General features: G+C 40.2%; 1 protein-coding gene across 1 annotated transcript; it reads right to left on the bottom strand.

The window, feature by feature from the left end:
• Positions 1-15,035: 15,035 nt before the first annotated feature.
• Positions 15,036-140,131, bottom strand: LOC134538588 (uncharacterized). The gene is made up of 13 exons (XM_063380014.1): positions 139,917-140,131; positions 87,537-87,597; positions 61,128-61,330; positions 57,729-57,792; positions 50,669-50,764; positions 49,239-49,339; positions 47,521-47,652; positions 41,214-41,384; positions 38,257-39,444; positions 33,507-33,642; positions 28,515-28,694; positions 17,659-17,826; positions 15,036-15,127 (listed from the first exon to the last, which is right to left on the bottom strand). The coding sequence occupies exons 1-13, from the start codon at positions 140,031-140,033 to the stop codon at positions 15,036-15,038; spliced, it is 2,709 nt and encodes a 902-aa protein (XP_063236084.1). The 5' UTR covers positions 140,034-140,131.
• Between the last annotated feature and the right edge of the window lie 109,791 nt (positions 140,132-249,922).

Raw genomic sequence — 249,922 nt, 5'->3', positions numbered from 1 at the left:
AAGTTATTGTAATTTCAAAGGGCAATATATACAGTATACAGAATAATTTACATCTGAGGAAAGGCTTGGTTACGATGGGTGTAGGTTCACACGAGGGAAAACAAAAAATCCGCAGCCAACGCACAACGGGAGACCAGCTCCGTGTACACGCTGACTCGTACAATGTTTTTGTCATGACATAGTCACTCATATTTTCACAGAAACACTGGTTCGAGGTCGAAAACAGAAACAATTCCGTTTGGATCAGCACTGTACACACACACGTTTGTAAAACAAATGTTCAAGAAATATAATTGTAGTACAAATTTTTTGATTGTAAATAAAAATTTTTTTTTAAATACATTTGCAGATTGATACATGTTAAAATATCTCAAAAATCTTACCTAGTATGTAGTTAAACATTTATTTCACCTTCTATGTTGCTCATAACCACAAGAAAACTTTTCAGACTTTTGCCAACATTCTAGAACTAACATTCTCACCCTTGGTCCCCTGTGGATTACATTTCCTTGCATTCAGCACTGCAGCGGTGAAAACTAACGTGGAAAAGCAGAGCATCTAATGATACATGTCGCAACCCATTACGGAGGGCCACTTACAGCGAAAGATCCTTAATTCGGCTTCCGTAGCTCGGCACTCTCTGCAATCCGGCCACTCACGTTCGGATTTTTTTCGGGTGAATTCCGGCATGACTGCGCTGCTGGAGTTTTTTAGTTTGCTCAGAGTGTATCGTTACTGTCTATTTTAATTTCAGCACAGTGTTTCCTATTTTTATGAGTTGCATTTTCCATGGTTGGCTGATATAAACCATAGTTCAAACCAAATTGTTTTTATAAAAAAAAACCAAATGTCTTTCAAATAATGTAATTTTAAATAGAATAGCTAAAAAAAAATTATGAAAGGTCCAATTTCACTATAACAAAAGTTTGCTCATTGTTTGTGATTTAAAGGAACAAAAATTATATACTAATCAAGAAGTTTATATCATTCAAATTATCTGAAAAAGTTGTAAATTATACTCAGCTAAATACTCCTCTAAAATTGAAAAAATTTTACACTTTATAAAAACTCAAATGTTTAAGAAAATGCATTATTTACAATAATTGTATGTCTGCTAATATCTCTTAGATAATTTGTACATTATTGCATAGTTTCTATATTTTTATTTCTCTTATCATTCACACTTATTACCACTAGTGCATCACTGCCTTCCTTATTCACGTAATACGCTTGCACATTTGCATCAAGAGAATTATGATGCCTTTAGCTTGCCATTAATCACAGCTATGTCTACAATATTTTTGAAAGTAAAATAATTGAAATGTCTGACATTTCTTAAGAGGACCCAAATATTCAGTTGAATACTATTTTGGAAGTTTGTAACTTACTGAGAACAACTCAATAGGGCTTATTTAAAAAAATTAAATTAATTTTTTTAACACACCTGTCCCTGGCTTGGTGATTTGTAATTTTTTTCCCCATGATGAATTAACTAAAAACAATTTTTTTTTTTTTTAACATCACAAGCAGTTCTGTTTTGGGCATTTGATTGGATATTAAGGCAGCAGTCATGGCTGTATTTCACACTCGCTGAAAAGATAACTTTCACAGCTCTGTCTAATCATTTTTAGCGCCAACTTAACCCAACTCGTAGAATATTTTAATATTTTTATAAGATTTTTTTTTAAAGACATAAGCTTTCATGAGTGTACTACAAATACAGTCTCTTTGCAAGAAGATGTGTATGAATATGAATACAGATAATTATGTCTTGGCCAAGGTTATTTAAAATTAACAGCTATTACCATCACTCTAGGTATTTTTGTAAACTAAAAAATATATAATCATTTGATGTAAGAATTAGTATTTATTTTGTCTACTATTAGGTGGTATGGATGTATAGATGACAATATTGTGTCAGCAGATATATAATGTAACTAAAATGGCGACAAAGCTCGCATCTCATTAAAAGCAGGATGCAAACAAGACTGACAAAAAAAAAAGTCTTTCGATAAGACAACTCCTCGACCTAACTTGTCCAAGAATTAAACCACACAGCCATAGTACCATGCAACACATGATACTGGTGCACCAGATGCGTTGCCAGTTTAAAACACATTCGTTCACGTATCAGCTTTTTTATGGTTTCCTTGGAAGTGATAAGTCCAAGGATTTTTTCACAAAATTCTTGTTACAATGAATTTTTGCTTACGCTTGCGCCAACTTCCAAACTGTTTCGCGTTTCATCATCATCCCCTATTCTCGTCACGTAACGAATTCTAACAGAACACCCCCTGCCAGGCGCAAACCTGACAAACACAAAAAAATATCCCGGTCGATGCCAACCCCGGGAACAAAAGTCCCTGTGCTCGACTCGAGCTCTGATTTGGCGCAAAGCCCCCAGAGACATCCCGTGGGACGGCACTCAACTACGTCGCAGATGGTGTGTGATTGCACCGCCAGAGCGCATACAACTACCCGAACCGCTCAAACAATCCACGTGTGACGGCACTGTCATCACAGCTTCTTGAAAACTCATTTAGTTCGAATTTCAAGACCTTTCATTTATAAAATGTTCAATGTTCGTAGTGTTGCATGCTGTACAGTGTACCGATATGTTAATTTTGAGTCTTGGGTGATTCAGTGGGAAAAAACTTAACTATCAACAAGGTGAAATGGGAATGCTGTGGATCAGGAAGACAAGTTTGTTGGCTCTTCGAAAAGAATGGGAAAAACTACGAAATACGATAAGATTTGTAGAAGGTAAGTAGCGTTGGTTCAGGACCTTAATTGTAACTGGCCAACAGGCTGAAAGAAATAGATTGGCAAATTTCATGAAAGCTGAGGCGTTCTGCCCTCTCGTGTTCTAAGTACTGTCTTATAATTATATGTTGGTGCAGTGCAATTGGATAAGCATAACAGAGGTGGGTAGGGAGGAATGGGCTTGGAGAAATATTGGAAGATAGAGATGCAGAGGACCTAAGGGGAATGCTGAAGGAAGAAAGAAACAAAGAGAGTGAAGCTAGAGGACTCCTTTCCAGCGGGTGGAAGCTCTATTCAAAGTTCAAATTTAATGAAGTCAATAAATCTGTTGTTACTGTCTGGTCTGGACAACTTACTGCATCACTGATAAGTGATGAGCGTGGGAAATGAAAACGCAAGGATTTCCCTTCAATTTCATTTTTTTAACTAACAGGTTACCACCATTTAGGTAAATATAACAAAATATTCCTCATTTATTTAGCAAACAGGCTGAAGTTTTATAACCAAGGACAAGATTTTATGGTGATAAAATGATAAAACCAAAATAATGTTGAAAAGCATGTTAATCAAACATATTTCACCGAAATGCTAGTTAATTAAAACTGTGTAGCACCAAAATGCATTTAAAATCATGAAATTACTCAGCATTTGAACAAAAATTAACACAAATCACCAAAAATTGTAATCTTTCATTGAACCTGATTCAATTCAATAAATGTAATTTATCTTAGGGACGTGCGAAGCTTCGAAATTTTCGAATCCGAAGCGAATATTTTTAGGATTCGTATTCGATTCGTTCAAAAAAATAATATTCGTAAATTTTCGAAGCTTCGAAGGCAAACAAATATAAATTAGTATTCTTTAACTTGCCATTTAGTAGAGCCAATTATTAAAATGTGCATAATTTCTGCTAAAAACTTCAGGAAAATTGGTTAAGGATTCTATACTTACGTTGAGGTTAAACATACTGACGGCGTACTTGTACAATTCCGTCATACAGAAATATTAGGTACCATAGAAAATATGAACGCCTTGACTATTACTAGTGCAGATATTCATTACAAAATCTTTATTTATGCATTTCCATCCACAAGACATAAAAAAAACACCACGTTATGCTTAAAATTTAATTTACGTTTTCTAACGTTTGTTTACCACGACAATATTTCCGCCATTTTGCGGCCAGATGCTGGCAACTAGCCGAACTACGCCAGTCAGTTGCACAATGCACACACAGTTGTGTATTAACATGATCACGGAAATAATTTGAATGGAAATATGTATCTTAGTTTTTCAGATATACGCCGCACGTTTTTCTTTAAATTCTAGTTCGGAAAGGAAAGTGCCGTGGTTGCCAACCATTACATTTCACAGAATGATATTGGCTTGGTGGTAGCCAAGTAGCCTGAAAGTGTCTTCGCTGTATTAACTGCGCTCATTTATACCCTCTCTTTTCTATGCCTCGACGTCACGTTTTTTGTTTACTTGTTCACCACGTTGGTTGAGTTCTATAAGCGTGCACTGTAAAATTTGAATGGTAAAAAAATGTAATTACATTATACTTTCATTGTTTTAGTAGAAAGTGGCACCGTTTTATATTTTTTTTCTGACATATATTTGTAAACTAAACCTGCAATGGAGTCTAAGGAAACTGCTAAGAGATCTCGCAGTGAAGTGTGGAATTATTTCACAAAACTGAGTGACGGAAAAGTTGCAAGCTGCAATAAATGCAAAAAGGAATACAAAATTCCAACAGGCAAGCAATTCTCTTTATTATTTAGTGAGTCGCCGTTAAAAGCGAAAAGTGCATAAGATGTTACGTGAAATGTGTTATTTGAAGGTTATATAAAGAAAAAATGTGTAGGCGTACTAGGTACGTTTATTTGTGATTAAAGAAAATATTAGGGAGCAGAAAAAGGTGTTCCCGACGGTTTCAGTCACTTTCACAGTCCACAAATTAGCATATAATAACATTCTATAAACATTTCATTCATTCAAACACTTAAATTCTTTAAGGAGATATTATTAAAGTAATTTAAGGTTTCAATATTATGTTTTTTTAAGTGCCTTCTGCGAGACGTAAGATTAGAAACAAACTTTTTAAGGGTGGTGACAGTACAAAATGAAAATAATTGTGCTGTATGTCATGTGGGAGCAGTATTTAACACATTTTGAAAAATTATTCGAACTTCGATTCGAATTCGCGAATATTTACAATATTCGCTTCGAATTCGATTCGAACTGAAAAAATCCACTTCGCACAGGCCTAATTTATCTAACATGAAGTTTGTATAAAAATTTATGAACGATTTGGATTAGTGATGGCCCGATATCCAAAAACCTGATACCGATATCGATACCGATATTTCCAAATTTACCGATCCGATACCCGATATTCCGATAATAGGCCTATCTCATTTCTAACACTGATTCTATAAAATTGTGGTTCTGGAGTACTGTTAGAGACAATAATGAAAAATGTTAAATATTAATAAAACATACTTATGTGAATGTATATTATATTTATTTAATGTAAAATATTGTAAATTCACATTAAATGAAAGTTAATAATGAAATTATCATAATGGCCTAGAAATAAGCTCTCTAAATTCAAGGTCTTAAAAAATTAAATTGTTTTTCAAGGCCAGATAAAGCAATATCTGGTGTAGGTATTACCTACAGTATGCAAAAAAATATTGTAACTACAAGGAAACAAATTTCAGATTTTTATGGAGAAATGTTGAGAAATCTTGTAGCTGTCCGGTATTAGTCTAGTGTATTTGCTTATAATGTATAAATCACGAGTCACTGCATGTACTTAGTCCAGTGTATCAACTGTAATCTACAAAAAATACAGTCCGAAAAACATCAAACTTTTGTACCCTTTGTAAAATTTCATCACGGTAAACGACACGCTAGAAAGGAAGGTCTTCAAGTAGCAAATTTTGTGACCATTGTTCAAGTGTATCACTCCATTTATTGGTGCGAAAACACGTTAAAAATACGTGAAAAGTAATTTCAATACAACTTTGAAACATACTGCAGAGTTTATAAAACCACACATCTTTATTTATGTTCTTGGCAATGCACTCAATATAGCCAACATAATACCTTTGCTGCAACTTGCCCTACTTAAACACGTTTCATATTTTAGTCTTTGTACAGAACAGCAGTTGGCGACCATGAAACGACACGGAAAGAAAATGCCTGTTATATCAAGTAGCAACTTTATTCTTCTTCATGTTTACTTGCGGCTACACCACTTACTAAATTAAATATCGTAATTATTTTTGTTTATGTTTTCAATTTATGTACACTTAGTGAACTTCAAAAATTCATCAAGCGAAAACACTTTGCGAATATCTGAAATGAATAAATATGGACTAATGACTGGGATTTGTGTACACATGGAAGAATTTTACCGTCGGGATGCATTGCAGTATCAGAAAGAAGAAATAGGCTTGAAATTGTTTCAGTGGAAAATATGCTTGGAATTACTAGGTAATATGGTGACGTGAAGAAAGATAACTTACGCCAACGGAAAATAAGCTTGGAATTACGGTTAAGGTTATGTGAGAAGTATTATTGGCGAGAGCAAACATCGGTTATCAAAATATCGTAAGTATTTACAGATGTCCGATATTGAAAAATGTGCCGATATTACCGATCTACGATATCGAATATCGGGCCATCACTAATTTGGATAAGAAAAAACTAATTTTACTGTCTTTGATTTTTAATCTATTATTAACTCATTTCTTTATGAATGATATTGGAACATTACAAAAAAAAATACAAATTCTTGAGCTATTATGTTTAACATATAATCATACCAATTATTTTATTGCAAAAATTCATAATGTATTACAAAACTTAATTGGTTAAAACAATATAAAGAAAAATATTTTAGTGCAATATTTGTTAAATAATACAGTATCTTAATTTAAAAAAAAAAAATCTGAAATATCTAGCTTTAAAAATGAAACTGTTCTAAAAAATATAATCATAAAATCTTGTAGCTAGCAATAGAAGGATGCTAAGTTGCATTGTTTTCATATTTTGATTTGCTTGAAAAAACTACTGTAGGTGGTATCAACACAAAGCATCCACCTGTGAAGTCAACAGTTGGTTGCCGACTGCGAAGAGAGGTGTTGAGCGCAGTTGGCAACTCTGCGCTCTACTCTACCCGGCCACAGTGCCGTGCTAAGCCGTGCCGTGCTAAGCCACGCCTCTCTTTCCACGCCCTTCGCCCGCTTTCAGTCTCCCGTGTTTCCGTGACCACAATAACGCCCGGCTGAAAGAACGGAGGGAGGAAGAGAGGGGAAAATACAGAGACTGAGAGAAAATGAAATGAGAATATTAGAAAGAGATAAAATAATCCAGAGAGTTTTGTCATGTTTCTGTTTCTTCTTCAACACTTTCTTCGTGTAGTTGGGAGTGTTGAGGAGGGGGGGGGGGATATCAGGCAAGGCATTAAAAGAGGCAGTTTCGATGAGCTGTTCACAAGAGACAGATTCACAAAAGAGTAGTTTTTATTTAATTCCATTTCACTTTACGAGGATGGCTGTTAGTGAAAGGAGTTTGTTTCCTGATCTTTCTCAGAAGATAACGGCTGAAAGTGTTACGATAAATGACTCGACATGGGGACAGGCCAAGGAGGAGACGTAAAAAAACCATGCAGCTGGGATCTACTGAAGGTAATTCTACCCCAACATGCTGAAATAATGTTCTGTGCAACTTAAAAAGTATTATAAAAACAACCCCTCTCCCCTCCCCTCCCCCCTCTCTCATTCATCCAATGGGAGTTGCTCCCTTCGCAGCATGCGTTCAGTTGGAGAAAAGCATGTCTCTCAGTTGTTTGTGTGTCACTTGAGTTGTTTGTGAGACAAGTGTTGAATACTAAATTTAATTGTTAACTTAAGCATTCCTACTAAACTTACATAAATGTGTCACTCACATAGAGTTTCAAAGAAATCACTTTTCATTCCACATAGTTTAAAAATTAAAATGTGAGCGATACCACATTTTTATAGCAACAAGTATAATATATTGAATGGGCTTTTGTTTTTAAGTTTGCATGTTACTTTAACTGTTCTTTGAAAAACCATAATTATGTTTATGTAGTGCTAACAGGTTATGCTTTTATACCTCACTCTCAAAAAAAAATTGTTTCCAAAGCAACAGCATAGTTTTCTATGCACACAGCAGCAAACACTGAAGAAAAAAAAAGTGTATCAAAGTTTTTGTTTCCATTAAGTAACTCAGCACAGAGCTCCAAGTAATCCCACTTGTAATAATGTAGTGTATCAAGAATTACTGTTAGTTACATTAATAACACCACTATCAAGATGTGAAACCTCATTTCTTGTAAATGCCATTATGGGTTATTTCATTATAAAGTTTTAAACAAATTTTTATTATTTTTCACTGCACTAAATATAATATAAAAATTATTTTTGCTCAGAACATATCATACAAAATTGTACAACTTCGCAGAATTTAAATAAAATATTTTATGTACATAAGAACTAATAAATTTAAACATAAAATCTTTCTGAAAGTACAAAATGTATTTGATTTCGAAACAAAATGCAATTACTCTTAAAAAAAATACAATGTTGGTAAATCACAAATAAATAATGTTCAAATTCTTACTGACAAAACATTAAAACTGAAAGTACACACACCATAAGTGTAATTAAAAAGACATACAGCCTTATGTTTTCGGTCACTTAAACATACAAAGAAGGCAACACGCACAACTTCACAAACATCGTCACGCTTAACTCTTCCACAGCAACGACGTACAACATTGGAATGTGAAATGCTAGCAACGCCACTTCCTGCGAGTCTCTTACGGAGGCAAGGACACAGACAAGTAACTGGAGTCCGGTTACAAATTAAATACAGTCCGGATCAACACTGCACTTAAAAAAAATTCACGTTGACACATCATTTCAGAATTTTTACATTTTCTTTTTTGGCACTAGACCGTCCCGAAACAAGTCTGCACAACAAAACTCCCCCAAGTCTGCAGAGCGACAGCCGTTGCGAGCGGAACAGCCACAAACGTGCAGAATCGGGTCTCAAATTGTTGCGGAACAGTTTGCAACATCTGCAGAATTTTTTTAAAATTTTATTTTAAAATCCCAGGAAAGAATAAGCGTATACAAGTGTACGAGAATTGGGTAGACCACGTTCATCACCACTATAGTCCGTTTCCAAGTCGTCCTTGCGTACAGTTCTGAATCCTAATTCAGAAAAGCGTGGCACGAAATAAAACTTCCTCCAGTGTAATACCGTACCAATTTTTTTCTATTTAGAATTAGAGATTCAAAACAAAAGTTCATATGGTTAATTTTTATTTTTTAATGATATAAATAATTCTTGCAACACAGTTAAAAAATACAACTAATTTTACAAGATCCTTAGTGTGACCAGAAAGTTAGAAACAACATAATGAGGTAATAATGTTTGCATGCTTTTTCACGGCCATTGTCTGAAGTAGCTTGGCTTCTGGGTTGTAGCCGTGTCCTTGGTGAATAATTCACCTGACGTTTCGGTCGAAATTGCAGTCGCCATCATCAGGGAGCAGTTACCTACCGTAGGTACCTCAGTGGGTAACTGCTTCCTGATGATGGCGACTGCAATGTCGACCGAAACGTCGGGTGAATTATCCGCCAAGGACACGGCTACAACCCAGAAGCCAAGCTATTTCAACAAAATGAGATTTTTTTCCCTCCCTACAAGAACAAAATAAAGATCATAAATTATTATTATTAATATCAAAGACAAAACCACAGTCTTGAGTGTATCTAGCACGCGCCAACCCGCTGATGTGCCGATCACAGTCGAGAAATAAGGCTTACTCTACGCGATTACTAGCCAGTCATGTTTTAGCGTGTGCAGAAAAACTAATACATTTTTTAAAATAATTTTCACGTGACATGACAAAAATTTACAGAGCTTTAATGAAAGTAAAAAAAAAATTCTTAGTATACGAATGAGGTAGCAACATCATACTTAACAATTCCTATAACTCTAGAACTGAAGTAAGATAAGCTCTGGTGAGCTAGAAACAATGTACATTTTTTTAAAAAAGGTTTATCTATGATCACTCACCATCGCTACTGAATTGTACTGCAATCTGCATGAACCTTATAAGATAGAAGACTAATAGGAATGATTCCTAATACATTTTTTTTTAACCCATTTAAAATATTTTAAAGTTTGCAAGAATCAGGGTGAAATCGTTAAGATGTGGATAGAACCAAAGAAATACGCATCTTAAGGATTAAATTTTTGCTCGGGAAAAAACCATTACCCATGCAATTTGTGGCCATGATTGTGAACTTCTTACATGTGGACCAAACCAGGGTAGCTGGTAGTTTGATTCAGGGTTCGTATGCCTCCTTAATATCCTTAAAAATTACTTAATTTATTTTTCATTGAACAAGAGGTCTTAAAGGTTCTTAAATTTTAATAAGCATCCAAAAAAAACTTTTTTAACACTGATTACGTGCAAGTAACTTAAGCAACAAAAAAACACTTTACACTCTCACAGTTTAAATTGTTAGTATTTTGTATCTCTCCTTTGAACTATAAAGGTGTGGTTTACTGTCTTTCATTAAACTTATAAAGTAAATATAATTAGTGATCAAATTAAATATTACAGCTAAAAATAGACATTGTACTCGGTTTAGATGTGTGTTTCAGAGATAATACTGGACAGTAGGGACTTATCTGAAAGAAGGTTGAACTAAACAAGGAAATAATTTTTTGTGCATTTACTATTTAAATTTTTATACTTTCTCAAAGGACTTTATGATATTACAAATACTAGTTTTCTACCTCTTGATAATGGTGTAGGTAATTAAGTTTGGGGGAGTAAAAAAAAAATCTTAATTTTTGATTCCACGAGAGGGTATGAACTATGTAATTTCCAAGGGTAAATTATTTTTTTAAAACCAAACTAATGAAATATATGTAATGCCTTATTATTTTCCATTTCTAAAGAAAAAAAAACTAAAGATTATTACTGTACAAAATAAAAAAAAAGCTTTATGGAGAAAACAAAATTAATGAACGTCTTGCTACAAGCTTCTATCTGTAGTTGATGACTTTGCGGCAGTACACGATTCATCAATCTTACTGCATTCTAGGTAGCAGCACAGAAAAAGTTCATTTTATGTGTTGGATATAAATTTTCATCTCCTGTGTTTTACGTTACTTTTACGATCATATAGACAAAATTTGCAAAGATAAAAAAAAAAAAAAAAAAATATTTCCAATTATCTGGGAGACCTACAAAAATGTCAGGAATTTTCCCATCTCATAAACACACAATGATCACACTGAAAGTTAACAGAAATAAAAAAAAAAACTGTGGTTCTATTCACAAAATTTAACTAGCTACCCAACGTTTGCGTCAAGTTTTTGATAATTTTAACGTGTGAAAGATTTAAAAAAAAAAAAAAAAATTGAACCGAAAAAGTTTTTTTTTGTAGGGTTGCATACCACAGAAAGTACCTATAATGACACTTGTGATCTCCTAGGAATCATCCCTACTGCTTGTTGCGATGCGACCACTACTTCGATCCTTACATGTGCTGGATTCACTGTACCTCCGCGACCATGACACCACGAAACATCGACAACAGTCATCGGGAATCACGGTCCTTGTGACACGGGGCCCCGTGAAACCTGAACTGAAACAGATGCCAAGTCGGCATTCTGCTTTGCCGGGCTGTGCCAGAGTGGTGTTAGTCTGTACCAGGGGTCGGCAACCTGCGGCTCTTTGGATGTGAAGCTGCGGCTCTTTAGTTCCGTACCAGAAATAGTGCATCACCAGGTCGTTTATACAGAAAATACTTTTTTTTATTACAAACCAGTAGTAAGTCTGGGTTTTTTTCCACGCTTGTTATATTTTACTAAACAAAATGTCATCAAGCAGTTAAATTATCCATGTAAAGCTATCCATCTGCCCGAGTACTTACGGGCCCACCCAACAGATAGGCTTATATATGAATAAATTTTTCTTATGAATAAATATTAGTTTTTTTTTATCGAAAAACTTTATTTATGCAAGTAGGTACTATTTATTGTTGGCAAGAAAAAATTTTGTGGCTCTTTAAAAACATTGAAATTTTGTAAATTTTAATTTTTGGCTCTTCCGACTCAAAAGGTTGCCGACCCCTGGTCTATACCATAGCAAAACTGGAGAACCATCGTGTCTGTACATTGAAAATATTTGCTTACAACTGACTGCGGGTGTCTTAGGGAGTGTAAAGCAATACAATAAGACTGTTTTTCAAAAACTTTTGTCTGTGTCTGTTTGCCAATCTCCAAAAATCCTCGACAAATTTTCATGAGGTTTTTACAGGTAACTTGAGTATAGCTTGAGGCAACATATGGGCTTTCATTTAATTTAATTTCATAAAAAAAAAAAAAAAAAAAAAAAAAAAAAAAAAAAAAAAAATTACAGTCATTTCGGCTTAGCACAGTTCGTAGAAAAGTATAAAAAAATAGGTGCTTCATTAGTTGATCTTTAAAGCTGCTCATAGACGTTCATATTTGACTTCTTGGCTAGGAGAAACTTTTTTTTTTTTATCGAGTTTGCTCTGCGATTTGTGAGCTTACTTATTACATTTTGATAAGAAGTTTTGTCATATTTTAAGATGGAAATATGGAAATTGGTGTTTAAACTTATGTTTATAAATAAAAGTCAGTTGTATCAGCAATTTTGGAAAGTCATAAAAAATGAGGAAGGGAATTCCCAATGGGCACACAGCCAGTCTTCAATAATCCTTCAAAATTGCCAAAAATGTTTAGAAAACAAGTTTTTAAATTAATTTTTATCCACAGCCTTATGTTTTCATCATAAATGTATGGTGTCATTGTGAAGTATTTTTGTTATGTTGAATAATTCAAATTACTGTGCTACAATTTTCTTGCAGTTAATCCATTATTTTTTTTACAAAAAAAAAAAATTAATTTGTCATTTCAGTAGTGCATGGCTATAAGGTTGATTTTCGTGAAATAACTGTCGCACTACGTTGTGCCCCGAACGGTCGTGGTCTTTGAGGTATTGCAATTCCAATTTTACAACATAATCCCTTAAAATTTTTACTATGCTGTACACCAAAACTGATATGTTTTTTTTCAATGTTTATTGCTAAACAAACTTCCGTACAAAAATATTTAGTAACTCTTTTTCTACCTAAATCAGTGCAATCAAAAACAATTTTTTTTATAAATTGTAATATTGCAGTTGCATTATACATGCTACAATGTGTATGATTTTATTCAGTACACATATACATACCATAAAAGTAACTTAGTTTTTATGATTACAGAATGGACGTTAGTTGCCAGCAGGTGTGCATGTGATGTGATATGGGATAATGAGCCTTAACTACAATATTCAGAATGCATACATAAATATATTGTGAAACAAAAAATTCTACATTTTTCTGCGATGAAAAGTAAGATATAATATCTTTAGAAATTTCAGACCAATAAAAAAAATTTGTTTATTCGCCATTTGGCATTTATAGTTAATTTTGGCTTGGAGGAACTTTCAGCATGATTATAGTGAACCAATGCTAAATCAGGTGCTTTATGTCAGAAATGTACCTAAATAAGATTTATTTAGGTTACAAATTTTTTTTCTCCGCCTGAATTTGATGAGTACCTAAAATATTTCAAATACCTTTATTTAAAATTAAATTAGAAAAAAAAAAACTTGTAGAAAAATTGTATATTTATTCAATATTATTTTACTTATTTTCTTGTGCGGTTTTTTTAAGTTATTTAAATTAACAATAAAATCCATATAATTTTAAATTGGAGAAATTTAATTATTTTCATGAACCTTGAAGGTTTTTATGATTTGTTACCAGAGTACCTGAACAATTCCACTAATGTATGGTAAGAAAATTATTATTTTAAGTAGCAGCTGCTTATTGAATAATCAATATTTGAGGCTCTAATCTTTCAGCACGCCCCTACAAGCAACTTACATCAAAACTGGCAAGTCAAGAACGTAAAATAAATTCTGTACATCAGCTTCAATAATGGCAGTGTTATATAATATGTTGACAAAAGTACAAAAAAAAAATTTACAACAAAGTAGGTAACAAACATTTCAAAACACAAGTTGTCTGTAATTTTTCAAACCTGACCTATCACTACACATAAAATAACTTAGCCTAAACTAGTTTTGCACAAATCAGACAGGTCGAACTTCTCTTCCAGTCCTGTTTTTTTTTTATTTACAAACTTTATTTTTTTTTAACAGAAAGAAACTTGAAAAAAAAAAAACATATTAAAGTATTCTAAAATATCAACATAAGTAAAAAAAAATACAAATCAATAAATATAAATTATTATTTTTTTTAATGCTATACTCACAGTGTCCAACACAATTAGACCCTGTCTGTAAAAACATCGGTCAACACAACAACTTCTGTCGAAACGAATACAATAATTTTGTGCCAGAACGGTTGGTAAAAAAACTTTATTAGCTTTAGAAATGAACGGTATAATTTAGACTTGGCACTTTGCCAGGCCATAAAGCACTGAACGACAAACAACGACCATTACTGTTGGCACCACGAGTCGTGAAGGTTATCGGCGCTGGGTGAAGGAGACCGTCTCCGGAGAACTCGAAAACCTGGTTGGCGGTTTGTGCCGTTCTAAATACAATCGGCCTTGTTTCCCGGGATAAGGTTCGCGATGACGCAGAGTGACGAACGCCCAGAGCATGTTTAATAAAGTTACGGACAGTAAAGATATAGTCGCAACGAAGAGTCCGATAATGGGTGTTAAGGTAGTAGTCAGCAGCCTAATGTTCACAGAACGGCAGGTATCCTGTCGGCACGTCACGGAGTAAGGATTCGGTCGGGCAGCGTGTGGGAAGAGACCGGGGAGAATATCCTTCAGGACGCTTGGCGACAACAGTAAAATTATTAGCTCTCTCTAGAGTCATCGTCATGAAATGAATATACTTAATTATTAAAAAAAAACTTTTAAAACTTTTTTTTTATTTTAAATGTAAAATCCTGAGTTACAAATGCAAAAAACTAAAATACTCAATTTGCAGCAAATTGCGAAACAAAACACGCAGTTTTACATGAAATAAATACTACCGAAAATGAACGTACCAGTCGTGGTGGGAAACGAGGCGTGAGCGATTGCCGGTGGAAACGCGGGGCCCACCGGGAGACTGTGGACGGGATCGCAACGGCCCCGTCTCGCCGCCTCAGGGAGAGCTAGGGCTGGCGTTGCGAGCTGCGGCCTGGGGACAAGACAACCCCCGTGTTCTCGCCTGCCTGCGTCCCCGGGGCCTCGAGCGACGACCGGTCTGTGGACGGGACCGCAACATGGGACTATCACTCTTAGGCTGTTTCCCAGGGGCGTAGGAACCGGGGGGTGGGGGGTGGGGAGACAGGGGGGACGTGTCCTCCTGAACTTTTTGGGTGGAGGGGACTGTCTCCCCCAACTTTCTAGACCGTGATATTTTTATTTTATAATATTATTCTGCCCAACTTTATTTGTAATTTCTTCACTCATCAAATTTTATCTTAAGGAAACAATAATAACTTCAACATCGATGTATCCAATGGTTAGATACAAAAACTGCTTAAAAAGCGCTATTTTGCACTATTAGAATCAAAATTTTCCGGTGGAGGACCCCCGGACCCCCCCGTCTTAGTAAGAGGGGAATGGGTTTACATGACATCAAAATCATTATTTGTCCCCCCAACTTTATGAACACAGCTACGCCAATGCTGTTTCCCACAAGCTACTCCTATCTGGACTGTCTTAACACCGGAGAAACAATGCGTGTGTATAAAGGACCGAGTACGTATCTCCACTGTATCTTAATAGAGCCACATTCACTGACGAGTAAAACAGAACTAGAAAAAAAAAAATAATTTGTGTCTACTTATGTATGCTTTGGCATGATTAAAAAACTAAGATTTAAGATGCATTCATAAAGTTTATTCAAGTGAAATGACAAAACAAGGCAAGCGAGAGAGTAAATTCAATTAATAAACAACTATTGAATATTTCTCACGAACCAAGAGCTAGAGTTAGCACAATACGGGTGACCCCAGGACTGCCACCTTTTAGTCTGACGAAACAAACTAAAGCACATAGTAACATTAAAAGAAAGATACAGCGCAGCATTCGTCTTTTTAAAAAAAAAACTATCCATATATACTTTAACGTGACAACGTCATAACAAAACATTGATGAACTGATTGATCCAGAAGAAAAGGAAATATATTCAGCCTGAGAATGAGCCGTAATAGGTTTTTGCAACCAAACCATTTAGGCATTAAAAATATTATATTCTTTGAGGAAGAATTTTTTTTTAAATTTTTCATGATAAAATCTACCTCTGCATACTTTTATGAATAAAATTGAATCATTTTTATTGAATTATCACTATTTTGTATGGATACAAAGGAGTGAAATGAAATGTGCAATTGAATTAATAAATTTACTTTTATTTGCATTCATTAATTCAAATATATTTATTACTTTTGAAATGTTGCATGTGCCATATTTATTTTTTAAAGTAAAAAAAATAATTTCGCAGCTGCCAGGTTTTGAACCGACAACCTTCAGTTTAAGAGTTAGGTACACTAACCACACACCCACGAGGCCATACTATGATATTGTAGTTTCAAATGTTTATTTTATGTATATATATATAAACTTTTTTCACGGTAGGGTTATAATATTAACATGATTTTATAACAAATACGCATCCCAAATACACCAAACTTATTTAAAATGTGTTACAATATTTTTAAAATATTGTGCAAAAAATCCCGGGTGTAATTTGAATTATTATGTATAACTGTAAAACACCATTGTTGGTTCAAAACATATTTGAATTTTCAACATTACTTTTAAATAACCGTACCAATTGTGCTGAAAATCGGTAGACGATCGTTAAATTACATAATATTAATAATTCAAACGACGAAAATATGATTGAAAAGTCAAATCAATGGTCGTTCCAATCGAGTGGAAGAGAGATGCTACGCATGCGTACAATGAGCATGAAGAGAGATGCCACGCATGCGTACAATGAGCATGAAGAGAGATGCCACGCATGCGTACAATGAGCATGAAGAGAGATGCCACGCATGCGTACAATGAGCATGAAGAGAGATGCCACGCATGCGTTCAATGAGCATGAAGAGAGATGCCACGCATGCGTACAATGAGCATGAAGAGAGATGCCACGCATGCGTACAATGAGCATGAAGAGAGATGCCACGCATGCGTACAATGAGCATGAAGAGAGATGCCACGCATGCGTACAATGAGCATGAAGAGAGATGCCACGCATGCGTACAATGAGCATGAAGAGAGATTTCACGCATGCGTACAATGAGCAAACAGAACACATCCGTAGTGGGACACTTTCGTGCGTGCAGCCGGCGTTCATCGATTTATTAGACGTTGTCACGTCAAAAAATGCCAAGTGAATTCTAACACAATTTTCTACCGTAAATTGAAGAAGACCTGAAGCCTGAAGCAGAAAATGTGTCCACTACTTTCAGAGAGAGAGAGAGAAAAAAAAACAAAATAGGTACAAGTCACAATTAGTTCAATATTAACAATAATGTTTTTCCTATATGTTTTGTTACATGATATGTTGTTTCATCATTTTTGAATAATAACCCACGGGTGTTCACGCTGCATGTATTGCGTGTTGAAACACAACCGGGTGGGATGTGCATGTGCGTCGCACAGTAGAAGTTGACCCTGAACACGCCTGAAGGGCATGGCTTCACAAACGGGAAGGACGGGTGGGAGATGCATGCATGGGAAGGGGCGGGGGACCCGGGAGAGGGGGGGGGAGACACGAACCTGCCAGCACCTCCGCGGGCAGAGAGCCGCGCCGCCTCTCGAGCGGCTTGTGCGCATCTCGCCAGCACGGCTGCCGCGCCGCGCCCTCGCACATCTCCGGCCCGCCCGAGCTGCGCCGGCGAGACGCCTGCTTGCCTCCGCCGCGGGTTCGAGCCGCCTCCTTCGCTCCTGCGGGCAGGCACCACCCTCGTCCCGTCGCTCGTCGCTCGTCGCTCGGCCCGCTGATTGGCGACAGCACCCTCCAACTCCCGAGACTCTCTTTCGAACCTCTGGGTTCACCCCGCCAGGACGAGAATCACAAGTCTTACTGCTGAGCGAATTCACAGGAAACATTACTAAACCTTCGGGTTCACCCCGCCAGGACGAGAATCACAAGTCTTACTGCTGAGCGAATTCACAGGAAACATTACTAAACCTTCGGGTTCACCCCGCCAGGACGAGAATCACAAGCCTTACTGCTGAACGAATTCATAGGAAACATTACTAAACCTTCGGGTTCACCCCGCCAGGACGAGAATCACAAATCTTACTGCTGAACGAATTCACAGGAAGCATTACTAAACCTTCGGGTTCACCTCGCCAGATGACGAGAATCACAAGCCTTACTGCTGAACGAATTCACAGGAAACATTACTAAACCTTCGGGTTCACCCCGCCAGGACGAGAATCACAAATCTTACTGCTGAACGAATTCACAGGAAGCATTACTAAACCTTCGGGTTCACCTCGCCAGATGACGAGAATCACAAGCCTTACTGCTGAACGAATTCACAGGAAGCATTACTAAACCTTCGGGTTCACCCCGCCAGGACGAGAATCACAAGTCTTACTGCTGAGCGAATTCACAGGAAACATTACTAAACCTTCGGGTTCACCCCGCCAGGACGAGAATCACAAATCTTACTGCTGAACGAATTCACAGGAAGCATTACTAAACCTTCGGGTTCACCTCGCCAGATGACGAGAATCACAAGCCTTACTGCTGAACGAATTCACAGGAAGCATTACTAAACCTTCGGGTTCACCCCGCCAGGACGAGAATCACAAGCCTTACTGCTGAACGAATTCATAGGAAACATTACTAAACCTTCGGGTTCACCCCGCCAGGACGAGAATCACAAGTCTTACTGCTGAGCGAATTCACAGGAAACATTACTAAACCTTCGGGTTCACCCCGCCAGGACGAGAATCACAAATCTTACTGCTGAACGAATTCACAGGAAGCATTACTAAACCTTCGGGTTCACCTCGCCAGATGACGAGAATCACAAGCCTTACTGCTGAACGAATTCACAGGAAGCATTACTAAACCTTCGGGTTCACCCCGCCAGGACGAGAATCACAAGCCTTACTGCTGAACGAATTCATAGGAAACATTACTAAACCTTCGGGTTCACCCCGCCAGGACGAGAATCACAAGTCTTACTGCTGAGCGAATTCACAGGAAACATTACTAAACCTTCGGGTTCAACCCACCAGGAAGAGAATTACAAGTCTTACTGCTGAATGAATTCACAGGAAACTACAAGTAATGCTTTACGTACACACGAGTCGTGTATTTCCAAAACCGCCCATCTCCACAAAAAAAAAAAAAAAAAAAAAATGGGTTTGTTGTAGAAAATAAAATTCCATGGGAACCCACAGTGACAAAAGCGGCCATGTTCTTTTAATAAAACGTCTTGAATGCCGCATCATGGAATTGAGTTAAACAGTTTTCCTCGATTTCTCGCAAAACTGTTCTGAGGGAGATGGCCAGTTTTGGAAATACACGACTTTCATAAGCCTCAGAGTTATGGCTACTGTAGACCTGTGTGAACAATTGTTTTTTTTTTTTTTTTTTTTTTTTAATGCAAAGCGAATATTAAATTGAATATTGTTCTCGGTGAAACTTTAATACTCTTATTTTACAAAATGAAAATGAGATTTAAAAAAAAAAATTATTAATTTTTTTAATGTTTGAACTGATTAAGTGATTAACCAACAAAAATTACAAAATAACCTCGTGCAATATCAATATTGAGCAGTCATAAAAGAAACGTAGTACTTTTTTTTTAAGTAATCATCTTTATTTAAGAACAAAATACACTACAAAAAATATTATATATTTTTTCATGAGCGAATCTTAGGCTTTCGATGTTTTAAAGCTTTTCATTGCAGCCAAAGCTTAAAAAAAAAAAAAAAACAGAAAATTCCCTGGCAAAGTCAAATTGAACTCTGAAAATAGCTTCAATTGATTCACTTAGTTGGAATTGTTTTCTTTTTAACTGTGGGGGGTTTGAAAAGTTTTTAACTAAATAATATGGAGCAGCCCCAACAAAATTATTTGCCTCTGGACTTTCGGCTTCTCTTGGTGGTCCTACTTGGCGATATTCTTACTCTTAAAAAAATTGCACCAACAAGAATAGGGTCCTGTGTGGGTGATCACTAGAGACAAGATTATAGGGTATTATTTTCAGGCCAATTTCGTTTTTAAAACATGACATTTTGGTATTTTTTGTTTTACTTTTTTATGAAATCTGTTTATTATGAAGTATTGCATATTGCATATTACTCAACAAATATGACAAATTTTCCACAATACTAATTTCTCCAAAAAATAGTGACTTTTTAGACTGATACATGATGCACTTTAACAATATATATAATTATGTATTTGTAATAAGCATGTCCAACTATTCAGAGCAATTGTAAAGTATTATTATGTTTGAAAAATGTAATATCAGTTTTTTTCTTCATAAAATGTGGTACAAACTTCATGCTAAATAAATTACTTTCATTGAACTTAAATGTGTAAAAGAGTCTGTTATTTTTCACTAGAGTTAAGTTTTAATTGAAAATGCTGATTAGTTTCATGATTTTGATTGCATCTTGGTGCTTTGAGGTGTATCAAACTTGCATTTCGGTGTTATTTTGATTTTATTTCAATTCACCATGCAATCTTGTCCATAGTGATTGCTAAGGTCACTATTTCAATCCAGGAACGTAACTAGAGGGGGGCTGAAAGGGCACATGCCCAAAAGATGCATTTGCAGGGAGGGGGGGGGGGAGGAGGCTAATCTAGCAGAGTAATTTTTACTATATATTTTTACTTAAATATTGTAGTGTTAGAACACAAAAAAAATGGACAGATAACTGAATTAATTATACTGATACATACATGTGTATCGTTAACTATTTCCAAACTGATATTTTTCACTACTATCCAACTTGCAATGTATTAGAAATAAAATGACTCCAAATAAATCAATTTATTTACCACCTAAGTTGAATAAAAAAATATTTGGAATAGTGGAATTAATATGCGGAGGCGATTTGAGGTGTTGTCTGGAAAGATTTCGATCGCTTAAAAAAAAAGGGGGGGGGGGGGGGTGGAGGGGAGCCAAGATTAGTTCTTGCCCCGGGTATAAACTAGTCTTCTACTTATGTCCCTGGTTCGATCCCAACGCCATGGCATGGCTCAGATTCATTAACACGTCTTTATCCAGTGGATCATAGCAACGATAATCACGAGTCCTGTCACCTGAAGTCTCTGCATGTAACCACAGAACCAACCAACCAACCAAGCAAGCAAGCAAACAAGCCAACCAAGAAGCATTACGGACCCAGAGCTAATGATTTCCAGACACACCCATCATCAATTACATTTATGCACACATCAAAACACAGTGAAGCAAACTTGATAACTTGGCTCTACAAGATAACTAACACTCACTCCTTTACTGTAATTTGTAAATCAACCTATTAATTAAATTAAAAATTGAATATGTTTGCAAAAAAAAAGCTAAAATTATTTATATTCATTTTCTTACTTTACAAAACTTTTACCTTTATACTATATGAGTAATATAAGCTAGATTTATCATACTAAGCCCTGAGACACAAATTTTCACACATATACTTGAGTTTCTCTGTTTTTGTTAAAAAAAATAATAATAATAACCCTATGTAAATTCGTAACGGGACTTCAAGGTCAGTAATAACTATGGGAAATCTGTATATTTGGCAGAACTGCGGACCCTAAAGCGGAAGAGCTCATGTTCAGAAATTAATGTTCTTCCAGAAAAGTCATTTTAGCTGGGATTGTTGCAATCAAAATTGCAGTCATAGGCACACAAACAGTGAGTTTGCATCATTTCTCTATGTCCATCAGACATCATATAGTAAGGTCTGGTGCAACTTGATTTTCTGTTTACCCATGGCGATCGGTTGAACGACTTAGAAGTTGATGCACTTCAGCGCCATCTAGCTGCGAGTTACAAAAAATGGATAGTATAAAAACCTTCTCAATGAAATGTGTCAAATTTCATAGCAATTTGTCAAACGATGTCGGAGTTCATCAGCATCACAAATACATAACAACATCCTATTAAATATCAATTTTTTTTTTTACTGCACTTTATGTTTTCAATTTAATACATTGTACCAAGTAGAACAGTACCAACACACACGTGAAACATTACACACAGTATTTGCCTGCATCCCAGATGTTGCATCATTGCTGCTGAATCTCACGCATTGTACGCCAAATAAGAGCGTCCTAGGCAGTCGCAACATGAATGACTTTCGTTCAATACACCTTGCTACTCAATATGACTGCATTAAATAGCCATTAAGTAGGAAGGTAAAAATTTCGATCTTGTACGGATAATGTGATACTATTCATTATTCCATTGATTGGGACAAGGTAATACTAATGGTTTATTATTAGTATGAATAAATCCGTAACATTAGCTACAAGATCATCCAGACATAAGAATTTGCATTTTGGTGGCTATTCCTCATCGTGACCTGACAGAGCATTGTCCAACGCTACTATTTATACCCCAGGAATCAGCTACAAGCCTGAGACAGTGCAAATCTAACAAACCACCACTGTTTTATGCTCGTAGGTTACATAACCAGTAACCAAAGATTGCTACTGGATGTCCACAAAAAAAAAAAAACTAATAAAATATGACCAACTTTTCATGACCTGGAATTCTAGTTAATTTTCAAATTGTTTCCTGAATTGATTTTTTTAAGAGTACAATCACCATTAGGAATTCAGACAGGTTGTAATCAGTCCCAACCTCTTGACTCCTTCACAGACGGTGTGTGAATGCTAAACAACCGTGCAGGATAAACAAAATAAAAGAGCAATTTACCATTCATACCCTTTTTTTATTTTATTTAAGGAGGAATATCAACAAATCAGTCAAGTTTTTTTAGTTGACAGAAACTTTGAGAACTATTATTAAACGTTGACAGCAGTATGGTCAGCTAACACACACACATATTAACTACATAAAGTTTCAGAACAAGACGTGAAGAACCTATTTCTGGTTTCAACAATATATTATTTTCTCTTACGTCCAAAATTTATTTATTGTTCAACACATATTCTGTAACTGTGCATTACAATTGACATAGAATAAAATTTTTTAAACAAAAAATTGCACAAATTCATCAACAAGAGACCACGCTACCTGAATCAAATAAACTGAACAAAACATTCAAGTAACATTTAAGTGTTGGAAGTAAAAAAATAATAATTACACAGAATTAATTTAACCTAGACAATAACATATTGAGTGGTAAACATACAGTATTAAATATACAGGTGGATATACCATTTTCAGTTAATGCTAATACCCAACTATACTGGATTGATAAATATTGAGATTCACGTGTGAATTTCACGTACTGTTTGGTACATAGCCCATGCATTAATTTCAGATCTGTTTTCAATGTTAGGTTCGATACTCATGCAGGTAAAGTATGTCACAGTAATAATTTAATTTTTGTGTTTCGAGAAAATATTGAAGTTGGTGAAGTACAAACGCCCCCACTTCGAACCAGCAAGCTGCCGGCTGGACTGTCCTACGTGTGGCTCGGAACATCGTGGCTGAGCCGTGTTCAGACCGCCACACAAGATGCCGACACTGGAGCGTGTCTATTCATTAGTCAAGAAGACGTCTGTCACAGGTGTTCAGTGTCGTTATTGATATTCATTATTTAAGGTTACAGATACAACAAAATACTGAGCAAAATTTTTTATTTTTTAACGGAATGTTTAAAACATTAATAGATCCTTCGTTAAAATTGGTGTGTGTGTGTGTGTATAAATATATAAATATTTACATCGATTTACGTTTTTAAAAGCACCAACTGTTAATTTAAAGGTTATATACAGAATTTTAATTAAGTTCTCACTAATAATTAGGAATTCCTATCAAAAGATAATCCAGACATAAGATCGTCCAAAGCTACTATTTATACTCAGGACCAGCTACAAGCCTGAGACAGTGCAAATCTACCAAACCACCACTGTTTATGCTCGAAGGTTACATAACCGGTAACCAAAGACTACTACAGAATGTCCACAAAAAAAAAACCTAATAAAATTTGACCAACTTTTCATGAATAAAATGGAAAATTTACCCGACGATATAATTTGTAATAATTTACATATTTTTATTACATTTTATGAAACGAATAAATAAAATCCAACCTCTACCATCCTCACAGCTAGACTAATTCTCTTTAATTTTTCTTTATTTTTGTGTATTTAACTTTTTATTTATCAGAATTAATAGAAAACTATAAAACAAACAATAATGATGTAAAAAAATATATTCTTAACAAAAATAAGCAGGATTTATAAATTCATTAATTAAGTCACTATTTTCTTTAGTATTTCAAAATGTAAATTTAAGGAACTAAACATTTTTTGACATCCTCTCCTCAAATTACTGTTACTGGGGAATTGCCTTGGCTTTTCCAGAATTACAAGTAAATTCCCTGACATCCTGTACTAACTGGGACCAGCAAGTAGTTCTTAAATAATATTTTTCCAACAAGTTAAATGACAGTCAATACATTTTTTGGGGTGTTAAGCCGAACTTTTCTCGCTGGCTATTTATCTTTTGAATCGAAAATACTATTCAGAATTCTCATAAATATAACATAATGAACAAAATGTGAATTCATCTATAAGAACTACGCAGCAATTTCCATCAAATATGCTTCTGAGGAGTATAGTGCAACTGTCAAATATAGATATTTCATGTGATAAACTAGCAAAATTAATTAATAGGAAGAAAATTATAAAAAACAGCACACAAATTATTTACAACCAGACCATATGAGACAATATTTTTTTATGTGACAAAAGAACATACTGAATGTAAGCAAAGAAATATTACAATGTTTAATTATAAATAGAACTAGTTTAGAGGAACATTTTCTATCAGTAACCGAGAAGTAAGGTTCAAAGGTGAAGTTATGGTGATGAACCCAATTTTCGACTCAAGGGGTGAAGGGTTTTGTACACAGAGATCATGAACCAACCCCCTTCTCCCTCCTAGAAGTACGGGCAAGAGTTAATGAATTTATTTTAAAGTCAATTTTGTTTTTGAAACAGGAGACTTCAGTGTTGTTACTTTTATACACTGTCCTTATTCATAAAAATAGTATATTATTCAAAAAACGAATCTGAAATATTTCTAAATACTTTTTTTCCACAAAAATATTCACATTTTTACTGACAAATGATGCAGTTACATAGTAAAATCATTAGTTCTAAGCATGTCTAGAACAAAAATACTAAGCAAAAAAAAAAAAAAAAAAAAAAAATCTGCAAATATCTGTGTGTTTGAAAAAGTTCCTCATTACTCTAAAAATTGTTTCTGAAAAGTAATGCAATGTAATCCAATCCACATAGCTCCTACATTATGGTAAAAATTCATGCTGAATAAAATGCATTCAATGCATTATTTTATTAAAAGACAAAAAATTTTGTAATTTGAGTTGAAGTGCTGTCAAACTTGTCATTTGATTTCATGTTTTTTGGTTGCATTTTGGTGCTAAATTGTGTATTAATTTGCATTTTCTGTGTTATAATATGTTGTAGCGACGTGTTTCGAGGAGTAATTTCGGTTCTCACTGCGATTCATCGTATAAACTTGTCCACACCCGTAAGTCCTAGTTCCCGTGGCCAGATCTTCCGGCCACGCCTGATCTCCACGCTGTGAACGGATGGTAGCGAACCTACTTGGGGTGTCTGACTACAAGTTAGCAAGTCACGAAAAATTCTGTGCTGGAAGTCGCTAAATTTTAATTTCCTGCAAGCCTTTGCTAACTTGATTTTTGTTTTGACGCCTCACTTCATTTAATAATTGCACATTGAGTACAAATGGTTAAAGACCGTCCACAAAAATCAGCTGTTATATCATCTCTGAAAAGTTTGTAGCTTTTCCACAAAAATCTGTACGTGTTCATGCAAATTAATAGACCTATTTCAAAATGTTTCATTTAGGATATAATTAATATAAAAAAATGGCCCTGTGATATAAATGAATATCATTTCTGAAAAGTTTTTAACTTTACAACAAAAATCAGTACATTCCAGCAAACAGTAGACATATTTTTTATTGTTTAATTTCGCATATTATTTATTAAAATGTCCTTGTGTTATAAATGGGTGTTATCTCTGAGAAGTTTTCAGTTTTTCCACAAAAATCTGTACGTTCCAGCAAATAGTAGACATATTTTTTATTGTTCAATTTTGCATATTATGCCCCTGTGATGTAAAAAAAAAGTTTTAACAAAACTTTATATTAAAAGGTTCCTGAAAAAGTCCTGATTTGGGTTAATTATTTATTTGCAGACACCCTGCTACTGGACGTGAAGAAATAGCAGGAGCTCCTATACCGCTGCTGCCACGTGTGACATTGCCTGTTTAAAAGGCATCGACCCGTCTGTATCTCTGCAGGGTGACGAGATAAATACAGCCATTGGAAACATAGCAGAAGCATACAAGAGTCTAAAGGCATTGGATATATTTTTTTTTTTCGCATTCCACAACAATGAAAGCAAACATTTCCGACATCATGCTTAAAGAAATAAAAAAAATTATCCTTTCAACTCTTGACAACTTTCAACCCTGAAACGTAGTTACATTTATATTTTTGCATCCTGTGAATGATGTACATGAAACCATCACTTTTTATGAATCCAAATAAATAGTTCACTGATTTTTTCATCACATTTTTAAAAGTCTATAACATAACTGTTGAGAACATTATTTTCAAAAATATACTGATTAGTATAAATATTAAAAAAAAAAATTAATTTAATTAGTGACAAGTTATAAAGATCTTCAAAATACTTTTAAGTTTTTGAAATGGGCCATTTAGTAAGGCAGCATCAGCGATTTAAAAAAAAAAAAAAAAAAAAAACCTTCAATATAGTATGCAGATTATCACAATGAAACTTGCAAACATTTTGTGAATTTCAATTTTTTTAACACATCGTGCATTCAAACATAACATTGAATAATAAACTATACCCTAATTTAATTAACTTTATCTAACCATAAAATAAGCATAAACAACTATAGTGTTCAATCGTAGGACTTTTAAATAATTATTAAAAAAATTTACAAAAAATTTTAAGTTTGTCAAATTCTGTAAAAAAAAAAAAAAATTCTTTTGATGCATGACTGGAAGATGTAAACCATTTTAGCCTTTTCGTGTTATTTTTCTCATCATCTCCGCACCCTACAACGCATAGCTTTGGCAACCGGAAGCTGCACTCTGCGATGGTCTGGCATACGTCCGGCACGGGGAAGAAACAACAGACACGAGAACACGGCGAGGCAAAGACACTGCTGCCAACCCAGGCACGCCCCTCAGTAATCACATGCATGCATGCAGCAAAACATACCTGAAGGCACGATAAAAGTAACACCTAAGATAACTGAAAATCTCATACAGCAATAAGCTAAACCATCAATTACATAGTTTGAAGTCACAGGTGTCTATAAAATCAATTTAATTAAAAAAAAAAATAAAAACTAACATGCTTGGATTATCGATTCTCCTGGACGGGGGAAGAAGGGTGAATCTGGTTTCGAAGCACATGCAGTAATCTGAATGATATCAAACCAAGCGGGATTTTATCGAAACTATCCTACCATGCACATGCAGCCAACGTGCCACTTGTTGAAAACAATACAATATATTATGTATGACTTACTTTACATGATTGTTAGTATTGTATATTGTTCTAACATTTATATTAGTTTGTGTTAATGTTTGTCATGTTGGTACAGGAAGTGTTTTTTTATCATTAGGTGAAGTCTGTTGTATACTTGTAACAGAACCATGTTGTGTGCCGGCTTTCTCGGCCGTTAAATGCCGGTAATTAAAGTGATGTGTGCTATAAAATAGTTTTACATTCATTCACATGCATATCTGATCAGCAGGGGCATGCAGATTTCGCGAAAAGATTTCGAGACTAGATGAAAGTTAAAAAAAACTACAGCATCGTCTTGTTTTTCGTGATTGGGTGAGTTTCCTCCCAGGTACATATCGATTGCTACATGACCAATCGCAGTGACTCAGTGCGGAAGTAAACAAGTCCCGAGTGGCCCTGGTCGAACAAGGCGACGACTTCTCTCGCTAGACGGCCACCAGTCACGAGGAAGAAACCGCTGGTGCGGGTATACCTTGTCGCAGTCTATTTAGTTGGGGTAAATGATTGACCCGTGAAGTGTTGGTATTTCGGCCGCAGAAAGAAGAAAAGGAGGAGTGACAGTGGGTCGCAGCATGGCTCCCTTGCACGAGGAGGAGAACAATGGAAGTGATCGTGCCGAGGAGGAGGATGATGATTTAAGTTTGTTTATTTATTTCTTTTATTCTGTAGATTCCACATGGAGTAAAGAGCTCAGTGAGACGTGCAACTGTCGTGAACCCTTCAAATGTTAAGTGTTCAGATGTTTTCGGGAAAGACGCCCGCCCCTGCTGATCAGAAACGCCAAGCCTCGAGCGGACTCGACCGCCCGGCGGCGAGAGGCAGGGACGCCGCCACCTTACCTGCGGGGTCGGCTAAGAAGCAGAAGGGGTGAAGCAGGCTGGTTAAGGTGGCGGTGTTGGCGGTGCTGGCGGCGGCGTGATGCACTAGGTCATACGGGAGCGACGACCTCCGGGGCATGCAGCGAGGGGGCGGGGCAACGGCGCCAGTGTTCCCTTTAAAACCCACCGGTCTCAGAACACCTGCGGTTGGCAGAGAGCGAGCCACTGATTAGTCCGCGCCTGGTACAGCCACGGACACGCCATCGCAAACAAGCTGTTGCAACACAGACGGCTAGGGACCGGAAAAATTCGCGGGTTCAGTGACCTGCAGGATGAACTCCCATAGTTATATACGTACGCTCGGTCAAATGTCACCCACTCATCGGCTGCTGTCTTGTGAGACGTCCCAACGTAGCAGCCCGTGATTCGTATGAAGCTTCGGTCGGGCGTTTCTCATCAGCCCCGAGTCATCCAGGTGAGTTGTGAGCCAACAGCAGAGGCAGCACTGAGGTATGACCATTTGTATTTTAGCCTATCGCGAAATGAATTCGCGAATTCTTCCGGTCTCTGCAGATAGCTCAACGACGTGCTCAGAATGGGAAGCGATTGCCCCAAAGACAAGTCACTAACGTAATGCACAAGCTTTCAACTATCTAAGTCATGCAACTATTTACAAGATAAAATCATGTAAAGATAAAGAGACAAGATTTTACGGCAATATTTTTTTTGGATAAGTTTTCAAACAGGTGATTTTAAAGTTTTTCAACTATATAATCATGCATTATTTTCAAGATAAAATCATGTGAAGATAGAGACAAGATTATATGGCATTATTTTTAGGCTAATTTATGATTTAAAGGTTTATATTTTATTTATGAATTTGCTTTATTCATAAAGATAAAATAATACTGAACAAATATGAAAGTTAAATGTTTCATGTTACTTATTTCTCCCAAAACAATGTCCTTTTCACTGATAAATGATGCATTAGTAATCTAGTAATCATGTCTAGAACCGAACTATTTAGGACAAAAAAATTAATTGGCAAGTATTTCTGTGTTTTAAAAATGTGTCAACATCATAATATAATTATGAGTTACCTATTAATAAAAGTTGCAAAATAAAGTTATCCATTTTATTTAGTACAGACATTCTGATACAAACTTCATGCTAAATAAATGATTTTCATTGAATTTAATGTATTAAAATGTTAAAATTGTTTTTGATTTGTGTTAAGTTCTGACTAAAAATGATTTTAGTTGCATTTCAGTTCTTTACAGTGTATTAACTTGAATTTTTTTTTATTTTTAATGGTGTATTTACGTACCTTTGGTGTTATTTCGGTTTTATCGCAAATCACCATATAACCTTGTCCCTACGTACATAACATTCCGTGAAAAGGTGCGTTTTCCTGACAGGTTACTTCATCAACGTTTTTACAAGACAGATGAATGTTCTTCCATCGCTTCTGAGAAAAATACTTGTACAATGTTAGATAGAGCGTAGTTAATTGAAAAATTAAATACTAAATATTTGATCTAGTGCAATGAATTAGATGGAATCTCTCAAAAAAGTTATTTTATTCGTACGAAGGCCTGCCAGAATTACCACAAACAAAAAAAATTGTGCATTAGGCAAACACTAACCATGCTGAAACACCAGTTGTGGAGTACTGTTGCAGTATTAGGTTCTTTCTGATGACTACATACATGATTACAACGGCTGATTTCTTGAAAGATTAACCTCTAACAGAGGTCGTGTCACGCTTTGTTACCGTTCCTTCCTTTTGATATGAAGACGTAAATGACTTATCCAGCAGACAGCAACAAAATTTGCATCTGTGACTGTCCACATGCAAGCAGTAAGTTGGTATTCAGATTTTAAACAAGAAATGGTGTGAAGTGACTATCAAGTTGCATGTTACAATCAAAACAGACTTTTTTTTACTTTACCATTTTTTTTAACTGTGAATACTATTTATTACATGCTTCTAAATGGTCTACCTCATTGTTAGCAGTGGGAATTAATTTTTTTTTTTAGTTGCAACGAATTTGGGAACACCGAATGTACTAAATAATTAATTGGGATACATTGTCCCAAACATGTCACTAACTAAAAATCTATAACCCCACAAAAAAATGTTTAACTCGGTTCTCTTCTACAGCTCATTAAATACCAAATATTCTGAAGACAATAGTAAAAATATCAAAACTGACAAACATATTTTTTTTTTTTTTAAATTTGCTAAACTATATGTGTACCTAAGTTTTATGATTGGTTTACTGGTAGTAAATATATGCATGCACGTCCTACACTTGGCAACTGGTATTCTATTCCCCTGCTTATATTATAACTGCTACAGCTAAAATTAATAATTTATTTAGCTAAAATAAATAAGTTATAATAACTTGCATAGGATTATTAGGTTTATAAAATTTAATTAACAGAATAACATATAACTGGAAAATAAGTTAAACCGCCTCACTCATGACTGTAGAATCAAACAGTTACCGCTGCACCTTAAAACATTAACATGATAATAAAACTAGTAGCAACCATTTGTATTCTTTTTCATTAATATTATGCTATCAACAACAAATCCTGTAATCACAGATTTAATATAAAAACTTGAGATGGCAAAGGATTTTAGTTAAGTGAAAATTAAGACTCAGCTAACTAGGAACTGAATTTGTCTTATGTTAATGGTCAAAAATAACTATGTTATGAACACCCGTACATTGATCATACTTTACACACTTCAATTGACAATAGAATGTAGTAACACGCTTTTATATAGGGACAAAACCGTTATGACTTAACTGTACTAAAAAAATTTAATGACATGATTTTACTTTTTGAAATAAATTGTAATTGAGGAATTCTGTCAGTCCCAAAGATAGAGCCTTCATAATAACAGCAGCTCAAAATTACTCCACACTATATTCTCAAAGTGTTTAAGACATAGTAACAGATACTGCATCACATGCAGAATAATTATTTAATTATTAACTTATAATAAAAAGTACTTATTAATAATTTATTGTTATCGCTTCTGTGTATCTTCCTGCCCTTAATAAGCAAAATAAAAATAAATACATAAACAACATAGGTACTCAAAACTGAAATCTAAAGCAAGCAGTACTCCAAACTAACATTTCGCGACTACTCAAAAAGCACACACATTCACAGCCGCACGCTAAAAGCAGTGCACACTACGAAAAAGACTGCCAACACACACTAAAACACTTCGGAAAGTTGTGCAGCGAGAAGCGAGAAGAAATATTATGCACACGTACACACCTTAACCTTAAGCTGAAAAATATCTTTCCCCTAATGTCACTAGTGCATGGGTTATGTTCCATTCATTTCAAAGTTTAAAATATTTAAAGTATACTACTATTGTGTATTTAGTCAGTACCGAGTGGATTTTTTTTTCCCCATTTGATAAGTTAGATTCCAAAAATCTTTGGTCCCAGAATTTGCTTGCAAATTATTAAAATAGGTTAAGAGCTTAAGTTTGAAATATTAACTACCAAAGCTTAAGTTACTGACTGCTAGTCAAAATAAACTTTAATTAATGACTTAAGTGTGAAACCATTTAGCCACAATACGAAAGAATCTTACAATTGGAAATAAAAATTTCCAGCCAAACATAAAAATCTTATTTTACACATAATTTCATAAAGAGAATGATTTAGCTACTGGTACACAACTGAACTGAATAGGCAATGTAAAGCATTTTTGAATATTTATGCGAGTGGTCCACATCAAAAGAAAATTGTTATTTTCAACAATTGTGAAAATGTTACACTATTGGTTTTGTGCATGTGAATTAATTCTTACGACATGCAACTATTCATAGTAGACAGAAGACACATCCCAAGTGAAACTACGTAAATTTACAGAACATCAATTTCACACATTTATTACGCACAAAACTTTTACACAGTTACATGAAACATTATATTAACAGCACAGCCAATACAAAAATAATTTTTATCTGTGAGTTAATAACTAATATTACTTATTATAATATGAGCATTAATAACTGCACACAATGGTAAGAAAACATATAGTAAAACTGATCTATAGAAGAAATTTTAGGAGATCAACATTTATTTTTGGAGGCCAAAATTGAAAGAAATTTATATAAACATATTGGTTTCATAAATATTTTAATAACATTAAACCATACAAAGCAATATCACTAAACTATTTATTAAAAAAGTAATAATATCACAAATATATTTATGCAATTATAAATTAACTAAAAACTTTATAAAAGCTCTTGCATGGTTTCAATAATTTATACATCATTAAAAAAAATCAATCATAAATTCAGGTTTTAAAACGTATAAATATTCTAAAATGAAAACATATCTCAAATTTAATAAATATGTGTAATGTACATATATTATTTTTTTTTTTTAAAGAAATCATTATGCAAGTGTAGAAAATTAGGGATATAGTGACTAAAAACCTGAAGCAAATATAAGTGCAAACCATTTAAAATATCACTTTGCTTGATACCTCCAGAAATAAATATTTTTGTGAAGAAGACAATTTAAAACTAGGACTTAAAAAATGGCTATCCAACATATTTGGTAAATAAATTTTTCCTAAAGTGAACACAATATAATTTACTAACAACTCTTTTTTTTTTTTAATTCAAGTCTTTTGCAAAGAACGTGTGGTGTTAGGTAAAAAGACAGGAGTACAAGAAACGTGCGAGTATTTTTTAAACAAGAACAAGAATGGCTTACCAAGAAAACACAAACAACATGTAGGAATAATCGTTACGCCTTGGCCCTTTTTTAAAAAAATCCTAAACATCCCAAACAGCGAGAAAATCAATAATATGTAATCGGCAAAAAAAAAAAAAAAAAATCGGATCAGTAAAAGTAAAAGTTGTAATCGAGAAGTGACTTGGTACAGGATCTCACACTCTGAATTCCAGCCTTTCAGGTTGGAAGTTCTTCACAAAGAACTTAGCGAAATGAGAGCATCTCCTACTTTGCCTTGTGACGTCGATAGGCACGGATCCCCGGCGCGAGTACCGCTCAGCGTCGCCCCGGACCGCGAGCGAGGCGTTGTCTTCGGCACGGCTCAGCAGGCCCACGGGGGCGGAGCCTCTCCGCCTCGCCAGCACCTGCGACAACAACACAGCTCCGTGCCGGCGCTCGCACGCACCTGCCCGTGGGGCGCACGGACCAACATGCAGGGCCGGTGCAAGGTGAATTAACGCCCTAGGCGAAAAAAACCTTAATGCACAACCTCCCCCCCCCCCATCTCCCGGCCGGACACCCCCCAAAAAAAAAATTTCCTTGCCTCAAAATACATCACGTAAGCCTAAGATCAAATGTAAGGCAGGCTTGTGTATGTTTTTATTTTTTTTACTTTTTTTACTCATTACAAATCATAAACAGGTCACCGTGGACTTTTAAATTATTACTTATGTCAATATAAACATTCTGAACTGTTACGAAAATCCATTTTCGTCTGGTTCCGATAATCGTTAAACATATTGTATCAGCTGTTATGTGTCGTGCTGCGCCGCCCCCAGCTACTTGGCGCCCTGGGCGGTTGCCTGGTTCGCCTGTATGGACGCACCAGTCCTGCCAACATGCATCATCCACAGACGACTACGCCTCGAGCCACTCGCAAAAACAAATCCCAAAAGCAAACATAAATACTGTAGTGGGTAACTCTCCAGTAATAAAATTAACAACGCCCAACTACAAAGGAAAGCTTTATCTTCCCCTTCCTTTTCACAGGCTCCTTCCGATTCACCGTTACAAGCCCCTCTCTCTCCCCCTCCAAAACTAAGTTAAATATCCTTCCGCGGCCAATATTTGCAATTACTTCAACCAAACATACACTTCAAAGTAACGTGAGCTTAACAACAAATAGATACAAGATTTTAAACCACAAAATCATTTACTTTACCATTATGTAACAGCTTACAATAACGTCTTGCAACCTATAAAGAAATAGTTCCGGCAAAATATGGCAGGAGCCTACAGCCATTTTCTCCCAAATAAAGTGGAACGTCACTTGGCCAATCACAGCTAACCAGGTTACACCACAACACTTTTAAACATCTCTTGGCGCCAGCTGGGAGGGCCTTCCTTACTCATTCTTCCCAAACCCGGTTTAACCTTAAATTTATAAATCACCTCTGCCAGAAGTCACCAATGGAACAAAAGGAGTTATAGAAAAAATATTTAAGGAATGCAAAGACAAATATTTCAACACCAAACATAACACAAGAATAAATATTTTTTTTATATTCTCAAAACCCCCACGTTAAAGGAATTAATGTTGAGGGTAGGTCAGGGCCTAACCTCCTTACAATACACTCCCCAAAAAACACAATTAAGCCCTAAACACACATAGTTATGCCTCATGCACCAATAGATAGAGACCTGTAAAATTCGCGATTTCAATTACCTGTAGGATATACACCATGATCCTCGGGAAAATTACATATTATCATCGGCTACTGACTCGTGACACCTGTTGACTGGGACGCTAGTGATTCTATACTTCTTTTGTTGAAGGTTTTTCATTGGCCGAGTGTCATTCAGAAAAAACTGTCGCCCAATCACTGACGCAGTAAAACGGTAAAAGATTTTTTGGATTCTAGCCTATCGTGAAATTAATCAGCGAATATTTCCGGTCTCTACCAGTAGATATCCCCAAGCACACACAGACGTATCCAAGCAAAATTAGATATTCCCAAGCACACACACATATACCCATATGAACACATATACCCATATGAACACATATACCCATATGAACACATATACCCGCATGCAAGCATATTTACCCACTTGCACACATGATATCCACCCCCATTCACACATATATACATGCACACGATGTGGAAAAAAAAATTCATAAAATATTTATAGAGACCAGATTTTATGGGTTTAATTTTAGGCCAATTTAAATTTTAAAACAGAAGATTTCAGTGTTATTGTTTTTATTGTTTAAGAAAACTGTTAATTCATAAAGATAGAATATTATTGAACATAAATAAACAGAAATGTTTTATGCTACATACTGACTTCACCAAAAATCTGTCATTTTGACTGATAGATGATGCACTCGGAACAATAAAAATAAATCTGCAAGTACTTGTTTAAGAAACATACCAAACATCATAATGTAAAACTGAGTTACTTTTGGCACGGCCTACAGGCTAGGTAGATTTCGAAGTACCCATTTCTTCTAGAAATATTTTGGAAACTTCTAAAAAATTCTGGAACATTTTAAGAACTTAATGTACATCACACATTTATGTTCTCTGATATTACAAAATGATCGATTAAATACTTTCCCATTTTCCATTCAGCATTTTAACTCAAAGCATCCCGCATTGAATAGATTAGAATGAATTTCCTATTATGCCTACCAAGGTAATTATTCAATTTTTTGAACCTTCACACACTATTTTTCATCCCTTGCATTAATAACATGGTCGTATAAAAATTTTCTTCGCACCAAGTTTTAAGATAATACTAAGATGCTTTAAAATAAATATGAACAAATTTGATACTAATAAAGTTTTGAATTGTTTTTTATTTCAACCCCTGTTTTTACAGTAATAATTTGTTTCACCAAAAATTGTTTCAGCCAAGTTTAAGATAAAGTTTAGGATTCATATAATAAAATATAAAAGTATCGATAGTAGGCCTATATTTTAAAAAAGTTTCTTTTTTTTTTTTTTTTGCTTTTAAACATTATTTGATATATCCGCACCTTGTAGTAATGATTGGTTGGATAAAAATTTATGTTAACAAAAGTTTTAGACAATATTTGGAAAGTCAAAAAAAGATAAGAATGATTTCGGTAGAGTACATGGTAGGGAAGTTTTATTAATTTTCTTATTCCAACCCCAGGTTTTTTAAACCCCTTGCAATAATGGTTTGTTTTATAAAAAAATTGTTTTGGACAAAAGTTTTATATAAAAATTATAATCTTTACAAACACTCCAACCAATTTGATGGTGTGCATACAAACAGAGTTATGATTATTTTTTTGTCCTTCAACCCTTGTTTTTTTCCACCCCTTGCAGTTATGGTTGGTTGCATCAATAATGTTTTTGGACAGAAGTTTTCAGTATTAAACCAATGAGTCATAATAGATTCAAACTGATGTAACATTTTCCATATTATGTGAGTAACAGTGATTTTTCTTTTTTAAAAAAAAACCTTCATTTATATGCCTTTGGTCGGATAAATTAATGAACATGACTGATATTTTCTACCATTATATTTTATTATCAGTTTGGAAGTGCTTCGGGACCTTAAAAATGCACTTGTGTCACATATGCCACTGCGTACACTTTGTGTATATTGTACATATCTATATCTATCTGTTCAGCTGTACTTACCCCGCTGTTGACAAGATAAAAAACCTAAAATAATATTAATGAAAAATTAATGGGAAAACATATATCTTTATAAAAATATATGTTTATATTCAGGAAATCAATCAATTTTAATTCAAAATAAGTGTCAAATTGACGTCAGCTGGGGCTTCGCCCCACGAGCCTGATCATCCTCCGTTCCCTTTCCCAACACCTTCCCTACCCGGCATTTGAGTCGTGACGTACGTAGCCGTGTGAGATTCAAACTGCGCGCCACGAACTACAGCAAGAGGGCACTTGGCTGCAGTGCGCCGCACCCCTAATTGGTATTAATAATTATTGTAATCCTTTTCTTTTCGCCCCAAAATAGTGTCACGACGGCTATGTATGTGAGTGTCTTTTGTTTAATTAAATTATGATGTTTTGTAATAAAATACGTGCAAGCACGGACAAGGACGCTCCCTAGCGGGCGGCGGAGGAACTAGCACGTAACTTGATTTAAACTGTTTTCTATCATATAAGTAATTATTACAGACGGTCTGGGTATGGATGTGATGTGCTAATTTTTGTTAAGCGTTTATGTTATTTTCAATAATAACCCGGGGCACGCAATAGCTAAGTTGTTAACGGTAATTGTGTTCGGCGCGAAGGGCGCCATGTTGCCATCCGCAAGCCCTGGTATCTCCCCAGTCTCCTTCTACAGCCGGCCGAGAGCGGACGTCTCTGCAGACACCCCGAGGACATCACCGTTGTTTCACCGAGAAGTAGTTCTGTTAAGTAATTTATTCAAATCGTTTTCATTTTTATCCTCGGGGCCTCTCTCGGTTAGAGAGACTGCTTCATTAATAATTATTTACTCTCCGGAGTTTTCGGTCATCTGTGTGATAAATAACGGCTTGAGGCGACCACGTGCGTGGTTCGCCTCCTCACCTAATTTGATTCGTGCCTCGGACGTTTTATAACAGAATCACGGAAGGATTGTGTAAGGGCGTGTAACGTGAGTAATAAAAACCAACTTAATTGAGTCACGTGTCTTTGTGTTCGGGGGGCCACGTGGGTCCTTAACCTGGTCAGCGGCGTGTGGGACGCCCTGAGAGCCCACTGCGGTAATTAGAAGCGTGCCCGACGCTGAGAGCGGACTTAGTTAGGGACAGGTGTTGCGTTAAAAATCAGGAGGGCTAATATCTCGCCGCACACGGGCCACGTAACGCCCTGAGTTAGAGTTTTCCAGCCGGGTCCACGTGCCCACTCACGTGGTGGCACCCATTATTTTCCACCAGTATTCAAACCTTAACACCAGTATGCCCTCAAAATATTAAACCAAGTATTTCATTGTTCAAAACTGGCATTTAAATGAAAGAGGAGCCGAACGCTTCGAGACCTCACCTGGCTGATGTTCCTGCGAGACGTCCCGGTCTTGCCGCCGGCGCCCTCGAAGTCCAGCTCCCAAGCCAGCCGCTGCGGGTCCAAGTTCTCCTTCTCCCAGCGGGCGGCGGCGGCCTCCGCCAGCTTGGCCACCTTGCCGCCCTTGTCCCGGGGCGGGTCCCCCTGCTCGCGCTTCCCCCCGCAGTCCCCGGCGCCGACGCCGGTCCTGTTGCTGTCCCGCAGCGCGCACCGCGCCATCTCCGCCGTGGTCGACATGCAGCGCGCCCGCGCGTGCGGCTGCGGCGGGGGGAACGTCTGCTGGCGGGCCAGCCGGCGCGATGCCGCCCCGCCCCTCAGCACCGAGCACAGGCGGCTCGCCTCCCGGCTGGTCGTGATCGAGGCAATGCTCGGCTCGGGGAGCAGGTTCTCGGCGCTGGCCGGCCGCTTCTCGCCGTCGCCCGGCCCGCCGCTGCCCGACGACAGCAGCGAGAGGGAGCTGTCCCCGAGGGGCAGGTCCCCCTCCTCGTCCACCTGCTCGATGGGGCCCGACGGGAACCGGCGGTGGCCCCGGGGGTGCTCGGGCAGGCTCTCCCTGCGCAGGACGGTCCGGGACACCGGCCGGGGCGCGGGCAGGCTCAGCGGCACCGAGTGGCGGCGCCCCACGCGACGCGACGAGTCCGGCTCGTCGCGGCTCGGCAGCGAGGGCCGCCGGGACGCCGGGCCCAGCAGGAGCTCCACGCTGCCGGCCGAGCCCTCCTCCTCCTCCTCCTCCTCCCCCTCCGAGCTGTCGTCGGGCAGCTCCACCTCGGACACCTCCGTGCGGGTCTCCTCCGCCACCTCCTGCCGCACCATGGCCTCCCAGCGCTCCTGGTTGGCCCGCAGGTGCCCCATCATGGCGCGCGACAGGTCCGTGCCGAGGAAGCGGTGCCACTCCTCCGCCAGCGGCGACACCACGAACCTGAAGAAGCCCGCCTGGATCTTGGGCACGGACGTCGACCGGCGGTCGCACAGCGACGTCACGGGCAGGTTCAGCCGCCGCTCGTAGTCCCCTTGGCGGAAGAACTCCTCGCACACCTTGTGGCTCCACTTTCGGCTGATGTCCCACGGCCGGCAGGGGTTGGAGATGTCCGCGCACTTGAGCGCGATCTGCAGGATGAAGTGGCGGTCCTCGAACTGCCGCATGTCCAGCAGGTTCTGGTCCAAGTACCGCTGTCGACAACCATCGCGTTCGCTTCACCACGTCGCTCGAGTGCACTCGGTCATATAAACATGTACAAAATTAAATATTACTTCCAGACGCTCAAGGTTTTTAAACCATGAACAATGTATGTACTGCAATAATTTTGTAGCTTCAAACTGCAGACACGCCTAAGAACTAAATAATTTTAAAACACGTAAATCCTAAATGTATATTAAAAAAAATAGGTTTGTTTACTAATGCATGCACGTTAGAAGTAATATTTACTTGGTGTGATAAAAAAAATAGCTTTAATTTTGCATGCAAATAACTAATATAAATAAAATAATAAAAGGTCTAGTGATATTAAAAATACAGTCGGTAATGTATAAATTAAATCAAATTAAGAAAAATTTAAATAAATACACAGTATTCAATATTAACAGAAACATTTGTATCAAATTAATTTTTCAATTTAGTAAAATAATAGAGTTCAAATTTCATTAATAATAAAAATAAATATGCTGAATGTTTATTCTAATTTATCAAGTAATAATTTATAATTTAATATGCAAATAAATTATACATATGGCAACACAACCACACTTATATAAATACATTTTAAATAGGTTATGAACACAATTTATACCACTAATAAATACAATTAATAAATGTTATTAATTGTATGTCTCAGTATTCAATACCAATCCCTAAAGTATATGATTTAAAAGCACATTTATGTACTATGTATTTGTATGTAGCCTTTTTTTAATTCTATAAATTTTTGTTACATATTGCGTGCAAATCATAAAAATTCATTGAAATCATTTATTCATAACACACTTTATAAAGTATAACTTCAAAATTTAAGTAACTTTCAGTAACATACCAACCAAAAAAATTCTTAACTTCAGTGTATTTAACTGAGGTATGACCCAGATTACTACATGTAATGTCAGAGTGAATTTACTTTGCAAAATCTTTTAGAAACACGATTGTTTTAAAATAATTGCAATCCTAACTTTTTAATTGTACTATTGATTCTCAAATTAATTCTTTATTTCTTTATCCCTGAAGAGGAAGAGATTAATTTTAATAATAAAATATTATATTTTTTTTTTGGTTCATGGAATGTTAGGGTATAGGATCACCTGGAAAAACACATGGCATTTTTGTAAGCGTACATGTTTAGAAACGGTTCCTAACACTGAATCAAAATACAGTAGAACCCCTCATATCCGACCTTCCCACAACCGACTCCTCCGGATATCCGACCTAGTCTCCGTGGTTGGCGAGCCTGTTCAGACTTGAAAAAGTGACGCATCTGTCTTCGTGTCGCAAACTGTCAGTTCAGCCGTGATTGTTGGTGCAGAATGTGCTACTACTATAATCTTGTACTGTCCTGTGTGTGTTTTTTTTTTAAACGTAACGTAATGTATTGTGGGTAGAAAAAGTGGAGGGACACTTCCGCAAAATCAAGATTTGGCAAAACTGAAACAAAAATACATTACTGAATTCTTTAAATAAGGTATGCTTACATTGTATTCATCTTCTCATTTATAATTTAACAAAAGTAAATGTTTGAAATTTATACAGCAACATTTTTACAAATAAAGCTGTATTACTGTACATATAGCTGGGAAAGGCGTTGTTTTTTTTTTTTGCTCCTACGGATATCCGACCTTTTGGCCGTTCCGACCATGGCCCGGTCCCGTCATGGTCGGATATGCGAGGTTCTACTGTAAATAAAAATTGAAGTCCACAGGTCGGAGTGGAACCGGGCGCGGTGCGGGCGGCTCACTTTGAACCGCGTGATGAACTCCTGCTGGCGGGTGATGTCCGTGGCGAGGATCAGCGAGCTGATCTGGCGCTCCAGCTCCGAGCGGCAGGGGCCCAGCTGCTCCGCCACACTGCTCTCCAGCAGGCAGCCGATCGCCGATCGCCAGTGGTGGTTCTCCAGCACCGACGTGTTCTGCAAGCAGCGCGCGCCCCTGAGACGCCTTCCCCCCCCCTCCTCACCCTTTCCGCTTCCGGCCCGCGTCCCTGGCTACGCGGTCACTCGCGTCGGAGGGACCGAAGCAACACCCAAGAGCCACGTCAACGCACCGCATGACCAGAGACCCGGAAAAATTCGTGGGGTTCGACGACCTCCGGGACAAGACTCCAACATCCTCCGCACACTCGGGGCAAACGCCGACTGCTCACTGGCTGCTTGACTTGCGAGTCGTCTCGACCGGACGACCTTGTGATTCCGACACTTCTGCGAGCGATGGGTCTCTAAATTGGCCCTCGGTCCTGCAGATCAACAGTGGACCAACGACAGAAGCAGCACTAAGGTATGATTATTTGAATTTTGGCATAACACAAAATGAACCCGCGAATTTTTCCGGGTCTCTACGAATGACACACCATTAAGCACCGAAATGCCACCGATCGCAATACAATCAGAAAAATTTAATCAAAAAATTTAATCCAAATCACAAAAAAAAAAAAAACTGATTTCTTTTAATATATATTAAACTCGAAGGCTGGGCTGTTGTTAGCATCACATTTTTATGTTACGGCAATTTAAAATTTTTTTCAAACGCACGTTTACTTGCAGATTTATTTTAATTTTTTTTCCCCAGGGTAGTTATAAATGCTTATTACAAATGATTATACAGTAAAAAAAAAGCATCATGTATTCGTCGCAATGAACTGCTTTGGTGAAATAAGTATTATGAAATATTTAAGTGTCACATTTGTTTAGTAACATGCTATATTTTTGAATAAACAAGAGTTCGTACGAAAACAAAAACATTAACGCGGAAAACTCCTGTTTTAAAAATGAATCTGGCCTAAAAATAAAACCATAAAATTTTGTCCCTATCTATTACACATTCACAGTAGAGTTTTTAACCGAGATAATGTGAACTGTGGCAACTTGGAACACACTAAATCTCTGATACCACAGATAGAGTAATAATATCGTCTTTGTTTTTAGTTGGCCCAGTAACATCTTATTTCAGGGTGACGTTTTTCCAGCTCTTCTTCTGTGTAGATTCTTTCACGTCACTCCCATGATTTGCTCAAACAGTAAATTACAACTTTGAGGTTAATTTTCTTTAGGCTTTCGATAACAGTTGGATCATTTTCTAGGTCCTCAGGCAGATGTTTCAACTGTCTTTGCCAATAATGTCACTTAAGGTCTGCTCAGATAATACAAAACCTCGGTTAACAGAGACACAAGCTCCAAAGAGAGCAGTAGGTTTGTTAAATAATGAATTATATTCAGAAGAACTGATGTTCGCACCCCGGAAGTAAAAGACACCATGATATTTTTTTATGAATGAGATTTCGCACAATTAATATATCAAAATACTGTCCAGAAAACAGTATTTTGGCCTAATTAAAAAAATACCAAGAATTATGAGTTATTTTTTGATAAAGCAGCTCTAATAACTAGCGGCTGAATCTGAAAATAAAGTTGGAATGAATTAAAAATTAGCTGTACTAAAACTAACCATTTTTTACACAGCATTCTTTTCCTTCAGCGTACAGATTTAAAATAAAAAAAATTCACCCAAACAAACTTTTCACTATCACACTATAAATTCCATAAACTAAAAGAAAATAAATAAATTAACTTCTAGGTACATCATAAAAAATTTCATACAAAATTTTAATTTTTTTGTATGTAGACATGAAAGGTTGGGAATAAAACTATTTTTGTTTTTTGGTGTGTACTTTATATCTTTAATAGGGACTAGCAAACTAGCAAAGTTTTCCTAATAAAAAACCACATTTGTCTATTTTCTTTTTTAAAATAATTACATTTATACACATTTACCTGCATCATGTATATAAAATCACTATATACACACAATACTAATTTTGTGATAATACTGGCATGTAAGTAGATACTATGTTCTTAGCTTCATGGAAATGTCTGTCACAGGAAACGGTAAATGCCTGCATCAAGTTACACTTGCAAAAATCATTTAAAAATAAAACATAATAAATGAATGAATGAATGAATGAAAGCTACTTTCACACTAGATATTACAATTGTCACGACTTATTTATTTGCAAACTTTTTCCTGGTACAAATTGAAATCTTTTGATTAACCATTGCTAGTTAAATAAACTGTTAGGTCATAGAGAAAACTCAATAATGAACAAAAAAAAAGATGAATATGCAAAAGTAAACAAGCTGATAAGCTGATTTTGACTTGTTCTCTGCATTTTTGTGTAGTCATCTTTTTTTATTTGTTATCTAGGTTTCTTTATGACATACAGAGCAACACCATATATACAAAATTTTTTTTTAAATAAATCACTGCAAGAAACAAAGAAAGAACGTCAAATCTTTTTGTTCCACACGATTCTAAAACATTTATCCTAGAATTATCAGACAGCAATCTCATCTCATCTGGTGGATTGTGTGCCAGCGAAAATGCTTTAATCAACCAATCTATTTATTTTGGTCTTATATCTCGTTCTCAAAAGGTCACTAGAGAACACACACAATATAAGTTTTAGAAATTCAAGACGTAATGGGTCCTGTCATACAGTAAAATAAAAAAAAAATATATATATACAACAACTGAAATCAGAATGAATGTACCAGGATTTGAACCCGGGTCTCCCGGATGCGAATGCAATGTTTTTCTGTTCTGCCGCCTTGCTGAATGTGGCCAATGCAAGCGAGAGCTAACTGACAAATGCCTTGATCAGTGTAAATTACGGCTTCTTCGTAACTCGGTAGGGGAAATTCACCCGTTTACTCATTTAGTACTAGGTGTTATTTAGAACGCTCAGTGGGATCAGAACAACACACTCTCGCCAACAAAACTTTGGTTCTAAATCTTAGTATCCTGAGATGGAAACACACCACCTGTAATCCTAGAAGTTGGAGTTTTTGGGTCTGTACACTGTAAGCATTGGATTTAATTTAGGTTCATATTAGTTTAGTGTAAAATTTTAACAACTTGTTGAGAGGAAATAACAGCAAATGTTAATGAACAATATTGACAATTACATTTCATGTTTGGTAAAATAAATAAACTTCATCAGATGATGAATTTAAAAATAATAATAAAATGTAAGGAAAAATTAGTAGCCCACTATAAAATTATATTCAATTTCAAAAAAGTTTTAAATCAAATGAAAAATAATAAAGTGGATAGAATTTTTTTTAAAAATCATTGTAGTGTCTCGAATTATACATATTTTTTCAAGTTGGAATTATTTATATTCACAGATTATGATGTTGAAAATGACATATCTGGTTTTTTAAAGGAACTGTTTAACAAATAGCAAAAATAAAATAAATACATAATTGCTACTAATACAAAAAAAAACTACATCATGCAAATTTATTTATTTAAACATAGGACTTTTACATTAAATGCCAAAATAGCATATAATGTAATGCAGTAAATTTTTGGTTATTACATATTAGAAAATAATAATTTAACTAAGTTTATTTTTTAGACTAAAAAGTTATTACATTGCACACAACTTAGAGACCACATAACTGAACTCCCACTGTCTATTTTCTAACCTTTAACCACACAAAAGTAATCTTTTTAAAATATTGGTACAGTACATTCAATGAAAGTATCAAAACCAAGTACACTTTCAAAAGTACACAGAATAAAAGGGTCAACAAGACAAACTTCAACACCAATAATAAAGGGAAAAGTACAAATGTCAATTAAAAAAAAAAAAATTACGAGTAACATTATTCAAAGCAGTCAAGTCGAGAACGTCTGAAGTGATGCCTGCACTTTTGACAATTAACAATACACGAGATTTGCAGAAAGGAACTGTCGGAAATCGCTAACCCCCGACAGATTGTGAAAGTCTGTGGAGACCATGCAAGATTTGTCCGGGGTGGAAGGGGAGGGGGTGATGTGTATTGCTTTAGAATACACATTATAAAAAGCATCAAATTAATATAATAATTTTTGCCGATTAGTAGATAAAATATAAATGACCGGTTTAATCTTTTTATTAATTATGGCCAAAAAAGAAAATGTAGAGGATTGGGAGAAAAATGTGCCACAATGCACATAACGAAAGATCATGCTACAACTGATCTTATCACAGAAATTTGCTGAGAAAGCAAATATGTTTAGCACTATAAAATTATTATTATTTTTTTTAAAAGAAAGCACCAGTTAACTCCTAACAGAGCAAATGAAAAACTTGCTCTACAAACTATTTTTATTTAAGAAAAAAAAAATTGGATATGGAGACACATAGCTGAACATGTGTTCGGTATTGAAGAATAACCCTATTCGAGTGTTATGTTAAAGTAAAACTATTAACTAACGCACTTTTAACTGCACTTCGCTGGGAAACGGTAAACTCAGCAACTAATAACTGGTTGCATGTATTCTGGACAAGTCCCGAACAGTTCATTTAAAATAAGCAGGTTATGCAAATACTTCAGACCAACATATATTCGCGAAGATTGCTTGTGATTGGCTGATTTACATCCCATTTTCCTCTCAATAAAGTGAATATTTTCAAATATGGCTACCTAAACATTTAACTCATAACTAGTTTAGCTGTGCCCTAAAACTGTGCTCAAAAGACTTCAATTCTGATGCCACTAGGTGACCACAAAAGAGACATACACTGAACGCATATTTGTGCTGGAAACAAATCATCATACCATGTGATCAGTCTACTTAAGGAGCCATAATGAAAAGTAGAATTTCAGCGATTTCTTGAAAGATTATCTTTAAAGTACCACCCTCGACTAACACAGTTACTGCAATTTTTTTTTTCCTGATCGACATTTGTACTCCAAGCATGCAAGAGATACATTCAAACGTTTTTTCCTCGCAGTTTTTTTTGGCTCTTTTCAACAATCAAAACAATAAGGTATAGTACCTAAACTACTTGGTATAGATTAGGGATTAGTGCATGCATTTTGTTTATAGATAGAAATAACATACTGTATGTTGTGAATTCTCCACCTTCAGCTGCGGACAGAAAGTTATCTTTCACCACTTACATGCAAAAGGTTAGTTGAATAGCCAAAACTATAGCTTTCTACTAACTGAAGATAGTTACATTGTTAAAAAAAAATTGCTGTTGAAGAAGAAGTTTTTTCTTCTTCTTAAGTCAACATAACATCAATGTTCCTGGTGACAACAAATCGTTGTAAGAAACTCAATAAACTAACACTGTCATGTGAATATCCAGACTAAGAACCATAAATTTTTGTACAAGTACAAGAAGCATACATGAGCAACAAAAGCAGAACATGCATTTGGATGAAATGAAATTTAAAATGTTGCAAATTAAAAAAAAAAAAATGAAGGAAAAAAGTACAAAGATTCAAGCAAAACATGAAAACATAGCTGATAAGAAATGTTTTACTATAAGATAAACTAACATCAAACAAAGTTATGTAAATTCTACCCACACATAAAAAAAAAATCCAAAAATGAAAATCCAAGCATTATTTGAAAAATTTAATGACTTAACTTCCACAGGGTGGCTAGCAAAATTATAATAAATAATTTCCCGACTTTTCCAGGTTTAGGAAAAAAAAATTTGTCAGCTGATATTAGTGAGACACCAATTAAATATCAAAAATTAAAATTAAAAAATTGTGACTACAGGCATACCAGTCACACTACAGCAAATATTGCATCGCTCTACCGTTGACGACACTGAAGTCAAAGTGCGTGTTCAAGGTGCTAATATACTTAGGAGCAAAAAGGAACGGGCGAAAAACCTTTTTTTTTTAACACTCGGATACCGGTTGGAAATGAGAAACAAAAGGATTTGTGCGTGGAACCGATACAGTTCAAAATAAGTCTTTTAATTTTTCAGCAACTTCATAATTTAAAAAAATATTTTTCCGACCACCAGGAGATATTACCTGGCTTATTTTTAAAAATTTTTTTCTGTTGCTAGCTACCCTGTTCCTGAAGAGAAAAAAAAATAACGGTTCTTATTTTTTTTTAATGAGAAACAAATGAACAATGTCAGAAGTTTGTGGCTTCCCTGTCACGGAGACTGACGCAGGCGAAACGAAACGGCGCGCAAGCGCGAGGGGAAGCTAGCGGGGAAAGGAGAGAAAAGGGGAGGGGGAAGCGACTTGCCTCGTAGAGCGCCGCCAGGTGGTTCGACGTGGCGATGAGGAAGGGCTGGTTCACACCAGGGTGGTCCAGGTCATGGGTCACCGCCGCTATCAGCGACGACATTATCTCCAGCGGCGTCACGTGCGTCCTGATCTGCGGGACGCAGCATCAACCGGCCTCACACCCTCTCTCCCCCTCCCACCACCAACCCTCCTGGTCGGCACGGGGACGGATCTCACGGAACAGAACTTCCACGACAACACGCAGACGGATCAGCTCGGCAAAGCTGAGCTCTTCCCGTTTGCTGCTCCGAGCGGCGGATAGAAGCAGAGTTACGTCGGTACGAATCCGTTACGTACTAGTAGAGACCTGCAAAATTCGCGAATTCGTTTCGCGATAGGCTAAAATACAAATAGTTATACCTCAGTTTCTGCCTCTGCTATTGGCTCACAACTCACCTGGATGACTCTGGGCCAATGAAAAACACCCGACTAAAGCTCTATCGAATCACAGGCTGCTACGCTGGAACGTCTCACAAGACAGCAAGCAGCCAATGAGTGGGTGGCATTTGACCGAGTGTACGCAGAACTGTGGAGTTCATCCTACAGGTCACTGAGCCTGCGAATTTTTCCGGTCCCTAGTCATTAGTAGAGACCTGCAAAAATTAGCAGGTTCAGTGACCTCCAGGATAGACTCTACTACACTCTACACACTCGGGCAAATGCAACCTGTTCATTATTGGCTGCTGACTTGTGAGTCGTCTCGACTGGGTGGCCTGTGATTCAACACTTCTTTGAGCCCTCTAATTGGCCCTCATTAATCCAGATTGACAGTGAACCAGTGGTAGAAGCAGCGCTAAGGTATAATTATTTGAATTGTAGCATATCACGAAATGAATCCGCGAATTTTGCAGGTTTCTAGTCATTAGTTAAAAAAAAGCAAAATTGGAATTTGGATTATACCATGCAACAGTATCGGAAGATCAAGAGTATAGTCATGAGGAAGAATGCTAAGCGACATTTAAGGAAGGACTTGGCTGCGACGGTAGCCACATTTGTTTACGCTCCAAATACGTTCAAAATTGTTTCAATTACAAAAAAAAAATATCTAGTAAGTATTAATTTGTGAATTTTACTACACATGTACATTTTGCCAGTACTATGATGTCAAAGCAATTTTTTTTTTTAGAATAAATTGATACTTTGCATCCTTGAAAAGCAATCTCACTGGTAGCCATGTCTCACGTTTCCATGCATTGTGCAAGCAGCGGACGCGATAGTGAAATGTTCCGGTAGATCCGTCTCAGCTTACGCGAACATCCATTTCCCTGCCTCACTGGTATATCTGGCAAGCTAGCAGATACATTAAAATATATATTTACTATATATAAATGGGTAAAAGGAAAATTTTCCATACGCAAAAAAAAATATCCAGCTCACATATTTACACATCACTTTGCACGATTAAGTGTTCCGTGCAGTTAGCTTTTGATATTTTGTCACTTAAGTAAAAAAAAAAGAGTGTACTGTAGTTAAAAGTTAAAACATCAACTTTACAAAAAATGTATGCCAGCAGGAGCGACAAGCGAAAATTTCACTGATTACATCCGCCTATTTTGACAGTTGCTTCGGCAGATTGCAATCCTGTTCACATTCCATTCCAACTCTTATGGTGTCCTGGCCCCCACTGCATGAGAAACGTTACCACAGCACAGCAGATAAACGTAGCACGAAGCTCACCTGGTCCTCTTGGAGAAAGCAGTGCATGGCTTGCGTTACGTCTGTTGCGTGGATCGAGTTGTGGTAAGGATTTGTACTATGGTAGCCTTCCTCGATTAGCGCTACGAATGAAGCATAACACATTAGCACAGGGCTGCCACCACTTTGAAAACAATATCCTTGATTGAAATGTGAAATATCCTGTAATATCCTTGTTTTGAATATAAAATATCGTGTAAAATCCTGAACATTAAAAAAAAAATGCAGTTTTTTTTAAATTACTCAATCATAATGTACCTAACTATACTTCAATCAAAACAATTCAATTTTTAACACTTTATACAAGTATTTACACACACACACGTAGCCTACACTTCACCACTGGCAGTATTTAAATATCACTTTTTCAGATGTTTTGCCCTATTCCTCATTTCTTCTGTTGGCTGGAATTCTGCCATATTCTTCCTAGAAGAGATATGCAACAAAGCATTTAGCATTGGTGATTCAAGACATGACCTGTGCGCTGTCTTGATAAGGTTGAGCTTACTAAATATCCTTTCCACCCCTGCATTGCTGTGTTGAAGAATAAGCCTTGCCTTTGCAAGTTTACAAAGCAGTGGAAAACATGTTTTCCCCATTAATTTCATACTGTGACACTTTATATTAGCATACTGGTAACTCAACGTTTCATAAATTTTGCAAATCATCCATTACCACGTTCTTTTTTCGTTCCAGCTAATCCCAACGTCTTGGAATAACACCTGATAAGGAATTCATGTCATCAACTACTGTTCAAAATTCAACTAAAATACAGCTTATCATAAGTGTATTCCTACTGACATTATACTTTGACCATTTCGTCAATGCTGCAATAATAATGTCTTTAGAAGACACTTAACTAGACATCAAGTATTTGTGTTTAGCTGGAACGCCCTTTAATCATCAACATGCACAATATTTCCAGTGAAGACTGTAATCGTATTTAACATTTTCTCTGGCATCTACAAAACAGTACCACACATATGTATACAAAAAAAAATATTTCATTCAAATGTATAAAAATAACACATTAATCTAAAAATACAGTTTTAAAACTTAATCCGAAAGCCAAACTACCTATCGGCCCTCCGCAAATTCTTAAATGATTTTCGTAAAGATACCCAACTCGCATATCTTGAGAAGTTTTCAAATCGTGTTGTTTTTACTCAAGCTCTGCACACCATGTGTGTGCCCAAAATTGGCAGGGCCCTTAACGCATGAGCACAAGGCAAAAAAAAAAAAAAAAGTCATCCGAATTATCTGGAAACGTTCAAGACATTCAAAATGCACTAAACAATATCAAAATTTTTAACTAAAACATCCTGAGCCACTAAGAGAAGATTGAAAGGCATAGCAGAACATGTGCCATACTGCAACACAAAACGAAACAGAACTATAAAGAATGTACTCACTGAATAGTTTCCACACCCTAACGACGTCCAGGTTAAAATGCTCTATGAGCCCGTACCAGTGGAACAAATGAACACACAGAACTGGCAGCGACCTCCCTGAAAGCAAAAAAAAAAAAAAAAAAAAATAAATAAATAAATAAATAGTGATTTGCATTACAACACAATAATAACCGACCATTTAATGCACACACATATTCTCAAACTTCAAGTCAAATGTGACAATGTTACAATGCATGTAAAAAAAAAAAGCACTCAGTTTGTCATATAATCATGGCAGTTGAGGAGAAGGAATTGTGGAGTGGTGGTGGGGGGGGTGGGGGGGGGGGGAGGGGCAAAAATCTCCTGGACACGGACACAAGGTGGGCCCCTAATGAGTTACAAGATTTTTTTAATGCTTAGGTTTACCCTGATGGGATGAAAACTGCATATTATATATATATATATATATATATTATATATATATATATATATATTATATATATATATATATATCTGTATGAATATGGCTCATATGCATTCCTAAAATATTCATCTGATTGTGATGAAACTTTACACACTTGTCCTCCGAAACATGAGAAAGGTAACTTGTCTACATGAGATTTTGAAAAACCCACTGTTCCAAGGCAGAAATTTGGTACTTCTCGATGAAAATTTGCACACATTACAATCAGAATAAGAAGAAAATTACTGTTCAACATATAAATTGGCCTACGTGGGATTCTGGAAAACCAACCCACCAACCCTTTTTCATCCCTTAAAGCATAATGTAGGTATATACAAATAAAATTAAGCACCATTAATTTAAAAACAAGAAAAAATTTACCGCTTTTATTAAGATAAATTAGCAAAACCATTGTCCAAATTTAAGTTCAGAGTTGGCTTAGAAACAATGTTTTAAGGAGTTTTAGTTTCAAAATATATATATATATATATTTTTTTTACGGGGGAGGGGACCTCTCTGGGGGTCTGTTTCATATCTCCCAGCCTCCCCTGAATATTAAGGTGTAGTCCTTTGCAAACCATGCCTCTGTATCCACTCCATGCACGAGAGCAGATCAGTGTTGCCTGTCAGGCTGACATGCCCAGGGACATAACTACAAAAGACGGGGCTTGTGCCCCGCGCGCCACATTGGGGGGGGGGGCGAGGGGGGTTTATATACTGGCAGAGTAATTTTTACTATTTACTATATTTATTTGAATATCGTAGCTGTTGAAAACACACAAAAAAAAAGTTGGAGGGCAGATGAACTGTGAATTATTGGATGAAAGCTACACACATGTGTATAGTCAAATGCTTAAAAAGCTGGTATTTTTCGCGTACTATCCAACCTTCAATGTACTTAAGATTAAATGACCACAAATAAATATATTTATTAACCATCTAAGTTGAATAAAAAAATATTTGTAATATTGTAATAGGTGTTGCCAGTAAATTTTTGTTTGGTTTTGTTGGTGTGAAAAAAAGGGGAGAGGTTTGGAAAAAAGAGGAGGGGGGGGGGGGGGGGCAGAATTAGTTCTTGTCTCGGGTGGGGAAACTAGTCTAGCTTCGACCCTGGAAGCGTCTGTCTTTGTCCCGCTGAGAATCGAACCCGGGATGTATTGGTGGGAGGCGGCTGATCTCACCGGCCAATCACTGCGACCCCCTGATGCTGGCAAGGGGGCAGCAGAAGGGGGGGGGGGGAAGGGGAGGGGGGAGACGATGTTATCTATGTCCCTGGCACTTGGCAGCAAATACGTGTTTCGAAGTTGGCAATCAGCAATGTTTTCATCTCCCCCCATCCCCCCCCCCTTTACCCAAGCAAACCATCTACGTTTCCAAACACCGCATCATCTCTGCCAAGTGGCCAGGAAAATCCAGGTCAGAACAGCCACACACGCTCCAACAGTGCTGCAAACCTCCTGGACAGACGTCCAGAAATTCCCGTAGCTGTCGCCACGCTTGGAAACGGGCGATAGTCATTTGTCAGGGGGTGTTGCGAAAAACTTCCCATCTCACGGACATTTAAAGAAAAATAAGGCGGTCAAACTACACAATCACGGGACCCAATCGGCGATGTGCTAAATGGCTGTTTCCAACTAACCACTTAAAACAATCGGGACGTCGAAAATAAAAGATAACGAAGTGGATTACAGAATCGCTACTTAACTTGTTTACATTAAATTTCACTTTTAAGACATGCTGATAATTCTTTCAGATATAAATTGTTTAACTTCACCTGAAAGTCTGAGAAATTCCATACTCAAAGGGGCCCGCCTAGTCAGGGACGTATTTGTGTTAAGTCAGGCAGAATGATAAAGTCGATGTTCGCTGGTGCTTCTAGCGCGGTATCGCCTCTAAGCCCAAGGCTGTGTACTGGCGCGCGGTCTTCTCTGCGTGCGAAGGGAAACTATGAGATATGAATGGTCACCATAACATTATATGGCGGAGAAATGAAGATAAAGTTGTAATGCAAGGCCCTCAGGTGCTCTCAATAATCCATACCAGGCGTTTAATGTTTAAAAATTGTTCCGGAAAAAAAATTGGTTGTCTGTAAAGTCGGTTTACGGACGATAATTTTACGTGATAACGTCATAAGAAAAAATTGATAAAAAATTGCATACTTTTTAATTTTTAAATACTATTTACAGTTTTTGCAAATTTAATTTCAATAATTTGTTTAAATATAATCACAAACAAATATTTATGGAAATAATCTGAATCAAATCAATGTAAATAAATTGTTAATTTGAAATGACGAAATTGGACAAATAAATAAAACATTTTAAAATGCTGCTTTTAAAAAGCCCGCCCTAACCTGTTTGATATTATAGAAGATTTTCTCGCACCGTGGTTGGCCGGTTCTTGCACGCTCGGCTCAGGCGGGAACGTGACTACGAGTCATGCTTTTTTTTTCTGTGCATGCAGCCGGCGTTCATTGATTTATAAGACGTTATAACGTCCAAAAAATATATATATATATTAAAAATTATTATGATTAACGATGGTAGACAAACAAAAGACTTTTAATGTTTACAAGCCGGGCAGTATCAACCTGGCAACAGTGTTCGCATTTCACTCCGCACCGCAATCCAAGCGCGGGACACACTTCATTCGAGACGCAGAGACGCACCGCCCCTGCGCCTGCCTCGTTCACGCCCGGCAACCCGCTGTGCGGTCGCGTGGGGCGGGTTGCATGACGCCCCAGGGACCAGCGCACGACGAGCCGGCCGTTCGTAGCGCCTCTGCGTGCGTGCGTGCGGTACTTCAGAACCCACGATATATAAAAACCCATTAAGTAATTATAAAGTCTGTTTACGAAAAAAAAATCATTTAAATAATACGTATTTAGTTTTGAAACTTGTGTTTTTGACGTGACAACGTCTAATAAATCGATGAACGCCGACTGCACGCACGAAAAAGTGTCCCGTTAAGCACATTGTCCCGTTACGCTGTGTCCCATTAAGCTCATTGTACGTTTGCGCCGCATCTATCTCTCTTCCACTCGATTGTAACAACCATCGATTTGACTTTTTCGAGGCACATTAAACTTGAAACACTCTCATTCGTACAAAATAGTTATAATTCAATAAAAATGATTCAATTTTATTCATAAAAGTATGTAATAATTTCATCAATGTTTTGTTATGACGTTGTCACGTTAAACTATCGTCCGTAAACCGACTTTACCGACAACCAATTTTTTTATTTTTTATTTTAAATGACCAAACGGAACTTAATTTCACGAAAATCCCTTGTGTGTTTTGCAAGCTCGTGAAATCAAATGCATAATTTCGAGACGTTATGTGCACTGCACGCACATGCAGGTACAATCTAGTCGGCCGCTGGCTCAGTGAAAACCGCAGGGATGTGTCGCAAGCGACCGAGGCCCGTGTTCAGACACTTGATAGCCATTGGCTCGGAGCCAAACGGGGAGTGTCGGACAACCTCCGGTCCAATTACACGCGCGATCAACATTTACATGTGTTTATAGTTCCCCACCCCCATCCCCCCCTCCAAAGTTTGTCAGGCGTGTTCCCGTAATTTTACTGCCTTTTTATAATTCGTCTAACCGCTGCCTTGATTGGTCATCACGGAGAAAAAAATAAATGAGAACAGGACCTCGATTTTACGGTAAAATGATTCCATTCCAGACGGGGAACAAAATAACTTGAAAATAAAAAATAAAAATAAATGGTTGTCTGTAAAGTCGGTTTACGGACGATAGTTTAACGTGACAACGTCATAACAAAACATTGATGAAATAATTGCATTCTTTTATGAATAAAATTGAATCATTTTTATTGAATTATCACTATTTTGTATGGATACAAAGAAGGAGTGAAATGAAATATACAATTTAATTGATAAATTTACTTTTATTTTCACTCATTAATTCAAATATGTTTATTACTTTAACGAAGAGATTATTTTAACTATAACTTTTATACATGTTTGCTATTTAACTTCTTCCAATCTGTGTTATTCTGTTAAGGATAGGACGATGATAGGAAAAGTAGGAAACGAATGGGAGTGTTTCAAGGATGATGTGAAGGAAAATGGCTTACCCAACACCAAGATGCGGTCAAAAATAATATATTTGCGCCACGGACTCTGCAGAAATGCTAGGAGGAACGGGTTAGCAAAGAGCAATGAAAATGTTACATTGAAATGCATGAAAACAGAATTACGTCACGGACTCGGTCGCAATGCTAGGATGTTCAGGTTAGCAAAGAGCAAAATAAAATGAGCGTAACGGGACACAGCGAAACGGGACAATGTGCGTAACGGGACACTTTTTCGTGCGTGCAGCCGGCGTTCATCGATTTATTAGACGTTTTCAAGTAAAAAAAAAACCCTTCTGAAAATTTATTTTAATATTGCACCGACAATTTAGAAGAAAAAAATATTTAATAAAACTCTTAACTTTGACTTGCTGACTGACAGACAATGCGCAGCTTAAACCGGTGTGTCTAGAAGTATGCAATTTCGCATAGGATTTCTGTATATAAGACAGGTGAGCACTAACAAAGGATTCTTGATAATTCATCCCCTTAGGAGGTTAAATAAAGGATGAAAGTGTTTTGTCATTTTTTAAAGTCAGAAATATGGTAACTGGTATGTAGGCATCTGTTTAAAAAACAAAAGCCAATTGTATCAGATTTTTCATTAAAAAAAATGAGGATCAAATACCTTCCCATCGGGCCCACTGCTAGTAATTAGGTATCTAACACCCTAGTGGCGTGATTTTTTTTCAGTTTTCCAGAGAAATCAGGAAAGAGATATATCAGCGAACTAGGTATGCAAGGAGTAATTTAGGAACGAAGACTCGTTTTAAAAACACTAACCAAACGCTTTACACAGGATTCCAACCCAGAGCTCAGCGCACAGAATTTGGCCGGTGCTTCAACCAACTACATTAAAGCGATCACTTGTTGATGGTTTGGGTAAAGAAAGTATTTTTTTTTTTAAATTTGTTTAGCGTGCAGCACTTAACGGTTCTTTAAATGAACACAGGGGAAGGCTTTTCACGCCGTCATTAAGTGAACTCGGCTTTTGCTGACCGGCTTCCAAGAATCAAACACACCGGTTCCGAGAAACTGCTCTAAACAAAGTCGGCAACGTTTTAAAACTACATTTTCTTGCGTCCTCGATGCTAACCTCCACATTAGTGCACAGAGCAATTCTCGAGGTTATTCTCAAACGTGCACAAAGCAAGCTAAACTCTGGGTTTCGGTCCCACACACCCAGTTTGTTCATCGCATATCCATGCCGTGATTATTGTTTCATTGCAGTTGCTTCGCAAATTACGTTTCGTGCCAAATTTTGTTAGAAGATACGGGCTACTTTTTATGTTAATTTTTTTTAAACAAAGAAAATAATCTTAGCAATTAAAACGTTTTACTTGATTTATTTCTTTATAGTAATTTAAAAACAAATGTGAGACTTTCAGTACGAGAAAAATTCATGTGTTCCCATGTTGCAAATAAACTTATAACACGAAAATGAGACACGAAATATAACGTAATAGTTCTTTAGTGCCGAGCGTGACAAACATACTCCAAATTTAGTGTTTTTCAACTAGATTTCCGGACGCGAATCACACGTAGTTTTTGTATCCGCCGCTAGAATTCGCTGCCGGGATCAGCTACGTCGACCACAGAATCAATCCATTTGCAGGCCACAATTTTAAACTATAAAATGTAAAGGCTAAAATGAAAGCGAAAAATATAAAAAAAAAAAAACTAAACCCCAGCTTTGGACAAGACTTAAGACAAGTAATGTTTTTAAAACATCAAACAATGCCAATATATTTAAAAAAAAATCACCAAATACTTAATACTATACAGCTTCACTTTAGACGCACCATCCGCCACAGATGGCAGCACCGTGGTTTTTACACATTTCCGTTTCTTGACTTCCGCCGCGTTCACAAGATTACTCCCACCAAATGCCATAATACAGAGTCACAATGTTACACATAAAAAAAATTGCTTGCCTGTAAAGTCGGTTTACGGACGATAGTTTAATGTGACAACGTCATAACAAAACATTGATGAAATGATTGCATGCTTTTATGAATAAAATGTAATCATTTTTATTGAATTATCACTATTTTGTATGGATACAAAGAAGGAGTGAAACGAAATCTACAATTTAATTGATAAATTTACTTTTATTTGCACTCATTAATTCAAATATGTTTATTACTTTAACGAAGAGATTATTTTAACTATAACTTTTACACATGTTTGCTATTTAACTTCTTCCAATCTACGTTATTCTGTTAAGGATAGGACGATGATAGGAAAAACAGGAAACGAATGGGAGTGTTTCAAGTTTAATGTGCCTCGAAAAAGTCCAATCGACGGTTGTTGCAATCGAGTGGAAGAGAGACAGATGCGGCGCAAGCGTACAATGAGCGTAACGGGACAAAGTGCGTTACGAGGACACTTTTTTTCGTGCGTGCAGCCGGCGTTATACGATTTATTAGACGTTGTCACGTCAAAAAAACAAGTCGCTAGAAGGTAAACATTGTAAAACACTTGGTGAAGTGTGATGTTTCCCGTGAGAGTGGCTTACCTCCTGTCACCGTGTCCAGGGTGAAGGCGTTGAACGGCCACTGCGAGACTCGTTCCAGCACGCACTGCGAACACACAGCCACGCCACTCACTTCACTCACTTCACTCACTTCACTCACTTCATTCAGGGGCGCAACAACTAAATTTCCAAAGGGGGGGGGGGGGCAATATACCTTTTTATAAAGAATCATCGATCACCCGCTATTGAAGCGGGGGGTTCGGGGGAATCCTCCCCCGGGAAAATTTGTATTTCAAGGTGGAAAATTGTGCTATTTAAGCAGTTTTATTATTTAAAAATTGATTACACAGCACTTTATTTACCCCCTTTGGCCCCCACTTCAAGGTTTCAGAAGGGGGGGGGGGCAAAATACCCTTGCCCCCCCCCCCCTGTTCTTGCCCCCTGGTCAGGGGGGCGATCGTAAATTACGTGAGGGGTTCGAGTCGAATCTCACCCAATCTCAAGTGGAGGAGAGGGGAGGTGTCTCGGCAAATACCACGTGATTTGTTTTTTCCCCGCAAGAAAACAGCGTAAAACAGCGAGAAAACTGGGTTGAATCACGTAAAACACGTTTCTTTACTAAAGTATGAAGGCTAAATCTCACACGATAATATTTATCGCGGTTTGTGCGAACGCTACAATGCCTAGGGACCGGAAAAATTCGCGAGTTCAATGACCTCTAGGATGAACTCCATAGTTCTACGTACACTCGGTCAAATGCCACCCACTCATTGGCTGCTGTATTGTGAGACGTTCCAGCGTAGCAGCCTGTGATTCGTATAAAGCTTTGGTTGGGTGTTTCTCATCGGCCCAGAGTCATCCAGGTGAGTTGTGAACCAATAGCAGAGGCAGCACTGAGGTACAACGATTTGTATTTTAGCCTATCGCGAAATGAATTCGCGAATTTTTCCGGTCTCTAGCAATGCCACATGAGTCCCCGTGGACTGAATTAGAATAAATATTCTTTTAAGAATATCAGTATTTCCTGTTTTTAAGTACATACGTTATCATTCGATTTTGCCACTGTGATACTAGACTATTTTCTGTCTTAAATACTAATCTTAAATAAAATTAACTAAAAAATATATTTTTTTTATTTTTCAAATAAATCCAACGCAATTAAGCACAGATTTAATGTAATTACACTCACTAACATTACGTATTTTTAAAAATCTCACGTTTGATTTGGGGGAGGGGGGGGATCGTAAAGGCCAAATTTCACATCTCACCAAGGGGGGAAGGGGGTCGCAAAATCGCCTCACGTAATAAACGTACGCCCCCTCACGTGACGTCACATCAACACCAGGGGCCCAGCTAACAGAAATGCAGGTCTGGTTACTGACAGGAACCGGGGAAAAGACGCGATTTATACGACCTTCACACAGAGAAAAAGGGTTTGTTTGAATCAAACAAATATTTGTTTATACTATATGGCTAAACGAATATTTACTTAGTGGAACAAAATATTTTGTTAGCCTAACCAAACTCGGTAAGTAACAAAAATGCTTTGTTACAACTAACCAAATATACATCTGAGTTGACAAAAATAATTTTGTTGGGTCAACAGAATTTTTGCTACTACAAAATATTTGTTTGAGTTAACAAAATATATTTATTTCGCCATTTAAAAAACAAATATTTTGTTGAGACAAACAAACCTTTCAGTCTGCACAGTCCTCTGTACGCTCGAGCAAATAATGCCAGTTCATTGGTAGGGACCGGAAAAATTCTCGGGTTCAATGACCTATAGGATGAACGTCATTAGTTCTACGTACACTAGGTCAAATGCCACCCACTCATTGGCTGCTGTCTTGTGATACGTTCCAGCGTAGCAGCCTGTGATTCGATAAAGCTTTGGTTGGGTGTTTCTCATTGGCCCTGAGTCATCCAGGTGAGTTGTGAATCAATAGCAGAGGCAGCACTGAGGTATAACGATTTGTATTTTAGCGTATCGCGAAATGAATTCGTGTATTTTTCCGATCTCTAGCAATAGGCTAAAATACAAATCGTTATACCTCAGTGCTGCCTCTGCTATTGGTTCACAACTCACCTGGATGACTCTGGGCCAATGAGAAACACCCAACCAAAAAGCTTTATCGAATCACAGGCTGCTACGCTGGAACGTCTCACAAGACAGCAGCCAATGAGTGGGTGGCATTTGACCGAGTGTACGTAGAACTATGGAGTTCATCCTACAGGCCCCTGAACCCACGAAATTTTTCCGGTCCCTAGTAATAAACACAAAATGTTTACTAACGTGCGTATTTACAAACATTTGCAAAAATCGTCAGATACATACATGTAAATATTCAGTTGTGTGTGGTACTTGGTACTAATGTAACAAAAGAATTTGGCAACATAACCTAATTTAATTAATGTATTGGCAGGGGCATGCATATTTCGCGAAAAGATATCGAGACTAGCTGAAAGTTAATACACTGTAGCATCGTCTGTGTTTCTTGATTGGGTGAAACTCTTTCAGGTACATGTCTTATGCTAACACACCAAATCACAGCAATTCAGTGCGGTATCAATCGCGTTCTGAGTGGTTCACTCAAACGAGGCAACGACCTCCCTCACAGACGGCCGCCAATCACAGGGGAGATACCGCTGTTGCGGGTATACCGTGTTCCAGTCTAATAGGCGTTCAAATTTATTCGCGAAAAATGCCTGCCCCTAGGTATTGGTAAGAGTTGTAGGTGTTTGTGCGCAGACAATATAATATTAGGGACACCTGTATTTCGCGAATACATTTCGTGCCAAGGTATTTCACAAAATACTGTAGCTTTTCTCCTGTGGTTATTGGCTGAGGTCGGTGAGAGGTGTCGTCCCGCTCTTGACGGGGCCAATGAGAATGTGGTCACCGTACTGCTGCACCCTCACAATTTGCCATGACTAGAGACCGGAAAAATTCACGGATTCATTTCGTGATAGGCTGAAATTCAAACATGTGTATAATTCTGCTGGTTATGCTATTGGCTCGCAGTTCAACTGGAGCTCTCTGGGCCAACGAGAGACTATCGACCAAAGAAGCGTCGAATCACAAGCTACCCAGTGGAGACGAGACAATTTAGTAACCAATGAACACGTGTGTTTACTTGAGAAGTGCAGAGGATAATGGAGGCTATCCTAGAGGTCATTGAATACGCGAATTGTTCCGGTCCCTAACAACGACTCTTGGAAAAAGCTACAGTGTTTTGGGAAATACCTTGACATGAAATGAAATCGCGAAATACAGGTGTCCCTAGTTGTAGGTGTTTGTACGCAGACAATATAAAATGTGGTCAAGATTACAATTCGTCTGTTTAAAGTATTGGTAACAGTTGCAGGTGTTTGTGTGCAGACAATATAATGTGTTGACGATCACCGTGACAGCTGCAGGGGAGAGGGAGAGGGGTCTACCTGCGCCTGGCCGTGCAGCACGTCGTCGAGCAGCGCCGGCTCCTGCTGCAGGCAGCGCGTGGTGAGCCGCCGCCGGCGCCGCTTGTGCATGGTGAGGAAGCGGCCCGAGTGCAGCGGCCTCTGGCGCCTGGTGTCCAGTGCCTCCAGCAGCAGCCGGTCCCCGTCAGACAGCCGCCGCGCGCGGCTCGCCGGCGCCAGCGGGCCTGCAGCACACACGCGCGCACTCACACACTCACACTCACCGTCCATTCCACCTGCTTCACCTGCTACACCTCCTCCTGCTCTCCTCCTGCTGCACATCCTCCTGCTCCACTCCTCCTGCTCCACCTCCTCCTGCTCTCCTCCTGCTCCACCTCCTCCTGCTCTCCTCCTCCTGCTCTCCTCCTCCTGCTCTCCTCCTGCTGCACATCCTCCTGCTCCACCTCCTACTCCTCTCCTCCTGCTCCACCTCCTCCTGCTCTCCTCCTGCTCCACCTCCTCCTGCTCTCCTCCTCCTGCTCTCCTCCTGCTGCACATCCTCCTGCTCTACCTCCTACTCCTCTCCTCCTGCTCCACCTCCTCCTGCTCCACTCCTCCTGCTCCACCTCCTGCTGCACATCCTCCTGCTCCACTCCTCCTGCTCCACCTCCTACTCCTCTCCTCCTGCTCTCCTCCTCCTGCTCTCCTCCTGCTCCACCTCCTCCTGCTCTCCTCCTGCTCCACCTCCTCCTGCTCTCCTCCTGCTCCACCTCCTCCTGCTCTCCTCCTCCTGCTCTCCTCCTGCTGCACATCCTCCTGCTCCACCTCCTACTCCTCTCCTCCTGCTCTCCTCCTGCTCCACCTCCTCCTACTCTCCTCCTCCTGCTCTCCTCCAGCTGCACATCCTCCTGCTCCACCTCCTACTCCTCTCCTCCTGCTCCACCTCCTCCTGCTCCACTCCTCCTGCTCCACCTCCTGCTGCACATCCTCCTGCTCCACTCCTCCTGCTCCACCTCCTACTCCTCTCCTCCTGCTCCACCTCCTCCTGCTCTCCTCCTGCTCCACCTCCTCCTGCTCTCCTCCTCCTGCTGCACATCCTCCTGCTGCACATCCTCCTGCTCCACCTCCTACTCCTCTCCTCCTGCTCCACCTCCTCCTGCTCTCCTCCTGCTCCACCTCCTCCTGCTCTCCTCCTCCTGCTCTCCTCCTGCTGCACATCCTCCTGCTCTCCTCCTGCTGCACATCCTCCTGCTCTCCTCCTGCTGCTCTCCTCCTGCTGCACATCCTCCTGCTCCACTCCTCCTGCTCCACCTCCTACTCCTCTCCTCCTGCTCCACCTACTGCTCCTCTCCTCCTGCTCCTCTCCTCCTGCTCCACTCCTCCTGCTCCTCTCCTCCTGCTCCACCTCCTGCTCCTCTCCTCCTGCTCCACCTCCTCCTCCTCTCCTCCTCTCCTCCTGCTCCACATCCTCTCCTCCTGCTCCACATCCTCTCCTCCTGTTCCTCCTACTACTCCTCTCCTCCTGCTCCACCTCTTACTATCCTCCTCCACCTCTTACTACTCTCCTCCCAGCCTCCTTCCTATGATCCTTCGCCTCCTCCTACTATCATCCAACTCCTTCTACTATCCATCCGCCTCCTCCTACTACACATCCACCTCCTCCTACTACAAATCCACCTCCTCCTACTCTCCTACACCTCCTCCGCCTCTTACTATACTCCGCCTCCACACATGCTCCCCCTCGTCTTCCACCTTCTACTCTACTCCTCCTCCTCCACAGTATCAGTAACTTTTCAAGCGTATAAATAAGTGCACGGTAGTCAAAATAACTGAACTTCCGCACAGAGAAAAAAGGATTGTTTGAATCAAACAAATATTTGTTTATATGTGGCGAAGCAAACATTTACTTGCTGTAACAAAATATTTTGTCAGCTTAACCAAACTTGGTAAGTAACAAAATCGATTTGTTACACCTAACAAAATATACATTTGAGTAGACAAAATCATTTTGTTGGGTCAACAGTATCTTTCCTGCTACAAAATATTTGTTTGAGTTTACAAATTATATTTATTTCGCCATATATAAACAAATATTTTGTTGGGGAAAACAAACCTTTCTCTCAGTGCGTGAAAATATAGGTACGTTCGTCAAAATAAACAAGAAAACAAGAAAGTTTCAGAGGGTGTGGTAGTGTCCAGAGGGTGCGGTAGGGTCCAGAGGGTGTGACGGAACCGGCCGTTGGGAAAGAAGTCGCCGCGCGCATGCGGGTCGTTACCGCGCGGCGCGGATAAACCAGGTCGCTTAATTACAACACACGGCAATTACCGCAGACCTGGGGGGCTTGCGACACATTGTTCGGGCGGGCACTCTCCGCTATCCGGCGCGGGCGCGTTACGCAACTGCCGCGAGGGGATACGCCGCCGGCCGGGTCAAGGCGACCGGCGAACAACAGCGTGCCGCTTCGTTTGGCCACCTCTGCGATACAAGGCACACCAACATCCCCCCCAAAACATCGGGCGGGCGATGATCACGGCCGTGATTCTTTCAGACGTGATAACGTCTCATAAATCTATAAACGCCGGCTGCACGCACGAAAAATAGTCACGTTCCGCCTGAGCCGAACGTGCAAGAACCTGCCAACCACCGTGCGAGGAAAATCTTCTGTAATATCAAACAGGTTAAGGTTGGGCACTTTTAACTAATATTATTCGTGATTATATTTAAACAAATTATTAAAAAAGTTTTAGCAAAAAACTGCAATTAATATTTTTGAAAATTAAAAAGTATGCAATTTTTCATCAATGTTTTCTTATGACGTTATCACGTAAAATTATCGTTCGTAAACCCACATTACAGACAACCCCCCCTTTTTAAATTCCTTTCGGGCTACGTCAACTCGACAAAGTCGTCGCCAGAATGTTGGTGAGGCCCTCGCCTACCGGGGCACACACACAAGTGCGCAGAACAACCCACGTGATTTCGAAAACTGCTCGAGGTACACGAACGGCAGAGGCGCAACAACAGGGGAGGGGGCCAAGGGTATATTGCCCCCCCCCCCCCTTCTGAAACCTTGAAGTGGGGGCAAACGGGGACAAAGAAAGTGCCGTGTAATCAATTTTTAGATAATAAAACTGCTTAAATAGCACCATTTTCCACCTTCAAATACAAATTTACCCCCCGCTTCAATAGGGGGGATCGATGATTCTTTATAAAAAGGTATGTTGCCCCTCCTTTGGAAATTTAATTGTTTCGCCCCTGACGAACGGCGTCCGTTCACGGAAAAGCATTTAGGAATACGATGAGGTCGGAATGGTAGCTCAGCTTCTGCATTTGGTTTTTGAATTGGATTTTGGAGACCTGCTCGTTTCCGACCTGTCGCCCAAATTTCTGCGCATGCGCAGAGCTCACTTCTTTGTTGATTTCGTCCAGATGGGGTAACATTTTCTATATAAAATATAAAATACGCTCTTTTAAATATGGTATAATCATGTTTGAACACTAAGAAGTCGCGTATAGGCCGACATTATAAATTTCTGATTATTTTAACACCATATGTATTCACTGTAACTATTTTACACTAATGTTTCATATATGCAATTTATAGATTTTGACGAGAGCTGACGATTGAAACTCGAACGAACGTCGTAGCTTCTCAGAGTAAAAAGTTATACTAAATGGTAAAATCTCGAAATGCATCAAAATGACCTCAAGATACGGGCTTCACAGTCGTCACTTAGCGTAACGAATTCTTTGATCCTTTAGCCATCCAGTGGTGTAATTTAAATTTTGGATGGAGATGATAGATATAGCTGCAACACCAAACTGTATCCCCCAATTTTGTCATCATTCTTTTTTTTTTTAATTGCCTCCCACTATGGAAGCAATTTTAAAGACGTATTCACGTAAAAAAATAAATGTTTTGATGGCTGTACCGGACACCAGTCTTGAGCCGAATCCTGGCGTTTGCCTTCGAACGTGCTTCCTCGTCGCCGGCGGGGTGCTGTCACAACTTAGAAACATATAACTAAGAAATACATAACTTAGAAAAAATAACAACTTAGAAACACACAAGATAGAATCTTATAAGATATGCCTGTTCTAAGTTGTGTGTGTCTAAGTTATGATAACTCTAAGTTACGTGGTTCGGCGTTGTGTGTTTCTAAGTAACGTGTCTCAAAGTTATGACAGTTCTAAGTTGCGATAGTCCTAATTTGCGTGTTTCTACGTTACGACGTTTCTAAGTTGTGTGATTCTGCGTTGCGTGTTTCTAAGTTATGCGTTTCCAAGTTATGACAGTTCTAAGTTGCGTGTTTTCTAAGTTGTGATGGTCCTAAGTTATGACTTTCTACGTTACAACGTTTCTACGTTGTGTGATTCTACGTTGCGTGTTTCTAAGTTGTGATAGTCCTTAAGTTGCGTGTTTCTACGTACCGACGTTTCTAAGTTGTGATAGTCCTTAAGTTGCGTGTTTCTACGTACCGACGTTTCTAAGTTGTGTGATTCCGCGTTGCGTGTTTCTAAGTTGTGATCGTTCTAACTTATGACAGTTCTAAGTTACGTGGATTTTTTTTCGAGGTTTATAAGTTGACTGTTATAAGTTGTGTGTGGTTCCCGTCGCCGGCGGGGCGGATTCCTCGAGGACGGGAGGAGGAGAAAGACGAGAGAGAGAGAGAGAGAGAGAGAGAGAGAGAGAGCGAGAGCGAGAGGAGCGGAGAGGCGATAAAGAGCGGAGGGGAGGGGAGGCTTGTTGACACACGCGGTCCGCTCGGCGGGCGTCCAAAACCCGCGACGCCAGTGAAAAGGGGCGTCCCGTGAGCTCAGCACAAACACCAGGATATTCCGTCGATTAAGGCCCCCGCCTACCCGGGCACACACACGGCGCGCAGAGCTCCAGGAACAACAACGCGATTTCTAAACTTCTCGAGATATCCGAGCGGGGGTCTGCTTACGGAAAGCTTTTAAGAGTTCGCTGTGGGCCGAAAAGTACTTTTGATTTCGGATTAAGTTTTTAAACTGCATTTTTTATAAGTAGGGACCGGAAAAATCGGGGGTTAAATGACCTGTAGGATGAACTCCACAGTTCTACGTACACTCGGTCAAATGCCACCCACTCATTGGCTGCTGTCTTGTGAGACGTTCCAGCGTAGCAGCCTGTGTGATTCGATGAAGCTTTGGTTGGGTGTTTCTCATTGGCCCAGAGTCATCCAGGTGAGTTGTGAACCAATAGCAGAGGCAGAACTGAGGTATAACGATTTGTACTTTAGCCTATCGCGAAATGAATTCGCGAATTTTTCCGGTCTCTAGGTATTTTTTTTTCGCGGGTAAGTGCCAGAGCCCCTAGTAACATGAGTATCCTCCAGTGTAATGCGTGTACGGACATTTGGGGGTCGGCGCGGTGACTCGTCAAAAGGCGGAGAGGAAATTATGTGGCGAGAAGTTGGCAGCAATGCGTCCAGAGCGTCCCGACACCTGGCACGGCGCTCCGGCAGGGGTGCCAACTGCAGCGAACTATAAATCGCGAGCAAATTGCACGCTACTTCTCTCGCGAACGCCAAGGGGGTGGGGTGGGGGGGGGGGGGGACAACTTAAAATAGCACTTTTAGCAGCGGCGGCGTTCCAAATCTACAATTACCTAAGCGACCGTTAAATTTTTGCCCCTATTCCCATTCAGAAATGTCAGTAGGCATAAAAAATAATTAAGTTAACGGTTTTGCGTCCATTATAAGATTATTTTGTTATTCTTCCTCGTAAGTTACGCGTCGGGGCAGGCATTTTTCGCGAAAAAAAAAAAAAATCTGATCGCTCAATTTGACAGCGGTTTCTTCCTCGAGATTGGAGGCCGTCTGCGAGAGAAACCACTGCCTTGTTTGACCGCGCCACCCAGGACGCGTATTTTAATCGATGTTTCATTCAAAGCATAAATCTTATTTTTAACCAGTGAAGAGATAATCGAATATTCAATAATTTGACGTTATTTCGTTTTTATTATGCTTATTAATGTGCGCAGTTAACTCTGGAAAGCTATTCAGGGAAAGATTTACAAACAATTTAAATACTGGAGGTACTGCGACAACACAAAGCATAAATGCCCGGGTAAGAATCCGAACCCAGTATCACTGCGAACACTGTTTTGTAGTGATACAGTTGTTTTCATGTAAATTTACAAATAGGTATCTTAATTTTACATGAAAATTTGTTCCATTTACAAAAAAAAAAGGTAGGGCCTACGCGAGTTACAAGTTATACTTACTTGGCGAAGTAAAACAAAAAAACTTTAATGCTGCGTGCAAATAAGAAATAAATAAAAAATAAAATGCCTGGAGTGTTATTAAAGATACGGTTGGTAAAATATAAATTCAAACATATATATATATATATATATAATTTTTTTAAAATAAATACTCAGTATTCAATATTAATGCTGTCACGAGTATAACGTGGAGAGAAAACTGGGTTCGTAAGGCATAACCCAATTCATTGGTTCAGTTTTATTTATTACTAATGTCTACACCAGTGGTTCCCAAACTTTTTCAGCTGGCGACCCACCTTTCCTTATAGGAATACCTCCACGGTCTATCGGTCCATGGTGGAGTAAAAAAACCTTATTTGAATTGTATCCCTTCCTTATGCATATATAATTAACCCTCAAATATTGCAAATATAGGATGCTGTTTTGAAGATACCGATTGATTATTGATAAAAAAATTGTGTTCTGCTTTGAAAATGGTTGACAAAATATAAGCACTTTGTAGCAAAACAGTTATTTATTTTACAACAGATATGTGTTTGAGCATAATTCGATTGGTTTAGATTTTACTTATCTTTCCTGATGGTTTATTCGATAGTTTCTGATAGTTTTAGGATCGAGTCGCGACCCACCTGTAACCCTTCCGCGACCCACTAGTGGGTCGCGACCCACCGGTTGGGAAACGCTGGCCTCTACACCATAAATTTAATTACTGCACTCAAGATCTCTGTCCACAACAACTAGTCTTACACTGGTCATTGAAACATTAACACTTTCCACTGGAGCTTGGATCGACAGTGGCTCGCTCTTCCGTCCGCCTCTGTCCGCTTCCTTCGCACACTCACACACACTACGCCGCAGTATAGACTTAGAGACCGGAAAAATTCGCGAATTCATTTCGCGATAGGCTAAAATACAAATCGTCATACCTCAGTGCTGCCTCTGCTATTGGTTCACAACTCACCTGGGTGACTCTGGGCCAACGAGAAACACCCGACCAAAGCTTCATCGAATCACAGGCTGCTACGCTGGAACGTCTCACAAGACAGCAGCCAATGAGTGGGTGGCATTTGACCGAGTGTACGTAGAACTATGGGAGTTCATCCTACAGGTCATTGAACCCGAGAATTTTTCCGGTCCCTACCGATAGGTCCGGTTCGCTCGGGCAAAGCACAGACTTCCGTAATCACACACCAAAATACTTCTTCGTAAAATAATGTTCGCAGGCTTTCACGGCCATTGTCTGAATCAAATTGGCTTTTCTGGGTTGTGGCCGCGTCCTTGGCGAATAATTCACAGACGCTTCGGTCGACATTGCAGTCGAACGTCATCAGGGAGCAGTTTACCTACCGAGGTTCTTACTGGTAACTGCTCCCTGATGATGGCGACTGCAATGTCGACCGAAACGTCGTTCAATTATTCGCCAAGGACAAAGACTAAAACCCAGAAGCCAAGCTATTTCTTCGTAAATATTATCAAAAAAGCAAAAGAAAAAAAATTATGGTGGGTTACTCCACCTGGCTAGGCATAACCACTGAACGTAGAAATTACTTTTTTTCTGTTTGCGCTCTATAATAACCGAGGGAAGCCTTCTTTTCACAGACGAGAGAGCCAAAAACCGAAGTTCCCCGAAGTTAATGCATTTTTCCCGTATCTTTAATGTAGCTATCCTAACCAAATCAACCGTCCACAATGTTTTAAAGTATTTATAATGTACCTAACCTAACCTAACCGACCATTAGTATCCTTTTATCAACACCGCCATATTTATTTACAATGAACAAAAAAAAAAAAAGATGCACGATCGGGCGTTTGGCTCTCTCGTCTGTGAAAAGGAGGTTTCCCAATAACCGAAGCCGTTATTCCGGGGGAGCCGGAAACAATAACCCGGGCGCCGAGGGCGATGGCGTCCGGAAATAGCTAGCGCCCATCGGGCGGAGGACTATCCGAGCGCCGGGTCCGGGAGGCAAACATTTACACTGCGGATTCCAGGTCACAGCCTCTCTCCGTCCTGACTGCAAGGGGGGGGGGGGGGGATATCCACACCCTCCACACCTCTTCAACACTCCCGACTGCCGTGTCACTGTCGCCGGTTCTCTCCGAGACACAGTCTCAGGTGTGCAGTTATCTCTGGGCAACAGTCACTGGTGTTACAGTTATATTTCTGGGCAACAGTGGCAAGTGTTTCAGTTATCTCTCGGTGACAGTGGCAGGTGTTTCAGTTATCTCTCGGTGACAGTGGCAGGTGTTTCAGTTATATCTCGGTGGCAGTGGCAGGTGTTCCAGTTATCTCTCGGTGGCAGTGGCAGGTGTTTCAGTTATCTCTCGGTGGCAGTGGCAGGTGTTTCAGTTATATCTCGGTGTCAGTGGCAGGTGTTCCAGTTATCTCTCGGTGGCAGTGGCAGGTGTTCCAGTTATCTCTCGGTGGCAGTGGCAGGTGTTCCAGTTATATCTCGGTGGCAGTGGAAGGTGTTCCAGTTAATTCTCGGAGGCAGTGTCAGGTGTTCCAGTTATATCTCGGTGGCAGTGGCAGGTGTTCCAGTTATCTCTCGGTGACAGTGGCAGGTGTTTCAGTTATCTCTAGGTGACAGTGGCAGGTGTTTCAGTTATCTCTCGGTAACAGTGGCAGGTGTTTCAGTTATCTCTCGGTGACAGTGGCAGTTGTTCCAGTTATCTCTCGGTGGCAGTGGCAGGTGTTTCAGTTATATCTCGGTGTCAGTGGCAGGTGTTTCAGTTATCTCTCGGTGGCAGTGGCAGGTGTTTCAGTTATCTCTCGGTGGCAGTGGCAGGTGTTTCAGTTATATCTCGGTGTCAGTGGCAGGTGTTCCAGTTATCTCTCGGTGGCAGTGGCAGGTGTTCCAGTTATCTCTCGGTGGCAGTGGCAGGTGTTTCAGTTATATCTCGGTGTCAGTGGCAGGTGTTCCAGTTATCTCTCGGTGGCAGTGGCAGGTGTTTCAGTTATCTCTCGGTGGCAGTGGCAGGTGTTTCAGTTATCTCTCGGTGGCAGTGGCAGGTGTTCCAGTTATATCTCGGTGGCAGTGGAAGGTGTTCCAGTTAATTCTCGGAGGCAGTGTCAGGTGTTCCAGTTATATCTCGGTGGCAGTGGCAGGTGTTCCAGTTATCTCTCGGTGACAGTGGCAGGTGTTTCAGTTATCTCTAGGTGACAGTGGCAGGTGTTTCAGTTATCTCTCGGTAACAGTGGCAGGTGTTTCAGTTATCTCTCGGTGACAGTGGCAGTTGTTCCAGTTATCTCTCGGTGACAGTGGCAGGTGTTCCAGTTATATCTCGGTGGCAGTGGCAGGTGTTCCAGTTATATCTCGGTGGCAGTGGCAGGTGTTTCAGTTATATCTTGGTGACACTGGCAGGTGTAGCAGTTATTTCGTAACAGTGACAGGTGTGAAGTTATCTTGGGGTAACTGTAGTAGGTGTGTAGTTATCTCTGGATTACAGTAGCAAGTGTACAGTTATTTCTGGGTATAAAAATGGTATGTTCTCAATTATTCCTGGATAAAAATGACCGGTGCTCAGTTATCTCTGGTTAATAGTGACAAAATTACAGTTATCTCTGGGTTAACAATGGCACATGCCCAGTTATATAAGGACTTATACTCTTCTATTAAATCGACTTCTATGAAGTGCCACATATACATTTTTTTTTAGCTTCTACATTTAACTTAGGTAAATTCGAACACAAAGAGTATGCAAGAACCAGAACTCAACACTAAACTAGCGAACTGCGCATCGCATTATACCAAGTTCCGCGCCCAAAGAGATTCCTTACGGCATAGTTGGCCATTGCCTGAAGTAGCTTGGCTTCTGGGTTGTAGCCGCGTCCTTGGCGAATAATTCTGCAACGTCGACCGAAACGTTGGTGAATTATTCGCCAAGGACGACGGCTACAACATCCCAAAAACCAAGCTACTTTATACGGTTTTTTTTATCCTTCCGCGATCTAACTTGGGGGGTACAACAAATGTTTACTGCGAAGAATCAACGCCTCAACGCCATCTCGGCCGAAACGCGCGCAGAGGAGAAGTTGAAAAGACGGGCCGGGTTTAATCACGTGATGCATCACTATCAGGACGTGACATGTTTATTCGGAAGGCGCAGCAGCACCAGGGACGATGACGTTCCGTCGACGGCTCGCGGGAGAACTTGATCCCGCGTCGGGCCCGTAATTTACATTTGAGGAACGGACCGTAAACATCTCTCTTCCCTCCCCCCTTTTTTGTCCTTCCCCCCCATCTACCCCCTCCTCATTCAACCACACAACCCCGCCGTTACCCTTTCAACCAGCGTCCAAACATAAGTGTGACTTCCTCGACGGCGTAGCTCCTAGTTACCAGAGCGTTGCCTCACATTCGTCTATTCACGACGCAGCTCCCCACACGTGCCAACATTTGAAAGAGAGAAAAAAAAAAACCCACTCCGACGAGACGACGAAAACACGGTCGTTGTTCATACGACAAACATGTATATCTCTCTCTCTCTTTCCGGTCCAGCTGGCGTTACGAGAGCGGTATGAAAGCGAAACGACGTAAACAGTTCAATTTGAATGCGGAGACCGACGAACAACTAACTACACGGGTCGTGGGGCGCATGAGCTGCTAGTCCCGTCACGAAACGGGACACTACGCCTTGTTTTACCAAGTCCTCTACCTCACAGAGCGAGCGCGCGTGTACAAGAATAACTCCATTTTATTCCTTTAATTTGGTCTATATTAATGTACTAGCTATTTTCCCGGCATGCGTTGCAATTCCTCTTTTTTTTGGTAATTTTTTTGAAGTAGGTACACATACACAAATCATCTCCCTATCTCTCTCTAATTCTCTATGTACATCACTGTATCTCTCTCTATCCCTCTCTACACACAAATACCTATATATTCCTCTATATATATAGATCTATATCTCCCTCTTCACTTCTCTCTTTCCTCTATACCTCTGATCTATATATTTCTCCTCTATATACTTATCTCTATATGTGTCACTCTATATCTCTATATAAGTCAATCTAAAGAAATAAAAAGATATGTTTCTATCTATATTTGATCTAATTTTTTTACCAGAGGTATATAGAAAACACGTGCGTATTAGAATGCATCGTTGGGTCAAAATTTCTAAGTAATCGGTGAATAATTTTCTGAGATTTAACATTTTGAACGATCGAACATTTACATTATTATTTTTTTTTATAGAAGATCAGCATGTCCGTCGTGATTACTAGAATTTTCCCCCGCTGTTACTGGCTGCTATTAATGAACAGGCCCCAATATTTAAACCCCGGAAGAACGTCTCCGATGATACCACGCAAGACGCAAGCGGCTGTAGTTACCGTTAAGTTACCATGGCGACGAAGACTCACTTTGACAACGGCCCAAAGCGAAAAAATGTGGTTTGTCTAGACATGAAATCCCACAATAAAACTGTACTAAAAATTGAGGTTCGTTAAAAATTAAGGACTAGGTAGGGGCATGTAGATTTCGCGAAAAGATTTCGAGACTAGCTGAAAGTAAAAACACTGTAGCATCGTCTTTGTTTCGTGATTGGGTGAGTTTCTCCCAGATACATATCGATTGTAACAACACCAATCACAGTGATTCAGTGCGAAAGTAAACGCGTCCTGAGTGGCCCGGTCAAATTAGGCAACGACTTCTCTCGCATACGGACGCCAATCGCGAGGAAGAAATCACAGGTGCGGGTATACCTTGTTGCAGTCTAATAAGTGTTCAGATCTTTTCGCGAAAAACGCCTGCCCTTAGGGATAGGACACACACCAGTAACTGTAAATTTCCAGTTATTTTAAGTAGCACAATAAATACAGGGCTAAGTTAAATAAGCAGCATACTTAAAATCATTACTAGAGCCACGGAATTTGCGCGCATTCATTTAGTCGCAAGCTAGAATGCAAACCTCCACACTGTCGCACTGTGTTCATGATTGGACCGCAGTTATCAGGACACGCCCCTCTACGCCCCTCTACGACCGTGAGCCAACGATGTCCAGCTAGGAGAGAAGTAAGCAAATCAGGTAGTGCCAAATAACAAGGATAAAAATGTACTCGCTAAGAAATCAACCAATGGGAAAGTAAACATGGGTCGAGCACACCTATCACTTTGACTTATCTCCTGAGGCCAGAGGAATCCGCGAAATTTCCGGGACTCTAATCATTACCTTGGGAACGAGATTAACTAAAAAATAGAAAGTGAAGACCAACGTAATTTTCGTTAGTACATTTTGTAGAAGGGATAGGATTCATGCCATTATATGTTTTTCAAATATGTTTTCATTTGACCTTGGGCAGTTCCGAAGGCCAAGAAAAACGACCATCAGACTGCGATAAGGCATGGCTGCACCGGCGGGTTCTCCCCTGTGATTGGCGGCCGTCTGAGGATGAAGCCATTGCCTTGTCTGACCGGGCCATTCTGAACGTGTTTGCTTCCGCTGATTGGCAGGGATCGGAAAAATTCGCGGGTTCAATGACCTGTAGGATGAACTCCATAGTTATACGTACACTCTGTCAAATGCCACCCACTCATTGGCTGCTGTCTTGTGAGACGTCCCAGCGTAGCAGCCTGTGATTCGATAAAGCTTTGGTCGGGTGTTTTCTCATTGGCCCAGAGTCATCCAGGTGAGTTGTGAACGAATAGCAGAGGCAGCACTGAGGTATAACGATTTGTATTTTAGCTTATCGCGAAATGAATTCGCGAATTTTTCCGGTCTCTACTGATTGGTGTACTAACAGTAGACTGACATGTATCTGAAAGAAACTCACCCAATCGCGAAACACAGACAATCATTAATATTCACAATAAATACATGTTTTTAATTATATGGACCAATATTCAATATCAAAAACTGAAGAATAAGATTTTAAATCACACACACATATAATTTTTATTTGCATATAGTTTTTTTTTTTCCATCCTGTCAAAATTTCGTTGCATGCGGCGCGCGCAACATAAAAATTTACTCTCATTTGTTTTTTCAAAAAGCGCCTAAAGAAGTTTAACTTAAAAAACTTGAATATCAAAATACAAAAAACAATTAATGTCGCAGGTCATGTTGAAATTTTAATACTTTTTAAGGATCAGATTCACCGTTATATGACAAGGTTTTTTTTTATGTCAGGAATCTTTCGACGTACTAAATTAAAACAAAAAAAAGCATCACGTATCACAGGATCAATGTATGCAGTATGTATACAGTATCATGCCATCGGGATCAAGGGATAAACGTGGATACACGATACGGAACTTTTTAACCGAGTGTCCTATTAGCAATAATTTATGCCCGAGAGCTAAAACCCGCGCTGCGAGAGAGAGAGAGCGAGAGAGCGAGAGAGAGCGAGAGAGAGCGAGAGAGAGCGAGAGAGAGCGAGAGAGAGCGAGAGAGAGCGAGAGAGAGCGAGAGAGAGCGAGAGAGAGCGAGAGAGAGCGAGAGAGCGAGAGAGCGAGAGAGAGCGAGCGAGAGCGAGAGAGAGCGAGAGAGAGCGAGAGAGAAGGGGGGGGGGGAGGAAGGAAAAAAGCAAGCATGTTTTCCACCGGGTGGCAGCCAACCCAATCCCACGCCTAATTAGCTAAATTAGTCATATACCGGCTGAAATATCGTCGCTCGCTATCTCCCACATGCTTATGCCTAATTGCTCGGGAAAGAACGAGCACTAATTAGGCATTTTCTTGCATCCGCAATTTGAAACAGCATTTTTTTCAACCATTTTTTAACAGAGTTTAAATTTATATGCTTATTAAAAAAGAAATATATGAATCGAAAGAGAGTATTTTTCCATTAATAAATAACATAAATGAAATAAAATGAATGGAGTGATATTATAAATGCGGTTGGTAAAGTATAAATTCAATCACATTAAAAAAAATTACGATCATTCACAAAAAAAATGAATTCGGTACTTCTCGTATTTATCGATAACTTCACAGTATTTGTATAGCAGCCGAGTCACTTAACTTCAGGCATTCCAGTGAATCGTATACTTTGCTTTGACGAAAACTAATTTTAAAAAAATAAAAGAAGGAAAACAGTCATGGCAGATATATCGAAACCGAGATGTCGCCTTTAAAGAACCAGGTGGGCGAAGACTCAACAAACTTTATTTGAACTAAGGCCTAAACTAGAACAACATAAATAAATTAAATAAATAAATAAATAAATACAACAACGGCAGAAGGGGGTTTATAAAATGTAAGCATGTAGGGGGGAAGTGCCGTGAACAGGTTGAATAGGGAGAAGGGGGAGGGGGAAGGGGAGAGGGGGGAAGGGAAGGGGGGAAGGGAAGAGGGGGGAAGGGAAGAGGGAGGAAGGGTGAGGAGGAAGGATGAGGTGGGAGGAAGAGGGAGGGGGAGTAGGAAGTGTGAGGGGGGAGGAAGGGTGAGGGGAAGGAGGAAAAGGAGGAATTGTGAGGGGGGAGGAGGAAGAGTGAGGGGGAGGAAGGGTGAGGGGGGAAGAAGGGTGAGGCGGAGGAAGGGTGAGGGGGTGTTGGAGGAGTGAGGGGGTGTTGGAGGAGTGAGGGGGTGTTGGAGGAGTGAGGGGGTGTTGGAGGAGTGAGGGGGTGTTGGAGGAGTGAGGGGGTGTTGGAGGAGTGAGGGGGTGTTGGAGGAGTGAGGGGGTGTTGGAGGAGTGAGGGGGTGTTGGAGGAGTGAGGGGGTGTTGGAGGAATGAGGGGGTGTTGGAGGGGAGAGGGGGTGTTGGAGGAATGAGGGGGTGTTGGAGGGGAGAGAGGGTGTTGGAGGAATGAGGGGGTGTTGGAGGAGTGAGGGGGTGTTGGAGGAGTGAGGGGGTGTTGGAGGAGTGAGGGGGTGTTGGAGGAGTGAGGGGGTGTTGGAGGAGTGAGGGGGTGTTGGAGGAGTGAGGGGGTGTTGGAGGAGTGAGGGGGTGTTGGAGGAGTGAGGGGGTGTTGGAGGAGTGAGGGGGTGTTGGAGGAATGAGGGGGTGTTGGAGGGGAGAGGGGGTGTTGGAGGAATGAGGGGGTGTTGGAGGAATGAGGGGGTGTTGGAGGGGAGAGGGGGTGTTGGAGGAATGAGGGGGTGTTGGAGGGGAGAGGGGGTGTTGGAGGGAAGAGGGGGTGTTGGAGGAATGAGGGGGTGTTGGAGAGGAGAGGGGGTGTTGGAGAAATGAGGGGGGGAGGGGAGGATGTAGTTTTGCAGGGTCGCGGGTCGCGGGTCGCCAGTGACGCAAAAGGCCACTGCAGCGGTGGTCGATTGCTGTTTTCGGCAGGCCGACACCGCGTCACAGAGATCCAGGCGAGCGGTACTGCTAAGTTTTGACGTGAACACGACTTTAAAAATGCTTCCATAGTGGGACGCAATTAAAAAAAAAAAGAATGATAACAAAATCAGGGGATACAGTTTGGTGTTGCAGCTACATATAGATCTATCATCTCAATCCAATATTTAATTACACCACGGGACAGCTAAAGGATCAAATAATTCGTTACGCTAAGTGAGGACTGTGACGCATTGCGCGCGGTGGAAAGGGGGGGGGGGGGGGGGAGGGGAAGCGCCTCCATTTTGAGAAATTTTGCTGCGTTTCGAGATTTCCATTTAGTATAACGTTTGACTCGGAGAAGCTACGGCATTCGTTCAAGTTTCAATCGCCAGCTCTCGTCAAAATCTATCGATTGCATATATAAAACATTACTGTAAAATAGTTACAGTGAAAAAAAAGAAATATATATATATATATATATATATATATATATACACACACACACACACCTGTTACGTACACGTATTCACGTACAACACACGGCCGTGTCCATGACACAGCCACACCCCATTTTTTTTTTGTGTTCACGTGTTCATGGCGATTGTTAAGAAAGGTAAGTATTCCATTACTACTCATAGACGTGAGTGTTTCTGTCGATTTCAAAAATCAAGTTTTGGTATGGAACACGTCATTTTGGCGATCCTCTGTCCCTGGGGCGCCGGATACAAAAGGTTGTCCCATTGAACAAGATGTTTATTCTAAACTCACCATAATAATTGTTGTACGTCGTTTTAGAGAATAGAAACAATGGAGAGAGATCGAGATGGCTGAGACGAATAAGAAAGGAAACTAGAATCGACTCCTGTGACAGATAAGGTTTTGTTACATTCTCTTTGTTACAGACACACACACACACACACACACTCTCTCTCTCTCTCTCGCTCTCTCTCTGTCTCTCTCTAAATGCTGTTACTCGTCGGACGGAATTGTAATTCTCTCTCCTAAATCTAACCCTACTATACATACCTAGAAACCTGAAAAATTCGCGGGTTCTTTTCGTGTTATGCTAAAATTCAAATAATTATACTTTAGTGCTGCTTCTGTCATTGGTTCACTGTTAATCTGGAGGGATGAGGGACAATTAGAGATACTCACTCATAGAAGTGTCGAATCACAGGCCACCCAGTCGAGACGACTCACAAGTCAGCAGCCAATGAACAGTTGGCATTTGACCGAGTGTGTAGAGGAAATTTGAGTCTATCCTGGAGGTCACTAAACCCGCGAATTTTTCCGGTCTCTATACATACCATACCAAACCTATTTCCCCTATCCTCTCGTAATTAGGAACGCCTGAGAAGAAACTGAATCCTCCAACATACTCATCTCTATTCCGTAGTAGACTCGGCGCAATCGATATCAGGACGAGGCTTTCGATTTAATTCTACTTCTTTCTAATCTCTCGACCTGGAAAGTTGGTACACTCAACCCATATTACCCATTCAACGGTTGCTCTGAACGTTTACCTTTTTTTTTGTTCGCAGCACACCGCAGTACTCACGTTTGTCTCGAAGACCACACACCGATTCTCAGGGTAAGGCTGGTCACACCTTGTTTCATCACGTCCTCAACTGCGGGAAGCCTTCCTTTCACAGACGAGAGAGACAAACGCCCGCTCGTGCATCTTCGGTTTTTTTTTAATGATAACTAATGGTCAATTAGGTTAGGTTAGCTACATTATAAATACTTTAAAACATTGTGGACTGTTGATTTGGTTAGGATAGCTACATTAAAGATACTGTGAAATCATGTAAACTGTTTTCTAGCCCTGGATAGCTACATATTAAAATAGTTATTTGCTAAGCAACCATAAAATGATTTTGCAGTATGTTTAATGTATCTATACTTACCTAATATAAGTAATCATCCACAGTGTTTTAAAGTATTTATAATGTAGCTAACCTGTCCTAATCGACCGCAAAATTTAATGCCACACCGGTTTATACAATGAGAAAGAACGGGTGGGAAAAAAAAAGCGAGCATGAACTTCGGGGAAACTTCGGGTGTGGCTCTCTCGTCCGTGAAACGAAGGCTTCCCCCTCGACTGCATTGACCTATAGAGAGTCGGAAACGTGCAAACAAGAGAATATCTGGAGAGTCTCTCGTGACCTCACGCGGTCACGCCGTCCAGCAAAGAGACCGCCATGTTGACCTGCGGTCACAAGAGGCGGAAAGGCAGCCGACAGGGACACCCCTCCTCCCTCCCCTCCCCCCCCCCCTGGCCAAGCAAAGGGCTAGCCCACCCCCCCCCCCCCCTCCACAAAGAGAGCGCCGTGTTTGCAGAGAAAACACCGCGCGTTAATTCCTGGTTCCTGGTTCGCTGCTTGTTTTTGGAAAGGAGAGAGAGACGGTAAAAAAAAAAAAAGAAGAGTGATTTCATACAATCTCACCATCAGCGCTGGGCGCCGCTCTGACGAGAGAACGGAGGGAAACATTAAGGTCTAGACTTACACAACCTGAGCATAAGGGGTTTGCCATTTTTTCTTTTTGGACGTGAACACGTCTTTAAAATTTCTTCCATTGTGGGGAGGCAATTAAAAAAAAAAAAAGTACGAATGATGACAAATTTCGGGGGATATAGTTTGGTGTTTCAGCTACATATCTATCATCTCCATCCAAAATTTAAATTATACCACTGGATAGCTAAAGGATCAAAGAATTCGTTACGCCAAGTGAGGACTGTGACGCATCGCGCGCGGTGGAGGGGGAAGCGCCGCCATTTTGCTGAGTTTCAAGATTTCCATTATTTAGTATTAACTTTTGACTCGGAGAAGCTACGACGTTCGTTTGAGTTTCAATCGTCAGCTCTCGCCAAAATCTATCGATTGCATATATAAAAAGTTAGTGTAAAATAGTTACAGTGAATATATATGGTGTTCAAATAAAAAAATTGCGAATTTTTTTATTTTGTGTAGAAAATATTACCTGTTACGTACACGTATTCACGTACAACACACGGCCGTGTCCATGACACAGCCACGCCTAATTTTTTTTTTTAACTACTTGTCAGCTCGACGATCTCTTCAAGAGAACGAGAGGGGGGTTGCAAGGAGGTTCTGCGTCGATGGATGCACACAATCCGACAGACCACACAAGACTTATTGCTAGGGACCGGAAAAATTCGCGGGTTCAATGACCTGTAGGACGAACTCCATAGTTCTACTTACACTCGGTCAAATGCCACCCACTCATTGGCTGCTGTCTTGTGAGACGTTCCAGCGTAACAGCCTGTGATTCGATAAAGCTTTGATTGGGTGTTTCTCATTGGCCCAGAGTCATCCAGGTGAGTTGTGAACCAATAGCAGAGGCAGCACTGAGGTATAACGATTTGTATTTTAGTCTATCGCGAAATGAATTCGCGAATTTTTCCGGTTTCTACTTATTGCTAAACAAATCTTCTTAATCTTCATGTTCTCTTTGTGCAGGAAATTATTAAATTATATTTACTTAAAACCATCCTACGACTGGCACAATTTTTTTCTCACAGTGACGAGAAACCATAAACGAAACAAGAATAGAATCATGGGAAGTCAGCTTGAAACAGTCTAAAAAAAAACAAAACAACAACCAATCACGAACAGGTTGACCATGACTGTCTTGAGTCTATGCTAGAGGTCACCAAACCCGCGATAAAAAAAAAATTTTCGGTCCTAGTATACGATTAAATATTTCACTGGAACTTCATCTCTCTCTTTTTTTTTTTTTACATGCTTTATATTAGCTTCACCTGTATGTTTGTCTGTCCGTCTGTAACTCTGTCTGTCCGTCTGTAACTCTTTCGACTAAGAGTGAGTGACTCATCACAGTAAAATGTCCCACCCATTTCATTACGTTCGTTAGCCGAGCGGTCTAAGGCGCGCGACTTCTGTGACATCATTTTTCGGATTCAGCGATCGTGGGTTCTACTCCCGGCCACGCCGAAAAAAAAAAATGTTTTTTTTTTTTTTCCCCCCCGGTAAATTCTAATATTATATCCATACATCTAACTGCAAATGATTCGTAGAGACTTTACCATTTCTTTGTGACGATGCAACTCCAAATAGTTATCTCAGATGGTAATAGGTAGTGTCGGTAACTCATTTCCCTATGATAATTATACATAAATATAGTTTAAAAAACTAAAAAAACATGCTTTTAAAGAATATCAAACTAAAAAGTTAAAAATAAATATAGTTTAAAAAACTAAAGAAACATGCTTTTAAAGATTATCAAACTAAAAAGTAAAAAATAATTTTAAAATTAAATTTATGACAATAGTATATAAGCAATACTATTATAAATGAGAAAAAAGCATGGGGCGCTTAGTATTCAAAAAATATGGCACAAAGCGCCTCAAGCTTTTTTCTCATTTATACTAGTATTGCTTATATACTATTGTCATAAATTTAATTTTAAAATTATTTTTTACTTTTTAGTTTGATAATCTTTAAAAGCATGTTTCTTTAGTTTTTTAAACTATATTTATTTGAAGTAAGCACACATGCAAATATGTCGAATGTTCCACGAAAGGGTGCTCGTTTCACATAGGTAATTCCATCGCATTATATATATATATAATTAGCTCTATGGTTGAATATTCGTTCACGATTTTCGATTAAAGTAATACTGGTAATACAAGTAGAGTGATCGTGTCGATTCTGGTACAGTGTGGAGTTCTTTTTTTTTTTCCTGCTCGTGACTTGGTGTTCTTGTAGTTTTTTTTTTATTTGTGTGATGGGCCTTCGCTGGTTTTTCCCTCCAACTTCCCCCCGGCCGCGACGCCGGGGAAATATGCGTTCGGCCCGCGGGGTTCACAGGGACGATAATTACCCCCTCCCCTCCCCCCCCTAACGGGCACGTAGCGAGGGCGGGCCTCCTGATTGCCAATATGCGGCGCGGGAGGTTACTGGCCCGGGATCGAATATTGGGCTCCTCCCCCCCCCCCCCAACTTCCTCCCCATCCCCTCACCCACCAGGACGAGGCGGGTCGCGGCACTTCCGGTCGGATGAGCTGGGGGCACCGAGGCAGCTTCTCCGAACTTCGCAAGGCCCGACGTGCTTCTCCGAAACTACTCCTCAAGGCTCCATCCCACACGCCATTACCAAAGGTTTTTTTTTGGTTTGTATTTTTTGACGTGATAAACGTCTTGTAAATCGATTAACGCCGGCTGCACGCACGGAAAAAGCATGACTCATTGCTAGGGACCGGAAACATTCGCGGGTTCAATGACCTGCGGGATGAACTCCCATGGTTCTGCGTACACTCGGTCAAATGCCACACCCACTCAATGGCTGCCGTCATGTGAGACGTCCCAGCGTAGCAGCCTGTGAGATTCGATAAAGCTTTGGTCGGGTGTTTCTCATTGGCCCAGAGTCATCCAGGTGAGTTGTGAACCAATAGCAGAGGCAGCACTGAGGTATAACGATTTGTATTTTAGCCTATCGCGAAATGAATTCGCGAATTTTTCCGGTCTCTACTCATTGCCACGTTCCGCCTGAGCCGAGCGTGCAAGAACCGGCCAACCACCGTGCGAGAAAATCTTCTATAATATAAAATCTTCTATAATATCAAACAGGTTAAGGCGGGCCTTTTGAAAAGCAGAAATTCAAAAAATCTCTTATGACGTTATCGCGTAAAATTATCGTCTGTAAACCGACTTTACAGACAACCCCCTGCCCCCCCCCCCTTTTTTTTAAAATTCAGAACAGATTTTCATTGGCCAATAAACTTTTCTCGGCTTGACTTGAGTTCTGGGACAGCCTGTACAACCAAGCATTTTTTTGGTATCATTATCAGATAACAAGGTCACATACTTTGGCGGGTTAGTAACCACTTCTCCTTGTTGATAACTGGCTCATGGTCGTCAAAGGGCGTATACAAAGCACTGAAGTCTACTTTGCTACCCGATGAAATAATAGCAGATACTTATAGCTATATAAATGAGACGGTAATAAATGCCCAGCAAAACCCACGGACAAAATTTCCTAATTTATTCCCCGACATCTCCAGGTATTTTATAACTTTTTCCGCCGACTTTGGTTTCTTAAATTAAATGCTTCACAACGCCACTGCGTTAATTAATAATTCATTCATAGTATTTTCAAGTGAGAGTATCTTATTTTAACAACCTTTATTTCTATAAATAAATAAAACTCTCACCCAACATAACCAAAAGTTAAATTATGATGCTGAAAATAATCGTTAGCAAAATTTAAATACTACCATGGTCCTACCTCCAAGCTATCAATCAATCTTCATCCCAGTGATTCAGATTCACAGTAAATTGTTTACAACTTTGAAATAAAAATGAAAATATTAACTGCAGATGAAGAATGTTTTGTAAATTATATCATACCATTGGATATAAAAAAATAATTATAAGTATTACTTATATTCAATTCAATTACATTTCACTCCTTCTTTGTATCCATACAAAATAGTGATAATTCAATAAAAATGATTCAATTTTATTCATAAAAGTATGCAATCATTTAATCAATGTTTTGTTGTGACGTTGTCACGTTAAACTATCGTCCGTAAACCGACTTTACAGATAACAGATTTTTTTTTTTTTTTAACAGCGTAGCCTAAACGCCCGCGCGCGCGTAAGCGCCGGATGCGGAAACACAGACGCGACGACCGCACGTGCCTTCCTAACATCCGGTCTTGAAGGGGGGAAGGAGTGGGGCTAGGGGGGGAGGGGGGAGCCCCGGATGTCGCGCCCACGCAGTCTTCATCCTCTGTCGCGACGTCGGGGGGGGGGGGGGGGGGTATACCCTGGTTCGCCGACAAGGCACTCAAGGGACTCGCAATACAAAATTTATCCTCATTTCTCGGCCATGTAATGTTACGGTCACCGCTCATACGCACGACGAGAAGACTGCGCGCCAGTCCAGAGGAGACACCGCGCTAGAAGCACCAGCGAGCGTCGCGCTTATCATCCCGCCTCGCCGACACAGTGACTATACAGCGTCCCACCCTTAGATCGCAGTTGTGGAAATAAAAAAAAAAATAAGGACTTTCTCTCGGCTGCCGTAAGACCTGGTCTTTGTTTCTGCGTGCGATGTTGCCAAATATAACAGATATTCGAAACTGAAGATATTGGATACAATTCGACTTGATGTAAGTTTTTGGACATACGCCATTGCTAAGAACTTTTTCTGTTGGAGAAAAACTAATAAATAAATAAATAAAAATACCCAAAACAGACAAAAAACACACAAAATTAAGCAAACAATTGCTGTTGTCAACAAGGATATGAACACCACAAAATATTCCGAAACAGGAATATGGTCAACAAACAAAGAAAAACAAAGAAAAATGTACTAAGAGAACGAAAAAAAAAAAAAAAACCCCACAAATGATGACAACACAAAAATATTGGACCCAAAATAATTCAGCACAACAGTTGAAACGAGACAAAACCAACGACAAAACGAAAAGACAAACAAATACAATAGTTTTACCAAAAACATAAAACAAGCGACGTTTCGGGAACTGCTATCTGCTCCCGTCCTCAGGCAGAGACGCACATGGTACGGAGAAACAGTCGCACCGTGTGCCCCCGAGACGTGGCAACAGCGCACGACCACGCACCTGACGGCGGCTGACGGCGGCTGACGGCGGGTCTCCACAACAAGGCACAGGCCCGCTACCCGCGCCGACAATGCACTTCATTACGACCCGCAGTTCCCTCGCTCCGCCCCCCCCCCCCCCCCCCCACTCCTCACATTCACCGGCGCGCGCCAACTTTTTAATTGAATCGAGGAACGAACGACTTGTCTGGCGGGCGGCCTACCCCCCTGAGCGGTCGCGCGCAAGAAAACAAACCCCACCCCCCTACCCACAATCCTTAGCGGCGGTGATTTTTCTCCCCCCCCCCCCCCCCCCCAACCATCTTCAATTTTCTTGGGAAGCCTTCATTTCACAGACGAGAGACCCACACCCGAAGTTCCCCGAAGTTCATGCTCGCTTTTTTGTTTAGCATGATTTCACAGTATCTTTAATGTAGCTATCTATCCTGACCAAATCAACCGTCCACAACAATGTTTTGAAGTATTTATAATGTAGCTAACCTAACCTAATTGACCATTGGTTATCATGAGTTACAATGAACAAAAAAAAAAAAAAACCGAAGATGCGCGATCGGGCGTTTGGCTCTCTCGTCTGTGAAAAGAAGACTTCCCAATTTTCATTTCACTCGTTTGTCCGAGAGTTCTTTTCGAAAAAAGCGGACATTACGCGGAGGCTACAAATTTATTAGCATGTAAATTAAAGTGCCGGTCAAGAAAAAAAATCTCAATTCGTGATTTCATATTGGAAGGGGGGAAAAAATAAGTTCAATTTTTTTATCCCCACGTATTATCACGCGTCTACAACGGAATTAAATCGTAACTATTTTTTAAAAAAAATGACAGGAATATTATTTTTTTCACGATGGAAATATCAACATTTTTTAAAGATAAATGACTAAAACCATTGTCGTAATTTGCATTCCAGGTTATCTTAAAAAAAATTTTTGTTCGTATTTTCCGGGTGTAGGACCTCCATGCAATTCGGACCGGAACGAAAATATCTGTACCGTTTCGCCTTCCTAGCAAGTTCCTTTCAATTTTACCATGATAAAACTAACACCGACTGATTGACAACGCACAGCTAAACCGGTGAATCTAGAAGCACGGAATTCTGCATAGGAGTTCCTTATATAACGCAGATGAGCAATAAGGATTGTTGAAAATTAATCCCTAAAGAGGGTTAAATAGGGGGTGAAAGTTTGTATGAAAGTTTGTCATTTTTGGAAGTTCGAGATACGAAAATTGGTGTTAAGGCTTCTGTTAATAATAAAGGTCAGTTCATCAGCTTTTTTTTTTTTTTGTTGTGTTTCACCAAAAATGAGGATCAAATACTTTTCCATCGGCCACACGGCTGGTTTTTTATGCAGTTACAGTTCATCGCTATCCGATAACTTGTCAGAGTGACTTCAACTTCACAAAAGACGCTCTTCTCCATGGACTAACGATGCCTCCGTGCTCCACACAGACACAACGTCATCGACAGTCTCTAGCGTCGTTTAAGGATGTGTTCGCACTCACGTTAACTTACAAAATCGACGATCTCCAGGCGTGAAAACTGTAGGTCTCCATGACTAATTGTTAGGGGCAGGCATTTTTCGCGAATAAAGCTGAACGACTAATAGACAGCAACAAGGTATACGCGCACCAGCTGTTTCTTCCTTGTGATTGGCGGCCGTCTGCGAGAGAAGTAAGTTGCCTTAGTTGGCTGAGTCACTCAGGACGCATATGCTTCCGCAATGAATAACTGTGATTGGTGTTTTAACAACCGTCACGAATCTGAAAGAAACTCGCCCAGCAATCACGAAACACAGACGATGCTACAGTGTTTTAACTTTCAGCTTGTCCCGGAACCTTTTCGCGAAATATGCATGACCCTACTAATTGTCTCAGATCTGCTTGGTCGGGGTTTGCGGGCGGTGCTATGCATTCAGCTGCCCGGGGGGGGGGGATAAAGGGGAATATTTGGGGGGGGGGGGGTTAAAAGGCGGTTCGTGAGAAGGGCTTGCGACCCCACCACGGGGGCTATCTCGGGACTAAATCGGGGCACGGAAGAAAGTCCATTTTCTCGCGGCAAGAGCTGAATCTGGCGGAAGAAGTTGGTTTGGAGGGGAAAAAAAAAAAGGGGGGGGGGTGGTCGGTATACCACCCACGATTTTTATTGTTTGGATACGCGGTGCTCCGTGTGGAAAGTAGGTCAACACGCGATGAATCGTTGTCGGCTTGAGAATGTTGCGTCCCCTCCAGGTGATTATTTCATATTTACGTCAAACACCGTAGAAAAATCTCCCGGCGATCGAGGCCTCCACACCCCGGGAAAAACCTGGCGCTCGGGCTTTGTGTCTTCCCCTCGACACAGTCATTTTGGGTTATATAAGGGGTAGTGGTGTCGAAGGGAGGAATTAAATATTTTTAATATTTTACCCTGAGACAAGAAAATCTCCCGGCGATCTAGGCCTCTGCACCGCCTAAACTGTAACGAAACATATTGTGTAGTTTTACACAAAATGTACGTGGCAGCAGACTCTCCACAGATGTTAAATTTAATTTTTTACACATCCCAGTCGGCGTATTTTTTAACCTGAATGTAACAGTAACAATATCCCAACAAGTGTAAATGTCAAATTACAGTAACATCAGCGGAAACTTTGCTGCCACATACATTTAGTGTAAAATTACAACTGGATATGATTCGGTAAACATGTCATAGCTGTTCGGTGTGATTTTTAATCCGTTTCACACACATTTACAAGTGCGTGCATTTGTAAATTTACCACATTATCTTCATGAACAATTGATAACAGTCTCATCACAGTTGGCTGGGAAATTGTGTTTAGAATGTACTCGTAGCTCGGAATACTTATTAAAAAAAGCGCTCTACTTGAAGTTTGGTAAATCCTAAAACTCTCTGAAGGCTCATAACTGTTCTAAATATCCGAGTTTTGTCTGTTTACTAAAATAATTTAAGAAAACCTCGAGGGTGTTTTAGTATTTTTGTTTCAGTTTTTTTCTTTTTCACAGTTTTTTTAGAAGAGTGAAAATAGTTAAACCGTGTGTTTTCAGAATAATTAAACGCCAGGTACAGATTTTTAAAAGCACTGTCTGTAAACTTAAAAAAAACATGTTTTAGTCATCTAACACATTTAATTCTCATTGGAACGATCCAAACAAGTTTAAAATTTTACTTTTTGGAAATGTAAAAAGTAGAAACATTTGCCAGTGCTCAAGGTAAGTATACAATTATGAATGAAGACGGGACGCAAACCCCTTAAACGGAACAGATAACTAACTGACGTATCACTAGTTCGTAAGAGGGGTTTGATTGCTCTGCAATGGTCCGAGCGCTTAAATGATGTCCAGACACTGTACTTACCCACCATCCTGATAAGCACAGCATTCTGGTCAGTTCTGTCGACAGATATGGCTCCCCGCCTCTGAAAACAAACAAAACACAAAATAGAATTAAATCCATACATAAAATCCAGACAATAAGACACATCGGGCAGGACTTAGCAATCGAATTTGAGCGGCCGGAAATAAATATAATTATAACGATGATACGAGCCAATTATTTATATCTGCGTACAATTGATTCTCCAAATGTAGCTGACAAAAATCTGCGGATGTTAACAATGGCATGCGCTTGTGAAACTTCTTCACACCCGTCAGTAAGATTCACAGACTTCCGCGGCCATTCCATTCTCTGAAGTTGCTCCGTCTTTTCAGGTTCTAGCCGCAGCGAAGGCGAAGATTTCACCGACGTTTCGGTCGACCTTGCAGTCACCATCTTCAGGGAAGCAAAGTCACCTACTCGAGGTTCTTGGAAATTTCGGTTGAGAAGGGGGCGTTTCACGATTGGTTGCAGCTGTGGGCAAATCAAGAGCATTCCTTTATTCTGGTTGGGTGATTGGTTTTGGCCAATGAGAAGCTGGGCCTCTTGTGATTGGTATGGGGCTACTGGCCACGACACCATAGCCAAGAAAAGATACACCCGAAAATATAAATGACATGTTATAACGCCCATCAATGGAGACCTGAAAAATTCGCGGGTTCATTACGTGCTATGCTAAAATTCAAATAACTATACCTTAGTGCTGCTTCTGCCATTAGTCCACTGTTAATCCGGAGGACTGAGGGCCAATTAGAGACTCTCACTCGTAGAAGTGTCGAATCACAGGGCCACCCAGTCGTGACGACTCACAAGTCAGCAGCCAATGAACAGTTGGCATTTGTCCGAGTGTGTAAAGGATATTGGAGTATATCCTAAAGGTCATTGAACCCGCGAATTTTTCCGGTCTCTACCCATCAAACATAAAAAGGAGAATCCTCAAAAACCAAGCTCTGCAGTCAACAAAAGACAGATCGCCTCTTGATTGGCCAGACAATCCAGCCAACCAGAAGAGAAGGCCACGCCCACCGAGGGAGTGACACGCAGACTGGAAGGAAGAGAAGGAAGAGAGAGAAGAGAGAAAGAAGAAGAAAGAAGCCGGGAAGGATATCAGTTACGTCACGCGGTACAGGTACGTCACGTGACGCGGAACTTGGCCCGCCGCCAGCGCAGAGGTCAATGGATTGTCCAGCCCCGCGCCACTCCTCATGTGTTGGGGGGAGGAGGAATACGAGAGCGAGAGAGAGATATATACGAGCGTACGCAGAAGACCACACAAGACAGTTAGTTGCTCTTTTCTAAACTGTCCAACTCTTCTTCCAGATCCGTCCTTCTGTTTTCCCGTAAGCCTCCTGCTTGATATTAATGCATGAAATTTTGCATCCCGCATGTCAGGGCCCAGGGTTTTCCCTGTGTCTATGCAGGTTTTACCTGGGCTCAACTTATCTAGTTTTAGTCTAGTATAGTCAGCGAGGGGAGTTAGTCATGGCGCCAATCGCTGCCATGGCTGGCCAATCCCCTCCTAGCACACGAAGCATGCTACCTCTCCCGCATGATCAGAGCGTATGGGCTTTGGCCTGAGACGCACTTAGTTTCCCTCCCCAACACACTTAGTTTTAATTTAGGTTAGGGGAAAAAAATCGACAGTTGCAGGCCGTATACCAATCCAAGCACACGTACGTTCCTTTAAAGGTCCATGCAATCGTCGAACCAAAACAGTGATGCAATGCAATACAGGTTGAAAAACGAAATCAGAAAGTACGACTATCATCCGCCCTCGGCATATTTTTAAATGATTTCTCGTACACAAGACACCACTCTGATAACTTTAGCGGTTTTTCGAATCACGTGTTTTTTCTTCTGAAGGTCTGCACATTGCGTGCGTGCCTAGATAGGCGGGGGTCCTTAATTTAGCATTGCCTTTTGCGCCAGGTATAATCTAAATGCTACCTGCTATTTGTAAAAAAAAAAAAAAAATAACAACTATTCGTAGCAGCTAACATTTTTGTTTGGCTAATTTCGTCGCAAGGTCTCACTGTATGTTTTTTTTTTTTTTTTTTACTGTTTATTCACGCAACATTTTTCGTGTAGGCCTACCTAGTCCATTTTTCTAATATTTCTTCATAATGATCGGAATAGGGAAAAAAATACAACAATCTAACCAAAACAGTGATGGCCAACTTAATTCTATTCAAGGGCCAGAAATCGTTTTTGGAACTAATCCGTGGGCCAAGTGCATATGAATTATTAATTTTGTTTTAAATTTTAATGCATTATTCTGTAGGATCACAGACAAATAAAAAGTGTTGCATGAGATTAAAAAAGGGTTATTTTAAAAATAATATTTACAAAAAATATAATTTTCTAAGAAGAACTGCCATAGAACACAAAGTCGTTATTTACGTTTGTCTGCCTGTTAGCTCACTTCTTATAAGCTACACAGTTGATTTTTTATTTTATTTTAACAGCATATATATCACTGTAACTATTTTACACTAATGTTTTATATGTGCAATCGATAGATTTTGACGAGAGTTGACGATTGAAACTCAAACGAACGTCGTAGCTTCTCCGAGTCAAAAGTTATACTAAATGGAAATCTCGAAATCTCAAAATGGCAGCGTTTCCCCCCTCCTCCCCCCACCCGGCGCGATTAGTCCAGTCCTCACTTAGCGTGACGAATTCTTTGATCCTTCAGCCATCCAGTTGTGTTATTAAATTTTGGATGGAGATGATAGATATGTAGCTGCAACGCCAAACTGTATCCCCAGATTTTTCTATCATTGTTTTTTTTTTTTTAATTGCCTCCCACTATGGAAGCAATTTTAAAGACGTATTCACGTCAAACAGTGTTTTGTTTTCAGAAAAAAAAAAATTCAGGCATGCAACTCCCGTTAGAGATTCTTGAAAACACTCTCATCTTCATTTATGCGCTACATAATGTTATGGTTACCGCTCAAATCTCACAATTGTCCTATGCAAGACGAGAACACTGTGTAACCAATCTACAGCCTTGGGCTTAGAGGCGTCTGTAGTTATCATCCCACCTCACTAACCCAAAATATACCCCTAACTATGCTCTCTGTCTCAAATTCCATTTTCTTCTAATTTTCTTTGTGTTTTTCTTCTTCTGTAATTTAGTCGCTATAGCTGTGCTGAATATTATGTTTCATCTTAAATATCCTCAACATTTATGTCTAGACTATTTAGGCCAAACGAGGATAAGCCAAAAATATATATAAAAAAAAAGAGAATTTTTGTACTTTTGCACTTTTTGTGTACAATGAATTCTGAAGCTACATTTCTAATAATATGACACAACTTAACCTTCAATTCATGTTATTACTATCAAATGTCGTGTAAATTTTTTTACTCATACCTCGTCGCTAGTCTAGACATCCAACAGCGGTTTAAGGTCGCGCAAGAGCTCATAATAACGATCACTCGTACGTCCTTCTGGTAAATCGCGAAATAACGTCCAGTAAACATCTGGTGTGACCCGACGACAAATACGGGAGAGCCAACGTGATAAATTTACCGGAGGCGAAAAAAAAAAATTCCCTTAGCTGATAGTGATGACGTGCAAATATAAAAAAAAACAAAATGGCGCGTGGGACCGGGTCTTCAGCTAGGGGCCGACGTGACGCAGGCAGGGAGAGGGTTAAAGAGAAAAGGGGGGGGGGGTTCGGGAACAAGATCCCCCCCCCCCTCCAACACAAACCCCGGGGGGCAATGGCGTGCCGGGAGCCAGGGGCTACTTGGCGGGGCACGCGAGCCCACCCCCCCCCCCCCCAACCAAGCAACCCGCGAGCGATAGAGATACGATCAACCCCCCCCCCCCTCCCCCACACACACCAACCCGCGCGATTCCGCGGATCAATAAAGGCGCAGGCGACTTCACCCCCCAACCCCCCCCCCCCCCCCCCCGCCCCTTAACCATCCAGCGGTCTTCCAGAGGGTCTTATAAACCTAGGGGGGGGGGGGGCGGGCGGGGGGTAACTCTCTCCAGGGGCCGCATAGCTCGCTCGCTCGCTCGCTCCTGGAGAAACAGCCGAGCCCGCTAACCTGCCCGCGCAGTGGTAACACACTACACTTCAACATCCGTGTGCATCCGTGTAAAATTACAGATATATATATATATATATATATATATTTTAATTTGTAATATTACATGCAAGCAATTGCATCTCTGCAAAAATAAAATATATGTTCGCGTCAATACTGGTTCGGATTCTTTCCCGGGCATTTATGTTTCGTCCAATTACCTACATGGAATTTTCCAGCTTTAACTGCTCACGCTAATATGCCCAATAAAACCGAAATGATTAGTGTATAAAAAAACATCATCGAAACTTAAAATTAATGTGCCAAAATTTCCGTAAGCTCGACAAGAAATGATCAGTATCTATTCAAAAAAAAAATATTTCTACACACGCAAAAAAAAAATAACTATAGTAATTTGTTGTGAAAATTTACATGTTTCTTGTAGTATTACCATTTACTGGCAACTGGATTCCAAATGAACGTTTTTGTAATAAATGTACTAAATAAAATCCGTGCAGACCTGTAGTCCGGGGGACTCCAGTTCGAAGCTCCGCTTCTGACAATCGTGATTTCTTTCCCGTTCCCCCATCAGAGATGTGTCCAGCAAAACTGACAAATAGTGTTAGAGACCGGAAAAATTCGCGGATTCATTTCGTGATAGGCTGAAATTCAAAAATGTGTACAATTCTGCTGGTTATGCTATTGGCTCGCAGTTTAACTGGAGCTCTCTGGGCCAATGAGAGACTATCGACCAAAGAAGCGTCGAATCACAAGCTACCCAGTGGAGACGCTTCACAATTTAGTACCCAATGAACACGCTTGTTTACTTGAAAAATGCAGAGGATAATGGAGGTTATCCTAGAGGTCATTGAATACGCGAATTTTTCCGGTCCCTACAAATAAAATACTCTTGACTTCTGTATCAGACTACTCCAACGGGTTTTATTTTATGATTAAGGGCATGCATTTTTTTTTTTCGCGAAAAAAAAAAACCTAAACAGTTATTAGACTGAAATAAGTCACACACGCCAGCGGTTTCTTCCTTGTGATTGGCGGCCGTCTGCGAGAGAATCCATTACCTTGTTTGACCGCGACACTCAGGACGCGTTTGCTTCCGCACAGAGTGGCTGTTATTTGGTGGTACCCGACATTCACCTGAAATATGCATGTTCCTATTCATGATTCTTCACTGACCTTCAATGTCTCCACAGAAAAAAATAATCAGCATACATTTCCCCTCCCCCCCCCCTGTTATTTCTTACCACTGCCCTAATCACAACGCATTTAGGTACGGATTCCTTTTAACAGCGCGAGGCACCAATCACAGATGACATTTAGACTCTCGTGGCAAAACCAAAATAAAACTTTGCTGAAAAATACTTGGCACACCTGCATTCCAACAACGACCGCGCCCGAAACACAATATGATTCGCACAGTTTAAAGGTAATCCATGCCAAAGCATTTTTTTTTTAATTCCCCGAACCTACATCCCTGCCTATTACCTGATTTTTTTTAGAATTACAAAATTCCCTGACAGTTCAAGGTTAGTCCTTTTTTTTTTCTTGAAATGCTGTTTCCCGTCACCATCCCCGATGTCCCTGGAATTAATCGATTTCAATTCGTTGTCTATGAGACCTTCAAGCAAACCTTAACCTTATTGAGCTCATTCAACAATATTATTATATTACTAGCTTTTACCCGCGGCTTCGCTCGCATTGAAGCCATTAAATAAGTATCAGAGATCATTACAATAGAAATGAATCAATAAAATATATTTTTCTGTAACAAAAAAAATAATAATTTTGAATTTTGACCGTCGATCATACAGTGCAACAGTATGACAGTACTCAGGGTTGGAACTTCATAACTGGAATGCTAGATGGCGTTAAAGTAGGTAGATTTTGAGATTTTTTGACAAACATTTTTTTATCTTTCGTAAAAAATAATTATTTTTTTCAATAAAAAGTATCCTATGTTACTTCTAATACCCCCAAGAAAATGTGTACAAAGTTTCATGGTGATCGGTTGAGTAGTTTTCACGTGAACGCGTAACAAACAAACTTACATTCACATTTATAATATTAGTAGGGATAAGCTAAATGTTGGTCCACCATCTTTGTGTTACATTTCCGTCCATCGAATTACGTTCCATCTTCACGAAATTACTCGCACTACTAAATTCTGTATACCGAGATGTTTAGAAAATAAAAAAGACTTGTTACGAATGTTTCACCCAAAAATTATTCTTTCTCTCAGATTTATTTGTTAATTAGTCTGTGCCGAGAGCTAAGATGTCTGCACATCAAATACCAGCGGGGATACACGACTACGGCGCCGGGAAAGGCGGCAACCCGCCCAGCATCGAGGTATAAACTTCAGTCGCCCTTCGCAGGGGACGTTAATAAGAGTACGGTTAAGCGCACAGTCCATCCTGCGAACATTTACTGCTTCCGAGTACTAGCCATCCTGCAAACGTTTACTGCTTCCGAATACTAGCCATCCTGCAAACGTTTACTGCTTCCGAATACTAGCCATCCTGCTAACATTTACTGCTTCCGAGTACTAGTTATCCTGCAAAAATTTACTGCTTCCGAATACTGGCCATCCTGTAAACATATACTGCTTCCGAATACTGACCATCCTGCAAATATTTACTGCTTCCGAATACTAGCCATCCTGCAAACATTTACTGCTTCCGAGTACTAGCCATACTGCAAACATTTACAGCTTCCGAATACTAGCCATCCTGAAAACGTTTACAGCTTCCAAATACTAGCCATCCTGAAAACATTCGCTGCTTCCGAAGACTAGTCTCATGGATATCTTAGTTACGTAGTGGTCACGGCCATCTTTTCTTTGCCTCCAAATTCTCACAAAGGATGCCGATGCATTCCTACATGCGTCCACTAAATTTGAGATTTCTAGGGATGCGACCCTACGTCTATCAGCTTCGGGATAGTGTTGTACTTTTGTTTGTCCTTCTACTTGCTTCAGTGTTTTGACATAAGATTAGTTGAGACAGTGAAAAACTTAAATAAAAGTACTTAAAGTATTACCTATAGTCGAAATTAAACTTAATAGGCGTATTTAATGATCATTGCAAGTATTTTTTTTTTTTTAATTTTTGGATTCATAAACATAATTTTAGTTCAGTCGCTAACCTTTTATAACATCCACCCTAAAATTTTGTATTGTACATATCAATGGTCGTTATTTGAGTTTTGCTGAATCTCCGTAAGTATCACAACTCAAAATGGCTGCGTGCACATTAGTACGACCAACATTCAACAGGCGGTGTTAGCAGCAGGGGCGTAGCCAGGGGGGGGGGGTTAGGGGTTCAACCCCCCCCCCCCCCCCCTTAGCACCAAATCTTTAATTAATTTCTTATTCATCACTCAAACAAATTTCATATTAAAATTAATAACAATTTTACCATTACAATATTTAAATTTAAGTACCGAAAACTGCTAAAATAGCACTATTTTACACCTTCAAATCCAAATTTTCCCGGGGGAGGACCCCCGGACCACCCGCTTTAATACGGGGGGGGGGGGGGGCATGCTTCTTAACACCCCACATACACAAATCCTGGCTACGCCACTGGTTAGCAGTGGGATGCTGGGATGTGTGTGCTATAAAGACACATCGTTATGTATCCGGACAGAGGCCGGAGAACTTAACTGGAGAAGTCAACAAGCTGGGACCTCCCATAAAAAAAACATGTTTCAAACGTTAATTGCCTATTTAAATCAATAATATTCGTTTGCTAGAAATTTTAATATTCAAGCAAGTGTCATTCTTTCAAATGTGAATTTTAAGATCCTGTAATTCTTTTTTTAATGTAAGTAAGATTTCAACACTAATTTACCTGGTATTCCAGCTTGTCATTTTCTTTTCTTTTCAGCGGGGTCCAAAGGCACGTAAAAAATGAAAAAAAAAAAAAAAAACATTTACGACCAGACGCAATAAAAGAGCCAGGGATTCTCTCGCACCACTTCTACTTACTGACAACTGCGGAAACATTTTAAAGCTTGGCAAATAATGCACCACAGTTTCGGTCGACATTGCAGTCGCCATCATCAGGGAGCATTTACCTACTTCTCGGTAGGTAACTGCTCCCTGATGATGGCGACTACAATGTCGACCGAAACTTTGGTGAATTATTTGCCAAGGACACGGCTACAACCCAGAAAGAAGCCAAGCTACGTAAGACAATGGCCGTGAAAGCCCGCGAACATTATTAACATTTTAAAGCATTAGTACATACTAGGCGTTTACAAGGGTCGCAAAACGAATGAGAAAAAAAAATAGTAATCTGGATTTTTTTTCCTTCAAAAATTGAGACAGAATTAGGATTGATATCGTATTACACACGAAATGTCCATTTAGCACAATGTTAATGACGGGCTGAACTACCACTAGCGCCGTTAGCTCGCGGTCGCCGCTCAGATCTCACAGTTGTCCTGTGCACTGGGAGAAGACTGCGGGCCAGTCCAGAGGAGACACCGCGCTAGAAGCACCAGCGAAGGGGCCCGCCTCGTCAGGGGTGTATGTGTGTCGGCGAGGCGGGATGATAAGCGCGACGCTCGCTGGTGCTTCTAGCGCGGTGTCTCCTCTGGACTGGCGCGCAGTCTTCTCGTCGTGCACAGGAGCGGTGACCGTAACATTACATGGCGGAGAAATGAAGATAAAGGTGTAATGCAAGTCCCTTGAGTGCTTTCAAGAATCTGTACCGGTTGTTTTACGCCTAAAAATTACTCCGAAAACATGCGTTTTAGCCATTTTCACTCTTCTAAAAATACAGTTTAAAAACTTAATCCAAAATCAAAAGTACTTTTCGGCCCTCAGCCAACTCTTAAATGTTTTCCGTAAGCAGACCCCACTCGGATATCTTGAGTGGTTTTGAAATCGCGTTGTTTTTCCTGAAGCTCTGCGCACCGTGTGTGTGCCCGGGTGGGCGGGGCCCTTAATAACGGGCTGAACTACTACTAGCGCTGTTAGTTCGCGAGGCCGCCGCCGAGCGGACGGAGAGTGGAGAGTGACCGTGAGACCGCGACCCAGGTGGACACGTGGTCCACTTCAGCCCCGCGACCCCGGGGTCGCCGATAAAGATTACGACCTCCCGTCGGAGTCGTAATGGCGTCCGGAAATAAACGACAAATCGGCCGGTCGCTCAGGGAAGGTTGAGTCACCGCGAGCGGTTGAGGAGAGATCGATGACATTCCCCGGGGGAAGCTATTCTTGGAGGGAAAAAGAAGCGAGAATTGAAGGGAGGGGGGGGGGATGATCGCCCCCCCCCCTCAAAAAACGACTCTGAGGTCGACTCCCCACAAGTCGGCACACTTTGAAAGCACGAGAGTCATTTCCTTCCGCACCGTCGCCGTACTGAAACACCCGCAACGTTGTTTTGAGAGAGTCCTCGGCAAGATGCCTCCCATTTCAGGTCAAGATTTTATATTTACAGTAATTAATTACAAATAAACTTGTAGACTTTTTCAAATTGTTTAACTTTCACAAAATGAAAAAAATATATAAAGCGCATACTTTTTGCATAATTAGCTGGCCAAAGTTAAATTTTTTTTAACGTTTTTGGGTTGTACAAATAAGGAGAATTTAGTTGATTGCAGAACTGAAACTTTTTTAAGGTTTAACTGCAATGCCACTGGCTACTTCAAGAAATGGTTTGAATTTCTTTTCAGAAAATAATTAATTAATTTTACCTGTAATTTCAAAATTCTCAAATTTGTTATGATTTTGACAGCCAAGAAATATGAAATGAGTTTTTGTTATTATATATATATATATATATATATATAAATATGCTATCTTTATATATATATATATATATATATATATAAATATGCTCTCTTTATATATATATAAAATATGCTCTCTTTATATATATATATATATATATATATAAAGAGAGCATATTTTTTTTGCATGCTGATTTTCTGCTCTGGATCCGTGTTTAGCACTTTTAAACTGATTCCAGCGAGTACTTTACATGAGCTTTATTACGATTTCACTGGAGCTTTACGTGAAATGAGTGGGAAGGCTGGCGACGTTATGTATGTATGACTCGAGCAAACATATGACTGCCGCAGCATTCTGCAAGCTTGCATTCAAGGTTACATTTTTAACGTTTCTGTACAATATGGATAGTTAGAATGAAATGGGATATTAAACTGAAATTTTCTTGTTTAAAGTCAATTTTACTGGGTATTATGTAATTACGGTTCCATTTCTTTCAGAAAAAAAAAAATTAGCTAGTTATTTAAAATACTCAGGATTTTTATGATTAAAAAAAAGTTAAATAAAATTAAATAAATGTTTCTCAAGGAAATTTAAAACATATCATGCAGTAGCCACCACCATTGCTTTTGAACCCAAGAGTGTTCAGTTTTTTTATTCCATTTCGTTCTTATCCACTATGCACAAAAAAAAACTTTGCCAGCTAATTATGCAAAACGTACGCACTATTGAACAAGTCTACAGGTGTAACCATGTTGAAACGTAAAATTTAAATAATGACCTGGAACGGTAGACGCCCCATTAAAGGAGCGAATTATTAAAGGAGCGAATAAAGGTAACCCCGCTGGAATGGAACTCATCGGCGGGCTAGCCAGCGAGATAAAACTGAACAGAAGGCGTTTTATTATTCAAATCACGTATTCTTCCCTGTTGAGCCGACGCCCTACTGCCCCAGCCCAGGAATATGGACAGGTCACCTTTAAGACCTTCCTTATTACACCACCTTTTTTTTTTTTTTTTTATCTCATCTCAACATTTATTGTTAACGTGATCACACATTCTAGCTTTCGTCCATCAGATAAGTTCTTAAGGGCTCATTCTCACATTACATGTTGGTTATTTCATTTTCCCCCCCTCCCCCTTAGTTTCTTTCATTGAGTTTCCTGAAAATTTATCACGATAGCTCTTTTGTATGTTATTGTTGCCTTAAATTATAGATGTGAAAACTGTCATAGAAAACCTATTGTTTTCGTCGATGTTGTCATTGTGCTGTCCTATATATATACATATACACACACACATATTTACGTGACAACGTCTAATAAATCTATGAACGCCGGCTGCACGCATTAAAAAGTGATTCGTTTTCTACGTTTCCTATCATCGTCCTATCCTTAACAGAATAACACAGATTGGAAGAAGTTAAATAGCAAACAAGTATAAAAGTTATAGTTAAAATAATCTCTTCGTTAAAGTAATAAAAATATTTGAATTAATGAGTGCAAATAAAAGTAAATTTATCAATTAAATTGTAGATTTCATTTCACTCCTTCTTTGTATCCATACAAGATAGTGATAATTCAATAAAAATGATTCAATTTTATTCATAAAAGTATGCAATCATTTCATCAATGTTTTGTTATGACGTTGTCACGTTAAACTATCGTCCGTAAACCGACTTTACAGACAGCCAATTTTTTTTTTATCTTCATCGTTTGACTCGTATAATGCTGCGTTGAACAGGTATTGTTGTCTGCCTGCATATACTGTTACTGTTGAAACTGTCTCGTCGTTGTGTTCGTCTGCGCTGTCCACGGAATTCTTGAGCTGTATGACGTTTAAGTTTGATTGTGTTCGTCTTGTGTTGTTGTCGTGCTATCCATAATACCTGTTTAGGTTCACCGCTGGGTTTATGATTTTGACATCAGCTGTTTTAGGCTTGTTTTCTGTAGGTTATGTTTCCTTTTTTATTTGTTAATAGCTTAAGTACCAGGCGTTTCCCGGGCTGAACACATAATAATATAATGAACATAGGTACCAAGTTTAAAGTCTGTAGGTCATACACTTTATAAACGGGAAATTTTAAGTTTAAAGTCCCATTGATTTCACAATCTCAGTGGATCAGAAAAACCGGGACGCCAATCTTCAGCTTTCTATTTTTATTTTGGTGGGAAGGCAGATAACCCTTAGCAAGAAACGTGATGGACGCACCAAACGATAGCACATTACAAATTCAAAGCAAAGCCATCTATTGACGAAGTTCTTAACTAAACTGTCATTAGCGCCTTAGTTCGCTAGCAGCCGCGAGCCTCACCAAGCGGAAGGGGTTTCTCCAAAAGGAGAAGACCTTACTGTATGACCGTGTGGCGGACATTGAGAAATAACACAAAACTCACTGCCTGTGTATCTATCATCTACCTCCTATGATTTACCGCTTTTTTTTTTCACTTCCTTAAGGATGGAATTTCGTAATTGGACGGTGTTATGTAAAAATGGTTCAACCCACAAACATTTTCAACTGAGTAAATTGAGCTCAAAGTTGAACACACAATAACCGGTATTGTGGCAGTGCGTTGAATGTTTGGTCGCAAGATGGCATAGTAGCAAGGAATGTCGGTTAAAAACATTTAGTTCAATTAAAAGTGTCATTTCACCTACACAATTATTTCAATAACTTTTTTTTTTCCTTTTGTTGGTTAACTCATTTGTGCATAACACCATACAATTATATGCAGTCTTGTCACTTTCCTGCACATGAAACTGTGCAAATAATCACGTCGTTGCTGCGTGAAAGAAAGACGATCAGAAAAAAAACACTATCGCATTTGTAATATTAGTAAGGATTTCGCATTTATGAATTTGTCCCATGACAAACGACGCACGTCCAGGAAATTGCATTACGTAAGCGTGAGAGCCGTGAGACGTAGCCAGAGGGTTATTGGACATTCCGCGCGCGGCTACTACTCCCTATGCCATGCGAGGCACGGCGCCCGCCCGAACGGTGTCAGGGACCCGGCGCGGCGAGACCCGGTACTCGCACCGGCGCACCAGCGCGCGTGCCCCGCGCGGCGAGAGCCGTTCCGTAAACTCCCGCGCGTCCGTCTGCTCGACGCACGCCGCGTGTGTTTTTATTTGTTAACTTTCTTCAGGCGCGTTACGTACAAAATTACGAGAGTGAATTTTTTACAGTGGGCACGCACCACGCAACTAATTTTTCACAGGATGAAGATGCTACATAAAAATAAGAAATTATATTTGTGCTTCTAAATCTTATATTTTAGCGATTGATATTGAATACTAGTAAAAATTTAAAAAAGAAATAATTTATTGTGAATATTAGTGATAGAAGAAATTGAGTCTTTAAACCTTTTCGAGTTTATTTATATAAGACTGGTTATGCTCCGGTGTGTATAATTTATTTGCATTATAAATTATTACATACGATTAAAAAAATAAAATTAATAATTTAGAATAAACATGAAACATTCTTATTGATTTTCATTTTTAATTAAAATATATTTGATTATGTTAATAAATTAAATAGTTTATATTAATATTGGATATTGAGTATTTATTTAAATGTTTTAATTTGATTGAATTTATACTTTACTGTCCAAAAATATAGTCTCACTCCTGTCTTTTTATTACTTTATTACTATTAATTATTTGCATACAAAATAAAAGTTAGTTTACTATCACGCAAGTAAGTATAACTTCTAACGCGCGTACATATGTACACGAACTCATTTTTAAAAGTTAAAATATTAATTTTTAATATTTATTATTAATTTGAATAAATAATAAATATTTATAAAAGTAAATGAAAAATTTAATGAAAACTTTTTGATAAACATGAAAAGTGAATATGAAATTAAGAAAATAATAAATATTTAAAATTAATAATCTTATAATATTTAGTACAAATTATGTCATATATATTTATTATTCTCTAAACTTTATTTATTTCATTTTTCAAATTTAAACTGAACTTTATTGACTGTGTGGACTATCTTTATCCAGACATTTTATTATTTTATTGTAATTCATTATTTTCATGCAATTAAAAATTATTTTTAATGATGCCAAAGAAGTATAACTTCTCACGCGCGTACGTAAGTACACGCAAACATTTTTTTTTCATAAACAACTTCATGTGGTTGTCACTGCAACGTGAACAAACATCACGTGATGGTTTGCCAGTGAACAGTTGGTAAAATGGCACCGCTGGTAACACTTTTGATAACTGTCGAATTTGAGACACGCGGCGTGACATGCACCTGTTGACGTGAAACATCTTTCGGCGCGATGGGAGAAAAATATTTCAAGGCCGAATTCAAACGCAACGTTTTCGTGAAACATTGTAGTGAAATGATTCCTGGCGCTAGTTTACTACGGTTCATGTCAAACGCTCGAGTAGCTCTATACGTCTATATTATTCCAGATCATGTTGACAGAACACTTTTGACGTGACAACGTCTAATAAATCGGTGAACGCCGGCTGAACGCACGAAAAAGGACGACTCGTCCCGTTACGCTCATTGTACGCTTGCGCCGCATCTATCTCTCTTCCACTCGATTGGAACAACCATCTATTTGACTTTTTCGAGGCACATTAAACTTGAAACACTCCCATTCGTTTCCTACTTTTCCTATCATCGTCCTATCCTTAACAGAATAACACAGACTGGAAGAAGTTAAATAGCAAACATGTATAAAAGTTATCGTTAAAGTAATAAACATATTTGAATTAATGAGTGCAAATAAAAGTAAATGTATCAATTAAATTGTAGATTTAATTTCACTCCTCCTTTGTATCCATACAAAATAGTGATAATTCAATAAAAATGATTCAATTTTATTCATAAAAGTATGCAATCATTTCATCGATGTTTTGTTATGACGTTGTCACGTTAAACTATCGTCCGTACAACCGACTTTAGAGACAATTTTTTTTTTATTTGTCACGTTTAACACCTGTGAAAGCGAGTAGGTGATATAAGTCTGAATGCCTTTCCACGGCATCAAATTTGCATTATTGAGAAAATTTGTTGATAACGTCGTAATAATACGTAACTGTATCATGACGTGTTGAAGCTAAGATTGTATGAGACCAGCACCGAGCTCTGAACAGGAGATGATTCGTGTCATTCATTAGTTACGGAACTGTTAGCGTACGCGCACGAGGCGCGCGAATGCAGGAACGGATCTCGGCCAGACAGTTAAGTGAAAAAAAAAATGTGGAGGGGGGGGGGGGGGGAGGAGTCAATATTTGCTTCGGCAAGCAAACGGGGAGTGCGAGAGAAAAGACCCGCGTGCTGTTTGAAGAAAGAGAGAGAAAGAGAAAGAGAAAGAGAGAGATAAAAGAAAAATGTGACGCGTCCGAGAGTTGGCAGGCATGTGGCAGCCCAGAAACTTTCCCCGACTTGGAGGACTCAAATTCGGCGACGGAGTATGCCTTCGGCCGGTGTCACACCAGAGCGGGTGTCAGGTTCTACCGAAATGAAGAGTCAGACTTTTGAATTCGAAATACGGTTAAGACTAGTGCATTGGTAATACTGTCATCATTCATATACAAAGTAACTTGTAACTTGCAAGGAGCCTGAGGCGCCGTTGAAAAATGATGAATATAACAAACACTTTAATTTAACATACACGTAACATTTATTACAAATTCGATTTATTTTGATATTTTTCAAATTAAAATTATTTCTAATATATATGAACTAATAACAATTGGTTGTCTGTAAAGTCGGTTTACGGACGATAGTTTAACGTGACAACGTCATAACAAAACATCGATGAAATGATTGCATACTTTATGAATAAAATTGAATCATTTTTATTTTAATAATAAAATAATAAATACTTGAAATTATACTAGTAATCTGATTTTTTAAATGCAAGAATAATTAACCTTTATTGCCGAAATTTTTGTTGTAATAAGCAATGACAACCACATTAACTTTCACTTCACGTTATAAACAGTCGAGTGGAAGAGAGATAGATGCGGCGCAAGCCAACAATGATCGTAACGTGACACAGCGTAACGGGACAATGTGCGTAATGGGACACTTTTTCGTGCGTGCAGTCGGCGTTCATCGATTTATTAGACGTCGCGTGAAAAATATTTTAGATTTTTTTTTTTTTTTTTTAAGAACGTCTTGAAAAACTACACTGCGTGTTGATTGTCCTGGTCATTCAATAATCTTCCCTGTTGTAGATTCGGTCAATGCACACCAGAATGGCAACCTTATTGGCAGTGCGACTCGTATTAAGGTGCTCAGTTGAATAGAGTTCGCAACGCCATTAACATGCTACAATTAGAATGTACCTTAACATCTATTCGCGATCAATTCAGAATACTATCACTAAGCGCTGGAAAATTTGACACAAGTGGTTGGTAGATTCATTTTTGCAAGTGGAGGCCAACAACTTGAATTATATAAAAGAGATGTACGCGGCAAAAACGTGGCGAACTAAGCCACGCCTAGCTACTTTATCACTGAAAAATACAGAAACTATGGACCTCGTCAAAATATGACTCTATGCACATTATATTTGCGCCACGGACTCGGCAGAAATGCTGGGAGGAACAGGTCAGCAAAGAATAATGAAATTGCTACACAGTAAGTGCATGAAAAGAGAATTCACACAGCGTTACAGAGTCAGTCTGTGAGTCAGTGATGAGCGTATTTATATTATTTTTAAAAGTTTTGTTTGCCAAATTTATATCCGAAATATTTTAAATAGTTCACGCACAGTAGTGTTTACGAATGAATTTTAAGTCTTAATTGAACAAATTTTTTCTTCTTCTAATATATATTAAGATTTAAAAAAAAACCTGCAATCATTCATGGTCGTCTTCAGTTTATTGTGCATATAATGGCAAGAAAATTGTAATAGTTTGTTTTTGATTGTCGCACGGGAGATAACAGAACGCTCATAAAAACGCGATTATTACATGCTTTATATTAGCTTCACCTGTATGTTTGTCTGTCCGTCTGTAACTCTGTCTGTCCGTCTGTAACTCTTTCGACTAAGAGTGAGTGACTCATCACTGTAAAATGTCCCACCCATTTCATTACGTTCGTTAGCCGAGCGGTCTAAGGCGCGCGACTTCTATGACGTCAGCTTTCGGATTCAGCGATCGTGGGTTCTACTCCCGGCCACGCCGAAAAAAAAAATGTTTTTTTTTCCCCGGTAAATTCTAATATTATATCCATACATCTAACTGCAAATGATTCGTAGAGACTTTACCATTTCTTTGTGACGTTGCAACTCCAAATAGTTATCTCAGATGGTAATAGGTAGTGTCGGTAACTCATTTCCCTATGATAATTATACATAAATATAGTTTAAAAAACTAAAAAAAACATGCTTTTAAAGAATATCAAAATAAAAAGTTAAAAATAAATATAGTTTAAAAAACTAAAGAAACATGCTTTTAAAGATGATCAAACTAAAAAGTAAAAAATAATTTTAAAATTAAATTTATGACAATAGTATATAAGCAATACTAGTATAAATGAGAAAAAAGCATGGGGCGCTTAATATTCAAAAAATATGGCACAAAGCGCCTCAAGCTTTTTTCTCATTTATACTAGTATTGCTTATATACTATTGTCATAAATTTAATTTTAAAATTATTTTTTACTTTTTAGTTTGATAATCTTTAAAAGCATGTTTCTTTAGTTTTTTAAACTATATTTATTTTTTACTGTTGCATCGCGTACTTCGCGTCGCGTTGTTGTGATTCCAGTCTACGGCATTCTACAGTCAGAACACACTCACACTGAGAATTACACATGGCCTTCCTTATAGTTGCGCCACTGCCGCGTCGCAAACGGAAAAAAAAAAACCAAAATTAAAATTTGATAATAATCCTATGTAAAAATTGTTTTTTTGTTAAAACTAAGGTAACACGAAGAAAAATAATCCAAAGACGCCATCTTGGATTCAACTTTTTTTCATGCCTTCAAATTCACCTTTATTTAAACAATACTGTATCAATTTAATGGTAAAAAATAATTACAGAAAGACTGGATTAAGATTCGAAAGTTAATAAAGCATCAACAATGTAATATAGGTTCTTAGGAGATGAAGAAAACATCTAAAATGCAATAGCCGTTGCCAGGAGACGAAGAAAGCGTCAATAATGTAAAACCTATTGGCAGGAGATGAAGAAAGAATCAACAATGAAATTGCCATTGCCAGAAGCTACAGAAAACAAAACAAACAAAAAATTGTTTGTCTGTAAAGTCGGTTTACGGACAATAGTTTAACGTGACAACGTCATAACAAAACATTGATGAAATTATTGCATACTTTTATGAATAAAATTGAATCATTTTTATTGAATTATCACTATTTTGTATGGATACAAAGGAATGAAACGGAATCTACAATTTAATTGATAAATTTGCTGTTTTTTTTTGCACTCATTAATTCAAATATGTTTATTACTTTAACGAAGAGATTATTTTAACTATAACTTTTATACATGTTTGCTATTTAACTTCTTCCAATCTGTGTTATTCTGTTAAGAATAGGACGATGATAGGAAAAGTAGGAAACGAATGGGAGTGTTTCAAGTTTAATGTGCCTCGAAAAAGTCAAATCGATGGTTGTTCCAATCGAGTGGAAGAGAGATAGATGCGGCGCAAGCGTACAACGAGCGTAACCGGACACAGCGTAACGGAACAATGTGCGTTACGGGACACTTTTTTCGTGCGTGCAGCCGGCGTTATTCGTTTTTATTAGACGTTGTCACGTCAAAAATTAAATAGAAATTTTTGAAAAAAAAAAAAAACACCATGAGGTGCAAATGTACCCCTTCCCCCCTGGAGAATCTGCACTCCCAACGTCTCACTCCGCGAACTACAGGCAGACTGACTAATTATCCATTGAACTAGTATAGATGTCGGATGCGAAACGTTCTCAGCGTCCGTCGCTCTACGGCCTACGACCTTTGAATATATATATACTGTATAGAAGTCGCCAGCCCAGGTTAAAATTTCTAATACGGTTTTGAGGTAGTTGGTTAATTCACCGCCGCAATCGCCACCATCTCTAGGGCATCGACTTGTGGTGGTCCCTAGCGGACAAGTGTCGGAACTCTTCAAACACCCCTTCCCCCTCCTGTGAAACGACGTTGAGCTGCAGTGAATGATGGATGAGGGGTGCGGGGAATGACAGCAGGCGACAGTGCTGCGCTCTAACGTGTAAATAACAACTAAGACGATACAGGGCGTTACGGCAGCGCACTGCAGCGGCGAAGTTCCCAAGCTGCTCATCATACGCTTCTGAAAAAACGTAGAGTAAATCCTATCCACTCGCGACTTCTATACAGTATATATATTCATAGCTACGACGAACCCGCGCACCTCCGGGGGGAAAGTCTTCGCCGTCGGTCCGAAGGACGCCGCGGGAGTTAGCGGCGGGGGAGAGGTCACACGCGGGCTAAAGAACACGATCTGGAGCAAGGCGAACACTTATGACACGCACGCGCCTTATCTCCACGCCTCGCCGAGCACACAGCTCTGCTCGAGCAGTCTCGTTTCATTGTGGTCCCCCCGCCCGCCCGCCCGACCAGGCGCACACGCGGTGCGCAGTGCTCCGGGCAAAACAACCGCGATTCCAAAACTGCACAAGACATCCGAGTGGGGGTCCGCTTACGAAAAAACATTCTAAGAGTTCGCTGAGGGCCGAAAATTACATTTCATTTCGGATTAAGTTTTTAAACTGTGTTTTTATAAGAGTTAAAATTGCATGTTTCAGAGTAATTTTTAGGCGTAAAACAACCGGTACAGATTCTTGAAAGCACTTAAAGGGACTTGCATTACACCTTTATCTTCATTTCTCGGCCATATAATGTTACGGTCGCCGCTCAGATCTCACAGTTGTCCTGTGCACGACGAGAAGACTGCGCGCCAGTCCAGAGGAGACACCGCGCTAGAAGCACCAGCGAGCGTCGCGCTTATCATCCCGCCTCGCTTACACAGATACGCCCCTGACGAGGCAAGGGGCCTTAAGGCTCCAGGGAACACTCCAACCACTGGACCACGCTGCCTCGGCGACGGTTATGATGCAGCGTTACGTGCCTCGTTTTTTTCGAGCGGATTTTTCTCGAGATCAACTGCAGATGGGTTTTTTTTCACCTAACTCTCGCAAAAGGGACATGTAAATTGGCGACCCGAGGTTCGCGTCCCCCCCTTGTGAATAATAAATTACTCCGATAAAAAAAAAACATTACCGATAACGAGCATGTTTGATCGTGTATATATGTAATTAATGAAATTCAGTGTGTGACTTTTATGGTTCAGTGCGGTATGGTGCTCTGCAAGAAAACTATACTTAAGACTTCCTAGCTATTGATTCACACTAGTGCGTAGACGAGGACATTTCCTGTGTTTTAAATCTCCCGCCCTCACTGCATTCACTGTGTGAGTTGGCAACACATCCGGCTACCAAGTTTCTACAGTTGGTGTCCCTGGCGGCAGGCGGATGTAACCAGTCGTCATCATGGAGTCTGGCCGGTAAGACGTCGTTTCGGGTACACTCGGTACCAATCTGTTTTGCCGTACATGTGATGTTGGTCATCGGTGTAATACAGTCCATTTTTTCGTATGACCAAACATTTTGGTCCTCCGGGCCGGATATTTCCAGTGTTTTTCGTATCGTGCGCAAGTTATTGTGGTGCGTTTTATCGTTTGCCACGCGGGCATTTATTTGTATTATCGGCCCGCTGTTTCGTTAAATTCCGCTTCGTGTAAAGTTGTTTGGTATTCCACGCCGTCTACCGTTCAGATTCTCTGTTATGCTGTGTTAGTGAGGCTAATAATTTGCCGGTGCGTGTCTCGTGAATGAATTAACCTAACAAAGTGCGCGAGTGAGCACGTGTTTTCGAAATGTTGTTCGCATTCGCGGACATCTTGTTAAACATTGCCTAGTAGATTTTCGCCGATTTATTGCCTCGTGGATTGGTTTACTGTACTTAACCTCAATTATGGCTGGTGCTCAGGCGGCAGCATTGCGGTTACGTCTCGCAGAAGGTCGTATGAAACGTGCAAGCGATCTCTCAATTGCCGCGGCAAGTGATGTTTCAAAGGTGAAGTTATTGTTAGCTACCGTCCGGGATTTGCCTGCCGTGAAAACGTCGTATGATGCAGACTACATCACAGTGGAAGCAGCATCGGCTGACCTCGAGGATTATAATGCAGAACTGCACCTGCAGCGTATGATGACGTTTGAAGAGCAATACTACAGTGTGATGGCCGCTGTAGACGCTGTGGACAGTAAACCAGACCTGCTGGAGACCTCCGCTAGCGAGACTTCAAATGGCCGTAAGTTGAATGTTGCTTTGCCGAAGATTCATCTTCCTCATTTTGATGGTACTCCCCAGAAGTGGCCTAATTTTGCAAATTTATTTACGACACTTGTCACGGAGAACTCTCGGTTGTCCTCTGTTGAAAGGTTGGCATATTTAAAGGGTGCTGTCTCTGGTGAACCTCTTGGCATAATTCAGCCTTTAGAATTGTCAGAAGCAAACTTCGAAGTTGCATGGGACTTGCTTGTAAAGAGATATGATAACAAAAGGTTGATTGTGTCCGCTCATGTAGAGGCCCTGTTTAATGCACCTTCAGCATCTGTCGAAACCCCCAAGTCACTTCGCCAGCTACTTAATGTCATCTCAGAAAACCTTGCTGCTTTGAAGGCACTGGGAGCTCCAGTGGAGCATTGGGACATGATCCTTTTACCGATACTGTCAAGGCGGTTGGATCCCAAGTTGCAAGGAGAGTGGGAACTTAGTTTGAGCCATGAGTTTCCTAAACTTGAAAATTTTGAAGCATTCCTTGAAAAACACTGTAGGGCCCAGGAGTTGGTTGGTTCGTCTCGCTCCAAGCCTGTGCGGCCACAGTTACTGAACCAAAGGCCGCAGTCCTCTTCTATGCCTAAGAATCATAATTCATCCAGCTTTGTTGTCAATTCATATATATCACAGTGTTGTTTGTGCAACTCATCACATACCTTGCACCAGTGTCCTGAGTTCGGATGTATGACTCCCAGTGATCGCTTTGAAATAGTAAAGAAACATAGATTGTGTTTGAACTGTCTAGGAAAGTCTCACCAGTCAAAAAACTGCCCATCTACATCATGTCGCACTTGTGGTAAGAAACATCATACCCTGTTACACTTTGTACAGAAGACTTGTTCTGACAAAAATGACGTGTCAGCCACCTCATCACCAGATCAGTGTGTGTCTACTCTTCCAACAGTTATGTCAGCAGTTACTAACTCAGAACACACCATTCTGCTATCAACAGTTCAAGTTGCGGTTTTGGACTCTGCAGGGAATGCATGTACAGTTAGGGCCCTGTTGGATTCCGCTAGCCAAGCTAGTTTCATTTCAGAGAAGTGCATGCAGAGGCTACGTTTACCTCGTATTAAGGCGCACCTCCCAGTCACTGGCTTGTCAAGCACACCTGTCAATATCGCTCGAGCCTTTGCCTCCATTGTTATTGCTCCTGTTGGTGGGGTTGGGCCTCAATATGCCTTGGATGTCTTCGTCTTGCCTCGGATAACTGCGGATCTGCCTTGTGTAAAGTTGTCACCTGAAGTTAGCAGGGCAGTGTCTAACCTGAAACTTGCAGATCCTACGTTTGACACACCTGGCCCTGTCGATTTGCTCATCGGCGCTGACCTTTTTCCCCAACTGCTCACTGGAGGCAAGCTCAGTGGCCCACCTATGGCTCTTGACTCTGTATTCGGTTGGGTTTTAATGGGAAGGGTGCCCTCTGAGCCACCTCAGTGCTCTAAGTCATTTTGTGTTTCACTTTTCACATTATTCCCTCCGTTAGAGGACACCATGAGAAGATTCTGGGAGTTGGAAGAATTTCCGGCCACAAGGCATTGTTCTCCTGATGATGACATCTGTGAAAGGACATTCGTTGACAGCCATACCCGGAATGGCGAGGGTCGTTATACTGTGTGTCTGCCATTTCGTGCCTCGCAGCCGGAATTAGGTACCTCTCGTTCTCAAGCGGTTCGTCGTTTGATTGGGCTCGAAAGACGTCTCAGAGGAGACCCTCAACTGCGGAGCATGTATTTTGAGTTCATGACGGATTATCTGACAGCTGGGCATATGGAAAAGATTCCCCCCGAACAGGTGCATTCGAAACAGGCATACTACATACCGCATCACTCTGTCGTAAAACCAGAGAGCTCAACAACCAAATTACGTGTAGTCTTTGATGCGTCTGCAAAAACGTCCAATGGATTATCCCTGAACGACAACTTGCTGACTGGCCCAAAGTTGCAACGTGATATTGTTGAAATTTTGTCCAACTTCCGACTGCACATGGTTGCCTTTACAGCAGACATAAAACAGATGTACCGCCAAATCGGTGTTTGTATTGAGCATCAAGAGTACCAGCGTATTGTGTGGAGATTTGCTGACACAGACCCTATTGAAGATTATTGGCTGAAGACAGTAACGTTTGGTGTGTCTGCAGCTCCTTACTTGGCCCTTCGCACGTTGAAACAACTAGCTTGTGATGAATCTGTGGCATTTCCTTTGGCGTCTAAAGTTTTGCAGGCAGACATCTATGTTGATGACATCGTGACAGGCTCACAGTCTGTCAGCTCTGCATTGGAAATCCAGCGCGAATTGATTTCATGCCTTGAACGAGGTGGGTTCAGACTGCGAAAGTTTTTGAGTAATCACCCAGCTTTACTTGACTGGTTGCCAGCTGAAGATTTGGAAGTGCCACAGTTGTTTTGTCTTGACCCGGATAGTCAGTTGGCTGTAAAGGTGTTAGGGCTTCAGTGGAACCCAGTCTCTGACATGTTTGTGTACAAGATTAAGAGTAGCTCCATTCGTGCCACCAAACGCACCATATTGTCTACAGTTGCAAAAATCTTTGATCCTCTTGGCTGGCTTAGTCCGCTGTTAATGGTAGCTAAGCATCTGCTGCAAGTCCTGTGGTTGAAAACTGTTGACTGGGATAGTGATCTTCCTGAAGATCTGGCACATCGCTGGAACCTATTTCACAAGGATCTACCCCTGTTGTCATCCATAATGATTCCCAGATGTATAAGAGGGTCAAACTGTTGCCGTTACGAGTTGCATGGTTTTTCAGACAGCTCTGAGCTTGGCTACGCAGCAGTCGTCTACCTGCGTGTTCTTGGCCCTGATGAAGTTAAGATCCATCTGTTGATGGCGAAGTCAAAGGTAGCACCTCTAAAGGTTCAGTCACTCCCAAGATTGGAACTGTGTGGTGCCCTACTCCTTGCCCGGTTACTCAGCCATATCACTCAGAGTTATACAGAAAACATCACTGTGTCCTCGGTGACAGCCTGGACTGATTCGCAGGTAGTGTTGGCATGGGTAAGGTCATCTCCTCACAATTTGAAAACTTTTGTAGCGAATCGAGTGAGCGAACTTCAGAACCTCACTGATGCTGCCTGGTGGAGGCATGTACCGTCAGCGGAAAATCCAGCAGACTGTGCTTCACGAGGTCTACTACCAGCGCAGCTTCTGGAACATCACTTGTGGTGGACAGGCCCGGTGTGGCTGAAAGAGTCTGTTCACCACTGGCCTTCAAGCTCTCCAGGTGCTACTGAAGTGGATCCAGTCCTGCTGGAACAGAAGTCTGTGACCTTCACTACTGTTGCTTCAGGTCTGTCAATTTCTTATTTGCTGCTCCGTGTCAGTCGGTTGATCAAGCTGTTGAGAATCACTTCATTCATCTTTCGTTTCGTATTCAACTGTCGCACCTCCAGACAGAGCCGGATCGTTGATGAGTTTACCCCAAAGGACATGAACAAGGCATTGGAATTTTGGTTATTGTTTGTTCAGGCAAGTTTCTTTAGTAATGATATCATGGCTCTCAAGAAACAGCGTCGCCCTAGTCCTCAGCTTCGAAAGTTGGCCCCCTTCCTTGATGAGCATGGGCTGATAAGGGTGGGCGGCCGGCTGTCTGAGTCAAAGCTTCCCTTTGAGCAAAAGCATCCTGTGTTGTTGCCCAAGTCTAGTGCGTTGACTGACCTCCTTATTACCCACTACCACGAAAAGAATAACCATCCTGGTGTGCAGACGCTTAGAGGCATCCTCAGGGAACAATTTTGGATTCTCGGAGACAAGGATGCCATCACTCGTCGCCTGCGCCACTGTTTCCGTTGCTTCAGACAGAGACCGGCAACTTGGCAACCCCCTATGGGTAATCTTCCTGCTATGAGGGTACAACAAGTCAAGCCATTCGCTCATACCGGGGTGGATTATGCTGGTCCCGTTTTGATCAAAGCGGCTAAAGTCCGGCGGGCACCTGTGGTTAAGGCTTTTCTTTGTATATTCGTATGTTGTGCAACAAAGGCGGTGCATATAGAGTTGGCCTCAGATCTTTCCACTGATGTTTTCCTGGCAGCATATCGCAGGTTCATAGCCAGGCGAGGTAGATCCTCAGACATTTACTCTGACTGTGGTACCAATTTTGTCGGTGCTAATAATTATCTGAAAGAATTGGCCGAACTGTTGTCTTCTGCTGCACACCAACAAACCGTTGCAAACTCTATGTCCCAGTTCGGTGTTCGCTGGCACTTCAATCCCCCTGCGGCTCCTCACTTTGGAGGTCTCTGGGAGGCTGGAGTTAAATCCTTCAAGACACATTTACGACGAGTGATTGGGGAACAGGTACTGACTTTTGAAGAGATGTACACTGTCTTAGTACAGATCGAAGCCACCCTCAATTCAAGACCATTGTGCCCTGTGAGTAGCGATCCTAACGACCTTAATGCGCTAACCCCTGGCCATTTTCTTACTTTGGAGCCTTTAGTTGCCTTACCTGAACCTGATCTGAGAGATGTTCCACTTAATCGTCTACAGAGATGGCAACTAGTCGAGCGTCTCCAGCAGGACTTGTGGCATCGTTGGCATCGTGACTACCTCCATACCCTGCAGCAACGTCAGAAGTGGCATGAGCCGGGAAATGGTCCTGCTCTCGACCAGCTCGTACTGCTTAAAGAAGAAAGACTCCCACCCCTTCAGTGGCGTCTGGGGCGTGTCACGGAACTGCACCCTGGAAGGGACGGAGTGGTGAGAGTCGCTACTGTGCGCACGTCTAGCGGGCCAATCAAGTGTGCATTGGTAAAATTGTGCCCACTCCCATACATGTGTTGAAATGGATTATTTCAAGGTGGGCGGAAATGTTTGATCGTGTATATATGTAATTAATGAAATTCAGTGTGTGACTTTTATGGTTCAGTGCGGTATGGTGCTCTGCAAGAAAACTATACTTAAGACTTCCTAGCTATTGATTCACACTAGTGCGTAGACGAGGACATTTCCTGTGTTTTAAATCTCCCGCCCTCACTGCATTCACTGTGTGAGTTGGCAACACATCCGGCTACCAAGTTTCTACAGTTGGTGTCCCTGGCGGCAGGCGGATGTAACCAGTCGTCATCATGGAGTCTGGCCGGTAAGACGTCGTTTCGGGTACACTCGGTACCAATCTGTTTTGCCGTACATGTGATGTTGGTCATCGGTGTAATACAGTCCATTTTTTCGTATGACCAAACTGAGCATGTAAAAAGAAAATATCAGTTTATTTCGACTTTATTTTGGCGCAGTTAAGGTGTTAGTACGCCTTCTCTTACACGGAACCATGAGACATAAATTACGTATAAGTTATAGCTAGAAATCGAACATAATATTACATACTTACAAATTACGGCAATTACTTATTAATTATCTACCAATTGAACATCCACTTGTACTGACATAAACCATATAAAATTATGTATTAAAATTTTTAAAACTTAAAATTAAATCACATACAAACCTAAATTTTATTAAATCTTTTTTTTAAACAAAATTATTAAAACATAAAAATATGATAAAACTTCTTATTATGACATAATTCTCACACGCACAACATTCATTCAATATAGTGGAAATTGTAGATTTTTTTCTGTTCGCTTTTTATTTCACAGTTTTTGTAAAAGGTTTGTCGGCCCATCCTGCACCCCTTCTAATCCTGTGCCTGAAGCAGACTGCATCCCCCCCCCCCCCTCTAAAAAAACCTTCATCCCTCCCTGGGACTAACTTGTCACTGAGAGGTTTGTATACAAAATATCCAGAAAAAAATGTCCAAAATATGAATTTCAAAAACATCAACTGTAAGCGTTGTTAAGTTCTGGTTCAAGGTCACAATTAAACAGTTAACTCAAAACCGTTTCAGATAAGCGCATGCGCAGGTACTGCATTTTGTTGTTTTCTCGCCTTCAGCGCCACCTACGCAAAATGACGACTCCTGAGCGTAAAGCGTATTGCGTTCTGCGATTTGCTAAGAGTGAACCTGCAATTTAAATCTGTGTTTCGTTTTAAAGTTTGTGATCCCTCGTGTGGAAAAAAAAAAAAAAAAACATCCGCCGATGATACAGGCAGTTCAAAACGACTAAATGTGTAAAGAGAGAAAAGCTGGCCTCCACGTTCACCTGACTTAACCGCATTAGGTTTTTTTTCCTCTTTGGGGCTTTATAAAAGATCGTGTCTACGTTTCGCCGCTACCTAACGATTTGCCAGAGTTTGAGACACAGAACTGAAAAGAATATTTATTTATTGCTTCCATTACTCCGGACGTGTTATCCAAAGGGTGGGAAGAATAGGACTTTGGGTTGTATGTGTGCCGTATGGCTAAGAGAAACGACGTTAGTTTACCTTCAATCTGATGTACGATTTGTTGTGAATAGTCCAAATTAAACTGTAATAATATGTCATTGAAAGTGGGGCATTAGTTTACGGACTCCCTGGACGATTCATGTCTAGCGGGTAGGGGCCAGAAACTACTTCGCAACCCGGGTTTTCAGTTCTGGCAATTAAGATTTTCACCCCCGAGGCATGCAGTGTTTAGTGTTGAGCCACAGCCGGCCGGGCCTCGCGGCATCAGACGGGCCGGCGTTGCCATGGCGACGGCCGCTGATATCGAGCAAACACTCCCCCATCTCCTCCCCCCCCCCAACACTTCCTCCTTGCGGGAATAACCCTCGTGGAGAAGCCTGTGTGCACGTATTATCCCAGTCTGGCGTCCTGCAACATTTCTCTTGATTCTTACATCTCTCCAATAGTAGCAACCCAGCTAAGCCCAGTTTCCAACTGTTCACTTGCATCATCACAGTCTGGCGTCCTGCAACGTATCTCTTGATTCTTACATCTCTCCAATTGTAGCAACCCAGCTGTGCCCAGTTTCCAACTGTTCACTTGTATCATCACAGTCTGGCGTCCTGCAACGTTTCTCTTGATTCTTACATCTCTCCAATAGAAGCAACCCAGCGGTGCCCAGTTTCCAACTGTTCACTTGTATCATCACAGTCTGGCGTCCTGCAACGTTTCACTTGATTCTTACATCTCTCCAATAGTAGCAAACCAGCGGTGCCCAGTTTCCAACTGTTCACTTGTATCATCGCAGTCTGGCGTCCTGCAACGTTTCTCTTGTTCTTACATCTCTCCAATAGTAGCAACCCAGCTGTGCCCAGTTTCCAACAGTTCACTTGTATCATCGCAGTCTGGCGTCCTGCAACGTTTCTCTTGATTCTTACATCTCTCCAATAGTAGCAAACCAGCGGTGCCCAGTTTCCAACTGTTCACTTGTATCATCACAGTCTGGCGTCCTGCAACGTTTCTCTTGATTCTTACATCTCTCCAATAGAAGCAACCCAGCGGTGCCCAGTTTCCAACTGTTCACTTGTATCATCACAGTCTGGCATCCTGCAACGTTTCACTTGATTCTTACATCTCTCCAATAGTAGCAAACCAGCGGTGCCCAGTTTCCAACTGTTCACTTGTATCATCGCAGTCTGGCGTCCTGCAACGTTTCACTTGATTCTTACATCTCTCCAATAGTAGCAAACCAGCGGTGCCCAGTTTCCAACTGTTCACTTGTATCATCGCAGTCTGGCGTCCTGCAACGTTTCTCTTGTTCTTACATCTCTCCAATAGTAGCAACCCAGCTGTGCCCAGTTTCCATCTGTTCACTTGTATCATCACAGTCTGGCGTCCTGAAACGTTTCTCTTGATTCTTACATCTCTCCAATAGTAGCAAACCAGCGGTGTCCAGTTTCCAAACGTTCACTTGTATCATCACAGTCTGGCATCCTGCAACATTTCTCTTGATTCTTACATCTCTCCAATAGAAGCAACCCAGCGGTGCCCAGTTTCCAACTGTTCACTTGTATCATCACAGTCTGGCGTCCTGCAACGTTTCACTTGATTCTTACATCTCTCCAATAGTAGCAACCCTGCGGTGCCCAGTTTCCAACTGTTCACTTGTATCATCACAGTCTGGCGTCCTGCAACGTTTCTCTTGATTCTTACATCTCTCCAATAGTAGCAACCCTGCGGTGCCCAGTTTCCAACTGTTCACTTGTATCATCACAGTCTGGCGTCCTGCAACGTTTCTCTTGATTCTTACATCTCTCCAATAGTAGCAACCCTGCGGTGCCCAGTTTCCAACTGTTCACTTGTATCATCACAGTCTGGCGTCCTGCAACATTTCTCTTGATTCATACATCTCTCAAATAGTAGCAACCCAGCGGTGCCCAGTTTCCAACTGTTCACTTGTATCATCACAGTCTGGCGTCCTGCAACGTTTCACTTGATTCTTACATCTCTCCAATAGTAGCAACCCTGCGGTGTCCAGTTTCCAACTGTTCACTTGTATCATCACAGTCTGGCGTCCTGCAACCTTTCTCTTGATTCTTACATCTCTCCAATAGTAGCAACCCAGCGGTGCCCAGTTTCCAAACGTTCACTTGTATCATCACAGTCTGGCGTCCTGCAACATTTCTCTTGATTCTTACATCTCTACAATAGTAGCAAACCAGAGGTTACCCAGTTTCCAACTAGCTAACGTTTTTTTACTAATTGCGATGAAATAGCACTTTGGAAGAAGAAACATTTTAGTTTATTATATTCACAGGAACTATTTTTTTTTATTTTACAGTACTCATGCCCCATCCAGGATGTCACAAAACTCAGCGTCAGGCCTAGAACAGTCGATTGACCAGTTAAATACGGTTCTGAATTTAAAAAAAAATCCTTGGTTTTCGAGTTAAAGGCATATTTTCAAGAGTTTTTAAAGTCCCCACCCTGGACCAACTATCAGCTACTTTGAATAAAAATGTATGTTACATAATCGTAAATAAAACTATTGATGATAAAATGCTGTACATTTAGGGTGGGAAAATGTTTTTTCCTCTGAACACTTAATGTGGCAAAAAAAAAATTATCTGGTAAATTTAATATTTTCATACTGTAAATGAATATATTTGATAACTTATAAGTTATTTAAAAATATGGCTAGTTATTTGTGTTCGAGTGTACAGACAGTTACCCGATTAAAAATGGTTGCCGTTTAAGTAGTGCAAAGTATGTCCGGGTGCACAAATGAAAAAAAAACAGTAACAGTAGGTTGTGCGCACATGATCTGACCGACATGCTATTATGCAAACCACTGATTTACAACAGCGCACATGACGATCGCTTGCATGTGAGACATGACGAGCGCATATTAGGGAAATGAATATATTTTTATTCATTTACGGACGTTTGGTACAGTAGCCAATGAGAGTAGAGTAGGAAGACATTTTGGCGAAACTAGAGAACTGTTCATATTGTGGGGAGGAAATGTCAAAATATTACAATGCTCAGGTCAATGCCTGCTTTGAAAATTGAGTTCATGGAACGGAGACGGAAGGTGGGGTTGAGAAGCGACCTTTAAGCTTCCTGCATGCGCAACGCAGTGACTCTTCGCCGCATGCCGTAGGCGACGCCACCTTCGCACCTCGCCTGACCTTCGCATCCATCGATGGCTGCCGCCCGCTACGAACGGAAGTTCTGCGTGGGTGGCTCCTCGCATCCTACACTAGGCGAGGTCACCAGCTGCTTCTTCGCGTCGACTCTCTCGGCGAGACTGTACGTCACACGACTCTCTCGGCGAGACTGTCCGTCACACGACTCTCTCGGCGAGTGTCCGTCACACGACTCTCTCGGCGAGACTGTCCGTCACGCGACTCTCTCTCGGCGAGACTGTCCGTCACGCGACTCTCTCTCGGCGAGACTGTCCGTCACGCGACTCTCTCGGCGAGACTGTCCGTCACGCGACTCTCTCGGCGAGACTGTCCGTCACGCGACTCTCTCGGCGAGACTGTCCGTCACGCGACTCTCTCGGCGAGACTGTCCGTCACGCGACTCTCTCGGCGAGACTGTCCGTCACGCGACTCTCTCGGCGAGACTGTCCGTCACACGACTCTCTCGGCGAGACTGTCCGTCACACGACTCTCTCGGCGAGACTGTCCGTCACACGACTCTCTCGGCGAGACTGTCCGTCACACGACTCTCTCGGCGAGACTGTCCGTCACACGACTCTCTCGGCGAGACTGTCCGTCACACGACTCTCTCGGCGAGACTGTCCGTCACACGACTCTCTCGGCGAGACTGTCCGTCACACGACTCTCTCGGCGAGACTGTCCGTCACACGACTCTCTCGGCGAGACTGTCCGTCACACGACTCTCTCGGCGAGACTGTCCGTCACACGACTCTCTCGGCGAGACTGTCCGTCACACGACTCTCTCGGCTAGACTGTCCGTCACACGACTCTCTCGGCGAGACTGTACGTCACACGACTCTCTCGGCGAGACTGTCCGTCACACGACTCTCTCGGCGAGACTGTCCGTCACACGACTCTCTCGGCGAGACTGTCCGTCACACGACTCTCTCGGCGAGACTGTCCGTCACACGACTCTCTCGGCGAGACTGTCCGTCACACGACTCTCTCGGCGAGACTGTCCGTCACACGACTCTCTCGGCGAGACTGTCCGTCACACGACTCTCTCGGCGAGACTGTCCGTCACACGACTCTCTCGGCGAGACTGTCCGTCACACGACTCTCTCGTCGAGACTGTCCGTCACACGACTCTCACGGCGAGACTGTACGTCACACGACTCTCACGGCGAGACTGTCAGTCACACGACTCTCACGGCGAGACTGTCAGTCACACGACTCTCACGGCGAGACTGTCAGTCACACGACTCTCACGGCGAGACTGTCAGTCACACGACTCTCACGGCGAGACTGTCCGTCACACGACTCTCACGGCGAGACTGTCAGTCACACGACTCTCACGGCGAGACTGTCCATCACACGACTCTCTCGGCGAGACTGTCCATCACACGACTCTCTCGGCGAGACTGTCCGTCACACGACTCTCACGGCGAGACTGTCCGTCACACGACTCTCACGGCGAGACTGTCCGTCACACGACTCTCACGGCGAGACTGTCCGTCACACGACTCTCTCGTCGAGACTGTCCGTCACACGACTCTCATGGCGAGACTGTCCGTCACACGACTCTCTCGGCTAGACTGTCCGTCACACGACTCTCACGGCGAGACTGTCCGTCACACGACTCTCACGGCGAGACTGTCCGTCACACGACTCTCTCGGCGAGACTGTCCGTCACACGACTCTCTCGGCGAGACTGTCCGTCACACGACTCTCTCGGCGAGACTGTCCGTCACACGACTCTCTCGGCGAGACTGTCCGTCACACGACTCTCTCGGCGAGACTGTCCGTCACACGACTCTCTCGGCGAGACTGTCCGTCACACGACTCTCTCGGCGAGACTGTCCGTCACACGACTCTCTCGGCGAGACTGTCCGTCACACGACTCTCACGGCGAGACTGTCCGTCACACGACTCTCACGGCGAGACTGTCCGTCACACGACTCTCACGGCGAGACTGTCCGTCACACGACTCTCTCGTCGAGACTGTCCGTCACACGACTCTCTCGGCGAGACTGTCCGTCACACGACTCTCTCGGCGAGACTGTCCGTCACACGACTCTCACGGCGAGACTGTCCGTCACACGACTCTCACGGCGAGACTGTCCGTCACAGGACTCTCACGGCGAGACTGTCCGTCACACGACTCTCACGGCGAGACTGTCCGTCACACGACTCTCACGGCGAGACTGTCCGTCACACGACTCTCACGGCGAGACTGTCCGTCACACGACTCTCACGGCGAGACTGTCCGTCACACGACTCTCACGGCGAGACTGTCAGTCACACGACTCTCACGGCGAGACTGTCAGTCACACGACTCTCACGGCGAGACTGTCCGTCACACGACTCTCTCGGCGAGACTGTCCGTCACACGACTCTCTCGGCGAGACTGTCCGTCACACGACTCTCACGGCGAGACTGTCCGTCACACGACTCTCTCGGCGAGACTGTCCGTCACACGACTCTCACGGCGAGACTGTCCGTCACACGTCTCTCTCCGCGAGACTGTCCGTCACACGACTCTCACGGCGAGACTGTCCGTCACACGACTCTCTCGGCGAGACTGTCCGTCACACGACTCTCTCGGCGAGACTGTCCGTCACACGACTCTCACGGCGAGACTGTCCGTCACAGGACTCTCACGGCGAGACTGTCCGTCACACGACTCTCTCGGCGAGACTGTCCGTCACACGACTCTCTCGTCGAGACTGTCCGTCACACGACTCTCTCGTCGAGACTGTCCGTCACACGACTCTCACGGCGAGACTGTCCGTCACACGACTCTCTCGGCGAGACTGTCCGTCACACGACTCTCACGGCGAGACTGTCCGTCACAGGACTCTCACGACGAGACTGTCCGTCACACGACTCTCACGGCGAGACTGTCCGTCACACGACTCTCACGGCGAGACTGTCCGTCACACGACTCTCTCGGCGAGTGTCCGTCAACACGCGACGAGTACATCTCTCTCAAGGCCAGGTCACACTGTCAAATTATTTTTCTGCAATATATTTGACAACAATTAAAATGGCTCACAACTTTCTCCATCAAATATATTTGACAGATGACCACAAATATGTTATAAATCGTGTCACACTACCAAAGTTTATTTTTGGTCTGAGCTATCTAAAAGCTTTTTCAATATTTTTTTCTCTATTTTTAAATTAAATTATACGTCATGGTGCTGGACGGAATTTTTGTACTTTTTTTGTACATTTTTAAATTTTTGAACATTTTTAAATTAAAAAAATCAATAATTTTCGTTACATAATAAAATTTGTGTTCGGAATTTTTTTTATAAAGCAATAGAAACTTTATTTCATTCTTACGCATAAAATGTTTTAGCATACGACAGTCATAATAACATTATTTTAGTTATTAATCTTTTATAACCCCTTTAATTAGTCATGTGCTCTGTTGAGACATAAACGGTTGTCATTTCCGTTTTCGCTAGACACGATTTTTATTGGCTGATTGCATCCAACATCGAACATACTTTAGAACGCGTCCTATTTGCAAAATATTTTATGGAAACATATGTCGTCCAACATGTCAAAACAAACATGGATGTGCTAGTGACGTTTCCGATGACGTCATAGCTCTCCAACTTTATTGGACACAACATATTGGAAGAGAAAAGTTTGAAGAGAAAAGTTTGAAGAGAAAAGTTTGAAGAGAAAAGTCTGAAGAGAAAAGTCTGAAGAGAAAAGTCTGAAGAGAAAAGTTCACAGCGTGGCAGGGTCTTCACTCGCTCATCATACGTTCTACGCAGGAAGTTGTGGTTTTTGCTATGGTATACACGTAAATTAATTTTTAATTTAGTTTACAACTAAATTAAACGATGACAATATGGTTTATTTTACGTTCTTTGAATGATTGTTGGAATGAGAAAAATTTTTAAAAAAGATTATTCTTGCCATTGCTGGTTGAAACTGTACGTCATAGAGAAAACCCAAAGAACGTACACAGAAAGATGAACGTACAAGCACACAGAAAAAAAAAGGGCCATAAACAGGCGATGTCAAATGTAAAATGCATAGACAGCACAGAGAATCCAGTGGAAGGAATTAAAACAATATCACAGCACAGACGAACAGAGCGGGCTGACAAAGAACAAGACATTTCCTCACAATGTTTAGTAAATTCATTATATAACCATATTACTTTGGTTTTAAAAAGGGGATTTGTACCAAATAAGTCCTTATTTAATTGTTTTTATGAAATTGAATGCGAATGTTTTAATTTAAATCATAGCTTGTACTGAAAGCTTACACAAATCCGTATGTAGCCTTCGTCATTTAAACTCTATATGTTAGAAAATCATTCATGATATCAATAAAAAAAAATTAGGTTTTTCCTAAACCCCGCAAAACTCAGGTTTTTATGGTTTTGGGGTTACCTTTTTTTATTGATTTAACGAATAATATACTAAATTAAAGAGTATAAAAGATGAAGGCTTCATACGTACTGCTAATCCAAAACTATATACCACATGATATCATGCTTTCAGTACATGCTACGATTGGCAAAATAAAATAAAAATTCCTCTTAGTTAATAAAGGATTTGTTCATTAAAATAACTTTAATAAGTAATTAAATAGGGCTATATTTTGATTTTTTTTTTTTTAAATCATGTGCAAAAACACGAAATATCAGAAGCAAAATAATCGAGGATTACCATCACCATAACATTCCGCCTCGATCAACACAAATATAAAGGCTGTGCAACTGCTCTCCCCCCCCCCCCCCCCAACTCCCTGAAGGTTATTAGCGTCGCATCACCGCTAAAGCTGGTTTATTAGACAGGAGTTACGATAGGCAGTTAAATGAACATCTGTCTCTCAGTGCTTTGAGGCACATCAGTGCAGGAGTGGACGATGTGGCAATTATCTGACGTCACGTGCATATATATATATATATATATATATATATATATATATATATATATATATATAAACTGTTTGTTTGTTTGTTTGTCCCGTATATGCGTTCCGAACTCAATGAAATTTTGCACACTGGACTTTTGAAACACGAGGAAGTTCACTGTCTGGGTAAAAATTTCGTAAAACCACTTACAGCCCCTTTTTTTTTCTCCCCTTTAAAACAGTTTATTTTTGTACTTCTTGACGAAAATTTGCACACTTGACATTCATAATTAGAAGAAAATTACTGTTAAACATATAATTTCGAAAAAAAAAAGTTAAAGGTCACTGCCTGCCCGAGATTTTGATAAATCACCTCCATACCCTGTTCCCACCCCTTAAAACAGATCTTTGACACTACTTGATCTAATTTTGTGCACTTTGAATTAAAATGGGGGGGGGGGGGGGGGAAATCACTTTCTGTAATAATTTATGTACAAAAAAGTCAAGCCACTGTTTACACGAAGAAAAAAATATATATCGACTTTCTCCTTTTCCTGTCTTGACCAGCGTCTTTTTAAAAAAAAATCACGCAGTCGTACAAAATTATGATCACTACTTCCGTGACTTTTTATAACCCTAGAATAACTTGATGACAAAATTTGCTACAAACAACAAATTCAAGAGAGCCGGAACAAATGTAAGAGACAACCCCTCAAGTAACAGTAGCGGGGGCGTCCACACAATTTGATAAACAAGTAGGCCTACCTTGACTTTTCCCCGATTCACAATGACCAAAGTTACAAATTTAATTTGACTAATTTCTTTTTTCTTTTTAATAATTAACCTATTTTGCAATTTTTTTCTTAAGAAATAAAGAAAATGCAGCCTCCACCATCCCTATGGCTAACCTAGTTCAAACAGAATCTTGCTTTTTTTTTTTTTAAATTTATTGTGGCCTACAGATTTTCGCCAACAGCCAAATGGTCATTATTTTCAGTGTGAATCTCAGTTTCAACTCGTTTTCAATTATCAGAATATGTATGGTACACCCATGCCTTACCCGGGACTCGAACCCAGGACCCCTCGCACCGTAAGCCGGTGTGCATCCGACTACGCTACGGAGGTCGGCTTCAGAATATTGCGTATGCCATTCCATAGTGTGTAGGACTGTGCACTAAAATACCATTGAAAAAACAAAATGACTACTGTTTGGATGGTGCCAAACTGGAGCATGACATTTTACCCTCAAATTACTATCACTGAGGAATTTTCCATGACTTTTTTTACCAGGGTCTTAAATTAATTCCCTGACTTTCCTGGACTTTTTCAGAATGTGGACAGACAAAAAAAAAGGCAAAGAAAATGAAAAGAACAAAAATGGCGAGTGAGATCCATACTTAAGGCGTGGTCACACGGAACATAGAACTACTTGAGGTGAACAGTACTTACAAACGCGAAAGTGTGGTATGAAGTATGTTCAACTCCAAAACCGATTAGTCTTCCGTCATCGTATTAACGTTTTGTGGATTCCATTTATTTGAGCAAGTTTACCTCTGTTAGAGAATTGCCATCAGCATAAAAATTTCAAAACAATAAAAATTTTACCTGTCGGTATAATATTGCACGATCCTGTTCCAGGTATTTTCTCCGTTTTGCATTTTTTACGTGAATACGTCTTTAAAATTGCTTCCACAGTAGGAGGCAATTCAAAAAACGAATGATAACAAAATCGGAGGATACAGTTTGGTGTTGCAGCTACATATCTATCATCTCCATCGAAAAATATAATTACACCACTGGATAGCTAAAGGATCAAAGAATTCGTCCCGCTAAGTGAGGACTGTGATGCGTAGCGCGCGGTGGAAGGGGGTAAGCGCCGCCATTTCGAGATTTCCATTTAGTATAACTTTTGACTCGGAGAAGCTACAACGCAACGTTCGATTGGGTTTCAATCGTCAGCTCTCGCCAAAATCTATCGATTGCACATATCAAACATTAGTGTAAAATAGTTACAGTGAAAATATATGGTGTCAAAAAACGTCTTGGTGTTCAAACATGTTTATAACATACATAAAATAACTTATTTTATATTTTGTACAGGAAATATTCACGTACAACACACGGCCGTGTCCACGACACAGCTGCACCCCATATTTTTCGCGAAGTACTGTTAACACTTTCAATACTCAACAGCCAATCCAGAGGCTCCTGCATGAGAGATGACGTTCTTAGCTACTTCGCCAACATTTTGGGTTGGATGGTAAGTGACCTAATGACACACGAGACATGTTTGAGACCGACGCAAAAGTTGAACGCGTCCACCTGAAGTATCCCGGAGGTTGCCGTGTGACCGCGCCCTTAAAAAAAAAAAAAAAAAAAAAAAAAAAACTGCGCCGCGAACTCTCGCGTTAAGGCCGCCCGGGTCTGATCCGCCGTCACGACCGGAGAAAGGGAGAGGCCTAATCGGCCCGACCTTGGAACGCGCCGCCGCGGGCCACTGGTTGGATATAAAAACGTCGCAGAAACCCGCACATTCGCACTCCGCGAAGTCACGTGGTCGCAATGCCTCGCCCAAACACCGCCTTGCCCGGCGGTAAATGCCTGGTATCCACGAGCCAACGTGTCATTTCGGTCAAACGCCCACTGCTGGTCTTGCTGTCGGTCACAAGAAACCTCAAAACGTACCAAAGGAAATAAAGAATTGGTTGTCTGTAAAGTCGGTTTAAGGACGATAGTTTAACGTGACATCATTACAAACCATTGATGAAATGATTGCATACTTTTATGAATGAAATTGAATCATTTTTTATTGAATTATCACTATTTTGTATGGCTACAAAGAAGGAGTGGAATGAAATCTACAATTTAATGGATAAATTTACTTTTACTTGCACTCATTAATTCAAATAGGTTTATTACTTTAACGAACAGATTATTTTAACTATAACTTTTATACATGTTTGCTATTTAACTTCTTCCAATCTGTGTTATTATGTTAAGGATAGGACGATGATAGGAAAAGTATGAAAAGAATGGGAGTGTTTCAAGTTTGATGTGCCTCGAAAAAGTCAAATCGATGGTTGTTCCAATCGAGTGGAAGAGTGATAGATGCGGCGCAAGCGTACAATGAGCGTAACGGGACACAGCGTAACGGGACACTTTTTTCGTGCGTGCAGCCGGCGTTCATCGATTTATTAGACGTTGTCACGTCAAAAAATAATATTTTTTTTTTAAATCCTCCCCTGAAATAAATTCCTGTGTGTGTAACAACAGGTTTCTTCTTGGAACAACACAAACGTTAAAATCCACACGACACGGGACCAGTTGACGAATTTTAAAAATTGGCATGGTAATATACACTATTTAAAATCCTGCTCAGCAGGGGATCGACGTAGTTCGAAAAGACGGATTATCTCTCCCGATGCATGTCAACAAGTCCTGAATTGAATCTCTTTAAGTATAAGCCGAGTAATCCTGACTAATAGGTCGGCTACCGAAAATGCGTCAACACGGATAGCGTGAACTGAAATGTTTACGCCATGGGACTGCCAGGCGTCGGATCAAGGTGATCGATAAACCGGATCTTCGATAGTAGTCGATTTCCAGTTCCACGAGAAAATGAACTCCATCAGAAGTGGCGCTGGCGTGATGACCAGGGACCACGGAGGAGAAATTATAATTGCCGAGACTAGGTAGTAGTATTGGATCGGGGTGCTGTCATAACTTAGAAACACACAACTTAGAAACACATAACTTAGAATTTTCTAAGTTATGACAGTTCTAAGTTATGACTTTCTACGTTATGACGTTTCTAAGTTGTGTGGTTCTGCGTTGTGTGTTTAAGTTACGTGTTTCTAAGTTATGACAGTTCTAGGTTGTGTGTTTCTAAGTTGTGATAGTTCTAAGTTGTGACTTTCTAAGTTATGTGGTATTCCCTGTTGGATCTACCCGCTAGATAGCAGCTTTCATAATATATTACTAACACAGCTATATTGTTAACAGGCAAACAAACCAGTGAGAATTAATACACTATTTTGGTAACCACATATTTCGTGGTGTGGCACCCCAGAAATTTTTCACGTTTTTTTTTTAAATCACAAAACAGCATAATATATTTCTCGCACAGTTGAATCTCGGTTATAAGCAATTAGTCGTCAAGTAGTTAATTAACATAATAAACTTAAAACTTTGCGTTTTGAACCTCCCATCAGAGTTTTGTTTTTTTCTCAGTAGTTATGGGCACAATCAACAGATAGCGTCACATGTGGCGCGAAACATGGTTTCAAGTTTATACTGCAAGAGTCGCACTTCTCTATCTCCCCTCCTTGCACTGTGGTGGGAACTGCCAACCTTTCTCTTCTTTTTTTAAAGTTTTTGACGTGAATACGTCTTTAAAATTGCTTCCATAGAGGGAAGCAATTTAAAAAAAAACGAATGATAACAAAATCGTTGGATATAGTTTGGTATTGCAGCTACATATCAATTATATCCATCCAAAAGTATAATTACACCACTGGATAGCTAAATGATCAAATAATTCGTTACGCTAAGCGAGGACTGTGACGCATCGCGCGCGGTGGAGGGGGAAGCGCCGCCATTTTGAGGTCATTTTGCTGTGTTTCGATATTTACATTTAGTATAACTTTTGACTCGGAGAAGCTACGACGTTCGATTGAGTTTCAATCGTCAGCTCTCGGCAAAATCTATCGATTGCATATTTAAAACATTAGTGTAAAATAGCTACAGTGAATATATATTGTGTTAAAATATAAAAACATGATTATAACATACATAAAATAGCGTATTTTATATTTTGTATAGAAAATATTTTTTACGTACACGTATTCCCGTACAAACACACGGCCGTGTCCATGACACAGCCACACCCCACACTTACGCGATTACAAATTATTTCTACCACGTAAGTCGTGCAAAGATTGTCTTCTCCCCCCCCCCCCTCCAAAGATATTGTTTGTTTGATTTTATGACATGACATAGGTACATATTTAATGTCTTGATAATAATAGACGGTAGAGTATCAAACTTTGAGCATTATTTTCAGCCAACTATAAATACTTCTTGAAAACAAAACCCCCGCATGCGATGTGGAAAAACTACAGAAGTTACTACACGGTTCCGTTCACATTTTGTCTGTTCCTCTGTGTTTTCCAGACACTTTTTTTTTCAATACCCTGTATTTTCACTGTCTGCGGGAACTCTGCTAAAGTTTTGTCACTCATCATTCGGCACTGAAACGCAGAACACGATCTGGAGGAAGGATTCGGACACAGATTCGACATTTTCTTGGAACTATTCCAGGGAGACCGTGGAAAATCGCAAATATGTCTACCGGGTCCACTCCCGTAGTGCGAGAGTGCAGTGCTTTGACCACTGCACGCCAACTCAGGGGGGGGGGAGGGGGGGAGACTTTATTCCGAGGGATTCCGCACAAAGGAAATTGCACCACTCACGAATCATCAATCACGGGACTGGGGTAGTGCCCCGACAGACGATGTGCTTTTACTATTGCGGTTGGTCGCTCGCACAACTGCCCGCTTGCTGAGACGGGCCGTTTGCTGACGTCACTCGGAGGATGACTGATGGAGAAACCTCTCTCCCCCTCCTCCCCATCCTTTTTTTAATTCTTTCTTCCCCCTTCTTGCCTCTTCGGATGTCTCGGGAGTTCCTCTTAGTCGATCCAGGCTTCATCCAGACCATCCTCTGTCTCCTGTGAATTCCTACACGTAACGCATGGCAATTTGCATCCCGCATGAATGTGCCCAGGGTTTTCCCCTTGTGTCTGTGCAGGTTTTACACTGGGCCCAACCTATCTCTAGTTATATTCTAGATTTAAGAGTGAGGGGAGTTAGTCATGGCGACAATCGCTGCCATGGCTGGCCAATCCCCTCCTAGCACATGATGCATGCTACCCCTCCTGCATGGCTGATCCCAGCATGACTAGGCGTATAGGCTTCGGCCTGAGACGCACCTACGTCCCTCCCTTAACCCGGACCCCTCCAAAATACACTTAGTTTTAGTTAGGTTAGGAAAAATAAAATAAAATAAATAAATCGTGTAGAAGATCATGCGTGCCTTCCAAACAGGAGCCAGACTTTCTGGTGGGTGTTAAGGAGGTGTCTCCCATTTCAGGTCATGATTTTATATTTATATTAATCACTGATCAACTTTTAGACCTTTTTTCAATTGTTTAACTTTCACGAAATGAAAAAAAAAAATATATATATATATATATATATATATATAGCGCATACTTTTTGCATAATTAGCTGCCAAAGTTACATTTTTTTTTTTAACGTTTTCGGGTTGTACAAATAAGGAAATTTTTTAATCTATTGCAGAACTGAAACTTTTTTAGGTTTAACTGCAATGCCACTGGCTACTTCATGATGTGGTTTGCATTTCTGTCACAAAAAAAAAAACTCATTTCGTGTTTCTTGGCCGTCAAAATCGTAACAAATTTGAGAATTTTGAAATGGCAGGTAAAATTAATTAATATTTTCTGAATTGAAATTCAAACCATTTCTTGAAGTAAACCAGCGGTATTGCAGTTAAACCTAAAAAGTTTCAGTTCTGCAATAAATTAAAATTCTCCTTATTTGTACAACCCAAAAAAAAACGTTAAAAATGTAACTTTGCCAGCTAATCATGCAGAAAAGTATGCGCTGTATATATATTTTTCATTTCGTGAAAGTTAAAACAGTTGAAAAGGTCTACAAGTTTATCTGTAATTACAGTAAATATAAAATCTTACCTGAAATGGGAGGCACCCCCTTAACGGGCCCCGTACAAACGCTCAAGTCTGTCCTGTTGAAAGTTTTCCGTGTGTGACGTCACGTGTGGACGATCAACCCGAGCCGACTGAGCATTCGGTCCTGAGCCCAAGCTTTGAATATATATACTGTATAGAAGTCGCGAGTGGATAGGATTTACTCTACGTTTTTCAGAAGCGAATGATGAGCAGCTTGGGAACTTCACCGTTGCAGTGCGCTGCCGTAACGCCCTGTATCGTCTTAGTTGTTATTTACACGTTAGAGCGCAGCACTGTCGCCCGCTGTCATTCCCCCGCACCCCCCCACCCAACATTCACTGCAGCTCAAGATCGTTCAGCGGGAGGGGGAAGGGGTGTTTGAAGAGTTCGACACTTGTCCGCTAGGGACCACCACAAGTCGAATGCCCCTAGAGATGGTGGCGATTGCGGCGGTGAATTAACCAACTACCTCAAAACCGTATTAGAAATTTTAACCTGGGCTGGCGACTTCTATACAGTATATATATTCAAAGGCCCAAGGGACCTCAAGTTTCCCCTCCCCATCGACAGGCAAGTTCGCTCAGGAGTCGCTCCGGTACGGCCAGCTGCGTGTATGATCTCCTCAAGGTCGCGCCGAAAAGAGAGACAGAGAGAGCCTTTCGTTTGTTCACACGCGCACATCTGTGCCTAGCCGTGGTACATCGAGAATACCAACTAACGAACTAACTACAGCGGCGGTTCCCAAACGGTGGGTCGCGACCCCACTAGTGGGTCGCGGAAGGGTTACAGGTGGTTCCGCGACTCGATCCTAAAACTATCAGAAACCACCGAATAAACCATCAGGAAAGATGAGATAAATCGTAACAAATCGAATTGTGTGCAAACACATAACATATCTATTGTTAAATAAATAACTGTTTTGCTACAAAGTGCTTATATTTTGTCAACCATTTTTAAATCAGAACACAAATTGTTTATCAATAATCAATCGGTATCTGAATATTGCAATATTTGATGGTAAATTATATATTATATTAGGGATACGATACAAATAAGGTTTTTTTACTCCACCATGGACCGATAGACCGTGGAGGTATTCCTATAAGGAAAGGCGGGTCGCCAACTGATAAAGTTAGGGAACCACTGAACTACAGTATTATTAAAAAAAAACAAAAGGCTTCCACATATGATCAACTCTTAAAAACGTCACCAGTAAAGAACCACGTGTGAATCATAACATCACTGTACCTATATATAGGCACAATCAATACATTAGCCAGACTTGTCTTCATTTCATGACGGAAAAAGGTGCGCATTGATAGGACAGTGAACACGTATTCCGAAAGACGTGAGTTAATATCCCTGTTCAGACATTATTCCAGTTTTGAAAGACTTTTTTTTTTTTCGAAATCACTCCAGGCAAATTATGGTATGTTTACTTACTGCATGCCATGACCAAGGGCGTACGCGCGTAGGGAGGGGGAGATGGGGGAGGTATGAGGAGGGAGGGGGAGATGGGGGAGGTATGAGGTGTATAATCCCCCACCCCCCAACTCAACATTAAATCCTAATATATATAACATACTAACATTTACACCAACAAAACAAAATAATTTCGAAGCAAACAGCGGGAGAAAAACATTCTATACGCCCCCCCCCCCCCCCCCCCCCCCAAATGGAATTCTTCATACACTCTTGGCCATTGCCATTTATTTCTTCCTTGCCGAATACAAATTTATTCGGGTAACTATCTTGAATTTGTTTTTGGGTCAAAATTTTTCTCACCCGAAATTTACTAAACGTTATTTCCGAGCCGTAAAATATCACGCAAGTGACTTTTTACAGCTTTAAAATAATACAGTATGCCCATGAAAGAATGTCCACTTTGAATGGCACATTATAACAGTGTTTTAAACTATTTACAAACGAATCATAAATCAAATTGAAGGTGAAACTACGTGCACCTTAGTTATATACGGCACACATCCAACCAAAAGTCAAATTCTTCCCACACTTTGGTTTAACACGTCCGGAGTAATGGAAGTAAAATAGCCTCTTCAATCCCGTGTCCCAACTCTGGCAGATCATCAGGTAGCGGCGGAACGTATACACGATCTTTTATAAAGCCCCAAAGTGAACGTGGAGGCCAGCGAAAAAAGAGCTCCGTCGTGTCGACCATTACGACCAATCCAACGGTCAGGGACTTCGAAGTTCAACCACTCCCGTACAAAGAGAGTCCAATTGGGAGGGGCTCAATCATGTTGCCAAATACAGGTTCACCCTCCACTAATTAGGGAAACGCCCATTCTTTCGCGATGCAAAGCGAGAAAACAACAAAGCAATACTCACGCATGGGCTTATTCAAAACTGTTTTGAGTTTCTCTTTAGTTGCGAACTTGAAACCAACACACTAACAACGCTTACAGTTGAAACTATTTAATTTTACAACTGGGACAGTCTTTCACGGACATACTGAATTATGTTGAAACAATTTGAGAGAAGGAATATAAAATGCAAGAGAGTTATCTTTATGAACTTACAGTAAGAGCGCTAAAAACAATTTTAATGACAAGAAAATAAAACAGCCAACTTGACGCGCGACAACGATCATTGAGGGGGAAAAACATAATAATTTTATGAAATGCACGTTTAACGACGTAGTGTTCGCAATTAAATGGGCACTGGGTTTCCAGCATTTAGCGCAGGTGATAAGATAATGAGGTCATTTTACAATAGAAACTGGAACACTTCGCTCATTCCGACAACACAAACAACAACAACAACGACAATAAGTAAGCGTACAATTGCAGACAGCTTAAGGTATCTTTTTTTTTTCACCTACACCACGCACTCTAGTAGTCTCTGTGCTACGTTGGAGGGCATCTGTGTCAGCAAGAAGAATGGTCAACATGATAAAGACCCTCCTGTGGATAAATAAATAAGTAATATCTAACTTGGCATCAAATAATATTACAAAATACGTAAATACCCTTGACATGCAGGTAAACACTTAAAAGAAACCACGATATACAAATCTTAAAAAACAAATGTTTCCATTACAATAAAAAAAAAACTAAATTTAAAATTTCCCTAATGGGTAGGTAATATTAATTTAATATTCATCCAGATATAATATCGCGGAATTATTTTTCTTCTACCGAGAGCCACAATAAAGGTATTACTAATGAATAGCTGCATTTGAACACAGTAGGATGTATTTGATTTTTGCCGACTTAAATATATTTAATCCCCTTCCCACCCCCCCCCCCCAAAAAAAAAAAACAGGAATCTTGGTCAGGCTACTTTTTCTCAAGTTCCAAGGTTCGCAGCGAGCGTAGAAATCTGCAGATATCTAGGGCGGTTGCCTTGTTGGGACACGACCGTAATCTAATCCGCGGGGAGTGTTCCAGACCGTGTCCAAAAACCGATTCCCAATAAGGTGGCCAATCAGCAGCCGTTTTAACAAACGGTACCTTGTGCGAGGCTCTACACAGTTGCATAAACAAGCACGCTACCTTACGTTGTCTCTAACGCATTCGTTCGTTCGTTCAAGTTTACACGAGAATAATGGAATACGACAAAAAATTGGCTGTCTGTAAAGTCGATTTACGGACGATAGCTTAACGTGACAACGTCATAACAAAACATTGATGAAATGATTGCATACTTTTATGAATAAAACTGAATCATTTTTATTGAATTATCACTATTTTGTATGGATACAAAGAATGAGTGAAATGAAATCTACAATTTAATGGATAAATTTACTTTTATTTGCACTCATTAATTCAAATATGTTTATTACTTTAACGAAGAGATTATTTTAACTATAACTTTTATACATGTTTGCTATTTAACTTCTTCCAACATGTGTTATTCTGTTAAGGATAGGACGATGATAGGAAAAGTAGGAAATGAATGGGAGTGATTCAAGTTTAATGTGCATCGAAAAAGTCAAATCGATGGTTGTTCCAATCGAGTGGAAGAGAGAGAGATGCGGCGCAAGCGTACAATGAGCGTAACGGGACACATCGTAACGGGGCACTGTGCGTAACGGGACACATTCTCGTGCGTGCAGCCGGCGTCATCGATTTATTAGACGTTGTCACGTCAAAATCTCTCATTATCAAACTCCGATTTCCATGCCTAGGTTCTTCTGTTCGCATTCATCTATGAACACAATTACATCAACGCACCATATAGATTTTCCCCGTTCGCTATGATATTCTAATTGAAATCAATGCCCAAGAAAACAAGCGTAACCTTGCGTTTAACTACGTCCGATGAAGCCCAGTATCATGAAGGTAAGTTGGTGTGTAAAATCTTTGCCGTTTCAGTACTTTTAAGTCAAAATTAAAACATCCCCTCCCCATGTTATCCCCATCTGAATAGCGAGACTATTTTCTGTTATACTGAAGTTTAACGTTAATTTCCGGCAGGCGTTATGGTATTACGTTTGTTCAGCAGTATTCATTGCATCACGGCAATTTCGCAGATTCGTCCTAGCGAAGTTCTTTTGAAGATATTAAACTAATTTATAGCATATCATCATTTATACAGCTAGTTTAACTTTCTTCAGTTATTATAGAAAACCCCTAATTAAAAAAAAACAATAATATTAAATCATTATTTATGTTTTACTATTATTTATTATTTAATTCATAATATAATTCAGGCTCTTATAGCAATAGTGAAATCTTTGGGTGTTAATACGACGCTGTTGGAAAAAGATTAATTGTGAGGGCAAGTTAAAAAAAAAAAGGCCCATCTCACCCAGGATAAGAAATTTCATTCTTGAGGCCCTTGAATGTACAAAAAAACTAGGTAGCCATGGTAGCGCTGTCCATCGTGTGGATTTTAAGCACCACTCGGGTAGGCCCTACATGCCGGCTTTGAATATATATACTGTATAGAAGTCGCCAGCCCAGGTTAAAATTTCTAATACGGTTTTGAGGTAGTTGGTTAATTCACCGCCGCAATCGCCACCATCTCTATGGCCATCGTCTTGTGGTGGTCCCTAGCGGACAAGTGTCGAACTCTTCAAACACCCCTTCCCCCTCCCGTTGAACGACCTTGAGCTGCAGTGAATGATGGAAGAGGGGTGCGGGGAATGACAGCGGGCGACAGTGCTGCGCTCTAACGTGTAAATAACAAACTAAGACGATACAGGGCGTTACGGCAGCGCACTGCAGCGGCTGAAGTTCCCAAGCTGCTCATCATAGTAGAGTAAATCCTATCCACTCGCGACTTCTATACAGTATATATATATTCAAAGATGCCGGGCTGTTTGAGCGCATCGGACGGCAGGAGGCGGGACAGCCCCCAGGAGGCGATGAGACCGCGACGTGAAGGAATGGCGACACCCCAAAGAGGACGGCAGGGCGACACGGCGTGAGGCCGAGTGGCTATCGACCCGAGTGCAGCGTGGTCTTGATGCCCCCCCCCCCCCGGCCTCGTCAGGGGGGCGTATCTGTGTCGGCAAGGCGGGATGATAAGCGCGACGCTCGCTGGTGCTTCTAGCGCGGTGTCTCCTCTGCATGGGCGTCGCAAGGATATATATTTTTTTTATGGGGGAGGGGGGGTGTGACTTCAATTGATTTAGTTGAGGAATATCCATCCCTTGGAGGAAAAAAATGCGGGTGGTCTGGGGGGGGGGGGGGGGGTGTCCTCCCCCGGGAAAAATTTGGGCTTTGAAGGTGCAAAAAGGTGGTTTTTAGGCATTTTTCTTTCCTACATATTCTAATTATAGTTGGTTGCAATATATAATTTAATTTTTTATAAAAAATATTTTCAGAGAACAAATTTGTAAAAACACAGTGCTCACATTACCACGATTGGACTAAATGCAGCATGCGCAACATGGGTTGTATCACAGAAATCATATTTTTAATATAACTACGAAACTAAATATATTATTGGATGGGACAAAATTGAAGACTTTTATTATTGGGGGCGGTGACCGTAACATTACATGGCCGAGAAATGAAGATAAAGGTGTAATGCAAGTCCCTCAAGAGCTTTCAAGAATCTGTACCGGTTGGTTTACGCCTGAAAATTTACTCTTAAAACACGCATTTCACACTTTGTCAACGAAAGCGTATTAGGTTTTATCTGCCACAGCATAAATTCCTAACGTCAAAATTTTTTTTTCCAGGGCCCACAAACACTAACGGCTGTGTGGGGACGGGAAGCCATCTTTTCACAGACGAGAGAGCCAAACGCCCGATCTTGCATCTTCGGTTTTTTTTTGTTCATTGTAACTAAATATGGCGGTGTTGATAAAAGGATAATAACGGTCAATTAGGTTAGGTTAGCTACATTATAAATACTTTTAAAACATTGTGGACGGTTGGTTTGGTTAGGATAGCTACATTAAAGATACGGAGAAGAAAAAAAACCCCATGAACTTCGGGGAACTTCGGGTTTTTGGCTCTCTCGTCTGCGAAAAGAAGGCTTCCCATGTGGGGACTGACTTCAGCGCGGAGGGGCTGTATTGTAGACCCCCCCCGGGAGGGGGGGGGGGTAGGTCACGGAGTGTGTGTCGGACATGCGGGGCCTCGGAGAGGGGTGTGGAGGTCAGGAGGTCAGCACGGGGACAGACAGGCGTGTCAGCTGGGACAGATGCGTCCAGGCGCGGGTCTCCCGGCATATGCCGTCTCACGGGCGTGTTAAGGCCCCTGCCTACCCTCGTGCACACACACACACACACACACGGTGCGCAGGGCTCCAGGGAAAAAACTACTCGAGATATCCCAGCAGGGGTCTGCTTACGAAAAAAAAAAAAAAAAAAAGCATTTAAGAATTCGCTGAGGACCGAAAAATACTTTTGATTTCGGACGAAGTTTTTAAACAGTATTTTCATAAGAGTTAAAATGGCTAAAACCCATGTTTTCAGAGTAATATTTAGGCGTAAAACCTACAATACAGATTCTTGAAAACGCTTAAGGGACTTGCATTACACCTTTTATAATGTTACGGTCGCCGCTCAGTGCACGACGAGAAGACTGCGCGCCAGTCCAGAGGAGACACCGCGCTAGAAGCACCAGCGAGCGTCGCGCTTATCATCCCGCCTCGCCGACACAGATACGCCCCTGACGAGGCGGGCTCCTTAAAAATAATGTTGTACCTTTTAATTATTTCGTACTTCAACTGCACTACAACGGCCGATAAAAAAAAACACACCAATGGTAAGCGGGCAGCGAAAAATGTAGAACAGTGTTTCAACTTCATCCGTTGGACCAAAGCAAGCGACGAGTAACTGAGTCGGCTGTTGTTTGCGAATAGCAAATGATTCCTTTATCGATGCATTCCTTAATCCAAAGATTCTTCAACTTCAAGGCTGTGAAAGGTTACGCGAATTATTTCGAAGCCAACACAACTTGGTGTTATCGACAAATAAACACTTATCGGGAGTCTTTAGACTGCGTTTGCAAAATTTTCACGCTCCATCTTCAAGCAAATTTTCAGTTTTTTTTTTAAACGTTCAAGTTATATCACTTGACAGCAATAGATAAAACCACGAAAGGAAGTAAACAGACAGATGTCGGTTGCCTAAGCAACGGACTATCGTTACATTTTTACAAAAAAAAATGATAACGTCAAAACATTTCTGACAAGAAACTAGTATGAAAAAAATAATAATTAAAAACCTAAGTACGACTTATGGTCTAAAGTGTATAGTAGTATAGTATAGTAGTTTTATTGTCCAAGTCGACTACAAAAATATACAATTATATTGTACATGCAGTAGGCTATAGGACTCGTCAAGAATATTAAACATTATGAATACACATTTAAGTACAATCATATACACATAAACAAAAATAATAGTAAAAAACAAATAATGTACATCATATCATAATAATAAGAATACATTTTTAGCATAGTTCTGCTTCCATTAAATCATTAATAGAATAAAAACTGAATTCCAACAGCAAATCTTTCAGTTTTTTTTAAATGCAAAAAGTTGGTTTTCTGATTTAAAATGTGGTGGAAGTTTGTTATAAAGACATATGGCAGAGTATCTCGGACTATTTGCAAAACATTTTGTACGATGTTGTAATATATGAAAATTATTATTTTTTGTTCTAGTCGGATAATTATGTAAATAGTGCTTCACGAGGTTGGCATATGCCATTAAGTTGGATTCATGCGATGGGGAATTTCGATTTAAAACAATTTGAAACGTCGCAACCGTTTTGTCATGGCAAAAACCAGCTGTGTTCGTCGGTGCTGTTCATCGTTTTGGTTTCGTCCACAATATCTGTTTATTTTCATCGTTGTGTTCGTATACGTTTACTGCGTTGTCCAGCATCTAGTGTTCTTGTTTGAAACCGTCTCGTCTTTGTTAGCCCAGTGGGCTCGCCTGTGCTGTTAATTTTTCATGGCTAACTTTCTTCCAAGGAATTATTGTGCTGTCTGATTATTTATTGTTTGAATGTGTTCGTATGCGCTGTCGTAGTTGTGTTGTCTATAATACATGTTCAGTTAGTTTCATCGTTGGGCCCATCTTATTGTAATCAGATGATTTAAGCTTCTTTTCTGTGGGTTTATGTTTTCATTTTTATTTCTTCATCTTGCATTCTTGAATTTTTTTCCATGACAAAAAGTGCAAAGCTTCAATGGAATTATGACCAAACCTCTGTATTTAATTAAGATATTTAATTTAAATAATAGAGAATGTATTTATAATGCAAAAAATGAACGTCTGAATTAAGTTGAATTAAATTATGATCTACACGCACAGAAATTTTTTTTTTTTTTCGCTGTAGCAGAAATATTTCATTTAAATAATTGGGGTTGGTAATAAGTCACAAAAATATGTTCACAGCCTTGCGCTTAGAGGAGACATCGCGCTGGAAGCACCAATGAGCGTCGCGCTTATCATCCCGCCTCACTGACACAAATACACCCCTGATTAGGCGGGCCCCTTAAAGAAAAAAGATACTCCGAAAAAGCAATGGCTATAACAATGAAGAAAAAAAACTGTTTGTGTGCACCGAGTGGATTCGCCGATGAGTAGTAGATCGCCGAATGTAATCGACGCTTTAAATGCGCTCCACCAACCGACCATCTAGCGTTCCTTCCGCCTCGGAGTCAGTGTGTCCACAAGGAAAAAATATTTCGTACCAACTTAGGCGAGAAAAAAGTACTAGATTAGAAAAAAAAAGTACTATATTATAATATGTTATGGTTTTTAAAAATTTAGGAAGTAATTATGACATTGCAATGCTCGAACTTAAATATCACACCACACACACATACATTCCAGAGTTTTTTTAAAATAATTACGCTTAATAATAAAACATATTGGAGTTACTGTAATATTATTATATTAAAGAAAAATGTACTAGATCTGTACTAAACCACTAAAAAAAGTTATAAAAGTACTAGATCTAGTACGAAAGTACTAACTGTTGAGACCCTGCTCGAAGTGGCCAACGCCGCCACGCGAACGAAAAGGAAGAAGAGAATAAAAAAAGGTGCTAGGAATGGAAGAAGGAGGAAGGGAGCGGGAAGGAGTTGATTCGAGGATTCACCCTTCCCGCGAGACGAAATGTCAACAATGCGCCAGAGTCGGGAGGGAAACGACTTGTCAGCTTGTTTACGCCAGCTTCGGCCCACAGCTACCGGGGAGCAGCTGCAACACGTCCGAAGGCTCTCGGAAAACCGGTTTCACAAACCACAACGACACGCAAACGAAACAAAACTACATCCGACATTGTTGAACCGCGTAATGAAAAGTGAAAACAAGCTCAAGAGTCGAAACACTTTTTTTATTTTGTCCCTCTCCTTCACATTCACTCGTCTCCTCCAAAAAAAAAAAAAACTCTATGACCGTCCGTTTGTTTACCTAACGAGTTTTCTGCACCGTCCGCAACAGAAACGTTTCACAACAATGTTCCACGAAAACCGTTGCATTCGAATTCGGCACTGAAATTCAATTCCGAACGCGTCATTACTGCACAAAGGTACGTTATTTGTACGATTGTTGCCACGGGGAAGATTTTACTGCTGGTGAATGGGCAAAACAGGCCGACATGAAAAAGTTTAAAAAAAAAAGCACACAGGTGTGTGCACGGTCGGTACTCACGTCTTCCTCGTCGAGCTCCTGGTAGTACGAGTCGGAGCTGCCCCTGCGACTGCCGCCGATGCACATGATCCTGCGGAACAGGTCGGCGAGCACCGAGCAGATGCCGCAGTGTTGCATCGTTAGCCGTTAGCCGTTAGCCGTTAGCACACGCACGCACGCACGCACACGAAGAGCCAGCCAGCTGTGGAGCCAGCCAGCCCAACGCCAGCGGCCGGGCCCGCTGCGCCTGGCGACTGGCTGCGCGCGGCCGCCTGCAGGCTTCAGCCGGGGCTCGCGCGCGCCGCTGCTGCCATCTAGCGGCGGTCGCCGCAACCCGCTCGCCGGCACGCGCGCCCGCCGTCGCTCAGGGATGCCAACTACGGGGTTTCCCCCCCGAATTTAGGGGGAACCAAGATGAAAACTTTTTTTTTTTTTTTTTAAGTGAAACTGTTTTAGCCGTGTTGAGCGATTTTTGGAAGGGCCAAAACTGAATGGGTTCGCGTCACCGACATGCTAGTGACGTGTTGCGCCAGACTGGCGAATCGCAGCGGCTTGTGTACATGTATTTATTTATTGTTGTTGTTAATAGCACAGAGGCTAACATAATCACATAAAAATAAAACATAGGTTTCATACATCCAATGCTGACAACATTATAACATCGTATACATACAAAATCACCTTGGTATACATATATACACCATCCGACTTATAAGTTTGTATTCAAGTCATTGCTGTCTTTTGCATAACAAATAGTTTCGTAAGTGTTTCCTGAACATTTTAAAATGTGGACATTCTCTAATGTAAACTGGCAAATTGTTGTATTCCTGGAGACCTTTAGCATACGCATATATACACTATTACATTGTATATACTCGACTGTATCATGTGCGTGTTGGACTTTTTTTTTTTTGATGGGTATAATCTTGTGAGTTCGCATCACCGACATGCTGTAGTAGCAGTTAAGTGAAGTTAATTTGACCACGTGAATACACGTGACATCACTGGTAAGTCATAGCTAGGTAATTAATTTTTACGTAATTTTTACATACCAATGACATCTGTTGTGACTAAAAAATGATGTAAGGATAAATGATATCATGCTGACATCGTACTTATATAATACCAAAATCAGTTTCTTGCGTACATTTGACGTAGAAATTATGTCATATTACACATTTAAAAACAAAGTTTTAATTTTTTCACTTCTGTTGACAGTCCTTATGACTGGCGATTTTTTTAGGGGGTTCATTTATTTAGGGGGATTATTTTAGCGGGTACATTATTTAAGGATTTTATTTCAGGCCATGAAATTAAAGGTATATCTTGAAAAAAATAATTAAAAAAGAACAGCAACATAAGTGGCGCTGGTGGCTTAATTTCGCACTACGACCAACAACAACTTGCTGGTCAAGACAATCCCGTTTTTATTTTTACCGCTCAACGTGTTCAAGTTGTCAGTTGTCAGGTGTGTCCGTTAGTTTGTTGTCTACTCGCGAGTTTTATTGGATTGCAAAGTAAGGCATTTATGGTTTATCTGTGGTGCCAAGGAATTAAAAAAAAAAAAAACATGAATAATAATTACTTATTCGTGTTCAAATCTTTTTCAAAATGCAAAAAGAAAAAAATATATATCAGCAAAAATATACGAAATGTTGGGAGACCGATCTGGAACTTCAACATGTATTCTTTAAAACGAAATTAAATTCGTACATATACAAAATTGTAGATACTGAATGTTATTTTTTCACAATTATTACGCTCTGTTTGGGCAGAAAAATAAGGAAATTTAAACACGCATAATCTGTATTGGAAGTACAAAATGAGGTTCAAGAGAAAATAATTTTAGCTCTCAAACAGGGTTGAACAATGAAAACTTTAGGGGTTTTTAATCGACATCTAGGGGTATTTGAAGTTGGTCCTAGGGGGAACACACTGTAGGAGTTGGCACCACTGCTGCCACTAACTGCCACTCGCCGCGTTCTTTGTACGCTACTCGCGCATCACTCTCATCTTCTGCCTCTACGGCACCTTAACTAGTCGGTAGCGCGCCTCCACGGGACTATAAGTAGTTATCACATCATTGTATGGTGGAATATTAAAGATAAAGGCTCCCGGCACTTCCTTATACGATCCTATATATAGTTACGCTCATCACACTCACTGACTCTGCAACGCCAAAGAAATATGTATACCTTGGAGACAGGCGTATTGTGAAACAAAAATATTAGCCTGCTCCATAGAGATGTGTGTATAAAATAGAAAATGGAAGAGTAACAAGAATAGAGTCACATCTGAAATACAGCCACACACGTGGAACACGCATTAATGATTAAATTTAAGTGTTCATAATTTTCCAATGGGTGCCTTATATGCTTTACGAATTACTGTGCTTAAAATTACTAAAAAATTTCATATCTCAGAAAGTTTAGCTGTGAAAATTGTTGCCTTATAGGAAATTTATGTTTGCGTCACTGGGAATCTTTTGATGATACTTTTAATTTTGTACTTATGCCCTTTCGAAAATATTTGTTTTTATTTGTTAAATCTGCTTTTATATTTGAAGTTTATAATTTTATTTTAAAAGACTTTGGTATTTTTGTATATAATATATGTTTGTATAACCTAAAGTTTTTTTGGGAGATATACTTTTTTTGTACACACTTTATAATTTTTATATTATAAATTTCTTTTGTGGTCACTTACATTATTGGTGCTAAACAACTTCCTAGTTTACAATACTTTGTGAATAACCTTTCATACCTAAAAAGTCCATTAAAAAACACCCGTTTTAGCCTTTTTCACCGTATGAAAAGTACACGTTAAAGACGAAACCAGAGAACGAAACTTGTATAGACAAGTGCAACGGCTTTTAATTGCTATACATAATCAGAGACTTCCAATAAATCTTGAGCGGAGCTCGCTCGCCGTTTGTCGATTTAAAAGGCCGGGTAAAATCTCTTCAAGTATTTCCACAAATCACTCACAGAGCGCAGTGTCGTAGCTGTCAATCACAGAGGGGAGGGTTGGTTTTCTCTCACCACTGCGTCGGAGACGGGAAACCTTCATTTCACAGACGAGAGAGCCACACCCGAAGTTCCCCGAAGTTCATGCTCGCTTTTTTCCCCCGTTCTATCTCATTGTATAAACCGGTGTGGCATTAAATTTTGCGGTCGATTAGGATAGGTTAGCTACATTATAAATATTTTAAAACATTTTGGATGGTTGGTTACATTAGGTAAGTATAGCTACATTAAAAATACTGTAAAATCATTTTATGGTTGCTTAGCAAAAAACTTTTTAATATGTAGCTATCCAGGGCTAGGAAACCGTTTACATGATTTCACAGTATCTTCAATGTAGCTATCCTAACCAAATCAACCGTCCGCAATGTTTTTAAGTATTTATAATGTAGCTAACCTAACCTAATTGACCATTAGTTATCATGAGTTACAATGGACAAAAAAAAAACCGAAGATGCACGATCGGGTGTTTGGCACTCTCGTCTGTGAAAAGAAGGCTTCCCCGTCGGAAACAGCTAGCTACCAGCTTGAGTAAAGCCGGTATTACAATAGCAAGTCACGTTCTTCCATCGCCCTTACGTCAGCCGCCGAGCGATTTACAACAATGATACACACTGCCAACTGTTGAGAAAATTTAAATGTTGGAGATAAATTTATCATTTATAGTTAGATTAGTTAGATAATCATGTAAGCGATGCACTTGTAACTCATTAAACATAATATTTTTCACTCCGGTATTTCTTTCAACATTTTCAGAGTTGTCATGCGTAATTAATTACGTCTGTGAATCGGTCGGTTTTTGTTGAAGTGAAACTTCTAATGCGCCTTCCAACAAGGTTGCGTTAAACGTTTAACGCTCCTGGGGAGGGGGAATAGAAAGAGACAGAGCGAGAGTGAATGCGTGTTTCATAGACACATAAATAGTGTGTGTCATTTCTCTATGTCCACGAGGTCTCGCCGCGTCAATTTTCTCCTTGGGGCGAACCCGTCCGCTTGATTAAATAAACAGCTTTTATCGTTGGATTATTTCATGATTTATTTTAGTTTGATTTGATACAATATGATTTCACTAAAAATGAATTTTTACCCGTTCCTATTTTCATTTCCACATTACGAAGTTTCACTTCTTCCGCGCGGAGGGACTCCACGTACTTTTTTTCAAAACACAACCTTTAAAATTTGTTCAAACATAATTTAAAAAAATGTAAGCATCTAAAGAATTAAACTAACTTCAAAAAGTTCTATTATGATAAAATTTCTCACTTGAAACCCTTGCCCTCATTTGGAGGTTATAATCTCATTGTTCCGTCCGTCAAAAGCTCGGTAAAAGACGGACGTATGGAATTTTCCGGGCCACATGACTGACTGCAGGTCACGTGATGGACGGGCGGATGTGACGGACTATTGCAATTCCGGCTGGAACCGCAAGAGATAAAATTTGCGCGCAAAACTTTTACTTCCCAAACCACAATCTCGACATACTTTTAATTGGCTGGCTGTAAGTTTATCTCAGGGGGAAAAAAGTCGTCTCGTGAACATCTGCCACTGGTAAAGTCCTTTCGCGGGTAGTTCAACCGTTTATTTATTTATTTATTCATTTTTTACGTGACAACGCCTAATAAATAGACGAACGCCGGCTGCACGCACGAAAAAGTGTCCCGTACTCACATTGTCCCGTTACGCAGTGTCCCGTTACGCTCATTGTACGCTTGCGCCGCATCTATCTCTCTTCCACTCGATTGGAACAACCATCGATTTGACTTTTTCGAGGCACATTAAACTTGAAACACTCCCATTCGTTTCCTACTTTTCCTATCATCGTCCTATCCTTAACAGAATAACACAGATTGTAAGAAGTTAAATAGCGCAAACATATATAAAAGTTATATTTAAAATAATCTCTCCGTTAAAGTAATAAACATATTTGAATTAATGAGTGCAAATAAAAGTAAATTTATCAATTAAATTGTAGATTTCATTTCACTCCTTCTTTGTATCCATACAAAATAGTGATAATTCAATAAAAATTATTCAATTTTATTCATAAAAGTGTGCAATCATTTCATTAATGTTTTGTTATGACGTCACGTTAAACGATCGTCCATAAACCGACTTTACAGACAACCAATTTTTTTTAAATTTAATAAATGATTGTCAATTAAATGTACGATTTGTTCCTGTAGGATTTTTTTTGACTTTCTTCCGTTTACTGCGCCCACACATTTCGCCCATGCTTCGTTAGTCTCAAAGCGTTTCATAATCTTTAGCGTGATGTTTCAATCCGTTCTAATTAGTTTATAAAAATTTGTCAGAAATATAAATAATCAATTGCAGTAACAAATTTGTGGTCACAATACAAAAAGGCGCATCTGCCAATTGAATCATCGGTAACTCAAGTGCGGGCAAGCTGTTTAGGATACAGGAAAATTTTTTTGTTCGTTTTGTTGCATTTGGGGAGGGGGGAGGGGGAAGGGTAATAAAAAGAATTCGAACATGTGCATTAAAAAAAATTACATTACTATTCACACTGATATGTGGCCTTATGCTTAACCAGAATGTAAGAATTAAAGAAACGGGGAAGCATTTTTTTTTATCATTATGCTCGAAATGACTACCAATTTTTTTTTTAAATCAACATATTCAAGGGAATGGAAAAGAAAACTTCAAAATACTCTGAGTCAACCAGTTTTTATCAACCTTTTTTTTTATTCTGCTGCCAGAAGTAAATTTCACAAGCTGATAGCCTTTTTGAAGCACCCTGAGAAAACCCTATACACCACGTTCATGAAAAATAAATTCAAAGCACTCTAAGTAAACCAAACACTAAACCAAAGTATTTTAAAAATTTCAAAAATAAAAAAATCCAAAATATTTAAAAATTTCAAAAGATTAAGAAAATTACGTTCGCTCATGAACTTAACTCCGGAAGAAGGTGAAGTTCTGGAAAGAGCAGGTGAGAATGAAATTTAAACAAGTGGTTCGTAAAAGAAGGGTGGGAAGGGGGTAGGTGAAGAGAGGGGGTAGGGGGAGAGGGGGAAGTGAGGTGAAATGTGGAAAGAGGAATGGCTTAGAAGGGGGATGGCAGAAGAAGGGTAGGGGTAGATAGAGAGGGAGAAGAGAGGTACGGAGAGAAGGGAGACGCGGTGAGGCGAGAGTAAGAGGAGAACTAGGGTAGGCAGATAAAAGGGAGTAGAGGGGATATATGGAGATAAGGGGAGGGGTTTGTTAGGGTGTTTAGGTGAGGAAGAGAGGTACGAAGGGGAAAAGTGGAAGGAAAGTGAGAGGACAGGAAGAGGGGGAGGGGGTATATGGGGTGGGCAGGAGGGCTGAAGAGAAAAATGGGGTTGAGTCAAACTTCGAGATACAACATTCATATCGGAGAATAAAATCCAAAAAATAATAATAATTAATAATGATGAATAGGCAAAGAGGATAACAATAGAAAAAAAAGGTTTTTTATAAGGGCGGAGGGGGAGTAATAAGTCAATTTTTCATATGCTCAGTGTGGGGCAGAACCAACCCTTTCCCCCTACTAACATATTTCAGTTCAACTGAAATCAATTCTTGGTATCAACTATGTCCACGTTTCATACAGACCAGTTAGCTACTGCACTTTTTTTTACGTGCTTGTATAGAGATGATATCCCAACAATATCTACTGTATAGTCTAGTTTATTTCTGCAACAGTTACAAAAAAATACTTCTGTGGTAGAGCTACCATTGTGTCAGCCAGCATTTCTTGTAAAGTCTTGTTGACTTCGGAAAAAATTAAATTGTTACTCTTGGCAGGAAGAAAAAAAGTTCGCGAGTAAGCATACTCACTAACAGGATGTTTCACACAGTGCTACATTTTTTAGTGTTTTTGTTATATATATTTAAATTAAAATACAGTGATGGAAATCTCGTAGCGATAAATGTAAACCATTTTAAAAACATTGCATATATATATTTAAGTGACCGAATTTTTTTTCTGCTTACGAAAGTACATCTTGGTAAGTGGTAAAACGGATAGGAAAAATATTTTTTTAGCGCTTTTTCACGTAAAAAAATATTGCGATTCTGAAACATGGCACTGCTGTAGGAACGTATATCAAACTGGCCGAGTGCAAATTAAGTGTCCACCGCCGAGTGTTTCAAAGCTGCAGGTAAGTAGGGAGAGGCGAGTGAGTGTGTGATGCGCGCGCATACGTCGCCCTTAAGGCCTGGTCTATAACGCAACAACTCGATACGCAACATGTTCTGGGACCAAATTGTTGAGTACCGGTTCGTAAAACAACGCAAGGCGCAATAACGCAACGCAAACATTGTTCAACTTCTAAACCTCGCTGCGTTTTGGCTTGCGTTACCGACGGACAGGTCCGAAGAGAAGTATTCGAAAAAAAAAAAAAAAAAACTTTTTAAAGACGTCAACGTTACGTGCATGGAAGCCCACGGCGTTCTTATTATTGTAAACATAATGTTAACACTTGTCACACTTTTACACACTGAAAGAAAATAATGCCTGCAAGAAAACGTGCGCGCCGACGACACATTGTTAACTTTGTATTCTAGATCTCAGATCGTGTTTAGTTACACAATATACAATATAATTTACGGACACGGCATATTACTTATTTTCTGGCTGTTATTACATGTTTGCCATTTGATTTTCCAGCATAAATATTTTTTTTAAAAATAACTTTAATTGATGCACGTTATGATTAATATTTGAACATAAACGAACTGGGATCCTGTTCCGAGCTTTTTAGAAAGACTGTTTATGTGCGGTATTGAATTTCTAGATGTTGCAAAACGGACGGTTACCATGAAAAGCACGTGGTACTGTGGATAGGCATAATGAAAGCAATCACTGAGAATTTATTTCAGTCACAAGGGTATTGTTTCCATTGCCGTTACCTCGCATCCCACGCAAGCACACACGACCTGCCTCCCCACCATTAGGTGTCCCCCCTCCCCCCCAGCTACCAGAGCTGTGGGCTCCGGGCTGGCTCCGAAACAGCGGGACAAGAAATCTCGGAATTCAAAGCGACGGCAATAGGTTTTTAATACATCAATTTCTTCAGAAAAAAATTACCTACCTGCCTACAGTTTCAGATTCTCTCTTTCGTTCTTCCAAACAGTATAAAATTTACTCAAATTTGGACATTTGATAAAATAAAAATTTTTTGAAACTGTACGCACATCTATTGTGGTTTCTTCTCGCGGGGGAAAAAATTTCCAGATCCGTAGCGTCGACGAGTAACGTGCTATTTGCCGTCACAAATACGGTGGAGGGGGCCGGACCCCGGGGAGTGGGGGGAGTGGGGGGAGTGGGGGGGACCGACGCTGCTGCCACCTGGCGGCCGCCGCGCGCACCGCCAGCTCGCGCCGCCTGATCAATACCGCGCGCTGCAGGCGGCGAGAGGCTGGGCAACCCCGCGCGGACCTGTTCCCGAGACATCGACCAGTGCGGGCGGGAAGCCTTCTCTTCACAGACGAGAGAGCCAAACGCCCGATCGAGCATCTTCGGTTTTTTTTTTTTTTTTTTTGGTTCATTGTAAATAAATATGGCGGTGTTGATAAAAGGAAAGACCATAAACAAAGAAAACGGTATTTATTTGTAATTGTTTTTAAGAGGAAAATACCTAATTGAAGAAACGTACTTCATTGATTTGTATATTTTTCATACCGTATAAAATCTAGGAAGTCTTTGTCTCCCACAAATATTCTCGGGACGCCCCATATTCCGTGAATGTTTATTTTGGACAACTCATGATAACTAATGGTCAATGAGGTTAGGTTAGCTACATTATAAATACTTTAAAACATTGTGGACGGTTGATTTGGTTAGGAAAGTTATTTGCTAAGCAACCATAAAATGATTTTACAGTATTTTTAATGTAGCTATACTTACCTAATATAACCAACCGTCCACAATGTTTTAAAGTATTTATAATGTAGCTAACCTATCCTAATCGACCGCAAAATTTAATGCCACACCGGTTTATACAATGAGATAGAACGGAAAACAAAGAAGCGAGCATGAACTTCGGGGAACTTCGGGTGTGGGTCTCTCGTCTGTGAAATGAAGGCCTACCCGCTCCGAATCTACTACCTCCGCCTTCGCTCCGTTACCAATATTCGAAAAAATATATATTTACGTTAGGCGTAATTAAAAAAAAACTAACTTTAACAATGCAAGCAAATAATAATGTTCGCAGGCTTTCACGGCCATTGTCTGAAGTAGCTTGGCTTCTGGGATGTAGCCGTGTCCTTGGCAAATAATTCACCAACGTTTCGGTCGGCATTGCAGTCGCCATCATCAGGGAGCAGTTACCTGGGTACACGGCTACATCCCAAAAGCCAAGCTTCTTCATTGCAAGCAAATAATTAAAGGCATAGAGTGATAGTATATATACAGTTAGTAAAGTATAAAACGAAATGAAATTAATAATTTTAATCGGGGTAGGCGCCAGCAGTGCTGATAAGGTCTACGGGCTAAGGACACAGCCAACTGTCTGGCTTAGCTAAGTCACTGTTCGTGGTGACTATGCTGGCATGGGTAGCCCTGAAGCTCTTAACACCTTTCCCGATTCCCGCACACGGGGTAGGGCTAATGCTAAGAGGGCTGGGTTAAAAAAAAAACCTAAAGGGGTGAGCAATCCCTAGAACCTGCAAAATTCGCGGGTTAAATGACCTCCAGGATAGACTCTACTACACTCTACACACTCGGGCAAATGCCACCTGTTCATTGGCTGCTGACTTGTGAGTCGTCTCGACTGGGTGGCCTGTGATTCGACACTTCTATGAGTGAGGGTCTCTAATTGGCCCTCAGTCCTCCAGATTAACAGTGAACCAATTGCAGAAGCAGCGCTAAGGTATAATTATTTGAATTGTAGCATATCACGAAATGAATCCGCGAATTTTTCAGGTCTCTAGAATCCCTTATGGAAATTCAACTTCAGACCTTCGCCTACGCACAGTTCCTAATATTTGAAAAAAAAAAAAAAAAAAAAGTATGTTAGGCGTAATAAAAAAAACTAACTTTAAATTTGCATGTAAATAATTAATATAAGTAAATAATAAAAAAAAAACACTGGAGTGATATTATAAGCACAGTTGGTTAAGTATATATTATATAAAATTAATAATTTTATATAAATACTCATATTCGATATTAATATAAACACGTGTATAAAATTAATAATTTAATTTAGTAAAATACACAAACACAAAGGCAACGCCATCTACTGACGAAGTTCTGAACTAAACTGTTATTAGCGCCTTTAGTTCGCTAGCAGTCGCGAAGCTTCACTCAGCGGGTGGGTTTCAGCAAGGAGAAGTGATAGGAAGTTGCCAGACCTTACTATATGACCGTGTGGCTGGACATGGAAAAACGACACAAACTCACCGTTTTGCGTGTCTATAATTATCTGTAATAAAACTGGATTCACCCCTTTTTTCACTCCCTTAGGGGTCATAATTTCATAATTACGTGTAGGCTATATGCCACTATCCGGCCAATAAACTATCGACATGCAAAAAAAAATATCATGTCAATCTAAAGCTCCCGTTGCTGCGTGAAAGAGGGACAGACACACTTTCACATTTATAATATTAGTGGGGGATTAAAAAAAAAGGAGGGGAGAGGGTTTAGCATTCGCTGCGCCAGGAAATACCGACCTTATCACCGCAGCTCCAAGGCGCCAAGGAGGCTGGCGCGCGATAGGGATCTCGACCTTGAGACGCAGCGAGTAAGGGGTCTCCTGTCCTCGCGGCGCCTCTAAAGGTCACGTCGCAACACCGTCCCGGCGCAGAGCACAGAGAAAGGTCTATAATCCGCCTTAAGGGCTCCGCCTACCTGGTCACACAGACGGTGGCAAAGCTTCAGGAAAAACAACGCGATTTTAAAACTACTCGAGACATCCGAGTGGGGTCTGCTTACGAAAAGCATTTAAGAGGCCACTCCAGTGTTTCAGGGGCACTACGCAACCCGCGTTAACCTCATAAGATTCAATGCTATTTTCATTTTGCTAAAAACTTATTAACTAATATAGATTTCGAAATGATTCTTGCTTGATATGTAAGACAACGATGCTCTTATCAAAGCCCCTTTCTTCAAAAACGTGCATAAATTATGGTTTTATACTAATCTTTACTAATATGCATAAGTGTATTGTCTAGGTTTGAACCATAATTTATGCACGTTTTTGAAGAAAGGTGCTTTGATAAGAGCATCGTTGTCTTACATATCAAGCAAGCATCATTTCGAAAACTATATTAGTTAATAAGTTATAAGTATAATGAAAATAGCATTTAATCTTATGAGGTTAACGCGGGTTGCGTAGTGCCCCTGAAACACTGGAGTGGCCTCTTAAGAGTTCGCTGAGACCCGAAAAGTACTTTTAATTTTGGATCATGTTTTTAAACTGTATTTCTAGAAGAGTTAAAATGGCTAAAACGCATGTTTTCAGAGTAATTTTAAGGCGTAAACAATCGGAACAGATTCTTGAAAGCACTTAAGGGACTTGCATTACACCTTTATCTTCATTTCTCAGCTGTAAAATGTTACGGTCACCGCTCAAATTCCACAGTTATCCTGTGACGACGAGAAGACTGCGCGGCAGTTCAGAGCCTTGCGCTTAGAGGCGATACCGCGCTATAAATACCAGCGAGCGTCGCACTTATCATCCCGCCTCAATAACACCCATATACCCCTGACGAGGCGGGCCCCTTAACGCGGTTCAGCTCATTCTGTAATCCACCAATCTTTCCCCTCCTACTCCCCCCAGGGGTAGATTCCGGCAGCTGACATCACACACAGAGCGCACGGAACTGGAGTCGATGAAGGGAAATGTGACACAAATATGGCGCTTCCCATGTCCAACAACATAAACCCGTATATGGTCACTTTCGTAAACCATCACGTGCCATGCCAAAACTGGTGTGCTAAATGAAACTTTATGATAGTGAAAACAACCCCAGCATATATATGACGAACTAAAAAAAAATTATAGTAAAAAATAAACTCCAAGTTTTTAAATGGCATTACAATAAGTATAATACATATGTACTATCCTTGCAATGTGTAGACGGACTCGGTAGCCCAGCGGCAAAGCGCGCGCTACTTAACTATAAGAGACGTGACGTCTAATAAATCGATGAACGCCGGCTGCACGCACGAAAAAAATGTCCCGTTACGCACATTGTCCCGTTACGCTGTCCCGTTACGCTCATTGTACGCTTGCGCCGCATCTATCTCTCTTCCACTCGATTGGACCCAACCATCGATTTGACTTTTTCGAGGCACATTAAACTTGAAACACTCCCATTAGTTTCCTACTTTTCCTATCATCGTCCTATCCTTAACAGAATAACACAGACTGGAAGAAGTTAAATAGCAAACATGTATAAAAGTTATAGTTAAAATAATCTCTTCGTTTAGGTTATAAACATATTTGAATTAATGAGTGCAAATAAAAGTAAATTTATAAATTAAATTGTAGATTTCATTTCTCTCCTTCTTTGTATCCAAACAAAATAGTGATAATTCAATAAAAATTATTCAATTTTATTCATAAAAGTATGCAACCATTTCATCAATGTTTTGATATGACGTTATCACGTTAAACTATCGTCCGTAAACCGACTTTACAGACAACCAATTTTATTTTTATTGAATTGCCTCCCACTATGTAAACAATTTTAAAGACGTATTCACGTAAAAAAAAAAAAAAAAAAAAAAATTATTGAGACTTGGCAACGCGCGCCGGGCATTGGCTAGTAGTATCTATGGGGGAAACGAAGATGAGGCAACGTAGGTTTATCTGGCGTCTGACTCGGGTTCAGTGAAGAGCAGGTTCCCGGCTCTCTTGCGACGCCGAAGAGAGCTCCTCGCGGTAATTGCGTCAATTATTCGCTCCGCTCGGCACGCGCTTGACCCTTAAACACCCCCCCCCCCTTAAGCCCCACCCCTACACAACCATAGCCCTCACCCCCCCCCCCTCCACCACCCCACCCCCCACGGGTCGTGGACCGCGCGGTACGAACAGACACCAACAAGCAGAGCGGAAATCCTTCATTCCACAGACGAGAGAGCCACACCCGAAAGTTCCCCGAAGTTCATGCTCGCTTCCCCCCCCCCCCCCCCCCCCGTTCTATCTCATTGTATAAACCGGCGTGGCATTAACTTTTTGCTGTCGATTAGGATAGGTTAGCTACATTATAAATACTTTAAAACATATGTGGATCGTTGGTTATATTAGCTGAGTACAGCAACGTTAAAAATACTGTAAAATCATTTTATGGTTGCTTAGCAAATAACTTTTTTAATATGTAGCTATCCAGGGCTAGGAAACCGTTTACATGATTTCACAGTATCCACAGTATCACAGGCAGCCAACCACCGTGTGAGAAAATCTTCTATAATATCAAACAGGTTAAGGCGGGCTTTTTTAAAACCAGCAATTTAAAAAAAATTGATTTATTTGTCCAATTTCGTCGTTTCAAATTGACAATTTACTGACATTGATTTGATTTCAGTTCATTTCTATAACTATTTGTTCGTGATTATATTTAAACAAATTATTTAAATTTAAATTTGCAAAAAAAAAAACTTTAAATAATATTTGAAAATTAAAAGTTGTGCAATTTTTCATCAATGTTTTCTTATGACTTTATCACGTAAAATTATCGTCCGTAAACCGACTTTACAGACAATCCCCCTTTTATTATTATTATTATTTTTTTTTTAACTTTTCGCGGGAAGATCTGCAGACCAGCTGCGTGTTGAAACTGGCGGCCCGCGAAGACAGTGCTTGTCTTGCGAGTCCCGCCCGAGCGATGCTGACGCGCGCATCGCGACCTGACGCGGCGTCTAGACGCCGACGAGACAAGGCGTCGACTGCGTCCTGCTCTTAAGGGGCCCGCCTCGTCAGGGGTGTATGTGTGTTAGTGAGGCGGGATGATAAGCGCGACGCTCGCTGGTGCTTCCAGCGCGGTATCGCCTCTAAGCGCAAGTCTCTGAACTGGCGCGCATTCGTCTCGTCGTCACAGGATAACTGTGAAATTTGAGCGGTGACCGTAACATTATATGGCGGAGAAATGAAGATAAAGGTATTATGCAAGCCCCTTAAGTGCTTTCAAGAATCTGTACTGATTGTTTTATGCCTAAAAATTACTCTGAAAACACGCGTTTTAGGCATTTTAACGCTTCTAAAAATACAGTTTAAAAACTTAATCCGAAACTAAAAGTACTTTTCGGTCCTCAGCGAACTCTTAAATGCTATTCGTAAATAGGCCCCACTCGGATATCTTAAGTAGTTTTGAAATCGCGTTGTTTTTCCTGAAGCTCTGCACACCGTATGTGTGCCCAGGTAGGCGGGCCCCTTAAGGGGCCCCCGCCCACCCGGGCACACACACGGTGCGCAGAGCTTCAGGAAAAAACAACGCGATTTCAAAACTACTCGAGATATCCGAGCGGGGCCTATTTACGAATAGCATTTAAGAGTTCGCTGAGGGCCGGAAAGTACTTTTAATTTTGGATTAAGTTTTTAAACTGTATTTTTAGAAGCGTTAAAATGGCTAAAACGCGTGTTTTCAGAGTAATTTTTAGGCATAAAATAATCGGTACAGATTCTTGAAAGCACTTAAGGGACTTGCATCTCACCTTTATCTTCATTTCTCCTCCATATAATGTTACGGTCACCGCTCAGTTCTCACAGTTGTTCTGTGCACGACGAGAAGACAGCGCGCCAGTCCAGAGGAGACACCGCGCTAGAAGCACCAGCGAGCGTCGCGCTTATCATCCCGCCTCGCCGACACACATACACCCCTGACGAGGCGGGCCCCTTAAGGCCTCTGCCTACCCGCAGGCTCGTCGCGAGGGAGGGGCAAACGGGGCGAAATCACTCAGAGGGACCCCAGTTGACTACTCGCCGTGACTACTCGCCGTGACTACTCGCCGTGCCTACTCGCCGTGCCTACTCGCTGCGACTACTCGCCGTGCCTACTCGCCGTGACTACTCGCCGTGCCTACTCGCCGTGCCTACTCGCCGTGCCTACTCGCTGCGACTACTCGCCGTGCCTACTCGCCGTGACTACTTTACAACAATTTCGGCAATAGAGGTTAATTATTCTTGCATTTTAAAAATCTGATAACTAGCATAATTTCAAGTATTTATTTTTTAATTATTAAAATAAAAATGATTCAATTTTATTCATAAAAGTATGCAATAATTTCATCAATGTTTTGTTATGACGTTGTCACGTTAAACTATCGTCCGTAAACCGACTTTACGGACAACCAATTTTTTCTCTCTTGATTTTTCATTTCGTAGAAGCAAAAAAAAAAAAAAATGCGGAGCTGCTCGATTGATAGAGCGGCGACGAGAAGAACGCAGCGGAGTGATTTCGAGAAGTAGACGCGTGATGCCTCTCTCCGTCAACTCTCGCCGCGCCAACAGTCATAAAGTTTATTTGTAAACCGCTCCCTGGATAGCTTCCCAGTATTAACTACGCACACAATAATCATGATATACCCCTCCAAAAAAAAAGTCAATTTTCGTAATTCCCTTTTACATAGTTTTTAAACAAAATCTACGCTTGAATGAAACGTCAATTAAAATATAAAATTATGCACCAATTTCCGTAAGAAATACTCAGTATTATCTCATATATGAAAAAAAAAATAATAACCATAGCCATGGTGACTGGTTTTCAAAGGAATTTTTTTTTGTAAAAACACGGAAGAAATGTGTGTGTGTGTGTTTGTGTGTGTCTTGTGGTGTGTGTGTGTGTCGTGGAATTTGTGTGTGTGTATTATCTTTGAAAGATTTGTGCAATGGGAGTCCATGACTTGATGTAAGCTTTTGGACATACGCCATTGCTAAGCACTTTTTCTGTAGAAAAAAAACTAAAAAAATACCCGAAACACAAAAACACAAATTAAACAAAAAATTGCTGTTGTCAACAGGATATTAACACCACATAATATTCCATAACAGGAATACTATGTGGTGTTGATATCCTGTTAACAACGGCAAATTGTTTGCTTGATTTGTGTTTTTGTCTTTTGGGTATTTTTTAGTTATCTTCTACAGAAAAAGTGCTTAGCAATGGCGTATGTCCAAAAGTTTACATCAAGTTGTGTGTGTGTATCTCGTGGTGTGTGTGTGTGTGTGCGACTCGTGGTGCGTGTGTATCTATCTCTTAGTGTGTGTGTGTTTCGTGGTGTGTGTGTGTGTGTATCTCGTGGTGTGTGTGTGTGCGACTCGTGGTGCGTGTGTATCTATCTCTTAGTGTGTGTGTGTTTCGTGGTGTGTGTGTGTGTGTGTGTGTGTGTGCGCGCGCGCGCGCGCGTGGACGTTCTTTACAGGTAGATCGTTGCTCAAAACGTTGCGTGTGGAAGGGCCTTAACATCCCCGCTTTGGGAAACCTGTTGCGGCGGGTCGGACAGGTGGCGAGATTACTCGCTCTCTCAATTCATCCCAGGCCTCTGTCGTTTACCCCGCGTACAGGGAGACATAACACACCCGCGTCGAGTCGCAGATACGGCGTCCCTGCCGCATCTCCATCTGTCGCCGGTAGATAACAACCATTATCTCCCCCCTCCCTCTCCCTTTCCCCTCCACTCTCTGCACAACTCCTCTTTCTCCCTGTCCGAGGTTAAGCCCCTTTACAACCTTTTCCCCCTTTCCCAATTTCCCAACCCCGACCAGTCTTGCCATGCAACAAGTACTATAGCGCGTCTCATCACTAAATGCCGGCGAGCATTTTAACGGACATTTACTCTCTCTCTGTCTCTCTCTAATATGAACGTTATCCGTTATTAAGGCCTTGTCACACTGTAATATATTATTATTTTAATTACTTGTGAAAATCAGTATTGTTAAACAGTTTTATATGAGTATTGTGTTAGCTGCGTGACTAAATATTTTTTTTTTAAGTTAAACTTCTTTGGGTGTGATGAAGGTAAAATTTCATTTGCAATTTCAAAGCCGAATTTCAATGCAACTTTCTTTTTTTTTTTTTTTGTGAAACATTGTTTTGAAACGTTTCTGACGCCCAAAGAAATATAGAGAGTACTTATGATGCCAGGTTTGAATTGTTAAAAAAAAGTTTCGCTTCTGTCACGTGTACTGAGTTACACGCGCTGTTTTTTTTATTTATTTATTTATTTATTGACGTGACGTCTAATAAATCGATGAACGCCGGCTGCACGCACGAAAAAGTGTCCCGTTACGCACATTGTTCCGTTACGCTGTGTCCCGTTACACTCAGTACGCTTGCGCCGCATCTATCTTCCTTCCACTCGACCGTTTATAAAGTGAAGTGAAAAGTTAATGTGGTTTTCATTGCTTATTACAACAACAGTTTCGGCAATAAAGGTTAATTATTCTTGCATTTTAAAAATCTGATTACTAGTATAATTTCAAGTATTTATTCTTTTATTATTAAAATAAAAATGATTCAATTTTATTCATAAAGTATGCAATCATTTCATCAATGTTTTGTTATGACGTTGTCACGTTAAACTATCGTCCGTAAACCGACTTTACAGACAACCAATTTTTATTTTTTTTTATTTTACAGCGCGGCCCGTCAAGAGTGGAGTCTGAGCTCAGCAGAGACATGCCAGACAGCCAGACAGCCAGACAGCCATACAGCCAGACAGCCAGACAGCCAGACAGCTATCTCGGCGAAGGCCCGCTATCCCGGAGACGGCTGTATTTCACAGGGAAGTTGAAAAGGGGCGGCTCAGAGCGAAATCCAGTTCCTTGTGAATTTTCAATGCGACACAGTTCGGGCTTTCGTTAGAACTTCCTTGAGCAAACGTCAAGTGGAGGAAGCGAATGAATTAACGCGCAACATTTCAATGGAAAGTTAAATTGGGTTCAAACACAGCACTGGACGTTAAACTAAACAGTCTTTCAGGCGGTAGACAAACTTCTACTCAAATGTATAATCATACAATACAAATTTAAATTTAAATAAAAAAAATTTCCTCTCTGGTTACAGAACTCACGGTTGAACATGTTTTTTTCTGTGATGTTAATACCGATTATAAGACTACGTCATTGTGTTATTAGAGAATAGAGGATACAATCTGCTAAGATAACTCACATTAAGGAAGAGTTCATTTTGGAAAAAATAAATTAATTCAAGAATTTGATACAAGAAAGGAAGTATTTCCATCAGTGGAAAAAAAAATCAATTACTCTTACATTAAAAAAATTACATGCCCACCACAAAAACATTTTAGTCAGTACAGACCCCACCAAATAAGTTCTGAGAGCAAAAAAAAAAAAATTGTAATGTCCAACACGTGGCTTAGTTGTGACAGTAAGATTTTTGTGTCACTACTGAACGGGTTTTGTTGAGGCAAGACGTCACTAATTTTTTTTTGTTGACACTACAAATTTATTTAGCTGTCCCCACAAAATATTTAGTGATTTATATGTACACTGAAATTTATTAATATTTTAATTTATTTCAGTATATGCAGTATAATGTTTTGTAGCTTTAATATGTCTGTTATTAGCGGTTAATTAAGAGGGCCGTATTGACAAAACACATGTGATCGAAGGATACATCGATACATCGATATTCCTCAAATAAGTGTCAAAGTTGTGTGACGTCACATGATGAAAACATAATTTTTTTAAAGTTACTGGAGGATAATATTCCAAAAAAAAGGTATCAATTTAAAGAAACAAAATACATCACTTTTAAAAAGTTTATGTTCGATTGCGAACAACACACAACCAATCTAAGAGCCTTTTCCTGTAAAATTATCACAATATCTCGCTTGCGTTTTATGTTTCGTCTCATGTTGCTCAACATGTATGTACTCAATTGTATCTACAAGCGGTTAAATGTCACGCAAGTATTCATAATTAGGTTCACTTGCACGACATTTACAGATCGAAAATAACTTTTAGTGAATATATTGTTACGAACGCGAGGGACCAGGTTCGGAGCTGGCTGGCGGCCCTGCACGGCCAATGACGCCACGCGCCGTTTCACGTGCCGTCCACTGACGTAAGGCATGCCACGCGCGCCTGGCCGGATTACAAGGGTCCTCGCTTACCCCCCTACCCCCTCCGCTCCCCGTGCATAGTCCTTCCTCGGTGCTGTTATCTATCTCTGAGCGGCCTTGAGAATTCTTCGGGCCGCCGCGCGGAGTGGCGCGAATAACCACCACCATTCTCGATGTTTCGGGGCGTCGGGTCGGCCCGGTATGACGCGACTCGCCACAGCCGCTCTTGTCGGTTCGAGGAGGGCGCTCCAGGTACTTAAGCAGCGACGCCGGCCTCCACGGGAGTACCGCGAGTTCGGAGAGTTCCGCGAGTGAAGGGGAAGTGCGACATCGACGAAGAGGGAGAGAGACCCCCTCGAGAGTGGCGCGACGCGGAGCGACGGGATTGAGAGAGTGCGACTGAGTGGCGCGAGACTGTGTGTGTGTGGACAGGCGCGAGGTGAGGAGCAACTTGTCTCAAATTTCATAGTTCTAAAAAAAAAAGTAGCAGTGGTACCTATTCCCCAACTGCAACTTCCCGAAGCACTACATGATGTTTGTTAATGTACACTGACAATCACATGAAGGATGCGCTGACCATTGGTAATACTGTCGAAAACTGTCAGACAGTATGTGACAACTCAAAACAGCCCAGTATGTACCCAAGTAGTGCTTAAAATCGACACGATAGATAGCGCTACTGTGGCTAGCTAGTTCTTTGAACATTCGCAGAGAGCCTTAATGCGTATAATTATATAATATTTTTAATGTTTATAACGGAATACATGTACTTATGAATAAAAAAATAAATTAGAGTAAAAACATGAAATATAATTTAATTCTATTGTTTGTTAAATATAGTTTTTTTACGGTAATGTGTTATCATCTGAAGAAAGTTAATTTAGCGAGTAGGCTATTAACTTATATAGTCCATAACGTAAACTAGGACTGATTTTATAACGGAAAAAAAATCATTTCAGAGTTTTGAAATTGTATCGAACATACTAGCAATAAACAAATATTAAGGCGTTTATTATTAATAATCTGCTGTGCTATCATTAATTAATATTAACCATTAATACTCTGATAGTTTTATAGTGTTTCCGTACGATCTTAAAAAAAATCGTTGACAATCGAATTTTTTTCAACACATTCCACTGTCACGCACTTTGGGTCACGTTACTTCATTTGTGGATTCGTAGATGGCAGTGCAGTCGGCGGTTTGCGTGCGGGTACAGAAAAAAATTGGTTGTCTGTAAAGTCGGTTTACGGACGATAGTTTAACGTGAAAACGTCATAAAAAAACATTGATGAAATGATTGCATACATTTATGAATAAAATTGAATCATTTTTATTTTAATAATAAAAGAATAAATACTTGAAATTTACTAGTAATCAGATTTTTAAAATGCAAGAACAATTAACCTTTATTGCCGAAATTGTTGTAATAAGCAATGAAAACCACATTAACTTTTCACTTCACTTTATAACCAGTCGACGAAACAGTTCACGTGTAGATGTAAGTTGTGTGCTGCCGCTGTCTTTCTTCTCCTCGGACGCATAGGCCAATCGAGTGGAAGAGAGATAGATGCGGCGCAAGAGTACTATGTGCGTAACGGGACACTTTTTCGTGCGTGCAGCCGGCGTCCATCGATTTATTAGACGTTGTCAAGTCAAAAAAAAAAAACAACGTTAGAGTTCCCAGTCTTTTTCAGATGCGTGGTCTTTGCTGTCGAAGTACGAGACAAGCTACATGGCACGGATCACAGGGAGGATGAAGGAAGACGGAACTCCGGAGTTACAGAGGAGGGAGAGAGGTGAAGAGGAAGGTGGAGGACGCAAAGGCAACACTAATGGACAGAGTGCGCGCCACCAAGGTTTTTTTTTTTTTTTTTGCTTTTATTTGATTTGGTTCGTCGCCCTTCCATACAGACCGTCCCACGCTTACCGGAGGATGGACCGACCACTCGCTCGCTCTCTCTCTGCGCATGCGTGTTTAGGCCAAGGTCGGCGTTACCGACAGTGTTGCCGGCGTTACCGACAGTGTTGCCAGCGTTGCCAGCGTTGCCAGCGTCGCCAGCGTTGCCAGGTTTGAGCAGACGGGAACGAATTAAGGCTAAGCCACACCCTCGGTGTTGGGAATCGCCATGCAACCCCCTCCCCCCCCCCCCCCCAATTCTTCCCCAAAAAACCGAAATGCGGCACCCGGAGAACAAGCCACCGTCTGCACCCTTATAGGTAGGGACCGGAAAATTTCGCGGGTTCAGTGACCTGCAGGATGAACTCCATGGTTCTACGTACACTAGGTCAAACGCCACCCACTCATTGGCTGCTGTCTTGTGAGACGTTCCAGCGTAGCAGCCTGTGATTCGATATAGCTTTGGTCGGGTTTTTCTCATTGGCCCAGAGTCATCCAGGTGAGTTGTCAACCAATAGCAGAGGCAGCACTGAGGTATAACGATTTGTGTTTCAGCCTATCGCGAAATGAATTCGCGAATTTTTTCCGGTCTCTACTTATGGTACATGATCACTGTCCCAGACTATCACCCCCCCCCCCCCCCCCCCCCCTTCACACAACAACCCAACATTTACCTCGTTCTATTTTTTGACCATCCCAAGTTTTCCCTGTCGCCCGACGCACAGATTTAGATCACGCTGCAGTTTAAATCTAGTTTGAAACAGGAATTTTCTGGGATACCCCCAGCTGAAATGCAGGCGGACGAAACACACACGCAAGAGATGCCGCCCCCATTAATGCTGATTGCGCTACCAGGAAAACTCGCGACGGAAGCGGGGACAGCGAACAACAACACGACCCCGCGAACCCACTTCAACATCGATTGGGGGGGAAGAAACTTCGTTTGCATTCGCGCCGCGCGCTCTCGCGATAATTGCGAGCGCAAACACTGCGACCCGCGAGAATTCCTAATGAAACTGCACCGCCGACCGACCTGTTATCTCGAGAGAATGGCGGCAGAATTTCAACGAGGCAACAACTACTCACAGAGAAAATTAAGAAAACCAAAAAAAAAGGGGGGGGGGCTTGTCTGTAAAGTCGGTTTACGGACGATAATTTTACGTGATAACGTCATAAGAAAAAATTGATGAAAAAATTGCATACTTTTTTTAATTTTCAAATATTATTTACAGTTTTTTTATTTGCAAAATTTAATTCAAACAATTTGTTTGAATATAATCACGAACAATTACTTAAAAAGCCCGCCTTAACCTGTTTGATATTAAGTATAGAAGATTTTCTCGCACGGTGGTTGGCCGGTTCTTGCACGCTCGGTTCAAGCGGAAAGTGACAATGCAGCCGGCGTTCATCGATTTATAAGACGTTATTACGTAAAAAAAAAAAACATTTCGTGAGACCACAATAGAGCTACAGCCACATCAAAGCCCTGAAATTACGCACTTATCAACTTACGACGACACAACGGCAGATCAAAGCCAAGTATTTGTTCAACCCGGTTTAATGTCCTAAGAGTTAAAACCCATCAGTTAAAATCACAGTCGAGATCTGTTAGCATCATGAAAATTCACAGCCTAGCGTTTTTATTCGGTTTATATACCGTTTAGTCTATTCGTTCACTGAATGATAAATTGAGTTCGTACAGACTTTCAACGTGTGGGTCATGGAGAACGTTCTAGTTATTTTGCACTTGTAGAATTTATGTAGTAAATTTTTTTTATTTACAATTTTTCTCTCTCAAACCTGTAACTCTAATGGTAATTTTTTTATTAAATTATATTTTATTGCATCAAACAAGGATATAACTGAGCCGATCGAAACAATCATTATTTTAAAAAGAGATTTTTTTCTAATGATTTCTGTAATTTTTCCCGAATTTATAGCTTAAAAATTATTAAATTTAAAAATGGCGGCCAATACGGCAGACAAGATGGCGGACGCCACGGTAATAAATGATTCCTGCAATCTAGGAGGTAAAAATTAAACTAATATGGCGACAGCACCCTCTAGCAGACGATATTGAGATGGCAGCCTCCATCAGACGACAACAAGATGGTAGATCCAAGATGGCTGCCATGACATCAAACTGGCTGGCGTAATGTCTGTCTTGGAATTAGCGATGGGAGGTCAGTCTGCAGGTGGCTTCCCTGGAGGAAGGATCCACCGCCATTTTTAATATAATGAACTCGTCGAAATCTAAACGAACACTGCTTGACACAAGTAATTTTTTATTAAAATTTTATCTAATGATTTTTATTAATTTTCTTTTTTCTTTTAAAACCCGATAATAATTAAAGATTTTCAATATGGCGGCCATAAAAATTTGTTGCAATGTTCTAGAATCCAAGATGGCAGCCGAAAGGAAAAGTGCAACTACGACATCATACACATCCAAGATGGCGGGCGTAAAGAAAAACTAATCGTTTCTAGAATCCAATTTGGCGACCATAACAAAAAGTGCAACGGTAACGTCTTAATTCAAGATGGCGTAAGTTTTTATTAAAATTTTATTAATAATTCCGTTTTTAATTTTTATTTTATTTTTTAATTTTCTAGCATAAAAATTACGGATTTTCAAGATGGCGGGCGTAACGAAAAGTGCAAAGTTTCTAGAATCCAAGATAACGAGTGTGGCATAAACATTTTTTATTAAAATTTTATTAAAATTAAAATTAAGAAATTTTTAATTTTTTAAAAATAAATTACATGTTTACTCTCTGCGGGAAACGAACCGAGGACCGGAATGGATTAGGTAACCAAAAATTTAAAGTAACAATTTTTTAATATTTTTTGGAATTTTTGCGGAAATTGTCGGCCGAAAAATTAAATATTTAAAGTTTACGGTGAAGGCCAAGGTCAGAACTCCCCTCCAGAGAATTATTGGAGGCTTTCCCATGGAGAATTTAAGCCGCATTAGAGATATTATGGAGTATTGCATTTTTTCTGGAATAAACACGGAAAATTTTCCCTCAAAATGGGATTTCTTTCCCTCGGAATAGAGAAATTTCTAGGAATTTTGAGTTATTTTCTAGGAAATTTGATGAAATTTGACACCAAAAATGTCCGCCGAGACGTCAGAGGTCGGTCGGTCACTGACCCCACCACACACCTCAACCTGGCACCCGTGTTGGGACCGGCCAATACCTACTACTCAAATCACACAATGGGAAGGAAGGAAAATAAATATAGTTTAAAAAACTAAAGAAACATGCTTTTAAAGATTATCAAACTAAAAAGTAAAAAATAATTTTAAAATTAAATTTATGACAATAGTATATAAGCAATACTAGTATAAATGAGAAAAAAGCTTGAGGCGCTTTGTGCCATATTTTTTGAATATTAAGCGCCCCATGCTTTTTTCTCATTTATACTAGTATTGCTTATATACTATTGTCATAAATTTAATTTTAAAATTATTTTTTACTTTTTAGTTTGATAATCTTTAAAAGCATGTTTCTTTAGTTTTTTAAACTATATTTATTTTTAACTTTTTAGTTTGATATTCTTTAAAAGCATGTTTTTTAGTTTTTTAAACTATATTTATTTTTAACTTTTTAGTTTGATATTCTTTAAAAGCATGTTTTTTTAGTTTTTTAAACTATATTTATGTATAATTATCATAGGGAAATGAGTTACCGACACTACCTATTACCATCTCAGATAACTATTTGGAGTTGCAACGTCACAAAGAAATGGTAAAGTCTCTACGAATCATTTGCAGTTAGATGTATGGATATAATATTAGAATTTACCGGGGAAAAAAAAAAAAAAAAAACATTTTTTTTATTCGGCGTGGCCGGGAGTAGAACCCACGATCGCTGAATCCGAAAGCTGACGTCACAGAAGTCGCGCGCCTTAGACCGCTCGGCTAACGAACGTAATGAAATGGTTGGGACATTTTACTGTGATGAGTCACTCACTCTTAGTCGAAAGAGTTACAGACGGACAGACAGAGTTACAGACGGACAGACAAACATACAGGTGAAGCTAATATAAAGCATGTAAAAACACGAATTAAGGATGGATGAGAGGTCTGTTAAATCATGTCAAATCAGCCAGCAAAACCACGGTTAGAAATTAACTGGTACGGTTGAGTAAACAACGGAAGCATATGCCCTTTGAATATATATACTGTATAGAAGTCGCCATCCCAGGTTAAAATTTCTAATACGGTTTTGAGGTAGTTGGTTAATTCACCGCCGCAATCGCCACCATCTCTAGGGGCATCGACTTGTGGTGGTCCCTAGCGGACAAGTGTCGAACTCTTCAAACACCCCTTCCCCCTCCTGTTGAACGACCTTGAGCTGCAGTGAATGATCGGTGGGGGATGCGGGGAATGACAGCGGGCGACAGTGCTGCGCTCTAACGTGTAAATAACAACTAAGACGATACAGGGCGTTACGGCAGCGCACTGCAGTGGTGAAGTTCCCAAGCTGCTCATCATATGCTTCTGAAAAACGTAGAGTAAATCCTATCCACTCGCGACTTCTATACAGTATATATATTCAAAGATATGCCCGATTCTTCCAGTACGTCATCGATAAACAGACACATATGATACGTAAACACTAGGCGACAGGCTAGACTGCAAAGCACTTGTACACCACAACGAAAATTAATGTAACTTTTGTTAATGTGAGTTAGATATAAATACATTTTAAAAATTTAAAAATTCACAAATATCATTAAAAATCTGAAAATTCCAGCCAGCACTGAGATGGATTATTTAATTTCAAAATGAGCTTTAAAATTGAAACAAAATTGAGACAACTCTGGCTAAAAATTAACTCTTAGACAATTTGACATGATTTAAAACATTAGCTGAGGAGATTTATTTGATAGAGAAAATTGGAAGCCATTTTCCGTCTAAGATAAATCCTCCAAATCTATTTTAAAATCTAGATTGCGGATGTTATTGTGTCCATAAAATTTACACACACACGCGCGCGCACAAACGTTTTAGTTGACGATGGTTTGAGGGTCGGACCGTGAAACAGAAAACTGTATACAAATTTAATAAAGTCGCTGCAATTGGTAATATTTCTTTGAAATCCCCGTAAAAGAGCGCTCAAACAAAAAAAAATTGGTTGTCTGTAAAGTCGGTTTACGGACGATAGTTTAACGTGACGTCATAAACAAAACATTGATGAAATTATTGCATACTTTTATGAATAAAATTTAATCATTTTTATTGAATTATCACTATTTTGTATGTATACAAAGGAGTGAAATTAAATCTACAATTTAATTGATAAATTTACTTTTATTTGCACTCATTATTCAAATATGCTTATTACTTTAACGAAGAGATTATTTTAACTATAACGCTTATACAAGTTTGCTATTTAACTTCTTCCAATCTGTGTTATTCTGTTAAGGATAGGACGATGATAGGAAAAGTAGGAAACGAATGGGAGTGTTTCAAGTTTAAAGTGCCTCGAAAAAGTCAAATCGATGGTTGTTCCAATCGAGTGGAAGAGAGATAGATGCGGCGCAAGCGTACATTGAGCGTAACGGGACAATGAGTCATCCTTTTTCGTGCGTGCAGCCTGCGTTCATTGATTTATTAGACGTTGTCACGTAAAAAAAACAACCTTGCTAGGTGCCGAAGAAGAGACCTACGAGCTTTCACAAGCATCGCTTTATCAGCGTCGTAGCACGTGACGCGGCGAGATTACCACCGCTGCCCTGATAAATGAATGGACAGCTCGTCTATTCTTGATTACAACGCCAGGTTCTGACAGGCGGTCCAATCAACGGAAGAGTGTTTCCATTGGGCAACGATAAAAAATTTTTAAAAAAGGAGTGTTTATTCTGTCGACCGCGTTAGCTCTCTCGTCACGTCGTCACATGGTCACTTGGCGTAGTGAAAGGGAAGCCTTCTTTTCACAGACCTGAGAGCCAAACGCCCGATCGTGCATCTTCGGTTTTTTTTGTTCATTGTAAATAAATATGGCGGTGTTGATAAAAGGAAAAAAACATAAACAAGGCAACGGTATTTATTTGTAATAGTTTTTTAATGGCAAATACCTAATTGAAGAAACGTACTTCGTGAATTTGTATATTTTTCATACCGTATAAAGACTTCCACAAAATATTCTCGGGACGCCCCATATCCCGTGAATGTTTACTTTGAACAACTCATGATAACTAATGGTCAATTAGGTTAGTTTAGCTACATTATAAATACTTTAAAACATTGTGGACATGACATTTGGTTATGACAGCTACATTAAAGATACTGTGAAATCATGTAAACAATTTCCTAGCCCTGGATAGCTACATATTAAAAAGTTATTTGCTAAGCAAACATAAAATTATTTTTACAGTATTTTTAATGTAGCTATACTTACCTAATGTAACCAAACGTCCACAATGTTTTAAAGTATTTATAATGTAGCTAACCTATCCTAATCGACCGAAAAATTTAATGCCACACCGGTTTATACAATGAGATAGAACGGGGGAAAAAAGCAAGCATGAACTTCGGGGAACTTCGGGTGTGGCTCTCTCGTCTGTGAAATGAAGGCTTCCCGTAGTGAAAGGTCTGTTGTCGGGGGTGGTCATCAGTTCGACCCCGCAGCTACAATGAAGGCTTTTACTACCCATTCTATTGACAACTGAAGGTTTATTATCCTTCTCTTGAATTAAATCATTTGGACTACTTAACTTATCTGTAGGGACCGGAAAATTCGCGGGTTCAATGACCTCTAGGATGAACTCCATAGTTCTACGTATACTCGGTGAAATGCCACCCACTCATTGGCTGCTGTCTTGTGAGACGTTCCAGCGTAGCAGCCTGTGATTCGATAAAGCTTTGGTTGGGTGTTTATCATTGGCCCAGAGTCATCCAGGTGAGTTGTGAGCTAATAGCAGAGGCAGCACTGAGATATAACGATTTGTATTTTAGCCTATCGCGAAATGAATTCGCATATTTTTCCGGTTTGTACTTATCTGACCTAATAACAAAAAAAAAACTATAAAATCCAGATACTCAAAACGTCCTAAGAACATAAACAAAATTAGGAAATAAACATTAAAAAACTGAAATGTACTGCAATCATGGAAAGAAATACACATTAAACATCAAGGTGTCAACACAATTCTGTAATAACATTTCCCTGACTTTTCCTTTACCTTCCTTGAAAAAATTAAATTAAATATCCCTAAATTTTATTTTAAAATTTTTAATATTTGGCAATTTATGAAAGTAACAAAGTAAATTAGGCCAGTCCTCCGCCATACCCATTGCTTGTCTACAAGTTCTCTCTCCACTTTAAGACAAAAGTTTTAGATAACAATTTATAGCATTAATAAAAAAATTTCACGAATTCGATGTTGTTCCTATGAAGGGAGTTATGATTTTTTTTGTCCTTTAACCCTTGTTTTTTTTTTCAACCCCTTGCAGTTATGTTTGGTCGTATCAAAATTTGTTCAGAAAAAAACTTTTAATCTTACTTCTACGAGTTATAATACGTTAAACGGATGTGATAATTTTTTATATTATGAGAGTTACAGTGATTTTTCAGCCATAGACAGCTGCGAGTAGCATATTCTCGAGCTATCGAACCAGCAAATTATTATAGCTTGCTGCTGAATGTGTAAAAAAAAAGGGTATTTTAGGGAAGCTTTAATGTAACTTTAATCTTAGTTTAATTATCCAGTTTTTCTCTTAATATGGGGGAATTATTTTGTCCCCGTAAAATAAGTAGTGAGGAGTGAAAAGAGGGAGGTACTGGGGGGGGGGGGGGGCGGAAGTATACCGAAAACGGTTTGACCAAAAAAGCAGTAGACCGAAGGTCATTTAAACGAAAACCGTGTTTGGGGGGGGGGGGGGGGGTTTGTCTACCTGGGCGCACATACGGAGTACATAGCTGCAGAAGAAACCACGCATCATGCAACCAAAATTGACAGGATGAAAAAAAAAAGGCTACTTAAAAAAAACAGCCTACGCATGTGCTTTTAAATCATATACTTTAGTGATTGATATTGAATACTGGCCCGTATCATTAAAACATTTATTTAGTGTGAGTATTAGTTATAGAAAATGTGTTTATAAACTTTTTCAAGTGTATTTATGTAAGTGAGGTTATGTTCCCGTGTGTATTATTCATGTGCATTATAAATTATTATTACATTGTTATTAAATAAATAATTAAAATGTATCTAGATTATATCACTAAATTAAAAACTAATACGCCGAGGGCGAATGAGTAATTCTGTTTACGTTTTTCACTTCTGGACTGTATTTATTAGTAGAGTGAAAAAAAAAGGGTAAAAACGCGTGTTTTTCAGAATGATTTTTTTAGGCATGAAACTTTCGGTGCAGATTCTTGAAAGCGCCCAAGGGACTTGCATTACACTTTTATCTTCAGTTCTCCGCCATGTAATGTTACGGTCACCGCTCATACGCACGACGAGAAGACTGCGCGCCAGGCCAGAGGAGACACCGCGCTAAAAGCACCAGCCTCGCCGACACAGATAACATTTTTCGACAAGCACAGTCACAATGCTGAAAGTCATCCAAAGCGAAAAAAAAATAATAATAATAATTGGACGACAGTCATTTGTTTGACAGACGTCCCTCCAACGCACGAACCGAGTTACGATCCCGACGAACCCAGAGGGTGGAGGAAATGCCGTTCGCAACCGCCCTGTCGACCCACAAGACACACGGCGGCTTAAAAATAGCGGCGCGTATTTTTAAGTGGCAGAAATTTCGGGAGTTAAATATAGAGGGGGCGCGGCTTTATTTATAATACAGCCAAGGAGGGGGAGGGGGAAAACAAGAGTAGCTGGAGGAGGGGAGGAGGAGGGAGATGGCGGAGACGCAAAGTGAACGCGTACACGCGCGCGTGAGGATGTTACGAAATGACGGAGGTGACCCCCCCCTAGATATAGATAAGGGGAGCGAGCGGGTTTAAGGGGGCGACGGCCTGGCATGACACCGTTCCGCGCTCTCTAACGATCTCTCTAGATGAGGGGGGAGGGAACAGAGAAGCTAGAGAGAGAGAGATAGAGAGAGAGAGAGTCTCCCACCCTTTTCCCCCGGGCCCGAAGCCTTCTTTCGTCGCCGTCACGTTGGGGAACCTGTCAGGCGGCCTAATAATATAACTGCTGCGATTAAGGCTCCGTCTTACACATGGTTTTTTTTTTGTGAAGGTACGCTTCTTTAGGCGGTCATGAAAAAAAAATTATTTTTACGATGCGCGCGCCGCATGCAACCAAAACTGACAGGATGAGAAAAAAAAGCTTACTTTCAAATAAAAAATTATGACTTGATGTAAGCTTTTGGACATACGCCATTGCTAAGCACTTTTTCTGTAGAAGAAAACTAAAAAATACCCAAAATACAAAAACACAAATAAAGCAAAAAATTGCTGTTGTCAACAGGATATAAACACCATTTAATATTCCATAACAGGAAAATGGTCAATAAACAATGAAAAACAAAGAAAAATGGACTAAGAGAATGAAAAAAAAACCCACAAATTATGACAGCATAAAAGTATTGAACCCAAAAAAATTCAGCACAACAGTTAAAACGAGACAAAAATACGACAAAACGAAAAGACGAAACAAACACGATAGTTTTCCAAAACAGAGACAAGCGACGTTTCGGGAACTGCTATCTGCTCCCGTCCTCACGCAGAGACGATCATGGTACGAAAACACAGGTGCGACTGAGGACGGGAGCAGATAGCAGTTCCCGAAACGTCGCTTGTCTCTGTTTTGGAAAACTTTTCGTTTTGTCGTGTTTTGTCTCGTTTCAACTGTTGTGCTGAATTTTTTTGGGTTCAATACTTTTGTGCTGTCATCATTTGTGGGGGTTTTTTGGTTCTCTTAGTCCATTTTTCTTTGTTTTTTGACTATTTTCCTGTTATGGAATATTATGTGGTGTTTATATCCTGTTGACAAAAGCCATTTTTTGCTTAATTTGTGTTTTTGTCTTTTGGGTATTTTTTAGTTTTCTTCTACAGAAAAAGTGCTTAGCAATGGCGTATGTCCAAAAGCTTACATCAAGTCATGCACTCCCATTGCACAAATCTTTCAAAGATAATAAAAAATTATTCATGTGCTTTTAAATCATATACTTTTTAGTGATTGATATTGAATACTAGCCCGTATAATGTAAAAAAACATTTAATTATTGTGAATATTAGTGATATAAATTAGGTTTACAAACTTTTTCTAGTTTATTTATGTAAGTGAGGTTATGTTCTCGTTTATATAATTTACGTGCATTATAAATTATTACACTGTTATTAAATAAATAATTAAAATTTATATTGATTACCTCACTAAATTACAAAGTTAATTTTATACACTTGTTTATATTAATACTATAATACTAAGTATTTATTTTTAAAAAAATAATTTAATTGTATGTATACTTTACCAACAGTATTTATAATATTACTCCAGTCCTTTTATTATTTTATATCATTATTATTTGCATGAAAAATTACAATTCGTTTTTTTACAACGCCAAAAAATTATAACTGCTAATGCGCGTACATAAGAACACGAATCCCATTTTTTTCCTCGTCATTTCAATTATTTACAGGCTAAAACGGAAATTTTTGCACTCTGACGAATATTTTCAATATATATTCACTAACAGTAAAATAATAAGTGTGAAAAAAATCGTGTAAGTGATAATGTTTAGGTAAGCCTTTTGAAAACATTCGTGACGGAGCAAAAAAAAAAAAATATGAAAGGGATGTATCGTGTTAAAATTACAGAAACAGTAGCAACGGCGAGAAAATGAAAAATTCAACACGGCTTGTGAGAGCAAGCTCTGAGGCTCGGTTCTTTTTTTTTTTTTTTTTTTCGTTGCAGCTATTCAAAGACTTTCTCCATGTGAATTTATCACAATAGCTATCTCCCAGTTCTTGTTTCTTATCAAACTGCTTGAACGGACGGACATTTAATAAACATTACCCAATAGCGATAGAAAGTCACGAAGGTATTCATGATAACGATCACTTGCGTGGCCTATTTTTTACAGCATAAAAAAAACTTTTAGTTAATATCTGGCGAGAAAATTTATTTGAACCGACAACAAAAGCAAGGTAACTACCACGATAACTTGCAAGGAAAGCTCTCAATTAACAGTAATAACAAGAAAATAACAGGTAACAATCGGCGTGTACTACCGAACCGTACTTTGGTCCCATATCGAGTGAAGAAAACGCACTATTGTCTTTTTTCCACACAATGATTTTAATACTATCGTAGATATGCTGACCAGATTTTTATTCCGCACTAGAAACTATCGATGACATTTTGAAGTGAAACTTCAGAATTTTAATGCACGCCACGTTTTCGTGAAACACTGCTGTGAAATGATTCTGACGCGAAAAGTTCAGAGAATAGGTAAATCAATTCTCCTTCGATTTGGAGTGTTTCCGAACCATTCCGCCCCCCCCCCCCCCCCCCCCCCCCACCAACACACCAATTTTTTTTTACTTTTTTGTTCATACCTCAAAGAAAACTTCTTTGTTTTTAAATATAATTTTATTACATACGAGCCCTAAGCCCCGATTGCCCAGAATTATTACTGGAACACATATCTAACACAAGTATAGTGTTTATATGAAATTTATAACCATAACATTTAATTTGATCATCAATTACATTTACTTTATAAGTTCAATGTAATAAAGTAAAGCAAGCCTTGTATTTTAAAATTGAGATACAAAATACGAAAAACTAATTAGAAACGATGTTTTAAATTTTTTATTTACAAAACGTAATACCGTTGCTCCAAATTGATCACTTGAAATGCGCATGCATGAGGAAACGTTTTCTGCCACGTCGGAAACAAAAGAACATAAAAATACACACATTACTTGCACGTTATTCTTCGTGAAATTTATAACATTTTAAAGGTATACATTCAATTAAAAACAAATTAAGAATTTTTTAAGGATATTTATGAGGCGTACAAACCCTGCTGGAACGTAAAAATTTTGTTTTTGGTTAGCAGGTTTTAAAACCAATAATCCTCCTGACATGTGAAGTGTTTATTTTGTAAATAATACTGAACAGAACACGGACTCCATATGTAGCACATGTTCCACGCACCTGTGTAAGCGAACAGGTGACGTGTGCTACTTGTCTTTGTTGATATGTTCAGGTGTGTCAGGAACATCAAGAATATCAAAGGCTCCCGTGGCACCCACCATGATCTATGTAGCTATGTAGCTGTGCTGGTGAAGATCATCGTATGACAAAACAAAAATGGCGGAAATTATAGCAATACTGAGATCCAGGGCCTGATTAACCCTTAGGCTAATTAGGCTGCAGCCTAGGGCGCGAGGGTCAGGGGGGGGGGGGCTGAAATCGTGTCTTCGCATGCACTATTAATCTAGCATCATTGCATCTACCCTACATATTTCAACTAGACCGAGACAGAACACTAAAACTAAATGCGCTGTGAACTGAAAAAAGCTTGGGGACTCCCTGATTTTTTACTTTTGTAGGTAGTTATGAACCATGTGAAAATTTTACACAAGTGTAAAGAAAGTCAAAACTAATATACTACTTTTAAGGCCGACCGTAACACACACACACACACACACACACACCTGGCGGGGGGCGCGTCCTCATAATTAGCCCAGGGCGATCAGAACTCTACATCAGTCGCTGCTGAGATCCCAAATCGACTGTAGCCGTGTGGAGTCTCGATTGTGTAGATAGATCATCTCTGTCTTAAAACTACTTGTGTTTGACAGCAACCTTTTTTTTCGGCTGTTTTTTTTTCCTTTAAATTTACAAATAACGCTGATTACAAAATCCAGGGACTTCGTTTCTTTTATAGATATATTCGTTTATTTACGTACGTCTTCGTAAATTGACGAGCGCTGAGTTTGGTTTTTTTTTTCCTTTGAACGTGAACAAGAAGCATCTTGCATTAACAAAACCTTGGATAACTGGTTAAGTCCACAACAGAAACCCTTTTCTTTCTACAACAGAACAGAGAGCTTGGAGTCGGAATACATTGTAGTTCGTACAGAGAATCTGCTATCTGGAATTACGAAAAACACTTCGTTTATTTGCGGTGCGGTTTTTGGTTGAAAAGTACATAATTTTGCAGTAACATCTAACAGTGTAAAAAAAAAAAAATATATCATACACTAGTGACTGTGTCATAGGTAAATGTTTGAAACAATATCAAACATGTAAACTAACTGAGTCAGAGGTAAATCTTGAATCGAAACGAATAAGTAAATTCTAAGTGTAGGCCTATGTAAGTTTCATATTATTAAATATTAAATATTTTTTTCCTATTAGCAAAACAGATACCTAAACCAAATATATGTCTGTCTTTACGAAATTAATCAGGATTAATTTAGCATTTATTATTTGTGATACCTTAAACATTATTATGTAAGTAGGTATTAATTATGTACAGAGACCTGCAAAATTCGCGGATTCATTCGGTGATAGACTAGAATTCAAACACATATACCTCTTAGATAATTTTGCTATTGGCTTACTGTTCATATGGACGAATATCAACCAGTTATAAACCCTCAACCAAAGAAGGATCGAATCACAGACAAACCAGCTGAGACGACTTACAAGTCGACAGCCAATGAACTTGCGTTATTTGCCCGAGTGTACAGGGGTATGTGCAGTCTATCCTGAAGGCCATCGAAACCGCGAATTTTGCAGGTCTCTAGAAATTAATCAGGATTAATCTAGTATTTATTATTTGTGATACCTTAAACGGTTCCGAAGATATGATAATTACTTCTCAAAAACTGATTTTCCATAAAGCACCGCAAAGTCACAATTTAATGGTATATTATTTTTTATATATATAGTTTTTTAAGAGAATCTTCAATGTAACTTTAACTTTGGTGTGTATATTAATGAAAAAAATAATAATTGCCTCTCTTTTCTGTCCAAACAACTTTTGTGGATTATTGCGATGATCCGCCCGTTGCGAACTGGTTATGTAAAAAAGGGATTTATCTTGAACCGGCGCCAGTTACAACATGTGTTTATCATACTTATGGGCTGAAATCATTATTTATCGCAAAAATGTTTTTGCATTAAGATTGTTTGTAAAACCCTGTAACTTCTGGTACTTATGGCAATATTTCCGGGAACATCGTGGATTAACTCAGAACACACTATATATATATATATATATATATATATATATATATATATATATATATATATATATATATATATATATAGTAACAGCTCCAAGGGAGATTCAAATGTTTTTTTGACACGGCCCCAGCGTGTATTGTATAAATTGAGACAAATTGTTTGTAAATGGAAATGAAAGTACGTAAAACTACCGATGTTTGTAAACTTGTTCATTTACACAAAAGAAACGATATGGCTACAAAAAAAAAAAAGGTTCCCAAAAATAATGGTTTCGTATTATTATCCAGGCATTTAAGATCTGTGTTGTACCATTTCCTACATTAATTTGAAATATTTATGCTTGTATAAACATAAAAAAAAAATTTTTAATGCGCCAATTTTCGAAATTGAGGGAACAAATATTCAGTATTGTTTCAAAAAACGTACTTCAAAGATTAAAAAAAATTAATGTGTTTTACAAATTTACAACACTTTTTTTGGTAGTATTAAAAAACTATTTCTTGGCAACTAGTATCCAAAGCAATCATTAGAGCCACGGAAATTTCGCGGATTCATTTAGTCGCAAGCTAGAATGCAAACATCCACACTGTCGCACTGTGTTCATGATTGGACCGCAGTTATCTGGACACGCCCCTCTACGACCGTGAGCCAACGATGTCCAGCTAGGAGAGAAGTAAGCGAATCAGGTAGTGCCAAATAACAAGGATTAAATTTTCTCGCTAAGAAATAAACCAATGGGAAAGTAAACACGGGTCAAGCACACCTATAACTTTGAATTCTATCCTGAGGCCAGAGGAATCCGCGAAATTTCCGGGGCTCTAGTAATCATTTGTAAAAAAAATCCTCTAAGGTAGTCTGCAAATATAAAAAGCTAACAGCAAATGCAGGGTTTCAACACTCTTGTTCTAAACAATTTCCCTCAGTTTTCTACATTTTAACTTGTTGCAAATACGCTTGTAATACAAAAATTACCACTAAATTTAACATACAATTCTTTAAAATAATGCCTATCGTGATAAATATACGTAAACTGTGTTTTCAACAAAATTTCTGGACGCGAATAACACTTAGTTTACATAACCGCCGCTAGAATTAAATGGATTTGACTAAAGAACCATTCCATTTGCAGACCGAAATTTTCAACTATTTATCCTAACGTCTCTGATAAATGAGAAAAAAAACTTTAAGAATACGTAAATCCTGCTTTGGACCCGTTTCTCGACAAGGGATTTGTTAAAAAAAAAAAAAAAAAAAAAACACACAGCCCAACTTATTAAAAATTCATTTAGCAGTTAGAACTACAAAGTTTCCCTTTGTCTTTGTGAACTTTTGTTCAAGCCATCCACCACAGATGGCAGTACAATGGTTACACATTCCCGTTCCATTAGGGAAATTACTCCTATCAAATGTCGTACGCAGAGAGCTAAGATTAGAGACCGGAAAAATTCGCGGATTCATTTCACGATATGCTAGAATCCAAACAACTTTACCTTTATATTGCTTCTGTGATTGGCTTACAGTCTATCTGAAGGACTTTGAGCCAGTGGAAAACCTTCAACCAAAAGAGTATCGAATCGCAAGCGTCCCAGTTGACAGTTGTCACGAGTCAATAGCCAATGAGCAGGTGGCATTTGCCTGAGCGTGTAGAGGATTGTGGAGTCTATCCTAGAGGTCATCGAAAGCGCGAATTTTTCCAGTCTCTAGCTAAGATGTTGTCCATCAGAAATAATAGCTCTTTAAGTGGGCACGTTAGCAAATCCGCTCGACGTTAAGCCCTGATCGGCAGTGCCTAACAGCAGGCGGTGCCCTAAGGAACCAAACAATACCTACTCGGCACGACACACCAACTGTTCGAAAAACATCAACCCTCTAAAGGACGCTGGTGCGCGTATCTACGTATCACTCGCCAAAGGCCCTGCCCCCACTGTCAAATTTTTCGCTTGCAACACCTTCCAATATGCTGTGTCGAATAAAGTTGGAGGGTTATGACGTCACCCGATAACGTCACTAGCGCAGCCATGTTTTTGACGTGACAACGTCTAATAAATCGATGAACGCCGGCTGCACGCACGAAAAATTGTCCCGTTGCGCACATTGTTCCGTTACGCTGTGTCCCGTTACGCTCATTGTTCCGTTACGCGGTGTCCCGTTACGCTCATTGTTCCGTTACACTGTGTTCCGTTACGCTGTCGGCGAGTGCAGTAATAATAGGTTATGTTACAATTGACTAAAAAAATTATGGTGATTCATATAAATAATGATAGATATTTGATTATAATTTATTTATATGAAAACTTGTTCTTAATTATATTTAAACTTTATTGCTAAACGCCAGTTTTTAAAATTAATTACAAGTCATCTTCACGTGAACTGTTTCGTCGACTGTTTATAAAGTGAAGTGAAAAGTAAATGTGGTTTTCATTGCTTATTACAACAATTTCGGCAATAAAGGTTAATTATTCTTGCATTTTAAAAATCTTATTATCTACTAGTATAATTTCAAGTATTTAGTCTTTTATTATTAAAATAAAAACGATTCAATTTTATTCATAAAAATATGAAATAATTTCATCAATGTTTTGTTATGACGTCAAAATCGTGCCCAGAGCGAACGAAAATTACATCGGTTTCCGTCTCAACGATTCTTTTAAAATGGCGAAAGTACGTGGAATTTTAAAGAGGTTAAAAAAGTATAAAAAAACTAAAATAATGTTAATATGATTGTCATATGCGAAAACAATTTATGCGTGAAAATGAAATTATGTTTCTATGAATTAAAAAATTCCTCAGAAAATTTATTTAATTATGTTACGAATATTAATGTCATTTAAATTTATTCATGTTCAAAAATGAATATAAATGCACAAACACAATAATAAGTTTAAAAAATCGTCCCAGCACTGTGATGCATTATCTAATTTTAAAATTAAGAGAAAAAAAAGTGTAAAGTTTTAGGTAGCTCAGACCGAAAATAAACATTGATAGTGTGACATGATTAAAAATATATTTGAATTTATCAGTCCAAATAAATTTTGTGCAGAAAATTGGAAGCCATTTCCAGTCCAAAACTTTCCCTTCAACTCTATTGTCAAATATATTGAAGACAAATATTTGGTGGCAGGCCTTTAAGCACTACGTGGTCAACATATTTGGAACGCATATAACTCTCGAAGAAAATGGCCGCGCCCCTTTGATACGTATTCCCTTTCTTCACTTCCCCGTCATTTCTTCCCATCACTAATGCTACTTACCCACGAGCTGAAAGTTATCACCAGACGTCTGGCTGGCACTATGCATGTTTAGGGAAAAAGTTGAATTCACAGTAAAATTACAACCATTTTATACGCAAACTTCCCATACAAAGCACATATTAATAAAAAAAAGACTGGTTTATGGGTTGTAGCCGTGTCCTTGGAAAATATTTCACCGACGTTTCGGTCGACATTGAAGTCGGCATCATCCTGATGATGGCGACTTCAATGTCGACCGAAACGTCGGTGAACTGTTTTCCAAGGACACGGCTACAATCCAGAAGCCAAGCTACTTCAGACAATGGCCGTGAAAGCCTTAAGTTATTAATATTCACATATTAATAACTTCCGATACATTTCATAAACATTGGCAGAAGGTAATTTTCCATAGTGTGGCTTGGATTGGGACTGGTCTCAGTTACGCACGGATATTCATGGACATTCACGGACATTCGTAGCCACGTGCTCACCATTTCCGCCGCAGATGTCACGGACAGCGGGCTTACCTGCAAGCAGAGATTATAGACTAATTAGCACGTCACAGAAAACTGTGGCGGACAAGTGAGTGGTATACACAGTGCATTCTCGAGACATGGCGATTCAGCAATATGCGAACACGTAACCTAGAAACACGCAACGCCGAACTACATAACTTAGAACTATCATAACTTAGAAAACACGCAACTTAGAACAGGCATAACTAGACGATTCTATCTTGTGTGTTTCTAAGTTAAAACAGTTCTAAGTTGTGATAGTTCTAAGTTATGACTTTATACGTTACGAAGTTTCTAAGTTGTGTGGTTTTGCGTTGCGTATTTCTAAGTTATGATCGTTCTAACTTAAGACAGTTCAAGGTTAAATTGATTTTTTTAGCGGTTTCTATATTTGTGACTGTTCTAAGTTATAGGCTCCTAAGTTGTATGTTTCTAAGTCATGTGTTTCTAAGTTGTATGTTTCTAAGTTATGTATTTCTAAGTTGTGTGTTTCTAAGTTGTGCATTTATAAGTTGTGTGTTTCTAAGTTGTGTGTTTCTAAGTTGTGTATTTCTAAGTTGTGTGTTTCTAAGCTGTCTGTTTCTAAGTTATGTGTTTCTAAGTTGTGTATGTCTAAGTTATGTGTTTCTAAGTTGTGTATTTCTAAGTTGTGTGTTTCTAAGCTGTCTATTTCTAAGTTATGTGTTTCTAAGTTGTGTATGTCTAAGTTATGTGTTTCTAAGTTGTGTATTTCTAAGTTGTGTGTTTCTAAGCTGTCTATTTCTAAGTTATGTGTTTCTAAGTTGTGTATGTCTAAGTTATGTGTTTCTAAGTTGTGTATGTCTAAGTTATGTGTTTCTAAGTTGTGTATTTCTAAGTATTGTGTTTCTATGTTGTGTGTTTCTAAGTTGTGACAGCACCTAGGACGGACGCGCTGGCGAAAGCCCTCCAAACCTCTGGCGCGTCGCAGCAGTCGGAGCGAGTGGAGATAGAGGCGCTCGCAAACTGACACCACCGACGACTTCCCCCTCCCCCTCCTTCTGAGCCCCCCCCCCCCTATACTCCCCTCGAGCGAGCGCTACGGTGTGGCTCCGCCCGGGAGAACTACTAGCGCTGCAGGAAAGCGTCGCTTCAAAGGGACACCAGCCGTCGAGGGGCGTGAGTATGTGGAAGTGAGCCGGGGGGGGGGGGGGGGAAGAGTGGCTTCTGGAAAGGTCACGAGGCACACACACGCGAGATTTCATTTGGGCTGCGGAACTCTCGACCGAGGGCTCGGCTTGGCCCGTCGCAGTTCGTCATCCGGGATGAGCGCTTCCATCGTCGACCCTCGCAGCACGCGGGGCATGTGTCGTTTTGCCTAAAGGCGTTTTGCCTAATTTTAGGCAAAACGCCGTTAGGCAAAACGCCGTTAGGAAAAACGCCGTTGGGCAAAACGAGGTTTTGTCATCAAGTAACATTTTAGGCAAAACGCCGTCAGGCAAATCGCCTTTAGGCAAATCGCCTTTAGGCAAATCGCCTTTAGGCAAATCGCCGTTAGGCAATTCGACGTTAGGCAAAACGCCTTTAAGGCGAAATGACTTTAGGCAAATCGCCGTAAAGAATTCATGTTTAGGCAAAACGCTTTTAGGCAAATCGCCTGTCGCTCAGCACGCGGTCACATTCTCGACGTTTCACGCGAGAACAATTGTTTCGCTGTCAGATTAGACATCGCGGTAATACTGCGTATTAGCATCACCCCGACTGTGATCTTGTAACTTAACGTGCTGGTCAACACCTATTTCAATTGATGATTTCGTATTAGGAAAAAATATATATATTATACTGCCACGTACAATAACAAGATTCTACAGATTATTTTATTCAAGCATTTATACAACTGACCCGATAATTATTTTATCAGAAATAAACTAGAAAAAACCATCGTCGAAATTTAAGTTACAGGTTAGGTTAATGATGTGGATAGAAAGAGTATTTTTTTTTTTTTCCTCGGGAGACCCTCCATTAAAGTAAATAGCCCAGGGCTCATGACGGCTCATGACGGCTCATGAAGGCTCGTGACGACTCGTGACGGCTCATGAAAGCTCATGAAGGCTCATGACGGCTCATTAAAGCTCATGACGGCTCATTAAAGCTCATGACGGCTCATGAAAGATCATGAAGGCTCATTACGGCTCATGAAGGCTCGTGACGGCTCGTGAAAGCTCATGACGGCTCATGACGGCTCATGAAGGCTCGTGACGGCTCGTGAAGGCTCGTGACGACTTGTGACGACTCGTGACGGCTCATTAAAGCTCATGAAGGCTCATGAAAGCTCATGAAGGCTCATGACGGCTCATTAAAGCTCATGACGGCTCATTAAAGCTCATGACGGCTCGCGAAGGCTCGTGAAGGCTCGTGACGACTCATGACGGCTTGTGAAGGCTCATGACGGCGTGTGAAGGCTCATGACGGCTCGTGAAGGCTCGTGACGACTCATGACGGCTTGTGAAGGCTCGTGACGGCTCGTGAAGGCTCGTGACGCTCGAACGATGAGTACGGATAACGTGTCGATGACGCGTTAAGCCACGAGGGGGTCAAGCTTCCTCGACGTCGAAGGACGCGCTCTCATTGGCCGCCGTCACCATGACGTCACGAGCGCGAGAAGAAAAAAAAACCTTCCAAGCCACGCCCACCCAACCCCCGTGGCCTAGTTCGCCGCCTCTGCGGCAAGGGGCAGAAGCACCCCAAAATTCCCTCCCCATTTCAAAAAAAAAACTCTTTCCCCACCCTTCAGCTACCGAAATTCTGCAGACGAAAGCGCGGATTCCCTTTCCCCCCTTCCTTTTCCCAGCAAATCCGTGCGGTCACGTGACCGCGACTCTGGTTTATTGACCAAACCTCCCGCGGTTCCAGCCACCGCGGTAACGCCCTCCCCTTCCCCCCCCCCCCTCGGCCGTGACGTCATCGCCTGACACGCCTCAAAGTAACGTCCCCCCTGGGGGAGGGGGGATATAGTGTCATGGGCTGGTATTCAAAGACATTCGGGTAAAGTAGCGAATAAGCATCGCCTTGTTTGGGACACAAACCGTAACCTAACTCGACGGCCGTATTCCAGGACGTGTCCAAACAGAATCCCAGCAAAGGAACAAATAGGCAGCCGTTTTAATTAACTGTGGCCTGCGCGAGGCTAGGAACTGGTTCCAACGCATTCCAACGGACGTTTCGCAACCATCGATACAATTGTTACAGCAAAAAAAAAAAGAGAGAGATAGCAGCACCGTCGCACGAATGAAACGACGTTATTTTAATTTTCTCAAGTACTTCTAAAGTTGCTATTATTTCTTGTTATGACCATTAAAAAGTAGTAAAAAAATTGGTTGTCTGTAAAGTCGCTTTACGGACGATAAATTAACGTGACAACGTCATAACAAAACATTGATGAAACGATTGCATACTTTTATGAATAAAATTGAATCATTTTTATTGAATTTATCACTATTTCGTTTGGATACAAAGGAGTGAAATGAAATCTACAATTTAATTGATAAATTTACTTTTATTTGCACTCATTAATTCAAATATGTTTATTACTTTAACGAAGAGATTATTTTAACTATAACTTTTATACATGTTTGCTATTTAACTTCTTCCAATCTGTGTTATTCTGTTAAGGATAGGACGGTGATAGGAAAAGTAGTAAACGAATGGGAGTGTTTCAAGTTTAACGTGCCTCGAAAAAGTCAAATCGATGGTTGTTCCAATCGAGTGGAAGAGAGATATATGCGGCGAAAGCGTACAATGAGCGTAACGGGACACGGCGTAACGGAACAATGTGCGTAACGGGACACTTTTTTCGTGCGTGCAGCCGGAGTTCATCGATTCATTAGACGGTGTCACGTGAAAAAAATGTACTGCAGGATATTTTCTCTAGCATAAAGTGTTATTTGGGTCACTAAAACGCTTGGTACGTCCCCCTGATGTTCACGAAAGTGACTACATACGAGTTAATGGCGCCAGAAACGGGTCCGCCATCTGTAAGAAATCCACAAATGCGCGGAATTCGGGCAACAGATCGGGAAAGGAATAGGACACAGAAATCCGTTTCCTGAAAATAAGGGACTGGCCGTGTCCTATCGGTAGGGACCGGAAAAATTCGCGGGTTCAGTGACCTGCAGGATGAACTCCACAGTTCTACGTACACTCGGTAAAATGCCACCCACTCATTGGCTGCTGTCTTGTGAGACGTTTCAGCGTAGCATCCTGTGATTCGATAAAGCTTTTGGTTGGGTGTTTCTCACTTGGCCCAGAGTCATCCAGGTGAGTTGTGAACCAATAGCAGAGGCAGCACTGAGGTATTAACGATTTGTATTTTAGCCGATCGCGAAATGAATTCGCGTTTTTTTTCCGGTCTCTACTCATCGCGCACTATGAATACGGTTGGGGTACAGGTATGGCATATTGAACACCTTAAAACCCTTATATTTGTGTCTTGGAATACCGGCCTTACTGGAACTACTTCTGAGAACTGTCCAATCCGAGACATTTTTACACGCTGGGTTTGGTTGTACGTGCTAGACTTGTGAGGATACTCACTGTGTTATTCAATGACGCCAAAGGGTGGTCAACTAACTCCTGGTCGGTTGATGTATTTGTCGAACAAAACTATTTTAAAACTATAGAATCACAGGCTTTCGTGGTCCAACCCAATTACATAATTCCTTATAGGTAGAGACCTGAAAAATTCGCGGGTTCATTTCGTGTTATGCTAAAATTCAAATAATTATACCTTAGTGCTGCTTTCGCCATTGGTCCACTGTTAATGTGGAGGACTGAAGGTCAATTAGAGACCCTCACTCATAGAAGTGTCGAATCACAGACCACCCAGTCGAGACGACTCACAAGTCAGCAGCCAATGAACAGTTGGCATTTGCCCGAGTGTGTAGAGGATATTGGAGTCTATCCTGGAGGTCATTGAACCCGCGAATTTTCCCGGTCTCTACTTATAGGCTTCTGGGCTGAGACCACTTCTTTGCCCACACGTGACACTAAACAATAATCTATAACTTCTCCAAAATTCTCACTTTCGTTCATTATCCTACAGCTCGTTATTCTGAAGATGGTTGTAAAGCTAACGAATCTGACAAATGTCTTTTATTTTTGCAGACTTAAATTCCACAAGTCTTAAGTTTTTACACGGGAGAAACTGTACACCAAATGAACCAATTTACTACATTCAGTGTTCCCAATTAAACGTAATGGGAAAATAAAACATTTTAATTTCCCACTGGGTATGGGCTGTTTATAAACTTATAATTGCCAAGAAAAAAAAAGGTAGATTTCAAAATAAAATACAAAAGTGATCGAGTCTTTCAGCACTCACCATAAGTGTAAACATCTGACCTTGGCAACGAGCAAATTTATGTGTTCTCATGTTGCAAATAAACTTACGATACTAAAACTCGGGCACGAATTCTTTGAAATAATGCCGAACGTGATAAATACAGGAAAATTGTGTTTTCATCCACATTTCTTGACGCGAATCACAAGTTAACTTCCTCACCCGCCGCTAGATTTCGCTGCCGAAGCCGCTTGGTCAACTATAGAATCATTGGAAAGTTTAAACTATACAATGAAACGGCTCCGATAAAAGCGGGGGGGGGGGGGGGGGGAAACCTGAAAAAAAAATTTAAACCTCGGCTTTGGACTTGATTTTCGACAAGGAATCTCATTAAAATACTTCCCATTTTGTAAAAAAAAAAATATTTAAAGAGTTAATACTATAACGTTTTTATTTGTGTGTTTTTGAACTTTGGTTCGCGCCAACCACCACAGATGGCAGCGCCGTGGTCACACATTTCCGTTCCATGCGACTTCCGTTCCATTTCAAGAAATTACCCCCACAAAAAAAATGCCGTATACCGAGAGCTAGGATGTTTACTCATCAGAAAATGTTACCACGCGCTTCTAGGGGGGGGGGGGGGGCTGTTGAAGACTTGGGTCCATGGGCAGTGTAAGCACGACAGGGGCGATATATAAAGTCTCTCGCAAAAACGTTTAAGGGCGAAAATAAAAATACAATGGGGAAATGCACTTCACCCCCCTCCCCTTTTTTTCTCTTTCCCAGGATAAAAACCCGTAAAAAAAAAAAAGATCGCGCCACAAGGGGAAACATGAATTTCACGACGACGGCATTAAAATGTGAAACTTACCGCGCCATTTCGCCCGCGGTAACGACGTGTTTTTTTTTTTTACCAGGCTCGGTTGGCGGCACTGCTCGATACTCGCAGGGCCGTCAACCCCTGCGAGCGGAAGAAAAATAAATGCTGCGACAAATGACGGAAATGAGTACACAACAGAAGCTTGCAGCTACAATATAAGCCTACGGTGACAAAAATACATGCATAATAATTAAATTTTAATGAAAATTATGTCAGTAAAATGCCAATCATATCAAGTATTTTCAAAATTAAACAAGTGTTGCATAATAATTACAAAATTTATGAATTTTTTTATTAATCATCACCTTAAAGCCCGATAGTACATCCACGGTATGGTTGGTACAAGTAGTTACCGTAAATCATATGAACTATAAAGTGTACTTAAATCCAAACTAAACGATCATTCCAATGTTACTTCCTTATGTCTAAAATGAAACAAATGAAAATGATACTAGGTGTATTACGCAAAAAAAAAATCATTAACATCCATGGTATCTTTTAAAAACGCAGGAAAAATATAACGGAATGATGTGTTCATTTTTTTTTTTCATAAAAGATGAAAAGTGACTAAACATTTTGTTCCCATTTTTCTTACAACTATATGACGATAGTGCGGGTATGATTTATTACAATAGTCATCATCATATCATCATCATCAACTGTTTCCAGCCTGCGGCCGTATCAGCAAAGTAAAATACCTCTTCCTCTGTCCTTCCCACATTCTTCATCCTTCACTCTGTTCCATTCTTCTCCTCACCCAGCATAATGTATAACTATCTGATCTTCTTACCTCGTATTTGGTATTCTTTAGGCCTTCTTCCATAAATTCCATTATTTCCCTAGGCTGCCTCTATTTTCCCATTCTCTGAACATGGCCATACCATCTCTATCTTGCTTTTTCTTCCATTATCTCATTTCAGTTATTTAAATAGTAGTATACTAAAAAGTAAAGCATTGCGTGTCTGAGAGCACGAAAACGGTTTATTATTAATGAATAATCACAAAAATGCCGCCTTTAAACTAAGTACTAAACTTATTTGTATACAAGTTAACATGTTCAGTTAAACAGTTATGAGCGTAAACGTCTTTGCAACGTTTAGTGAGAGTACAAAAATATATATAGCACATCGTTCGAAGGTTTGAAACAGTTAAGACTGAGAGACAAATAATTGCTACCAACAGAAGCACCTGCTAACGTGTTTTTACAATCGTCGCGCAGCTAAAAATAGAAAAAGTTTTCTTTCCGTACGGTTTTCTGAGACTATAAAATAATAACTATTGAAATTACTTCTAAGAACAATTGCAGTCATTTAAACAAAATGGCATAGTAAAAACTTACTTTAATTTGGCATAAAAATAATTAATATAAATAGAATAATTAAAGGACTTGAGTGATATCATAAATGCGGTTGGTAAATTATAAATTCAGTCAAATGTAAAAATGTACTCAGTATTCAATATTAACATAACCACGTGTATGATATAAATTATTTAATTTAGTAAATTAACAGAGATATTTTTTATTAATAATGAAAATCATTACATTTGCTGAATGTTAATTATAATTTATTCATATTACTAATAATTTATCATGCAAATAAATTTTAAATATTGAATGTCAAACTTCTCGAATATCAAAGCAAATCACACACATTGCCAAAGATGGTACTATCAACTTGCTTTTTAAACGCATCGAAAATTTTTGTCTTGTCTAACCAATTCAAGTAATCCGATATTGCAAGATTAACATATATTGTTCTTTGATTTTATCCTGTTCTAAAATTGTCTTTAAATTAAATTGAATGAATTTTCGTTACAGTGCAATCATTTCTTTCCAGCGCCTGCGGATTTCTCACACTCGACCAGCACAGCGAGGACGTGCAGATGTCTGCATAAGCTGCAGGGGATCCTTCAAGTAATGTGGAGAGAGTGTGTGTGTGTGTGTGTGGGGGGGGGGGGGTGCTTCATCCACGATACCGTATTGTTAAGTGACATGGTAACCAATAAATTACAAATGCGAATGAAAAAAATAAATTTGCTGTGTACACATACATAGCAGAGAGAGACACAATATATGGACAATCTTAAAAACTCGTTTCTTGGCTGTCAAAATCGTAACAAATTTGAGAATAATTTTGAAGTGCCAGGTAAAATTAATTAATATTTTCTGAAAGAAATGCAAACCATTTCTTGAAGTAGCCAGTGTGGCATTGCATTTAAACATAAAAAAAAGTTTCCGTTCTGCAATAAATTAAATTCTCCTTATTTGTACAACCTAAAAAAAAAAACGTTAAAAATTTTAACTTTGGCCAGCTAATTATGCAAAAAGTGTGCGCTGTATATATATTTTAATTTCGTGAAAGTTAAACAATTGCAAAAAAAGCCTACAAGTTTATCTGTAATTATTGTAAATATAATATGTTGACCTGAAATGTAAGGCACCCCCTTAACGTGATCCGTCTCCGTGGCGCGGCGCCTTAACGCCCTGGACCGACGGCTCAGCGGCCGAGGCAGACAGTCAGACCGTATCGATCAACAAGATGGCAGCAGCCCCCTGGGGGAGAGGGGGGGGTCGACAGCCGTGGAGGGGGAGCGAGGGGGGAAGCGGGGAGGATCGGTCCACGGCTCTTCTCCAGCAGCGACACAAGATGGCTTCCCGATCGCGAGAGGAAATCCAAAACGAGCTACAATCTTGATTTTTTTTTTTTGACGTGACAACGTCTAATAAATCTATGCACGCCGTCTGCATGCACGAAAAAGTGTCCCGTTACTCACATTGTCCCGTTACGCTGTGTCCCGTTACGCTCATTGTACGCTTTCGCCGCATATATCTCTCTTCCACTCGATTGGAACAACCGTCGATTTGACTTTTTCGAGGCACGTTAAACTTGAAAAACTCCCATTCGTTTACTACTTTTCCTATCACCGTCCTATCCTTAACAGAATAACACAGATTGGAAGAAGTTAAATAGCAAACATGTATAAAAGTTATAGTTAAAATAATCTCTTCGTTAAAGTAATAAACATATTTGAATTAATGAGTGCAAATAAAAGTAAATTTATCAATTAAATTGTAGTTTTCATACACTCCTTTGTATTCATACAAAGTAGTGATAATTCAAATAATGATTCAATTTTATTCATAAAAGTATGCAATCATTTCATCATGCTTTGTTATGACGTTGTCACGTCAAACTATCGTCCGTAAAACGACTTTACAGACAACCAATTTATTTTTTAAGTATTACTTCTTTAGGTGCGTTTGCGCTGTAATTTTTTATAAGTTATCCTTTTTTTAGGCGCTTTATGAAATCCTGACAAGTGGATTTTTACGATGCGAGGGCACCATGAAACGAAATTTTCACAAAATGAAAAAAAAAAAAAAAAAATACAGAAAGAGGCTACAAACAAATAATTATTATATATGTGAGCTTTTAAATCTTATATTTTAATGATTGATATTTAATACAGGTACATATAATTAAAAAATTCTAGTTATTATGTATATCAGTGATATAAATTGTGTTTAAAAGCTTTCTAGAGTGTATTTATATAAGTAAGATTATGTTCCCGTATGTATAATTTATTTTCATGATAAAACATTATTTTGTTAAATAAATAATTAAAATGAATAAATAATAATATACACTCAGCATATATGTATTGATTATTATTAATAATAACAAATCCAACTCAATTATTTAACTAAATTAAAAATAATTGATTTTATGCACGTGATTATATTGATATTACATACAAACCATCCATTTAAGAATTATAGAGGTAAATAAATAAACCACGGCAGGAAAGTAAAGAGATAGAAAGGGTGATTGGCTGTTGAACGCATCGAGGTCAATTGATGAAGTCACGAGACTTTGTCCGCCTCTCATACACGATTTGCAGAGATAGAGTCAACTGCGAATGACTGAGACAGTTGTGAGCAAATACGCGCGCTTCTGCTGGTTAGGACTAGCAAGTCAAAAGGAGAAACCAACTTCGCATCGATAACTAGGGACTGGAAAAATTCGCGGTTTCAATGACCACTAGGATAGACTCCACGATTCTCTATGTACTCGGGCAACTATCACCTGGTCATTGGCTACCGACTCGGGACACCTGTTTATTGCGATTCTTATGATTCGATACTTCTTGTGTTGAGTGTTTGCCATTGGCTCAGAGTCCTTCAGGTAAATTGCGGTCCAATCACTGACGCAGCATTAAGCTAAACGAGTTTGGATTCCAGCCTGTCTCGAAAGGAATCCGCGAATTTTTCCGGTCTCTATCGATAGCAAAGTTTGTTCTAACAAGTAGATTCTGAAACCACCATTGCATTAGTAGCATTCCTGGTTCACAGTAACCAGTCAATGACGAAATCAATGTTCCATTAGTATCACCACTGGATCTAGAAAGTCAACGTTGAAACTACAAACGAATAAGTTAACATCGTTGGTTCTGACTGAAAAGTCAACTGCTGGTTCTAACAAGTAACGCTGAAACCATTTTGTGAAAAAAAAAAAAAATAGTTCAAAATATTTGCACCGACAAGCTAAAGTGAATGTTCTTACGCATAAAGTACACGTATAAAATTTACTACAGTGAATATAACTTCACCGTGTACTACACCGTAGCGAATACTTGCATATAGTTTTAAGACTGAGCGCATTTCCCAATAAAACTTTTCGCAAACCATTCACAGATATTAAAATTTAGATGCTTCGTTTTTAACATATCCTTCGTCAGGTTGAACATATCCGTCAGGTTTCTATTTTGCGAAAAAGAACCCTTACGCACTCAGCCGCAAAGGAGCGTATTTTTCTACATTCCGACTCTTGTATCCATTCGTCAACGATACGTGAAAATTAAACACGAATACAAATAATCGTAGTTGCATTTTAAATGTGTTGGCGATTATAGGCAGCGGTCGATTTTGTACGAGTATCGAGGAGACAAATAAAAAAAACTTGGTTGTCTGTAAAGTTGGTTTACGGACGATAGTTTAACGTGACAACGTCATAACAAAACATTGATGAAATGATTGCATACTTTAATTAATAAAATTGAATAATTTTTATTGAATTATTAGAGCCACGGAAATTTCGCGGATTCATTTAGTCGCAAGCTAGACTGCAAACCTCCACACTGTCGCACTGTGTTCATTATTGGACCACAGTTATCTGGACACGCCCTTCTACGACCGTGAGCCAACGATGTCCAGCTAGGAGAGAAGTAAGTGAATCAGGTAGTGCCAAATAACAAGGATAAAAATGTTATCGCTAAGAAATCAACCAATGGGAAAGTAAACATGGGTCGAGCACACCTATAACTTTGAATTCTATCCTGAGGCCAGAGGAATCCGCGAAATTTCCGGGACTCTATGAATTATCTCTATTTTATATGGATACAAAGGAGTGAAATGAAATCTACAATTTAATTGATAAATTTACTTTTATTTGCACTCATTAATTCAAATATGTTTATTACTTAAACGAAGAGATTATTTTAACTATAACTTTTATACATGTTTGCTATTTAACTTCTTCCAATCTGTGTTATTCTGTTAAGGATAGGACGATGATAGGAAAAGTAGGAAACGAATGGGAGTGTTTCAAGTATAATGTGCCTCGAAAAAGTCAAATCGATGGTTGTTCCAATCGAGTGGAAGAGAGATATTTGTGGCGCAAGCGTACAATGAGCGTAACGGGTCACAGAGTAACGGGACAATGTGCGTTACTGGGACACTATTTCGTGCGTGCAGCCGGCGTTCATCGATTTATTAGACGTTGTCACGTCAAAAATATCCAATACTCGCAATATGTACGGCACAATAACGTTAAAATTTCTTGGAAAATAAAGATAAATTTAAAAACTTGTATATTTCAAAATATAATGAATTAAGTTTTATCCTTGAAAAATAAAATTAATTAACACGTCACGTGACCATGTCGATGACGTCTTACATGAATTTACTCCCTATCCAAACCTTCCTATAGAAAAAAGTTTTCACTTTAAAAAAAACTATTAATATTTTACATCGGTTCTGCCCGTCTCTAATAATCTGCGAAGATAGAGTTCCCCGCAGCAACTGTACCAAGAGATAGAAGAGCTGCAATTGTCGCGTGGAGCGAGGGGGTGGCCTTTGACCCATGCCTCCCCCCTCCCCCAACACACACCACCACGCATTACGCATTCTCACGCACGCAGGAACTGCTTCATTGAGGGCACGCACGTCCGGTCTTTCGATCCACCCCCCCCCCCCCTCCTTTTTCCAGAGTCATTGCCCTTCCCGCCCTCTATCTCTCCCCCCCCCCCAACTTCTCCCTTAACAATCTAAATACTCGCTTCCCCAGAGGCAATTGCGCACGCAGTAATAAAACGCACTCTGGAGCAACCAGACGCAACGCTACGGTCTGTCTCGTGTTAACTGGTCTCATATTTTTAAAACAGTTCTCTCAAAATGGTCTGAGCTATAATGATGTTCCAAAAACAAGTCATGTGTCCATAGCAACAATGTCCGAGTTTCAAATGTATGTTATATCTATAGAGACCTGCAAAATTCGCGGATTCATTCGGTGATAGGCTAGAATTCAAACACATATACCTTTTATAATTTTGCTATTGGCTTACTGTTCATCTGGACGAATCTCAACCAGTTATAAACCCTCAACCAAAGAAGGATCGAATCACAGACAAACCAGCTGAGACGACTTACAAGTCGGCAGCCAATGAACTTGCGTTATTTGCCCGAGTGTACAGGGGTATGTGCAGTCTATTCTTAAGGCCATCGAAACCGCGAATTTTGCAGGTCTCTAGTTATAAAAGTTCAATTTAGACTATTTACAACAAATCAGACATCAAAATGAAGGTAAACTAACCTAGATTTTTTTTTAATTTACAAATTTTCAATATGTGAACCTTTAGTTATGCGGCACACATCCAAACTAAAGTCAAATTATTCCCACACTTTGGTCAACACGTCCGGAGTAATGGAAGCAAAATAGCCTCTTCAATTCTGTGCCTACCTCATGAAATTAAAAGGAGTTAAGTTATAAATATCGGATATTGATCTATAATAAAAATATAAAGGCCTACGCATACCCACTTTAAAATTTTCTTAAAAGGGTTTTTGTTATGAATTAAATCTTTTAAGCACCTGGCAAATGGATTGTGTATGTTTATGAAGTAAAAATATTTGGAATCAATTAAATTTATTCTTTAAATGTTAAGGTTTTAGAAATTCTGTGAAAGCTGCGGGATTTAAGTCAGTTAAAATAGCACCAACTGATTTTGACTGGTTTTCTGTGTGTTTACGTGTTAATCTATTTTGTCCTTTTTTTGGTGTTTATCTAAGACATACAGTGTAACTAATAATGTCGTATTCTCCAAAAAAAAAATCTATATTTTTTCGTGCAAGAATCATTCAAAGCATGTAACTAATGGTTATTATATTGGCTAGTCGTTATTTTGACCTTGGAGGAGCGTATTTTATACCATCCATTAAACAAAACAAACAGCCCATGGGTGGTGAAATTCATTCTAACAAAAGATTTTTACTTTCCTACGGGCAGTTTACAAGGTACATAAACCTGATTCCGAGAGCGAAGCAGTAAACACAACAGAGCTATTAAAAAACATTTCCGTAATTCCGTGCGATGTAAAAATACCGCCTTCTGTCGCAACAGTGTGTTGTGTAACATCGGCTTCCCTCGGCGAATCCGGCAGCAAAAAACAAAACAAAACAAATGAAAGTCCAGCAATAGCTTTTGTTTTGCTGTGAATGGACTAGAGGAGGATAAAAAAGAAAAGAAAAAATAAACGCCGTTGTGTGAGCAACAACAATACAGGTGTGCGCACCCGGTTGCCTATAGCACCAGGCGGTACCGCGGTCAAATTTGCGTTCCGAAAAAAAAAACACACACACACACCACGCAACCTATGGCGACATTTATAAACAATGTTTTGTAAACTTTTGACGTGCTTCCCTAGTCGGAGACAATTAAAAAAAAAGAATGATAACAAAATCGGGGGATACAGTTTGGTGTTGCAGCTACATATATATCATCTCCATCCAAAATTTAAATACACCACTGGATAGCTAAAGGATCAAAGAGTTCGTTACGCTAAGTGTGGACTGTGACGCATCGCGCGCGGTGGAGTGGGGGAAGCGCCGCCATTTTGAGGTCATTTTTCTGCGTTTTGAGATTCCAGTTTAGTCTAACTTTTGACTCGGAGAAGCTACGACGTTGGTTCGAGTTTCAATCGTCAGCTCTCGTCAAAATATATCGATTGCATATATAAAACATTAGTGTAAAATAGTTGCAGTGAATATATATGGTGTTAAAATAAAAAAAAAAATAGCGTATTTCATATTTTGTGTAGAAAATATTACCTGTTACGTACACGTATTCACGTACAACACACGGCCGTGTCCATGACACAGCCAGCCGGTAGAGTAATGTACGCAACACAAGGTAACGTACGGGAGTAGGTAACAAAGTTAATCTGTATTAACCTAGGTAAAGAATATTGCTCTATGGTGCGGGAAGTTTTGAATTAAAATCATCTTGGAAGAAGCAGCGCATGATTTCGTATACTTTCCTATACTTTTTTTTTTTTTTGCAAAAGATATACAGGTACTTCCTCATACTTTCACATACTTTCTCAACTCTCAACTCTTGAGGTTGGATCCGGTGTTATAATTAGAATTGTAACAATTTGTATAGACATTTCCATTAGGGTTGTGCATCATATCTTAGCTATCATAAGCTAATTGATTCGGTTTAAAATTACAATGAAGACACGGATCCTGGTAAATACAGTTTTTTTTTGGGGCAAGAACTACATAAAAAAAACGGTTGCGTCGATATTTTATACTAGCGGGGTTTTGCCAGTTATTTTACAGGTAGGAAGTAACAGTATATTATAAGTATGAGTCAGTAACAAGCACGGCTCTACTAGAAAAAAAAAAAGGGTGGGGGACAGCCCCTCTTGAGCCCAATTGTTTTTTTGGAGGGTATATTTATGTTTGCTTAAATACTTAAAATTCGTGTGTTCAACTTCTCTTTAATCAAAATTTATACGAAACCATTAATATTCAATACTTGAGACTGTAAATTTGTAAATATTCCAAGGCCAATCTCCGATTTATTCAATGTCACGTGTTTCAACTGCATCATTTCTTTGTACGAAAGCCTCTGCCGCCCGTGGGAAAAAAAAATTAAATTGTAGATATTGTAAATTAGTTGACTTCACTTAAGAACCTGTTTGCGAGTGGAATCCGTTTGAAAAGCAAATTGTATTCACTTGGGGGTGGAGAAGGGGGTGGTTGAGGAAAGCATGGAATAATGAACTTGTAAGTTAGCGAAGCTTGAGTGTCGTTTGAATTATCTGCAGCAGGCATAAACTGGATCAAAGCGGAAGCAAATTAAAACAAAAAAAAAAAAATTTTTTTCCCAATCTAATTTCAAAACTTGCGAGTGTGGGATGACGCGCAGGAGACGTGGGCCAGTCTGCTCAATCATCGGTCCATGGTTGAAGCTACTGCGTTTGGCGGCGACGACATGTTCCCCCCCTCCCTCCCCCCCCCCCCTCCACCGGGAGAAAGCGTTGCCCTTTGACGACATTGATCGGGACGAGCAGCCCAGAAGCGAAAAGGGGTAGTGAAGGGGGGGGGGGGGGCACTGCTAGGATTAAGTTGTGTGAAGGGGGGGGGGGAGGGAGAGAAAAAAAAATAAAGTTCTCGCGTTGCTTTTAACGCTTCTCCCCTGGGAGTGCCCCGAAAAAAAAATTCTACCAACCCTAGAGTATGGGGGGGGGGGGGGAGGTATCTTAAGCTGCACAGCGCGGCGCGACGTTTGCGACGCGACGGCGAACTATCGTGTCGACTCGAACACGCGATTTTTTTTTTTTTTTTTCCCCCCCCGCGCGACAAACAAAAATAAATACAGTGTTTCTGGCCATCACGTAGGTACGAACCAGACATAACATCCATCAATCTAGTTCAAAATTAACATTCATCTGGGGAAAAAAACTAGTGAGGTTGAGCAAATTTTTAGAGACATCGCAGAAAAAAAATTAATAGACAAAACCTTAAAAAAAAGATAAATTTAAAAAAAAAATAAGCAGCCTATTAACCAATGAACCGGTCTGACAATCTTTCGAAAGAAAAAAAAACTCAGACGTTGTATTCAGTAAATACGCGCCCGAGACACAAGATGGAAATAGAGAAGGACAAAAATATTTCTAATCGGGAAGACTTGTCGCGACCGGCATTTGTGTCGTGATTACGTTCGGTTCCAAAAACACCAGGGCCGGATTTAGGGGAGGGCAACCGGGGCGAAAGCCTGCAGTACTTTGTGCATACATTATTATATTATTGTTAAATATTAACAGAAATATTCATTAACACTAAAATTTAATTTCATATAATTCTTGTCTCCGGTTATATTTATGAATGTTTTTTTTAAATACTAAGAGAATTTAATTGATTTCACAATAAATTATTTATTGGAAACCTCGACTGAAAAAAAAATTGTTCATTTTATTTGTAAAATAATTTGGGGCCAGGGGGCCTCCGCTCCTCTGTTGCCCCGAGGCCTCCAGACCTCTAGATCCGGCCGTGAAAAACACGCATAGCGCTATTGCGACCCCCGGCATCACGCGAAGGGCTTTCGGAGAAACAACCCACACTACCCCAAACCAAACTAAAACTCAGCGCGGCTCGAGACGTGAGACCAAGTCCTCCCTTTGGGGCTTCGCCAAGTCCCACCTTGTTCGCGCATTACACGATGTCCTTGGAAGGCTTCGCCCCCCACGGAGCAGTCGCGGAAGTCGTCCGCCGTGCTGATGACGGGGCAGTCGACATCAGAAAACAAACTAAATTTCATGCAAATTTCATAAAATATACACGGAGAAAAAGGTTTGTTTGAATCAAGCAAATATTTGTTTATATATGGCGAAACAAATATTTAATTGGTAGAACAAATTATTTTGTTAGTTTAACCAAACTCGGTAAGTAACAAAAATAATTTGTTACACCTAACCAAATATACATTTGAGTAACCAAAATCATTTTGTTGGGTCAACAGAATCTTTCCTGCTACAAAATATTTGTTTGAATTAACGAAATATATTTATTTGGCCATATATAAACAAACATTTTGTTGAGGCAAACAAACCTTTATCTCAGTGTATGCTCCAAGAGAGCCAAAAATGGTAATATTAAATTATATATATATTTTTTTTTTTCGAAAATAGAAAGTAAGCGCCCATGAAAATACACGCTGCTAACCGAGTCACGCTATACGGGGAGTCGTAAAATAACAAAGTAATTACGGAGTTAAGTTTTGTGGAACAAAAAAGATGTTCAGATCACGTGGGGGCGAGGGATCAGGTTTGAAAGTCACTACGACGGGGAGAGTTGTTTTGGTTATCCAGAGGGAACGGTGATGGTGATATTATCTTTGAAATATTTGTGCAATGGGAATGCATGACTTGATGTAAGCTTTTGGACATACGCCATTGCTGAGCACATGTATGTCTGTAGAAGAAAACAAAAAAAAAACCACACAAATTAAGCAAAAAATTGCTGTTGTCAACAAGATATAAACACCACATTATATTTCATAACAGGATGTTATGTTTGTTGACCATATTCCTGTTATGGAATATTATATTCCTGTTATGGAAAATTATGTGGTGTTTATATCCTGTTGACAACAGCAATTTTTTTGCTTAATTTGTGTTTTTTTTTTCTTTTTTAGTTTTCTTCTACAGACATGCATGTGCTTAGCAATGGCGTATGTCCAAAAGCTTACATCAAGTTTCTACACACCCTCGCCCATATATATGTGTGTGTATATATATAAGTATATATGTGTGTGTATGTGTGAGTGTGACGTCGATAAACTGCGACGCTGTTTAACCGATCGCCATGAAAGTTGGCACATCGAAGTGTTTTTTTTTTTCACGGCGAAGTTTTTTTATGCTATCCATTTTTTTTGTAACTCGCCGCTAGATGGCGCTGCAGCGCATCAATTTTCTACCCTCCGTTCAACCGATCGCCGTGAAAATTGGTACGTATGTATGTACTATAATTATATATCGTCGGGAACTGGGTTTCCAAGGGATTTTCCTTGTAAAAAAAATGGTTGTCTGTAAAGTAGGTTTACGGACGATAGTTTAACGTGACAACGTCATAACATAACATTGATATATGATTGGATACTTTTATTAATAAAATTGAATCATTTTTATTGAATCATCACTATTTTGTATGGATACAAAGAAGGAGTGAAATGAAATCTACAATTTAATTGAAGTTTATTACTTTAACGAAGATATTATTTCAACTATAACTTTTATACATGTTTGCTATATAACGTCTTCAAATCTGTGTTATTCTGTTAAGGATGGGACGATGATAGGAAAAGTAGTAAACGAATGGGAGTGCTTCAAGTTTAATGTACCTCGAAAAAGTCAAATCGATGGTTGTTCCCATCGAGTGGAAGAGAGATAGATGCGGCGCAAGCGTACAATGAGCGTAACGGGACACGGCGTAAAGGGACAGTGTGCGTAACGGGACAACTTTTTTTCCGTGCGTGCAGCCGGCGTTCATCGATTTGTTAGACGTTGTCACGTCAAAAAGTACACAACACAAATGTTATACAGTGAAGGAATTAGCGCTTGTAGCACATCAGCCCTGACGCGCGCAGTGACGTGCTGCTACGCAGTGTGCCGATGATCCGAGAAGACTCAAACTTCCCCCCCCCCGCCACCTTTTTGTCAGCCCCTAGATGACGTCTCAGCTCGTGACGACCGACGCAGCAGGCCCCCGAAAAAAAAAAATTGGTCGCAAAGGGAACACCAGAGACGCGACGTTAACTTTATTTTCGTCGCGCCGCGGACCTTTATTTCCGTTCTCCAGACGCCGATTCAATTGTGAATCGATTTCCTGTTTCCCCTCCCCCCCCCCTCTCTTTTCCCCAATCCCCATCTACAACAATCTCCTGGTACGGGGGGGGGGGGGGAGGGTTGTAGGTGGTACTACCAGGCGCGGAAGTTGCAAGGAAACCCTATGGTACGAGAGCAAGCAACGTTTTAGAGAAAGAATTTTTCACGTCAGCTGGTTTGTTTTAGAGTTCTTTTATATATATATATATATATATATATATATATATATATATATATTGAAATTAGGTAGGGATACAGTACGTCTGGCACCTACGTTTTTCAGAGACTTAAACCGGTCTAGCTCTTAATCAAACAACCGAATTTATATCTGGTCACAATATTCTACTACAGAACTGTACCACATAAAATTTTCAGCTATACTAAAATTATTTTAATTTTTTTTATTACTAAATTTGCATTTGGCGCAGTGTTTAGCAATGGAAAACTGTCTGGCAAATGCAAATTTATATTGCTAAAAAAAACATAATAAGATCTTAAAATTATTTTTTTAAATCTGCAATGGAGTATACAAAATTTTTGTTTAAATGGAGGGAATGGTAGAATTTAAACAAAAAATCCAATTTGAAACCGTGTTGATTTTAATTTTTTTTGGTGTGTACTCATTACATCTCTAGATATGAGGCATTGGTAGGAATAATTTCGTGAAAACGGAACGGGAAGTGACTCGAAGATGACGTACCCACGTGCAGCAACATAAACCCGTACATGGTAACTTTCGTGAACATCAGGGAACACACCTAACGTATTGGTGTGCCAAATGGAACTTAATGATAGTGAAACTACCCTAACTAAAATTTTCATAGTAAAAAAAATCACAAGTAAAAAAAATAACAAAACTTTAGTATGGTACTATCACATACTCTCCTTCCGATTTTTTTCAACAGTCTTGGTAGCACAGGTGTAGAAAGCGCGCTAGCTAACATCAAAGAACATGGTTAAAATCTCGTCACTAATATATATATTTTTACCTGTTTAACATAACATAATAATATTCAATTAGCTAAATAAGGTAAAGTTTGTTTGTAGTAATTACTTACAGACATATTTCAGTCATTTAAGCAAAAAACAAATATACAAACATATACTTAGTGTTATAATGTGTTTTAAATGTTTGTTATTATTTTAGTAATGCCATAGAAATATAACTTCTAACGTGTGCGGAAACTTCGTAATATTAATTGTGTGGCTAATTCTAACAAGATGAGCAGTATTTCAAATACAAATTCCTTGTAGAAAATCAGATAAGAATGTCGGAGTTTTATCGGAGCCGTTGTTTCGTGCTGCTATCTGCGTTTGACGGTGGCAAGCAACGTTTACGATTCAGGTAGCGAATTCTAGCGGGCGGGCGAAGAAATTATGTGTCTTGATTCGCATCGAGAAATTTTGGTATTTGAAAAGCGAATATTTTTATTTATCAGTAAACATCACGTTCGGCATTATTTTTTTAAAGAATTCTTAGTTAAATTTCCGTGTCGAGTTTCGTATCGTAAGTTTATTTGCAACACGAATACGAAAAACACGTGAATTTGTTCGTTACCGAAATCATATGTCTGCACATCGCTGAAAGACTCGCTCATACATATTTTTTGACATACGCCAGTTTTTGGTTAGACCGTTTTTTTATATGTCTTATCGACAGCCGAGCCATCAGATACAGCGTGGAAGGGGAGGGGGGAGATAATACGAGAATGAAGCGTTGACGGAACGAATGGGTGACGAAATGGAAACACCCGAGAAGATACCATCAGCTCACGTAAACGTCCGCCACGTTTTCCACACTTGCGGAAAAATTCCCTGGGTTGGAAACCCACTCTGTATCCCCTTAAAGACCTGACACTCATCCTCCGCGGTCCTCCTTAAGTTTTATTTTTAGGTCGCACAGTCTGGCACTGAGTCCTTAAGGCCCCCGCCTTGTCAGGGGTGTATCTGTATCGGCGAGGCGGGATGATAAGCGCGACGCTCGCTGGTGCTTCTAGCGCGGTGTCTCCTCTGGACTGGCGCGCAGTCTTCTCGTCGTCACAGGACAACTGTGAGATCTGAGCGGCGACCGTAACATTATATGGCCGAGAAATGAAGATAAAGGTGTAATGCAAGTCCCTTAAGTGCTTTCAATAATCTGTACTGGTTGGTTTACGCCTAAAAATGACTCTGAAAACATGCGTTTTAGCCATTTTAACTCTTATAAAAATACGCGTTAAAAAATTTAAACCGAAATCAAAAGTACCTTCGCCCCTCAGTGAACTCTTAAATGGTTTTCGTAAGCACACCCCACTCGGATATCTCGAGTATTTTTGAAATCGCGTTGTTTTTCCTGAAGCTCTGCGCACCGTGTGTGTGCCCGGGTAGGCGGGGCCTTAAGGCCTTAAGGCCCCCGCATACCCAGGGAAGAAACCACGCCAGAAGAAAACTGCTTCATATCCAAGTGATTTCTGTTTACGAAATGGCATCTAAGAATACTCTGAAGGTGGATTAGTACACTGTATTTTTACTGTAAATGGAACATAAAATATTCATGTAAAATTACAGATGTGTGTCAATTTGTTAAATTTACATGAAAACGACTGTATCACTACAAAAATAGTGTACCCAGTAATAAGGGGTTTGGATTCTCACACGGGAAATTATCTGTGTGTTGTCCCAGTACCTCCAACAGTTTAAGTCATTTGTAAACCGTTCACTGAATAGCTTTCCGGTGTTAACTGCGCACTTTAATAAGCACGGTAAAACAAAATGAAGTCAAAATAGTTGAATATACGATTATGTTTTCTATGGTTTAAAAAAACATGCTTCAATGAAACACAAATGAAAATTTGAAATTATGCATAAAATATTTAGTAATAAATACTCAGTGATATAGTATTACCTCGAAAACCGTATTTCATGTATGTAAAAAAAAAAACATAGCCATGTGCTGTAAAAATTTAACAATATCATTCTTGCAGTGTTTCAAAATATTTCTAGGCCACTGGTTTCCACATGAATTCTTTTTAAAAGCAAAGGGGAAAAAAATTTATGTGCAGTTCTGTTTCCGAGCTTCGTTTCCTAGCTGTATTTTCAGCATAGAATCCTGAAAGCACTCAAGCATTAACTGACGAATTCAGAAAGAGGGGTGGCATAGCGGAATAATTTCTCGAAATTCCTTATCGTACTTCAACAAACATACCTAGGTATTATTTTACTGCGGTGCTATACATAACAGGACCTTTTTTTAAACCACAAATAAAATGTACTAATTGTTCAAAATTCTAAATGTACTAAAATCTTGTTTAAAAAAATTTAATTTGGAAGTCCCCTGACCGCTTTCGCTTGCATTACACCTTTATACATTAATTTATCCGCCGTCTTTGAATTATCTATTTTTGACGTGATAACGTCTTACAAATCGATGAACGCCGGCTGCACGCACGAAAAAAAGCATGACTCATTGTTACGTTCCGCCTGAGCCGAGCGTGCAAGCGAGAGCGCGGAACAAGCGATAAGAGAGGCACGATCGGCCTAAGCGTTCGGCTTGTGACGCATCTGTCTCTCTTACACTCACGTCAACACGTAAAATTATCATCCGTAAACCGACTTTACAGACAAAAACCCTCCCCCCTTTTTTTATTTATTGGATTCGAGAGATTTCAATTGTTATGTAGACGCCGAGGCCTCGCGGACGAGCGGACAAGAACGCGCGTTCAAAAGCTCGGAAGGAAGGGGTCCTTAAGGCCCTTGCCTACCCGGGCACACACACGGTGCGCAGAGCTTCAGGAAAAACAACGCGATTTGATAACTACTCAAGACATCCGAGTGGGGTCTGCTTACGAAAAGCATTTAAGAGTTCGCTGACGCCCTAAAAGTACTTTTGATTTCGAAATTAAGTTTTTAAACTTTATTTTTAGAAGAGTTAAAATGGCTAAAACGCATGTTTTCAGAGTAAATTTTAAGGCGTAAACCAACCGGTACAGATTCTTGAAAGCACTTAAAGGGACTTGCATTACACCTTTATCTTCATTTCTCCTCCATATAATGTTACGGTCACCGCTCAGATCTCACAGTTATCCTGTGCACGACGAGAAGACCGCGCGCCAGTCCGGAGGAGACACCGCGCCAGAAGCACCGGCGAGAGTCGCGCTTATCATCCCGCCACGCCGACACTGATACGCCCCTGACTAGAGGCGCCGGGAGGGGGGGGGGAATTAAGGCCCCGCTCACCTTGTCGCCGGCCGGCTGCACCGCGACCCAGCGCTCGGCGGCGCCCCGGGTGCACAGGCACGTGGTGTACGGGATCATCGTCCTCCCCGCGCCGCGCCACGCCCCCCCCACACACACACTTGGACGTCCGCCGGGCTCCTGGGCTGCACTGCCGCGCGAGCACGAGGCCGGGGACCGCCCGCTACGCCGCCGCGCCAGGTCGATACAGCGTCGCTCGGGCGACGGTGCTGCCACCCGGCGGCGCGGCGGGCCGAACGGTCCGCGCGCGTCTCCCCCTTAAGGCCCTCCGCATGCGGGAAGCCATCATTTCACAGACGAGAGAGCCACACCCAAAGTTCCCCGAAGTTCATGCTAGGAAACCGTTTACATGATTTCACAGTATCTTTAATGTAGCTATCCTAACCAAATCAACCGTCCACAATGTTTTAAAGTATTTATAATGTAACTAACCTAACATAATTGACCATTAATTATCATGATTTACAATGAACCAAAAAAAAAACCGAAGATGCACGATCAGGCGTTTGGCTCTCTCGTCTGTGAAAAGAAGGCTTCCCCTCCGCCTGCCCGGGCACAAGCGCGGTGCGCGGGGCTCCAGTTAAAAACAACGCGATTACAAAAAACTACTCGAGACATCCGAGTGGGGGTCTACTTACGAAAAGTTTTTAAGAGTTCGCTGAGGGCCGACAAGTAGGTACTTTTGATTTCGAAATTAAGTTTTCAAACTGTATTTTAAAATGGCTGAAACGCAAGTTTTCAGAGGAATTTTTAGGCGTAAAACCACCGGTACAGATTCTTGAAAGCACTTAAGGGACTTGCATTACACCTTTATCTCCATTTCTCGGCCATGTAATGTTACGGTCACCGCTCATATGCACGACGAGAAGACTGCGCGCCAGTCCAGAGGAGACACCGCGCTAGAAGCACCAGCGAGCGTCGCGCTTATCATCCCGCCTCACTCACGCAGATACACCCCTGACGAGGCGACGGGGCCTTAACGGCTCCGTCGCGAGTCCCGCCGGGCGCAAATAACCGGGGCTCCTCCCAGTCGACAACCCCCCTGTTCCTCTTGCAGCTTTACACCAATTACAATTTCGTTATTGCGTTTCCACATTTACCTATTTCCCCCCTCCTCCCCCCAAAGCAAATTCCTACTTATTCCACGTCACCGTTCCAATTTTTTTTTTTTTTATTAATCGAGAGGAACCAAGGACCCCGGAGCGAATAATTTTGTCGGGCCCTGTCCCTATTATTCAATGTATCTACGTATTTAAAAACCCCAGAATACATGTAACAACTATAACCTAGGTTACGAGCAAATTCATGTGTTCTCGTGAAGTAGCTTGGCTTTTGGGTTGGTAAGTATACTAACACAACTTTCAAAAACATCGTAAAGACACGCTTCTTTTGTCCACGCGTGTGTTGACTTTTGTTTAGAACGAAAAATACAACTTCGGAAATTTAAAAAAAAAAAAAAAAACGCCGCAGTTTCTACGAATATTCGGTTATTTTGAAATTAACTAAGAAATCTTCGGTTATCATAGGCAAGATTCTTCGTTGGAAAATGCGTAAATTTACTGTAGTTTCTAACAGTACAACTGAAAACTCGTCGTCGTACAATGATTCCATCGAAATAATTGAGGGATAGCAACAAACACGCCACATCGAAATGGTGCGCGCCTACGTAATTCCGAACGCCGCTGCTAGCAGCCGTCTGGTTCTCTACGTAATCCGAGCCCTGATTCGCCGATCGTAGACAATGGCCGCCAATCGGGTGTCTCCGGGCGGAATTATTACTGAGTAGCCTCGCGTAGATTGATTTGGGGGGGAGGGGTGGAGAAGGGAGAAAGAGAGAGAGAGAGAGAGAGAGAGAGAGAGAGAGAGAGTTTTTGTGGAAGGGAGTTTGTCGGAGGCTGAGTCGATGACGCAACTCTTGGGAGCTTATTACGGCTCGAACCCCACCCCCCACCCTTCTTCCCACGGGAGACTTCTTCTATTCTTTCTTTGCCAATTTCAGATTCTCACGAGGAAATAATATCTACATCTTGTTTTCCGAGTCCATGCCACGTCAGTACAACCAGTGTTTCGCCCGACGGACATTCCCGCGTGCCTCGTTGCAACTGTCAACAGTTTGTTGTCAAATGATTTGAAAGTGTCTGTCCTAAAACTGTTCACGGTCATCAACCGCTCTAGAAGATAGCTGCAACAAATGTTGACCGTTGTTAACCGTCATTGAAGATGACTGCTACAACTGTTGACGATTGTCAACCTCTCTTGAAGATGATGGCTGCTGCAACTGTTGACGGTTGTCGACCGTCCTTAAAGATGGTTGCAAAATAATGTTGACGGTTGTCAACGTCTCTTGGAAATGGCTGCAACAACTGTTGACGAGTGTCAACCTCTCTTGAAGATGGCTGCTGCAACTGTTGACGGTTGTCAACCGTCCTTAAAGATGGCTGCAATAATGTTGGTGGTTGTAAACGTCTCTTGGAAATGGCTGCAATAATGTTGGTGGTTGTAAACGTCTCTTGGAAATGGCTGCAACAACTATTGGCGGTTGTCAACCTCTCTTGAAGATGACTGCTACAACTGTTGATTGTCAACCTCTCTTGAAGATGACTGATACAACTGTTGATTGTCAACCTCTCTTGAAGATGACTGCTACAACTGTTGGCAGTTGCCAACCTCTCTTGAAGATGACTGCTAAAACTGTTGGCATTTGCCAAACTCTCTTGAAGATAGCTGCTACAATGTTTGGCGGTTGTCAACAGTCCTTAAAGATGGCTGTAACACTGGTTTGACGATTGTAATACGATCTTGAAGATGGCTCAAAAATTCGGGGGAGAAAATAAACCCCACTGATTGTACGGATGTGAACCCAACTCAGAGGCCAACAAGTCGTTAAGGAACAGTTTCTAAAACAGATCCACGACGTCACGAGCATTGCCCATTTGCGGAGAAACGGCGAACCAACTTCCGGCGCTTAACTACGGCTCGGAGGCTCAAGCGAAAAAAGTTTTTTTTTTATGGTTGAACATTGTTCGATTAAACATTATGCAGACGCTGAAGTGTTTCATCTTAAATCATTTCCATATTTTCCTACCTATATTATATATATGGAAGTTTTCGATGTTTGTTAGTGGATAACTTATTTAATATGAAACCAATTTTGATTAATTTATGTAATATTATGTAGCCCATGTATTTGATTAAAACATACGAGTACTTTGCATTTCCCAAAAATCCATTAAAATCCATTTACAGGTAACCTGGGGTGACACAGGTCACAATAGCGAGCGTATGGGAAAAGGGAGGTGGGGAAGTGCTACGTAATTTATTTAAATACAAAAGTTGCTCCTTTTCTTTAAACATTGATTCACGAAAACGTCGCATTAAAATTCGGCCTTGAAATATTACTCTCATCGCGCCCAAAGAAGTTTCACTGCAATAATAATAATAATAATAATAATAATAACTCAATAAAGTATAAAATTAAAAATATATATTTTTAATAATTATTATTTTAAATAGTGATTTAACTATTGTAATTTTATAGTTGTTTTAATCATTACTGATAAATAGGGACCGGAAAAATTCGCGAATTCAATGACCTTCAGGATAGACTCCAAGATCCTCTATGCACTCGGACAGATTACATATGCTCATTGGCTACTGACTCGTGACAACTATTAACTAGAATGCTTTTGATTCGATACTTCTTTCGTTGAGGATTATTCATTGGCTCTGATTTCTTCAGACAACCTGTGGTCCAATCACTGAAGCAGCAAAAAATTAAACACATTTGGATTCTAGCCTATCGCGAAATGAAACCGCGAATTTTTCCGGTCTCTACTGATAAATTATAGTACGTATAATAATGTAGGTATGTATGTAGCATATTCGTTGACATTATGTTCAAATTTAAATTATTTCGTGATTTTTTACCTCTATAGTGACTATTCTGCGGGTATCAGTCATATTCATATATATTCATACACGGAGCTGAGTGCGCTAAAACACTTGGCGATGAAAACGGAAATCCATGCCGCCAGAAACGAGTTCCACAGCTAGTTTTAAATAAAGCAATGTTCAGTTCCAACTTGAAAAGTATATACCAGACTTTTAAAGCACTTTTAAGTCCAAATCAATTTATGAACCTGCATCAGAAAACTGTCGGTCGAATTCAGACTCAGCCTATACAATTAAGCTCTAAACAGACTTATTTTGAAATAACTGGTCGAAAATAGCAGGTTTCCCTGAACTTGGTATTTTTGCAAGTGAATCATCAATTATACCACTTGCTTGGCATATAATTTTTTTATCTTGTTAACAACTTGCATAGTACCATATATATATATATATATATATATATATATATATATATATATATATATATATATATATATTCAATGATAGTACTGATCATCCCATTTTTTTTTCAAGTGTAAACATTCAGACAACATTATTGATGTCCGATATTTATTGGGCTACTTACGTATCAACTAAACGGAAAATAGGCTTCGTTAAAGTTATAGGCCCTATTTGGCATAAAAATATCTCAAAGGATAAATGATAGTCCATATAAATGTAGTCCCAACGATGTTAAAAATACGCGCTTCATGATAACAATGTATGTGCCTCTTTATTACGATTATATATAGACTCTTTAATAAGAGGATGATTATTGTGTATTCAAGAAAACTGATTGAATTAGTTGTAGAGACCTGCAAAATTCGCGGTTTCGATGGCCTTCAGGATAGACTGCACGTACCCCTGTATACTCGGGCAAATAACGCAAGTTCATTGGCTGCCGACTTGTAAGTCGTCTCAGTTGGTTTGTCTGTGATTCGATCCTTCTTTGGTTGAGGGTTTATAACTGGTTGAGATTCGTCCAGATGAACAGTAAGCCAATAGCAAAATTATATGAGAGATATATGTGTTTGAATTCTATCCTATCACCGAATGAATCCGCGAATTTTGCAGGTCTCTAGTTATAGGTAGAGTCCCGGAAATTTCGCGGATTCCTCTGGCCTCAGGATAGAATTCAAAGTTATAGGTGTGCTCGACTCATGTTTACTTTCCCATTGGTTGATTTCTTAGCGAGAACATTTTTATCCTTGTTATTTGGCACTACCTGATTCGCTTACTTCTCTCCTAGCTGGGCATCATTGGCGCACGGTCGTAGAGGGGCGTGTCCAGATAACTGCGGGCCAATCATGAACACAGTGTGACAGTGTGGAGGTTTGCATTCTAGCTTGCGACTAAATGAATCCGCGAAATTTCCGTGGCTCTAGTTATAGGTATTATCTTATAGGCCTATATTATTTCTCTAGCCTGTTTTTCTGTCGGCCCGCGAGATCTTCCCTATTCCTTTATCAAATTCGATGATTTACCCCTCATTTTAAAGCTTATCGTGCCGGCTAATGACGAAAAATAGACCAACGGTCTAAAAATGTACCGCTTCTCTTAAATTTGAGATTTAAAGTCATCTAAGACGACGTCCTTTAATGGATGCGTCGATTTTTCGATACTTATCGAATCGGATTCGATAAATATCGAATAGGATATCCACTTTAAACATCATTGTTTATGTATTTCCTTTTTTTAAATTGCACTTCCGTCATAATAAACAGAACTTATGATAAAAAATTTTTAGAGGATCCTTCAACTAAACCAAAAACATTCCACCAAAAAATCACTTAACCAAAACCTATGGCACGTCAGACCTTTCTTATAAGTAAGTACTTTTTAAATTACTGTTGATATTACGTATCACAATCATAGCCTACAAACATCCTATATATTATTTAAAAAAGGTGTTTTTTGTGACAACGCCAAATTTTCCTTCAATTCTTCATCAAATATAATTATTAAATCATAATTTTAAGGCTTATGTTCCTCGCTATTGAAGAAAAATAGACGAAATTATAAACCAATGTTTTAGTTCAAAAAATGATTAACCAGCTTTTTTATATAAAAAAATTCATTGAGAATGACATTTGTTGATGGCATTAGAAATGAAAATATATTCAACTAACATGTATGAGGCGCCAAATATTAACAGTCTGTTTTACGTTGATCACGATTCTGTGCGAAATATTCGCACGGGTCAGCTAGTATTTTTTAATACGTGTCTGTAAAAATCATTAAAATGTTTTTTTCTTCTAATCATGAAGTCAGAGAAAGATCACACTTTACAACGATAGAAACAACATAAAAATAATAAGAAAATGCAAAAAATGCGGAACTGGTTTACAAATCATTCCATTGTGTAACCATGCAGATCCAAACGCGTTTGAATTTATTTCATAAGTTTCGTTGCACTGTCGAATGAAAAAGAAACCTCTTTATTTTATTCAAATCTCTACAGTGAGCGCAACATACTATTTTAGTATCTCACAAATATACAGCAAAGCGAGGGGAACAAAATGATTTTATCCCGGCGGAATATAATGCAAATCCCCTCGCTCGCAAAAAAAAAAAAAGTCCTCTCTTGAATAAGCGTGGGATGACGTATGATATTACAATAGACCCTTTTTAGTACATCAATGTGCTGCCGATTTTTTTTTCTTCTTTGCAGTGCCTATTGTGAAACATGTCGTAGGCCCTTTATTCCTTTCACTGAATTACCTGTGATGATGTAGCAGAGCTTCCGGATGAAAGCTTTCAAAGAACCGCGTTCGCGTACATATGAATAGAAACGAAAGCGAAAAAAAGAAATGAAAGAACCCAGGTCGACAAGAAGCCACATGAAAGGGAGAAACAAAAAAAAAAGCTTCAATGGCGAAAAAAAAAATATAAATTTGCTAGAGGCAATTAACATACTAGTTGTTAACTTGTGCTAAACCCACAGAAGTAAACTTTCAAATTATTACGATAAAAATTCTGTTTGAACTGCATTATGTTTTATAAGATTATAAGCCTTATAATGTGTGTTGTTCCTTTTAGGGCAAAATTTAATTTGCATACCTGCATTCTTAACTTTCAAAAATTAGCTGTTAAACTTCTAAAACTGTTGCAAATCAGTGAAATGTTACTGAGTATGTGTTAAAATTATTACAATCAGATAAAAAATATTCAATATTAAATTTACGAAGAACGCTGGTTCAGAATTATCCAGGGCTCTTTGTTGATTTGCAGTTTAACTTCGAAAATTTAAGGTACTGAGTTAGTTTATTTTGAATGTGAATCAATAACATTAATCTTCTAATATTAACAACATTAAACAAGTTTAAGATAAACCTGGACTGTCTTTATGTACAGCTACTTTAGTTTGGTGAGTAATATCGACCCCAGCGCGACATATTGTAGAATTATTTTCCCCCAATAATGATTAGACTCGTGCATTGATAATATTATTATGCGTATTTTTTTTTTTTTAGATTTTTTTTTTTACAAAATATATGTGCGGGATTTTCAATCTGTTTAAGCAGGGTTATTTTAATTCGAAAAAAAAAAAACACGTTCAATTTGGATTTAACATATTACGGTCGATCATGTCTATTGAAAAATTGTAAACACAGATGGCTGTAGTATGTTTGGTGCATCTGCAAATGCCAGAAAATTGTTATTATACAATAGGTATGTCTATAAAAATGTCCCAGTTATAAGATGTAATAGTATAAACTGTAAGCTTTGTAGAGTGTTGGTTCAAGGTCACAATTAAAGAGTAACTCAAAACAGTTTTAGATAAGCGCATGCGCAAATATTAATTTGTTGTTTTCTCGCTTGCAGCGCGAAAGAATGGCTCTTTCCCCAATTAGTGGAGGGGGAACCTGTAAACTTTATTTGGCAACAGGATGGAGCCCCTCCCAATTGGACTGACTCTCTTTGTACTAGAGTGGTTGAACGTCCAAGTCCCTGACCGTTGGATTGGTCGTAATGGTCGAGACGACAGAGCTCTTTCCCGCTGGCCTCCACGTTCACCTGACATGACGTGAAATGTTTTCTTTTTTCTTTTGGGGCCCCACGTTTCACCGCTACCCAATGATTTTCCAGAGCTGAGACACAGAACTGAAGAGGCTATTGCTTCCATTACTCCGGACGTGTTTAACCAAAGTGTGCCGAATAAATAGAGGTGCACATATTGAACATTAGCAAAATATATGGTTAGTTTAACTTCAATTTGATGTACGATTTGTTGTAGATAGTCTAAATTAAAACTTTATAATACATCTTTGAAACTGGGACATTATTTTATGGACAACCTGCATATTTTTGACGTGACAACGAATAAATCGATGAACGCCGGCTGCACGCACGAAAAAGTGTCCCGTTACGCACATTGTTCCGTTACGCTGTTTTCCGTTACACTGTCGGCGAGTGCAGTAATAATAGGTTATGTTACAATTTACTAAAAAATTATGGTGATTCATATAATTGATTATATATATTTGATTACAGTTTATTTATATGAAAACTTGTTCATAATTATATTTAAACTTTATAGCTAAACACCAGTTTTTTAAAATTAATTACAAGTCATCTACACGTGAACTGTTTCGTCGACTGTTTATAAAGTGAAGTGAAAAGTTAATGTGGTTTTCATTGCTTATTACAACAACAATTTCGGCAATAAAGGTTGATTATTCTTGCATTTTAAAAATCTGAATACTAGTGTAATTTCAAGTATTTATTCTCTTATTATTAAAATAAAAATGATTCAATTTTATTCATAAAAGAATGCAATCATTTCATCAATGTTTTGTTATGACGTTGTCACGTGAAACTATCGTCCGTAAACCGACTTTACAGACAACCTGCTTTTTTTTTTTTTTTTTTTTTTTTTCGGGGTTTGCATCAGAACGACTTTTGTCCGTCGCGTCTGCCGCGTCAATACGAATCACGCGCGACTTGTGACTTCTCCCGCTCGGGCGGTGGGACGGACGCAGTGGTGTGACGCAGCAGAGCCTCTGCGTGTAGGGGGATTGGGAGGTGTGGTGGTGGGGTGTTGGGGGGGGGGGAGTTGTTTGGGGGAGGGAGTGGGGAGGGGGGACACACGGCACTGCCACACCCTAGTTACGCCCCTGCGTGCGAAGCTTCAGCAGCGCGCATGCGTGCGGCGAGCTCTCGCATCTGCTTCGTCGCAGCTGAATGGATATTAAAGAAAATTAAATTAACGGCTTAAAGTCGCACCGTTGCGCACGGACTCTTCAAAGGGATAGCATCATCAAAAAAAAATTTTTACTTCAAATTTTCATGTGTTTTTTTGCACACGATTTTTAATTAATTCATAACATAACCATATTTAATTGTTCATAAAAAAGAAATTTTTCTACTAAACAAGTCCTTATTTGATGCACTGTTAGAAATTACTTATAAATTCACGAATTTTTCAACGAAGAGATCGTAATTTCAAATTGCTGAATTTTCGTACAAACTACGCTGTATTTCGACTTGCGAGTTGTGTGTTTCGTTGTGTGTCCTCACTGTAGACATGACCAGTTTTTTTTTTATGTTCTGTTCATGCAACCAAGAATATTCTTTTCGATCTATGTTCAAAAGTAAGTGAGCTTTATTATTGTACGTAAAGGCCTCTGCTGCGGTGAAAGGGAGGGGGAGGGGGAAGGAGGACGGGGGAGGAGGGGAAGGAGGAAGGATGAGGAGGAGAAAGAGGAGGGGAAGGGTCAAGGGGGGTTAGGAGGGGAAGAGGAGAGTGGGGGAATGGTGAGGAGGAGGGGAGGAGAAAAGGGAATGGGGAAGGGGTGAAAGTTATGGGAAGGCGGAGGGGGATGGAAAGGGGAAGGGAGATGAGGAGGAGAAGGAGGAGGGGAAGGGGGAAAAACGCCCTACCTATACCCCTCCCTTACACACTTAGTTTTAACTTAGGTTAGGAAAAAAAACCGTCAACACAGCCGCGGGTCGAGGTGTAAAAAACACGGCAGCCACGTCCAAAAAACGTTTTTTTTGGGAGGAGGAGGGAGGGGGTGAGACGACGGCGCCTGGCTCCATTACGTGATCCTCGCAGCCAAATAAATTAAAAATTACACATAATAAAAAATAACAAATGAACTAATGACCAAAACCCCATTATAACAAAAAAATAAACCTAACATTTTAAAATATAAATTTTTTAACTATATGAAGAAAAAAAATGCTCAGAAAAAAATTATAAGTAGAAGAAAAAATTCTGAAATCATCGTAGACCTTTAATTACTATTGTCAGTATGTAATTCTCGACATATTCCTTCCGGTACAATGCCTCGAACAACTCGAGACCACCACAGGAGAACAGCGGAGCGCAAGCGCGGCTCCAGAAGGGGGGCGGTGGGGGCGATAGCCCCTCCCGAGACCAATTTTATTGATTAGTGTATATTTATGTTTGCTTAAATATTTAATTTCATATGTTAAACTTTTATCTCATCAAAAGTTGCATGGAGCTACTAAGGTTCTGTATTTGAAACCTGTAATTCGTAAATAATATCCCAAGGCCAATATCTTACCACTTTCATTTTTTTGCAACTAAGACCATTCTTTGTGCGATAGCCCCTCCCGAAAAGCCATCCTGAAGCCGCCATTGAGAGGAGGTAAGAAGGACTTGTGACCGACGGTACGGCGAGCAGAGTGCGACAATTCTGTCCGTGTCTTTGTTGTGATCAGGACCAGTTAGTGTCGAGTCTCTGTGCAGCAGTGTTAGTATTCCCCTGGAGACCCAAGAAGGAAGTAATCAGGACCAGTTAGCGCGAAGTCTCTGTGCGGCAGTGTTAGTATTCCCCTCAAGACCCGAGATGGAAGTGATCAGGACCAGTTAGCATCGAGTCTCTGTGCAGCAGTGTTAGCATTCCCCTAGAGACCCGAGAAGGAAGTGATCAGGACCAGTTAGCATCGAGTCTCTGTGCGGCAGTGTTAGTATTCCCCTCGAGACCCGAGAAGGAAGTGATCAGGACCAGTTAGCATCGAGTCTCTGTGCAGCAGTGTTAGCATTTCCCTAGAGACCCGAGAAGGAAGTGATCAGGACCAGTTAGCATCGAGTCTCTGTGCAGCAGTGTTAGTATTCCCCTGGAGACCCGAGATCGAAGTGATCAGGACCAGTTAGCGTCGAGTCTCTGTGCGGCAGTGTTTGTATTCCCCTCGAGACCCGAGAAGGAAGTGATCAGGACCAGTTAGCATCGAGTCTCTGTGCAGCAGTGTTAGCATTCCCCTAGAGACCCGAGAAGGAAGTGATCAGGACCAGTTAGCGTCGAGTCTCTGTGCGGCAGTGTTGGTATTCCCCTGGAGACCCGAGATGGAAGTGATCAGGACCAGTTAGCGTCGAGTCTCTGTGCAGCAGTGTTAGTATTCCCCTCGAGACCCGAGAAGGAAGTGATCAGGACCAGTTAGCATTGAGTCTCTGTGCAGCAGTGTTAGCATTCCCCTCGAGACCCGAGAAGGAAGTGATCAGGACCAGTTAGCATCGAGTCTCTGTGCGACAGTGTTAGTATTCCCCTGGAGACCCGAGAAGAAAGTGATCAGACCCAGTTAGCGTCGAGTCTCTGTGCAGCAGTGTTAGTATTCCCCTCGAGACCCGAGATGGAAGTGATCAGGACCAGTTAGCGTCGAGTCTCTGTGCGGCAGTGTTAGTATTCCCCTCGAGACCCGAGAAGGAAGTGATCAGGACCAGTTAATGTCGAGTCTCTGTGCAGCAGTGTTAGCATTCCCCTCGAGACCCGAGATGGAAGTGATCAGGACCAGTTAGCGTCGAGTCTCTGTGCGGCAGTGTTAGTATTCCCCTGGAGACCCGAGAAGGAAGTGATCAGGACCAGTTAGCGTCGAGTCTCTGTGCAGCAGTGTAAGTATTCCCCTCGAGACCCAAAATGGAAGTGATCAGGACCAGTTAGCGTCGAGTCTCTGTGCGGCAGTGTTAGTATTCCCCTCGAGACCCGAGAAGGAAGTGATCAGGACCAGTTAATGTCGAGTCTCTGTGCGGCAGTGTTAGTATTCCCCTCGAGACCCGAGATGGAAGTGATCAGGTCCAGTTAGCGTCGAGTCTCTGTGCGGCAGTGTTAGTATTCCCCTCGAGACCCAAAATGGAAGTGATCAGGACCAGTTAGCGTCGAGTCTCTGTGCGGCAGTGTTAGTATTCCCCTCGAGACCCGAGATGGAAGTGATCAGGTCCAGTTAGCGTCGAGTCTCTGTGCAGCAGTGTAAGTATTCCCCTCGAGACCCAAAATGGAAGTGATCAGGACCAGTTAGCGTCGAGTCTCTGTGCGGCAGTGTTAGTATTCCCCTCGAGACCCGAGAAGGAAGTGATCAGGTCCAGTTAATGTCGAGTCTCTGTGCGGCACTGTTAGTATTCCCCTCGAGACCCGAGATGGAAGTGATCAAGTCCAGTTAGCATCGAGTCTCTGTGCGGCAGTGTTAGTATTCCCCTCGAGACCCGAGAAGAAAGTGATCAGGACCAGTTAATGTCGAGTCTCTGTGTGGCAGTGTTAGTATTCCCCTGGAGACCCGAGATAGAAGTGATCAGGACCAGTTAATGTCGAGTCTCTGTGTGGCAGTGTTAGCATTCCCCTAGAGACCCGAGATGGAAGTGATCAGGTCCAGTTAGCGTCGAGTCTCTGTGCGGCAGTGTTAGTATTCCCCTCGAGACTCGAGATGGAAGTGATCAGGACCAGTTAGCGACGAGTCTCTGTGCGGCAGTGTTAGTATTCCCCTGGAGACCCGAGAAGGAAGTGATCAGGACCAGTTAGCATCGAGTCTCTGTGCAGCAGTGTTAGTATTCCCCTCGAGACCCAAGATGGAAGTGATCAGGACCAGTTAGCGTCGAGTCTCTGTGCGGCAGTGTTAGTATTCCCCTCGAGAACCGAGATGGAAGTGATCAGGTCCAGTTAGCGTCGAGTCTCTGTGCGGCAGTGTTAGTATTCCCCTCGAGACCCGAGATGGAAGTGATCAGGTCCAGTTAGCATCGAGTCTCTGTGCGGCAGTGTTAGTATTCCCCTCGAGACCCGAGATGGAAGTGATCAGGTCCAGTTAGCAACGAGTCTCTGTGCGGCAGTGTTAGTATTCCCCTCGAGACCCGAGAAGAAAGTGATCAGGACCAGTTAATGTCGAGTCTCTGTGTGGCAGTGTTAGTATTCCCCTGGAGACCCGAGATAGAAGTGATCAGGACCAGTTAATGTCGAGTCTCTGTGCGGCAGTGTTAGTATTCCCCTCGAGACCCGAGATGGAAGTGATCAGGTCCAGTTAGCGTCGAGTCTCTGTGCGGCAGTGTTAGTATTCCCCTCGAGACCCGAGAAGAAAGTGATCAGGACCAGTTAATGTCGAGTCTCTGTGTGGCAGTGTTAGTATTCCCCTGGAGACCCGAGAAGGAAGTGATCAGGACCAGTTAGCGTCGAGTCTCTGTGCGGCAGTATTAGTATTCCCCTGGAGACCCGAGATAGAAGTGATCAGGACCAGTTAATATCGAGTCTCTGTGCAGCAGTGTTAGTATTCCCCTCGAGACCCAAGAAGGAAGTGATCAGGACCAGTTAGCATCGAGTCTCTGTGCAGCAGTGTTAGCATTCCCCTCGAGACCCGAGAAGGAAGTGATCAGGACCAGTTAGCGTCGAGTCTCTTTGCGGCAGTGTTAGTATTCCTCTGGAGACCCGAGAAGGAAGTGATCAGGACCAGTTAGCATTGAGTCTCTGTGCAGCAGTGTTAGTATTCCCCTCGAGACCCGAGATGGAAGTGATCAGGACCAGTTAGCGTCGAGTCTCTGTGCGGCAGTGTTAGTATTCCCCTCGAGACCCGAGAAGGAAGTGATCAGGACCAGTTAATGTCGAGTCTCTGTGCGGCAGTGTTAGTATTCCCCTCGAGACCCGAGATGGAAGTGATCAGGTCCAGTTAGCGTCGAGTCTCTGTGCGGCAGTGTTAGTATTCCCCTCGAGACCCGAGATGGAAGTGATCAGGTCCAGTTAGCGTCGAGTCTCTGTGCAGCAGTGTGAGTATTCCCCTCGAGACCCGAGAAGAAAGTGATCAGGAATAGTTAGCGTCGAGTCTCTGTGCAGCAGTGTTAGTATTCCCCTGGAGACCCGAGAAGAAAGTGATCAGGACCAGTTAATGTCGAGTCTCTGTGCGGCAGTGTTAGTATTCCCCTGGAGACCCGAGAAGGAAGTGATCAGGACCAGTTAGCGTCGAGTCTCTGTGCAGCAGTGTTAGTATTCCCCTGGAGACCCGAGAAGGAAGTGATCAGGACCAGTTAGCGTCGAGTCTCTGTGCGGCAGTGTTAGTATTCCCCTCGAGACCCGAGAAGGAAGTGATCAGGACCAGTTAATGTCGAGTCTCTGTGCGGCAGTGTTAGTATTTCCCTCGAGACCCGAGATGGAAGTGATCAGGTCTAGTTAGCGTCGAGTCTCTGTGCGGCAGTGTTAGTATTCCCCTCGAGACCCGAGATGGAAGTGATCAGGTCCAGTTAGCGTCGAGTCTCTGTGCGGCAGTGTTAGTATTCCCCTCGAGACCCGAGAAGAAAGTGATCAGGACCAGTTAATGTCGAGTCTCTGTGTGGCAGTGTTAGTATTCCCCTCGAGACCCGAGATGGAAGTGATCAGGTCCAGTTAGCGTCGAGTCTCTGTGCGGCAGTGTTAGTATTCCCCTGGAGATCCGAGAAGGAAGTGATCAGGACCAGTTAGCGTCGAGTCTCTGTGCAGCAGTGTTAGTATTCCCCTCGAGACCCGAGAAGGAAGTGATCAGGACCAGTTAGCGTCGAGTCTCTGTGCGGCAGTGTTAGTATTCCCCTCGAGACCCGAGAAGGAAGTGATCAGGACCAGTTAGCGTCGAGTCTCTGTGCAGCAGTGTTAGTATTCCCCTGGAGACCCGAGAAGGAAGTGATCAGGACCAGTTAGCGTCGAGTCTCTGTGCGGCAGTGTTAGTATTCCCCTCGAGACCCGAGAAGGAAGTGATCAGGACCAGTTAATGTCGAGTCTCTGTGCGGCAGTGTTAGTATTTCCCTCGAGACCCGAGATGGAAGTGATCAGGTCCAGTTAGCGTCGAGTCTCTGTGCGGCAGTGTTAGTATTCCCCTCGAGACCCGAGATGGAAGTGATCAGGTCCAGTTAGCGTCGAGTCTCTGTGCGGCAGTGTTAGTATTCCCCTCGAGACCCGAGAAGAAAGTGATCAGGACCAGTTAATGTCGAGTCTCTGTGTGGCAGTGTTAGTATTCCCCTCGAGACCCAAGATGGAAGTGATCAGGTCCAGTTAGCGTCGAGTCTCTGTGCGGCAGTGTTAGTATTCCCCTGGAGATCCGAGAAGGAAGTGATCAGGACCAGTTAGCGTCGAGTCTCTGTGCAGCAGTGTTAGTATTCCCCTCGAGACCCGAGAAGGAAGTGATCAGGACCAGTTAGCGTCGAGTCTCTGTGCAGCAGTGTTAGTATTTCCCTCGAGACCCGAGATGGAAGTGATCAGGACCAGTTAGCGTCGAGTCTCTGTGCGGCAGTGTTAGTATTCCCCTCGAGACCCGAGAAGGAAGTATTCAGGACCAGTTAATGTCGAGTCTCTGTGCGGCAGTGTTAGTATTCCCCTCGAGACCCGAGAAGAAAGTGATCAGGACCAGTTAATGTCGAGTCTCTGTGTGGCAGTGTTAGTATTCCCCTCGAGACCCAAGATGGAAGTGATCAGGTCCAGTTAGCGTCGAGTCTCTGTGCGGCAGTGTTAGTATTCCCCTGGAGATCCGAGAAGGAAGTGATCAGGACCAGTTAGCGTCGAGTCTCTGTGCAGCAGTGTTAGTATTCCCCTCGAGACCCGAGATGGAAGTGATCAGGTCCAGTTAGCATCGAGTCTCTGTGCGGCAGTGTTAGTATTCCCCTCGAGACCCGAGATGGAAGTGATCAGGTCCAGTTAGCGTCGAGTCTCTGTGCGGCAGTGTGAGTATTCCCCTCGAGACCCGAGAAGAAAGTGATCAGGAATAGTTAGCGTCGAGTCTCTGTGCAGCAGTGTTAGTATTCCCCTGGAGACCCGAGAAGAAAGTGATCAGGACCAGTTAATGTCGAGTCTCTGTGCGGCAGTGTTAGTATTCCCCTGGAGACCCGAGAAGGAAGTGATCAGGACCAGTTAGCGTCGAGTCTCTGTGCAGCAGTGTTAGTATTCCCCTGGAGACCCGAGAAGGAAGTGATCAGGACCAGTTAGCGTCGAGTCTCTGTGCGGCAGTGTTAGTATTCCCCTCGAGACCCGAGAAGGAAGTGATCAGGACCAGTTAATGTCGAGTCTCTGTGCGGCAGTGTTAGTATTTCCCTCGAGACCCGAGATGGAAGTGATCAGGTCCAGTTAGCGTCGAGTCTCTGTGCGGCAGTGTTAGTATTCCCCTCGAGACCCGAGATGGAAGTGATCAGGTCCAGTTAGCGTCGAGTCTCTGTGCGGCAGTGTTAGTATTCCCCTCGAGACCCGAGAAGAAAGTGATCAGGACCAGTTAATGTCGAGTCTCAATGTGGCAGTGTTAGTATTCCCCTCGAGACCCGAGATGGAAGTGATCAGGTCCAGTTAGCGTCGAGTCTCTGTGCGGCAGTGTTAGTATTCCCCTGGAGATCCGAGAAGGAAGTGATCAGGACCAGTTAGCGTCGAGTCTCTGTGCAGCAGTGTTAGTATTCCCCTCGAGACCCGAGAAGGAAGTGATCAGGACCAGTTAGCGTCGAGTCTCTGTGCAGGAGTGTTAGTATTCCCCTCGAGAGGGCAGCGCCGCGCAGGGACCTCACCTGCGGGTGCAGCCTGCTGGTGGAGACGTCCCGGCAGAAGGAGATGGCGCCGCGACGCCCAAGCACCGCCGCAGGGACGCTGATGTCGCGCTGCAGAAGAGGCAGCGCCGTCATCTCTCGCGTCGACCTGCGAACACGCCCGCACCTCTCGTCTTTCATCTGCAAAAAAGAATGTTTCCTTCTTAACGAAACAATGTCGAAGTTCCTTCCAGTAGCTGCATATCCTCCCTGGTACAGCGTCGTCCAAAATTCTCGACACAACCGGTCTACGAATATATTTAAAAAAAAAAAAAATATATATATATATATATATACTAAAAAAACATTGGTTCTTGAATTCACAAACACGTATCTAAGGAAAAACTGAATGAATATTTATTGCAATGGGGTAGGTATCATGGTGTCACGGCGGCCTTTTTGGTTGACCTTGACCCTTGACCTTGGAGCTCATCTTGAATGGCACTGACCCTCGGCCGCGTATTTGAAATCCGAAGTTTTTGGTTTACGAGTCACAGCCGCCATCTTTGATCACGCCATTTTCGATTCCACCATCATGGATTCTAGAACTTTCCGCCATATTGGATTATGATTTCAAGCACGCCATTTGGGTTCTAGAACATTCCGCCATCTTGGAATCCGCCATTTTTAATCATGACGTCACATCATCCATATTAAAAATCCGTAATTATCTAAAATATTTTTAAAAATTCACAATAAATTAGTTAAATAAAATTTTGACATTTTAATACAAATTCGCAATTACTTCACAGACATTGGAGTCCTCGGTTCGATTTCCGACGAGGTAATTCTATTAAAAATGACATCTCATTCCTTCACGAAGACTAACAACAGGCTGACCCCCACCAATTGTCATTGCAAACATGTTATATCCGCCATTCTGTTTTGCCACCATAATAATTGGTTTATTTTTTACTCGCTAGAGTGCAGTAGTGTCAACACCAGACCGTCAGATACTGTAAGCATTCTCCACCTCAAGCAAAATGCTCCGCTGTGCTGGAAAGCAAAGTAATTATGAACTACACACACAAACACTCACACACACACAAAAAAAAAGGGAACATTTCTTAGTGAGACATTGATAACGATCTCCCAGTCTGACGTACTTTATCTTTATTCTGTATATTCGTCAACTGAAGTGGAAAATTTGTATCTTACTGATACATGGATTAATTAATTAATTAATTAAACTTTGAACATGTGGGTCATGGTGTATGCAGCCTACATTCTAGTCAACATCATCATTTAGGACAATGAAATAATTAAAATTAAAATAAGTTATATGTTAAATACACCAATAATATATTATTATGTATTATAATTACAGCTTAAGATTATTACTAGAGTCCCAGATTTTTCGCAGATTCCTCTGGCCTCAGGATAGAATTCAAAGTTATAGGTGTGCTCGACCCATGTTTACTTTCCCATTGGTTGATTTCTTAGCGAGAACATTTTTATCCTTGTTATTTGGCACTACCTAATTCGCTTACTTCTCTCCTAGCTGGACATCGTTGGCTCACGGTCGTAGAGGGGCGTGTCCAGATAACTGCGGTCCAATCATGAACACAGTGCGACAGTGTGGAGGTTTGTATTCTAGCTTGCGACTAAATGAATCCGCGAAATTTCCGTGGCTCTAATTATTACTAAAAAATTTTGTTAAACTTTAAAAATTTTAAATATTAAAATGATGTCTTAAGGAAACGACAAAGCGTGAAAGGTTAAGAAGAAACCCGAAGCGAAAAAAACTGTAGACGGTTAATTTTCACATTTTCCCCGGTCAGTTGAACAGCAGAGACATGCGATTGAAATAATGTAAGGCAAAGGTAGGGGGCAAAGTGAGGAGCCAGGGTACATTAAATTTGCACAAAATTATCGCAGCTGACACGGAGCCAGGTGTGTGCGCGATGAGGGAACAGGCGCTAAGGGCGGAATTAACGGGCTTCGCTCGAGCGTGAAACACCGCACCCCCCCCCCCCCCCTCCACTAGAGATAGACAGACAGAGGGTCATCTCGGCCGGGTTGCCCGGGTTACGCGAGCCAATCAGGATCTCAGGACCCGAGGGCGGGGGGGGGGGGGTGGGGGGGGGGGCAGTCATGCCGAACGACGCCATGACGCCCACCGCGAGAGGAATTAAAAACACAATTCCTTTTTAAATGAAAGAAGCGACGTCGGTTCCGCCATTTCCGTCCGTCACACTTCCACCCGTTCTTTCAGCCGTCGGTTTTTGCCTCTTTCTCTTGACGTGTCTCGCAAATATGGATGCCAGTCCGATAAAAAAAAAATTGGTTGTCTGTAAAGTTGGTTTACGGACGATAGTTTAACGTGACAACGTCATAACAAAACATTGATGAAATTATTGCATACTTTTATGAATAATATAGAATTTTTTTTATTTGAATTATCACTATTTTGTATGGATACAAAGAAGGAGTGAAATGAAATCTACAATTTAATTGATAAATTTACTTTTATTTGCACTCATTAATTCAAATATGTTTATTATTTTAACTAAAACTTTTATACATGTTTGCTATTTAACTTCTTCCAATCTGTGTTATTCTGTTAAGAATAGGACGATGATAGGAAAAGTAGGAAACGAATGGGAGTGCTTCAAGTTTAATGTGCCTCGAAAAAGTCAAATCGATGGTTGTTCCAATCGAGTGGAAGAGAGATAGATGCGGCGCAAGCGTACAATGAGCGTAACGGGACACAAATTAACAGGGCAATGCGCGTAACGGGAAACTTTTTTCGTGCGTGCAGCCGGCGTTCATCGATTTATTAGACGTTGTTACGTCAAAAAAAATAGAAGTGTAACGAAAACAAGGATGGATTTTAAAAAAGTAAAATTTAAACCGGGCTTAGTATAACATAGGTAGCTTGGCTTCTGGATTGTAGTCGCGTCCTTGGTGAATAATTCACTGACGTTTCGGTAGACATTGCAGTCGCCATCATTTTTTCTACAAAAATTTTCTAGATTCCCATCTGACCCCCCCCCCCCCCTTATGAAACAAACTTTTGTATCCATCGCTGCTCTCGCAATAATGCCCCTTCCCCCCCCCCCCCCGGCCCACCACGCGAAGCTGCGTAGGCGAGCGGCGAAATTCGAACGGGGACGCGGCAGTAGGCCGAAAATAACTGGATCGAAAGTCGTTTGGCTGAAAGTCCAACTAACCGAACTGCACTAGACCGAACAGGCACTAGACCGAACAGGCACTAGACCAAACAGGCACTAGACCAAACAGGCACTATACCAAACAGGAACTAGACCGAACTGCACTACAGGCACTAGATCAAAAGGCAGTTAGTTGACCGAAAAGCACTAGACTGAAAGACATTCAACCAAAACAGCATTTGACCGAACAGGCAATAGACCGAACAGGCACTAGACCAAACAGGCACTAGACCAAACAGGCACTAGACCAAACAGGCAATAGACCGAACAGGAACTAGACCGAACTGCAATACAGGCACTAGATCAAAAGGCAGTTAGTTGGCCGAAAAGCACTAGACCGAAAGACATTCAAACAAAACAGCAATTGACCGAACAGGCAATAGACCGAACAGGCCCTAGACCAAACAGGCACTAGATCAAAAGGCAGTTAGTTGACCGAAAAGCACTAGACCGAAAGACATTCAACCAAAACAGCATTTGACCGAACAGGCATCAGACCGAACAGGAACTAGACCAAACAGGCCCTAGACCGACCTGCACTAGGACCCAACAGGCACTAGACCGAAAACTTTTAATATTTTTTTTTTTTCCACGCTTGGGAACACACGTCTTTGACCCTGGCAACGGAAGCTATAGACCGAAAGTGGTTCCCTCCGAAATTTCGGGTCGAACGACTTTCGGAACCCACCGGCATAGGCGTGCCCAGCCATTTCCATTAGGGGGGGGGCCCTGCTAAATTTTTAAATCAGAAGCTGAATTTAGAATGTTAAATAGCCTAAATACATTCACTCATTGCCGTGTTTATATTTTTGTGCAGTATCAACGAGATATGTTTACTAGTTAATATTTATATTCGTATAATTTAAACAATCTTGAAAATATGTTTTTTTTTTTCCATAGACAATGTTTAAAGGGTACTTACACATTTTCCCCCCTCGAATTTTCCAGTAGCTTGGTCCAGATCTACCTTCAAATGAACTTCTTTTTAGTGAATGCAAACACAGCAATTCAAACAAAAGAACTTTAACAAACCTCTTAATTTTTTTTTGCTTGGCCATTTTAAGGGACCTCGTGTTTTAAATAAACTAAGGCGGCTGTATTTCCAGAACGATAAAATTTTTAAAAAAATATTGTTTATTAGCATGCTGCAACATTGAAAAACAGTTTGAGTGTCACAGTGCCAGGAATATAAGAATATTAACGAACGCATTTGAGAAAATGCCGATCTGAGTGATTACATTAGGGGGGGGGGGGGCATGGCCCACCTGCTCCCCCCCCCCCTTGTAGGCACGCCTAGGCCCACCGGCCGCCTGCCGCGCGACCTCTGCGCTGTCCCGGGGCCGTCGTCCGGAGTTGGGACCCGGGGGAGCAGAAGGTCGGGGAACGTCGAGTCGACCTTCGGACCGGGTGACGACTGGAGTGTGTCAGGGCCGCAGACGGGGGGCGCTAACTCGCGGCGCACGACGTCCTCCCTCCACCCCTCTTCACCACCCCCCCCCCCCCGGGGGTTACGTCACTGCACCGTTACACGTACAGTTCTGCCTTCCTTTCAGCTCGGCCTGACAGCCGGGACTCTGCCTAGACGCAGACACTGCCCGACTTGCCGACATCAAAAGTCCTACGTATCTCTAAATGATCCATGCATTGACGAATTTTGATTGGGAAGCCTTCTTTTCACAGACGAGAGAACCAAACGCCCGATAGTGCATCTTCGGGTTTTTTTTTTTTTTTTTTTTGTTCATTGTAAAATGTTAGGTCAGCTACATTATAGATACCTAATTTAAAACATTGTGGACGGTTGATTTGGTTAGGACAGCTACATTAAAGATACTGTGAAATCATGTAAACGGTTTCCTAGCCCTGGATAGCTACATATTAAAAATGTTATTTGCTAAGCAACCATAAAATGATTTTACATTATTTTTAATGTAGCTATACTTACCTAATATAACCAACCTTCCACAATGTTTTTAAGTATTTATAATGTAGCTAACCTATCCTAATCAACCGCAAAATTTAATGCCACACCGGTTTATACAATGAGATAGAACGGAAGGAAAAAAAAAACGAGCATGAACTTCGGGTGTGGCTATCTCGTCTGTGAAATGAAGGCTTCCCATTTTGATTAACATACAATTTATCGTACATGAGCCATTGCATTTTTTTTTTCACTGTTTGTCGTGGGAACAAAAAATAATAATTATTTAAAGAACGCAAATCAAGAAATAAAAATGAGAACAAAACCTTAAATCAGCCTGATGTCGAACAGATTAACCCCCAACGATGTACCGAAAACGGGTATTACGGACAACACAACAACGACAGCACAGAAGAACACACCAGTCGTTCAGTGTCTATGTGCCTGATGGTGGGAACAGATGGCGTTCAGTGTCTATGTGCCTGATGGTGGGAACAGATGGCGTTCAGTGTCTATGTGCCTGATGGTGGGAACAGATGGCGTTCAGTGTCTATGTGCCTGATGGTGGGAACAGATGGCGTTCAGTGTCTATGTGCCTGATGGTGGGAACAGATGGGAAAACCTACTGTGTACGTCAAAACCTCGGCTACGGACCTGATCTTGAACATGACATTTTAATTAAAATACTGCCCATATTTTTTTCTAATTCATTAAAAAATTTTTAACACTATAAAGTTTCTCCTTTGGCTTTGTGAACTTTGGTTCGCACCGTCCGCCACAGATGGCAGCACCGTGGTTACACATTTCCGTTCCATCAAAACTAATCGAGTGACCCGCGGAAGATAATTGTTGCATCAGGATGGAATTTCCACATGGGGAAGCGCGCAGAAACTGGTTTTCTGCCAAACAGAAAAACCATTTGTTCACATCTTTTACACGCAACGAATTATTAACAGCTAGTGAGGATGACAGCTGTGTAGAACTTTTTATTTCTTTAAACCCCTCTCCTGCCTCAAAACCATTTTTTTGTTCATTTCCACCCCAATAATCCAATAAAACCTAACTGCAAAAAATACAGCTGTCCAATATAAACGCCTGAGTGGGTTTCAACAGATAGCAATAAATTTTTGCGCACAACCATTTACTGAGACGAGAGAGCTTGTGAAGGGGATTGGGGGGGGGGGGGTGAGTTAACGCCACTCTTTAATGGACAGTAAAACGTTAACTGTCGCTTTTGCCACCTTCAGTAGCAAACGACGAACAGAGCAACTGCCTCCCTGAAAGCCCAAGAGTTCTCAACCTGCGTTAACGCCTCTTATGACCAGGTGGGTCATTGTCAGAGACAAGCTTTTTTATGGTTTTATTTTAAGACTATTTTCGTTTCAAAAACCACTGTTTTAAACAAATACGACACGACACATACTTGTTCGATGATACTACTTACTTCACCAAAATTGTGTAATTTTGACTATATAATATAATATAATAATTTGCAATAATATATAATAATATCATATTTTGCAATAATATATAATATAATAAATTGCAACAATATATATTAATATAATATAATAATTTGCAATAAGCATGTTGGTACTCACAAAGTCTTTGACAATCCAGTCCCTACTCAGAATAGCCTTCTCCCGTCAAGACCGGAACTCTTACTGACGTTGGTCGCAGACAGCTGTTTTTTTTTTTTATTAACTTTACGTGTGAGATTAATCACGTACGTTCTTGCTTCTTCTCTCATCCGAGCTGGCTGTTTGGCCAAGTTCCCAGGTATCTTATCAGCGGACGGGAAACGGAGCGACCCAAAAAAGAACTGTTTATTTGCTCTAATTGGAGTGCGCTAATTTCGATACGTGTCTGACGGCACCGCGTTCTACTTTGGAGGAGATTCCTCCAGGCTTGAAGCACATTTTGGTAAACGTTATCAACACGAGTTTGAAATCCGGCAGTAAATGAATCACGGAATTTTTTTTTTAATTTTTGACGTGACAACGTCTTATAAATCGATGAACGCCGGCTGCACGCACGAAAAAGTGTCCCGTTACGCACATTTTCCCGTTACGCTGTGTCCCGTTACGCTCATTGTACGCTCGCGCCGCATCTATCTCTCTTCCACTCGATTGGAACAACCATCGATTTGACTTTTTCGAGGCACATTAAACTTGAAACACTCCCCATTCGTTTCCTACTTTTCCTATCATCGTCCTATCCTTAACAGAATAACACAGATTGGAAGAAGTTAAATAGCAAACATGTATAAAAGTTATAGTTGAAATAATCTCTTCGTTAAAGTAATAAACATATTTGAATTAATGAGTGCAAATAAAAGTAAATTTATCAATTTATTTCTAGATTTCATTTCACTCCTTCTTTGTATCCATACAAAATAGTGATAATTCAATAAAAAAAAGATTCAATTTTATTGATAAGAGTATGCAATCATTTCATCCAGTGTTTTGTCATGACGTTGTCACGTTAAACTATCGTCCGTAAACCGACTTTACAGACAACCAATAATTTTTTTTTTCCTTCCTCTTCTCGCGGTAGAGCAAAGCACAAGAAGTCCTCCTTCTTGCTCGGGTTCTAACATCGTACCTTTGAATATATATACTGTATAGAAGTCGCCAGCCCAGGTTAAAAATTCTAATACGGTTTTGAGGTAGTTGGTTAATTCACCGCCGCAATCGCCACCATCTCTAGGGCATCGACTTGTGGTGGTCCCTAGCGGACAAGTGTCGAACTCTTCAAACACCCCTTCCCCCTCCTGTTGAACGACCTTGAGCTGCAGTGAATAATGGATGAGGGGTGCGGGGAATGACAGCGGACGATAGTGCTGCGCTCTAACGTGTAAATAACAACTAAGACGATACAGGGCGTTACGGCAGCGCACTGCAGCGGTGAAGTTCCCAAGCTGCTCATTATACGCTTCTGAAAAACGTAGAGTAAATCCTATCCACTCGCGACTTCTATACAGTATATATATTCAAAGATCGTACTCATAGGCGTGCGCAGGACTTCAGTAGTGGTGGTGCCAGATTACACAACAGCCCTATCATTCACGGACCCCGAGCCTAAAGCGGGTGGTCAGGGGGTCCTCCCCCGGAAAAATTTGGATTTGAAAGCGCAAAATGGTGCTATTTAAGGTGTTTCCGAACAAAAACATTAAATACACAGATGTAAAAATTTTAACATTTTGTATGACAAATTATGGCTTTGAACATTATAATCGCCAGGAAAACTACTAAATTATTTACAGTTTTAGGGGAAGGCGGGGTAACTGCACGCACTTAACTTTGACACATTATATTTATGTTAATAAAATTTAAAATGCTATGTAATTAATTTGTAGCAAAGCGACATTAAGTCAGTTTAAATATAGCCAAGTATTAGTACATTGTTTAAAAGGGAAGTGTGGTTTTTTACTTAAACTATTAAAATATGTATTGCGTACGATTACCCGACTTGAGTGGGTAATCGTACGCACTAAATTTATGTTGCGTACTATTACCCTCTATGCCAATTTTGGTATATAAAGTTTCCCGAATATTCCCTGAATGGAAATATATATATTTTTTAAATATGACAATGTACCTAAATAACAAAATACACTTTTTGTACTATACTGGGGATACAAAAATTTATTTTCTTTTAAAATTAAATACATACATGATTTGATATTTCTGTACGATTTTTTTTTTATTTTTCATAGCCTCTAATTCACGCTTACAGTTGAGTATTTTTAAAATATTTTTGTAGGTACTTGAATGAAATTATATATAGTTTAGAACGTAGCTTACTCATTATTTGCTTTTGTTAATGAACAAATAGAGAGAGCTAACACAAAACAATACACTTACACACTGACAAACCATAGTTACAAATATATGGAAAAATTAAATTTTCATCAAAATAACTGATCAAAGTTTTTTATTTGACAAAGAAGTAGACTATTTCAGCATTAAAGTTATTGAAATAATTATACTTTCACTTGACGAAAATCGCATACAAAATTTGAATGATTTTCTGCAGCACTACAGTTTGAATGGACCCAGCCCGAACACCTGCCACAGCGGTACCACAGTTCTCTGTCCTTAACAAACTCTCCACAAAACATACAGATCTCATTAATACTATTTTTGTTGGAAAGATGAAGCCACCATATCCAAATCTTCAATGTCAAAATCTTGACAAAGATCTTTTGTATTTCCTTTGTTTTTGCTAGAAGAAACGGACGAATCGCTGAAAATATTTGTTTTTGTTTTCTTCTTTTTCATTTTTTTATTTACCTGTATCATGTTCAGCTTGTGTTTCCTTTTATTTTTCCTCTTAGTTTCCACTTCTTCCAGCACTATTTATTCTTGGAGTGGCTGTTAGAATTTCTGAACGACGTTTATGTGTCGGCGCCTTCCTGGTCCCTACAGTCCTTGATGTCGATGGTTTTGTAACTGGGGAAATTAGTATCATACATATTTGTTTGTTATTTTCATCATTAAAAAAACCATTGATATTATCCATTTAAACATAACAGTTACCAAATTTCGCACGGGTGAATGAAACGCAGATGGGGAACTGGTACGCATCCCTGCGTACGAATACCCCAAACGATGCCATGTCAGTTTACTGACAGTCACAGTTGAAACGATCACAAAGTACAAGCCCTTACCGCGTTAAATTATAGCAAAAACACCACTTATTATTTATAAACACCTAAAATTCTACATAAGTACACAGTTTTCCCCTTACCTCGAATGCAACGAATGCAGGATTTTATTGGAAAAATCTCCAATTTAAAAAACCAGGTATATCCGACACAACTTCAGCCGCACGCCATTGCAACTCGACTAGAACGAAGTTACTCCTTTCGCCGCATGGTAGTGCCAGTGCTCCCGCGTGCGTCTCTTCTTGTTAAGCCAGATACTGACCTGCGTACCATTACCCACTGCGTCCAGTTACCCCGCCTTCCCCTAAGCTTTGCTGAGCCATAAGGTAAATTGCACAAATTGTTTGCACGGAATTCATGCTGGTGGCTTTGAAAAATCGTACTTACATGTTTCCTGAAGACGCCAAATAAATGCTAGAAAAAACATTCTCAAATGTTAAGTTTTAAAATCAACAAATCAAGGGAGTTTTTGTAACATACCTCAAATATGTAAAATATTAAAATAATAAAAATACACAAATAAGAATGGGCAAAAGTTTTAACTTTTGGAATACAACAAAAATGTTTTGTCGGTGACTGCATATAAGTCATCGAGTAAGCCTATCCTTTTAACTAACTAAACTCTCTCTCTTTTTTTAAATAAACCCTGGCGGACGGCGGCTATTATTCCGTGCGTCTGCCGAGTGGAGTGAACAGTGAACACCGAGAGCGCATTCTATGTAATTCGAGGAGAACTAGGAGAAGTAATTACATTTCAGAAGTTTCGTAGCCACGGCCCGCGTGTACAACATAAGTAATTGCAACTGGCTTGTTTCCGTGTGTATAGTTGGTTCTATTGATAATTGATATACTGATAGTGTTATGAGCACATATCTTTAACTCGACACGATTGGAAAACATATTTTTTTGGAAATAATACTGTTTTTTGTAAGTATGTACTATTCATGTTTGTAAAAAACAAAATAACGTTAACCCTAATGGTGGTGCCAAGGCACCTGTGGCACCTACCGTGCGCACGCCTATGCGTACTGGCCTCTGAGACGGGAAGAGAAGTTGGATCACACGAGTTTCTCCGGTGTCGAGACCAGCCAAAAAAAAAAAAAAAAAAAGAGTTCTCGCGCGGCAGTCAACTAGAGTTGATGAGTCAAAACTCGGTTGGATCGACCAAACCGCCTCGTCTGTGCGGACGAGAAACGACCATCCGCGGGATTGCAGCACACACGCGCGCGCAATGCCCGTAGCAACTGCGCAGCAGCAACATCCACCTCATCGCCTCACTAGCAGGATGTCACCACACCCAGACGGCCCAGCATCTCGCTGGCAAAAAGATTTCATTACTAACGTAGTTTTAAGTTTAAAACACTGTAGCCATCTCATTAAAGGAAAAAAAAAAAAATTGGTTGTCTGTAAAGTCGGTTTACGGACGATAGTTTAACGTGACAACGTCATAACAAAACATTGATGAAATGATTGCATACTTTTATGAATATGTATAATTGAATCATTTTTATTTTAATAATAAAAGAAGAAATACTTGAAATTATACTAGTAATCAGATTTTTAAAATGCAAGAATAATTAACCTTTATTGCCGAAATTGTTGTTGTAATAAGCAATGAAAACCACATTAACTTTTCACTTCACTTTATAAACAGTCGACTAAACAGTTCACGTGTAGATGAATTGTAATTAATTTTAAAAACTGGCGTTTAGCTATAAAGTTTAAATATAATTATGAACAAGTTTTCATATAAATAAACTGTAATCAAATATATATCATCAATTATATCAATCACCATAATTTTTTAGTCAGTTGTAACATAACCTATTATTGCTGCACTCGCCGACAGCGTAACGGAACAATGAGCGTAACGGGACACAGCGTAACAGAACAATGTGCGTAACGGGACACTTTTTCGTGCGTGCAGCCGACGTTCATCGATTTATTAGACGTTGTCACGTCAAAATAACTCAAACTAAAAAAAATCCAGACTTGCAAACATGTTTGGGCCGACAATAACAAAATACTTTGGGACAATGCTGTTCCACTCATACAAGGAGAACACCCAATAAAAAGTAAAATAAAATAGTAGGCATTTATTGTTAGCAATAACAATATTATCAGTCAACAAAGTATTTATTAATAACTACGTGGAAATTTTAAATTAAAAACAAAATTAATTGACCACAAAATAAATAGCGAACCAAATACCCTCACAGCAAGACAGCAGACAATGACATGAGCTCTATCTGCAAGAGAAGACATTCCCTAACTTGGCGGGGCATGTGTTTCGAGATTGGTTGAGTTTTTTTCCCCCTTGAACATGTATACTTGGTGGTTCAAAGGGCGCGCCTGATCAGGGGTGTGTTTTTGTGTCGGCGACACTCACTGGCCCTTCTGGCGCGGTACGGCCTCTTGAGCGCAACCATGAGATCTGAGCGGTAACATTAACAACACGGCGGAGAAATGAAGATGAAAGGTGTAATGCAAGTCCCTTGAGAGCATTCAACAATCTCTACGGTCTACGGTTTATGTGTACGTGAAACCAGCACCGGAAAAAAAAAAAAAAAAAACAACTCTGGTACAACTCTCATTTCCCAGTAACTTCTTAATTAGACAATTCCATGAATGGGGCCACCTAGGTATTTCCCTGACTTGTCCATATTTTCCCTGTTTCGAGCCACTCTGTAATAATAATAATAATCATCGTCCCGACTGGGGAACAAACCCGGGACTCAACAAAGTTCGCAGGCTTTCACGGCCATTGTCTGAAGTAGCTTAGCTTCTGGGTTGTAGCCGCGTCCTTGGCAAATAATTCACCGACGTTTCGGTGGACATTGCAGTCGCCATCATCAGGGAGCAGTTACCTAAGTAGGAAACTGGTAGCTTTGAATATATATACTGTATAGAAGTCGCGAGTGGATAGGATTTACTCTACGTTTTTCAGAAGCTTATGATGAGCAGCTTGGGAACTTCACCGCTGCAGTGCGCTGCCGTAACGCCCTGTATCGTCTTAGTTGTTATTTACACGTTAGAGCGCAGCGCTGTCGCCCGCTGTCATTCCCCGCTCCCCTCTTCCATCATTCACTGCAGCTCAACGTCGTTCAACAGGAGGGGTAAGGGGTGTTTGAAGAGTTCGAGACTTGTCCGCTAGGGACCACCACAAGTCGATGCCCTAGAGATGGTGGCGATTGCGGCGGTGAATTAACCAACTACCTCAAAACCGTATTAGAAGTTTTAACCTGGGCTGGCGACTTCTATACAGTATATATATTCAAAGCTGGTAGGTAGGTAACAGTAGGTAACTGCCCCCCTGAAGATGGCGACTGCAATGTCGACCGAAACGTCGGTGAATTATTTGCCAAGAACACGGCTACAACCTAGAAGCCAAGCTACTTCAAACCCGGGACTCCTTGGAAGAATTGCAACCCACCATTATTATATTTCACTGATTTAAGATACTGGTGTTCAGGTGCAAGCGATGGTTCGCCGGACATCCCCGGCTGCAGCCCGCACCACAGTCGCTCACTCAGGACAAAGCCACGCACGGCCAGGTGTGTCGTCATGTCCCTGTGTCCCTGTGTCCCTGTGTCCCTGTGTCCCTGTGTCCCTGTTTCCTTGTATCCCTGTGTCCCTGTGTCCCTGTGTCCCTGTTTCCTTGTATCCCTGTGTCCCTGTGTCCCTGTTTCCTTGTATCCCTGTGTCCCTGTGTCCCTGTTTCCTTGTATCCCTGTGTCCTTGTATCCCTGTGTCCCTGTGTCCCTGTTTCCTTGTATCCTTGTGTCCCTGTTTCCTTGTATCCCTGTGTCCCTGTGTCCCTGTTTCCTTGTATCCTTGTGTCCCTGTTTCCTTGTATCCCTGTGTCCCTGTGTCCCTTGTATCCTTGTGTCCATGTGTCCCTGTGTCCCTGTGTCCCTGTGTCCCTGTGTCCCTGTGTCCCTGTGTCCTTGTGTCCCTGTGGCGTCCCGGGTGGCGAATGGGCCGGATAGCAGAACTCAGGGACCTTGGTTCGGAAGTGGTCCGCGCCCTGAACTGCGCGGTGACGGGATCAAATAAAGGAGTTGGCGAGGGGGGGGGGGGGGTAGGGTAGCCGAAAGGCACTCCCTCGTAGCCTTGGCCTGAGATGTCGCGACTGCCCCCCCCCCCCTTTTACCCCTCCCTCCTCGCGCAAACTCAACCGCACGATTCGCGAGACCTGCTCTGGAGTCACGATACCCGGACACCGCGCGTGTATCGACGTGTTAACATCTCAGCTATGGGCGTGCGGCATTTTATCACAACACTGACCACATTGTTGAACTTTATTAAACTGTTAACACCACAAGTCTCTTTTTTGTCGCCATGAAACTTTGGTTCGCGCCATACGCCACAGATAGTGGTTACTAGCAGGGGCGCAACAACTAAATTTCCAATTGGGGGGGGGGGGCAATATACCTTTTTATAAAGAATCATCGATCCCCCCTATTGAAGCGGGGGGTCCCCCCGGGAAAATTTGTATTTCAAGGTGGAAAATGGTGCTATTTAAGCAGTTTTACTATCTAAAAATTGATTACACAGCACTTTCTTTGCCCCCGTTTGCCCCCACTTCAAGGTTTCAGAGGGGGGGGGGGGGGGCAAAATACCCTTGCCCCCCCCTGTTGTTGCGCCCCTGGTTACTAGAGATCTGTAAAATTCGCGGATTCATTTCGCGATAGGATAGAGTCCAAATACTTTTGACATTATTTTGCTTCAGTGATTGGGCCACAGTTTATCTGAAGGACTCTGGGCCAATGAAAAATCTTTAACAGAAGAATTTAGCGAATCACGATCATTCCAGTCAACAGGTGTTACACGAGTCGGTAACAGATCAGCAGATGTAATTTGCACGAGTGCGTAGAGTATCATGGAGTCTATCCTTTAGGGATTTGAAATCGCGAATTTTACAGGTATCTAGTGGTTACACATTTCCATTCCATGGCGACTTCCGTCCCATTCACGAGATCACTCCTACCAAATGCCGTACATCGAGAGCTAAGACGCTTACTCATAAAAAAAATTGAATTTAAAATCACTAAGGTTTTTGTTTCGTTATTTTATGTTTGTTGTTTTGCACTTTTAAAAATTTTAAGTGTGATATTTAAAATGATTTAAAATCCCTACTAATATTATAAATGCGCAATTGTGTCTGTTAGTTTGTTGGTTTGTCCTTTTCACGAAGCAACGGAGCAACGGATCGACATGTTTTTTGTTTCTTTATGGGCCGGAAAGTGACAAAGACTACTACCTATTTTATCCCGGAAAAATGCATGATTCCTGTGGGATACACCTGGGGCGTGAAGTTTTGTCCGTATCCGCAGTAATGAGATATGAGCGGTAACTTGAATATTATAGGGCGGAGAAATGAATGTAAAGATTTAACGAAAGTCCCTTGAGAGCTTTCAAAAATATTTACTGGATGGTTTAATACCTAAAAATTATTCTTAAAACACGCGTTTATTCGATTTTTTTTCTTCATTTTATTAGAAATATAACCTAAAAAAATACGGAAACAGAATTACTTACTCGCCCTCAGCGTATTATTTTTTTTCTGTAAACAGACTCCACTCTGATATCTCGAGAAGTTTACAAATCGTGTGGTTTTTTTTTCTGTGACTCTGCGCACCGTGTCTGTGCCCAGGTAGACAGGGGCCTTAAACGCCCGGCCGGATGCTCGATGTCGCCAAGGGCGACACTGCCTCGCACGCAGCACTCATCTTCGCCCCTAAGCGCCAAAGCTCCGAGCTGTCGTGCAAGCCTTCGCGTCGGAAACTCGCCTCTATACCTAACCGGACTTGTAAGCGGTGGACCCTGTAATTTTATGCTGGAATATTAACGATGAAAGCTCTTTCAACTTTCCTATATCGCTTACAAGACTCTGCAATAAATGTTTCATCGCCTAAAATCATCCGCGAAAAGAAACCCGTTTTAACCTTCTTTTATTTCACTGTCCAAAAGAAAAAATATACACGTTAAAGGCGAAAGCATGGTATGAAACATGTTCTTAAATTATTTTGGTAATCAGGCGCTTTCAAGGAATGTTGAGCGGTTTGTAAGTGACACTCTGTCTTCTGCAACCCGATTGGCGGACCACTGGTAGTCAACTACATGATTTCTGCATACATGATTTGGTATTATTACAGGTAGTTTAAATTAAATCAGTAACACATATTTATTTATTTTTGGGTTTGGTTTTATGTGCCATCCAACAGCTGAAGGCCATTAACAGAACAACACAGAAATATATCATGTAAAACATACAGTAACATACAAAACACACATTTACACACAAAAAAAATACTGTTGAAGCAAACATACAATTTAAAATATGCATATAGTGAAAATACATGTGACAACACTTCACACGGGCAAACACATAAATGCGAAAAAAAGTTAATAACAACAATGTGTTATTTTTTAATATCTTACCCAAAATTATAGCAATACAAATATATTTTTTTAAAAAATTACGATTAAAACAAACTAAAATATAATAAAAAATATTTTAAATCTTAATGATTAATTTATACAGCTTTTCCAAAATTTTGACAATACAAATATATTTTTAATTTCAACGACAAAAAACTAAAGTCATATATTAAAATAGTTAAAAAAATTGTGTTTAAGTTTCCTTTCCAGTGAAAGGCTCTATGACAGTGTTTATTATAGTTTTAACACATATATTTATTAAGTTATATTGTTGAACTTATATTGAAAGTTTTATTTACTCTATCATTATTATATAGAATTCTTAAGCCAATCTGAGATATAAATACGGTTGATAGTTTATAAATGTTTTATAATTTCTAAAAGTGGTATTTCGTGGAATAGAGGACCTTAAAGACAAATTTATATCTCCATCCTAGCATGATTTGAGAGCATGAAATCCGTGTTATACAATTTCAAATTAACTGCTTGTATTTAGCCTTTCTTTCGAAACTATTCGTTTTTAGGACATCATTCACAAACAAATAAAAATTGTTTTTTTTTCTAAACCCCTGAAAAGCTCTAGTTTCTATGCAAGTCGCGAATCCAAATATATATTAATTACAAATTATATTCTAAAAGTAAAGAGTTCTATACGACAAAGGTAAAATACAAACGTTTAATTAAAAACTGTACATCGCATGATTACATGCTCTATGATCATGCAAAGGAATGAAATTATAAATAGACATTTAGTTACTCAAACCGTTCAAATTCCACTTACAAAATTTACAGAACCATTTATCAACAATTAGGTACTTGTGGTTATATTATAAATTTATTTCAAATAATGAGGAAAAACAGGAATTTACAGAAGCAAAATAATTGGTAGTAACAATTTACTTCCCACATATTTTTGTGATGTGCTACTACCAGCAGTTAGGAATGAGAATCGTGGAAATACATTTTCTTGGTACATTACATCAAGAGCATCATCTGATTATTTTTTTTTATTATTTCTAAGGTACCTCATTTAATTTTAAGAAGTTCAACTCTTTTCAGCATTCCACATACAAACTTTCATGGAATGCCTTTGTTATTAACACCTAGTGACTGTTACCGACACTTTTTTTCCCGTGAGATAATAATTTGTTTCAGAACTAAACTTTTTTTCTGTCAGAATGACTACAGCTGTAATAATACTGTCAGTGGACACTATTGTATGGTATTCGAAAAATCAAAAAAATTGCATAATTAAAAATATATATTAAAACTTACTATGATTAACGATGGTATGTAAAACAAGACTTTTAATGCTATCAACCCGGGCAGCATCAATCTGGCAACACTGTTCTCCATTTACGATGTGCCGAAATCTAAGCGTGAAACAAGACTAACAACTCATGAACAGTTCACACTCATTCCCGAGATTTTGGGTCACAAAGGCCGACAAGTATAGAGTTTGGAAAACTTTCGCAGATTCAACGACCTTCAGGGTAAACTTACACAGTCCTCTGTATGCTCGGGCAAATAATGCCAGTTCGTTGGTTGCTGACTTGTGAGCAGTCTCAACTGTGATTTGGGCTGGGGGTTTCTCGTTGGCCCAGAGCCCTCCAGATCAGCGGTTCCCAAACTATTACAGCTGGCGACCCGCCTTTCCTTATAGGAATACCTCCACGGTCCATCGGCCCATGGTGGAGTAAAAACCTTATTTCTATCGTATCCCTTCCTTATGTTTATATAATTTACCATCAAATATTGCATATATATATATATATATATATATATGTGTGTGGTTTTTTTAAGATACCGATTGATTATTGATAGAGCCACGGAAATTTCGCGGATTCATTTAGTCGCAAGCTAGAATGCAAACCTCCACACTGTCGCACTGTGTTCATGATTGGACCGCAGTTATCTGGCCACGCCCCTCTACGACCGTGAGCCAACGATGTCCAACTAGGAGAGAAGTAAGCGAATCAGGTAGTGCCAAATAACAAGGATAAAAATGTTCTCGCTAAGAAATCAACCAATGGCAAAGTAAACATGGGCGAGCACACCTATAACTTTGAATTCTATACTGAGGCCAGAGGAATCCGCGAAATTTCCGAAACTCTAATTATTGATAAACAATTTGTGTTCTGATATGAAAATGGTTGACAAAATATAAGCACTTTGTAGCAAAACAGTTATTTATTTAACAATAGATATGTGTTTGCACACAATTCGATCTGTTTCGATTTTTCTTATATTTCCTGATGGTTTATTCGATGGTTTCTGATAGTTTTAGGATCGAGTCGCGACCCATCTGTAACCCTTCCGCGACGCACCGTTTGGGAACCGCTGCTCCAGATAATAGAGCGAGACAATGGCGAAAGCAGGTATATGTGTTTGAATTTCAACCTGTCGCTATTAACGAAATCCGTGAAATTTTTCCCGGACGCTACCGATGAGTAGAGACCGGAAAAATTCGCGTATTCATTTCGCGATATGCTAGAATCCCAACACACGTACCTTCATATTTCTTCAGTAATTGGCTCACTTTTTATATGAACGGCTCTGAGCCAGTGAGAAACCTTCAACCAAAAAAAGTATCGAATGGCAAGCATCCCAGTTGACAGGTCTCACAAGTCAGTAGCCAATGAACTAGTGGCATTTTCCCGAGTATGTAGCGGATTGTGGAGTCCATCCTGGAGGTCATTGAAACCGCGAATTTTTCCAGTCCCTACCAATGAGTATGGACCGGAAAAATTCGCGAGTTCAAAGACCTGTAGGATGATCTCCACAGTTCTACGTGCGCTAGGTCAAATGTCACCCACTCATTGGCTGCTGTCTTGTGAGACGTTCCAGCGTAGCAGCCTGTGATTCGATATAGCTTTGGTTGGGTGATTCTCATTGGCCCAGAGTCATCCAGGTTGAGTTGTCAACCAATAGCAGAGGCAGCACTGAGGTATAACGATTTGTATTTTAGCCTATCGCGAAATGAGTTCGCGAATTTTTCCTGTCTCTACCAATGAGTGGAGACCGCGCCAAAAAATTTTTTTTTCCGGCGCCAGGTTAGAATTCACCGACGTGTGCATAAACGAAACGCGGTTGTTTTTTTTCTCCTTTCCGCCGACCTCTGCTGGAGCTTGATCATGTTCTGCGACGTTAAGCCCTTTTGTGAGATATGTACATCCCGACGGGCGGGCAATATCACAGACCGCCCGCGTGGTTCTGGGAATAACGGTCTCCCGTTGATTCTCGCGACCTAGCTCAACACTCTGCTCCCGCTGTGGAAGGGGGGGAGGGGGAAGAGGGGGGAACATTCCCTTCCACACCCCCTCCCCCACAGGAACCTAAGGTCGCAATAACAGACCACCCGCCGACCTTAACACACAAAGTGACTTCGGGATATACGAGTATCGTAAAATTCGACCCCCTCCCACCAACCCTTTTCATAGAACTCCTGACAGGCTAGCAGGTTACGTAACTACACACGTACATATGTATCGCAAAGAGAATTAAAAACCATACTTGGATAAATGGTAACAAAAAAAGGTGGGAGGGGGGGGGGGGGGGTGTTTGTCTGTAAAGTCGGTTACGGACGATAATTCTACGTGATAACGTCATAAGAAAACATTGATGAAAAATTGCATACTTTTTTTAATTTTCAAATATTATTTACAGTTTTTTGGCAAATTTAATTTGAATAATTTTGTATAAATATAATCACGAACAATTAGTTAAAAAGCCCGCCTTAACCTGTTTGATATTATAAAAGATTTTCTCGCACGGAGGTTGGCCGGTTCTTGCACGCTCGGCTCAGGCGGAACGTGACATTTTTTCGTGCGTGCAGCCAGCGTTCATCGATTTATAAGACGTTATCACGTCAAAAAATCAATTTTTTATAATTTTTAAGGCGAAATCAGAGGAAGAACATTTTATCAACCGGGTTTCTCTTTCAAAGTAAAGTATTAGCCTAGTATTTTTAATCAGTTTGTAAACCACTTTAAAAATTAAGTATCAATTAACATCCAAAGCTTCTCTTGGCATGCGGGATACCCTAACATCTTTACTACAATGATTACATATTGAGTGACATTCGTAATTTCATTTATGATTTTATTCATAATAATTAGGGGCATGCAGATTTCGAGACTAGCTGAAAGTTAAAACACTGTAGCATCGTCTTTGTTTCGTGATTGGGTGAGTTTCTCCCAGATACATATCGATTGTAACAACACCAATCACAGTGATTCTGTGCGAAAGTAAACGCGTCCTGAGTGGCCCGGACAAACAAGGCAACGGCTTCTCTCGAATGCGGACGCCAATCGCGAGGAAGAAACCACAGGTGCGGGTATACCTTGTTGCAGTCTATTAAGCGTTCAGATCTTTTCGCGAAAAACGCCTGCCCCTATACATAATATATAAAACTAGCTCAAGTACCCGGCGTTGCCCGGGTTAAACACATGAAAATATAAGGAACATCACTGCCGAGTTTCAAGTCTGTAGAACATACATTTAAATAACGGGAATTTTTATTTTATTTTAAAGTCCAATTGATTGCACAATCTCGGTGCATCGAGGCTACGCATCAGCAAAGCCGGAACGCCAATCTTCAGCTTAATTTTGTGGGAAGGCAGGTAACCCCTATGCAAGACGTGACGGACGCACCAAACTATGGCGCGTTACAAATTCCAGGCAACGTCATATATTGACGAAGTTCTGAACTTAACTGTTATTAGCGTCTTTAGTTCGCTACCAGCCGCGAGCTTCACTAAAAGGATGGGTTCACCAAGGAGAAGGATAGGAAGTTGCCAGACCTTACTATATGACCGTGTGGCGGACATAGAGAAACTCACTGTTGTGTGTCTATGTCCTACCTCCTCTGATTTTCTATTATGAAACAGAATTAACCCCTTTGTTCACTCCATTAGGGATGGAATTCCATAATTATATGTAGTCTATTTCGCTTTCCGGCCCATAAAATGCAAAAAATCATGTCGATCCGTTGCTCCGTGAAAGACTGAAAAACCAACAAACACTCTTTCGCATTTATCCCATTAAAGAGGATAAACGTTATTTTAAATTTCTGTCTTAATGCGGTCGTTTTCAAAACCTGGTAATGAATCATTTCAATTCCTTTGCACATGCATCATAAAACTTATTCTCAATGTATTCGAATTTAAATACTTTTTAGAAAACTCTCAAAATAAACATGGACATAAAAAGCAAAGGTGCGGGATGATTTATCTACATATACACCAAAAAAGAGCCACAGAAAAAAAAAGAGAGACTAATCTTGGATGTAAGACGAAAATATTCTTCATGTCGCTAATCGTCTAGGCGGGGAACTACTACGAGAGACTGTGTTTCACAACTGGTTGAACTGGTGTCGCCACATTTGGAACGCCTCGTGCCAACGGCTTCAAATTTACGACAAAAGCCATCCGCTATTGCGACTGCCTTTCGTAGCGCTTCTGCACCCGAGGAATGTGTCATTCCAAAACCTATGCACGCGGCAGTTGCATCTCCACCCATGTAAGTGCATTTGCACCCCTGAGTTCAAGTAAAAATACTATCAACACTGTAAAAGTACAACTGTTAAGAGTTTGGTAAATATGTCATAGCTGCTGTTATATATTTTCTTTTACTCCAATGTTCGTAAATTTGCATATACTAGTAGATGCACGTGTAAACTTACCACAAATGTCATTTAATACGAGGGTCGTTCAAATAAAAACCTTAATTTGGTTAATTTGGGAATTTTAATAATATTAAAAGAAAGCATTCCTTCAAAAACATATTTTGGCGTTATTATTATATATACCTAGGGGCAGGCATTTTTCGCGAATAAATCTTAACGCCTATTAGACTGCAACAAGGTATACCCGCACCAGTGGTTTCTCCCTTGTGATTGGCGGCCATCTGCGACAGAAGTCGTTGCCTTGTTTGTCTGAGCCACTCAGGACGCGTTTGCTTCCCCACTGAATAAATGTGATTGGTCTTGTAACAATCGTCATGCGCCTGAAAGAAATTAACCCAATCACGACGATGCTGCAGTGTTTTAACTTATAACTAGAGACCGGAAAAATTCGCGGGTTCAGTGACCTGTAGGATGAACTCCACAGTTCTAAGTACACTCGGTCAAATGCCACCCACTCATTGGCTGCTGTCTTGTGAGACGTTCCAGCGTAGCATCCTGTGATTCGATAAAGCTTTGGTTGGGTGTTTCCATTGGTCCAGAGTCATCCAGGTGAGTTGTGAACCAATAGCAGAGGCAGCACTGAGGTATAACAATTTGTATTTTAGCCTATCGCGAAATGAATTCGCGAATTTTTCCGGTCTCTAAGTATGATGGATCGGCGGCGGAGAGTCGCAGTTGTAGATTTTGTTTTTCTACATGGAGATTTGGCGTCCATCCTGATCCGGCAAAACACAGCACCAGGGGTCCTGCAACACCAGAGCTTCGTCCACCCTATACCTGAGTTACGCCCCAGTCAACCGTGTGAACATAATGAGGCTCATACCTACTCTCATGATGAACGTAAATTTTATATTAACTTCTCAATGGGTCGTCATGCATGTAAGTAATATCTGTTCAAACAGTTTACAGAGTATATTTAAGTAGCTTGGCTTCTGGGTTGTAGCCGTGTTCTTGGCGAATAATTCACCGACGTTTCGGTCGACATTGCAGTCGCCATCACCAGGAAGCAGTTACCTACTGTAGGCAACATTAGTAGGTAACTGCTCCCTGATGATGGCAACTGCAATGTAGACCAAAACGTCAGTGAATTATTCGCCAAGAACACGGCTACAACCCAGAAGCCAAGCTACAATGGCCGTGAAAGCCTGCGAACATTATTATATTTAAGTACTGTAATCTAATATTTTATTACAATGTGTGAGTTGACTAACTTTATCCCTAGCTGAAGTTTGAATACATTTTAAGTTCACGTAATTATTTTGCAGTATTTAAAAAACATCACACAGGTTTTAAAATGTAATTTTTTTTATTTAGGTTAATAATTGCTATTGTATATACTATCTCAAATCCATAACCGCACCAATATATGTATATGAGAAAAACGTTCACTATGAGTAGCATATGTTAACAGCTCTGAAATCGTGGCAAATATAGTTACACAATAAATATTGGGATAAGTAACACACAATATTTTGAATTTAAGGGTTTTAAGATTTATTTATTTTATTTTTTCTTCTCCTTATTTTTACGAGTGAGTGTGACATTAATAGACCCTAACCACGCAACACTTACGGTGTCAATAGTAACGCGTGTTTATTTTCAATACATGTGTTCAAATATTTAATTTTTTTCTAATTTTTTTTTTCTTCAAATCCCGCGGTATAAAATTACTGTACTTGCCACACACCAGCACGACCGCGTGACAATGCGACTGAGCTACTTTCTTTGCATCATTCTTGCAATGAAGAAGATTCATTTAAAACATATTTTCTCACATACGCCACTAATGGTTTCCACAATCTCTGTTCAGTATCATCGCTAGGTTCGTCCGTTCTTTGAATATATATACTGTATAGAAGTCGCGAGTGGATAGGATTTACTCTACGTTTTTCAGAAGCGTATAATGAGCAGCTTGGGAACTTCACCGCTGCAGTGCGCTGCCGTAACGTCCTGTATCGTCTTAGTTGTTATTTATACGTTAGAGCGCAGCACTATCGTCCGCTGTCATTCCCCGCACCCCTCATCCATTATTCACTGCAGCTCAACGTCGTTCAACAGGAGGGGGAAGGGGTATCTGAAGAGTTGGACACTTGTCCGCTAGGGACCACCACAAGTCGATGCCCTAGAGATGGTGGCGATTGCGGCGGTGAATTAACCAACTACCTCAAAACCGTATTAGAATTTTTAACCTGGGCTGGCGACTTCTATACAGTATATATATTCAAAGGTCCGTTTGTGGTTGTGTTGTATTTTGTTGTAAGTATTTATTTAATGTCCATGCTGCTACTGTCTCGTCATTTAAGCCCACTATGTTTGTCTGAGCTGTGATGATTATTGTTTTTGACGTGACAACGTCTAATAAATCGATGAACGCCGGCTGCACGCACGAAATAGTGTCCCGTTACGCACATATCCCGTTACGGTGTGTCCCGTTACGCTCATTGTACGCTCGCGCCGCATCTATCTCTCTTCCACTCGATTGGAACAACCATCGATTTGACTTTTTCGAGGCACATTAAACTTGAAACACTCCCAATTCGTTTCCTACTTTTCCTATCATCGTCCTATCCTTAACAGAATAACACAGATTGGAAGAAGTTAAATAGCAAACATGTATAAAAGTTGTAGTTAAAATTATCTCTTCGTTAAATATATAAACATATTTGAATTAATGAGTGCAAATAAAAGTAAATGCATCAATTAAATTGTAGATTTCATTTCACTCCTTCTTTGAATCCATACAAAATAGTGATAATTCAATAAAAATGATTCAATTTTATTCATAAAAGTATGCAATCATTTCATCAATGTTTTGTTATGACGTTGTCACGTTCAACTATCGTCCGTAAACCGACTTTACAGACAACCAATTTTTACTTGTTCATTTAACGGAACTTTCTGTGTTGCTTATGTTTTTCATTTGTTCACATCGTCTTATTTGAGCCGTTTTCTGTGTGTTTGTATGTTCTCTTTCTTCTTTTTTTTTTTTTTTGGTCTGTTATTGATGTTTCTTATAACAACACAGTGTAACCAGCTATGAAGTATATCCAAAATAACATCTTCAGTTAAACATTTTTTGATACGAAGAAAAATGTCTGCTTAGTCTCTACAATATAACTTCTTATCGCGTATAACAATTCAATTTTTGTTGGTAAAGCCATAAAGTTCTTTCACGGAAAGTTTCGAGAAAGAATAATAATAATAATTTGTTGAATTCTTGTGAAACCTGAGCTTTTATTTTTCTTTTTATCGTACGCCTACAGCCTAACAGCAACTTTGCCAGGAACGGAAGGCTTGCAAAAGTTCGCCTCGAGCTATATTAAAGGTATTTAAGACCACGTGATACTAACAACGCAAGCATAAGAAGTTTAGAAAAGACGTAAAAGCTAACAAGCGTTCTCACTGCGTTTTCATTTACTACCCACAGTAAGTGTTGCGTAGTTATTACTGTCACACTCACTCGAGAAAATAAGGAGAACAAAAATAGAAATAAAAATTCTTAAAACCCTTAAATTCAAAATATTGTGTTTTACTTATCCCATATTTCTTGTGTAACTATATTTGCCGAATTTCGAAGCTGTTAACATATGCTACTCATAAAGAACACTTTTCTCATATACATAAATATATTGGTGCGGTTATGGATTGGAGATAGTATATACAATAGTAATCAACTTTCTCTTTCCAATGAACAATTTCTGTCATGAGCACTGTTCTTGTGTCTGTGTGCTCTGTTTCCAGATATACACCAGTGAGCAAAAAAATGTTTTATACACAACTTTGTACCGTAATTTTTTATTAAAAAGCATCATAAACATTGTATTTTATAAAGTAATATTTAGGATGAGGAATTTGGAAATTAATTTTTCCCGACGTATTTGGTCAAGAGCATTATCTGATGAGAGTATAATTTTTTCTAAGGAGTCGTAATTTAAAGTCGCCATCTTGGTTTCAATTTTTTTTGTCAACAATTTTTTATAGAAAACTTAATTTAATTTAATCTACCTACGCCTGTACGCTGTGCCAAAAAGGGATTGTTTAACTTTACGCAAAAATTACAACGTTACAAAATCTAAATTATTTTAGCAAGGCTGTATTAAAGTTACAACTTCTATAATCTCCAGTCTGTTCTTTGGCAGGATTCGTTGCGACATATTTTATAACTAGTCAGACATATTTTATAACTAGTCCTATATGCCAAATATTTTATGGAAACTAATGTAGTCCAACACTTCAAGCAAATGTTTCTGCGTTAGTGACGTTTTCTGTTTCGTCATAACCCTTCCAACATTATTTGACAGTTTTTATTGGAACGTGTTGGAAGCGGATTTTTGGTAAACCTAATTGTTAGAGACCGGAAAAATTCGCGAATTCATTTCGCGATAGGCTAAAATACAAATCGTTATACCTCAGTGCTGCCTCTGCTATTGGTTCACAACTCACCTGGATGACTCTGGGCCAATGAGAAACACCCGACCAAAGCTTTATACGAATCACAGGCTGCTACGCTGGAACGTCTCACAAGACAGCAGCCAATGAGTGGGTGACATTTGACCTAGTGTACGTAGAACTATGGAGTTCATCCTACAGGTCATTGAACCCGCGAATTTTTCCGGTCATACTAATTGTTGTTGATTTACGAATGCTAGTGTGGGGAAAAAAAGTGTTTGAAGACGAAGGCTAAATACGAACGGTTAATCCATAAATGTATATATACCACATGATTTCTTGCTGTAAGTACATGCTAGGACTAAAGCCTAAACTACAATAGCGTGTCGAAGTCCGTCCGTCATCCTTTCGTCCGTCAGACGTCGAGCGTTTTACAACACTCTGCACGTTAGTCATGGTATTTTTCCCATTTCAATGCTGACAACTGTTGAGAAAATATTAAATTTTGGGAGAAAATAATTTTCTTATGTAATTACGTTAGTTAAACAATCAAGTAAGCTAAGCACTTAATAACTAAAACCTCAATTTTGTGTATTTATTTTCACATTTTCAGAGTTACTATGCGTATAAAATACACTTCTGTGACTAAAAAAAATGTTTTCACAAAAAAAAAGTTTTTTTTTTAAAACCTAAGGTGAAAAATAATTTTGGAAGGAGTTAAACAGCTAAACTTTAATAGCTTCTAATATAATAAGATTTTACACACAAAAACCTAGCTCACATTTGGAGGTTTTACAACTGACGTCCGTCAAAATTATGAAGTTACCAAAATTGAAGAAAAAAATTTTTTTGGCCATCTCATTGGCTGCAGGTCACGCGATTGACGAACGGACGGAGGCGACGGATTGTTTATAATAATTCTGGCCTAACACAACAATCTGCGTTTGAGTTCATAAAAAAAAAATAATCATTAAATAAGGACTTGTTTAGTAGAAGGAAGGAAAAAAAATCTTTTATAAACAATTTTATCAAACGTGTTTATTTTGATTCACGTGCAAAAAACCAGCAATATTTTAGAAGCAAAATAATTCAAGGATGCCACAATCTCAAGGAAGCGACCGTGTGTTCCCTGGCGGATTGCGACCACGTGCTTGCCGCCGGCACGCGAGAACCCGGCCCCTAGAACACAATCGATATTGCTTGCGTCACGCGTGTGGCCCTTCTGCATGCGATATTCGCACCGCCCCGCGCCAGCAGGCCGGTGCGTGAACTGCAGCGACCACCCGGCCTCTGTCACCGTCGTCGTGAACGTTCAGCCATTTCATTACCTACTACTAGGAACAGGAAAAATTCGCGGGTCCAATGACCTGCAGGATGAACTCCCATAGTTCTACGTACACTCGGTCAAATGCCACCCACTCATTGGCTGCTGTCTTGTGAGACGTCCCAGCGTAGCAGCCTGTGATTCGACAAAGCTTTGGTCGGGTGTTTCTCATTGGCCCAGAGTCATCCAGGTGAGTTGTGAACCAATAGCAGAGGCAGCACTGAGGTATAACGATTTGTATTTTAGCCTATCGCGAAATGAATTCGCGAATTTTTCCGGTTTCTACCTACTACATAAATTTGTTTAAAACATTCAAGCGGAACATCAAGTTCTCTTTTTAAAAATAAGATTCTGTAAAAAAAAATCGTAATTCAAATACACCTACTCATTGGCCAGCAGCTCCGACCAATTACCAAAGCCTACCTCCGATTGGTCGAACCACCCTGCCAACCAGAAGGAAAGGAAACCTCTGATTGGCCCACAGCTGCAGCCAATCAGGAAACAGTCAGCTCCCAAAGGCGATGGCGCGACGACGGACGCGGTGCGTTTGGCGCGAACATTCTATTCTGACGAATCACGTTCGACACATGTGTGACGTCAGCACGTTGTAATTGGTGACAGAATTTCCGATAAGATATATTTTCTATTTCCAACTCGTCGCGAAAGATGGTCGGAATAGTGGATTGATAATACAATAATTATTATCCGTGTACAAGCTCTAAATTGTGTAACACTCAGAGTGATAGGTAGAGACCGGAAAAATTCGCGGTTTCATTTCGCGATAGGCTAGAATCCAAATGTGTTTAATTTTTTGCTGCTTCAGTGATTGGACCACAGGTTGTCTGAAGAAATCAGAGCCAATGAATAATCCTCAACGAAAGAAGTATCGAATCAAAAGCATTCTAGTTAATAGTTGTCACGAGTCAGTAGCCAATGAGCATATGTAATCTGTCCGAGTGCATAGAGGATCTTGGAGTCTATCCTGAAGGTCATTGAATTCGCGAATTTTTCCGGTCTCTAGTGATAGGTACTTCCCAACGAATACTGAATTAGCACTAAATAAATTTCTCTCACACATGTCCATTTAATGAAAACCTGCAAGCATTTAAAGCTGGCTGTCGTACTTTTGGTACGTATATGCTGGCAAGAAACCTTTTAATGAGTAACATCTTAGCTCTCGGTATACGCTATTTTGTAGGAGTACTTTCATGAATGCGGCGGAAGTCAAGGAACGGAAATCTGTAACAACCACGGTGCTACCATCTGTGGCGGATCGTGCAAATCAAAGTTCACAAAAACACAAGTAAACTTTTTAGTATTAACTGTTTTATGCATTTTAACAATATGGGCAGTATTTTGCTAAAAATTCCTTAACAAAAATCAGGTTCAAAGCCAGGGGTTTAGTATCTTTTCACGTCTTTTTCGCTTTTATCGGAGCCGTTTCATTATATAGTTTAAAAGTTCGGTCTGCAAATCGAATAACTCGATAGCAGACGTAGCTCCTCCGTTGGTTAAGGTACGGAATTTGATAGTAAAAAAAATATTAGACATGTAATAAATCTAAAATCGCAGAAAGACACCTCACCTTTATTTATTTGTATTGATTAATTGATTCTAAGTATAAAATAAATAGTTTATTGTAAATAGTTGCCTTACACACAACTAAATACTCCGACACAGCTGACTACTCCGAATGTATTGACAGCAGATTTTCCTATGAATCAGTAATACTCTCAAAACAATGAAACATTGAAAGAACATTAACACCCGATCTTTGGAGAATTTAAAACCTTAAATTCTTGAATGAAGTGTTTAACTTATAATACCAATGCTATTATCATCAACGTTTGTTTTTAAAGGTAGGCTTCACTTAAATTTTGCCTATTCAGTGGCCATACATAGCACCATACATCAGTCATTTTAAGCTGGTTCATGAGTTTAGTTATTTATGAAAGCAATGTTTTTTTTTTGGGGGGGGGGGGGGGGGGGGCAATGGCTCCTCATACCTGTCTAAGCTCTTGAATGCAACAGAAGCAATTACGCTTGAGAATACAAAGTTGTTTTTTTTTTTTTGATAAAAAGAAGTGTAGAGTTTTTGATAAAATATTGTTGTAGATTTTTTTAAATAATCTACCATTACCTGGTTCTGCGATTCAGGCAAAAAGAAACGAAGATACTCGAGTCAGTAGCGAACGCCACTTTTATAATTTACTAGCTGTACCTTGCCACGCTTCGCTGTGGCACATTGTGATTGAATAGTTGAGAAATGAGAAACAAAACAAATAATACATTTAATATAAGTTTAATTTGGCAATACTTGTGGATGTACAATATTTTTTTTGTTTTTCCACTGTATGCGTAGATATCAAGACTATCTGGTTTTCCGACTCGGGAACACGCAACATACAGTTGTCCATGTGAAAAGCAATCCGCATCTAAATCTAAACCACACAATTCTAAAGATTGACCTTGAGCTTTATTGATTGTGATTGCAAATGCCAATCGAATTGGGAATTGCAATCTTTTAAATTGAAATGGTGTATCGGTCGGGATCATGGGTATTCGAGGAATGAGGACATCTTCACCTTTGAAAGGCCCCGTTAAAATCGTTGCTTCCACTACGTTATTCATTAATTTCTTAACTGAAAGTCGCGTGCCGTTGCAGAGTTTTGGCTGATTAATATTCCGCAAGAGGATAATTGGCTCACCTATTTTCAATTTAAGTATGTGTGGTGGTATCCCTGGCAGATCAAGTGAGTTTAAAAATTCTGTTGGATAATTAACTACTTCATCTGCTTCCACAACGGTGTCTATCGACTTATATGTAATTTCATCACTTAGAATACTGGATTGAATAACATTATTAAGTTGATAGACATCTTTATTCTTTGCGGCAATGATAGCTCTTTCACTGAGCCAATCGTGATTTCTATGATTTTTTTGAATGTCAGGAAATACTTTTTCGATCAGTTATTCTTTCGATGTTACTAAATTACAAAAATGATCGGGAAATTATATTCGTCTAGACGTCCCATATCGGTACGCTTAGTCATTTTTTAATTATTGCACCTCACAATAAAAGCATTCTCATTGTATATAGCCATTTACCGTTCGCTTCACTTGACGCAATTTTTTCCATTGCTAAGAGAAATCCTTTGGCATGGAGAAACGTTTCCATAACAGAAAATGCGTGTTTTTTGTTTTTATTGGTGAGAAAACACATTAATAAAATGGCGCAGTTACTTTTTCGCGGTCGCGGGTATGTTGCTGACGTGAAAAGTAGATAAAAACAATCCTTGATGCGGGTTGTGTATAATGTTAACATTTCAACTCGATCGGTGCAGAACCTTTTTGAGTTTTTGAAGCGTATACAAACCAACATAACATTTATATATATATATATATATATATATATATATATATATATATATATATATATAATTTCCCTTAACGATCTTTATAAACACGTAATACTTATCTGATAAGTCTTGGTTGTTGGTTCGATACCAACGCACTCATTAATAAAAAAACTTGTAACAACAGTTCGAACCCCA

Source organism: Bacillus rossius, chromosome 13, assembly GCF_032445375.1.
Source record: "Bacillus rossius redtenbacheri isolate Brsri chromosome 13, Brsri_v3, whole genome shotgun sequence".
Lineage (NCBI taxonomy): Eukaryota > Metazoa > Arthropoda > Insecta > Phasmatodea > Bacillidae > Bacillus > Bacillus rossius.
This window is presented reverse-complemented; position numbering and strand designations above follow the sequence as displayed.

Coding starts and splice junctions, on each gene's coding strand:
- LOC134538588 (XM_063380014.1), bottom strand. CDS start 140,033: ATGCAACACTGCGGCATCTGCTCGGTGCTCGCCGACCTGTTCCGCAGG. Junction 50,765..57,728: donor CCTGGACACGGTGACAGGAG/GTAAGCCACTCT, acceptor TTTTGCTTTCAG/GGAGGTCGCTGCCAGTTCTG. Junction 39,445..41,213: donor AGTTCATCACGCGGTTCAAA/GTGAGCCGCCCG, acceptor GGTTGTCGACAG/CGGTACTTGGACCAGAACCT.